This window comes from Elgaria multicarinata, chromosome 2 (assembly GCF_023053635.1).
Source record: "Elgaria multicarinata webbii isolate HBS135686 ecotype San Diego chromosome 2, rElgMul1.1.pri, whole genome shotgun sequence".
Classification (NCBI taxonomy): domain Eukaryota; kingdom Metazoa; phylum Chordata; class Lepidosauria; order Squamata; family Anguidae; genus Elgaria; species Elgaria multicarinata.
Genome location: NC_086172.1, coordinates 145,402 through 389,194, shown reverse-complemented (window position 1 = coordinate 389,194; position 243,793 = coordinate 145,402). Strand labels below are relative to the sequence as shown.

General features: G+C 43.0%; 4 protein-coding genes across 5 annotated transcripts in view; 2 read left to right on the top strand and 2 right to left on the bottom strand.

Moving 5' to 3' along the window:
* Window positions 1-4,368: 4,368 nt before the first annotated feature.
* On the bottom strand, window positions 4,369-5,388 carry LOC134393489 (uncharacterized; the record flags this gene model as incomplete). Its single annotated transcript, XM_063118514.1, has 1 exon — window positions 4,369-5,388. A coding segment is annotated over exon 1 (795 nt), but the record flags the coding sequence as incomplete, so codon positions are not given.
* Window positions 5,389-18,075: 12,687 nt separating this feature from the next.
* On the top strand, window positions 18,076-203,932 carry LOC134391978 (collagen alpha-1(IV) chain-like). The gene is made up of 44 exons (XM_063115900.1): window positions 18,076-18,159; window positions 22,990-23,052; window positions 27,110-27,145; window positions 28,146-28,187; window positions 28,663-28,752; window positions 30,167-30,202; window positions 36,647-36,706; window positions 39,669-39,713; window positions 41,507-41,560; window positions 44,892-44,933; window positions 46,422-46,515; window positions 47,255-47,290; window positions 48,443-48,607; window positions 54,870-54,965; window positions 59,691-59,774; window positions 61,041-61,111; window positions 68,497-68,688; window positions 71,096-71,264; window positions 81,088-81,180; window positions 81,295-81,399; window positions 89,662-89,759; window positions 93,033-93,183; window positions 93,637-93,750; window positions 94,450-94,617; window positions 113,585-113,674; window positions 115,847-115,999; window positions 130,685-130,783; window positions 130,996-131,085; window positions 131,204-131,343; window positions 137,639-137,765; window positions 137,848-137,928; window positions 140,601-140,699; window positions 160,520-160,570; window positions 161,542-161,727; window positions 162,436-162,569; window positions 182,671-182,743; window positions 184,791-184,862; window positions 185,094-185,222; window positions 186,495-186,593; window positions 191,316-191,528; window positions 192,986-193,163; window positions 196,920-197,034; window positions 201,709-201,881; window positions 203,470-203,932. Exons 1-44 carry the CDS (start codon window positions 18,103-18,105, stop codon window positions 203,549-203,551), a joined length of 4,545 nt encoding a protein of 1,514 aa, XP_062971970.1. The 5' UTR covers window positions 18,076-18,102; the 3' UTR covers window positions 203,552-203,932.
* A 17,150-nt stretch (window positions 203,933-221,082) lies between these two features.
* On the top strand, window positions 221,083-229,379 carry TNFSF13B (TNF superfamily member 13b). Its single transcript, XM_063115844.1, is given in 5 exon segments — window positions 221,083-221,281; window positions 222,124-222,180; window positions 222,622-222,734; window positions 222,832-222,982; window positions 229,222-229,379. Coding segments are annotated over 5 exon segments (633 nt in total). The 3' UTR covers window positions 229,335-229,379.
* A 12,881-nt stretch (window positions 229,380-242,260) lies between these two features.
* Window positions 242,261-243,793, bottom strand: part of ABHD13 (abhydrolase domain containing 13) — a 6,543-nt gene continuing 5,010 nt past the window's right edge. For both annotated transcript variants that reach the window (XM_063115895.1, XM_063115896.1), the window contains exon 2: window positions 242,261-243,793. This exon is cut by the window's right edge and continues 2,196 nt beyond it. The gene's annotated coding sequence lies outside the window, so the exon portion shown is untranslated.

The window sequence follows — 243,793 nt, the reverse complement described above, 5'->3', positions numbered from 1 at the left end:
GTGGAGATTTTTTTAAAAAAACAAGTGTCACCGGATGCAACCAAGCCATAAGCTGTTGCCCTACCCCCAGCCTGGCTGGACAGTTGGGAGATTTTGGCAGAGAGAGAGAGGGGGTGGGATATTATTTGAGGCTGGAAATGTTGGCAGGCTGGCATAAGGCAGAGAGAGGCTGAAGGCAACCCAGATGCACCTGTAACTTGGCCCTGAGGCTGGCTTGCCACGCAGAGTGTTTTAAGAGTGCATCAAAGTTGTGCAAAAGGAGAGGAGTTGGAGGCTGCTGGTGGCAGAGGTTTTTAAAGTATTGGGCAAAAGGCAGGAAATAATAATAATAATAATAATAATAATAATAATAATAATGTAAGAGTCACCAGACATGACCAAGCAATAACCTGCAATAAGCAATATCCTGAGCCACAAATGTGCAGCCTAGCTGGACCATTGGGAGACTTTGGGGCGGGGGGAGAGAGAAAGAGAGATTGTTTGAGGCTGGAGGCTTTGGTTTGTCTGCAATGACTTAGAGTGAGAGACAACAGAGGCTGCACAGACAACCCAGAGACATCTATTGTAACTTAGCCCCAAGGTGCTGGTATGAAACGCAAGGCATTAGGAAGAAGATCTCAGAGTTGCATGTTTGTGCAGTAAGTAGACAGGAGTTCAAAGTCTGGATGTGCGAAGTGGTGCCAACACACAAGCCTTGAGAAGCTAATGTATATAAGTGAGAAGTGTGAATGGGCAAAGTAGTGTTCATTGCCAGAACACCCACCCTAATGTTAGAATAGAGAAACTTGTGACAATTATACACAAGCTTTTTTAAAAAATTGAAATTAAAAAAAGCCATCCATCCGGCCGGCTAGTAGCAAACCCTGTTAACAACAACAGCAGCTTGCAATGAGTGAAGATACAGTCAGAAAAGATATTTGAGGGAAGGGGAGAATGTTACACACAGAGTATAGCAAAACCTACAAAAGTAGGAGTGAGTTAAGTTAATTTCAGATACATTGAATCTCTCACTTGTTCTTTATTTCAGTGATTTTAACATTAAGATGTTATGTAGAACAGATTTGTCTTAAATGTGTGCTGTAAAATCAGACATGTGACCAAGGCTATGTTCGGGTGGGCACGCTCCCTTGGTGCAGGACACGCCCCCTTGGGGCCCGACCATGTTGTCCTCCTTTTGGGTTTCCAAAATATGGTCACCCTACTACTGTTAGCTACACCGTCCTCCACCCTAGCAGCCACAGCAGGCACCAGCCACCACACAGTGACTCAAATAATATTGTGCTTTTTCAAAAACGCAAAAAAAATACAGCTGTAGTTGCCTAATACACAGCAATCCTTTTCAGATATGGAGGCTTGTAATACTGCACATATATTTACATGTGCAGTCAATTGCATATTATAACACACAATGTCTCATAGAATCATTGCGTGCTTTTTCATAAAAACACTGAATGTAATTTACGCCATTTGTGGGCAGATACATAGTGATTGTTTTCAGATATGGAGGCATGTGCTATTCCATATGTGTGTATATGAGTTGAATTAATGGTAAAATACACACTGTTATTTGAGACTACTTGGAAAAAATTTCAAATATTGGAGAGAAGGTTCAAAAAACCCTGGAATATTCTAACCATAGAAAAACTATTCTTAAGTGATACAGTAAAATCAAAATGCTACTATTGCCATTTAAAGAGAAACTATCTGCCTAATATATGGAATTATTTCAATTCTTTCAATATTTAGAATATAATACAAACTGAAGTTAGTAGAACCCTAAGATAAGATATATTAAAGAATTCGTTCATTCTGAATGAGCAAGAAATAATGCACTATACAGTTTCTGTTGTATGAAAACAAATCCTTTATATATAGGCATATTAAACTATTTTTCAATCAAGAGAAATTCAATGTATCTCAAAGTTAAGTGATCCAAAAATAACATCATACAATAATGTTATCTTAGTAGAATGTGAATAAGTCATTCAGTTATAGATTAGATTAAGCAGCAAACAAACCCTGTACATAGGAAGTTCAGTTAAAGGAAAGCAAAATCACTTTATTGAGAAATTTATTTATTTATTTGATTTATACCTTGCCTTTCTACCAAAAACAACACTCAAGACAGCTTACAAAAACAATTTAAAATAGATTAAAATAATAAAACACATTAAAATACAACAAAAGCATAACAATTACAGAATAAAAAGTGCATCCAAACCAAGAGACCCACTCAGAGGCCAAAAGGCCTTTCTTGAAGAAAACAGTCTTTGCTTGCCAGCAGAAGGATAGTAGAGAGAAAGCCAAACTACCCTCCCTTAGCAGGGAGGTTCCAGAGCCTGGGAGTGGCTAGTGAAAAGCTCCCCACTTGCATTGCCACCAAAGGCGTCTCTGAGGGCGGCAGTCTTGAAAGAAGGGCCTCTCCCAAATATATGATGGACTGGTAGGGATGGGTGAACGAGGCTGTTCAAGATCACCAGGATTCCCACTGCTTGGCTTGTGCCCAATTCTCATTCACGTTTATGATCGCAGCTTGCCCTGCCCGGTTCCCGGCATAGACTGTCCACCCAAGTGACCAAAGCATCCCATACAAGGCTTGAAACCAGACTGAAATGGATGGGGTGGATAGCCTCATCCAGGAATAGCTGCAGCTGAGATGTCATTGTTACGGAAAAACTGGAGCCCACACGGAGAAACTGGAGTCCACACCAAAGTTCTTGTCCAAACAGATAGCTTTATTCGCTAGCGAAACAGCAGCCCGGGATGAGTCCACGGGCAGCTGCCCTGGGGACTGGGAGGAGGGGCTTTTTATACACGCCCCTCATGCAGAGGAAACGCCCACACTTTTACACAAAGGAATTGCGTGCGCATCTTGGCAGCATAGCACAACCGGTTCAAACCTGTTCGGTAGGAATGTCTGCCTCGGACTTCAGGCATGCACAAAGAGCACGGCCTTCATTAAGGTCATAACCGGAAATGACAGCCAGTTCCCTCACATTCCCCCCTTTGATACACTCTTAGCGAAGGCACAGAGTGCTATCATTATCCCAGATTGTCATCATTGACAGGGACTTGCCTGTAATCCTGCAAGGCCATTAGATGCACTGCAGTACGTTTATCTGCAATTTGCTCTATCATGTCCTTCAAACTTTGTATAATCATTGGCATAAGACAGGGTTACAGCAAGCATAACATAATTCTTATAACAACAATACTGATAATCTCTTTTAGCCCACCAAACTAATTGAACCATGAGCCTAAGCCCTGGCCTGAAGTGAGCTTGGCCATGGGCGATTAGGAGGTATGACGGTTTGATTTGGTCAATAGGACAAGATAGTTTGGTTCAGCGTGGTAATGGTCTGACACGGGGTTTCTGATCTGATCTTGGGGCCCCCGGAAGATATTCTTTGGATGCACCACCTTCCAATTAGGGTGTTTGTCAGCATCCACTGACTATGGGGATTGGGGTCAGTGGTCTCATTATACGGCTGGCTGACATTGTATTCTTGGGCTTCCTAAGGCCATTGGTCTCCTAGGTTGGTTCCTCCACATACATAACAATTAGATAAATTCAGAGTCGCAGCAACAGTTTCTGCAAAAGTGACAAAAAGGTTGCGCGCTATCTCTGGCACTTCAAAAGGCTGTTCGACTTCTTTCCAAAAGTCTTGGAAGAAGTGCTCTTGTATGGTGTGGCCTGTTTCTACAAACTGGGTGAGCTTCAGATAAATCCGCCCCAGGGGATCTGCTCCCCGTCAATGAATGCGGAGCCCGAATTGGTTCCCAAAAGTGGTCACAAACTGTTGTGGGTTAAAAACGGTAAAATTCACTAAGTTGCACTGTTGTGCTTTGCAGTTACTGAGGACTGGCACTTTGGTTAAAGAGGCGTGGATTTTACTAAAGGGGGGGTGTTGTTGGATAAGTGGCCCACCATACACAGTTCCAATAAGGACAGCTGTTATCGCAATTGGCTTGTTTGGGGATGGTAGACCGCATCGGGTCTGTGGAGGGACATATATATTTGTCTTCGTGCATGTATGTCTTCTCCCAGCTGAGATCCCCACACTGATCTGGCCAGTGGGAGATCTTGCAAGGGTCTATGATCACAGAAGCTGGAGAATTTGGGGTTCTAAGGGGTATTTTCTACAATAGTGTACCTTGCTGGTTAGCATCTATGACCTCTAGGTGCCATTTAACAGGATTTTTCTCTGGGATCAAAACATGTGACTTTGTCATTAAGAGAACATGCTGAGAAAGAAACATTACGGAAAGTGCAAGACGTTTTGGTCTCAGTACACTGCAATTTACTCTGATATATAATAGTCTGTTATGGTTATGCAGTTTCACTGTTTGTATACAAGAGGAGCAGAGATCAAGTTTTGACTTCTGGGATGATATGCTCAGGGTCAGCAGGAAGAGCAAAATAGGCAAAACATGCTTCGGGCGGTGTCCACCTCTTCTTTCCAGGTTGAGAGGGGATGCAGCGCCCCCAGTTATTTCGCTCCCTCGGTTGCCGGTCCCGAGGAGTCTTCTCCCGTCGCGTCCAGCGGTGAGGGCTGTTTCCTCAGGGTGAGCTTTAGGCCCGCACCTTTCGTGGCCTGCCATCTCTCGGGTGCGGCTAATTTGGCTCGGCTCCAATGAATCCAACTGGAATTCCCTTGGACCTTTAAAGCAGTAGGCGTAGTCAGTATAATGGTGTATGGCCCGTCCCACGTCTTCCCTAACAGGCTTTCTTTGTAACTCTGCATAGACCGTGATCTTCTTTTCTCTTCCCCATTCTAGTGCAGCGATTAAAGCTAAGAGTTCAGCTTTCTGAGCGGATGTGCCAGGTGGAAGAGCTTCAGCAATTAGGACATCATCTTCTGTCACTACGGCGAAACCCGCCTTTTTGACACCATGCTGGACAAAACTGCTTCCATCAGTGAAAAGGACGATGCTGCCAGGCACAGGACTGTCTTTTAGGTCGGGTCTGCTAGAATGGACGGTGTCCATTATTTCTTGGCAATCATGTATAACTGGCTCAGGCAAGCGCATCAGAGTCGCAGGGTTCAGGGCTACGCAGTCATTCACTTGCACGTTAGGGTTCTCACACAGCAGTGCTCGGTATTTGACAAGTCGGGAGTTGGTCATCCACTTTGGTCCGTGGGTTTCTAGCAGAGCTTTCATGGAGTGTGAGGCAGTGATTTCTATGTGCTGCCCATAGGTAAGTTTAATGGCTTCAGTTAAGAGCAGGCATGCGGCGGCGATACATCGGAGACATCCTGGCCAACCTCTGCTCACAGGATCAGTATTCTTGCTTAGGTATGCTACAGGCCGATTCCACGAACCCACTCTCTGGGTCAGGACGCCCACGGCTGTGCCCTTCTTTTCGTCTACATAGAGGTGGAAGGGCTTGCTGATATCAGGTAGTCCTAGAGCGGGTGGACTGGTAAGGGCTGATTTAAGATTCCAGAGGCTCTCTTTTGCTTTAGATGTCCAGTCTAGGGTCCCGGATTCAGGGACTTTCTGTTTCAAGAGTTCATAGAGGGACTGTGTCAGGGCAGCGTAGTTCAGGATCCAGATCCGGCAGTACCCTGCCATGCCCAGGAAAACTCGTAATTCTTTTTGTTCCGGGGCTGGGGTATACAATTGATTGCCTGGGTCCTGCTGGCAGCTAAAAGTCGAGTGTTCTTCTTGATGATAAAGCCCAGATATGTCACTTCTTGTTTGCAGATTTGGGCTTTGGCTTGACTAGCACGGTAACCTGCAGTCTCCAGATGTCTGAGCAGGGCGATGGTGTTCTGGATTCTTAAAAAAAAAAGATAACAAGTCCATGTCTGCAGGGGCTTTTCTTTTGATGCATTTACAAATGAAGCCAGTAAAAACAATTCACTGAGCATTTATATTCCTTGGCTGATCATGGTTCTCAAAAAAGTCTTTCAGTCATTGAAGAGTCTGATCAATGTCCATCTTGTGAGGTCTTTAAACACCTGGTCTTTAAACAGGGAGGTCATGATGATTCTTGGCACATCAGGGGTAACAAATCCCATCTTTCTGGGTTCTTGAAAACTTTGAGTTATTGTGCTAATTCCAAGTCTTCTTTTGCATAAGGTGGATTCAAATACTGAGAAATGGGCTAGCTCCAATTATGGCAGCTGTCTGTAGACAAATTAGCCAATTCTTTTGGCAACATCAGGGCTTCTAACAGATCAACTGTTAATTCTCCATGGGTCACTGCTCTATAGGCAGTCACAAATCTTCTTTCTTTCCAAATCTGTCCATGTGATATTTTGAATCAGTAAATATAGTCTTTTGCCTGAAACAAGCATCAGGGCTTCTGTGCATACTACGAGTTCAGCTGCTTGTTGTACAATTGTAGCTGGATCCATCAGTAAACAACTCGAGGTCATCGTATAGGTCTGGGCGAGGTTTGGTGCCAAGTTGCAAGACTTCAAGTCATGCTCTGGAACTTCTTCTTTGTAGTTCAGGTATCAACGTGGCAGGATTCAATGAGGCAAGCCTTGGGTCCACAAGGAGGTTGATCTCATATCTGGACTGGCAGGCAGGGTTCAGGTGTCAGCTTCTTCCACTGTACTCCACTGGTCTGTGCCACGTTTTTGGCACAGCACGCTTGAGGCTGGTAGTGCAAACACAGTAATGCAAGCTGGAGTTTTTAATTGCTTTAATCATTTCACAAGTCCATTTTTAAAAAGCAATAGCTGTGTTCTTCTTCTGGCTTCTAATTTCAAAGGATACTGATGCAAGAACACAGGGGTGCTTTTAGGCTTCAATTGTAGTTGCATTTAGGGCTGGGCAATTTTCAGAACACAACGTTCAAAACACACAAAAATATAGCAATTCAGTATTTCCAATCTTCGTCAGCAGAGGACGCAAGATTGTCCATTCACTGACTTTTTCAAGGCAGGGGTCTTTTACCCCCCTTCTCCTTCTGGTCAAAAACCATGCCACGTACACTAACCTTCAAACACTTTCCTTTTTTTTTTTCTTCTCTTTTTCTTCCTCCCCTATGTTTCAACTTCTTATCTTCTTCACCACTTCTATTCATATACTTTACATACTTCTGACATTCAGCAACATACTTTCCCTTTCTCCCATCTTGGCACAACGGTTGGCAAAACTATTTGTGCTTACAAGGAGCTTTTTAACTCAGGCAGTGAATCTTCAAAGCTATGGAAGACATTTCTTCCATGAAAATGGGGTTCTACATTTTCTAATTATCTGAGGTTAGTGAAAGACAAAATACAGAAAGTCTTCAAAATCTTTGGACTACTTCCACTGAGAACAAAACTTTCACTGAAACAAAACTGCTTATCTCTAGCTGCTAAGCATAGGAGAAGCAAAAAAAAACACTAGGGAGGAGGAGGCTGCAAGGGGGATGTGTAGGAGGGAAACAAAAAAACATTCTCTTTTCACTTGGGCCGGGTGGAAAACATAAACTGACAATTTTTTTTCTTTCACTTTAACACAACACCAACTTTTCTGTAGTAGCGGAACTGAACAGTGGGCATTGTTGGTGGGGGCCTCATCTGGGGCGCCGTAGGCGAAACATAAGGCGGCGGCAGTTCTTCCTGAGGACAAGGTATGATTGGTTTGTCCTTTGAAGCAGTGTAAGTGAGCTGCTTCAGGCGGTGGAGTTGGATTCTTTTATCTTTCTTCGCCTGGTTCATCATTATTAGGGCTGCCTTTTCAACCATCTTTTTCGCCCATGGTGGGGGGAGCTTAGCCACTTTCAGCCACCCTTCAATGTATGGGATATCTTCTGGAGTCAGAGGCCCCCCTTCTACTATAGCTAAATTATATATTCTGGTAATATAGGATTCAGAAAAGGTGCCTTGTGGCGGCCAGGCCACAAGGGGGCCTTGGCTCGGCCAAGTCCAATGGCACTTATAAGTCATGGTTTGAACATTACACTGCGAAGTATCAAAAACTTGTGCAAAATGCTCTACCATGAGATCTAATGGAGTGGAAGAACCTCCCCCCATCCTAACTTTCTAAATTCACCAGACAGACAGACAAATCAGGTGGGTAGACGGGGAACCAACTGGCTATCGGTAGTGGGGGAGTCAGTTGGTGAAACAATAGGTTCACAATCACACGCTGCCAGCCCACGTTGCCGGAATTTCCAGGCACCAAATGGCGCCAGAGGACTGATGGATCCAACGGTCAACAATGGGAATCAGGCTGCCATTCACACACCAATTACACAGACAACACCCTTCCTCCCCAAATCCAGCCCAGCAGAGAAACAGAAAACAGAGAAACCTTCCGGCTTCTGAGGGGTTGATCCAGCACCTCCTTCAGCTCCTGGGAGCTGGCTGAACAGAACAGAAACAGATTACAGAGAGAAACATTCCGGCTTCTGAGGGGTTGATCCAGCCCCTCCTTCAGCTCCTGGGAGCTGGCTGAACAGAACAGAAACAGATTACAGAGAGCTCATTGTTACTTGCCTGTTTGAAGTTCCGGCGCCGGTTAGAAAGGTATCTGTAGCAAAACTTCCACAGAGGTTCAGCTGCGTCCACGCCGCCCCCTCAGGTCGGTCCGTCCCCACATCACCAGGCATCAGCGAAGCCGAAGGCAAGCTGACGGCGCGCTCCCAATGAGTGTCGACGTACGCCTGCGGGGGGGTTGCAAGGAGGCAAGCTGGTGGGGGAAATCTCCCTGGCAGGCTGTCCAGTACTCCGTGAGGTTTCCTTGTTGAAGGAAGCAGCCCCACGTTCGGGCGCCAGGAATGTTACGGAAAAACTGGAGCCCACACGGAGAAACTGGAGTCCACACCAAAGTTCTTGTCCAAACAGATAGCTTTATTCGCTAGCGAAACAGCAGCCCGGGATGAGTCCACGGGCAGCTGCCCTGGGGACTGGGAGGAGGGGCTTTTTATACACGCCCCTCATGCAGAGGAAACGCCCACACTTTTACACAAAGGAATTGCGTGCGCATCTTGGCAGCATAGCACAACCGGTTCAAACCTGTTCGGTAGGAATGTCTGCCTCGGACTTCAGGCATGCACAAAGAGCACGGCCTTCATTAAGGTCATAACCGGAAATGACAGCCAGTTCCCTCACATCATGACATGCTTGTGCAGAACAACTGGGTTGTGTACACTGGTGACAATGTATACAGCAGTAATAATGATAATAATGTCAATAATGAATATATATTTTTAAATATTTAATTTAACAGTCTAGTTAAAACGTGTGTGTGTGTGTGTGTGTGTGTGTGTGTGTGTGTGTATAAAACAATGAAAACAAATGCACAATATATATCGGACCAATAAAAGCACAATATTGTAATATTTAAAAAACTATCTTTACCTACAAGCACTTTACAAATACCCGTTTTGACCTGTAGTCTTCTTCAGTGGTAAAATGAATATTCACAATTATACAAACATATGTCAATGATACAAATAACAACAGGGACTAATGCAGTGTTAAAACCAATTTAAGTCTCCTGCCAATCTTTCCTCTAATATATGTAGCCATTTTTGTTGTTTATTCGTTCAGTTGTTTCTGACTCTTCATGACTTCATGGACCAGCCCACGCCAGAGCTTTCTGTTGGCTGTTGCCACCCCTAGCTCCCCCAAGGTCAAGTCTATCACCTGCAGAATATCATCCATCCATCTTGCCCTTGGTCGGCCCCTCTTCCTTTTGCCTTCCACTTTCCCTAGCATCAGCCTCTTCTCCAGGGTATCCTGTCTTCTCATTATGTGGCCAAAGTACTTCAGTTTTGCCTTTAACACCATTCCCTCAAGTGAGCAGTCTGGCTTTATTTCTTGGAGTATGGACTGGTTTGATCTTCTTGCAGTCCAAGGCACTCTCAGAATTTTCCTCCAACACCACAGTTCAAAAGCATCTATCTTCCTTTGCTCAGCTTTCCTTATGGTCCAGCTCTCGCAGCCATAGGTTACTGTGGGGAATATCGTTGCTTTAACTATGCGGACCTTTGTTGTCAGTGTGGTGTCTCTGCTCTTAACTATTTTATCGAGATTTGTCATTGCTCTACTCCCAAGAAGTAAACGTCTTCTGATTTCCTGGCTGCAGTCAGCGTCTGCAGTAATCTTGATGCCCAGAAATACAAAGTCTGTCACTGCCTCCATGTTTTCTCCCTCTGTTTGCCAGTTATCAATCAAGCTGGTTGCCATAATCTTGGTTTTTTTTAGGTTTAACTGCAACCCAGCTTTTGCACTTTCTTCTTTCACCTTTGTCATAAGGCTCCTCAGCTCCTCTTCGCTTTCAGCCATCAAAGTGGTGTCATCTGCATATCTGAGATTGTTAATGTTTCTTCCTGCGATTTTAACTCCAGCCTTGGATTCGTCAAGCCCAGCACGTCGCATGATGTGTTCTGCATACAAGTTGAATAGATAAGGTGAGAGTATGCAACCCTGTCGTACTCTTTTCCCAATCTTAAATCAGTCCGTTGTTCTGTGGTCTGTTCTTACCGTTGCTACTTGTTTGTTATACAGATTCCTCAAGAGGCAGACAAGATGACTTGGTATCCCCATACCACCAAGAACTTGCCACAGTTTATTATGATCCACACAGTCAAAGGCTTTAGAATAGTCAATAAAACAGAAATAGATGTTTTTCTGGAACTCCCTGGCTTTCTCCATTATCCAGCGGATATTGGCAATTTGGTCTCTAGTTCCTTTGCCTTTTCTAAACCCAGCTTGTACATCTGGCAATTCTCGCTCCATGAATTGCTGGAGTCTACCTTGCAGGATCTTGAGCATTACCTTACTGGCATGTGAAATAAGTGCCACTGTCCAATAGTTTGAACATTCTTTAGTGTTTCTCTTTTTTGGTATGGGGATATAAGTTGATTTTTTCCAGTCTGATGGCCATTCTTGTGGTTTCCAAATTTGCTGGCATATGGCATACATCACCTTGACAGCATCATCTTGCAATATTTTAAAAAGTTCAGCTGGGATACCGTCGTCTCCTGCTGCCTTGTTATTAGCAATGCTTCTTAAGGCCCATTCAACCTCACTCTTCAGGATGTCTGGCTCTAACTCACTGACTGCACCGTCTGAGCTATCCACGATATTATTATCCTTCCTATACAGATCTTCCGTATATTCTTGCCACCTTTTCTTGATCTCTTCTGTTTCTGTTAGGTCCTTGCCATCTTTGTTTTTGATCATACCCATTTTTGCCTGGAATTTACCTCCAATGTTTCTAATTTTCTGGAAGAGGTCTCTTGTCCTTCCTATTCTATTGTCTTCTTCCACTTCCGCACATTGCTTGTTTAAAAATAATTCCTTATCTCTTCTGGCTAACCTCTGGAATTTTGCATTTAATTGGGCATATCTCCCCCTATCACTGTTGCCTTTTGCTTTCCTTCTTTCTTGGGCTACTTCCAGTGTCTCAGCAGACAGCCATCTTGCCTTCTTGGTTTTCTTTTTCTTTGGGACGTTTTTTGTTGCCACTTCTTGGACAATGTTGCGAACTTCTGTCCATAGTTCTTCCAGGACCCTATCTACTAAATCTAGTCCCTTAAATCTATTCTTCACTTCCACTGCATATTCATTAGGAATATTAGTGAGCTCATATCTAAATGATCTGTGGGTCTTCCCTATTCTCTTTAGTTTGATTCTAAATTGTGCAATAAGAAGTTCGTGATCTGAACTACAGTCAGCTCCAGGTCTTGTTTTTACTGTCTGTATAGATGTCCGCCACCTTTGGCTGCAAAGGATGTAGTCAATCTGATTTCGGTGTCGGCCATCTGGTGAAGTCCATGTATAAAGCGGTCTTTTAGGTTGTTGGAAGTGTTTGAGAGTGTTTGTTATGCACAGTGAGTTGTCCTGGCAGAATTCTATCAGCCTATGTCCCGCTTCATTTTGTTCTCCTAGACCATGCTTACCTGTAATTCCAGATGTCATTTGACTGCCCACCTTAGCGTTCCAGTCTCCTGTAACAAAAATAACATCTCTTTTTGGTGTATTATCCAGTAGGTGCTGCAGATCCTCATAGAACTGATCTACTTCTGCTTCTTCAGCATCTGTGGTTGGGGCATATATTTGGATCACTGTGATGTTAAATGGCTTACCCTGAATTCGAATTGAGATCATTCTATCATTTTTTGGATTGTATCCAAGCACTGCTTTAGCGACTTTATTATTAATTATGAAGGCTACTCCATTTCTTCTGTGATCCTCTTGTCCACAGTAGTAGATCTGGTGGTGATCTGATGTGAAGTGGCCCATTCCAGTCCATTTCAGTTCACTGACACCCAATATATCTATATTTAATCTTGACATCTCACCAATAACCACATCCAATTTGCCCTGGCTCATAGATCTTACATTCCATTCTATGGTGTGTTGATCTTTAGAACATCGGATTCGTCGTTCACCACCAGCACTGTCGGCCGCTAGCCGTCCTTTCGGCTTTGAGCTAGCTGCGTCATCACATCTGGGGCTAGTTGAACTTATCCTCTGTTCCTCCCCAGTAGCATTTTGACCATCTTCAGATCTATATATCTTATAAAACAGGTAACTGTAAGGGGGCCCAAAGGCTTCACCAAGAAGGATTGTTTTTTGGGTTGGTAAGGGACTGCAGTAGTCATGGGAATGTCAAATAATAACAAAATAGCTCAGGATGCTGCCCAAACAGTAACTTTCCTGCTATTACATGCTTGAGCACCTTGTCCCAAAATGGAGTAGCAATGGGGCAAAAATCCGCCTGGGCCTGCCAGGGCAGCAGACACCCCTGTGTCCGACCCTCCTGGGCCCCAACAGACATGCCAGGTCAATCTTTTGCCCCATTGCGCCTACAGGAGAAAGGGGTCCCAGGTCCAGGCAGAACTCACTTCCACCCCGACCTGCATGTGCTCATTGTCCTTGCCCCCACTGCATTGATTGCGGGTGGTTGCGGGGGGGGGGGTATACAATTCCCTGAAAGGTGTATTTTCTCCCTCCACTTTAGCAGAGAAAATACACAATTTCCCCAGCCTCACCACCCACACCATTTGCGGCCTTAAAGGCCTTCCTTTAAAGGCCACAGTTTGCGCTGGGGGAGGGAGGCAAAGCACGCTTTGAGGGCCTCTGGAAAGTGCACAGTTCCCCCAGCACGCTAATGGATATTTGATAGTCCACCTTCGCCTATATGAGCCTCACCAGGTTTTAAGATTCTTATGAGAGGCCCTTCTCACCCACCAACATCTGAAGCATGGGAATTTGATAAAGGGCCTTCTTGGCTCTGCAAGTCACTCCAATAATGAAACAAACTATAGCATTAGTTAGGGTGCCCTCCATGCCACATCTTATTTGTACAGTAGTATTCTGATATAAATGCATAATTAAGTAAAGTAATCTTTTATGAATGGGAGAGGAATGGAGTTTAGCCTATAACATACCTTTGGATTGAATTGAAAGCAGATTTTAGATCTATAAAAGCAGCATATAGTGCCTCATTGGGAGATCTTGCATATTTTTCCAATAAATATCTTAAAACCAGACAATGGTCGCTTGTTGATCTATCGCTTCTAAAGCCAGCCTGCTCATTTCTTCAGATATTTTCATCCTTGATCCAGATAACCAGAATTGAGCACTTCAGCCTTTTCTTTGTCATCTGTTATCAATTTGCCATCCTCATTAAGCAGTTGAACCACCATTTCTTTCCTCTGTCTTTTACTACTAACGTATCTGAAGAAAGCCTTTTTATTGCTTTTAGCATCCCTCGCTAATCTCAGCTCATTCACAGCTTTAGCCTTCCTGACGCCATTTTGGCACTTCTGTGCCACCTGTCTGTACTCTTCTTTTGTAGCCTGGCCTTCCTTCCACTTCCTATATGTATCCTTTTTTGTTTTCAGGTCATCTCTAAGCTTTTTGTGGAGCCACATTGTTTCCTCTGTTGTCTTCTATCTTTTCTCCTTGTTGGAATTGTTTGTAACTGTTACATAGCATGTAGCTGATTCTTCTTTTGATTTCTTACTCAGGAGTAAGTGTGTGTGTGGCCCCAGTTTGGAACAGGACCAGCATGCACTGGGATGGGAAGATTAAACCTTCCCACCACCACCCATTTCTATACCGCCCAGACAGCTCCGGCTATTGGGCGGTATAGAAATGTAATAAATAAATAAATAAATGTGCTTCCCAATATCCCCCACCCACCCTGCCTGTAGAAGTTAAAAAAAGATAGAAAACGTCTCAATTGCCTTCAGTGGTAGCTTTACCCCTCTTTTTAAAGGAGATTTCAGGAAAGGAAACAGCTGGGGTGGCGGTGGGAGGATTGAATTGAGGGGATCCAAAGCATGTGTGAGCTGCATGAATCTAAGGCCCTTTCCACACTTTGTATTTTTCCTGGGGTCATCCCAGGATCTTCCCTGTGAATCCAAATAATGCACAGGAGATCCTGGGAGCAGGCAGGGACGATCCCTCCATTTCTCCCGGATGACCAAAACCAAGGTTTTACCCGTGGTCCTGGGACGATCCTGTGAACTGTGGGTGGTGTGGGCGCCCTTCCTGGCTTCTTCCCTCCTCCTCGTGAATAGCGGGGGTCAGCAGAGGGAAGGAGCCAGGCCGGGGGGGAGTCCAGGGACATTGAAGGGGGGAACAGGGTCAGGGGGGTTGTTTTTATTTTTACTTTTTGCTGGAGCACGATTGTGCTCTGGCTCCTTTTCTTTTTTTAAAAAAAAGACGGGCGCAACATCCCTCTTCTATTTCAGGATGTTGCGCTTCCGTTTGGACCCCCAGGGACGATCCTAGAAGCAGGTAAGTCTGGGATCGTTCCCCTCCCTTCCTCCCTGAAGACCCTTAGGTGTAGAAAGGGCCTAAATATGAGGGCTAAATATGAGCTGCATGAATCTTTTTACAAATGCAAGTATCAGGGAAAGGGAGGGGAAGGATCATCCTCGCAACTGCAAGCAGGTAGTTTAACCCTTTATTTATTTAAAACATTTGCATCCTGCCCTATATCACTAGGATCTCAGGGCGGCCATCATCCCACCAAAATTGCCCCCAACCGCCACTACCCCAAGTACTGTTTGCATCAAGAAGGAAATTCCTATTAGTACCAATAGGGTTTTGTTTGGTTGTATTTTGCTGAATATGTTGCATTGATTTTTGCAGGGTGAGAGAGGATTGTCTGGTTTACAAGGTTTGGTTGGGTTTCCTGGAGTACAAGGACCTGAAGGTCCCCCAGGGTCCTCAGGATTGAAGGTAAGATTAATTCTATACCTAAGGTACAGACCTATGGGTTGTGCCCTCAGTACTTGTAAGCCCCTGAACTTACTACTATCCAATGCTCTGTCCGTCCTGGTTTTTTTCTCTCTCCAGATTTTGACTGTCTAGCTGGGGGCTTTGCAAAGGGAGGCTGGGAGGCCATGCAGAGCTTAGGAAGCTGTCTAAATCAGCTTCCGTGGTCTCCTCCCCACCCTCAGGACCACCCTTTTTCACCCTCTCCACACTCAGTTTGCCAAGAATGGAGAGGCAGCCACCAAGGTTCACTCTGCACTGGCTGAGAGGGAGAGGGGGAGGAGACGTGGTTTCCTGGCCCCCAGCTCTGGACACTGTTTCTGAGCTTGAAGCAAGGAAACTGAAAAATCCTATGCCACCACCCTACCCCACCCCACCCCACCCCAAACGCTGTGTAGGAGAGATAGGATTCCTGCTCCCTTAAAAAAGTTAAACTGAAGAGTTACATTTCAAACCATGCTAAAATGAAAGACACATTTCCTCACATTTTTAATAGGGTGATACTGGAGAACCAGGACTACCAGGAACAAAAGGAACAAGAGTGAGTTTTCTTGAATTTGTTTTGACCTATTTTCAAGGGTTAATCATATAGTGCCATCAATGCTGCAAGTGGCATTGCTCCAAGTAGTTTACTAACAAAAGGTCTACCATCTTATTAAAGTGGTGCCCAGTCCACTTAAGGCAGTAATCTTGGGATGCCTGTAAAATAGCCAGCTCCACTTAAATCTCACTGAGCTCAAATATGTTAGCTGGCCTGTTACTTGTCAGTAAGAATAAGAAAACATTTAAACATTCACCAAAAGTACAGTCCAAACAATTAAACAAGGGTGGGGCTTGACAGTAGTATGAAATATACAAGATGCTTTGAGGGTTTTAATATAGCTTGACGACATAAGCATGGATCTCAGCACTTTGCTGCATCTCAGCGTTTTACATCCTATGAAAGCTCTCATTGAGAAGATGGGGTTAAGCCCTTGGACTGTTTAAAAAATAAAAGAAAAAAAGACAAGTACTACCATGGGGAACACGTGAACTTACTCAGAGTTGGGTTGCTGAGAATACTTTTTTCTTATTTATGTTCCTGATAAGTTAATTAGTTTGCCACATTTTGGGGAATTCAATATTCAAACTCTTAAAAGAAGTGTCTCCTGTAAATTTTTAAGAGAAATGTCTTCCTTTTTGTACTGTTAATTAGACGTAGCCCTCTGTCTATACTGAATACATTTGATTTTGAATTCTAATGTTTAACTGCTTTTATAATTTCCATAATTCCAGGGCCCACCAGGTCCAGCAGGCTACCCAGGAAATCCTGGACTTCCTGTATGTATGGCATAATTTTTAAATTTAAACTCCATATGATTTCAGCAGTAATGCCCACTAGGATTAATGCGGTAGTTTCTTTTGTTTGTTCTTGCCTACTTTTCTAATCTCAGGGCATCCCTGGAGGAGACGGGGCCCCAGGTTCTCCTGGTATCCCAGGATGCAATGGAACAAAGGTGAAATGCTTTAACAAACATTTTCTTGAAATATGTTTCAAATGCATTGATATATTTAAAAAGAAGTGAAGTCACTTTCTCTATTCCATTAGGGCGAAAGAGGTCCTGTTGGTCCCGCAGGATTACCTGGATTACCTGGAAACCTAGTAAGTATATAATCCGAAATCAGAACAATGAAGTATAAGAGGAAAAATAGTTATAAGAGGAAAAACAGGTTTAACAACCATCAAATATTTGGGTTGAGAATTCAACATTTTTATTTTCTCTGAAAATGTAATATTTCTTTCCTAGGGGCCTCCTGGACTTCCAGGAATAAAGGTACATTTTATAAGCAAAAATAGACATATTATTTATTGTTTTCAGTAACGTAGTATGCAGATGATGTAAGCACAGTAAAATGACAAAATCATGCATAGTTATATTGGTCATTAGTAAAATATGATAAAGCAACAGTTGGATAATAACTTTATTATGACCAAGTAAAATGTCACAAAGCAATGAGTGAGCTTTATTTATTTTGGTAAATCAAAGTTTACATATAATTTTAAAAGTAAAAACAATGCAAGCATCCCACTACCTGGGCCTTGATTTTGCCTGGGCAAGAGATCTTCATGTCCTTCGTTTACAAAAATATATAAATAAATCCTTTTATTGAATCCATCATTAAAAAAAAAGGAGGTAAGCACGTGTCCCTTTCTTAGAACAAAGGACCAAACTTCACAGCATGGTTAAGTGAGCAACTTCTGTTCTGAAGAAAAAGCACAGGGCCCTGATCTAAAACATATTTCTGATCTGGACTGGAGCCCAGTGCCGTTTTCCTGCCCAAAATCTGCAAGGTAAGAGATTTTGGGCAGGTAAGTGGCTGACCAGTATGGTAGCATTAGGGTGCATCTTTAGGTTGGCAACTATCCAATGCTGGGCAGGAGGACAGCAGAGCCGATAGTCACCTCTGTATTCCTGCCACCCTGCATTTCTGCTAAACCAGTGATTCCAGCCATCTACTAGTGATGTTGGCCATTAGAGGGGCAGGGAAGGAAGCTGCGGAGGCCATAGGAAAAGGCCTGACACTGTTGCCCCGGTCTCCTGCCCTCCCTGCCCCATTTCCACACATGAATCTGAGTGCAGAGAGGTAGCCAGCATGGTTCTCCCCATGCTGGTTATGAGGGGGAGGGGAGGGGAGTACCGTTTCCTAACTGGGATTGGAGCCAGGAAACTGAACTATCCTATGCCGACCCCGATACCTAGGATTGCTGCCTTAGTAATTGACACAGTCCTGTCTCATTTGATACACAATATTATTACTACAATTATATAATTATTATTACAACAAGCACTGACAGCACTCCTAGATGTCTACGTTATCTGTTTATCTAATCCATGTCCTGTAGGGAGACCCAGGAGAAGTTATTGGACTCATGCCAGATGGTGTACTAAAAGGCGACAAGGGGTTTCCTGGCCACCCTGGATTACCGGTAAGCCTTATATTAATCCAGTGGTTCCCAAAGTGGGTGGTACTGCCCCCTTGGGGGCGGTGGGATTGCATAGGGGGGATTAAGAGGCAAGGGGGGCAGAGGGGCGCTAAGAGGCAAAGGGGCGGCAGGGGGTGCTTGAGGTGGTATTTTTCGTAACAGGAGTTTTGGTTACAGAAGGAAATTTCTGATCGCTATCCTGTACTATGGAGAGTGGTTCAGAAGCTCCTGGTTGCATTTCCAACATTATATGTGGTGGAATGTGGTTTTAGTGTGGTTTGCCTACTTCTCTCTAAGCAAAGAAATCGACTCCAGATTACTAAACGTGGTGATTTAAGACTCATGTTAAGTGACTTTAAACCAGACATTGGGAAACTGGTATCACTTCATCAAGCCCATTAGGAACTTACAGAATAGTGAGGTACTCTACCCTAGGGTGTGATATCTAATATTCTTGCTAAATGACTATCAGACTTTGAGAAGATGATATCACTGGATCAAGTTCATCAATTATGTTTAATTGAATAAACTAAAAAAATGTAATTGGATTTTGAATAAATATTCAATTAATTGTTACTGTTTTGAATTTTATTGTTATTATCTTCCTTAGTGGGTCGTTGAAAACCACTATTCTGAATAATAATTTTTATAGTGTAGGGTAGGGGGCACTGGGAATGAGTTTGTGGAACCAAGGGAGCGGTGACCTGAAAAAGTTTGGGAACCACTGTATTAATCCCATCAAAGTCCACTATCATTATGATGGGCATAGAAGAGTCAGGGCTAAAAGAAAGACCTATACATCCCAAGAACCTTGGGAAGGGATCTGCAGTGCATTTCTGTGCACTCTGCATAAAAAGCCACATGGTCTCTACATAAAAAGCCATCTCGCCCCACGAAGTCCATTGCCCACAGAGTCCGTTGTGGCCTCTAAATGGGAACTAAATGGGAGCCACTGAGAAAGAAGTCTACGCCTATCTACAGTGCATAATACTGCCCTAGATGCTGTGTCTAAGGAACTAGCTAGACATGACGTGGGGAGTGTGACCCTGTTGATATCCTTCAATCTCTCAGCGGTGTTTGATCCCATTGACCATGGTATCCTTCTGGGGGTGACTGTCTGAGCTGGGAGTTGGAAGTGCTGCATTGCAGCTCTACTCGGATGCCCGTCTCTAGAAGGTGATTCTCCAGTAGGGTTTGGGTTTGGTTTTGTCCCACATGCTCTTCAACATCTGCATGAAATCGGTGACTGGAGTCATCCAGAGCTTTGGAGTACACAGTCATATATGGTCTGGCAAGCTCGGGGAGTGCTAGCCATGCCCACTGCCTCAGCCTGCTCCCCACGAACTCAGTCCTGTGGGCCTCTGCTGAGCGCTCGCGAAGTTTGCAAGGGCTCGGCAGCCTCGTCCACTGGCTTCAGCCCTTTTCCCTACTGTGTTAATAGCAGCTGCCTTTAATGAAGCGGGGGAAATGTGCAATTCCCCAGCCTTGGGGAAATCGTGTTTCTTCGCCGCCGCCACCCCTGCTGATGGGGGCCTTTTAGGTCAGCATCGGATAGGTGGAGGGTGGGAGGAGAAATGCAGGATTTCCGCAAGGCTGGAGAAATTACATATTTCTGAAATGGGCAAGGCTGGGGAAACTGTGTATCCCCCCCCCCCGTATTAATGGTGGCTGCCATTAACACAGCGGGGGGAAAGGGATAAAGGGCGTGATCCCAGAAATCTGGGCACTCTTGGGGGCTTGTGAGCACTCGGCCATGAGTTCATCCAAACACCGGGCATGGGTCTGCTTGGGTCCATGAGGAGGGCCAGACACGGAGGCATCCACTGTCCTCACAGACCCAGACTTACTCTCGCAACATCCCTACTGTCATGAGTGACCTGATGATACACAACTCTACTTCTACTTTTCATCCTCACCATGTGAGGCTGTGGATGTGCTAAATCAGTGCCTGGCTATGACAATGGACTGGATGAGGGCTAATAAACTGAAGCTCAATCCAGACAAGACTGAGATACTGTTAATGGGTGGTTCTTCTGAATGGATGGAGGGTGTTCAACCTATTCTAGATGGGATTGCACTCCCCTTGAAGGAGCAAGTTTATAGATTGGGGGTTCTTCTGGAGCCATCTCTGTCACTTGAAACTCAGGTAGCCTCAGTGGCACAAAGCTTCTATAAGCTTTGGCTGGTGGCCCAGCTACGTCCCTATCTGTAGATGGATTACTTGGTTTCAATAATCTTTGCTCAAGTAATCTCCTAATTAGATTACTGCAGTGCACTCTACATGGGGATGCACTTGAAGATTGTCCAGAAACTGCTGCTTGTGCAAAATGCAGCAGCCCAGATTAATAACTGGCACCAAAAGGTCTGAGCATATAAAACCAATTCTGGCCCACTTGCATTGGCTGCCTGTATGTTTCCTAGCCTGATTCAAGGTGCTGGTTTTAACTAGGCATGTGCTCCGCTCCGATTAGGAGCGGAGAAGCAGTAGCGGATTGGCCTGCTCCGCCTTACCCAGAGGTGGAGTAGAAGCGGACCGCGGACCCCTAGAAGCAAGGCGAAGAGAAGCGGCCATTTTTCAGAGCTCCTATTTCAGGCGGAGCGCTCCGATCGCCATCTTGAAAACATTTCGCCATAGGATTGCATTGCGGGAAATAATCGCGGATAACTGGGTTGTTTTTGAAGCTATCGTTCTGGAAATTCTTGTGCACAGAGAGTCGTGGATGGGGGTCATTTTGAGACTGCTCTCACTTCTCTACGTCGTGTGGGTCACGTGCTAGAATTTTTTAAAAATCGGGTCAACAAACGGTTTGGGTTTTGTTTTTGTTTTTTTAAGCGATGACAGGCACATTCAACTCCCAATCCTGATGAGAATTGATCTCCTCATGAAGCATCCTCCAATCCCAGCATTCGAGGGGGGGGACAAAGGCAGAGTCATCCTGAGATCTTTGAGCTCTCAGCGTCTTGTGGGTTTAGCGTTCGTTGGGAGAGGGTCTACTTAGCTAGCTGCTGCTGTGTACTTTGGAGATAGATTAGGATTTTAGCTTGGCGCGTGTGTTTGTTTGCTTCTTTCTGACTTTTTGCTTAGTTTGCTCTGTGTTTTTCCCTTACTTTGATTTAATATAAACTTTATTTTTAAATTTTGGAGTGTGTGTTTGTTTGGTTGGTTCGTTTCCCCCCTCCCCTCTCTTAAAGCCTGATTGCGTGCACTGCTTTTGTGAAGTACAACAGCCACAGATTGAGCATTTTGGGGAAAGCATACACACACTTCTTGTCCCATTTCCCTACATTTAGTAATATTCTTAAACATATTATTATATTCTTATACATGGACACATGGATAAGCTATCATGGTGCCGAGTTTGAGGTTTCTAACGTGCAAATTGACGGAGCTATCGAAAGGGGTGTGAATTAGGGTTATGGGTGGTGCGTTAGAGGTTAGAGCCACGCCAAAAATCAGGGGATGATGGGACTGCCTTGAGTCTGGGCGTCCATGTGGACACATGGATAAGCTGTCCTGGTGCCGAGTTTGAGGTTTCTAATGTGCAAATTGACGGAGCTATCCCAAGGGGTCTGAATGGGGTGCCCGATTTTCAAAAATTCGCCAAAAATCAGGGGATGATGGGATTTGCTTGAAACTTGGCATGCGTGTGGACACATGGATAAGCTTTCATGGTGCCGAGTTTGAGGTTTCTAACTTGAACAGAAAAAAATGTTGTTTAATTTTTTAGCTTTCAATGCAACCCTATGGGGGGGAAAACGGAGCTCTGATCCGGATCCGGAGCTCCGAGCGGAGCGGAGCAGAAGTGGGCGGAGCGGGGGCGGGGTGAAGCGGTCCACTCCAAAAATGGCGGATCTGCAAGTGAAGCAGAGCGGGGGGTCCGTGCACACCCCTAGTTTTAACCTCTAAAACCTTAAATGGCTTGGGACTGCAGTACCTGATGGAATGCCTCTCCCAACTTGAACCAACCCAGACACTATGCTCAACATCTGAGGTCTTCCTCTGTGTGCCGCCACCAAAGGAAGCTTGGAAGGTGTCAATAATGGAGAGGGCCTTCTCAGTGGTGGCCTCCTGAGCTCTCCACTTAGGTTCACCTGGGATTGACATTGTCATCTCTTTGGTGCCAAGTTAAGACTTCCCTCTACTCCCAGACACTAAAAGGGATATGATGAGGCACTGATGTCAGCTGTCTTGAATAGGTCTATTATTGAAATTGTTTTTTGAATTGTTTTAAAATTTGTACATTAATTTTTTTCAGTCTATGTTTTATCATAATGATTCATATGGAATGTTGTATACGTAATGTATATTTTTGTGAGCTGTTATGAACCACCCAGAAAGCTTCCACTATTGAGCACGTTAGAAACAAAAATTCATCATCATCATCATCATCATCATATTTGAAAACAGATCATGTGACGTTGTTTCTTAGCCTTAAAAGCTGCCATGGGAGAAGGGCAATTTGAATTAGTAATATGATGCACAGTCTAATGCTTTTCTTTAACCCTTCCCCCCGCTTCCCTGATGGAAATTTCCCCTGAAGCTTCTATTAGCTGTAGAACAAAAAAGAAAGAAAAGTAAGAAAAGCAGGTACAATTTAGGCACGTGTCTTTTTACCATCTGTGGTTGATGCTACATTTAAGGCTGTTAATTTAGGGAAACAATCTGAACTATCCCACCCCTGCAACTGTTTATCACACTAAGAAAATATGTTTCCATAGTTTGGCCTTGAATGTAACAGGAAGATGCAAAGGCATTTTATACATGTCAGTGGCTGAGAGACTGTCCAGTATAATAGATAATTACTTCAATTATTTTTATTTTTTTGTATACAGGGAACACCTGGATTGCCAGGTGCTGAAGGTCCTATTGGTCCACCTGGACCTTTTGGAAGACCAGTAAGTGTCAACTTTTGGTCTTTTTCTTCTTTCTTTCTTTCTTTCTTTCTTTGTGTGCATATGACTAGTATTTATTTGTCTAAATTTGCCCCAAATTCTAGGGCTAGGACTTCTCTGAAACTCTACAAATCCAGCTACTGTGGAGTGGTTTGTTTGAGCTATAAGATGAAGTGGGATTCCTTCTGAAGCGACCAGTATAAAATCTAGACCTTTCCAAGTCTTTGGGAGGGAATTGGTGCTTCAGAAGGCTGAAAAAAAACTGCAAAAAATGCTGCTTTCCTCTTGCTTTTCTAGATAAGAAAAGCATCAGGATTGGGAAAGGGAGAAGAATGGAGAGGCTGACAGATCTACCTTCTAATCACAAGGGATTTTTTTCATTGCTCTTCAGTAACGAGCTTTGTGGGGGAGAAATTGGGTCTTACATAATACTTTACTCAAGTCCGTCTTCTGCTGTATGTTAGTTCTGTCTCATTTGAGCAGAAATATTTTGAAGAACTTGGTGGAGTAAAAGAGTTATTTATGGTTTCTTATCATTCCAACCAATCCTTATTCCAACTTCCTAAGTCCTTTTCCAACTCCTTCCTTTTCCACTTCAATCAGTTCATTCACACCCTGATCCTTCCTCAAGAAGTTCAGATTCATTCCTCCTCCTCCTCCTCCTCCTCCTCCTCCTCCTCCTCCTCCTCCTCCTCCTTCATTAGTCTATCCTGTCTATTCTTAGAACTTGGTTGTACAGGGCCGTGTCATCCCCTCTTCTTCGCTACGCCCTTCCCCATTCCCCATTTTTCCCTAGTTCTATAGGTCAGGACAATTTTATTTTAACCAAGTCCTTTGTTCTCTCTTACTAATAGTTTGTGCTAGTATTAGATACTTTACTGTTCTGGCTCACTTTGTTCTTTGTGGTGTGTGGGTCTTTGTTGTATTTGTTGTGTGTGGCCCTTATTTGGCACACACTGCATTCACTTTTATTAATGAAGTGTACAACACATATTTACAGTACCTATATTATACGACCAATTTATGATGGCAAAGCACATGGTCCCCTTAGACAGAGAGGTAAGGGAGTGCTGCTGGCACTGACTATACCCAGCTGAGTACCCACCCCACCCCACCCCAAAATAAACTTTAAGCATCCAGTGTTTGCAGGCAGGAGGAGTTTGGAACAAGCACAGCAGCTTCACCACCCCAATTCCAAGGTTGGTGCTAGAAAGAGCCAGCCCATTCACACTACAAAAAGGGCTGGTTTTGTAGAGGTAGCAGGCAGCTGCAAGACCAGACCTCTGACAGTGGCAGTTCCAGTGGTAGAAGTTGGAGGGGAAGGGATCTTATTAGACACTGACATTCCTGAGAATCTCTCCGGTGTGGTTGTCATGCTAGCAGCAGAACGTCTGCATTGAGCACTGAAGAGGAAAAAGCAGAGACACCACAGTCAGCAGATGTCCCTGCTGATGCCTTCTGCTCCTGTGGTGGTGGTGGAGACCCAGAATCTAGGCAGAAGTGGCAGAGCATGGTGTGGGTAAGGTAAAGTGGCAAGAGAAAGAGTGTTGTACCAGGGCAGACCTAGCATGAGGAGTCCCCCTCTCAGCTTTCCCCAGCTCCAAGAAACTGAAAAAGTAGCTTAAGCAAGCCAGTATGGAGAACAATGGATTCAGGAAATATGGGGCTATGTGATGGTGGTTTTCAATGCCATTACAGATCAGCAAACACATTAGTGAGATGTTGGCATTGGGAAATGACCTAATTAGTCTGGTGCCTAATAGCACTTCTGGTCCCATATTACACACTGCCATCCCACACCACCTTAAGCTGGACAGTGGTGCACTCCTTGTACCAGGCAACCAGGGGGAAAGTGGCCCTGTTCAGACAACAAGCTAAACCATGATGGTTAAGCATTTTGTGCTAAACATAATGGCTCAGGATGTTATGTGAATCAAGTCTTAGGCCATAGCTAGACCTAATGTTTATCCCTGGATTGTCCAGGGGTCAAACCTGTTCATCTAGGTGACACACAGGGGATCCAGTGCTCAGACAGTGGTGAACCCTGGATGATCCCAGGATAAACCTTAGATCTAGCTGTGGCCTTAGTGTGTTGTATGAACCATTCCTAACCATGGTGGCTACATAACTGCAGATTAAACACACTCACTTACCACTTGCTGCAAAAGGGTTAGTGTCCTCTCCATGGCTTAGCATGTTGTCTGAACAAGCCCACTGTTGGATCAGCTGTAGATGACAGAACCAAAGATGATGCACTTCACCTTTGATATTTTGAGCAACCAAAGTTGAGTACACATCTACTTGTCCATCACAGATACCTGCCCTTCACAAGAGCTGTTCTTGTGCCCACCAAAAAAAATCCCAAACAAAAGGGTGTTTTTAATGATCTTGGTTCCTCTCCCCACTCGGTTCCTTTCTCCCTTTGCCTTCTCAGGAACCTTTTTGCCTGTCTGATAAGTAGGGTTTGGAGGAGTTGAAAGCAGTGGCTGAAGTAATTTGGGGGTGGGTATAATTACTGTAGGAGTCTGAACTGATTTCTTCTGGGGCAAATTACAAGACAACTGTTCTAAGCAAGCATATACATTTTAAAAAGACAATATGTACATTAGCAGTCATTCATACCTGCAGACTTGTGCAAATGCAGCGGGAGAAAATAATATTTTTTTAAAAGAGGTCGCTGTCAGGGGAAGTGCCAACGTGGAGGAGGCAATTCTCAAGTGTCATTTTAAAAATGTTGGGAAGAGGGAGGGGACTATCGGATTGGGCCTGCCTTACTGATGAAGTGGGGGATGGTGGCAAAGAGTTTCCCTTGAGATGCAGCAGTTGCAAACGGAGGACTTCTGCCACAAAACTCCTTGGAGCAGTCAGGAGGACTGAAGGGGAAGCAAACCATGGCAGGCCTCAGAGTGCCTGATCATTTTTTGGAAGTAACATGGGTTAGCAAGTAAACAGTGGCTTATCCTCAGTGTGGTTTATTGTGATGTGCAAACCAGCTCAGTACCTCCATCTGACTTTGTTTTATACACCCTGACTCGACCCATACTTTTAAGTGAATATATTATAGGTACCTCTGCTGGTCTATGACCGTAATAAATTTGATTGATTGACTATTTGTATCTGATTTGCATGCATCACTTTTACCTAAGCAAATGTGTCACTTGTAATGTGTAATTTTAGCCCAGTTTTATTCAGGTGTAGTCAGAAATGTCATTCTGCATTTTGTAGGATTTTCTTTTTCTTATAAATGTACTTCGAATGACAGCTGTAATGTGTTAGATTAATTCAGTAGTTTTCAAAGTGTTGACTCATCAATTAGGCTTTCCCCACTACATTGAAATAGAGCTGACAGCTCTCAAGAAAGATTCTAAGGGAAATATGAGGTTGGATCCAGATTTAGTTAGACTTAGAGTAGACCCACTGAAATCACTGGAACATGTTAGTCATGATTAAATTAAATTCGACTGATTCCATTGGATCTGCTTGAGGTATCTGGATCCAAACATTGCAATTAGAATGTGCTGGGACAAGATGGCTGTTAATTTGGCTAATCCTCTTCTAGAACTTCTGTTTAATAATAATAATTAAAAAAGCAGCCTGCTGGGCTTCATGAATACAGAACTCAGTTTTGTAGACTTGGAAAGTGCAAGCCAGATGTCAGCCTCTGACTTTGGTGACTCAGCAAACCTAATGAAAACACTTTTGGGAATACGAATGGGAAGCAAGATGTAAATTCTGCCTCTCTTAAGAGAGAAGCTTCTTTTGTGGGCTTTGACTTAAACGCAAAGCTAAGTAAGCATTGAGGTTGAGGTTGGACTCGATGGCCTTATAGGCCCCTTCCAACTCTACCGTTCTATGATTCTATGAAATGAATTTCCATGAATTTCAAAGCAAGCCCTACACAACTGTCTCAGTGCTCCTGTCCTATGAAAGCTGACAATTTAATTTAGAGCCAATCTAATGTAAGAAGCAAATACATAAATTCCACTTATAGAGTTACAATTTGTTTAAGAAATGAAGCAACTGTATCACATAGTATTAATATAACACTTTTTTAAAACAGGGTTTTCCAGGGGTACCTGGTCCCCCAGGTGAGAAGGTAAGACTGTCCTCAGTCAATAATGCAGATATTTACAATGTATTTTGCTAGGCAATAGCTTCCTTTGGGGAAGTAGACTTCTGTTCATGTATGTGTATTTCTATGTTGGTGCACATGTCCAGAGGGAGGGAGCAACAGCCCACTGGAATTCTCATGAACCTAAGCTGCAGAAAAACAAGTTGGTAATAATCAACTGTTGTAAGCCGCCCAGAGAGCTTTGGCTATGGGGCAGTATATAAATGTAATAAATAATAAAATAATAAAAATAAACAATCATAAAATAGCATTGGTTGAGGTGCAGCAGTTTCTGCCAGCACTGCAACTTTAGTAACAGCTTATTCTTGTTTTTAGAGGTAAAAATATTCCTATACTTTTGTTACTGTTCCTACTTAGGCACTGTATAATACTGAAGTTCAGTTAATGAGAACCAAAATTACAGTAACAAAGCCTTTCTGATATTTTTGACGAGTGTAAATCCCAGTGTTCCAAAATTAAACAAATATTTTGATTGCAAAAATGCATATGCCATATATTGATTAATTCTACTATTAACCCATTTCATTTTAAAAAATAAATATATTGGGGTTGAAATTGATGTAGACATTGCTGACTATGAGCACAAACTAACTGAGTTAAATATCGTCCCAATGATTTCAGCAGACAAGTTAATTATGTGTTTAAATCTTTTCTGTTCAAGTCACTGAGATTTCAATGTACACTCTATAGTACCTGGCAGATTTCCTACCTCCAGGATCAAAGGCAACATGCTGGTAGGGAATAGTGGCAGAGGGCTATTGCCCTTAGGTCCTGTTTGTGGGCTTCCTGTAGGTCTTTGGTTGGTCACTGTGGAGAATGGAATGCCAGACTACTGCTAGGCCCTTGGTCTAAGCGAACACTGTTCTTATGTTGTTTAAAAGGTATGGAAAATATAATTTGAAAGAAATATTTGCTTCAAACATGATTTTTCTGTTATAAAATGTCTCTTCTTTGTATCATCAAGGGTCATATGGGCTTGGGTTTCGAAGGACCGAAAGGTGAGAAGGTAAGTTTATTCTTTTGAAAGTCATGAACGTATGCTGTGTGCTGGAATCATATTTGAGTTATTACAAAACCTTTCATCATATCCTCCCTCAGCTGTACCTTGCTGTGAATTCAGTGAGTACTACAAGGCACCCACACGGCCCCAGAAGGATTATTATAAGTCATGGAATCCATTGCTACAGAGTGTTGAGGTTGCTGTTTGTATGAATGGTGTTTTTTAAAAAAAGAATTATATATATACAATAGTGTGTAATATCCATGACCTCAACCTCATAGATGGACCATCCATGAGGTCAGGTCATAGATAAATTTGAATTTAAAAAATTATTAAATTTGCTTGATGATAATTAACTTAAAAACAAAATAAAGCAAGTTTTGAAATGAATGGAAGCCTTGAATTAGTTTTGTATATTCTCAGTTTCCCCTTGCTGGCTGGTTTGCTTATGGTTTTGTTTGTATGCTTGTGGAATCTATAGGGTGAACGAGGTGTCATGGGTCCTCCTGGTCCCCAAGGAGCTGCTCCACATCACAAAGAGAAGGGGACCACAGTCATACGTGGAGAGAAAGTAAGTGTGTGTATTTTATCCCACTGGAAATTAATGGCATTGTTTCCAAACATGATCACTTATGAAGGGCATTAATGTAGAAATAAAAGTACAAAGCAACAGTTTGAACTCCATCACATTCTTTCCCCTCCCTTTTTGTTGTAAATAAATTATTCTCTACCAAACCTTTGTTCTTTGGCAACTTCTATGATCCACTGCCACCTCCTCACTAGCCACATGGCCTGTGTGAGATAAAGGTAACTGGTATGCAAAGAACCAAACTAGATGTTACATTGAGAAATAATGCAATGAGTTGCAGGTTAGACAGTCCATAGTGCAGTTTACACCTGCAAAATTGATTCCTGCCATTAAGTCCCTGCATACGCTGTTGCAAAATAGGAAGGGTTGACTTACTACTCAGCTCTGCCATAGAAAAGGATTTGTGCCTTTTTGCATTCAGGTTGCTCAGTAGACTTGGAATGCAGTCGAAGGGTACGAAGAAAGCTGGTAGGGATGTTACAGATGCCTGACTGGGTTCGGGAGCTCAATGGACTCCCAGTGTCCACACGCCACCCCCACACCCCTGACCAAGCTCACTGGACTGTGGTGCATTTGCAAGCCGGCTCTTCAAGCAACCCTGGACCAATGAGTGCCTGGCAGCTGTCTGTCCTGGTCTGGAGCTTTCATTGTAGGTAGGAAACAATTGCCCAGAGTCTCCATTGTTGCAGCACAGGAAATACGCAACCTCCAGAGCCTCCATTGTAAGCAACAACGGAGGCTCCAGAAATTACATATTTCCTATATTGCATAAATGGCAGCAGATTAAAGGTGCAAATGCTCCATTCATGCCTTTAATCTTGCGTAAATAGGACCTGTACAGCTGCCATTTACACAAGGTAGGAGATATGAAATTTCCATTGTATGCAACAATGGAGACACCAGATCATGAAGAAGTTCACGTGGCAGCATGAGCGGTTGGAGCTTGGCAAGAGCTGGACAGAGCTGGACACAGGTGAGTCCATCCATCCCTACATGCTTGTTGGTCACAGACTATACACTCAAGTGGGCCAGAGTTATACTAAGCAGATTACAGTAAGAGGTTTAGGGGGTTGTTAAAAGCAAGCCTTTAAACTAGATAATGGTCTCATGAACATTAAGAATTAGTTCTCCACTTTTGTAAGATATTAGAGAACCTTGAAAAAATTACTGTGTTTGAAATGGAAGACTCCGGGCTTTTAAAACATGCATTTCGACGACCTAGCTGTTGCTTCACTTTATTATTAATTAATTAATTAACTTCATTTATATCAACCTTTCTGCCAAAGAAGCGGTGTCAAAATGGCTAACAACAATAGAACTAAAGTTAGTCAAAACAGTCAGAAAACATTAAAACACACTTTTTTAAAAAAAGTGCTGTGTGTTCTCATTCTAATAGGGTGATGGTGGTGAAAAGGGTGAACCTGGCTTCCCAGTAAGTATAAAACTGATCTGTACTTTTACTGTTTTTAGAGGTGATGGTGAACATATCCCCAGGAATCCTATACTCAGAAGTAAGCTCTATTGAGTTCAGTAGGGCTTACTCCCAGGTAAGTGTGTATAGGGTTACAGGCTTTGTTTTGTACAAGCAAAATTGTGAATATATCCAGTGCTAGAAAGAGAGTGCAAACTGCAACATCTTATTCTACATAAGAACATGTTTTCTTAGTTAGTCATCTAAAAAGTAGGAAAAACTAAAATTTGAAAATTAAAAATCAAATTATTTTAGTAAATAAAAGAAAGGAAACCCCAAGCCCCCGTCTTGACAGCGGTGCTTTGGCGCCATGAGGACCCCAACTCCCACACTTGCGTTCCATCCCGGCATCTGCATGGGAAGGAACACAAGTGCGAACTTTCTGCTGGGTGCTGAGCACCGGAGGGATTGCGAAGGAACAAGAATGAGGAAAGGAATGCAGGGCGCCCTCACCACTTCTTCTCCCTCTGACCTCCCTCTGGCTGCCCGTTCCTTCCCCCTCCCCTGTGTTTTTTATATTTATTTTTTTATCTGTATCTGTGAAGCTGCGCAGATACAGATAATCAAAATTTAAAAAAATCAGGGGGGGAGGAATGGCCCCCATTCCTCTCCTCCCCCCCTTTTTAATTTACCACAGGGCACGGGGTTCCCCTGAGCTCCAGGAGGTCTGCCCCTTTCCCTGACACACCTGATGGCGACCAACAGGAGGCGCCATTGATTGTGACACGCCTTCACTGGAAAAAAGTCAGGGTAAGTGCCCGACTTTTTTTCAGCGGAGTTTCTGGGGTTTGTCCCTGGATGGCTTCACAATGGTGGCTGCGTCATGTAGATGACCTGCCGCTACCATGAAGCCACCCCGGGGCAAACCCTTCATCAAGATAAGCCCCAGCATGCTGAGGAAGTCCCTCTGTGACAAAATGATGATTTATGTTATTGTTTATATGTGTATATTTAAGTGTTTGGTTCAAGTTTGGATTTGCTGTGGCCAATTCTTTTATTTTCAGGAAATGGTTAGTAAGTGAGAGAGCGGAGTTAGAATGGAGAGCAGGGTGAATGGTGTCGTCTGATTGGTTGGTTGATTTGAATACAGAGAGAGGGGAGTGAGTTTTTGGCATGTAGAGAGAGTTAATCAGAGACAGTGGATTATTAGTCAGCGTTAGGGAGTTGGTGAGGGTAGGAGTGAGTGAGGTTTAGTAGAGGCTTGTTTCAGGATAGTATTAGGAAAGTGGGGTTATAGGATTTGGAGGTGGTCAGTATTCCCTGGGAGGTTGAGGGAGGTAGATGTATGTGGATAAAGTAGAATAATCTTAAAGTGTCTTTTAGAATCTTTTCCTATGTGAATAAATTTTATTCTTATTTTGTTTTAACAACCACGTCTGCTCAGTCACATGCGTTACTTCAGGCGGACAATACACACGCACACTCACACCCAAAGGTTTAGGATTCCCTCATTCTTTTAGAAGATAAAGAATAGGGTGGTGGCAGCGAAGGAGAGGTTTAAGAATAGACATCACAGAGGTTGGAGACGCTGCACCTTCCCTCTCCTCAAAGCCTCTCCTCAATGTGAAAGGTGAGGGACAAGGAAACTCTACTCCATCAGGATTCTTCTCTGTGCATTGAGAAAAGGGCTCCATTTTCACAGTGCATGGAGGGGAAATACAGCCAGCTGGCCAGCCAGGAAGAGAGCGATCTATTTATTTGTGTGTGAGAGAGAGCGGGGGGCAGGGGGTCTACAGGAGAATGGAATGAGAATTGCATTGGGCTATAATCCAGATTTTCATGAAATTGGCTTTGGTCCATCATAAAAAAAAGCAGAGTAAACACTACCTAAAAACCCACTTTTCAAATGTCAGGTAGGTGCCAAGGTTCTGTACAGAGGGAAAGGGCTGGAATGGCTCCCCTCTGCTAGCACTCTGAAGTCAGAGGAGGGGGCTGTTCCTACTGCTGCCTCCACTTCCCCTACTGGAACTAAGCCTCCTCCTCCTCCTCCTCCCCACAAATGCGCAGGAAAATCACACACACACACACACACACACACACACACACACGGGACTATTCAGAAGGAGAGAGATGAATGACTCAGTGGCTTCTATCTATAAATGGAAAAAAGCAAACTGCCACATTCCTCTGAAGGGGCAACTCTGTATGATCCTGTGATTGGTCCAATGCTCCCTTCCTGTCCTGGCAGCCCTTTCTCCTTCCCTTCCAGGTATTCTTTAGTTGTAGGTGGATTGTTACTGCTAAGTTGCAGGTGTCTCACAACTGCAAAATACTGTGGCTGGCTGCCCCCTCCCCTCCCGGGTATTCCTTCGTTGCAGGTGTCTCGTTCTTGCAAATTTGCAGGTGTCTCGCAGCTGCTGCCTTCCCTCTCTCCTTTTCCGCTGTGTATTCTTTATTGTGCACTATGTACAAACTGCAAACTAATGTGACTAAAACAGTTACTGCTATTCTACATGAGGAAAGGAGACTACTTGTGGGGAAAGCAGCCCTCCTGCTAAGCTTGCTCCCTGACCCTCTCCCTGCTCCCCCTGCCACTCCCCCTCCCAACCAACGAGTGGGAAAGGCAGTGAAAGGAACTGGCCTGCCTTTCCCATCCCTGAAAGCAGGCCAGCTACTCTCCCTTCCTAAAGCAAGTGCACAATTTTGAAGGGGAGTGAAATGGCTGCCTTTCCCATTCATAAATGCACAGTCGTGATTTCACTCCCCTCCAAAATTGCACACTTGCTTTAGGAAGGGAGAGTTGCTGGCCTGCTTTTAGGGACGGGAAAGGCAGGCTAGTTCCTCTCACTGGTGACAGGGAGAAAGAGTGAATGGGGGCAGGGGGGGCACCCCTTGACAACATCACTGCTAGGTGACAGCCAGCTCACAGATGCACACCCGGGACTTAATGTGGAGGGACAGTGCATACTTCAGGGGAGCTGCTAAGTAAGAAGTAAAAGGGCTTTCAGAAAATGTGGCTTTTCAAAAGGGAAGTGGTTGGTTGGCAGAGAATTGGCAGTGATGTCATGTGTCACAAAGGACCTCAAAGTGCTCCCCCTCCTCTCCAAATAATTTGCGTAGATTGCTCCTTTATCACCAGGGGCTTGTCTTGATGAGGGGTTTGCCCCAGGATGGATCCAGATATGACGCAGACACCAATGCAAAGCCATCCAGGGGCAAACCCCCAAAGCTCCGCTTTAAAAAAGTCTGGCACTTCTTGCGACTTTTTTCTCTTGGAACTGCTTTGGAGGCATGTCTGGGCAGATGGTGAACCCTGATTGGTCGCCATCTGCCCAGACCGGCGTGTGTGTGTGTGTGAGCCAGCAGGCTGAATGGCTGCTGGCCCGCCTCCACACTTCTTTGGCATGGGGAGAAGCACCCCAAAAGTAAAAAATCAAAACAAACTGGGATGCAAGGAGGTGTGGGCACCCGTGAATGGGCTTGGCACCTCCTCCAAAGTAAAGGGGGGGAATGTGGATGCCCCCCCACTCGATCCTTCATGTGTGGATAACACGAAGGAGAGCAAAAGTGGGGTTTGGGGGCTCGCGGCCAAAAGTGTCATCATTACAATGAAGCCCAGCTCACGGGGATTCTTTTTCATGATTGAGAAAGGAGCTACATTTTTCAGTGCATGGAAAGGAAACACAGCCAGCTGCCAGTCCAAGTAGAAATTACTCTCCTCCTGGATCATCAGCACCCCTCCCCCACAAAAGTTGCCCATCTTAGTGTGTTTATGTGCATGTGGTGTGAATGGGTATGTGTATGTGAGAGAGAGAGAAGGAGAAAGTGGGGTGAACCCCCCACCCACTGCCAGTGCTAGCTAGTGTGCTGTGAGCGTGTGTGTGTGTGTGTGTGTGTGTGTTTGTGTGTGTGTGTGACAGAGAGAGAAAGGGGGTGCCCCCCACCCATTGCCAGTGCTAGGTTTTGGCACCCCAGATCACTTTGGATTCTGACCTTGCCTACTCCTGGCAAGCGACCCCTGACAGGTTCCTATTGAGGCAAAGCAGCCCTTAGGCCAAAAAAGGTTTCCCACCCCTGATTTAGGCAGAAAACGTCGCATATAGCCACAACATTAAGGACTAGTAATGTATTTGGATATCCAGTTAAACTTTAAAACAACATTGGACTCCCCAGTATACACAGGAATTATTCTCTAATGCTGTAGATGGTCTTACATTAAAAAACAAACAAACCTTTATCTTACACATTTTGAGTAATTAAGGCTTTTTTAAAAAGCATTTTATTAATTCCAAGATAGAAAATAATGTTCCCTCAAAATTTCCAAATTTTATCTTGAGAAAATTGAAAAACTCACCCCTATTTAGCTGGTATATTTTTTACCATTACTAGAGGTGTGCCAGTGGAGTGTTCTGCTGGTGTGTCTGCCGTGATCTGGTGTCTCATCTGGTGTTTTGCTAGTGGAGAGGTAGTGGAGCTTCTACGGCATCCTTAAGCCAGCACATCTCTTTTGGAATCTTTTTTGTTGTTGTCTTTAATAGTTTCAGAAACCATAAAGATCAAAATTAACCCAAAATAATCCATCATTTAAACAAAGAACCAAACTAAATATTTCAATTTCAGATTGTTCCATTGCTGCTAATCACTTGGACTGCTTTGATTCCAAAATGGGATAAATAGTGGCCAATTTCTCAGAAAAGTATCTGCTGAGTTATTTCTTTTTCCCAAGAATGGCTTATTCATATCCCAAACTTGTCTTCTCCATTGGCCAGTAGTAACAGGCAGTTTCCAAGCTTCTGCCAATATTATGAGTGCCACAGCTAACATACATGCAATCAAAACTGTGTGATTCACATATCCATCTATAGTTCCTGCGACAAAAGCTGGGGTGGAACACCCTCCCACCACAAATAGAAATGAACCAAACAATTATAAAAAATCTTTTTGAAAATATGTATATATTATTGTTCTTATTCTTATTGACAAGTTAATAATTCTTATTGACTGCCTCCCTTCATTTAGGCATCTATAGTTCCTAACAGCATTACTTTGGAATGTATAAGTATTAGGGCTGTGCATGGACCTCCCGATCTACCTCGGGTTGATCTGGACCACCCCTGATCTGCCTTGGACCTAGATCCGAAGCAAGATGCGGACCTCCGAATCATTCAGATGTTTTTCCCTATAGCCTTGCATTGGAAGAATAAAACGTCTATAACTTTTTGTTTTTAAGATAGAAACATGAAACTTGGTGACCTTACAGATGTCATCGACCTACTCATATGTGTAAATTTTCATACATCTCTGTTCAGTGGATTTCTCACAAATAAATTTTTTAAATGTGATTTTTCAAGGAAACAAAGCAGCCACTCGCAAAGAGCAATTTCAGAAGGTGTCTTCTCTAATCAAGAATCAGCTCACACTGTCCCTGAGTCTTGTGTATTCTGAACCTATTAACACATCCGGTCCTTCCCATTCAGATAAGAAACAGGGAAATACTGCATGCAATACACACGTTACCTGGCTGGGAGCAATATGGGGAGAGGAATTATTGAGGGGAAAATCTTTTTAAAAATCCTAAAAATCAGGGAATGAACCAATGTGCTTCAAACTTGGCATGCCTAGAGCCCTATGTAGGTGCTATCATAAATTACATGTTTTTACCTTTAAAAATGACAACATTTTTTTTAAAATTAAAACCTCAAACTTTAAAAAATCATAAAAATCAGGGGTTGAACCAAAGTGCTTCAAACATGGCATGCCTAATGTCCTATTTGGATGCTATCATGGTGCTAAGTGTTTTTTTATCTTTAAAAATGACAGAGATGAATGCATTTTTGTAAATGGGGAGAGGAATGGTTGAGGGGAAATCTTTAACAATTCCTAAAAATTAGGGGATGAACTTAAGTGTGCTTCAAACTTGGCACACTTAAAGCCCTACTTAAGTGCTATTAGGGTGCCAAATTTCATGTCTTTACCGTTGAAATAACAGAAATGAACGCATTTTTGTAAATTCCCATGTGTAGTCCTTGAAAAAAAATGTCCGGATCTCCAAATTGTTGTGGACTGATCCAATTCAGTTAGAATTGATTCAGACCTCCCTGATCCACCTTGGATCTGTTTTAGAGAGGTCTGAATCACCCCAATCTGCTTTGGATTCGGGATTCGGATCTGGAGTGGTGCAAAGGCCTAAGTATCTCATGTCCCTGATACCCTGGACTTTTCCTAACCAATATTTCTTAACCTAAGCACATTCCCATCAAATGTGGGCAAATGTATCTCCTAGCATTCCACATCTCTTGCACAGCACTGATGTACTTGTATACATTTGAGTAGTATTAAGGATGTATACTATAATTTATATAATATCTAATTAAAAATATAGCCACTGTATCTCAAGTAAAGGATTGCACCTGTAGAATGAATATTAAACGTTAAAATTACATAAACTATCTGATGTTTTTAAAGGGATCACCAGGCCTAAGCAGCAAAGGGGAGAAAGGTGAACCTGGAAAATCTGGTCCACAGGTACGAATGCATTATATTTAAGCTTTTGCTTATCCAGACATTTGGAGTATATTACTGAACATGCTAGTAATCTCAATGAGATATGAAATTGAATGCTTATGGAGGTAATATTGTACTGTAGGGAACTTAATGGGATTTCATTGTTTTCTTTTTGCAATAGTGGCCTGGCTTGCATCCAGTGACAAACCAGGGATTTTTAAAACCCTGGGTTATCATGAATGTGCCAGTGTGCTGGTCTTTGCAGCTTGATCACTCCTGTTTGGCTCCTCCTGTCAACAAAACCAGCTAAACAACCCATGATGGGCTCCATCACACTAGCAGTTTAATGCACTCTCACCACGTCTGGTATCTAGTATTGCAGTGCAGGATTCATATGACGTCATCCTGTCCTGCACCCATCTCACCTCTTTTCCTCCATTTTGCGTATTATTTTGGTGCGGGGGAAGTCTGAATTATTTCCCCCAAGTGGATTTAATGCACCCTTAAGCCTCTGCATATTTCTGTACTCTCACTTTTTCGTTTGTTTAAGGCGTGTGCTTTGAATGGAGTCTTGCTGATGAAAGGGGAGGGTGGGGTGGTTCTCCTCCTCCAGCACACTGTTGAATGGACTTTTTACTGCTCCAACCCCACCCTCATTGCCTACAGAAACGGAGCCCAGCCGATGAAATGTTAAATCAGTAAATTGCTAGACAGAAAAGCCACAGCGATGGGGGGAAGGACCCTATGCCCCTGAGGACCCCAGCAGATCTCTGTTTTTATGAACTGGAGATGCCCAGCTGTGCGTTATCAAAGTAACGGAAAACAGATCCTCCACGAATGCAACAGGGGCTTGTCCACATGGGCACTTTGCGCCTGGATTGCTTTGGAGTGGCGGCAGGTGATCTACATGACGCAGCTGCCACTCTGATGCAATCCAGGGTCAAAGCCCCAAAGCTCCACTCTAAAAAAGTCAGGGACTTACCCCGACTTTTTTTAGCTTGGAGCAAGGCTCTGCACCTCTGTGGAGCCTTGTTAAGAATAAAAATAAATAAAGGGGGGTTGGAAATCCCAGTAAGGAGAGAGCACTCCATTCTTACCCCCTTGTTTCCCCTCCTTAGCAGCTTAAAAAAACCAAACCAGTCCGACTTTTTAAAAAACAAATCTACCCTTTGAAGAGGGGGCACCGATACTCCCAGGTGCCCCTGGACTAGTGGCATTAGTGCTCACATTGGTGGGCACAGCAGTGGTGGTGGGAAAGCCTGGGACTACGCTCCTTCAGAAGTAGATGGTTGGAAGGAGCATCAATGTGGCTGTGCCCTGGCTTGCGCTGCCGGGGGCAGCATTAGTGACATCGTGAAGATGAGGGCGAAGTGGAATTTTGCATTGGTGGATTATCAGGAGAATAAAGGGGGAATTTAAAAATTCCTCAAAATCAAGGCATGTACGGATCTGATTCAAACTTGGCATGGCTAAAGCCCTTCTTAAGAGCTATCAAGGTGCCAAGATTAATCTCTTTATTTTTAAAAATTACACAGATGTATGCATTTTGTTAATTTCCATTTTAAAATTTCTGTAAAATGAAGGCATGAACGGATCAGATTCAAACTCAGAGTGGCTACAGCCCTCCTTAAGAGCTATCACTGTGCCAAGTTTCATCTCTTTATCTTCAAAAATTACACAGATGTGAGCATTTTTATTAGTAACAGATGTCAATATCAAAGCTATCCTTCACCCCACTCAGCCTCTTTCAAATATGGAGAGAGACTTACTTCTGCATAAACACATATAGAACTGACTTTTAATAGTATGGTCACTCAAGCTTTTTTTAAAGTCTATAACAACAAACTGGAAAGAAGTGCTCTGCAACGCTATGACTACTTCTGAGGTTGTACTCCTATTTAATCAGAAGAAAGTCTCTCTCTATTCAATGGGGTTTACTCAAAGGTAAACATGCATCAGATTTTAGTATGACTTGGATGTAAATTCAGTTGAAATCAATGGGATTTACTCTTGAGTAAGGGAATCAAGCCTCGGCAATAAATGAGCTCCATTGAACACATACACACACACCTCCAATTTTGCCTTAATCCACACCTGCACATAATTGGAGAGGTGTATGTGTTAATGGGAAGGAATGCTGGGATTAAAAATTTCGTAAAAATCAAGGAATGAACTGATCTATTTAAACTTGGCATGCCTAAAGCCCTGCTTAAGAGATCTCACAGTCCCAAGTGTCATTGTATTATCTTTAAAAATGAGTGGAGCTGTAAACAATTTGGTTAATTCCCATAGGAGCTCCAATGAGCGAGGGAGGAAGGCTGCTACTTGATCACAATGTCCATCAACAACAAAAACCAATGAACTGGAGGGGGAAGGAGAAGGGGTGGGGCAGGTCGGTGCAATAACAGTGGGAGAGCAAACAATCATGAAAGGGAAGAATGTTTGCTGCGCTTATGAATCGGAGGTAAAAAATGGGAGGCAAACCAGGGGGTGGGGGAATAGGTGTAATGGAGCTCGATGTCTAACTCAGACCTCTGACTTGTACCTCCCCCTACAAGCCAGAGATGGAACCCAGTTCTAACTCTGGCTTGTCAAGTGATAGAAATGTCAGAGTATATGGTCACAACCTATTCCTCTTTCCTGCATGCTACCACTGCCAGAACAACAGCATGCAGTAAGTTGGGGAGAGGAAAGGGAGGAGGGCTTGGAGAATTACTGATGGAGGGGGAGAGATGGCGGGGGCTTGTGCAGGTAGGTGGGAAGGGAAATGAAGATTCACAAGTAGGCTATTGAGAGGGGTGGGCATTCTTTTTCCCAAGCTTTTCCTAGAATTCTCTGAGAAAGCTTGGAAATACTCAGTGCTTTCTAAAGCAAGGAAGGGGGCGGGCTTAAACGTTATTAATTTTGTAATCTCAGAATTTCCTGCAATAAAAGTAGGAATCTCTGTTTTGACTTAAGTAAAGTAAAATTATTAATATTATAGGGAAGACCTGGGAAGGATGGAGAGGATGGAGAGAAAGGAAGAGATGTATGTATTTCACTTTATCTTCAATATTGCATTGGTTGTTACTGATAATGCTTGATTTCAAAGAACACACCTATAAAATTTATTTATTCTTTGTGTGTGTCTTTACTCTTAAAAACAACTTATAACAATTCTTAGTTTTGGAAGAGTGGGTGATCTGTTATAATAGAGATAGGGAATCTTTTTCTGACTGAAAAATTGGCTCTAGAGAAACTTATCAAATTTGCAGATGACACAAAATTTGGTGGGATTGCTAATACCCTGAAAGACAGAAACAAACTTCAAAGTGATCTTGATAGGCTGCAGCGTGGGCTGAAAATTTAATGGAGATACATGCCACGTTCTACACCTAGGAAAAAGAAACCAAATGCACAGTTACAAGATGAGGGATACTTGTCTTGGTAATGCTATCAGCGAGAAGAATCTTGGAATTGTTGTAAATCCCAAGCTGAATATGAGCCGATAGTGTGATGTGGCTGCAAAAGAAGCAAATGCTATTTTGGGCTGCATTAATAGAAGTATAGCAAAAATCAGTATTTTATGTTTAATCAGTATTTTATGTATTTTATGGTTGCTGTTGTTCCCCGCCTCGATCCAATCGGAGAGGCGGGTAAGAAATAAATAAATAAATAAATAAATAAATAAATAATTCCAAATCATGTGAGGTACTGGTTCCCCTCTATTTGTCACTGGTTAGGCCTCATCTTGAGTACTGCATCCAGTTCTGGGAGCCATACTTCAAGAAGGACGCAGACAAACTGGAGGGGGTTCAGACGAGGGCAATGAGGATGATCAGGGGTCTGGAAACAAAGCCCTATGAGGAGAGACTGAAAGAACTGGGCATGTTTAGCCTGGAGAAGAGAAGATTGAGGGGAGACATGATAGCATTCTTCAAATACTTGAAAGGTTGTCATACAGAGGAGGGCCAGGATCTCTTCTCGATCCTCCCAGAGTGCAGGACACGGAATAATGGGCTCAAGTTACAAGAAGCCAGATTCCAGCTGGACATCAGAAAAAACTTCCTGACTGTTAGAGCTGTATGACAATGGAACCAATTGCCTAGGGAGGTTGTGGGCTCTCCCACACTAGAGGCCTTCAAGAGGCAGCTGGACAGTGATCTGTCAGGGATGCTTTAAGGTGGATTCCTGCATTAAGCAGGGGGTTGGACTCAATGGCCTTATAGGCCCCTTCAATTCTACTATGTGAAATGCATTGAAGGCTGCTAATATGCCCCATTCTCTCTCTCTCTCTCTCTCTCTCTCCCTCTCCCTCTCTCTCACACACACAGGTAAGAATCGAGTGGAGCCTTTCAGACATAAAACTTCAAGTCACCCAAAGCAGCAGTTCTCAACTGAGCCAGCTTCACTTGCTCCCCTTTTTTCTATGATACATTTTTCTGATACCTGCCTTTCCTGATGGGAAGGAGAGCAATGCTGGCATCCAACTGAATATCATCATCATCATTATTATTAATTATTATTATTTACTATTATTTATTATATTTATATACTGCCCCATAGCCAAAACTCTCTGGGCGGTTTACACTTTGAGGTGCCATAATTGCTTTGAATCTGTGGCTCAATTGGGAGCTGCTTTCCCACCCCCTCTCCTTTCTCTGAGGGAGCAGGACCTTTGAGGAGGGGGAGCGGAGGGGTCTCTCCTGGGATCTTATGTGGGCTGGATAGGGAGGGCTGATGGTCTTAATTTGCATCCCTGCCAGAGGTTCCCCATTCCTGATTTCTAACATAGCTTTGTACAGTGTCTATCTTTTCTTTTCTTTTCTGCGATACATGTAGGGAGAAACTGGCAAGCCAGGATTTCCAGGACTACCTGGTACAGATGGCTCTAAAGTAAGTAGGTCCATTTGAAAATGTACCTTTATTAGTAATGCCAGGAACACTTGACAGGATTGAACTCAGATGCCAGCCTCAGCAGCTCATAAAGCTTATTTCAAAGAAGAGGTGAGTGTCGTGTTTCTTAAAACTTCCTGCCTTCTTCGGAGACAATAAGGAGGCCTGCTAAGTAATCCACAAAGCTTTATTCAAGCAATAAACATCTCTTCCCACCTGAAGAGAGAGTAATCTCTAGGAACTTTCCCCTAGGCAAAACTATGCAAACTAAGCGTGACAATTGTCCTTTCAAGAAGAATGGAAAGCCCTTTCCCAAGACATGTTAACTTCAGAGAGACTAGTTACAATGCAGCTTCTGATGGGACGCCAGCTGGGCTGACTTCCTCTCACCTTCCTGTTTTAGTCTGCGGCGTACTCTAGGATCAGCCAACCTGTTGGTGCTCTCTCCTTCAGAAGAACGTTGGCTTCCCACATTCCCATATTATTCGCCTTTGATGAGATAAGCTCTGGAGAGGGTTCACTCTCAGCTGGTGAAGAGCCCATGAGAGCTTTCTCCCCCACTGGTACAGGCTGGCCTGTGCCTGGCGCCAACTCCTCTATTTCAGAGTCTGATTCTGATTGATTTTATTATTTATTTTATTTTATTTATTACATTTTTATACCGCCCAATAGACGAAGCTCTCTGGGCAGTTCACAAAAATTAAAACCATAATAAAACAACCAATAGGTTAAAAGCACAAATTCAAAAAAATACAGTATAAAAAGCACAACCAGGATAAAACCATGCAGCAAAATTAATATAAGATTAAAATACAAAGTTAGAACAGTAAAATTTCAATTTAAGTTAAAATTAAGTGTTAAAATACTGAGAGAATAAAAAGGTCTTCAGCTGGCAACGAAAGGAGTACAGTGTAGGCGCCAGGCAGACCTCTCTGGGGAGCCGGGGTGCCACAGTGGAGAAATCCCTCCTCCTAGTAGCCACCTGCCTCACTTCCTTTGGCAGGGGCTCACGGAAAAGGGCCCCTGTAGATGATCTTAAGGTCCGGGCAGGTACATATGGGAGGAGGCGTTCCTTCAAATAACCTGGCCCCAAACCGTTTAGGGCTTTAAATGTCAATACCAGCACTTTGAATTGGGCCCAGACCTGGACTAGCAGCAAATGGCATAATGTGATCTTTCCGGCCAGTCCCTGTTAGTAAACGGGCTGCCCTGTTTTGTACCAGCTGAAGCTTCCAGACCGTTTTCAGAGGCAGCCCCACGTATAACACATTGCAGTAATCCAAAACACGTTTACTAACGGACTGGCCGACAAGACCACATCACACCAGTCCTTTTCCAGCTTCATTGGCTGTAAGTCCAGGTCCGGGCCCGATTCAAAGTGCTGGTTTTAACATTTAAAGCCCTAAACAGCTTGGGGCCAGGCTATCTGAAGGAACGCCTCCTCCCGTATGTACCTGCCCGGACCCTAAGGTCATCCTCAGGGGTCCTTCTCCGTGAGCCCCTGCCAAAGGAAGTGAGGCAGGTGGCTACCAGGAGGAGGGCCTTCTCTGCAGTGGCACCCCAGCTGTGGAATGAGCTCCCTAAGGAGGTTCGCATGGCACCTACGTTATATGTTTTTAGATGCCAGGTGAAGACCTTTTTATTCTCCCAGCATTTTAACAGTCTATAAATAAATTTAAACTTGGTGTTTTAAATTTGTAATTTTGCATTGCTGCTGTTTTTATCTGGTTGAGTTTTTATATTGTATTTTTTATTATGGTTTTATACTGTTGTTTTATACTTGTTTTATATATGTTTTTAATTTTTGTGAACCGCCCAGAGAGCTCTGGCTATTGGGCGGTATAGAAATGTAATAAATAAATAAATAAATAAAACGAGAGGTTATCAGAGCATGGATAACTGTAGCTAGGCTATCTCTGTCCAGATAAGGGCGTAGTTGGTATATCAACCTAAGCTGATAAAAGGTGCTCTTTGCCACTGAGTTCACCTGTGCCTCAAGTGACAGTTCTGGATCCAAGAGCACCCCCAAACTACGGACCCGATCCTTTAGGGAGAGTACAACCCCGTCCAGGACAGGGCAAATATCACCTCGCTGGACAGATGAACCACCCGCTAACAGTACCTCCGTCTTGTCTGGATTGAGTCTCAGTTTGTTAGCCCTCATCCAGTCCATTACTGTGCCCAGGCACTGGTTCAGAACAGTCACTGCCTCACCTGGGTTTGATGAAAAGGAAAGGTAGAGCTGGGCATCATCCGCATATTGATGACACCTCAGTCCACATCTCCGGATAACCTCCCCCAGCGGCTTCATGTATATGTTAAACAGCATAGGGGATAAGATAGAGCCCTGTGGAACCCCATGGCTTAGGTGCCACGGCACAGAGCAATAATCCCCCAGCACCACCTTCTGGAATCGGCCATCCACTGCAACACAGTATCTCCAACTCCCAGCTCAGTCAACCTATCCAGAAGGATACCATGGTCGATGGTATCGAAAGCCGCTGAGAGGTCTAGGAGAACCAACAGGGTCACACTCTCCCTGTCTCTCTCCCGACAGAGGTCATCCCACAGGTCGACCAAGGCAGTTTCCATTCCAAAACCAGGCCTGAAACCTGATTGCCCAACAGTCTCCCTGCCTGAGCTGACGGAGGTTGTCTCGGACCTGGTGTTGAGGACCCCCAGGATGGTGGTTCTGGGGGATCTCAACTTCCATGCTGAGGCTGCTGTATCCAGAGCGGCTCAGGACTTCATGGCTGCCATGACAACCATGGGGCTGTCTCAACATGTCACTGGCATGTAAAAGGACACACACTCAATCTGGTTTTCTCAACTAATCTAAATAGAGATTATTTTTAATCTCTATTTTATAGTTGTATTTTATACTTTGCAATCCAAAGAACTATTTAACATAGTGCTAAGTGAGCTCCCCTAGATTTGAGTCATGTTTGGATGCAGCTATACTAACTACAGGTTGGTGAAACTGGCAAACTGGCAAACTCAAATGCCATATTTTGTGTGTATCCATTTTGAATATTTGACTAAATTCTGCCAGTAATACGGTTTTTATTGACTTAAAGGACAGTACATGATTATCTGTGTTTGTTTAAAACTTTTAGAGCCAGAACTTATATTCATATTCCATTTTCTGTACTGTATTATACTAGTAACCATTTAAAAATAATTAACAGAATGTTATTGGATGCAGAATGACTAGGGAGAGCTGATATACATTTTTGCTGTGGGCTATGACTTTCCCCCTGCAATATGGCATTCATAGTAAGAACATTTTTACTTTAGTGAGTTTTAAAATGGAAATTACTTTTTCCCCCAGGGAGATAAGGGTGCAGCAGGTCCTCCAGGACTTCCAGGACTAGTAAGTGTAACTTTGTGTCTTAAATATAATAGATTTTTTTATATGTATATACAGTAATAGATATTTTAATATGACTTGTACATTACAGCACCATGACATGTACATTGATGGTGCTATATAAATAAATAATAATAAATAGTAATAACTTTAGAGCAATTTCCAAGAAGCTCACATGAACCAAACAGGCACAGTAAACTTTATTTTACTGAAACAAGAGTCAATTAGGAAGCAGGAAGTAAACTGCTAAGTATTGTTGGATTTAAAGGAACACTGCATCACAGATCATTCTGGTGCTTCTCCAGATTTTGACTAGGGGATATTGATTACATGCTTCTACAATGAAGCAGCAGGATGCAGGTACAGGAGGCAGCACAGGATGGAAAGAGTGGCAAATTCTTCCGCCCTCCCCACCCGAAGGACCCAGATCTGCATAGCTGGCCACCCTCTTCCTCCTGTTGCCTCCGCTTCCCTCTTTAGCTGCCTGCCTGCTTGGCCAGGTTACCAATAGCTTGCACACACACACACACACACACACACACACACACACACACACACCAGCAGTAGCAGCAGCAGCAGCACCTCCTCCCTCCCTTGGTCGGCATCTCCCACCTTCTGCCCCAACTGCTGGACTCATGGCTGGGAGATTCAGCCAAAATATCGCGAGACTTCTCGTGTTAGTTTGACTGAGTCTCCTAGCTGGCCAGTGGAAGGAGGAGGAACCACTGCTGCCATGCAAGAGCAGGGTGTGGGGGGAGGAGCCACGAGCCAGGAGTCACTGATGCAGCTGCATAGGAGCAGGCAGGCAGCTAGGGAAGGAGGCGGTGGTGGTGGGAGGGAGTGGCCAGCTAAGCAGCAGCAGTCCCTTTGGGTGAAAGGGGTGGAACGATTCACTGCTCTTCCCATCCTGAGCCAGCTGCCGCGCCCACAGCATGCTGCTTCATTTTAGGGCTGGCCCTGACTAAGCATATACAGTTCTCAGTCCATTTAACCAAAGCTACTGCAGATTCAATTACTTAAAGATTGTAGTTGAAGATATTTCAAACAAACTAAAACCATAATGTGCTTTTCTGGACTATACTATCATAGAACCACAAAGAGAAATTAAAGGAATGTATATTCTTTACACCATGCCCCATCACCCTCGCCTCCTTGACTGCCCCCACAAAGCTGTGTTAAAGTAAAGTGCTTAAAGGAACTGGATGGTACATGGTCTGTACAGCATCACAGCTTACTTTGTAGTAAAAGAGGGGGAAACCTTATGAGAACACTTTTCATCCAGTGTTACTTAGATATATGTAAAGAACTGAAGTTGTTTCAGATTGTACTGAAAGCCCTTGAAAACCTGAACAATCATGGCTGCACATGGTTGAAGTCAATAGGATTTAAGCAGGAATTATGCCTATAGCCTGAATCAGTTTGAGGCCCACTTTGGGTTTTTGGGTGTATATCCATCCATCCATCCATCCATCCATCCGCCCTATTATTCAGGTTAAAGATTCAAGGGAAGAAGTTATATTTGGCGAAAAAGGAGATCCAGGTCCTTCAGGGACCCCAGGAGCAAAAGGCGAACCAGGTCAACAAGGTAAATATTGCTAATTGTTTATTGCTTTATTTTAATTAAGGAATTAAGAGGCTACTTCTATGGCCCCCAGACAACATCTGAAGGGCCATGGGATGCTGAAGGTTTCGCCCTCTGAGGCTGTAGACAGTGCTGTGACCTTGGAGGAGGAAGCCCGAGCAGGAATCCCCCACCTGCCCCTCCCAGCTGCCACAGTAAGTTCTATGGCAGCCTCCCCTCCCAAGGCCAGTGTTACAACCTCAGAGGGGGAGAAAATGGGTGTGATGAGAGTAGGCAAGTGGGTGGTGAGAGGCAAGACTGTGGATCCACAAGACTCTCAATTTCTGCCAACCCCACCGCCCCCATTGAAGTAGGGCTCAAAGGCCCATCAAGCAAAAACAGCACAAATGGAAGACAGAGGCTAAAAAAGCCTCTTTTGTTCGCCACACCCTTCAAGGCTCTTGCCAGCAGAGTTTAGATGAACGGTGGGCTCCTTGATCAGAGTCCTCCATCTAAAGAGTGTCAATCCTGAAGGATTGTGTCCTATTTAATGGACTCCCTGATGAAATTATGAATGATGGGTCATTTCTTTTTTGATAATCATACTATTCCCACAAGGTGAAGATGATTGTAAAGAAAACTTTCCCTTCTGAAAGAAATATTCAGGCTTGCCTTTTCAATGGCCTGAGAATAAGATTAGCTGTATTGACATCAAAGTCAATTCAAAACTTCATCTCTTCATTCACTACATTTATTTTCGTAGGTTTTCCAGGTCTACAAGGGCCACCAGGTCCTCCAGGTATGAATGCTTATTTGTTTAGTTGGTTGCCTGGTGAGTTGGTTGATTGGTAATTGGTATAATTTCTATAAGCTAAGTAAGAATTTCTGCAACTATAAATCTTACTTCTCTCACTAAATGCTATTGTATTTATTTAAAAAGTGATATAATCATATATTTTATAAACTTTTCATTTACTACTCAGAGGATATCTTAAATATTGATAGTATGCAATTATTCTTGCTTTCCTGTTTCCTATTTTTCCCCCTGTGTCTGGCATCCCTGACATTGCTTAATTGCTTTCCTTTTGTGGGATATTCCAAGCCAAATAACACTAATATAATAGATTTTTAGTTTTGAAAAAGTAAAATAAGAATAAACAGGTTAAGATTTTTGTGAATACAGCATGGTAATATTAATTCAGGGCTGTCAATTATCTGTTTCTCTTCTTTGCTGAACCAAAGATTGATTCATGCAAACCAACTGTTGTGTGGTGATCATCTGAGATCAAACCACTTGGTGGCTGCTGAATATGGTAACCTATTTGGGTATAGTGGCTCAACATACAGGTTCACAATTTACTTTGTCTCTGAAAAATGTTTTCTTATAGCCGTGGTGGGATAACTGCTGGATCCATATGCTGAGTCACTCTACACCAGGGGTAGGCAATGTTCAAGGTTCTGGGGGCCAATTTCCACACCTCTGGAACTCACCAGAGGCCACAAACACACACATGGCAACCAAATTGCCACTGCTGCACTACCAAATTTGCTGCTGAAGGAGCGTCCACCTTGTTTTAAAGAAAAAAAATGTTTTCTGCTGCCACCACCACTACTACCACACCACCAAATTTTGGTGACAAATTTTGCATGGGATGCAAAAAAGGTGGCCCCACCCCCCACAAAATGATTCACAGTTTTGAGCATGCACCACATGTTGGGACTTGAAGTACACACCATGCAACTGAGGTTTCTATGAATTAGGCCTAACAGCTCTGATAAATAAGCCATTTTGCTATTGCTTGAACTCATGTAGTAAGTTTAGTGTAGAAGTTTCAAAATGGCACCTCACATTTGGCTATTGTTATTTTATTAAATAATTTATTTATCAATAATTATTCTATTGTTTTCCTATTGGTTACAATGTCTACTTCATTGCATTATGTTAAACAAGGGCAACCCAATGCAGAGATAACAGGGGCACCTGGCTTTCCTGGTGAGAGAGGAGAAAAGGGTGACCGGGGGGTCCCTGGATTGTCTTTGTCTGGACCAAAAGGAAGAGATGGACGTCCAGGACCTCATGGTTTCCCAGGGCCTCCAGGCCCACCTGGGATAACAGGCAAGTCATTTTTTGATGTTAAAAAAGCGATAAGAAAGGGAGAAAATTCAATTCTGTGGTCATAATATCAAGAGAAAACTGAAAAAAGTTAAATAGATTTGTTTTTAAATGAAATGCATCATAGAAGCAATATCTATTTGCCTGACTGAAATCTTAAAGCCGATTTGTGGGTATCGGGGCAGGGGTGGTGGAAAGATTGCTCCCATAGCTTCATGTTAAATGTACAAATGTAACTTTAGTTGGATTCGTGTCTTGTGCATAGTTTAGAACCTAGTTTCCTCTAGCGTAACATCATTTGCACCAGCAAATAACCAGAAAAGGCAGGTCACACCTTCCAGATATTTGCATTTCTGATTGTTTGGCATATTATGAGGGAAAACATATTTGGCATATTATGAGGGAAAACTAGCTCTCCTATCCAAAGGGATTGGACTGCAGTCAAAAGAGTAGCAAAATATCTGAAGGGGACTGCACACTTTAAAAACTAAGACTGCCAGACACCAATAGCCGTTAAATAGGGGGATACATGGGTGCAGATTGGGCTAAGGACTTTTCAGACTAAAAATCCACATATATCTTTCTATGGAGATGAAGCTGGGCAAGCCACACACAGTCCATGTTCACCCACTCATCTACTGGTGCTGAATATGCATCAGCTGCAGAAGTTTCCAGAGAGGTCTTATGGCTTAAGCTACTACTTGAGGACTTGGAATTTGATGAGTCCATGCCGTTACAGATTTATAAGGACAATCAAACTTGTATAATACTCTATCAGAGAAAAACAGTCCACTCACCAAACACGTCTATGTTAAACATATAATGAAGGATCTACAACAACATGGACTTGTTGAGTTATTCTATTGTCTCATGGGAGTCACAGCTGTAGATAGACTCAGCAAGACGTTAACTAAAGATAGTTACCAGAGTTTGCAAGAGAAATTATGTCTTGTAAACTCTGGAACATGCAGAATTGAGAAGGGGAATTGTGACGCCACCCCCTCACACACAAGGCTTTGACACGCACAGCTCCCTCAGGCTAAGCACCACCACTTAAATACCTGAAGAAGGTGTAAAAAGAATAGTATAAGCTTTCCCTTATAGCAGAGGGGAAAAGGTAAGGAGATTTGGAAAAGGCTTTTCTGTGAATATAGCAGGCTGAAAGTTTAATGTAATGTGCTTATTTATGAACCAATAGAGCAGGGGACACAGCCAAACTGACACGTGGTTTTATGGTAGCAAAATAAATAAAATGTTTATTGTTGTTTACAGTTCTTAGTTGCTTCAAATTATATTCCAATCCTGCCTATTCTTAATAATACTGGTAGCAACCAATCTAATAATAACAATCCTTAGTCCCTATGATCTTATTTTCACTCACTCCTCACACAACTCCTGACAAGAAATCACACTAAACACATCTACCCTACAAACCCAATCACCGACTGAACCCCTCAGACAGCTCCCCCATATATATACTCCTCCCCCCTTTCCACAGCATCACCAGCCACACCCACTCAGTCCAACATTCCGTACTCTCTAGATATACTCACTCAGATATACCTAAGGGAATAGAAATGTGGGTAACGTCACAGGAATGTTAGATAATAGGAACAACTCCACATGCTTCCAGACACTAGGGGACAATAATGAATGTCTTGTAATTTGACCAGTTCCATTTTCCTGCTCCCTCCCCTTCACCTTCCTTTTTCTCCTTCTCCCTCTTGCCTCTGCAACATGCAAGCGTTATGCAGTCTCACCAGAGAGGAAGCAAGTAACTATGGGCCTTTCCGCACGTCGTACTGAGGCCACTTCTACGCGACCCCAGTGCGACCCCAAACCGATCGTCTAGCTTACCTTTGGAAGAGACGAAGAAGAGGCGTCCTTGCCGCTGCCGCCGCCACCACTGCCACCGCCGCCACCCACCGATCTCCTCGCCGGCCGACGAGGAGAGCTCGGCAGAAGAAGGCGAGCTCTCCTCGCCGGCGGGCGAGGAGATCGGTGGGTGGTGGCGGCGGCAAGGATGCCTCTTCTTCGTCTCTTCCAAAGGTAAGCTAGACGATCGGTTTGGGTTCGCACTGGGGTGGCATAGAAGCGGCCTCAGTACGACGTGCGGAAAGGCCCTATATCTCAGACCTTCATTCGCACACTCAGCTTTAGGGGGTGCTAGTAGTCAAACAATGTTAGATAGCCTTTTCTGTCAATGTGTATAAAAGCACTAATAAAGTAAGTTGATTTGAACGTCGTTTTAATAGGCTCCGGCCTGTATTTTTTGCCTTCAGTAATACATGCTGTGTCGCCACACTTTCTCTGTATAAAGCAACTCTTCTGTAAGTCACACCAGGCTTTCCAACACTTTCAACATCAGTAAACAAAAACACTCTTTCCACTTAAAAACAAAAAGTAGATAAGTGGTGTTGCAAAATGTTATTGTGAATGAATATGGTTTGGGGGGGGGGGGTTCTGTGTTTGGTTTTTGTTGTTGTTATAGTTGTTGGTGTCCTGGCCGCCACCCACCCCGCTCTCTTTTTTCTATTACAATTGAAATGTTAAAGAACTATTCTGAAAAAATTAAAAGGAGAATGATAGGGAGAAAGTTCCAGTCTAGTCCCCTCTTGCTGTGCTAGTTTTATATATACAGAGAGTCCTAGGTGTGTGTGTGTGTGTGTGTGTGTGTGTGTGTGTGTGTGTGTGTGTGTTTTCTATGAGAGAGAGAGAGAGAGCGCATTCAAATATGTAGATCACCATCTTCAATCTAATGTGTAGATAAGACTTGGGAGTCTAGTCAAAGCTCATAGACTTTGTTAGGATTTCAGGTGGGGAGTGGGGGAGGAAGGGAAATTAGATGTCATTACTGGCATGGTCCACACATTTTAGTTGGGCTTGCTAGCCAGCCCAAACATATGCTTACCACTGACCCTAACCTTCTTGCAGTGTGTGTGTGTGTGTGTGTGTGTGTGTGTGTGTTGAGGGGTAGGGTCTTGACTGTAATGTGACTTGTATATGGCCTCTGCCACTCCAGCAGACCTGTGATGCAGCCCTCAGGGCTGAAAAGGTTGTACACTCCTGCTCTAGTATATGGAGATGCAAGGAGTCATGGCATCAGGGCAGCAGATGACACCAGCAGTCTCCCCATAGAAAAACCCACAAGGTGAATAAGAGGCACAGGCGAAAAGGGGATTTAAATAACCCCCTGATTTGCTCAGTTGATCAGGCTGGGACAGCTTGGACCTTATGAGGAAGAATCGGGAAACTGCCCAGAGAGCTTCAGCTATTGGGCAGTATAGAAATGCAATAAATAAATAAATAACCCAGTTTGTGAAGCAAGCAAAAGGATTTATTGAAGGGAAATGGGGAAGGGATTAAGAAATGAATAAAGCAATATGAGGAAAGCAATCACAAGTATTCACAGAGAGTCTCAGACCCTCTCTGGGCAGAAAACTTAGTTGCAAGCGTTCACAGAGTTATACACAAAACTTCTGAAGGCGGAAACGCTTAGGAATGTGCAAGCCCAGCCAACCAAGATTTGGGAAATAGAGCCCAATGGATCATGCCTGCTGTCAATGGGCAAAAGCGAGAGTCACACCAGAGGGCCCCTTTACCCACCTCCTTGATCAGTAGTACAACCCTGAGTTGTACCAATCCAACCAATCTAAGTCTTGGAAGCAGACCCCACTGGATCACAATTGTTGTCAATGGGCAAGTGAGAGGCACAGCAGGGGGACTCCGACCTCCTCGTCTCTTAGTTCATAGTATCATAGAATAATAGAGTTGGGAATGGCCTATAAGGCCATCAAGTCCAACCCCCTGCTCAATGCAGGAATCCACCTTAAAGCATCCCTGACAAATGGCTGTCCAGCTGCCTCTTGAAGGCCTCTAGTGTGGGAGAGCCCACAACCTCCCTAGTTAACAGGTTCCACTGTCGTACTGCTCTAACAGTCAAGAAGGTTTTCCTGATGTCCAGCCAGAATCTGGCTTCCTGTAACTTGAGCCCATTATTCCGTGTCCTGCATGCTGGGATAATTGAGAAGAGATCCTGGCCCTCCTCTGTGTGACAACCTTTCAAGTATTTGAAGAGTGCTATCATGTCTCCCCTCAATCTTCTCTTCTCCAGGCTAAACAGGCCCAGTTCTTTCAGTCTCTCCTCGTAGGAGACACTCCTCCAGATCCCTGATCATCGTCATTGCCCTCCTCTGAATAGACTCCAGCTTGTCTGCAGTTGGTAGTACAACCCCTTAGGAGTATGCTAACCTCCCATTTTCTAATTGTGGCACTGTTTTATACAGTTGTCTCTGTTGGATATGCACTTTCTGCCAGCTGAGTCATAGGATAGTGCTCTTTGGATCGCACCTGCCAAGCAACAGGCGAGAGTCATGGCAGTGAAGCACTTTCCTCACCCCACAGCTGGATGTACAATCTGGTCCAAAAGAGTGCACTATGACAGAGCAGGACAGCCCATCCCTATCTTTGTTCTGGGTGATGAATTTCTTCCCTGAAATTCACCCCAAACTTACTCACATACAGATAGCTTATTCTGGCCAAGCATCAAGCTAGAGCTGTGGTGGATTGAGGGTTCTGTTCCTGGGTGCACCCAAGACCATCTGAAATGCCACAACCCCACCTGAATACTGGCAATGCAAATGTTTATACCCTTGATTTCTCATTGGGGCTTATGGCCACAAAGGAGATGTTTGAGGTGCTCTTTGTTGATAATACATCATGTCCAGTTCTGGAACAGATTGCTTTATTATTGAAAGATTGACAGCACCTCTGGCAGAGTCACTCACATGGCAGGTCAGAATGTGAGTACAAACTGGGAAATCCCCTTCCAACTCTTCCCAAAGTATTTCTTCAAATAGGCTGCTGTCACCGGCTGCATGACGGGGAAATCTGGAAGTAGCAGTTGGCCCCATTCCTCCTGCCCCCAGGGCCCAGATCCTCAGTCACGAGGTGATATCAATTGCTGCATTTGGCCGATGAGGTCAAGCAGCAGGAACACTGCCAAGCTCCTGCTCCTCCCTTGCCTAGAAGCTGTGCCGGAGAGCTGCTTCTGTTTGTTGTTGTAAACATGCCACCCGCTGCATCAGTGGCCTCACGAGCAACTCCTCATTGGCTCCCGCTACAATGGACGAGCGTGGCCTGGGGGCTGCCTATACTTGGGGCTCACTGGCCCGCCCCCTCCCCCCTGTCCAGGCCGATGGCGACCAACCAGGATGGCTCCACCATGGCTCCTGCGGATCCACCCCGGGGCTTTCTGCATGTATAGATGGTATTGTGTTCTTTCTGCCTTCATTTTTTTCTCATACAAAGAAGAAAGAATAGCACGTATATAGATATTATAAAAATCCTTAGTTTTGTATTTTTTCAGGATGCAGGATTCTAGAAATTTTGAATATTGTTCATACCTGTTGGACAACTTTTTTAGTTTCACAGTTTTTTCTACCGTGGTGGGCTGTTGGATAAGAGATTGCATTTGTCTGGTTTATCAACCCTGGGGTCATTTCCCAACAAAAAATATTCCAGCTCATCCTTTGAGAAGTTCTACTGCTTCTGTAGCTTGTAGGACTGTATATTGACTGTATATTTCAAAATATTGAGCTGTATTTTCAGAAATGGATGTATTCACGCACACAAGAAATCATCCTACTATGAGAGAAGATTTGCATATTGTTTGCCAAACATGGGGATCAAATGAACATTCATTGTGGGGAAGAATCTTAGATTGAGACTGTTAACATTCTTCCAGTGTGCCATTATCAATGCAACCCAGTTTCCCAAACAAATGTATCAGGCAGGAAAAATCTCTAGAATTGTGTGTATAATTCCTGATGACTATAGAATGACTTTTGTTAGGGACCTACATTTACATTTTTATGCGAATTCCCTTTTCTGGGTAACTTGAAGCTACTTCCCATAGTGCTTCTCTACCACATCTTCTGTCATGTGAATTCCCCTGATTTCATGGGAAAATGTCATACGAATTCTTCTAGCCGCTTTTTCTCCAGCCATCGCAGCCATGGGAATTTATACAAGTCTATCTGTGAATCTAGCATTTCATACGTGGTGTTTCTCCACTTGTGTGCTGTTCTGCTTGCTTATAGGAGAAGAGCAGTATGTAACTCAGCCTTAGAGAAATGGACAGTTTTGATAGTATATTTACATAGCTCAGGTCTACGACTTATTTGTGATGATCGCTGACAGAGATTTCAAGACTGGAATTTGATCTTTAGAAATAACGTTCTTTATTCTTTTATTCAAATTACAGATGGAAGTCTAGAGTGTCATCCTGGTCAACCTGGTGATCCAGGCCCTCCAGGCCCTCCTGGCCAGCATGGCTTCTCAGGAGAAAGGGGAGAAAAGGGTAATGTTAATCTTGAATTGTTTATTTTGAGTTTCTCAGAAAATACAGAATGAGACAACCTTTCATTAGAACAATAATGAAAAAGTGAATGTCATGTGAAAGAAGCATAGATTGTTCTTTCTTGATGAAGGGACATTCCAGAATCTTCAGGATGAGGCTTCTTCTCTTGATTGCAAACACGGCCCCAAAATGTTAGTTGCTCCTTCAGGGGGAGGAGTTGTCCTTCCACCTTCCGAGACGCCCCCTGCCTAGTGGCAGTTAAACAAGATTTTCTCAGAACACCAGGAGCTCTGCACAGTGACTACAAAAAGGAGAAGTTCACCTCTCTCATCAATGTTTAGCCAGGGACAGGTGTGCCTCACCTCTCTCAAGGAAGACCTGGAATTTAGGCATGTTACGTAGCCAAGTCCCAATACCTTGGTTCTACCAAAAGTTTGCTCCTATTGCTGCTGCCCGAAGCTGCCACTCTAGCTCCAACTGCTACAAGGTAGGCAGGGAGCAGTTGCAGAGCACTGAAGTCTGGGATGGCAGCAATCCAGACTGTTTTGGAGGGAGAGGCAGAAACAGTGACCATTTGGGGAACGTTGAGATGCTGCAAGCCCATAACTTGGCCAACAGCCTTCCTCCAGTGGTACTTCTAAATGGGATAATCACATAGGGGTGGCCTGGAAACCCACCTCTAGTGTTTCTCAATCTAAGCCACCTTGGGGATCCTTGGAATAATGATGGGATATAAATGTAATAAAAAAATAGGGACCAGACTCACCCTGGGTCTTTATTTGGTGGGGTGGTTCATTTTTACTAAGAGAAAGAGAGCTCTCCACCTCTGCCTCATGCTCCAGATTGCCTTGCAGGTGATCTTACAAAAGCAAGAGAGAGAAGCGATCCTGGGGCAGATCCCAGTGCAAACAAAGCAGTTCTTGCAGCTTTTATAGCAGTTCTTCTATAAGTCACTCTAGCATAGCCATTCCCAACATGGTGCCCTCCAGATGTTTTGGACTACAACTCCTAGCATTCCTGAACATTGACCATGCTGGTTGGGGCTGATGGGAGTTGAAGACAAATACATCTGGAAAGCTCAAGTTTGGAGAAGGCTGCTGTACTAGATGGTCCTCCTCCCATTAAGATCTCTCCCCAAAATGAAAGTACAATAAAAGCTTGATACAGTGCCAGTCACTTCTAGAATCCAATCAAGAGATGAGGGGGACGATGCTGTCACAGCAGGGCCATCACACTCAACTTCACTCTTCAGAGGTGTACATAGGACATCTGTCCCACCCAAAAGCTCCTTTGAATCTTCTTCCTTCCCAAGTACTTCTGAGTCGTTGCTTGCTTCCCCCATCAGGGAGGAGGGTAAGCTTTCTAAGGAGGAATTGAAAGTGCCACCTTCAAACCAAGAGTATTTATTCTAGGCTGATGTTTTCCCAATAGTAAGGGAACAGCTTTCAGTGGAAGCACTATCTGATATACTCCTTCTGCAGACTTGGGATCGATAATTGCTTGGAACAGTTGCCCATTCCACATTACCAACCTCTCTTGTTGTTTTAGTAGGCTAATCATATCTTTACTCAAAAGTCAATTTTCATGTGTCCTTCTGGATTTTTTTGTAGTTAATAAATTCTTTACCCATAAGAACATAGGAAGTGCCAAGCTGGATCAGACCAAGGGTCCATCTAGTCCAGCACTCTGTTCACACAGTGGCCAACCAGTTGTCGACCAGGGACCAACATAGCAGGACATGGTGCAACAGCACCCTCTCACACATGTTCCCCAGCAACTGGTGCACACAGGCTTACTGCCTCGGATACTGGAGGCAGCACACAACCATCAGGGCTAGTAGCCATTGATAGCCCTCTCCTCCAGTAATTTATCCAAACCCCCTTTTAAAGCCATCCAAAATGGTGGCCAGCACTACATCTTGTGGTAGTGAATTCCATATTTTAACTATGTGCTGTGTGAAGAAGTACTTCCTTTTTTTTGTCCTGAATCTCCCACCGATCAACTTCATGGGATAACACCAGTGGGTTCTAGTATTTTGAGAGAGGGACAAAAATGTCTCCCTATCCATGTTCACCACACCATGCATAATTTTGTAAGCCTCCATCATGTCTCCCCTTAGCCTCCTTTTTTCCAGGCTAAACCATCCCAGCTGTTGTAATCTTTCCTCATAGGGGGGATGCTCCAGCCCCTTCATCATTTTAGGTCCCACCATAGATTTTTATAAAGGCAGTATGACACTGGCAGGTTTTTTTTTCTCAATTCCTTTTCTTATAGTTCCTAACATGGAGTTTGCCTTCTTTACAGCAGCTGCACACTGGGCTGACATTTTCATCAAGTTGTCCAACACAACCCCAAGATCTCTTTCTGTAAATGTTAATTATTTTAAATATATATATTTTATTAACAATATACATGAAATACAATGAAAATGACCAAGAAAATATATACACACGCAAAGAGAGAGATAAAAGCAAAAAGCAAACGAAAAGTAAGAAGAAAGAAAAAGAGGGAGAGAAAAAATATATTAAAAATATCCCACAGTAATTAAAACAAGATATGGAGATTTATTACAGAACATGGTCATGAAAGATAAAATAAAAATCTTAAAGGGTATTACACATACCAGTATTTAACGGAATTATTATATCTTAAGCAAATATTTATGAAGGCTTTTGGGACTAGATGTATATTGCTATCTTTATTCATATATGTAATAAAAGTCCCCCACTCAGTAGCAAACGTATCTGATTTTTTGGGGATCCTTTTGCTATACTTAACTTTTGAGTCAGTTTTTCTATTAGCACTACTTCCTATACCTTATTGTACCATTTAGTTATTGAACTTCCTTGTAAATCTTTCCAGTATCTGGCAATAAGCACTCACGCTGCTATTAATAGTTATCCCACCAGTTCCTTATGTAATAGGTCTTTATGAATCCTGTCCCTTCACAGATTTTTGCAATTTTATTCTTTAAAATCCCGTTATGCCTCTCCAGGAGCCCTGCGGATTGCAGGTGATAAGGAAAGTGGAGAAGCTGGTCTCTGCCCAAAGCTTTTTCTAGGACTGAGATCACCTTGCTGGTAAAATGAGTCCCGCGGTCACTCTGTAAAGTAGCCAGCAGTCCGAATCTCAGGATGAACTCCTGGAGCAGTTTCTTGACTATTGTCATGGCATCTGCCTTCAATGTTGGATAGGCTTCAACTCATTTTGAAAACATGTCTATTATTACCAATACACATTGAAAACTTTGACATTTAGACATTTGGATAAAATCAAGCTGCAATTTTATAAATGGTCCTTCAGGTGGCGGATGAGATCTCTATGTAAAAGGGCTGCCGGGACTTGTGCAACAGAAGTATACAAATGCAGTTTTAGGATGGGGAGAGAAGCCTATGAAAGAGACTCAATCCAGACAAGACAGAGGTACTGTTATCGGGTGGTTCGTCTGTCTAGCTAGGTGATGTTCAACCTGTTCTGGAGATGTTCGTCTGTCTGGCTCTCCCCCTAAAGGATCGGGTTCATAGTGTGGGGATGCTCTTGGATCCAGAACTGTCACTTGAAGCACAGGTGGACTTGGTGGCATGGCACACCTTTTATTCAAAGGAAGTGAGGCAGGTGGCTACCAAGAGAAGGTCCCTCTCTGCTGTGGCACCCAGACCATGGAATGAGCTCCCTAGAGAGGTTTGCCTGGCACTTACGTTATGCTCTTTTCGATGCCTTTTTATTTTAACAGTTCATCATCTTAGTCTTTTAACTTTGCTGTTTTAAATCTGCATTTTAAATCTGTATACATTTCTGCATTGCTGCTCAGTTTTACCCTAGTTGTACTTTTATATTGTGCTTTTTATATTGTGGTTTGTTTTATACTGTGAATTGTATTTGATGATTTTAATTTTTGTGAACCGCCCAGAGAGCTTTGGCTTTAGCTATTGGGTGGTGTAGAAATGAAATGAAATTAAATGAAATTAAATAAATAAATAAATAAATAAATAAATAAAGCATGCCATTCTAATGTTTCCCCAATACTGTGAAGGTCGAGCTCAGCCTAAACCCAACTAGATAAGGATCTGTCTATGACAACAGAACTATATTACGTTCCCACACACCCAGATTGCCCTCAGCCCTTCCAGCAGGAAAAAAAAGGCAGGTCAAAGATGTGTCCAACGGAATGTGTGGGATCAGAAATTCCCTGCTCATATCGAGGACTTCTGGTTTTACAGTGCCCTCTGCTACTGTTGCTATTCTTTTGCATGCTGGCTCCTACTCACTCCTTTAAGCAGTGCTTTTATCTAGTGGCAAGACTGCTCAAAGCTTCTCCTGGGTCAATGGAGGGCCACTTTTTGCTTTTGTATCTCTTGCCATCTATGCACACTGCCTTAGTAAATACCCATGGCTCTTGAAGCCAAAGGAAAGGGGGCATTAAAACCTTATTATCACCACTCTCAAGCCCACATCCCCCTGCTGCCACCCATGTTGAAGTCCACTCTGGGATGCAGATTGTCACAACCATATATGAAGGAAATCCCTTCGCATTCGCCACTCCCTCACCTTTCCCATGCACCAACACAGGGCTGCTGCCCCCCTCCACACACATGATTCATTTTCAGATATAGCTACTATGAAATTTGTTGTAAAACCTTCATGTTTTCCTGTGGAAATTGAAAGTTTTGCTCATAAAGAGTCTTGATCAGAATCTTCTAAAGTGTCTCTGTCTTTTTAATGCAGGTGAAAAAGGTGAAGGCTGTTTTAACTGTGATGTACCTGGCCTTCCTGGGCCCCCAGGCCCCCAAGGGCTTCCAGGGGAACCAGGTAAAGTTAAAAAAAAGCATTTAACTAGACATTGTCTTCCTATTATTCCATTAATCAAATTGTTTCATACACAGAATACTTTGGGCAGCAAGTTTCAATTTTGTGCTTTGCAGATTTCATTCTTAATGTTATAAACTCTCATGTGGGGTTTAATGGATTCTGCATTAATCCAGCCGATGGTTACCCAATCCAGCCTGCAGAGGGTTGAGCAAACTCTGTAGGCCCTGCTGCCCCCTTCCTTACCTTCAACCTGGCTGAGGAGGGGAATCCTCTTGTTATTGCCAGTGTGGTGTAGTGGCTAAAGTGTTGGACTGGGAGTTAGGAGATCCGGGTTCTAGTCCCCACTGGGTGACTCTGGGCCAGTCACAGACTCTCAGCCAAACCTACCTCACAGGGTTGTTGTTGTTGTTGTTGTTGTGAGGATAAAATGCAGAGGAGGAGGAGGATTATGTACCCCACCTTGGGTTCCTTGGAGGAAAAAAGGCGGGATATAAATGCAATAGTAATCATCATCATCATCATCTAATTTGGTTGGAGATCAGAGATAACAAGGGAATGCCCCACAAATGGCTGGTGTTTTCAGGAGCCAGGCCCTGCAAGTGCTGGCCAAGTCACTTACCGCTCTCCCTCATCAGGATACGACTGGGCTGAAAGGACACATCAACTTGCCCGATGGTTGTAGGTGTCTGGTGCCAGTCCAGCGCCAGCTGAGTAGCTCTCCATACAGAGAGAGGCACAAAAAAAGTGGCAATGCAGATGACCTTCAGACATCATCCACGTCACCAGGCTTGGTCTGGGGCGCAATCTGGCCCCTTTGGCCAAATGAGATTCCCCCCCCCCCCCAAATCATGGCTTTTTGGGTGATGTTATGCAAATGTCATATCTCTTCCACAATATTTACACTGTTTGGGGACCTTTATTTTGGTTTTTACATTTCCCCCTAGTTTAGAAGTAGTCATGTAAACTGAACTCTAGTTCAGAAGTGGTCATGCAAACTCCATCTGGGAAGACAATGCTACTCAACTAGCACTCCATCGTGGTTAGCTCAAGTATAGCACTAAAAGAAAAATCTGTTTTTAAAAACCGTTATTAGGGGGCCTTCTCCCCAGTGGTATAGATTTACTGCTTCTGCAAATATTTTACATTCTCAAAGAATGTAATGACTCTTTAAAATGACTCTTTAGTATATTACATTATATAAGAGCAAATGTCATGAAAAGTATTTATACTTTAAAGTTAAATGTAATGTTTTCTATTCTTTAAAAGGTATTGCAGGACTACCTGGTGCTAAAGGTGACAGGGGAATGCCTGGATTTCATGGCATTCCAGGAGTGACAGTAAGTAACTGACCCAGGCAGGATACTACTGCTTTATAAAGGTTTATAACAGTAGTGACAACTGTTTAGGCCCAAGACACACTACGGCCGTAGCTAGACCTAAGGTTTATCCCAGGATCATCCAGGGTTCGTCCCTGCCTGAGCGCTGGATACCCTGTGTGGCACTTAGATGAACAGGTTTGACCCCAGGACAATCCTGGGATAAGCCTTAGGTCTAGCTACGGCCATCATATACAGTTTTCAAAACGTTTTCAAAGTGTTCTATCCTGCTTAGTGTAGATCTGGCCCCAAACACTCCACAGCCATTTTTAACAGCAAATCATATAAAATGTCTTTGAGAGCCATCCTATGTTGCCTGGGAGGGTGTCCCAGGATCCATAGGACATAGCAGATTTCTCCTTCCAAGGGGCTGGGACAGAGATCTGCTCTCTTGGAATGGGAGATTCCACCTCAGATCCCATCCTGCCTCTCCAGTGCTGGAGCTGGTTCAACTTATTTCCTTTTTCTGCTGCAACACCCTCACTCCCCTAGAAAAGAAAACCCTTTCCCCCCCCCCTCTTTTCTATCCTGCCAGCAAAAGCCCAGTACGGCTTAGAGGGTCCAATATTGGAGTGCTCCATCAGTGAGGATGGGATTGCTGTCTTTATAACTGTAGTCAGTCAGCTTCAAGGAGAACTATCTCTGTAAATTAATTTAGGGAGCTATCCTATGGCCACTAGACTCTGTCTAGACAGCCATAGGATTTTTCAGTTTCTGGAAACCGAGGTCCATGCCAGTCTCTGACCTCGGTACGAGAAACCACACACCCTGCCACCTCATAACTGGCATGGTTCTCTTTGTGCCGGCTTCTTCTCCACACTTGGTAACAGAGCATGGAGAGGGAGAAAAAGGGGGGTATTCCCAGGGTGTAAGAGGAAAGTTAGAGGAATACAAAAAGATAAAATTATCATGGTTTGGGAGAATAGCGTTGATAAAAATGAGGATTTTACCAAAAATTAATTTTTTGTTTAGAATGTTACCAATTAAGATATTGGAAAAGGAAATAAAGAGCTGGCAAATTATGGTTAACAATTTTTGTAATGGAGATAGAAAAGCAAGAATTAATAAGAAAATATGGTACAAAATGCAGAGAACAGGAGGATTAGGGCTCCCAAACATTAAATTATATTATGTAGCAAATCAGTTGAGATATGTAATAGAGGGTATAATAGGAATAGGAGATTTAAACTGGTTAGAGGAAAAAAAGGGGAAAGGGTTAGATTGGAAGTTAGAAAATATATTCTTTAAGGGGCATAATTCAAAGTGCAGGAGGGGAATTGAGAACCCTCTTTTAAAGAATGTGTTAGAAATATGGCGAATATATAAAAGGAAATTGGTTCCAGTCATTTCCCCAATAATGGGAAAATGACTCCCAGTAATGAGGGAGTTTTCTGAAAATTTAAAAGACAGATTGGTAAAGAAATTAAAAGATGAGAAAGTACTTAAAATAAGAGATTAGATGGAGAAGATGGGAACTAAGGAAGAAATAAAAGAAAAATTAAAAGGGGGAAATATATCATGGTTCAATTGTATCCAAATGGAACAATGGACCAAAAAATGGCTAAAGTGTTAGATCAATGTTCTTTTCACCCAAGGACGAGATCCAAACAGCCCTTAAGCACGACTCCACCATTCCAGCAACAGAGGGTTCAAAAGCGCTTTATTGATTAGTAATCAAGGCCTGGTCTCTTCAAAGGGAGCAATCAGACAAAAGACATAGGGAACATGGTACAGTATTAAAGCTAACAAAAGGATAATAGAGATTGCAGAAAGAATATTAAATTTGAGGATTTGATCTTACAAAAAGAGAAAGAAAAAGAAAAAGAAGAAAATAAATCGATAAAAGGATTAATGAGTGAAATATATAAGATATTATTGGAAATGGAAACTCAATAAGATTCTGTTAGGATTGTATGGGAAACAGATTTGAATGAGAAAATAGAGCAACAGGACTGGGGGAGGATATGGAAACAAAGAGTGTTGAAAAATATGTCTGTAAGGATAAAAGAAAATTATTATAAGATAATTTGGAGGTGGTATTTAACTCCAATAAAATTAAACTTAAATAAAGAGAACTCGATACTTTGTTGGAGAGGATGTCAGGAGAAAGGAACGTATATACATTCCTTTCTAACTCTAGTTAGTGTGGAATTGTGAACATGTACAAGAATTATGGAAAATGGTGTATAGAGAAATAAATGAAATAACTGGAATGGATTTAGAAGAAACACCAAGTGTAGCATTACTATCAATGTATGGAAATCTTAAATGTAATCAGATGGAAAAAGAATTAATAACAAACCTGTTAACAGCTGCAAGGTTAATGATATCCAGAAATTGGAAGGTTCAAGGAGATTATGATATAGAAGATTGGTATAAAGAAATATGGGATATTGCTATAAATGATAAATTAACATGTAATATTAGATTTAGAAGGGGGATAATAAAAAAACATGATTTTGAAGAGATATGGAAATTGTTCCTAGAACATGTATTGTTAAAAGGGAGAGGAACACCGCCAGAAGATTCAATGCAATTTTGGAAACTAGAATAAGATCCTGAGGGTGGAGGGCACTTATTAATGTGAGTTAGTTAAGAAGTAGAATGTATAGCTAAGAAATAAGAGGAATGTTATGTTTGTATATGATTTATTATTTAACAACAACACATAATAAATCATATACAAACATAACATTCCTCTTATTTCTTAGCTATACATTCTACTTCTTAACTAACTCACATTATATTAAAAATTATATTAAAATTATATTAAATTATATTTAAAAAAAGTGGGGGGAAAGGGGAGTGTTCCCAGAGTGGGGAAGGGAGGAGACCATGGGAGCTTCTTTACACAGCTCTCTATGTGTGGTGCAGCCCTCCCCTCTCCCACTTCAAAGCTCCCCAGCTAGATGCTCCATCCATCCATCCATCCTGCCTTGGACAGTCGGTAGTTCGGGGGCTTATGGGTTTCTCCTGATCGAGTCGCCTCCTTAAAGTACAAGACTGAATGCCTTTCTTTTAGTATTTAAGCATGCAATCAACAGAACATGATGAATGTGGGGAAAGTTGTATTGTATTATTTAGAATGAAATTTTTGTTTTTAGACCTCATCACTTAAAGAAAAATACCATTCCTTGATAGTGTGTTTTCAGTTATGATGTCAATGCTCAAATACTTGTGGTGGAAATTACAGAGAGGATATTTAGCAAAATGTCCTTTCTTTTACTTATCAAGAGCTGCTTCAGACATGGCTTAAGCAGTTCCCTTGCCGCCTGGAAGCAAATTTTATGGGTGTCTTTCCATACAATTACCCACTTTCATTAAATGGGTCCTCTAAGTGTCAACATAATTTTGACCAGGGTTTGGACAATTATGGAACCATGAGAGAGTATCTCTGTCTAAGAAAGATTTTCTACATTGAAAGGTTTTGCCAGAAAACGATATTTATTCCTCAGCTTTAGAGCCTATTTGGATATTTGGGAAGGATAAATAGTGCACTCTTCATACTACTATGCTACCACAGAATGCACATGCAAAACCACTTGTTTGAAAATGCCTCCACATTTCAAGCTCCCTTCATTTAGAAAGTTTACATACCTTGGTAAGTGAGCTTTCTGGGTACAGGGAGATCATAGAATCATAAAATAGCAGAGTTGGAAGGGACCTACAAGGCCATCGAGTCCAACCCCCTGCTCAATGCAGGAATCCACCCTAAAGCATCCCTGACAGATGGTTGTCCAGCTGCCTCTTGAAGGCCTCTAGTGTGGGAGAGGCCACAACCTCACCAGGCAACTGATTCCATTGTTGTACTGCTCTAACATTCAGGAAGTTTTTCCTGATGTCCAGCTGGAATCTGGCTTCCTTTAACTTGAGCCCGTTATTCCGTGTCCTGCACTCTGGGAGGATCGAGAAGAGATCCTGGCCCTCCTCTGTGTGACAACCTTTTAAGTATTTGAAGAGTGCTATCATGTCTCCCCTCAATCTTCTCTTCTCCAGGCTAAACATGCCCAGTTCTTTCAGTCTCTCTTCATAGGGCTTTGTTTCCAGACCCCTGATCATCCTGGTTTCCCTCCTCTGAACACGCTTCAGCTTGTCTGCGTCCTTCTTGAATTGTGGTGCCCAGAACTGGACGCAATACTCTAGATGAGGCCTAACCAGGGCTGAATAGAGAGGAACCAGTACCTCATGTGATTTGGAAGCTATACTTCTATTAATGCAGCCCAGAATAGCATTGGCCTTTCTTGCAGCCATATCGTACTGTTGGCTCATATTCAGCTTGCGATCTACAACAATTCCAAGATCCTTCTTGTTTGTAGTATTGCTGAGCCAAGTATCCCCCATCTTGTAACTGTGCCTTTGGTTTCTATTTCCTAAATGTAGAACTTGGCATTTATCCCTATTAAATTTCATCCTGTTGTTTTCAGCCCAGCACTCCAGCCTATCAAGATCACTTTGAAGTTTGTTTCTGTCTTCCAGGATATTAGCTATCCCACCCAATTTGGTGTCATCTGCAAATTTGATCAGCGTTCCCTGCACCTCCTCGTCCAAATCATTAATAAAAATGTTGAAGAGCACTGGGCCCAGGACTGAGCCCTGCGGTACCCCACTCGTTGCCTCTCCCCAGTTTGGGAAGGTTCCATTAATAAGTACTCTTTGAGTCGAATTCTGTAGCCAACTGTGAATCCACCTAATAGTTGTTCCATCTAGCCCGCTTTTAGTTAGTTTGTTAATCAGAATATCATGGGGCACTTTGTCAAAAGCTTTGCTGAAGTCAAGTTATATGACATCCACAGCATTCCCACAGTCCACAAGGGAGGTTATCCTATCAAAAAATAAGATCAAATTAGTCTGACAGGATTTGTTCATAACAAATCCATGTTGGCATCTAGTGATCACCGAATTGATTTCAAGGTGTTTACAGATTGACTTCTTTATAAACTGCTCCAGAATTTTCCCAGGGATGGATGTCAGACTGGCTGGTCTGTAGTTCCCAGGTTCCTCCTTTTTGCCCTTTTTGAAGATAGAGACAATGTTAGCCCTCCTCCAGTCGTACGTCACCTCACCCATCTTCCATGATTTTGCAAAGAAAATAGACAAAGGTTCTGAGAGTTCTTCCGCTAGCTCCTTCATTACTCTAGGATGCAGTTCATCGGGCCCTGGAGATTTGAACTCATTCAAGGAAATTAGGTGTTCTTTGACCATTTGTTTATCAATCCCAAACTGCAATCCTGCCCCCTCAACTTCTACTTCACTTTCTCCAGGGGGGTCATAGACCCTCTTTTGGGAGAAGACTGAGGCAAAGTAGGAATTGAGCACTTCAGCCTTTTCCCAGAGTTCCCGTAACTGCCACTTTATCCACTAAGTCATCCCTATTGGTCAATATCAAATCAAGGATTGCCGATCCTCTAGTTCCTTCCCCCACTTTCTGTAGGAGAAAGTTATCACCCACACATGTCAGGAATTTCTTGGAAGTGCCGCTTTTGGCAGAATTTGTCTCCCAACAGATATCAGGGTAATTGAAGTCCCCCATCACTACTACATCACACTTCCTTGAAACACTGGCAATTTGTTTCTCAAAAGTTTCATCCTCGTCTTCTCCTTGATTGAGTGGTTGGTAGTAGACTCCGATTATCATGTTCTTTTTATTCCTTGCCCCATTTATTTTAATCCAGATGCTCTCGATGGGGCTCCCGGTCTGATTCGCCTGTATTTCTGTGCAGGGATAGATATTTTTAACATACAACTCCACTTCCCTTTCTATTTCTTTTGTTCTTTTTGAACAAGTTATATCCTTCAATTGCTATATTCCAGTCATGGGAGTCATCCCACCAAGTTTCAGTTATACCTATTAAGTAAGTCGTATTTGCCTTTATGTAATAAGAGTTCAAGTTCATTCTGTTTGTTTCCCATGCTCTGGGCATTAGTATATAGACATCGAAGACCATGTGTTTTATAGTCTGGCTTTGTTCCTACATTGTTGCGGACACTATTTTGGTGCACTATTGGAGCTGTTCTCTGTACTGTGGTGCATTGGCCTTCATCCATTGTTGCATCAAAGTTTATGTCTCCCGCCCCATAAGATTCAGTTTAAAGCCCTCCTGAACAAGTTCTTCATGCTGTGGCTGAACACATTCTTTCCAGTCCTTGTGAGGTGCAACCCATCCCTTGCCAGCAGTTCATCTTCCAAGTAGGGTAGCCTGTGGTCCCAGAATCCAAAACTCTCACGTCGGCACCTCCTTCGTAGCCAGTCGTTCATCCAGAGTATTTTTCTTTCCCTTTCTAATCCTCTTCCTAGAACCAGGAGGATGGATAAAAAAACTACCCTGGGCCCCAAAGTTCTTCAGTTTCCTTCCCAGAGCTTCAAAGTCTGAAATGATTTCTTCGTAGCTCTGCTTGGCGACATAATTTGTTCCCACATGGATGAGAAGAAAGGGGTATTTGTCCATGGGCTTTATGAGCTTCGGTAACCCTTCAGTCACATCTCTAATCTGTGCTTCAGGGAGACAGCACGCCTGGCGAGTCCATGGGTCTTCACGACATACTTGGGTTTCAATCCCACGCAACAGGGAGTCTCCCACAACGACTATTCTTCTCTTCTTCTTGGTTGATCTACCTTCTGCCTCTTGTTCATTGTTGCACAGTGTCTCCTGTACTTCTTCCTCTGCAAACTGTCCTTCAGTCTCATCCTCCAGTAGCTGAAAGCGGTTGCTTAACTCTAATGGTTCCACCGGTGCAGAATGCCTTCTAGTTCTTCTGCTCCTAACTGTCACTCTTTTCCAGGGAGTTTCCTCTTCATTGATTTTCCTCCCCTCAGCATACTCCACTTCTGCTTCAGCTGTCTGTTGCTCTTCAATCTCATGTGCTTCTTGTTGCTGTTGTAGTTCCACCATTTGCTCTAAGAACTTCTCGTCTTCTCTTATTCCTTGGAGGGTGGACACTCGCTGCTCAAATCCTCTCACTTTTTCTTCCAAAAGTGGTGGATGGTATGAGGAGGGACACTGTTAAACAAACAATCCCTCATATGCATTCTGAGATGATATAATTGCAGGGAGGATTATATAATCATCCCTTAAACATTTCAATAGGCACTTGGTTTCATTAGTACTGTCTTGATGTGCACTGTCTGTTCATAAAGGGTGGTAATCCAGTGCTTCATGAATCACTGGAAATATACAGTTCTTCGTTATTTCATAACCATGGGGACAAAAATTGCCAAAGAATTTTTTATTTCTCACTTGAATATATGGCACTAAAACTGAAGGCTTTAGGGCGAGGGGTACTCTTAATAATATTTTAGTTTTATTTTATAAAGCTTTTAATGATTCTGAAACTGAATGTAATTTCAGGGACCTCCAGGTGAACCTGGATTAACTGGAAGCCTGGGCGCAAAAGGAGAACCTGGAGATGTTTTCTTTGATTCTGATTTAAAAGGTGATAAAGGAAATCCTGGTTCCCCTGGTCTTCCAGGTGTCCCTGGTAGAGAAGGAAGACCAGGGCGAGATGGTCTTCCAGGTGCTCCAGGTCCCAAAGGTACATCGGTAGGTATATGTCTACATTTGTCCATAGTCGTTTCTACTTTATTAATTTAAGGGGATTATGTCACATGATCTTAGTGCATTTCTCCTCTATTCTTTCTGTATGTCTGATATCAACATTCCATTCACTCAGGTGCTCTTGCAAGTAAATCGAATGAGAAATATTTGTACATACGACTAATTTATAATATTTACTTGGTAGCTAATTAGCTCCATAGCTTATTAGCTCCATAGAGTTTTGGTGAGCTTGCATCATATTCAGATGTTGATCTGAGTTCAAATTCTTCTCATGTTATAATCTCAAGAATGGAACTGATACATTGTATTTATTTTATTGTCTGGTGCCAATATTCTTTTCAAGGAAGAGTAAAGTCTTCAGTCTGAGTGGGCCACCAAGACACCTTGCAGACTGACTTTTAGTGGCTCAATTCATCTTTCAGTGGTATATTAGGGTTTCAGTTAAGACTGAGGTTAGGGTTAGATTTGAGGAGGCATGGCACTCCAATGGGGAACCAGGGATGTGGAAGAGCCTAGAAGCTCTTAGGACTCGCCCCTTGAATCAGCACTCAAGCACTGTTGGGAGAAACAAGTATTGTTGTACAAATTCCTCCGCAGCTCGCAAATAAACGCAAGCGTGAGTTGTTATTATTATTACTATTATTTATTTATTTTGAATCTTCAATGCAGTTTATTTAGAGAAGTTCTTCAAAAACAAAACAACCAGGCTTGTAGCAGCAAATTATAACAAAGCAATTGTCTCACCATAAATCAAAGTAACCATAACAGCTTTACTGTTCTCCTTGACAAAAGTTGGCTTTGCATCAAAACAGCATACTCCTTTCTCTGGCAGCGGCAGCAGCATACCCTCAAACCTCCACTGGCTGACTGCATATTGCTGTGAAAGAGTGAGCCTTTAACTCCCTTCACTCAAACACCAACAGGTGTGCTGAGCTTGCAAGTCTCAGTCAATAATCTAACCTTAATTACTGTTAAGGTTAACTTGAAAACCTGACAAGCACATGGTGCCTCTGAATAGGCAACCTCTTGGATTTACTTGAGGTCTCTTCCTCCTTGCCTTGGTCTCCCCTTCCACTACACTCCCCCTTCCAAACTCCTATTTGTATCTGACCCATACTCAGTGAAGAATAGCTATGAGTCTTATAAATATATCTGCATGTGGAAACTACTGATGGCTGAACACCCCACTCCCACCTGGCTCATATTGGATTGCCTCTGAAATAAGGGCTATTTTAAATGATCCCCATTTCAAAACAGAGAAGCAACCTCTATCTGGGCATCCTATACAATTTGCAGTATAAGGGGAACATTGCCAACAGATTCTCCAGTTCCACAAGGACAAAGTTGTTTACTGAGCAGAATATTGCTGAATCGGTCAGTTAGCAAAATAGAGGGTGGTGCGTTAAAGGAAGTGAACAGAAATGGTCTCCTGTATTTGAAAACAGTTAATGTATTCAAGTATGAACACTCTATCAATTCCATAATTTGAAAGCAAAAACAACAAAGAATCTTGCTGACTTTATAAACTAACAAATGCATAAGCTTTTGTGGATCCAGCCCACTTATCAAAAGCACAAGATTACTTGAGGCTAGTGGAAAACAAGACTTATCAGCTGCAATTCTCAAATACTGAAAGCCTCAGTCTATGAACCACTGTGAAAATTACCAAATAATTTTGGTAATTATGGCCTTCTTTAGGTCATAATTACCAAAAACCTTAAGGGAGAAACTCATAACCACTGACTGACAAAGGAATCAGAGAGCAATAAGTGAATGTAACTAGAGAAGGCAATAGAAAAATGAAAATATAGCCACCAGTTATGCATTTCTCTAAGTTTTGCATTCAACTGATTATATACCCACTTCCAATTATATAGCCACATTTCCCACCCCAGGTGGTAAACCAAAAATACTTTTAAGGAAGCTATATTCATAGAATCATAGAATAGCAGAGTTGGAAGGGGCCTACAAGGCCATCGAGTCCAACTCCCTGCTCAATGCAGGAATCCACCCTAAAGCATCCCTGACAGATGGTTGTCCAGCTGCCTCTTGAATGCCTCTAGTGTGGGAGAGCCCACAACCTCCCTATTCAACCCTTTCCATTTAGTCAGAAATCCACATGGGAATGCCAAAGGTAAGATGAGCCAAAGACTTGGCATTATAAACCTCAATAGTGTAAAATATAAAATGGCTACCTAGAAAACTGCCAGATAAATTATATCTTATTAGGAGTCCAGTGTGGACAGAATCCTCCTGTGTTGTTTAGCATAAAGTTTAGTCTACTGTCAATGGAAGATATTACTAGACTTCTGGAAACCCCAATATAGTAAGAAGGTTTATTTTTGATGTGTTTGTTGAAGAGGTTATATTTTCCTTGTTTCTGTAAAATTAGGGAACAATTGGGTTAAAAGGAGAACGTGGCCTCCCTGGAATTAGCGGTTTTCCTGGAACCCGTGGAGATAGAGGTTTTCCAGGTCCCACAGGAATTGGACCTGCTGGGCCACCTGGTGATAAAGGGGACAAAGGTATTTCCGGAATCCCTGGCACACCAGGACTTCCAGGTAAAGTCACTATTTGCAGTTACTTTTTTTTTTTTAAGGTTAATGATTCCTATACATCCAGAGAAAAACTGCAAAAAAAACAGAAGTGGCAGTACAATGGGTTTTAATTTGTTCCTGTAATATGATGATTATGTGATTTTCATGTGAGTCAAAAGGACAACATACTGTGAGACCTGGCCTTTTGTTACAGAATGATAGACAAAACATTGTGGTGTTAGAAACAAGTAAGGCAACAGGGGATTTTTTGCATGGGGTTGCTCTAAGAAGCAAAGAAAAGGGTGTGTTTATGGCTTTTGAGTTGTGTTTGTGACTTTTTTGAAGTCCCTCTCTTGGTTTGCTTAGGCTGTTGAGTCACCTGACTCAGCCTGCTATTGTGTGTGTATGTATTATGCTGAGGCTTAAAAGGTACATATATGGAGGAGTACTTAGTTGGAGGAGTGCACAGACTATCCCAAACAACAAAAACAGCTTCTTTGTTTAAGTTTGGAGCAAGGAGATGATCAAGGAAGGGGTAGGTCCCCTTCTTAGGGAAGACAGTGAGACGTTAACAGGTGAGAGAGAAGTCACAACATCAGTCTTCTACCAAAAGGCAAGTTGTGTTCAACCTAGGAGAAATTAGACCACATGATATAAGGAATGATGTATAAGTCATGGAAGGTAAGGAGATGAATAGAGAACACCTAGCTACTTTAAATCAGATCAAGTCTCAAAGGTCTGATGAACTACACTTGCAGGTTATTACAGAGCTGCTGCAAACTTCAATTTTTTAAAAAAATAAATAAGATGCTGGATGATTGAAAGTGGGTAAATGCTGTCCCCACCTTCAAAAAAAAGGGGTGAATCCTGGAAACTGCAGACATCAATACCAGCCAAAATTCTAGAACACATTCTTGAGTTGTTGGTCTGTGAGCATCTAGAAAATAACACATTGATTATTAGGAGCCAATATGGGTTCATCAGGAATAAGTTGTGCCAGACCAACTTTTTCCCTTTTTTTGATTGAGTCAGTAGTCTGGTAGATTATGGGAATGCTGTGGACATAGTTTTTCTTGACTTCAGATACACATTTTACTAGGTTTCCCATGATATCTTTGTTGACAAAATGCTAAAATGTTGGTTGGACAGTATTATTGTTAATTGGCTGTTAAATGCTGGTTGAGCAACCATATTCGACAAGTATTCTTTAATGGCTCTGCATCAACCTTAGAATCATAGAGTATTAGAGTTGGAAAGGGCCTATAATGCCATCAGTCCAACCCCCTGCTCAGTGCATGAATCCACCTTAAAACATGCCTGAAAGACGGCTGTCCAGCTGCATCTTGAATGTCTCCAGTGTGGGAAAGCCCACTAGCTTCCCTAGGTAATTATTCCATTGTTGTATTTATTTATTTATTTATTTATTACATTTCTATACCGCCCAATAGCTGGAGCTCTCTGGATGGTTCACAAAAAAACATACTTTACATTCAAAGTATAAAACAACTGTATAAAACCATAATATAAAATACAATATAAAAGCTCAACCAGATAAAAACAGCAGCAATGCAAAATTACAAATTTAAAACACCAAGTTAAAATTTATTTATAGACTGTTAAAATGCTGGGAGAATAAAAAGGTCTTCACCTGGCGTCTAACAGCTCTAACAGTACTGCTCTAACAGTCAGGAAGTTTTTCCTGATGTCCAACTGGAATCTGGCTTCCTGTAACTTGAGCCCATTATTCCGTGTCCTGCACTCTGTGATGATTGAGAAGAGATCCTGGCCCTACTCTGTGTGACAACCTTTTAAGTACTTGAAGAGTGTTATCATGTCTCCCCTCAGTCTTCGCATCTCAGGGCTAAACATGTCTAGTTCTTTCAGTCTCCTCATAGGAGTTTGTTTTCAGACCCCTGGTCATCCTCATTGCCCTCCTCTGAACCCTCTCCAATTTGTCTGCATCATTCTTGAACTGTGGTGACCAGAACTGGATGCAGCATTCAAAATGAGGTATAGAACTTTGCACTTATCCCTATTAAATTTAATTTTGTTGCTTTTAGCCCAGTGCTCCAGCCTGTCAAGATCACATTGAATTTTGTTACTGTCTAAAATGGTGTTAGCTATCCCACTCAATTTTGTGTCATCTGCAAATCTGATAAGCAGCCTCTTTTCCCCTGCAAAGGAGCCGGTGCACAACAAGAAGACCTGAGGAAAACACCTGGGAAGGTTCTTTAGATGGTGCTGTGATCCTCTAATTTCACTTCTGGATGCTGTCAAAGATTTTAAGTCTCTGGCAGTCGCTGGCAGCCCCCCTCTACGCTTCAAGGTCAAAATAACAATTTTACCTTCTCTGCTGCAACGTTCTGGTGTGGAAGGAGTAAAGGGCATTTGCCCGAAGACACAAGTAAGCGTTACTACAGGTCTTAGCGTGAAGCTTTCGCCTGGGTGTGTGTGAAGAAATGTGGAAAGGTGGAATGTCAAAAAGTTGAAGACCCCATATTATGCACTGCGAGAGAGAGGCCTGACGCGTGGGAAAAATCAGCCCGAGCCACATTTGAGCTAATTTGTTTTGACTTAATAATGGTGTGCTACTATTAAAGAAGTTTAAACAACCCTGGTAGTAGGGGGTTGCAATCAGTCTTAACTATAATCCATACTCCATAACCTATAATCTAAAACTTACTGATCTGGATTTAAAGGAAAATTATTTTCAGCTGGGAAAATCAGGGCATTTACCAACACGCCCATTACCATCCTACTACAAACTTACTTCCAATTAACACGTAAGGCAGGAAACATTTACGCTCCAAGGAATGCGGAAGAATTGAAGTCTTTGAGCCCTGATCAAAGCTTGAGAGTGTTAAAGAGAGTTTGTTGAGAGTTTGTTGAACAGTCCTCAAAATAGTTGCTGATTGTTACGGCAACCAAGAGCAGAAGGAGCATCGAGCCAAGGGAAACTCACACCCACGGGATTTATGGTACAAGGGTTATGACTGTGTTTAAATTGTTTTAATTCGCCCTTAAACTACCTCTGTTTAAACTGAGGGATTAACCATGTTAAAGTTGTAAAGAGTAACTGTTCTGGAAACTAGTACTATATTCAGATGACAGTTTTTAAGGGTTGTGCAGTTAGAGTTAATTTTAACAAATTTTAACATAATAAATTTTAAGGTGTTTTTAATTGTTTTATTTTTGAGTGATAATTGGTTTTAAAGTGTCAAAATCACTGGATATGGTTCTGACAAGGCAGGGTTGTAAATCCTTGGGTATCCTCTCCCCAACAGTGCTTGACTTACCACCAAGAAAGAGACAAACGAAAATATCCTTTTTTCACTCAAAGGTTGAGCAGAAAAAGGTAACAAAAAGGGAGAACGAAACAGGTAGCAATGCCCCTAAGGGCTTGGATTGGTCACTAGATAACACATGGAATAAACTGGAATTATCAATGGAGATTGGGGGGCAAAATCTAGCATGGGAGTTAGCTGAAGAGGACAGCCTAACGGCCAAGTCTTCCATAAACTTAGGATTTAGGGGGAACCCGGTGCGGACCCATTTGACATGGGAAAGCCCCTCGGCCAACAAGTTAGGCAGTAAACATGGTCATAGACAGGATTTCACACCCCCGCAATTAAAGTCTATGTGCCCCTGGGACTCAAGTCATCATGAGGGGATCGTACAAATCGAACCTGTCAAGGGCGATAAGGCACCTCCAAAAGTCATCGATAGCCCCAATAAAGAGGTAATAGACTTGCTAGAAATAGATACACGCCCACAGGAAGAGCTGCCCAAGGAGAGTCTGTCACCTAAGTGGAATAGTTATCCTAGTGATAGTACAGCAGAACTTCTAGCTAAATATTGCTTCCTGAACGGGGAATCATGCACTAAAACCTTCTTAGAATTGAGTAAAATAAAGCAAGAAATAATTGGCCTGAAAGGCCAAGTGGATTTTTTGATAGATCTAATTAAATCTAAGGTTCTAGCTGCTGGTTCAAAGACAATACCTGTAGAGAAGGAGGGATCGTACTCAGATCTGGAGCTCTCAGCAGATGAGGCGCCGTCATGCCTAAATGAAATCGCTCCTCTGCTACCCTATTTGGACTTCATAGCAGAAGAGTTAGGGGTACAGGCTGAGAAGACAGACATAAAGGTTACCTCTGACTGGAAAAAATTAGGGAAGAAGTGTCGAAAGAATAGGCAAGGTTTAGGCAAAGGGAAGAAAATCCCAAAAGGGAGGAAAAGGATTGGGGGTAAAAAAGGGCTACGTAAAGGATCAGGTTGAGAGTAGGCAAGCACAAGTGAATAAGGATATCACAAAGAAGAAAGGAAAGGGCTTAAATTACAACCCACTATTCAAATTATTGGATGAGAAACAGGAAAGTAACAAGAAAGGTGACAGAAATAGCCTAAAAAAGGATACCAGTGGAAAGGATAAACAAGGAAAGTGCCAGAGGGAAGAGTCGTACAGGATACAAAATAGTTCATCTCAAACAGAACCTATAGTAGTAGACAATGTTGATAAACAGGCACTAAATAACATGACCAGTGTGCCGCGAGGAAAAATCCAGTCTACCCTACTTTTAATGAGGAATCAGTTAGTCTTCACAAACCTCCCTATGATTCCTGCTTGTTCCCCTTATTTAAATGAAGCAGATCATTTATCCACATTATGTGGCAGTTGGGCCTCAACTTACTAAGAGTGACAGACGTAATAAAGATCGATTGTCTTTCCTCATCACGCTCAAGCAGCAGAGTGCTGGCCACATTTATGGATGTATCTACAACCGATTACATATTAAAAAGACATGTAATGACATGTCTGGCGGAGGAACAGGCCGGTTTCCGCCAAGGGAGGAGCACTATTGACCAATGCTTTGTGCTCAACCACTTGATCCACAAATATCGGAGTCAACCCAGAGGAAGTCTGTACGTGGCCTTTGTGGACTTCACTTCCGCCTTTGACCTTGTTGATAGAGATCGCCTCTGGGACAAACTTTCAAGGTCAAGCATAGACAGACGACTCCTGTTTTTGCTGCAAAAACTGCACTCACAAACGGACTCAAGAGTGAGGATTGGCCCATCTGGGACCCTCTCTGACAAAATTATCATCAGAAGAGGAGTCAGGCAGGGCTGTCTACTCGCCCCTTTTTTGTTCAACTATTATGTGAACAATCTGGTGTCCGAGCTAACAGCTCTGGACTATTTTCCTCCCTCTATTGGCCCCAAGAAGGTCCAGGCGCTCCTTTACGCAGATGATATGGCCCTTTTATCTATTACTCAGGTCGGCCTGAGGAGACTGTTGAATAGATTAGGCACGATCTGTAAAAAGGAAAAATTAGTAATCAACTATTCTAAAACCAAGGTTGTAGTCTTCTCTAGGAGAAATCGCGTGCACAGATGGCTCTTGGATGGCCAGCAGATAGAACAATGCATGAGTTTTAAATATCTGGGAATATACTTATCCTTTAATGGGGGTTGGAAAACCCAAGTGGAGGCAGCTAAATACTCAGCTATAAGATCAGCTAAAGCAATATTATCATATGGAAGACACAAAGGTGGCTCCTTGGTTGCCCCTACCCTGAAGCTTTTTGTAGCCAAAGTTCTCCCACAACTATTGTATGGGGCAGAATTATGGGGTCAAGACTCTATTTCATCAGTAGAGACTGTACAGAACATGGTGTTGAAGGAATTGTTAGCTCTTCCAGTAGGGGTTCCCGCTGCCTTATTAAGAATGGAGGTGGATTTGCCCTCCTTCAAGTCAAGAATCCACAAGAGTATTATACTTTATGGGAAAAAGTTAATGACTCTAAATGAAAATAACTTAGCTAAACAATGTTTCAATGAACAGTTGAAAAAGGGTGGATGGGCACATAACTGGTTAACTTTGTCCCAGCTCTATGCCAATGAGGTGCAGGAGCTGCTAGCAAATAACAAAAAGAGTATTGGAGATAGAATCTATGAGGCTGATGCCCAAGGAAACGCAATAGCTAGTCAATTACAGGCCTTCTCTCCATGGTTTAGTCTTATTAAGAAAGAACAGTACTTTTCACAATATTTGCTTGACCTATCGTTTCCTGCCCTAAGAAAGGCCTTTACTGCCCTTCGTTTTCAGACAATGCCCTCTGCTTTCTTGGAGGGGAAGTATAAAAAAGTCCCCCATGCCCAGCGGATCTGTTTTTGTGGTTCGGGGGAGATCGAAGACCTAGCGCATTATCTTCTGCGTTGCCCTCTGTACAAAGAAATCAGGGAGCATTTTATAAAGGAACTATTGTTAGCAAGAGCGGGTTGGCACACTAGAGACATTATCTGCGATCTGATAGTAAAGCAATCACAATTAAGGTTTGCTGCTGCAGCCCAAAAAATCAGAAATAACTTTCTTAACAAAGTCTGCGTAGATTGTAAGGGGGACCATTTGATTTAATAGTTTTGTATAAACTATCATCAGAGATCCCACCTATCTGATAGTGCCAGATATTGACTGCCAGCATTTTAGGTTATAATGTAATCACTGAAATTATCCTCGTGACTTTGGCATGTATGTCACCATTGTGATAGCAAAGGGTGGGTGCTGCAGACAAATGGAGCACCCCTAGAGTGACCCACTGACTGACTCCTTGGTTGAGAAAGGATTGTAGCTCAAATATTTTGAATATTTTAAATAATGTGTGTTGCTATATGTGAGCAATTCTGCATTTTGTAATGGTCTTTGTGCTATAAACAAATAAACTATTCATATAGAAATCTGATAAGCATTCCCTGCACTTCCTCTTCCATCTAGACCAACTTTAACTACTTTATCATGAGGCACTTTGTCAAAACCTTTGCTGAAGTCAATATATATTGTGTCCACAGCATTCTCACATTCCACAGTTACCTGATCAAAAATGAGATCAGATTATTTTCAAGGTGCTTACAGATTGACTTCATTATAATCTGCTCCAAAAATTTCCCAGGGATGAATGTCAGACTAAGGCCTTAGGTAGACCTAAGGTTTATCCCAGGCAAATGGAGGGGTTGGCCCTGCCTGCTCCTGGGATCCCCTGTGTGTCAATTATTATTATTATTATTATTATTATTATTATTATTATTATTATTATTATAGCACCATCAATGTACATGGTGCTGTACAGAGTAAAACAATAAAATAGCAAAACCCTGCCGCATAAGCTTACATTCTAATAAAGTCATAATAAAACAATAAGAAGGGGAAGAGAATGCACCAAACAGGCACAGGGTAGAGTAAAACTAACAGTATAAAAGTCAGAACAAAATCAAGTTTTAAAAGCTTTAGAAAAAAGAAAAGTTTTTAGCTGAGCTTTAAAAGCTGTGATTGAACTTGTAGTTCTCAAATGTTCTGGAAGAGCGTTCCAGGCGTAAGGGGCAGCGGAAGAAAATGGACGAAGCCGAGCAAGGGCAGGTGAGAAACATGGCAGAGGAGCAAAGAGCACGAGTGGGGCAATAGTGTGAGATGACAGAGGAAAGATAGGAAGGAGCTAGACAGTGAAAAGCTTTGTAGGTCAACAGGAGAAGTTTATATTGGATTCTGAGGTGAATTGGAAGCCAATGAAGAGATTTCAGAAGTGGAGTAACATGGTCAGAGCGGCGAGCCAAGAAAATGATCTTAGCAGCAGAGTGGTGAACAGAAACCAACGAATTGATGTGCATTTAGATGCACATGGATAATCCCAGGACAATCCTGGGATATAGGCCTGGTCTAGCCATGGCCTAAGTGGTCTGTAGTTCCCAGGTGCCTCCTTTTGCCCCCTTTTGAAGATAGGGATAACGTTAGCCCTCCTCTAGTCATCTGGCACTTTACCCGAATTCCATGATTTCACAAAGATAATAGACAGTGGTTCTTCTGCCAGCTCCTTCATTACACTTGGATGCAGTTCATCGGGCCCTGGAGATCTGAACTCATTCAAAGAAATTAGGTGTTCCTTAACCATTTGTTTATCAATCTAAAGCTGCAATCCTGCCCCTTCAGCTTAAACTTTATGTTTGCCAGGTGGGTCATAAACCAAAGACCATAGATTGAGACCCAATGTCAGAGACTGCCTGCCCTAGTCACAAAGCACCTGATCCAACAACCAAACCCCATGTGCCTAGTCACCAAGAAGTGAAAATCACAAGTGCTCCACAAAGGGCAGGAGGCTACAGAACCTTGGAGCTTTTCAGGATCAGGACAAAATTTCATGCCCAGCTCAGGAGGCAGTAGTCAGGAGGCACTTGATATTCCCAGAAAACCCAGCGTTCTGCCTCTTTTGCACACAATGGAGAAAGTTTGGGGTTTTTTAAATACTATATTGACCTCGTGATCTAACGCAATGTCACGGAGTTGCTATTTTCACCCATTCGCTTATGCACAGATGCGCACTTTAGTGAATGGGCTGGGGGCAGTAAAAGCACTTTTTCCCCCTTCTTTTTTGGCAGTGCATAGGCAGAGCTTTTCTTGGCAATGCTTTAGAGATATGTCAGGGTGCCACTTTTAACATTTAGAATGACAGAGAGGTTAATTAACCCATCGTGGTTTATCGTGTGGTCCAACCCCAATCTAAATTACTTTTCTCATAGCATACAAAGGTCCATTCCTGTTTCAATTAATTGTTGTTGTTGTTGTTGTTGTTGTGTTTTTTAATTTTTATTTGTTACATTACATTAAGATAAAACAACAGTGCACCCATCACTGGGGCCAACTACACCTTCATCCCTTTTCCCAAAATTGTAATATCTCTTGTACAGGTGTACATCCTTTCCCTCTTAACAATACAAATTCTAAAAACAGTTTCCATATATTCTCAAATTCATTATAATTACACCTTCCTTTTTCTACTTTGATATTACATGTTAGTTTATCATTGATAGCTATATCCCATACTTCTTTATACCATTCCTCAAGATGATATTCACTTTGTATCTTCCATTTCCTAGCTATTATTAATCTTGCTGCTGTTAATAAGTTCATAAACAAATCCTTAATAGCTTGTATGCAGTTTACCTCATCATATATTGACAACAGTGCTATGCTTGGGGATAACTGTAGACTTATTCCAGTTATCTCTTTTATCTTTTTATACACCAATTGCCAGAATTTTTGTACACATTTACATGCCCACCACATCTGAACGTAAGTGCCAACCTCCTGACATCCTCTCCAACATAATATTGAATATTTTTTCTCCATTTGATTTAATTTAACTGGTGTTAAGTACCAATGCCATACCAATTTATAAAAGTTTACTTTTATCCTTACTGATAAGATTTTCAAATTCCGTGCTTTCCATGTCTTATTCCAGCGCTGATTACTTATTTGAATTTTAATATCATTTTCCCATACCAATTTATAACCATCTTCTTGATCCTCTCTTGCCATCAATATTCTATAAATTTCACTCGTTATTCCCTTTGTAATCAAAATCTCTTCTTTCTCTTGTCTTTGTGCTATCATTTTTTCAAAACTCATATACTCTCTAAGTTGTTTATTTTATTTTCTCCACGTCTTTGCTCATTGTTCTAACTGCATATAGTTAAACCATGACATCTTTCCCCCATCAATATTTCTTTTATTTGATCTAACTCCTCTATTTTAACCACCCTTTCCAACCTGTTTATATTCCGTTCCTTTAATGCCTTCCCTATCACCTTTTTAAAATTTACTGGAAAATCCTCCATCATTACCACTAGAGTTAATGGGGAAATGGCAGGTATTAATTTTGTTTTATTTTTAGCCCAAACTTGTTTCAATTAAATATATATCAGAAGTATGATATCAGAAGATATGTTGTTCATTCCAAAATATAAATGCGTGAGAGTATGCATCTCAATTTGCTATATCTTTTTCTTCCATTCCAAGGATCCAAAGGTGAACCTGGTCGTGCCATTTCTTTAATTGGTTCCCCAGGACCAGATGGTATTCCCGGACTGCCTGGATTTCCAGGCATCCAAGGTACCTTGTCTCATTTTAATGTGGGGAGTGCTCTTAATTGCTCCAAATCATTACACCAAAATTATTTGTTTGCATAAGGACTAAACATGGCTCATTATCTATTGAACTGCACAGGTGACAAGGGAGATCCAGGGATACCAGGAAGACCTGGCCTACCAGGTGAAAAAGGTCTGACAGGGCCACCAGGAATAGGATTTCCTGGCCCTCCAGGTCCCCCAGGTATAATATTATATTATTTGCAGTAAAAAGTGACTGATGATTTGATAAGTGTCATTTATTTATTTATTACATTTCTCTACTGCCCAATAGCCGAAACTCTTTAAATACTCTAGATAGAGGATGGTTTTAATCTAGGAAATCTTGCCATATATAGGGAAGGGGGTTAGGACAGAAGACTCCGAATATTCCTTAAAATTATGATGATGGAGCTTAAGCAATGAGATTTGATGACCTGGTTTTCTTTTTTGCCATTTGAATGCAAATTGGCTATCCCATGAAGCCTCTGTCTTTCCCCCCATATTATCACTCTTTTAAACATATTGAAGATAGACTTGTCTGCTGTTCCCATAATCAGCTGTGTTTTGGCTCTATATTTCCTAAGCTCAGAGCATATCCAAACATGGTCTAGCTCAGTGTATAAAGGCCACTTGGCTTTTAGTTAGGTTCTCCCCCCCACTCAACCCATGGTGTCCTAAATGCATGATAAATGGTTTATTTCAATAGTTCTCCATAAGTAGGAAGTGCAGATTTGCTCAATATTACTCAAGCCACATTTGGAATGTTTTGCACAGTGAGCAAAATGGCACAACTGTTCAGATTATATATTCCCTATAAACAAGATCTTTGCAGGAGGTGAGAAAACATTAATTGTTGAACTAAGTAGCCAATAATATAAAATTTGAGGTAGCTAACTGAAGCAGTAGAAAATACAATTGATCCCAGCAGGAAAATAGAGGGCCTTGACATCTCCCCGTCTCCTTTGTCATCTAACAAGTGGAGTGGCTACTGATTATTATTATTTATTTGTTTATTTATATAGCACCATCAGTGTACGTGGTGCTGTACATAGTAAAAGAATAAAACAGCAACACCCTGCCAGATATGCTTACATTCTAATAAAATAATAATAAAGCAATAAGAAAGGGAGGAGAATGCACCAAACAGACACAGGGGACAATAAAACTAACAGTGTGAAAGTAAGCACAAAGTCAAGTTCTAAAAGCTGTAGAAAAAAGAAAAGTTTTCAACTGAGCTTTAAAAACAGTCCTTGAACTCGTGTTCCACAAATGCTCTGGAAGAGAATTCCAAGCATAAGGGGCAGCGAGCAAGAGAAGTAGAGACCCTTGGGCGGGTAAGAAGCATGACATTCGATGAGCAAAGAGCACGAGCGGGGCAATAATGTGAGATGAAAGAAGAAAGATAGGAAGGAGCTAGACTGTGACAAGCTTTGAAAGTCAACAGGAGAAGCTTATATTGGATTCTGAGCTGAATTGGAAGCCAATGAAGAGATTTCAGAAGTGGAGTAACATGATCAGAGCGATGAGCCAAGAAGATGATCTTATCAGCAGAGTGGTGAATAGAAACCAACGAACTGATGTGAGAAGCAGCTTCCAGTCGGAAGAAGGTTACAATAGTCCAGCCAAGAAATAACCAAAGCATGAACAAGAGTCTTGGGAGAAGAGTAAGACAAAAATGAATGGATCCTAGTAATATTGTATAAGAAATATAATTATTACACCAGACTACTACACCAGAGGTGTTCACCTGCCTGGGCACAAGAATGAAGGTAGTGGATGAAAGAGGTGAGCCATCGTTGGGGTTGAGAAGGATGAACCATCTGTGTCATAGGCCTTAGCTAGGCAAACCCCAGGATCGTCCCTGTGCGTCCACATGATGCACAGTGGACCCCGGGATCAGGGAGGGATGATCCCTCCCTTGCCCTGGGATCTCGCCCTACACTTTGAGCCCGCTTTTTATGTGGTCCCGGCTGAGCCCGAGACCGCGGAACGTGTGGCCCATTGCTGCGGCTTGATGTGGCTCTGCGCCCATCGGGGTGGGGGTGGGGAGCGGGGAAATTAATTTAAATTTTAAAGAAAACCTTCCCTTTGCGCACGACCATTCATGCACTCCGTCTTTAAAAAATAAAAAATGGTAGGCATGACGCCTCTCTTCCTGAGGTCGTCGCGCCTTACGTGTAAATGGAGGAGGGATCTTGTGTTAATCACAACGTGAGATCTTCACTCCTCTATCGTGGGATAAAAGGTAGGTCTAGCTAAGGCCTTAGATGGAGCAAAATTGTCAAGAGTGGAGGATAAAGAAGAATTAAAGAGGGAGACAGCTGAGTCCAAGGAGAGGGCAGAAATGACAGAAGGAAGAGAGGAGGCTAAAGACTGAGAAAAGGCCTCATAATTAATAGATTGCAAATCATGACAAGAGCGAGAAACAGGATGTAGGGAAGGAGGGTTATGAGTAACCATGAAGGAAACTAGATGATGATCTGACAAAGGGAAGTCAGCAGCAGAAAGGTCCAAGATAGAGCAATTCCTAGTGAAGACAAGATCCAGACAGTGTCCGAGGGAATGTGTGGGTGAATCAGACCAAAGCTTAAGATCAAAAGAGGAGGATAATGAGAGAAAACGTAAAGCTGCAGAGTCTTGAGAGTCATCCACATGAATATTAAAATCACCCAAGATAAGGGTTGGAGGATTATCAGAGAAGAAAAAGGTCAGCCATGAATTAAAATCAGAGATACATTTTCAGAATGGGCCTGGGGGGCGATACACAACTGCAATCCGCAGCCATAGTGGAATGAAAAGCCTCAAAAGAAGAACAACAATGGGCCGGTTCAGACGACACTTTGGTTTTTGTGGTTAACGTAACCATGGTCACCTGTGGTTATGCTAACCACTTGCAAAACGGGTGCAGATGGCACCATTAACCCTTTTGTGGTTAAATTTTCCTTAACCACAAAAAGGTTAATGAAGCACCCGAGTCCTCCATTGGGCAGAAAACATAGAGCCTGAAGTATAGAGCAGCCGAAATTGCCGTGGCTGCTCTATACTGCAGGCTCCGTGCCCATCGGGGGTGTGCTGGGGGTTAGGGTGCGAGGTTTTAAATGGAATTGCTCATCGGGGGGGTGGCTTTGCTGGGGGGAGGGCGAGGGTTTTTTTTCCCAAAAAAGTATTCACTGTTGCGTTCCTGTGCCCACCCCCTCTTCCTACACGCAGTGCGTGACGTGCCTGGAGGGCGGAGCATGTCGCAGCCGCCATTTTTGAATGGGTTTCTGGGCGAAACGGAGCACAGGAGTGCTCCAGCGCTACAGTGAGTACTTTTTAAAAAACAACAACCTTGCCCTCCCCCCCAGCCAAGCCCCCCCGATGGGCACTTAAAAAAACACACCACCCTCTCCCCAGCCCAGCCACCCCCCCGATGGGCAACTTCATTTAAAACCCCACCCTCCCCCACCACACCCCCAATGGGCACGGAGCCTGAAATATAGAGCAGCCGCAGCAATTTCAGCCACTCTATACTTCGAGCTCTATTATTTTGGCCCATTAACCACAGACACATGTCTGACGACACTTTTAGCCATGGTTAGTCTGCTAACCACGTTGCAGAACGTGGTTAGTGAGCCTAACCACAATGTGGTTAACGGACCAAAATTTTAGCCAAAACGTGTGTCAGACAACATGCTAAACCATGGCTAAGGATTCCCTTAACCACTTTGTGGTTAAGCAGCATGATTTAGTGTGTCGTCTGAACCGGGCCATTGTGAAGGTGGAATAGAAAGAGGCTGGAAGTGGCACAACCTAGATAATACAAGACCCACGCCACTGCCACGACCCTCCGAGTGACTAGTGTGAGAAAAAGAGAGTCCTCCAAGAGAGAGGGCAGCAGAAATGGTGGCATCATGGGCAGGAAGACAGGTTTCAGTAAGAGCGAGAAGGTGAAGAGACCAAGAGATAAATAAGTCATGGATGACAACAGCCTTAGAAGCAATAGATCGGCAGTCCCATAAGGAACAAGAGAAAGGCAGCTGAGAAGAGGGAGATGCAGAATAGGGACTAAATTAGGAGAAACAAAATGAGAATGAGCCATGAGATATTGATAGGAGGAGATAAGAATAGAGAGAAGAAAATGAGGAGAAATGAGCCAGAAAAATAAAACAGACACAGTACAATAGCAGCAACCAGAGCTGTCCCAGCCACCACCCGTCGCAACTGATCTCAAAACAAAAACAAGAAATCAGACACAAAAAGAATCAAACACTAGGATATATAAAAGCAGTCACAGAGCTGAATAATTTCCAAACACTGCAGAAGATCATGTCCAGTATCAGAAAGTAGCGGAGACCAGGTCCAGGGCTGGGGTTCTTCATCAAAGGCAGCGGTTCTTGTTGAACAGCTTTCTGACCATGGCTGAGAGCCTCAGGCTCACACCTCTAGCACCCTGGAGGCTTTAAGTACCTGAGGGAAGAGCACAAGTTGCTTGCAGCTCCTTGGTCGAGGGCGACAGCAAACACACACACACAGCTCTTCTCCAGATCAAACCACACCCTCACTCAGCCCTCACTCTTAGACTGATATCGGGAAAAGAGGCAATTGGTTACGTTAGGTGAAACAATTGGCTTTGCTGTTCAGACTCAGGCCGTAGCTAGACCTAAGGTTTATCCCAGGATTGTCCTGGGGTCAAACCTGTTCATCAAAGAGCCTTGCTAGAACTGCCGGATAAGCCAGCAGGGAGGTGGGGCAACGGTGCGCTAGAGCGAGCAAGCGCCGTCGCCGGCTTCTAGACGTCAACACGCGACGGGGCAAGGGGAAGCCCCATCGCGTGCTCCGGGGTTTTGGCCCTTAAAGGGCCATGTGCGCCGGAGAAGGCTTTTTTAAAAAAAATAAAGGGTCCCCGCTCCCCCTGCCCCTGATTCCCCCCCACAATTCCTGATGCCCCCCCCCGCCCGCTCGTTCGCCCGTCCTCCCCCCATGCCCGATGCCCTGCTCCCCTCTTCTTCTCCCGCCCCCTTGCCATCCCCGATGGCAATATACTTGAGTCAATCAAATCCCCAACCAGCGGATCCTTGTGGGGAGAGCTGTGAAGACACCCCTTCCCTCGTCTCAGGGTTCCTAAAGAAATAACAAGGGTGACGGTCAAGTGCCAAGCAGGTATATTACAATGGGCCTCCTTAGGGCCAATATGTAATAGTCCCCAGATGACTCTAAAAAACTCCACTGGGTGGCACATGGAGGATTGAATAGAGACATTGAAATGTTGTTTCCTTGCTGCCTTAACTGCTCCTGAACATACCTGACCATAAGGCACATACCAGTGTTCAGTTGCATTCACTAGGAGTTTTTCTCAATCTGCGCTCCAGCCATCTCCTATTTTGTTTCATTGCGCTCAGCTCCGGGATAAACCATGGAGCCCTACGAGCTCTGCAATAGATTATGTCAACTGCCCAGGTCATTTCTGCATTTCACAGATCAGCCAGGGTTTTGACAGGAGCACTAGCCATATCAGCCGGAAACCCCTCTAGATCCTTCTGGAAACTATCTGGATCCATTAGCCTCTTGTGGTGAAGCATCTTAATAAGTAGATAATCTTGATAAACTCTCCCATTGATCTTGCATTGGTAGGGCATCAAAGCTTTCTATTAACTTTAGTATTTCTGGGAAGAGATATCCAGAGAAGGCATTAAAACACTCTATCCTGGGTTCCTCCATGGGATCATTAGAAATTCCTGAGGTTAGAGTAGCTTTGGGTGGTTGGGAAGTGATGGTAGGGGATCATTCAATATAATTGAGTCAATCAAATCCCTAACCAGTGGATCCTTGTGGGGAGAGCTGTGAAGACACCCCTTCCCTCATCTCAGGGTTCCTAAAGAAATAACAAGGGAGACGGTCTTTGAAATGTCTGCTCACTCTCATGCCTAACCTATAAAATAGATTCTGGCTGCTATGTTGAACGAGGCAAAAGTAATTATAGCTCGTGCCAATTCATAGTTCATAGAATCATAGAATAGCAGAGTTGGAAGGGGCCTACAAGGCCATCGAGTCCAACCCCCTGCTCAATGCAGGAATCCACCCTAAAGCATTCCTGACAGATGGTTGTCCAGCTGCCTCTTGAAAGCCTCTAGTGTGGGAGAGCCCACAACCTCCCTAGGTAACTGATTCCATTGTCATACTGCTCTAACAGTCAGGAAGTTTTTCCTGATGTCCAGCTGGAATCTGGCTTCCTTTATCTTGAGCCCGTTATTCCGTGTCCTGCACTCTGGGAGGATCAAGAAGAGATCCTGGCCCTCCTCTGTGTGACAACCTTTTAAGTATTTGAAGAGTGCTATCATGTCTCCCCTCAATCTTCTCTTCTCCAGGCTAAACATGCCCAGTTCTTTCAGTTGTAGAAAAGATATTGTATTTTTTAAAACTGATTCCGAATCTAAATCTAACGTTTCAGGAAGAGCTAATGAAAGTTGGAAGAAATGTGCTTTATGCTCCTGTGGTGGCAGCCTGCTCTTTGGCTTTGGATGGTTAATGAAAATCAAATTTTGTTTCATGCCAAGAGTTTAGTCCGGGTAAAATTCATAGCAGATTCTTGCTTTGGGGGCTTTAGAGGAGGGGGTGTTACTTGACTTTGGAGGCAAAGAATTGAGTACACTTAGGCTTTCAATATTGGCCTGTTGACAGGGGTATACTAGACTTCTGTGCCACTTCCACCAGTGTCCTTAACCACTCTATTTTCAGGAAACATAGGGAGTGCCTATGTTTCTTCCAGAATCTTTTTCTTCCAGAATCTTAAATAACATATCAAATTTCATTTTGGATGAGATTTTAGCCATAGATGAGCATTTTATATTTTTGGTTTTCTTTTCAATATGGATTGGAGCCTTAGTGATTTTATGCTTAGATTACCTGCTGACTAAACATGTTGTTTGTTTGTCTCTCTTTTTTTTGACATCTATTTTATCATCTTTCCAAATTTGGTATACTTGTTCAGTGGGTTCCGCAGCTGTTATAGCATCGACTTTTAGCTTAGACTTTTGTTCGATATTCTTTATTTCATGTTCTCTTAAGATATCTATATGTCCCCCTCTTAGTTTGATTAGTACAAAGTCAGTTAGGGTGATCAGAAGGATCTGAGATATTATTTATCTGAGATATATCATCTGCCCACCCATTAAAAAGGTATTTAATAAACTCATGTTGATTGCTGAGCAAGTTGATTACCAAGTGTGGCTCAACATTCTTGACAGCTGAATTTAAATAAATAGTGGGTTGAAAAGGAGATGAATCACAGTTCTTTGCCCTAGAGCCATGTGAAAGGGACAGAGTAATAGAATCTTTTGGACTTCCTTGAGGGGGTGCAAAATGTTGGCTGAATGCTGGAAGGCCCCCCTCCCCACAGAGGCCGGTCCAGCCACTAGGCTGTGCTTTCCTTCTTCCTGAGTTTCCATTGCAAGAACTGCATTATACAATGTTCCAGTTGCAGTCGCAGGAACTGCATTATATAGTGAGGGCCCCAAGGACCAGTCCAAAACCTCATCAGCTGGCCTAGTCTCAATGCTTGGTAATTCAGTAACTGGTGGTTTTCTTTTCTCAGAATTTGGATGGAAAAAATGAGTGATTTTAGAGGGCTTGTGTACTTTAGTAAGGGATGCTACATTTTCTGTTGCTGGTACCAGTCCCAATTGTTTATACCCTCCTCTGGTAAGAACCATTATAACACAGAAAGAAAGAAAGAATTATAACCGACCACCAGTTAAAGCTGTAGGTGCCCTGCCCTCTTTTACATCTGGTCACTCTAGTGTAGCTCCTGCACTTTAACTGGTGTGATGAAGAGGGAATTTTACCAGGTTCTCCATATATACAAATGACACCTGCTGAAATTCCCTTTTCTATGCAACAGTTAAAGATACAAGAGCCCTGTCCTACTTTTCATATGGTCACCCTACCTTTGTCATTGAACAGAATGGGGATGTATGAATTTGTCAATTTTGATTATCTCAGTTTCTCATTATTCCAATCTAAAGTCTGTTTTGTCCCAGTTAAACCACTTTTATATAGCCCTCCATCATACCAGAGTTCATTGCAGTGTGCAGCATAAAACAAATTTAAAAAGCCGTAGAAACAAGAAAACAGCAAAAACTTTAAAACAAACTAAAAACTTAGACAAATCAAATCAATGGTGAATAAGAATATGTGCTTGGCACTTAAATGATCATGACGTTCACACGAGGCGAACCTCTTTGTGAAGGGCATTTCATAATGGTGAGGGTATTCCGGCATTACTGAGGAAGCCTTCTTTATAATTGATCTTCATACTCAAATCAGGGACCTTGGCAGAATATCTTAAGGAAAAGGCACATTGATATTCCTTCAGATAAGAAACAGCTTTCACTCATTTGCTATCAGCAGCTTCTCTGCTTTTCCTTATCTTAAATCCAAGTATTCCCTCTAAAAACCTGGCATTATAATGTGTTTGGTTTTGAAGGTTTCCCAGGTCAGCCAGGTCCACCAGGTATAACTGGGAAGAAAGGAGATCTTGGTTCCCGAGGAGCACCAGGAGCACCAGGATTACAAGGCCAAAAGGTAAGTGCCAGCAGTTTGGACTAGTTTCTAATAATTAATTTTACTGGGGCTAGCAATAATGATGGTTCAGACCAGGGATATATGCATTTGCATATGCACTTCTCCTGACATACACATTTTTGTACAGACTTTTGCATAACATATTTATTTAAACGGATGGGGTCAGACTACCTCAAGGAAAGGAAAAGAAGGACCATGGAATGAAAAACGAGGAAGGAGAAGTAAGAGATGCTCAATTTTTCTGGAGCTGATGGTGGGGTAAAGATAAGACACTAACATATCAATCAGCTCAATCCCAACCTCATTCCACTGAACTCAGGTTAGTTCCAGGATTATTTGAAAATGGTTATGCCACCTCCCCCACTCATTCACTCACAAGACTTTCCTTCCAGCCTTTCTTGTATGACAATAGAAACTTGCTTACATTTCCCATACCCTCAGGAGCTGCTCTTTGTCCTCTTCTTTAGTGTTGCAAATCCCATTTTTATTATTATTTGGTGGTGCATCTCCGGGCACCCTATTTTCTACCCGCTTCCTATGTTATCCTTCTTCCTTCAGTCACTCTGTGGCCGACTGCATGACACAAGAGCTCACCATGAGGCTTATGTTTGGGGGGGGGGGGTTATAGAGTCATGTGAACCCGGCGAGCGTGAGTTAGGCGAGGGTTGAACAACCCTCACATAACCCATGGTTTGTAATTTGGTTGCTTAACCAATGGTTTGTTGAAAGTTGCTTAACCCTCCCACAACCCATGTTTGCTGGGCTCACACTACAGGAAAGCCCACAAGTGGGAGTTGCATATGCAGTTTGGTGCCTGTGAGCATTGCAGCTCATAACAGGAGAAGCTGCTGGAGATAGAGATAGGAAGAAAGTCTATCTCCAGCAGCTTCTCCTGACCATACGCCCTATGTGAAATTTTTATCCTACCCAATGTGAATCTACAATTCCTTCACAAAATCATATGTCAACATTTGGTCATTGACACCTTTGTTCTGATATATTAAAGTTCATTATTATTAAATTACATCATAATAGCTCAATCAGTTATTTGAAAATGTCAGGAAGGTGGCAGAATGTTTTTATGTTTTAGGCCACTGGATATAGTCAAATTTTATTAGCATTCCAATTGAATATAGAATCATAGAATCATAGAATAGCAGAGTTGGAAGGGGCCTACAAGGCCATCGAGTCCAACCCCCTGCTCAATGCAGGAATCCACCCTAAAGCATCCCTGACAGATGGTTGTCCAGCTGCCTCTTGAAGGCCTCTAGTGTGGGAGAGCCCACAACCTCCCTAGGTAACTGATTCCATTGTCGTACTGCTCTAACAGTCAGGAAGTTTTTCCTGAAGTCCAGCTGGAATCTGGCTTCCTTTAACTTGAGCCTGTTATTCCGTGTCCTGCACTCTGGGAGAATCGAGAAGAGATCCTGGCCCTCCTCTGTGTGACAAATACTTTTAAGTATTTGAAGAGTGCTATCATGTCTCCCCTCCATCTTCTCTTCTCCAGGCTAAACATGCCCAGTTGTTTCAGTCTCTCTGCGTAGGGCTTTGTTGGTTGACCTCCTCTGAACACGCTCCAGCTTGTCTGCATCCTTCTTGAATTGTGGAGCCCAGAACTGGACGCAATACTCTAGATGAGGCCTAACCAGGGCCGAATAGAGAGGAACCAGTACCTCACGTGATTTGGAAGCTATACTTCTATTAATGCAGCCCAAAATAGCATTGGCCTTTCTTGCAGCCATATCGCACTGTTGCACTATTCAGCTTGCGATCTACAACAATTCCAAGATCCTTCTCGTTTGTAGTATTGCTGAGCCAAGTATCCCCCATCTTGTAACTGTGCATTTGGTTTCTATTTCCTAGATGTAGAACTTGGCATTTATCCCTATTAAGTTTCATCCTGTTGTTTTCAGCCCAGCACTCCAGCCTATCAAGATCACTTTGAAGTTTGTTTCTATCTTCCACGGTATTAGCTATCCCACCCAATTTTGTGTCATCTGCAAATTTGATCAGCGTTCCCTGCACCTCCTCGTCCAAATCATTAATAAAAATGTTGAAGAGTCCTGAGCCCTGCGGTACCCCACTCGTTGCCTCTCCCCAGTTTGAGAAGGTTCCATTGATAAGTACTCTTTGAGTCCGATTCTGTAGCCAACTGTGAATCTACCTAATAATTGTTCCATATAGCTCACTTTTAGCTAGTTTGTTAATCAGAATATCATGGGGCACTTTGTCAAAAGCTTTGCTGAAGTCCAGATATATGACATCCACAGCAGTCCCACAGTCCACAAGGGAGGTTACCTGATCAAAAAATGAGATCAAATTAGTCTGACAGGATTTGTTCCTGACAAATCCATGTTGGCTTCTAGTAATCACTGCATTGATTTCATGGTGTGTACAGATTGACTTCTTTATAATCTGCTCCAGAATTTTCCCAGGGATGGATGTCAGAATGACTGGTCTGTAGTTCCCAGGTTCCTCCTTTTTGCCCTTTTTGAAGATAGGGACAACATTAGCCCTCCTCCAGTCGTCCAGCACCCCACCCGTCTTCCATGATTTTGCAAAGATAATAGACAAAGGTTCTGAGAGTTCTTCTGCTAGCTCCTTCATTACTTCATCGTGCCCTGGAGATTTGAATTCATTCAAGGAAATTAGGTGTTCTTTGACCATTTGTTTATCAATCTCAAACTGCAATCCTGCCCCCCTCAACTTCTGCTTCACTTTTTCCAGGGCGGTCATAGACCCGCTTTTGGGAGAAGACTGAGGCAAAGTAGGAATTGAGCACTTCAGCCTTTTCTTTGTCATGTGTTATCAATTTGCCATCCTCATTAAGCAGTTGAACCACCATTTCTTTCCTGTCTTTTACTACTCACTTCTCTGAAGAAAGCCTTTTTATTGCTTTTAGCATCCCTCGCTAGTCTCACCTCATTCTCAGCTTTAGCCTTCCTGATGCCATTTCGGCACTTCTGTGCCACCTGTCTGTACTCTTCTTTTGTAGCCTGGCTTTCTTTCCACTTCCTATATGTATCCTTTTTTGTTTTCAGGTCATCTCTAAGCTTTTTGTGGAGCCACATTGGTTTCCTCTGTTGTCTTCTATCTTTTCTCCTTGTTGGAATTTTTTGTAAGGCTTCAAACAATTCTTATAGTTTTAAGGCTGCTTGATGGTATTGTCACTATTGTTATTGTTTGGTGTATGAGTGTGTGTGTTTTTTCTTTTCTTTTTTTTTGCTTTTTTTTTTTTGTAGTAATGTTTTATTTTTGTCCATATATGTTAAGGGTGAACCTGGGGTAGGTCTTCCAGGCTCTAGCGGTTTTCCTGGTCCACAAGGACCAGATGGCCTTCCTGGACCAAAAGGTGATCTAGGCTTGCCTGGTGTATCAGGAGAAAAAGGATTTCCAGGTGTGCCTGGCCAGTCCGGATCCCGAGGTAAGCATTTTACCTTACTGGCTAAAATTATTATGGTAGTGTGTGTGTGTGTCTGTGTAAGAATTCATAAGAGAGAAAAAATTGTGCCGGATAAGATCATACCTCACTTAGTTCCCACATGATACTTAATAAATAATGCTTATTTTTCTTTCCTTGTTATTTCTCCTTTCCACTTTTCATGGGAAGCTGCCACAGTGCAGGTCCAGCCCATCTTTTCTTCTCTTTGATTTTCTAAATGTAGCAAGGGAAGCACCACAATCCCACATGCACATTTGCATAGAGGAAAGTCTCACTGAGTTAATTAGTGCTCATTCCCAAGTAAGTGCTTATAAGGTTGCAGCCTTCGTGATCTTGAGGTCATATAGTATTTCAATATTTCAGTGAATTGTAAATATTTTTTAAAATTAGCAATATGTAAGTTAACTAACTACCATTGCATGTTTTCTCAATTAGGTGACCCTGGTCCTCCTGGATTACCAGGTCTTCAGGGCGCCCCTGGAGTACCGGGAATAGGCCCTCCTGGCCCCACTGGCCCCCCAGGGCCATCTGGGCCTCTGGGGCCAATAGGTAACCTGGTCATTTGGGATTTGTTTCCATCTCCATTTATATTTGTAAATAAGATGTTCCATCTAACACACATTGAAATCAATTGTATTAATTTTGATTTGCATTGCACAATTATATTTTTGAGGAACTGTAAGGAAATTTAAGTTTCTAACTTTTGTTAGGAATTTGGACATAAGGTAAAGCTGTAACATGGTTATTTTTGGAACATTTACTGTTCAATCCTATACATGCCTACCAAGAAATAAGTCCCATTACCCTCTTGGGTAAGTGTGTATAGCCTTAATATTCTTTCTTCTAAAATTGGACATTTAAACCTGCCAGAAACTTTTTTTAAAAGGAAAAATAAGGGTACAACCCTATGCATGCTGACTGGGAAAAGCTAGATACTCTAGGAGTTATTTCTGTTTAACATGCACAAGATTGTGTCCTATAGCTTTGTTTAATATTTTGTTTAATAATTATTGCTTAATAATTTGTACTCATTTTGTTGTTGCTGTTGCAAAAACTGTTGCTGCACAAGGTTCATTAATCAACAATATAGCATTAGGGTAAAAGGAGAACAAAAAATGATAGGGTAGAACAATTACTCCAAAAGTGAGGATTTCCCCTCACATTTTTCAAGGTAAATATGTCTTGTGACACACTAAACATTTTGTTTTGAAGAGCCACTTTGTATCATCGCTTTCTTCATTACTCTAGGAGCTCCAGGAATAAAAGGAGAAAGGGGCTACCCTGGGGTTCCTGGGCTAGATATGCCAGGGCCAAAAGGCGATAAAGGCAGCCTAGGCCCACAAGGACTGCCAGGTTTGCAAGGATTGCCAGGCCTACCTGGCCCACAAGGACAAGAAGGGCAGCCAGGTGTTCCAGGTACAGTTTTTTTTTTCTTTTAGAGAATCATTTGTTACATTAACATCTTTTTAACATGTTGAACTAGGGAATATGAACAGTATCATTACTGAAGGAAGAAGGATATGACAGTGCTATGGGACCCTGCACTGTTTAATTTTCCTCCCCTGTTCGGAGCACCTTCATGTTAGAAATAATTCAAGGATACAGAGTGCTGATCCCCCTTGGCTATAATCAAAGGAGGTATGAAAGTACATTCCTGTAATTTCATAGAATCATAAAATCATAGAATTGTTGAGCTGGAAGGGACGCCAAGGATCTTCTAGTCCAACCGTCTGCAATGTGCTGTAAAACCAATTAAACTGTCCATGAGAGGTGGCTGTCCGGCCTATTAAAAACCTCCAGAGATGGAGAAGCCACAACCTCCATAGATAGACTGTTCCACTGTTGTACAGATATTACCGACAGGAAGATTTCCCTTATATTAAGTCAGAATCTAGGTAGCTGTAACATACCCATTATTTTGGGTCCTAATTCCTGTGGCCATGAAAAATAGTTCTTGACCATCTTCCCAGTGGAACCCTTCCTTCAGCCTGTCCTCATAGGGCATGTCCTCAAGTCCCTTTATCATCTTTGTTGTCCTCCTCTGAATCTGTTCTAACCTATCAATGCCCTTCTGGAAATGTGGTGCCCAGAAACATCCACAATACTCCAGGTGTGGTCTCACTAGTGCCGAGTAGAGAGGAATAAGGACTTCATGTATCTTTGATACAATGCTTCTTCTAATGCAGCCCAGAACTGCATTAGTCCTTCTAGCAGCTATCACACTCTGCTGACTTATGTTCAGATTGCTGTCAATGACCACACCCAAATCCTTTTCCGCTATAGTGCTTCCAAGCCATGAATCCCCATCAAGATTGGCTGCTCATGGGGACTTCTAGTGAGGCAACATGTTGGACTTGACGCCTCTGCTTGCTGCAGAGAGGTGAAGGGGCTGTAAAAGTAGGTGGGGGGGGGCTCCCCCAGCTGAAGGAATATATGTGTTGAATGGTATGTGGTCCATGGGATGTTAACAGCCTCCCCCAGCAAATGGGGTCCTCGCCTCATTGAAGATCCACTGTGACCTATTTGCATCACACTTTGGGAACAAAATCACATGTTTCTGCAGCTGACCTGACACTCTTGTTAGCATAATGCCAGTTGAAGTGTGTGATTTTTTTGGATCTACCCAATTTTGTGGGATCAGTTCCAGTTGCTGCAGACTGATGATGTGGACAAGGTGCTTGAAGCAGTGCATCCAGCCACATGCCCTCTCAAACCTTGGCCCTCCTGGCAAATAAAAGCTAACCAAGGGCTGTGTGCCTGGGTGGGTCAAGGAATGATAAATGCTTCCCTTTGGGAAGGGGTGGTCCCTGCTCTCCTTAAGGAGGCAGTAGTGTAGACAAGTACCGACCAGTCACAAATACCCCTTTTCTGGGGAAGGTACTTTAGAGAGTTGTGGAGAAGCAAATGCAAACACTCTTGAAGGATACTGATTATCAAGACCCATTCCATTCTGTGTTTGATCTGGTTATGGGACTGAATCAGCCTTGGTCGCCCTGATGGATGACCTTTATCAAGAGAGGGACAAGGGGAATTCTGCTTGATCTCTCATTAGCTTTTGATACCATCAACCATGGTATCCTCCTGGACTGACTCCATGGGATGGACATTGGAGACACAGTGTTTCCGGTCCTACCTACAGGACCGATTTCAGGACCGGCTCCTCCTCAAGGCACCATCTTGTCCCCAATGTTGTTTAACATCTATATGAAGCCACTAGCGGATTTGGGGCCAAATGCCATCAGTATGTTGATGATACACAAGTCTATCTTGCTGTGACATCTGAATCAGGTGAAGTTGTGCAGTTCCTGGACCAGACTCTGCCTAGCCTCTGTAATCGGCTTGATAAATTGAAACTGAATCCTGGCAAGTTGGAAGCCCTGTGGGTGAGTGGTTCCTGAGTCCAGGAGATAGGCTAATTGCCTGTTCTGGATGGGGTTTGACTCCCTCTGAAAGATCTTCATAGTCTGGGGGTACTCCTAGAGCCATCACTGTAGCTGGAGGCCCAAGTAGTCGTGGTGGCTCAGAGTGTCTTTTACCTAGGGTGACCATATGGAAAGGAGGACAAGTGCTCCTGTATCTTTAACAGTTGTATAGAAAAGGGAATTTCAGCAGGTGTCATTTGTATGCATGCAGCACCTGGCGAAATTCCCTCTTCATCACAACAGTTAAAGCTGCAGTAGCCCTGCCCTCTTTTGTATTGGGTCATGCTAGGCAGGGCTTCTGCAGCTTTAACTAGGCTTGGATCCTGCCCACTCCCCTCACTAAGACCCATGACCTTGTTGGGAGTTTAGTTGGGATTTATGGAGGAGGTAGATAACAAGGGGATTTCCCTGCACATGACTTCCCATTTTAATTGAGAGGATAAGTGGCTTTGCCATGGAATCCCCCTTCCTATCTCTGGTCACAGGTTCAGCCCTCACACCTAAAGCCTGTTCCCCACTCCTGAGGTAACTACTTGTACAGTTTTGATTGCAAAAATTCAATTTGTAATTAGAGATGTGAAGGCCCAGGGAAAAACCAGAAAAATTCAGGAAAAAACTGGGTTTTTTTCTGTTTTTTTCTGAAGCCCTTTTTGGTTTTTTTCCAAAAAAATGGAAAAAATGGATTAAGGGATGTTTTATTTTAGCATGATGAATAAAATGTTTAAGACAAGGTGTTCAGATATTTCCTTCTCCAAATGATTTCTAAAAACTGTACAGTATCAGATTATTACAATGTCTGTGCACCAAGGACAAGCAAGTCCTAGCTTGCCAACTGTGGCCGTTGCTAGACCAGGCGTTAGTGCGGTGTGAGGCCCGGTCTCCCTCCTGTGCATCCAGATGACGCACAGGGGATTCCGGGGTCAGGCCGTCCTAACGCCTTCCTTAAACCGGGATAAGCGGATTCGCTTATGGTCCAGCTTTTCTGCAGCCCTGGCCTGAGGCCGGGGCTGCGGAAAGTCTAGCAGGATCTGTGGCTTTTCCTGGCTGCTTGCTTACTCGCGAGTAGCCAGGAGAAGCCACGGACTGGGCACAGCGCTCATAGGAGCGCTGTGCCCATAGGGTGGGGGGGAATCACGGGGGGGAGATAGGGGCCGGGGGAAAGGCTGGACCCAGCAGGAGAGGGGGGGAAGAAGAACAGGCATGGGCACAGGCATCGGGGATGGGGGATGAGGGGGAAAGAAGGACAGGGCATTGGGCGGGGGGCATCAGACATTGTGTAGGGGGCAAATCAGGGCCAGGAGGAGCGGGGGAGCCTATATTTATTTTTAAAAAAACTTACCTTGTCTGGCGATGCACTCCTGCGCACATGGCCCTTTAAGGTTTGAAGAAAATGGTGGACGCGACGGGGCTTACGTGTGGAAAAGGGCATCTTACGTGTGGAAAAGGGCGATGGCGCGCGCTAGTTGCAGCATGCCGTCACCCCGACTCCCGGCCAGATTATCCGGCAGGTCCAGCAAGGCCCTGAGACTACAACTCTCAAATGCAAGAGCAAGATGCATTTCTGCCTCTAGGGGTCAGCACTGCCATTGAAGCAGAGACTGAAACTGATAGTGATAGCTTTAGTTCAGAAAATGAGTCTGATTAAATTTCATGCATGTTCACTGAATCTTGGTTCCCTCTTTTTTCCTCAGTTCTTTTTATGGGAATGGGTGCTTTATGTCTTGACACTGGAGGACTAGCGGAGACATAAATAATTTTCTTTGTTACTAATGTTGGTGGTTTCTTCAGATTTTTTTTTTAATTTCCCCCCCCTGCTCCTCATAAACTGGCAGAACCAAAGAGGTTCCTTACAGTTCAGGTGTTCCTAACAGTTCAGGAGCTTGTAGCTCCATTTGTTACAAAAAAAAAAGTAAAAAAAGTAAATTCAATTTGTAATAATTGTTTGAATACACTAGTTTTAATATACCAAATGTAATAATTTTATGCCAAACCAACTTGGATATAATTACATTTTATGTTCCTAAAGTAACAAAGTGACTTTCAATCAGTAAAAAGTGCTAATATTGCATTATTTCAATTTTTCCAAAAATTTCTGTTTCCCCCCGAAAAAACAGAAAAAATGGGTTTTTTGCAGGTCTTCAAAATTTCCAGAAATTTTACATCTCTATTTGTAATACCTGAGAATTAAGTAATACCTGAGAATTAGGTATTACAAATTGCTTGGAGGGATATGGCCCACCACATACTCCTTGGGCCCTTGTTCATCTTAGTTTATAAAAGCTACTAGAGGAGGGCTGGCCAAGTGGGTTGTGGAAGCAGAATGCATCCTTGAGAAATGGACATATTCTGGTCCCTTTAAAGCAGGCGATAGTAAGACCTTGATTAGATAAGGGTGCAATCCTATAGAGATAATAATAATAATAATAATAATTAGGGATGTGCTCCGCTCCGATTAGGAGCGTAGAAGCAGTAGCGGATTGGCCTGCTCCGCCTTACCCAGAGGCGGAGTAGGAGCGGACCGCGGACCCCCTAGAAGCAAGGCGAAGAGAAGCGACCATTTTTCGGAGCTCCGAGTTCAGGCGGAGCGCTCCGGTCGCCATCTTGAAAACATTTCGCCATAGGATTGCATTGCGGCAAATAATCGCGCATAACTACGTTGTTTTTGAAGCTATCATTCTGGAAATTCTTGTGCACAGAGAGTCGTGGATGGGGGTCATTTTGAGACCACTCTCACCTCTCTGCGTTGTCCGTGTCGCGTGCTATATTTTTTTGAAAATCGGGTCAACCGCGCGGCTCAAACTGCGTTTCGGCTTTTCGCCCATAGGATTGCATTGAGGGAAAGAATCGGGGATAACTGGGGGGGGGTTTAAGCTATCGTTCTGAAAATTCTTGTGCACAGAGAGTCGTGGATGGGGGTCATTTTGAGACCACTCTCAACTTTCTGCGTGCTGTGGTTCACGTGCAATATTTTTTAAAAAATCGGGGTTTGGGTTTTTTTTATTTATTTTTTTATTTTTTTGGAAGCGATGACAGGCACATTCAACTCCCAATCCTGATGAGAATTGATCTCCTCAGAAAGCATCCTCCTCCAATCCCAGCGTTGGAGGGGGGACTAAGGCAGACCCACCCTGAGAACTTTCTGTTTTGTGTCTCTTTGTGGGTTGGCGTTCGTGGAGGGAACACTTAGTTAGTTAGTGCTCCTGCTTTGGACTTTGGAGATAGATTAGGATAGGTTTAGTTTGGCGCGCGTGTGTGTTTGTTTGCTTCTTTCTGACTTGTAGCTTAGTTTGCCCTGTGTTTTCCCCTTACTTTGATTTAATATAAACTTTATTTTTGAATTTTGGAGTGTGTGGTTGGGTTGGTTGCCCCCCCCTTCCCTGTATTAAAGCCTGACTGTTCTGCTTTTGTGAAAGCTTTCTTTTGAAAGCATACACACACTTTTTGTCCCATTTCCCTACATTTATATTCTTAAACATATTTTATTATATTCTTTCACATAGTCCATTCTCATACATATTATATTAGTAGTATTCATATTTTGTTCTTCTTATAGTAGTGGTTGGTTCTTTTTCCCCCTCCCCTCTCTTAAATCCTGATTGTGTTTCCTTCTATCTTCTATATACCAAATATACCAAAAAAATTGGATTCTCTTTTTCTTCTCTGTGTAACTTGGACAGAGTGGGCTGCTTTTGTCAAGTTCAACAGGCAGCCACAGATTGAGCATTTTGGGGAAAGCATACGCACACCATTTCCCTATTCTTAAACATATTATATTATATTCTTTTACATAGTCTTAGTAGTCTATTAGTATACATTCTCATACATATTAGTAGTAGTATTCATATTTTGTTCTTCTTATAGTAGTGGTTGGTTCTTTTCCCCCCTCCCCTCTCTTAAATCCTGATTGTGTTTCCTTCTATCTTCTATATACCAAATATACCAAAAAAATTGGATTCTCTTTTTCTTCTCTGTGTAACTTGGACAGAGTGGGCTGCTTTTGTCAAGTTCAACAGGCAGCCACAGATTGAGCATTTTGGGGAAAGCATACGCACACCATTTCCCTATTCTTAAACATATTATATTATATTCTTTGACATAGTCTTAGTAGTCTATTAGTATACATTCTCATACATATTAGTAGTAGTATTCATATTTTGTTCTTGTTATAGTAGTGGTTGTCCCATTTCTTGTCCCATTTCCCTACATTTATTAGTAATATTCTTAAACATATTATTATATTCTTGTAGATATTCTTAGTAGTATATATATATATATATTAGTATATTCTCATACATATTAGTAGTAGTATATTTTATTGTTCTTGTCCCATTTCCCTACATTTAAACATATTATATTCTTCTTATACATATTCTTAGTAGTACCTTATACATAGTATTAGTAGTATTAATATTTTGTTAGTCATCATGAAAAGAGGAAGCAGGCGTGCTGAAAGCAGCAAGGCTCAGTCTGCCAGCAGTAAGCAGGCTTCCTCTCCTCCTGTGAAACTCAAACGGGCAACTCCTTGGCTGACTGCTCCAAAACAGAAGCAGGACAAGCAGCAGGCAGAGCCACTGTCTTCTGCAACTTGTGCCCGGCGTTCTCTTTTTGAGGGTGGGAATGGGAAAAGTGCCCGTTTGCAAGAGGCACGTGGCAGCAGTGCCATTAGAGGAGGAGGAGTATCCCCAACTCCTTCATTCTCCTTTCAGCCCACGAGCCCGATGATGGACCTAGACGAGGTCCTCAGCACAGTGGAGGGGGGGGAGGAGGAGGAGGAGGCGGTGGGCCTCCAGGATGTGGGGGCTGAGGAGGAGCAGCAGCAGGCCGAGGCTCTCTCCCCAGTCTCATCCCACACCCCTGTTTCTGTGGCAACACCAGAGAGCTCAGGCGGGCAATTGGTGGTGTCACCACGGAAACGAAAGACAAGCATCGTGTGGGACCACTTTGAGTTGGGAGCGGATCCCCGCTTTGCTGTCTGTCGCCACTGCAAACTCAGCCTAAGCAGGGGTTCATCGACAGGGCATTATGGAACCAGCAGCATGAAGATGCATCTTAAGAGGCAGCACCAGTCGGTCTTGCTGGGGAAAGAGGCGGGCAAGGCGACTGGTTCCAGGGGAAAGCCGAAGGCGGCTGCTGCTGCTGCTGCTGCTGGCACTTCCAGTCTCAGCTCTCCATCTCCCATCCCCACAAGGGTTAGGCAGGCAACCCTGCCGGAAATGGGGTGGGGGAAGTATGGAACCACAAGATGGCGTTTTCCAACGCCCTCCCAGATCACCACGTCAATCGGTGAGATGGTGGCGTTGGACGACCAGCCATTCAGCCTCGTCGACAACGCAGGCTTCAAGAGGCTGATGGCGCTTGTGGTGCCATACTATAAGCTGCCGTGTCGCACCACCCTGAGCAGGCGGGTGGTGCCTTCCCTGTACCGTTCCTGCAGGGAGTTAGTGCTGGGTCGTCTGTGCCAGGCAGAGGCACGGATGGTGCACTTCACCTCGGACATTTGGTCCAGCGAGGGCGGAGTGCACGCTTACCTGTCCCTGACGGCACACTGGTGGGCAGCCGTGGGGCAGGAAGGATCCAGCACTACAGGGACTGGCAAGGAGGGCTACTGCTGGGCCCTCCTCCACACGCAAGTGAAGGACCAGTCCCACACGGCAGGGGAGATTACGGAGGCCATGAACCGCATGGTGGATGGGTGGCTAGCTGGGCAGAAGGTCACCCGCGGTTACATGGTCACGGACGGGGGAGCCAACATGGTGAAGGCGGTGCGCGACGGCGGATTCGAGGGCGTCCGCTGCATCGCGCACGTCTTGAACCTGGTGGTGAGGGATGGCCTTGGGATGGGCAGCAGCAAGCCCAACCTCGGTCCCCTGTCCGGGATCCGTAACCTCCTGGAGAGCTGCAGAAAGGTGGCAGGCCATTTCCACCACAGCGTCAAGGGCAGTCGCTTGCTGCGGGAGAAGCAGGAGGAGTTGAATCTCCCGCAGCACAGGCTAGTGCAGGATGTGGTGACACGCTGGAACTCCACCTACCTGATGCTGGAGCGGATGGTGGAGCAACAGCGTGCCATCCACGACTTGTTCAGGGTCAGGGACATGGGCGTCCACCACCTGGGCAAGCAGCAGTGGGACGCCATGTCCCAGCTGGTGGCGGTCCTCAAGCCGTTCCTGAACGCCACCGAGACCCTGAGCAAAAGCTCTGCCCTCCTCAGCCAGGTGATCCCTGTATGCAGGCATCTCCAGAAACAGATGGGCGACTTTCTGGAGTACAGGGATCCCGTCACCGGCAGGCGCTTCGAGCCCGAGGTCCGCGAAGCGGTGACTAGGCTGAGGGACGGCGTGACGCGGAGGCTGGAGCCCATCCAAACCGACAGGGTCCACATGTTGGCAGCCATGTGCGACCCTTGTGTGAAGGATGGGCTTTGTGGGCCAAATAGCAGGCAGCACTGGGTGGAAACGCTGGTGGGCGAAGTGCGGGCGGCATGGGCCAAGAGGGTGGGGCAGAGTGAGGCAGAGGAGCAGGCCACCCCTCCCCGCAGCAGCACCAGCAGCACCAGCAGCAGCCTCACCTGCATCCCTCCCAGCAGCAGCACAGGCGAGGGGTATTGGGAAGAGGCTCTGCACACCATGTTTGGGCAGAGACCCTCCCCAGCCACCAGCCAGGATGACGCTGCAACCACCGTGCAGCGTTACCTGTCAGAGCCCATCGAGGACTCCTCCATGGACCCCCTGGCCTACTGGTCATCCCGTTTTCAGATTTGGCCGGACCTGGCGCGGGTGGCCATGGATCAACTCAGCTGCCCACCCACCAGTGTTCCAAGCGAGAGGGTGTTCTCTATGGCGGGCGACATAGTGACCCCTCACCGCTCTCGCTTGGAGCCGGACTTGGTGGAGCAGCTGGTCTTTCTGAAGGGCAATCTCCCCCTGCTGGGATACCCCACCCTCAAGCCCTCGTGGGAGTGACAGGCAGGCTCCCTTTAATTCCACCCCTCCTTGGGTTGGCAGGCACACTACAGTTCAGGCAGGCTGGTTTTTTCTCTGTAGGCACTAGGCAGAGTTTGTCACCGTGCGTGTGTGTGACTGACTGTGAGGGCAAAGCACCGCACTTGAGTTCATTTCATTTCTGTGGCGTCCGGTACAGCTTAGTCAACTCATCCGGATAGTTTTCCACCCAGTTCCAAAAGACTCCATTTATTTATTTATTTATTTATTTAATTACATTTATATACCGCCCCACAGCCGAAGCTCTCTGGGCGGTTTACAACCGTTTGTCCATGATTGACTGCACGTTTAGGTGAGGTGCAAGCAGGGGGCAAGGCAATGCCTGGCACCACCACCACTAGCCAGGCTGCCTCTCTCCAGCAGTCCACAGGTCGCCCTTTGGAGTGCCCTGGGAGTGGAAGACGTACTCCCTGATCCAGAAGTATGGTTTTTTGAGAAGCAAACAGGCGAGTCCTCGCCTTTGAGAAGCAACCTTTCACTTGAACTCATGGAAGTCATTGACTTCAGCACAGCCACTACATAGAGGCTGTGGACCTCTGGGTGACTCCATCAGTGTGCTGATTTTGAGAAGCAACCTTTCACTGAAACTCATTCACTTCCCCAATTGAGGGTGAGGGAGGTTACACTCCAGCAGTCCACGGGTCGCCCTTTAGATAGCTCGGGGATCAAATGGAGTCCTTGATCTGTGTGCTGATTTTGAGAAGCAACCTTTCACTGAAACTCATTCACTTCCCCAATTGAGGGTGAGGGAGGTTACACTCCAGCAGTCCACGGGTCGCCCTTTAGATAGCTCGGGGATCAAATGGAGTCCTTGATCTGTGTGCTGATTTTGAGAAGCAACCTTTCACTGAAACTCATTCACTTCCCCTATGTGCGGGAGGTACTCCAGCAGTCCACCGATCGCCCGTAGCACAGCCACTAGCAAAGCCACTACAGTGGATGCTCTCTTCTCTCTCTCTCCTCAGTCTCATCCTCTTCCTCTTCCCCTTCTGCTGTAACCCGTCTTTGAGAAGCAAGCTGTCACTTCAACTGACTGCATAGGGACAGTTTAAGTTTCCTCCTGAGAAGTGAGCACTCACTTCAACTCATGGACTTCCCCAATTGCGGCTGGTATTCCAACAGTCCACCGAACGCCCATAGCACAGCCACTTAGTGCATAGGGACAGTTTAAGTTTAATGAGAAGTGAGCACTCACTTCAACTCATGGACTTCCCCAATTGCGGCTGGTACTCCAGTAGTCCACCGAACTCCCATAGCACAGCCACTTAGTGCATAGGGACAGTTTAAGTTTCCTCCTGAGAAGTGAGCTTTCACTTCGACTCATGACAGCCGTTGACTTTACCACAGCCACTTCCTGGTGGATGCTTTGTTCCACCAGGATGTGGGTGAGGAGGATTAGTTGCAGCAGCTGGCCGTGCCTCTCTCCCCAACCACTGACTGCACAGGGACAGTTTAAGTTTCCTCCTGAGAAGTGAGCACTCACTTCGACTCATGACAGCCATTGACTTCACCACAGCCACTTCTCGGTGGATGCTTTGTTCCACCAGGATGTGGGTGAGGAGGATTAGTTGCAGCAGCTGGTCGAGCGTCTCTCCCCAGTCTCGCAATTCAAGTTATCTGAGAAGTGAGCTTTCACTTCGACTCATGGACTTCCCCTATGTGCGGGTGGTACTCCATGTTAAGTATATGAAAAGAAATACTTGCTTAGTCATTAAAACTGTGTGTGTATGGCTATCTCAGGGTTAAACAGAGAAAGTCTATCTGTGGGCAATTACCTTGAGATAGAGGCTGTTCTGGGAACCTTGCCAAGATTCTAAGTTAGCCTCATCACAGCTGTATGTAATGTAGATAAGAATTGTGTAGATCTGTATATAGTTTCTCACTTTGTAAAATGGAACTGATCACTGCTCTATGATCACTGCTCTCTGTACATGCCTCAGTGTGCTGATCTGAACTGATCTGAATTGAACTGCACAGAAGCCTGAAGGAAATAAACCAGCTCTGCTGTGTAAGACCTGCGTGATGTGTGTTTGTTTCTGAGCACAAACAGAGTTCCAGAAGGAGAAAAGTTCTGGCACAATAACCCAACAAAGGTTATGGGCCCAGTCCAGTCCAGGAAGCCTACGCCAGCCTAACCCAGGCAGAAGAACCAGAACTTGGTGGGAACGGTGCAGTATCAGAACCAGGAGTCTGCTAAAACAGAAAACTGTTGATGAAGGAAGACATCAAGCTAAAGCCAGTGCTGCAAAGTGAGGAAAAATCTCAGTCGGCTGACTCTGAGGGGGACTCTGAGCAGGAGGACGGTGAGATACAAATTCCTAAAGCAGAGGAAATGGCAGGAGCTAATATGTCTGGTTTGCATCAATTGTTGGAAAAGCTGAATGACTCTAACTATGCATTATGGTCTTACAAAATGCAAATGTATCTGATTCAGGCTGAACTATGGTATGTAGTCACAGAGGATCCACCAGATAGAGCAGATCCACAGAATGCTAAATGGTTTAAGGACGATGCAAAAGCAATGGCAGTTATTGCATTAGCTGTGGAAGACTCTCAAATTTCCTTCATTCAGTTTTTGAATACATCAAAAGAGTGCTGGAATGCGCTACAAGCTGTATATCAAAGAGAAACAGCGGGCAGTAAAGTAATTCTAACCCGGAAACTGTATGGAATGAAGCTGAAACTAGGGGAGTCTATGTCAAACCATTTGAAAAGCATGAGAGAAATCTTCAATCAACTCAGGGCACGAGGGATGGAGTTTACAACTATACACCAAGTCTATGTGATTTTGTCAAGTCTTGATTCATCATACGATGTGGTTGTCACCATGATGGAAAGTCAAGAGGAGGAGAATTTAACCCTCGAGTATGTAGCTGGAAAACTACTGGAAACCTATGAAAGAAGACAAGCTTCAAAACAACAGAGCCTTAAACTTCCTGTGGCTGAATTTCAACAAAGCCATAAATCTTCTGATGTGGTGGCTGCATTAAAGGCAAGGAAATGCTTTAACTGTGGTTCCACAGAACACTTAAGGCGGGATTGCAACAAGAAGAAGAAGAAGCTGTTGACAGCAAAGTGGAGAGAAGAAAACAAAATGAATGAAGCTGAATCAGCAAAGAAGTGTCTTCTAGCAAGAGTCAAAGAGACAATGAATCCTTGGTTTTTGGACTCTGGGGCTTCAATAAGTATGGCAAAAGACAAACTTTCATTTGTTACCTTGGAAACTTCTACTTCAGAGCGCAAGTGTGTTACCCTTGCAAATGGAACAAAAATCCAGATTTGTGGTGTGGGTAATGTATATTTTGATTGTCTGGGAGTTGAACTACAAAGTGTTTTATATGTACCAGAATTGGAAACAAACCTTCTAAGTGTGTTTCAGTTAACAGAAATGGGGTATGAGGTTTGTTTTACTGAAGAAAATTGTACTATAAAACATGGAAACAAGGTGTGTGTGCAGGGAATAATGAAAGAATCTTTGTATGTGATTAATACTTGTACAGAAAATGAAGTTGTAGCCAGCAAAGTCACAACAAAAACAATAGCCAATTGCAAACCACACCAAGAGTGTATCCATTTAACTCATAAAAGGTTTGGTCATGCTAACTATAGAACAATTTCTAAGATTCCAGAATTGTGTGAAGGGGTGAAAATCAAACCATGTTCTAACTATGTAGAATGTAATGTATGCAGTGAAACCAAGTGTCATAAGTCAAACATTCCAAAACATAGTGAGAGAACAACAAAAAGAATTTTTGAATTAATTCATGCAGATCTTGCAGGTCCTTTTGAGACAAGTCAAGGAGGAAACAGATTTTTCTTGTCTATTGTTGATGATTACAGTAGATTTGGATTTGTGTATGTGTTAAAACAGAAGAGTGAAACTTTTGGAAAGTTTAAAGCCTTTGTTAAGTGGAGTAAAAATAGATTTAAAGAACCTATAGCTAATCTAAGAACGGACCGGGGAGGTGAATTTCTCAGCAACCAATTTAAAAAATTCCTCAGTGATGAGGGTATACAACATGACCTTACTGCTCCATATTCACCATTTCAAAATGGAGTTGCAGAAAGGAAAAACAGAACCTTGCAGAACATGTTAAGAGCTCTATTGAAAGAGTCAGGATTGTCTAATCTGTTCTGGGCAGAAGCTTTGTCCACCTCAAATTATTTGTTAAACAGGCTTTACCACTCTGTACATGAAAAAACCCCATATGAAATGTTTTACAAAAGAAAACCTAGAGTGTCACATATAAGGGTTTTTGGAAGTAAATGTTTTGCTCATGTTCAGAAAGAAAACAGACCAGGAAAACTAGCTCAGAGAGGTTTGGAATGTAAACTGTTGGGATATGATACACAAACAAAAGGCTATCGTTTGTGGTCTCCATATCACAAAAGTGTAATTGTGAGCAGAGATGTAGTTTTTCATGAACAAATGCAGGAAACAAAACAGTATGTAAGTTTGCCTGTAGAACAGAAAGCTGTAGAAACAGAAGAAATTCCTGAACAATCTCAGCAAGAGAGGGAGGGGGAAGAAACTGTAAAGGAGGAAACTGTGCCTGTAACTATGCCAAAGCGACCAGAAAGGGAACGCAAAGCTCCAATTCGTTACTCAGATGAATACCAAAGCAAACAGGTTTCTCATAGAGCTTTACTAATAGCCTATGAACCTACTTCATTTGAGGAAATTCAGGAAATGGAACCTACAGAAGCTCAGGGCTGGCATGAAGCAATGTCAGAGGAAATCAGAGCAATGGAAAAAAATGAAACGTGGGAGCTAGTACCTTTACCTGAAGGTCGTAAAGCCATTACCTGTAAATGGGTATTCAAAGTAAAACAAAATGAGAAAGGACAGGTGGAACGTTACAAGAAAACAAAATTGTGTAGCAACCTCTAGTGCAGAAGCAGAATATATCACCTTATCTCTGGCTTGTAATGAGATTGAGTGGTATAAACAATTATTTGCTGATCTAAGGTTGGAAATTGAGACACCAGTAACCATATTTGAGGATAATCAGGCATGTATTAGTATGGCTACATCTGAAAAGTGTAAACCAAGAACTAAACATGTGGATGTTCGTTATTCTCATGTGAAAGATATAATTCAGAAGGGCTGGATTAAGCTTGAATATTGTCCATCTGAAATGATGTTGGCTGATTTATTCACAAAACCAGTATCAATGGTAAAACACAAAGAGATGTTTTTAAAGCTGGGTCTCAGATTGTAACACAATTTAAACAACATGCGCAAGAGGAGGACTGTTAAGTATATGAAAAGAAATACTTGCTTAGTCATTAAAATTGTGTGTGTATGGCTATCTCAGGGTTAAACAGAGAAAGTCTATCTGTGGGCAATTACCTTGAGATAGAGGCTGTTCTGGGAACCTTGCCAAGATTCTAAGTTAGCCTCATCACAGCTGTATGTAATGTAGATAAGAATTGTGTAGATCTGTATATAGTTTCTCACTTTGTAAAATGGAACTGATCACTGCTCTATGATCACTGCTCTCTGTACATGCCTCAGTGTGCTGATCTGAACTGATCTGAATTGAACTGCACAGAAGCCTGAAGGAAATAAACCAGCTCTGCTGTGTAAGACCTGCGTGATGTGTGTTTGTTTCTGAGCACAAACAGAGTTCCAGAAGGAGAAAAGTTCTGGCACAATAACCCAACACTCCAGCAGTCGACCGATCGCCCATACCACAGCCACTTAGTGTGTACGGACAGTTTAATTTTCCTGAGAAGTGAGCACTCACTTCAACTCATGACAGCCATTGACTTCACCACAGCCACTACTGCGGATGCTGTGGTCCTCCAGGATGTGGGTGAGGATTAGTCGCAGCAGCTGGTCCAGCTCCTCTCCCTGGTCTCGTCCCACCCCTCTTCCGCTGTAACGCCCTCTTTGAGAAGCAAGCTGTCACTGAAACTCATGAAAGCCATAGACTTCCGAAGCAACCTTTCACTGAAACTCATTCACTTCCCCAATTGCGGCTGGTACTCCAACAGTCCACCGAACTCCCATAGCACAGCCACTTAGTGCATAGGGACAGTTTAAGTTTCCTCCTGAGAAGTGAGCACTCACTTCGACTCATGACAGCCATTGACTTCACCACAGCCACTTTGTGTGGGATGCTGTGGTCCTCCAGGATGTGGGGATTAGTAGTAGTCACTGGTCGAGCTTCTCTCCCCGGTCTCGTCCCACCCCTCTTCCGCTGTAACCCTGTCTTTGAGAAGCAAGCTGTCACTTCAACTCATGGACTTCCCCTCAGAGAAAAAGCTAAGCTCCAGCAGTCCACCGATCTCCCGTAGCACAGCCACTACGTTTCCTGAGAAGTGAGCTCTCACTTCAACTCGTCTTGTAGTGCGCCCGCCGAGTTGAGCACAGCCACTACAGTGGAGGCGCCTGCCCGCCTGCCTGGGAGCCGTCCTTGTGAGGTAGCTGGATCTGCTGGGACTGACTCCCCCACAGATCTATGGCTTACTTGTGCAAGGTACCAGCTTTTCTGGGCCCGCCAACCCATGCCTGCCTGCCTGTCTGTCCGCCTCCCCCGGGGTGCTGCTGTGGTGGGGCATCTGCCAGGACTGACTCCTCGCCTGCTCTGCCCGCCTGGTGCCTGGGAGATGGGCTTTGCGGTTCGTGGCCAGCACCCTCCGGCACGCTTGCTCCCAGTCGTCCTCCTCTGTGCCCCTCAAGGCGTAACTGCTGGCTTAGAAAGAAACAACCAGCCATCTTTGCCTCACTTGCTCCTTGCGCCCGCTTACGGGTTGGTTTGCTATGCGTTAGTGCTCAAGCCATCCTTGCGGCACTACAATGCATGCTGCCTGCCTGCTTTCCCTCCCTTCTCCCCTTCCCACCTTGCAACGATGGTGTATGTGTCTTGCTTTGACTAAGGGGAGAAGTCCTTCCTGCGCTCACTTAGACTTTATCAAATTCAATAATCCCTTTTTCAAATGTGCAAGAAGATTTAGGGTTATCTCGTGGCATGTTGGGATTGCCTTGGAACTGGCCCCATTGAGCTGTCTGCAATTGCAACTTTAAATCCCTGACATACTGGAGTGTTCAAATTTCAAAAGTTCCCCTAACATCAGGGGATGATGGGATTGCCTTGAAACTTGGTGTCCATGGGGACACATGGGTAAGCTGTCATGGGACCAAAGGATAGGTTTCTAACATGCAAATTGACGTAGTTGTAGAATGGGACTTGATTTGGGGTGAGTTAAAAAGTTTAAGCCGCGCCAAAAATCAGGGGATGATGGGATTTGCTTGCAACTTGGCGTGCATGTGGACACATGGATAAGCTCTCATGGTGCCGAGTTTGAGGTTTCTAACATGCAAATTGACGGAGCTATCCCAAGGGGTGTGAATGGGGTGCCCGATTTTCATAAATTCCCCAAAAATCAGGGGATGATGGGATTGCCTTGAAACTTGGCGTCCATGTGGACACGTGGATAAGCTATCATGGTGCCGACTTTGGGGTTTCAAACATGCAAATTGACGTAGTTGTAGAATGGGACAATTTGGGGTGAGTTAAGCCATGCCAAAAATCAGGGGATGATGGGATTTGCTTGCAACTTGGCGTGCATGTGGACACATGGATAAGCTCTCATAGTGCCGAGTTTGAGGTTTCTAACATGCAAATTGACGGAGCTATCCCAAGGGGTGTGAATGGGGTGCCCGATTTTCATAAATTCCCCAAAAATCAGGGGATGATGGGATTGCCTTGCAACTTGGCGTGCATGTGGACACGTGGATAAGCTATCATGGTGCTGAGTTTGAGGTTTCTAACGTGCAAATTGACGGAGCTATCTAAAGGGGTGTGAATTAGGGTTATGGGTGGTGCGTTAGAGGGTAGAGCCGCGCCAAAAATCAGGGGATGATGGGATTTGCTTGCAACTTGGCGTGCATGTGGACACATGGATAAGCTGCCCTGTTGCCGAGTTTGAGGTTTCTAACATGCAAATTGACGGAGCTATCCCAAGGGGTGTGAATGGGGTGCCCGATTTTCAAAAATTCGCCAAAAATCAGGGGATGATGGGATTGCCTTGAAACTTGGCGTGTGTGTGTATACGCCCATGAGGTGTCATGGTGCCAAACGTGAGGTTTCTAACTTCAACGGAAAAAAAGTTGTTTACTTTTTTAGCTTTCAATGCAACCCTATGGGGGGGCAAAAACGGAGCTCCGGATCCGGATCCGGAGCTCCGAGCGGAGCGGAGCGGAAGTGGGCGGAGCGGAGCGACCCGCTCCGGAAAATGGCGGATCTGCAAGTGAAGCGGAGCGGGGGGTCCGTGCACACCCCTAATAATAATAATAATAATAATAATAATTAATAATAATAATAATAATTTTTTTATTTCTTACCTGCCTCTCCATTCTGATCGAGGCAGGGAACAATGGTAAATATAAAATACATAAAACTGAATTAAAACATAATATATATTGTTAAAACATCCTAAAATCATTTTAAAAACATCCTAAAATTACACTGGATAGGCCTGCTGGAAGAGATCAGTCTTTATAGCTTTCTTAAATGCTAAAAGACGGTTAAGTTGACAAGTCTCCTCCAGCAGGCCATTCCACAGTCTGGGAGCAGCAGAAGAGAAGGTCCTCTGGGTAACAGTTGTCAATCTAGTTTTTGCGGACTGAAGTAGATTCTTCCCAGAGGACCTGGAGGCTGAAATTGGAGGCTGACAACTATCCTGTGCAGGTGGGAGAGGAGGGAGGGTGAGTGGTTTTGGGGAACCGAGGTAAGAGTGCTGGAAACCAAAAAAAATCCTATGGCCTTCTCGACAGTGTTTAGTGGCCATAGCCTTAAGTCTAAATAATTACTGGCCAAGCTCAAATCTGCCTTTTTTGAACAAGGTCTTGAAAGAGGTGGTGGTATCTCAACACGTTTTCTTGGATGGAGCTGATTATCTAGGTCCTTTCACTCTGGATTTAAGCTCAGTTTTGAGACCGAAACAGCCTTGGTCAATTTGGTGATGGCCTCTGCTAGGAAATGAACAAGGGGGATGTGTCCCTGTTGGCTCTGTTGGATCCCTTAGCAGCATCCTGTAGCATTGACCATGGTCTACTCCTGAGAGGTCTGGCTAATATGGGACTTGGAGGCTGTTTAACTTTTGTAAACCACCCAGAGAGTTTCGGCTATGGAGCAGTATATAAATGTAACAAATAAATAAATAAATAAATAAATAAAAATATTCTATACCAGTTCTGTTTCTATTTGGCTGAGCATTTTATTTGGCTGAGCATTCCCAGAAGGTCATGCTGGGGAACTACTGCCCGAACCTTTGGCCTGTGGGGTCCCTCAGGATTCTTTTTTATCCTATATTATTAATTACTATTATTATTTATTGCATTTCTATACTGCCCAATAGCTGAAGCTTTCTGGGCGGTTTACAAAATTAAGACAATTCAAGTATAAAACTACAGTATAAAACCATAATATAAAATACAATAGAATCATAGAATAGCAGAGTTGGAAGAGGCCTACAAGGAGCGGGCCGGGGAGAGCTGGGCGGGACAACATTAGCCCTCCTCCAGTTGTCCGGCACCTCACCTGTCTTCCATGATTTTGCAAAGATAATAGACAGTGGTTCTGAGAGTTCTTCCGCCAGCTCCTTTATTACTCTAGGATGCAGTTCATCGGGCCCTGGAGATTTGAACTCATTCAAAGAAATTAGGTGTTCCTTGACCATTTGTTTATCAATCTCAAACTGCAATCCTGCCCCTTCAGCTTGTACTTCACTTTTTCCAGAGGGGTCATAGACCCGCTTTTGGGAGTAGACTGACCCAAAGAAGGAATTGAGCACTTTGGAATTTTCTTTGTGCTCTGTTATATGTGGAATTGGGATGCTTTTATTATACATTGCCACAAGTGCTTACTAGGCAGAGGGTACAATTTTATATATCTAATAAATAAATTAAAGTAATGAAATAATATAAATATTTTTTTTCTAATTTGGTTTCAGGAATCAAAGGAGAAATGGGAGTTATGGGAACCCCGGGAATTCAGGGTCCTCCTGGCCCAATAGGATTGCCTGGTATTCCAGGTGAAAAAGGTAAGAATTATATATAGATGTGAAATGAGGCCTTTGGATTAATTCAACCATTAAGCAATCTATCTTGTAACAACTTTAGCTTTCTACAAGTCAGATCGGCTACACAATGCTGTAGTGTATCCTGCTCAGGGTGCCAGCCAGCTGTGCCCTCCTCCAGGATTTATTTATTTATTTATTTATTTATTACATTTTTATACCGCCCAATAGCCGAAGCTCTCTGGGCGGTTCACAAAAATTAAAATACTTCAGCGCCCCTCTTTTTTATTTTTTCTCAACAGGCACTTGATATTCCATGACTACTACTCATGCACAATCCTCACTGGTCAATTCGGGGTGGGTGGGTTATTCCTCCTGAGTTTTTTTCTTCCATGCTACTCACAAGAGGCTGGTGCTTGGAGAGGATGGGAAGTGGGGAGGCGATGATTGATAGCTATGTCAATCATTGACTTCACCATAAATGAAAAGATGGAGATTAGGATTTCCCAGTCCCTTAAGAACAAGAATCCCAAAGGGAGGTGGGCTATATTTTCTTATTTTAAAATGTCATATGTCATGAACTACATGTATGTATGCATTCGTATAAATCTGCCAGCAGCTTTCCCATCCCAATCCAATCCATTTTGTAACTTGTGAAGTAGTTCTAAATAGTTTATCTGGGACATTGGAAAGCCACATTTGGATCTCTTTCAAAGGATGGGAAGGGGAACGGAATTGGATTGGGATGGGAATGCTGCAGAAAGAAGAGTTAAGCATTGCCCTGCACTGTTTTCCCACTGCGAATTGCCCCTTCTGCTGCTATTTGCTTTGTTAAGGGGGAAATTTACACCAGGACAATAATGTGGAGGAAAATCCATTGATCTCCAGCTTCTTCTCTACTCTGGCTGTTTGTTAAATCTGTATCATTAACACTGTTACAGATTGGATGTAATCCTGCTTCCAGCAATGTGTAGTCAGGAGATACTTGGAATAGCTCAATTAGAGGACCGTATGACCCTGCCTTCCCCCACTCTGCCTCTTCAGTACTTGCCCACAGCTGCTCTGAGCACATGCTGGGTTGCATTCAGAGCCTCTTCATTTCACATTGAAGTATCCGGCAGCCGCTTCCTCTCTAAGGAAACTGAGAAATGGAAGCATTGTACAGGAGGTGGCTGTTCCATAGTGTGTGCTATGGAAACACCTTGCCTTGTACAACTCCATCACACCAATTGTTTTTCCCTGGTCTGCACCCCTGATTTGGACCTCTGCTTCTTTAGCACGGAAAGTCCTGGTCCCTTTCACGATCGTAGCTATACTGGGGGACTCTCTTTTAACTTGTTTGCTCTCCCGTTATTGTGCCTGCCCCACTGCACCCTTTCTCCTTCCCCCTCCACTTCATTGGTTCTTGTTGGGTGATGGACATGGGAGCCTCTCCCCGCCCCCCTGTCTTTGTTGTCTAGCATTTTATTGATTCAATGTTTAATAAGCTGGGCGCTGTTTGTGCAGGCAAGGAGGCAGGGGTTGGAGGAGCAAAAGCCCATTCGACCAGCTCAATTCCTTTGACCTGGTGTGCTGGAGGGGGAGAACCACCCTGCCCTCCTCTTTCATCAGCAAGCACACATTCAAAGCACAAAAGAAAAACCGCAAGGATTGCAATACACGGGGGTGGAAGGGCGCTTTAATCCTGCATGGAGGAAATAAACCAGACTTTGACTGCTCCAAAATAAGATGGAAAAGGGAGGGGAAGTGGCAAAATGAGTGTAGGACAGGGACAATGTCATGTGAGTATCACTCTGCAAAAACGCATACCAACACATGGTGAGAGTGCAATAAATTGCTGGTGTGATGGAGCTCAGAGTGGGTGTTCTGAGTCTGATCCAGCATGTGACTACCATTGGGAGACAAGGTGACATAGTTACAATGGGGAAGACTATACCAGTTTCTTCACTGCAAGGCCCAAGGGCCACTAGCAGCTTTTCATTTCAAGTGTGAGCCTGTGCCTCTGTCTCTCATTCACTCAGATTGTCTCTTTTGCAGTAGCTAACAATTTGTTTAAATCAAGCCAAAATCAATGAAGAAAGATGTTTTTGAATGTGCTTTGTTATTATACTTCTTAGAAGTTTTGAGAATATCATTCTTACCCCTGACTCATACAGTTCTGGGCTTCTGGTGTTCAATACAGTGTGTTTATTGCAGGTGACACAGGCTTTCCTGGAGTGGTAGGACTCAGAGGTGATTCTGGTTTAAAAGGTGAAAAGGGTGAAGCCGGCTTACCTGGAGAGCCAGGATCAATGGATCATGTAGACATGGAAAACATGAAAGGCCAAAAGGGAGATCAAGGAAATAAAGGTCAGTAAAATTATACAATGTGTACAAGCACATTGTTTCTGTTGTATTTTATTATGTTCACATCTAAGCCGAAACAGTAGTTATTCTGACATGAACAACATGAACCTATTATTGCTGTGTTTAATTCCTGCCCCCTCCACTTGCCTTGCCTTGGAAACCATCTGGGTTTTGCAAGTATTCCTGTAGAATTTGGGGGGGGGGGGACCCAATATGTTACCATTCTTCCCCCACCCCCCTTGTCAGCAACCCTGCCCCCATACTTTGGCGAAGATGGAGGGGATAACTGGAAGTGGAAGGGCTTACTTGATAGGCCAGCTGGCCCAGCTCCTTGAAATGATACTTCTAAGAATGCTTGGAAACAGTCCTACAAGCTCTGGAGGTAGGGAGGGAGGCAAACCTGCCGGGTGAGTCCTTCCAGCCACTAGTTCTCCCCTCCACCTTCACAAAGATAAGGGATTCCCACTTGCTGGGAGAGGAAGTGGCAGGGAGAATTGAGGACGAGAGGCCTGCAGAAAAACTCCACAGTCCCCCAATATTTTTTCTTTTTATTTCTTTTTATTTTTTATTACAGAAATAATAAACAGAAATAGAAATGAAAGTACATAGAGTCATAATTATCCCTTCCACCTCCCCTCTGTTACAATATTATAACAATATTGTAACAATATTGTAACCGGTTGGTGGCCCAGCTACGCCCCTATCTGGACAGGGATAACCTAGCTTCAGTTGTCCATACTTTGGTAACTTCCAGATTAGATTACTGCAATGCCCTCTACATGGGGCAGCCTTTGAAGACGGTCTGGAAGCTGCAGCTTGTGCAAAATGCGGCGGCCAGATTGATAGCTGGAACAGGGAGGTTTGAGCATATAACACCGATTCTGGCCCGCTTGCATTGGCTGCCTATATATTTCCGAGCCCAATTCAAGGTGCTGGTTTTAACCTATAAAGCCCTACATGGCTTGGGACCACAATACCTGATGGAACGCCTACCCCAACATGAAACTACCCGTACACTAGGACCGGAGAAGCAGGAGCGGATTGGGGGGCTTCGCCTCCCATTAAGGTGGAGGCGAAGACGATTGGGGGAGCCGCGGAGAGTTGCGGAGCGGATCGAGGTGAAGGCGGATCTTTCGCCTCAATCCGGAGCTCCGCAAAAATGGTAAGGGGGATTTACTTGGCCCTGCCACTGTCGCTGCCGCCCATGCGGCGATGGTTGCAGAGCCAGGTAAGGGGGCAAGGGGGAGGGTGGGTCTTACCTGTGTCTGTCCCAGCCCATCCCAGTTTCACTAGAGCCCGCGGCTCAACCAGGAAGTGTAGGCCGCAATCGGGGCCTACAGTTCCTGGTTGAGCCGCAGGCTCTAGTGAAGCTGGGATGGGCCGGGACAGACACAGGTAAGGAGAAGGAGGGTGGGGGGCCTTACCTGGCACCACTCCCCACCACTGCAGAGCTCCGATTCGGAGCCGGAGCTCTGCAGCGGAGTGGAGTGGCCCCTAGGCGGATCGAGGCGGGGCGGAGTGGGCCCGATCTGCAATTTGCGGATTGGGCACGAAGAGGATCGGGGGGGTCCATGCACACCCCTACCGTACACTGCGCTCAACATATAAGGTCCTCCTCCGAGTGCCTACTCCGAGGGAAGCTCGGAGGATGGCAACAAGGGAGAGGGCATTTTCAGTGGTTGCCCCCCGACTGTGGAATGATCTCCCCGATGAGGCTCGCCTGGCGCCAACATTGTTATCTTTTCAGTGCCAGGTCAAGACTTTTCTCTTCTCCCAGGCATTTTAACAGCATTTAACAACATTAAGTTTGTTTTTAATGGACCCCAGAATTGTTGTTTTTAAATGGATATTGTTGTTTTTATACTGTTTTTTAAATTTTGTATACTTTTAATGTTTACTATTTTTAATTGTTGTAAACCGCCCAGAGAGCTTCGGTTGTGGGGCGGTATATAAATGTAATAAAATAAATAAATAGATATACACACACATTGTAACAATATATAAGCACATATGTATCATTCTTCATCTCTTAAACATTTTCTTCTTTATAAGTCAAAAAAATATAAAAAGAGGTTAAGTTAACCCATCACAAAAGAGGTATCTTCCATTATGTCAGCCAAAAGGATTTGAATTCTTTTGGAATTTTATTCTCCCGTTCTGATGAGATTGTGTATCCCATGAAACAATACCAGTCCTTACGAAATGTATCTTTCCATCTTATTCCTTTTACTAATCTCAATTTATTTGTCAGTTTCTCCATTAAGGCTACATGCCAAACCTTACTGTACCAATTTGTTAGCATGGCGCCAACCAAATCTTTCCAATAGGTGACTATAACCAGTCTGGCAGCAACCGAAAGATATCCTATTAATTGTTTAAATTCAACTTTTTCATTCTTCCCCTGAAATAATCCTAACAATGCTAATTCTGGTAATTTAATAACTTTTTGCCCCAATATCTTTACGATTTCTTCAAAAATTAAGTCCCCCAAAACTTTTATTTTAGCACAACTCCACCACATATGCTGAAAAGAACCTACCTCTCCACAGTAGTAATTCTCCAACAGTATTGAGAATTAGATTTATTAAATCGTGCCACCCTTACTGGAGTTAAAGACCATTTTTGCAAAATCTTTAACATTGTTTCCTTTGTTAACATTGAAACTGATTTGATGGGAATTTGCTCAGCAAAGTTGACCAATCTGTGCCCTCTACCTTGATAGACCAGTCCAACTCCCATATTTTCTTTAGACCGTCAGAACCTCCCATCTCTAAATTAAGAAGGATGGTGTATAGTTGAGACATGAAACCTGTGTTAGTGCCTGTAGCAGACTTGATTAAAAGTTCAAACTGTATAAGAGGATGGGTGGCACATTCCTTAACATGTAATTGTCGTATAAATGTGCCCACCTGGCACCACTCCAACCATATAATATTGAAGGCCTTCAGATGGGTTCTCCACAAATCCCTAGAGAGAAGAGCATTATCATAATAAAAATCCTGCATTCTATACAGCCCTGCTCTCTTGAATGCTTCCACCCTAATTTGCCTTGCATTGCTAATAAATTATGGATGACAATATAATGGGAGTAGTGGAGAAAGATTTGGCATTAACTTATTCAACCATCATCTACAGACATTAAATGGTCCCATAAAAGTAGATATTGGGCTCTTAGCCACTTGTTGTAGTAGTCGTTTTATGAATAGGATGCTTTCAGAAGGTTCTATATCTAAAAGAAGTGTATCTATCTGTGCCCAATGCAAATGGACATCTTGTAAAAGAACAGAAGTCAGATGTCGGAATTGGTATGCTTCATAATATGTTTTAAATAGTGGAATACCCCATCCCCCCTCTGACATAGGTCTATACCGATGCACCTTAATAGTTCTGGAATGCTTACCCTTAAATATAAAAATTTCCACCTTCCTCTGCCATGAGTTAAGTATTTGATTAGAGACCTTGATAGGAAGCACATAGAATAGATATGACAGCTTAGATAATATTGACATTTTAACCAATGCTGTTTTAACCAATGGTGTTAGTTTAGACCATGCTTTAAGATCTATTAGAATTTTCTTCTAAACATCTCCATAATTAGCTCCCAGTGCTTTACTCGGATTCTTAGTCAGATACACACCCAGATATCCAAACTGCTTGTTTGGCCACAGCTAGACCTAAGGTTTATCCTGGGATCATCCAGGGTTCGTCCCTGCCTGAGCACTGGATGCCCTGTGTGTCACCTAGATGAACAGGTTTGACCCCTGGACGATCCAGGGATAAACCTTAGGTCTAGCTATGGCCTTTGTTAAGGGAATGCCAAGCTCTTTAGATATCTTAAGTTGAAAATTTTGAGGTATATTTAAGCACATTAAATCTGATTTGGCCCAATTAACCCTTAGCCCTGAGACTTGTTCAAATTGATTCAATTCTAACTGAAGTACTGGGGCAGCTCGAAATGGGTCACCTACATTAAGAGCATGTCATCTGCATAGAGACTGATAAGATGTTCGGATCCACCAACCTTATTCCATCAATCATGTCATTTCTTCTTAATGAGTTGGCTAGGAATTCAACTACCATTACAAATAATGAACGACAAATTGGGAAAATATATATTATTTCCCAACAAAATCCCAACAAAAGGTTACCAGAGTATGGATAACTATAGTTGGGCTCTCTCTGTCCAGTAGGAACATAGTTGGAATATCACCCTAATATGATAAAAGGTGTTCTGTGCCACCAAGTCCACCTGTGCCTCTAATGACAAGACTGGATCCAAGAGCACCCCAAACTATGAACCTGATCCTTTAAGGTGAAAGTAACCCCCTCCAGAACACCTTGAATATTACTCATCAGGCAGAAGAAGGAACTAGAAGATTGGCTATTCTTGACTTGATATTGACCAATAGAGATGACTTAGTGATTCTAAGTCATCTCTAATTCTAATTACCCACATGTTTAGTTTTTAATCGGTTTTTAATGCTTTATGTGTGTATGTACTGTGTTTTAGAGTTTTAAATTTTGTATACTTGGTTTTACCTCAATTTTAGAATTTCTGTAAACCGCCCAGAGAGCCCTGGCTATGGGAGCGGTATATAAGTGTAATAAATAAATAAAATAAATAAATATTAGTGGATAAAGTGACAATAATGGAAACTCTGGGGGAAAGTGACCACGTCATACTTCAATTCTTGATTTTAAAGGAAGCAAAAGCAGAGTGTAGCCATACACTTACTCTGGATTTTAGGAAAGCCGATTTTAATAAACTCAGAACTATGATAAGTAAGGTCCCATGGCAAGTGACCCTAACGGGAAAAGGAGTCCAAGATGGGTGGAAGTATTTAAAAAAGGAAATTTTAAAGGTACAATTACAAACAATTCCAACAAGGAAAAAAGTAAGAAGACAACAGAAGAAACCAATGTGGCTTCACAAAAAGCTAAGAGATGACCTGAAAAGAAAAAAAGGATACGTATAGGAAGTGGAAGGAATGCCAGGCTACAAAAGAAGAGTACAGACAGGTAGCGCAGAAGTGCTGAAATGGTGTCAGGAAGGCTAAAGCTGAGAATATGCTGAGACTACTGAGGGATGCTAAAAGCAATAAAAAGGCTTTCTTCAGTTACATGAATAGTAAAAGAAAGAGGAAAGAAATGGTGGTTCAACTGCTTAATGAGAATGGCAAATTGATAACAGATGACAAAGGCAGGATCTACACTACTGCTTATAACAGTTTATAATGGTTTTGACAACTGTTCAGGCCTAGGACACATTACATATACAGTTTTCAAACCATTTTTAAAGTGTTGTATCCTGCTTGGTGTAGATCTGGCCAAATAAAAGGGCGAAGTGCTCAATTCCTACTTTGGCTCAGTCTTCTCCAAAAAGTGGGTCTATGACCACCACCACCCTGGAAAAAGTGAAGCACAAGCTGAAGGGGCAGGAGTGCAGTTTGGGATTGACAAACAAATGGTCAAGGAACACTTAACTTCTTTGAATGACTTCAAATCACCAGGGCCTGTTGAACTGCATCCTAGAATAATAAAGGGGCTATCAGAAGAACTCTCACAATCTTTGCAAAATCATGTAAGACAAGTGATGTGCTGGGCAACTGGAGAAGGGCTAACATTGTCCATATCTTCAAAAAGGGCAAAAGGGAGGAACCAGGGAACTGCATCCATCCCTGGGAAATTTTTTGGAGCAGATTATAAAGAAGTCAATCTGAAAACATCTTGAAAACAATGCAGTGATTACGAGAAGCCAGCATGGATTTGTCAAGAACAAATCCTGTCAGACTAATCTCATAGAATCATATAATCATAGAATAGCAGAGTTGGAAGGGGCCTACAAGGCCATCGAGTCCAACCCCCTGCTCAATGCAGGAATCCACCCTAAAGCATCCCTGACAGATGGTTGTCCAGCTGCCTCTTGAAGGCCTCTAGTGTGGGAGAGCCCACAACCTCCCTAGGTAACTGATTCCACTGTCGCACTGCTCTAAGTCAGGAAATTTTTCCTGATGTCCAGCCGGAATCTGGCTTCCTTTAACTTGAGCCCATTATTCCGTGTCCTGCACTCTGGGAGGATCGAGAAGAGATCCTGGCCCTCCTCTGTGGGACATCCTTTTAAGTATTTGAAGAGTGCTATCATGTCTCCCCTCAATCTTCTCTTCTCCAGGCTAAACATGCCCAGTTCTTTCAGTCTCTCTTCATAGGGCTTTGTTTCTAGACCCCTGATCATCCTGGTTGCCCTCTTCTGAACCCGCTCCAGCTTGTCTGCATCCTTCTTGAATTGTGGAGCCCAGAACTGGACACAATACTCTAGATGAGGCCTAACCAGGGCTGAATAGAGAGGAACCAGTACCTCATGTGATTTGGAAGCTATACTTCTATTAATGCAGCCCAAAATAGCATTGGCCTTTCTTGCAGCCATATCGCACTGTTGGCTCATATTCAGCTTGCGATATACAACAATTCCAAGATCCTTCTCGTTTGTAGTATTGCTGAGCCAAGTGTCCCCCATCTTGTAACTGTGCCTTTGGTTTCTATTTCCTAAATGTAGAACTTGGCATTTATCCCTATTAAATTTCATTCTGTTGTTTTCAGCCCAGCACTCCAGCCTATCAAGATCACTTTGAAGTTTGTTTCTATCTTCCAGGGTATTAGCTATCCCACCCAATTTTGTGTCATCTGCAAATTTGATCAGCGTTCCCTGCACCTCCTCGTCCAAATCATTAATAAAAATGTTGAAGAGCACTGGGCCCAGGACTGAGCCCTGCGGTACCGCACTCGTTGCCTCTCCCCAGTTTGAGAAGGTTCCATTGATAAGTACTCTTTGAGTCTGATTCTGTAGCCAAATGTGAATCCACCTAATAGTTGTTCCATCTAGCCCACTTTAGCTAGTTTGTTAATCAGAATGTCATGTGGTACTTTGTCAAAAGCTTTGCTGAAGTCAAGATATATGACGTCCACAGCTTTCCCACAGTCCACAAGGGAGGTTATCCTATCAAAAAATGAGATCAAATTAGTCTGACAGGATTTGTTCCTGACAAATCCATGTTGGCTTCTAGTAATCACTGCATTGGTTTCAAGGTGTTTACAGATTGACTTCTTTATAATCTGCTCCAGAATTTTCCCAGGGATGGATGTCAGACTGACTGGTCTGTAGTTCCCAGGTTCCTCCTTTTCGCCCTTTTTGAAGATAGGGACAACGTTAGCCCTCCTCCAGTCGTCCAGCACCTCACCCATCATCCATGATTTTGCAAAGATAATAGACAAAGGTTCTGAGAGTTCTTCCGCTAGCTCCTTCATTACTCTAGGATGCAGTTCATCGGGCCCTGGAGATTTAAACTCATTCAAGGAAATTAGGTGTTCTTTGACCATTTGTTTAGCAATCTCAAACTGCAATCCTGCTCCCTCAACTTCTGCTTAACTTTTCCCGGGGGGTCATAGACCCGCTTTTGGGAGAGGGCCGAGGCAAAGTAGGAATTGAGCACGTCAGCCTTTTCTTTGTCATCTGTTATCAATTTGCCATCCTCATTAAGCAGTTGAACCACCATTTCTTTCCTCTGTCTTTTACTACTCACGTATCTGAAGAAAGCCTTTTTATTTCTTTTAGCATCCCTCGCTAATCTCAGCTCATTCACAGCTTTAGCCTTTTGGCACTTCTGCGCCACTTGTCTGTACTCTTCTTTTGTAGCCTGGCCTTCCTTCCACTTCCTATATGTATCCCTTTTTGTTTTCAGGTCATCTCTAAGCTTTTTGTGGAGCCACATTGGTTTCCTCTGTTGTCTTCTATCTTTTCTCCTTGTTGGAATTGTTTGTAACTGTGCCTTTAAAATTTCATTTTTTAAATACTCCTACCCATCCTGCACTCCTTTTCTCATTAGGCTCCCTTGCCACGGGACCTTACTTATTATAGTTCTGAGTTTATTAAAATTAACTTTCCCAAAATCCAGAGTATGTGTATGGCTACGCTCGACTTTTGTCTCCTTCATAATCAAGAATTCAAGTATGACGTGGTCACTTTCCCCCAGAGTTCCCGTAACTGCCACTTTATCCACTAAGTCATCCCTATTGGTCAATAACAAGTCAAGGATTGCCGATCCTCTAGTTCCTTCCACCACTTTCTGTAGGAGAAATTTATCACCCATACATGTCAGGAATTTCTTGGAAGGGCCGCTTTTGGCAGTAATGGTCTCCCAACAGATATCAGGGTAATTGAAGTCCCCCATCACTACTACATCACACTTCCTTGAAACACTGGCAATTTGTTTCTCAAAAGTTTCTTCCTCGTCTTTCCTTGATTGGGTGGTCGGTAGTAGACTCCGATTATCATATTCTTTTTATTCCTAGCCCCATTTATTTTAATCCAGACACTCTCGACGGGGCTCCCAGTCTCATCCGCCTGTATTTCTGTGCAGGGATAGGTATTTTTAACATATAGTGCAACTCCACCTCCCTTTCTATTTCTTCTGTTCTTTTTGAACAAGTTATATCCTTCAATTGCTATATTCCAGTCATGGGAGTCATCCCACCAAGTTTCAGTTATACCTATCAAGTTGTATTTGCCTTCATGTAATAAGAGTTCAAGTTCATTCTGTTTGTTTCCCATGCTCTGGGCATTAGTATATAGACATTGAGGACTATGTTTTTTATAGTCTGGCTTTGTTCCTACATTGTTGCAGACACTATTTTGGGACACTATTGGAGCTGTTCTCTGTACTGTGGTGCATTGGCCTTCATCCATTGTTGCCTCGAAATTTACGTCTCCCGCCCCCGTAAGATTCAGTTTAAAGCCCTCCTGATCAAGTTCTTCATGCTGTGGCCAAACATCTGATCTCACTTTTTGATTGGGTAACCTCCCTTGTGGACATAATATATCTTGACTCCAGCAAAGATTTTGACAAAGATATTCTGGCTAGCAAACTAGCTAAAAGCGGGCTAGATGGAACAACTATTAGGTAGATCCACAGTTGGCTACAGAATTGGACTCAAAAAGTGCTTATCAACAGTACCTTCTCAAACTGGGGGGAGGTAACGAGTGGGGTACCACAGGGCTCAGTCCTGGGCCTAGTGCTCCTCAGCATTTTTATTAATGATTTGGATGAGGAGGTGCAGGGAACACTTATCAAATTTGCAGTTGACACAAAATTGGTTGAGATGGAAGACAGAAACAAACTTCAAAGTTATTATTATTATTATTATTATTATTATTATTATTATTATTATTATTTATTTATATAGCACCATAGCTGGAGCGCTGGGCTGAAAACAACAGGATGAAATTTAATAAGGATAAATGCCAAGTTCTACACCTAGGAAAAAGAAATCAAATACACAGTTACAAGATAAGAATACTTGGCTCAGCAATACTACAAACGAGAAGGATCTTGGAATTGTTGTAGATCACAGGTTGAATATGAGCCAACAGTGTGATGTGGCTGCAAAGAAAAGCAAATGCTATTTTGGGCTGCATTAATAGAAGTATAGCTTCCAAATCACGTTCCTCTCTTTTCAGCACTGGTTAGGCTTCATCTTGCATATTGCATCAATTTCTGGGCACCACACTTCAAGAAGGATACAGACAAACTAAAGTGTGTTCAGAGGTGGGCAACGAGGATGATCAGGGGTCTGGAAACAAAGCCCTATGAGCAGAGATGGAAAGAACTGTTCATTTTTAGTGTGGAGAAAAGAAGAATGTGGGGAGACATGATAGCACTCTCCAAATACTTGAAAGGTTGTCACACAGAGGAGGGCCAGGATCTCTTTTTGATCCTGCCAGAGTGCAGGACACGGAATAATGAGCTCAAGTACCACCAAGATCAACCTGGTACATGACCCAGGGTGGCACTGACACATAGACCTCCTTCAGGATGACATTTTCCTCCTCCACCTTGTCAGCCATATAGAGACTATTCACCAATGGACAACTATATATCAGACTCATCATCAGAATCCTCGATAGGCAATATCTCTCCCATCACCAGATGACGTGGACAACACAACAGATAGAGCTTTACCATCAGAAGACATGACACATTTTATTGAAAAGATATTAAGAATGGCACAGTCCCTCGCAATCAATACTGGCCAACCATCAGGATACCTTAATGACCCTCTCTTTGATACTGTATACCCAGAAACATCAGCACTGGTAGCAATCCCATGCCTACCAACCCTCTTACAAATGTCACGGCAATCGTGGAAGCGCCCATCATCAATGACACCGACTTCTACGTGTCTAGAAACCTTATACTGTGTGCAGGATAAAGATGCAGGTTTCTTATTCATCCCCCTGAAACCAAACTCCATCATAGTGGAATCAGCACAAAGACAATCCACTTAGACTCGCAGTTCACTAACTTACAAGGAGGGCCGCAGATTGGAAACGTTGAGGCACCAAATCTATTCATCCGCTGCATTGAGTCTTAAAGTCTCCAATTACCAACCCATGATGGCATGATACCAATTATTCTTATGGGATAAAATGTCATAGAATCATAGAATCATAGAATAGCAGAGTTGGAAGGGGCCTACAAGGCCATCGAGTCCAACCCCCTGCTCAATGCAGGAATCCACCCTAAAGCATCCCTGACAGATGGTTGTCCAGCTGCCTCTTGAAAGCCTCTAGTGTGGGAGAGCCCACAACCTCCCTAGGTAACTGATTCCACCGTCGCACTGCTCTAACAGTCAGGAAGTTTTTCCTGATGTCCAGCTGGAATCTGGCTTCCTTTAACTTGAGCCCATTATTCCTTGTCCTGCACTCTGGGAGGATCGAGAAGAGATCCTGGCCCTCCTCTGTGTGACAACCTTTTAAGTATTTGAAGAGTGCTATCATGTCTCCCCTCAATCTTCTCTTCTCCAGGCTAAACATGCCCAGTTCTTTCAGTCTTTCTTCATAGGGCTTTGTTTCTAGACCCCTGATCATCCTGGTTGATCTTTCCAAGATCTTTCTCGTTTGTAGTATTGCTGAGCCAAGTGTCCCCCATCTTGTAACTGTGCATTTAGTTTCTATTCCCTAAATGTAGAACTTGGCATTTATCCTCCCAATGTGATTACTAAACAGAGGACCAAAGGGAGCTCACCTGCATTTTTCAAAGTGAAGCAATGAAATTATCCAGACAGCAAATAAAAACGTCCCGCCATCAAACGGATTGTGCGTCTAAGGTGGCTCTATTGCATTATGAAGGCATGCATGGTTGTGTTCAGCAGGTCTGACACTAGAAAACAGGTCTAGAATAGAAGATCTCCCGTTTGATGGTGAGGGCTTATTCAAAGCATCTACGAATGAGGCAATGGACACAATTCAGAAGGCAAAGAAGATGGGCATAGCTCATCGGACCCAGTACTTCTCATCCAAACGAAGATGATGGTACTGGCAACAAACTCCATATTATAGACAATCTCAGGATCGCCTCCCTCGATACCAACAACCTCAACAACAGCAGCAAAGAAAGCCAGCTTCAATATCCCACTTTCTCTACCGGAATTCTGACACCATGTCTAAGTAGCGTCTTTGAGTCTTACCACCCGGTGAGACGGAGCCCATATTTTGGGAAGATTCTTGCGACATTCCTACCAATTTGGACATCCATCACCATGGACACCTGGGTCCTCAACATCATAGAAGCGGGGTACCAAATAGTGTTAGAAGCCCCCCTCCCCTCAATATCGTAATTTGTGATAGGCGGCTTTTATATTGCATTCCTAGTTGAGTTTTTACTATGGAATGGCTGATTTCATGTTTTGTTGGAATCTTCCATGTTATCTAATATTTTTTAATTTAGTGTTTTTTTCTGTTTCTTCTTGTTTCCATTTTCCTCTTTCTATGTGTAACACCTCACATTTTCCTATCCCGAATTCCATTTTCATGTCTGTTTTCAGTTTTTCCTGACGATTCCCATTTTTGTATTGTGTCATTCTTCTTTTATCATTTTGTAGCTTTTCAATTTTGTTTTCAATTCTGAATTGTGGTTTTGGTTTGGTGTCTAATCTCTCTGTGTTGTTGTTTGTGAGGAGTTATTGCTGTTTGTTTCAGATGAGGACTACTGTGGCTGCTGAATAGATGACTATGTGGATTTCTTATGGGTTTCAATCATTATTAATGTATGCTGTGAGTTTACTATTCATTATATTTCTGAGTTTCTGCATGTCCTTGTTAAACCTTATTCTTGGTAGTGGGTTTCTTTTCATCGGGTCAATTTCTCTCCTTTTTGTTAAATTTGTCTCAGTTTCTTCCATCGATTGCTGTTCTGTGTTTATGTTTCTTGTGTCGTTGTGTGTTTTGGGTTGTGTCGTCACCTAGTGGGGTTGTTGTGTCTAGAGTTACTGTTTCTTCTATAGGTGTTTATTTACTTGTTGTTGCTGCATCTGTGCCTTGTGTTGGTATTCTGTTGTGCTATTTCTTCTTTAATTTTTTGAATTTTATGTTCCATTAGCCTTTTGTTGTTGACTATGACTATTGTTTCAAGCTGTGTGCTTAGCCTTGGTGGTTGCCTGTGGAACAGGCAAAACACATCTGGGGGAGTTTGGGTGGTTATTCTTTTCCTTATTAATTTCCTGTCCATTTCCATTTTGGCCAACGGTTAGGTTCATGCAATGTTCTTTGGCCTTGGTGCTGCTCATTCAAGGCTTTTTTCCTACTTTTTCTAACCATTTTTTTAAACAGGGTGATTAGCCCTGACTAGGAGTGGTTGGCTAGGGTCCTCGGGTATGTTATGCCCATGTAACTGCGTAATATTACAATAGCTCAGCCATTTAGGATTTCTATCCTAACAGTGAAAGATATTCTGATGCTGTGTGTGCCTTATCTATAAGACCCTACATTCAGAACCGATTTTCTAATGGGCAGAGTCACCCCACACATGCTCAGAGGCACATCTCTACTGTCGCTTCACATATTTTGGATCTCAACATTAGTATTGAAAATTATGTTTTAGGGCGGGGGGGCAGGTGGTTGGACATTGCGGGCGGGGGATCGGAACATTGCGGGCGGGGGATCGGAACATTGCGGGCGGGGGGTGGGGGATCGGACATGGCGGGCGGGGGAAGGAGAATGGGGCCGGGGGGGGAGATCGCAGATGGGGGGGAAGGAGATTTTTTTTAAAAAGACACCACTTACTGTTTCTGTCTCCTGCGCTGCTGCCGCCACTTTAAAAATTAAAAAATGGCGGCCGCAACTGCTCTCCTCCAGAGCTTGTCATGGCTCACATGTGAATAAGGGCGAGATCTTGCGTTATTCATAATGCAAGTTCTCTCCTCCTCTCCCCCGGATTTTCAACCAGGTCTAGCAAGGCCCTGATTATCTGGATCCATTCCAGTCTAGGTTCAGGCCTGGTTTTGGGACGGAATCAGCCTTGGTCACCCTGATTGATGATCTTCGGGATAGGGACAAGGGGAGTATGACCCTGTTACTATTTCTTGATCTCTCAGCGGCTTTTGATACCATTGACCATGGTATCCTCCTGGATCGCCTCTGTGAGTTGGGGGTTGGCGGCACTGTTTCACAGTGTTTCAGCTCATACTTGCGGGATGGAGTCCAGAAAATAGCATTGGGGGAATGTACTTCTGCCCCATGGCAGTTGAACTCAGGACACCATCCTTTCCCCAATGTTATTTAATATCTATATGAAGCTGTTGGGAGCAGTCATCAGGAGATTTGGGGATATAAATGCTGATGACACCCAGCTCTATTTCTCTGTAACATCTGAATCGGGAGAGGCTGTGCACATTCTGAACCAGTGCCTGGATACAGTTATGGCTTGAATGAGGACCAATAAACTGAAGCTAAATCCCAATAAGACAGAGGTCTTGTGGGTTGGTGGTTCCCAGGTCCAGGAATTGGGGTGTTTGCCTGTTCTGGATGGGGTTGTACTCCCTCTGAAGTAGCAGGTCCATAGTTTGGGGGTGCTCCTGGACCCATCCTTGTCACTGGAGGCCCAGGTGAACTCCGTGGCTCGGAGCGGCCATTACCAACTTTGGTTGGTATGCCAACTACACCTGTTCCTGGATAGGGATAGCCTTGCCACGGTCATTCATGCACTGGTAACCTCACGATTAGACTACTGTAATGCAATACGCTCTATGTGGGGCTACCCATGTGTGTGGTTCGGAAGCTGTAGCTAGTGCAGAACACAGCAGCTAGGTTGCTCACGGGGACAACCAGCTCTGTTCATATAAAACCAATGTTTAAAAAAATGCACAGGCTACCTGTTAGCTCCTGAGCCACTTACAAGGTTATGTTGTTAGCCTACAAAGCCCTAAACAACTTGGGACCAGGATACCTAGCAGACCGCCTTCCCTTATACACACCCAGATGACAATTATGATCCTCAGAGGAGGCTCTACTGGCTATTCCAAAATGAACAGAATGCCACCATGAAGAACCTTGGTAGTGGGCCTTCTCTGTGGCGGCCCCCACCCTCTGGAGGACCCTTCCTCATGCAGTTCAGGAGGTGGAAAACATAATATCTTTTAAACGTCTCCTGAAGACATACCTTTTAATGCAAGCTTTCCCTGGTTTTTAATGCAGCTAGTTTACATTGCCTTTTAAACATTAAATGTTTTAAATTTATTGTATGGTATTGTATGGTTTTTAATTGTGCACTGCCCAGGGAGCTTCGGCTGATGGGCAGTATAAAAATGTAATAAAAATAAATAAATAAATGATATGAACCAAATATTTATGCTTTCTAGGGCAACAGGGGCCAATAGGAGACAAGGGATCTCCAGGGGATCCTGGGACAGCAGGAATGCCAGGAAAGGATGGGGAACCTGGTCTGCCTGGCCAAGCAGGTAGGAAACCCTCGGGGGGGGTGTTCCCCCCCCAGCACTAATTGTTGTGAAACCTGTTAACTATTATGCCAATTGTATAGAATTGCTAAGTGATGAAATAATCTAGGAAGGCAACATGATATATGTATCTGTAAAGGAATAAGCTTTATTATAATGTGTATTCATGAGCCGTAGGAAGGAATGTAATTTTTATATTTCCCTTCTCAATTTAGGACCAAAAGGGGACTCAGGTCCACCAGGATATCAGGGTGAATCAGGACCTCCTGGACAAAAGGGATCAATGGGAGAAATGGGCCTGCCAGGTAACATTCACTTTATAACTTTGGTAAATTTGGAATTTTGCATTATTTTGATACATTATTTTATTTTTTAGGGAAGACAATTATTACAATATAACGTAATTTGAACTTTTAATTTTAGGACAGGCAGGAGAAAAAGGAGTGCAAGGGTTTCCAGGTGAGGCAGGTAAACCAGGATTTCCTGGAGGGAAAGGTGTGAAAGGTTACAAAGGAGAGCCTGGGCTTCCAGGAATTGGCTTTCCAGGTGACCCTGGTGACAAGGTATGCTTAATACTCCTTGAAAACTGTTAAATATTCTAGATCATGTTCAAGTTATTTTGCTAAAGCATCTCTACGCTAACTGACAGTGGCATTCCAGGGTTTCAGGCAGGGATCTTTCCCTGCCTACCCAGTGATACCAAAGAATAAACCTGGGAGTTTCTGCATGCAAAACCTGCACTTTACCATGCATGCCCCTCGCCAAAATGTAATTGCATTTACAAACGCTAAACAATTCAAATAATCCTCTAATAAGGCATATAAACTAGACTATTGCTGAAGGAGGTTTTATTTAATTGTACTGTTTATGTTATTGTTTTATTTTAATCCATTTGCTTTTATGCTCTGTTTTAGTTAAGATTTTGTTAATCTGGATTTTATTGGCAGCTGCCTTGAGAACCTGTTTATTTGGTTAAAAAAGCAGGATAGAAATTGATAGTGATAAACTATCGCAAAACTATCCCACTGTTCTGTTAGCGCCCTTATCTTCAGATCTCCTAGCTCCCAAACCCCTGTTTCTAGATAGAATCCCACTGAATCCCACAGAATCCCACTGAAATCAGCGGTGCTTAAGGGCAATTTAGATATTACAGGAGAGCCTTCTCTGCTTTAGAATTACCTAAGGTGACCATATGACAGGAAAAACCTGGATTTGTCAGGATTTTTGGTAACAAATCCAGGAAGGGGAATTATGAAATTTGAAGAAAAATCCAGATTTTTCCCATCCTCCACAGCCAAAGGGCAGCTCTACTTCAATGGGGATTTTAAAAATGCTTGTATCTCCATCATTTTTAAAGCTAAAGAGATTAATGATAGCTCTTAGGTAGTGTTTAGCCATGCCAAATTTGAAGCACATTCATCTGTTGATTTTTAAGAATTTTTTTAAAATTTGAGGTTTCAAAATTATTTTTTAAAATTGTTATTTTTAAAGATAAAGTGATGAAATTTGGCACCATGATTGCTCTTAAGGAGGACTTTAGCCATGCCAAGTTTGAATCAGATCTGTTCATCCATTGAGTTTTAGGATTTTTTTAAAAGTTCAAGGTTTTAAAATTATTGTTTAAAAAAACCGCTGGAGCCATATCCTTCAAACTCAGGTTGTCAAACCTCCTCTTTGGGGTCTTGCACCTTGAGCAGTTTCAGCCCTTGGCATCAAGGGGATCTCCAGTTTTTAGCTAAAAAGTGCTGGGCTGAAGGATGATCCTTCGAGAAAAAGATGAAGGATGATCCTTCGAGAAAAACTCTCATGACCAACAGTGAGGTGCCAGTCGAGAGAGAGGCTCTCATCTTTGTGGATGTCCTGTTGATGTGGCATGCAACGCAGAACATTTGAAGTGTGTGAGAGAAAAATAGATAGATTTGTGGCTTTGGCTGGCTGGCATATCTCTTAGAGACAGAGTTAGATTGAAGACACAACTCAGAGATGGCTGTACCTGAACTCTGGGAGGCTGGCGGTCTACACCCAGCCTTTTTAAGAGTGTCTCAAAGTCTAGTGTTGATGTAGGTAGAGGCAGCTGGCGGTGGAGTTTAAAAAAAAAAGAGTCACAGGATGTGACCAAGCTATGCTGTCACTCTACCCCCAGCCACAGGGCACAAGTGCACAGCCTGGCTGGACTGTTGGGAGACTTTGGCAGATGATTGTTTTGAGGCTGGAGATGTTGGCTGGCTGGCATAAGGCAGAGAGAGGCTGAAGGCAACCCAGATGCACCTGTAGCTTGGCCCTGAGAGGCTGGCTTGCCACCCAGAGTGTTTTAAGAGTGCATCAGAGTGGAGCTGTTGTGCAGGAGTAGAGAAGGTAGAGGTGGTTGGTGGTGGAGGTTTTTAAAGTAAGAGTCACCAGACATGACCAAGCAATAAGCTGCAATAAGCAATATCCCCAGCCAAGTGCATAGCCCAGATGGATTCTCAGGAGACTTTGGCAGAGGTGGGGGGAGATTGTTTGAGGCTGGAAGCTTTGGTTTGGCTGCAATGACTTAGAGTGAGAGACAACAGAGGCTGCACAGACAACCCAGAGACACCTATTGTAAATTAGCCCCATGGTGCTGGCATGCAATGCAGGGCATTAGAAAGAGGGTCTCAGAGTCACGTGTTTGTAGACAGGAGTTCAAAGTCTGGATGTGCAAAGTGGTGCCAACGCACAAGCCTTGAGAAGCTAATGAATATAAGTGAGAAGTGTGAATGGGCAAAGTAGTGTCTGCTGCCCACAACACCCACCCTAATGTTAGAGTAGAGAAACATGTGACAATCGTACACAAGTTCCAAAAAAATTGAAATTTAAAAATAAAAAAGCCAGCCGCCTGGCTGGCAGCAAACCCCATTAACAGCAGCTTGCAGCGAAGTGAGGATGCAGTCAGAAAAGTTATTTGAGGGAAAGGGAGACTGTATCATACAGAGTATAGCAAAAGCTTCAAAGTACAGCAAAAGCTGCAAAAGTAAGAATAAGTGAAGTTAATTTCAGGTACACTTGTTCTTTATTTCAGTGATTTTAACATAAAGATGTTATGTAGAACAGGTTTGTCTTAATTGTGTGCTGTAAAATCAGAGATGTGGCCAAGGCCATGTTTGGGTGGGCTCCCCTCCCCTTAGTGCTGGTCATGCCCACGGGTGCCGGACATGGGCCCAATCTACACGTCGTATTGAAGTCGCTTCCGTGCGCCTCAAGTGCGCCCAAAAGCTCGTCGCGACACACAGCCTTACTTTAAAATCACAGTTTCCCAGCTTTTGAGCGCTGTTACTTACTCCGTTTTAAGTGAATTTAATGCATTCCTTCTTCCAACGTGTGCAACATTTCTTCGCTGTTTCCTCACCACCCCGCTCCGCCCAGACTTTTTGTTGCCTTTCCGGGATTTGAGGAAACAACATTGAGGATTTTTTTAAAAAGCGGGGGGGGGGGGGGGGTCACAATATACCATCCAGAATGCACAAATATCTAGAAAATCTCTTTTGTCTTTTCTCCAGTCAGCTTTCACAATATAAAATGAGAACTCCAACCATTTTTAATAGCAAAGCCATGCTATTTCACTGTAAAAATATAGAAGTAGAATGAAAGGAAAATTGTAATTGAAGCCTCTGCCTTTCCACTGGGGCTTTTCGGTTGCCAAGGTAGAAACGACTCATTGTTATTCCCCACCCACTCTCATTAGCAAGTAATTAAATGCTCAGGAATGTGTTGAGCTGGCTTTCAGCTCAACAATGCCGGTCCCCCCACCCCCACCACAAGCATCCGGAAGGGACAGCAATTTAGAGGAGTGTGAACCACTCCAACGAAATGAAACAGAAAGAAAAAGCACCAGAGACAGCAAAGAAAGACGCGCTTCATTTATTTATTTATTTATTTATTATTTATTACATTTCTATACCGCCCAATAGCCGGAGCTCTCTGGGCGGTTCACAAAAATTAAAACCATTCAAAGTATAAAACAACAGTATAAAACCATAATATAAAATACAATATAAAAGCTCAACCAGATAAAAACAGCAGCAATGCAAAATTACAAATTTAAAACCATGTTATTTAAAATTTATAGATTGTTAAAATGTTGGGAGAATAAAAAGGTCTTCACCTGGCGTCTAAAAGCATATAATGTAGGTGCCAAGCAAACCTCCTTAGGGAGCTCATTCCACAGCCAGGGTGCCACAGCAGAGAAGGCCCTCCTCCTGGTAGCCACCTGCCTCACTTCCTTTGGCAGGGGCTCACGGAGGACCCCTGAGGATGACCTTAGGGTCTGGGCAGGTACATATGGGAGGAGGCGTTCCTTCAGATAACCTGGCCCCAAGCCGTTTAGGGCTTTAAATGTTAATACCAGCACTTTGAATCGGGCCCAGACCTGGACTGGCAGCCAATGAAGCTGGAAAAGGACTGGCGTAATGTGGTCTCGTCGGCCAGTCCCTGTTAGTAAGCGTGCTGCCCTGTTTTGCACCAGTTGAAGTTTCCGGACCGTTTTCAAAGGCAGCCCCACGTATAAAGCATTGCAGTAATCCAAACGAGAGGTTATCAGAGCATGGATAACTGTAGCTAAGCTATCTCTGTCCAGATAAGGGCGCAGCTGGTATATCAGCCTGAGCTGATAAAAGGTGCTCTTTGCCACTGAATTCACCTGTGCCTCAAGTGACAGTTCTGGATCCAAGAGCACCCCCAAACTACGGACCCAATCCTTTAGGGGGAGTGCAACCCCGTCCAGGACAGGGCAAACATCACCTCGCCGGACAGAAGAACCACCCGCTAACAGTACCTCCGTCTTGTCTGGATTGAGTTTCAGTTTATTAGCCCTCATCCAGTCCATTACCGTGCCCAGGCACTGGTTCAGAACAGCCACTGCCTCACCTGGGTTTGATGAAAAGGAAATGTAATGCTGGGTATCATCTGCATATTGATGACACCTCAGTCCACATCTCCGGATAACCTCCCCCAGCGGCTTCATGTATATGTTAAACAGCATAGGGGATAAGATAGAGCCCTGTGGAACCCCATGGCTTAGGAGCCATGGCACAGAGCAATAATCCCCCAGCACCACCTTCTGGAATCGGCCATCCAAGTAGGAGCGGAACCACTGCAACTCAGTACCTCCAACTCCCAGCTCAGACAACCTATCCAGAAGGATACCATGGTCAATGGTATCGAAGGCCGCTGAGAGGTCTAGGAGAACCAACAGGGTCGCACTCCCCCTGTCTCTCGCCCGACAGAGGTCATCCCACAGGGCGACCAAGGCAGTTTCCGTTCCAAAACCAGGCCTGAAACCCGATTGAAATGGATCTAGATAATCCGTTTCATTCAAGAGTGCCTGGAGTTGTCCTGCAACCACCCGCTCAAGCACCTTGCCCAGGAAAGGGATATTAGCCACCGGCCTGTAGTTGTTAACATCCTCCGGGTCCAGGTTAGGCTTCTTCAGGAGTGGTCTAATTGCCGCCTCTTTTAAAGAGGCCGGCACCACTCCCTCTCTCAAGGAGGCATTTACAACCTCCTGGACCCAGCCGGCGATCCCCTCCTTATTTGATGTAATGAGCCAAGAGGGGCAAGGGTCAAGCACACAGGTGGCCGACCGGACTTGGCCAAGCACCTTGTCCACATCCTCGGGCCTCACTAACTGAAACTCATCCAATAAAACTGAACCGGACGGCGCTCCGAACACCTCTACTAGTGGAGCTGCATTAAGTGTGGTGTCCAATTCATGACGAATCTGAGCGACTTTATCTTCAAAGTGCTGTGCAAACTCGTCACAGCATGCTACTGAGGGTTCCACCATCTCTCGCCCTGGCCCAGAGTGTAACAGGCCACGAACCACCCGGAAAAGCTCCGCCGGACGACACTGAGAAGATGCAATGCTGGTGGAAAAGAACTGTCTCTTTGCCACTCTCACCGCCACAGAATAGGCTCGATAGTGAGCTCTAGCCCGTGTTCGATCAGACTCAGCACGAGTTTTCCTCCGCCTGCATTCTAGCCGTCTCCCCTCTTGCTTCATTGCCCTCAGCTCAGGAGTATACCAAGGAGCTGACCGGGCTCTGCTCAGAGGGAGAGGGCGCTTGGGCGCGATCGTGTCAACCGCCCGAGTCATCTCTGCATTCCAGGAGCACCAGCCATACCAGCAGGAAAATCCCCCAGAGCCCTCTGGAATCCATCGGAGTCCATTAGCCTCCGGGGGCGGACCATTTTAATAGGCCCCCCACCCTTGCAGAGGGGAAAGGCTGCCGAAAGTCTAAACCTCAATAGGAGCGTTTTAGGTGCGTTTTAAAAAATTGTGCACGGAAGCGACTTCACAACGACATGTAGATCGGGCCCTGGTGGTGGGCACGCCCCCTTGGGGGCCAGACATGTTGTCCTCCTTTTTAGTTTCCAAAATATGGTCACTCTAACCTTGAGAGTGGGTGATTTGCTGTGGAGAAATAGTAGGTATGGGGAGAAGATGCTTTACTCCTTCCCCTTTAAAATATCCCCCCCCACGACAGCTTTCTTCCCTGAGTAGTGCAAGGTTAAACATAGGTCAGGAAAACCCAGCAGGGGCAAAACCAGCTTGGAAGGAAGTTTCTGGAGAAAAGCAGTGGGTGAGGAAAAGGATTAAGCATCCCTGACCCCTACTCCCATTTTCTCCGGTGTATAAATCAATCCCTCCCTAAAATTGTTTTCAGTGGAAGAGGAGCAGCTGACAGGCCAACTCCACATGCAATTGCACTGTAAAGTGTAGTTGGGTCTTAAATGCAACCATGTAGGGGGATTGGGAGAAAATCTATAATAATTTTTGGATGTATTTGTAAATGCTATTGCGAGAATGGAGAACGTACTCTTAGCTCTTCTATCCCTCAGGGAGAACAAGGAAGGGAAGGCAGCCCAGGCAGCCCTGGAGAAAAAGGTGAAAAGGGTGCTCTAGGGATTGCAGGTATCCCAGGTTCCCCAGGTGTCAAAGGGCAATCAGGCCTCCCAGGTTCTCCAGGTAAGTGGTCCAAACCCTCCTTTAGTATTGTGTATCAGGTACTCAGGCAATAAAACTAATTCCTTTGGGGGTTTTTTTAAAGGTTTTCCAGGAATCCCAGGTGAAAAGGGTGAAAAAGGATTTCCAGGTCTGAATGGTTTTCCAGGCTTAAAAGGAGAAACAGGTAGAGAACCCATTTTTTAAAAAACAACAACAACCAGCATGCTTTTTCAGTCTTAAAGAAGTAATACAATGGTTCATTATTTTGCACTTTTAAAACTAAACTCAACCATATGTGTGTGTTTTTTAAATCTAAATAAAATCAGTAATTTTACAAGTAAAGGAAGTTTTTGTAAAACATCTTATAGAGCTCCCACTTCTTTGGACCCAAATTTGGACCCAGATTAGCCCATACTGGGAGTTAATTTTATTATTTCAAAATGCTATAAACACAGAGCAAGATAGCAAAATCAGATTCGAACTAAGCAGATGATATGCAAGTTCTTATAAGACCACTGTAGCCTTGCTTTTGTGATATGACATATAATAATGACATCATATTGTGACTATTACCATTTGGAGCTTCTTTTCGTTTTTTAAAAGTATTCCATAACTACAAAACGTTACATCAGCTTCAGCACTCTAAGCCTTTTATAAAGGAACTGGGGATCTCTATGGCCAGTTCACAGCAACTTGGGTACAGAAGAGGCATGGGTGTAGAACCTCGGACACACAGGCATAGCCGAATTTCAGGGCCCCTGGCGCCACCATGACACTGCAAGCCCCTCCCCTGGGTGGGAGGAGTTTCCCTTGTACAAGGAGGATTCCCTTCCATGACTGCTTTGCTGCACATGGGCTTTTCTAGTCAGGGATGCCCTATGCCAGGCCAAGCTGACCAAGGCCCCTTCACTGCTCTGCTAGAGCAATGGAGACAGCTTGGCTTTGCCTCCAGTGGAGAAGCAACTCAGGGGACTCAGCTGACTTGGCTTCACTGCATGCAAGTCTTCCCTAGCTGATGTGCGGTGAAGATCTACCAGCCCTTCAGCAAGGGCTGATTAACAAACTAGCTAAAAGTGGGCTAGATGGAACAACTATTAGGTGGATTCACAGTTGGCTACAGAATCAGACTCAAAGAGTACTTATCAATGGAACCTTCCCAAACTGGGAAGAGGCAACGAGTGGGGTACCGCAGGGCTCAGTCCTGGGCCCAGTGCTCTTCAACATTTATATTAATGATTTGGACGAGGAGGTGCAGGGAACGCTGATCAAATTTGCAGATGACGCCGAATTGGGTGGGATAGCTAATACCCTGGAAGACAGAAACAAACTTCAAAGTGATCTTGATAGGCTGGAGTGCTGGGCTGAAAACAACAGAATGAAATTTAATAGAGATAAATGCCAAGTTCTACATTTAGGAAATAGAAACCAAAGGCACAGTTACAAGATGGGGGATACTTGGCTCAGCAATACTACAAACGAGAAGGATCTTGGAATTGTTGTAGATTGCAAGCTGAATATGAGCCAACAGTGTGATATATCTGCAAAAAAGGCAAATGCTATTTTGGGCTGCATTAATGGAAGTATAGCTTCCAAATCACGTGAAGTACTGGTTCCTCTCTATTCGGCCCTGGTTAGGCCTCATCTAGAGTATTGTGTCCAGTTCTGGGCTCCTCAATTCAAGAAGGACGCAGACAAGCTGGAGTGTGTTCAGAGGAAGGCAACCAGGATGATCAGGGGTCTGGAAACAAAGTCCTATGAAGAGAGACTGAAAGAATTGGGCATATTTAGCCTGGAGAAGAGAAGATTGAGGGGAGACATGATAGCACTCTTCAAAGACTTAAAAGGTTGTCACACAGAGGAGGGCCAGGATCTCTTCTCGATCCTCCCAGAGTGCAGGACACGGAATAACGGGCTCAAGTTAAAGGAAGCCAGATTCCAGCTGGACATCAGGAAAAACTTCCTGCCTGTTAGAGCAGTGCGACAATGGAATCAGTTACCTAGGGAGGTTGTGGGCTCTCCCACACTAGAGGCTTTCAAGAGGCAGCTGGACAACCATCTGTCAGGGATGCTTTAGGGTGGATTCCTGCATTGAGCAGGGGGTTGGACCCTGTAGCATCGGCCATTTTTGTTTGTTTGTTTAAAGGAGCCATGTGCGCTCCGAAGACACCGGAGAAGGTAAGTGGTTTTTCCCCCTAAATTAAGCCCCCCCCCCCGCCCCATCTCCTCCCCCCAGGATCCCCCCCCGGCCCGATGGGCACAGCGCTCGTATGAGCGCTGTGCCCAGTCCGTGGCTTTTCCCGGCTACTCGCGAGTAAGTGAGTAGCTGCAAAAAGCGACTGACTTTGCTAGACGTTCCGCAGCCCCGGCCTCAGGGGCTGTGGTATCCCACTCTTTACTTTCCCCCAGTTTGAGAAGATACCATTGATAAGCACTCTTTCAGTCTGATTCTGTAGCCAACTGTGGATCTACCTAATAGTTGTTCCATCTTGCCCAGTTTGGGCTAGTTTGCTAATCAGAATCAGCTATACCGATCAAGTCATACATTTAAAAGATTGTAGTATATAACCAGTTCTTATTCATTACAATAATTGTGAGTGGAATTCTGGGTTGATTTCCATTCCCTATAAAATCCTTAGTCTGTTTTACAGAAATTAAAATAACTTATTTGTTCACTTGGGCTTACTTCAGGAGTATTTTTAATAGAGTCTATGGATTTCTGCCACTGGAAGGAAATATTAGTGAACATAGAGGAAGACTCCGGGTGTCTAAATTCCATTTTATGCATTTCTTAATGTTACAAGAGAAAAAGGATACAATTACTAAAATAAAAAATATGTAAATATTCATCATTTGCAGGTGACCCTGGGTCCCAAGGTCCACCAGGTGCTCCTGGAGAAAAGGGTGAACCAGGTTATGATGGAATCCCAGGCTCACCTGGTACAAAGGGTGACCCAGGTAAGGCCTTTATTTTCTTTTTCTTCTGGTTTATTTCCAAATTTTGTATACTGCTCCATATCTGAAACAGATTCCAGAGCGGTGAACATAAGAATTAAAACAGTAAAAGATACAAAAAATAACACTATTATTATACTAAAATACACTGAATGTAAATACAAAACATTTCTTAGTCAAGGAATGCTTATTGGAATAAGACTGTTTTCAGGAGGTGTCGGAAACAACATGGTGTTGGTGCCTGCCTGACCTCCATGGAAGTCTACAGAAAGAGGGCCACCACGTTGAAGGCTCTTTTCTTTTTTGCCCCCTTTGGGGAGGTGGTTATAATAAGTATAAACGTTGTACTGAAACAATCCCTAATATGGAACAATGTGCATGTCCTCCTAAACTACCTACTGGTTTCTTGGAAGTTAACACATGGTCAGGGCAAATGAATTTTTAGAGCCCTTATGACAGCTAAAAGAGTTATACTATTACATTGGAAGGATAAATGCTCACCTCCCATAATGCAATGGATTAACAAAGCTATCACCATTTCAACGGGTATTATATAGACTGCATTTGTGAGTTGGTAAGTACATGGATATTTGGTCTGCTTTTCTGGAAACCTATGCATAACTCTCTCCCCCACGCTTTTTTTATGAATGGTATATCTGATGGAAAAAATGGTGACATTCCTATGTATGCAATGTTGGTTTCCTTTTTACGATTTATTTTCTGTTCTGTTTTGTTAAAATCACAATAAAATAAATAAATAACAACAACAACATCTTTATGACACTGCTTGGAGCAGTCATTAGTGGAATTGGAGCCAAGTGCCATCAGTATGCTGATAAAAAATACACAGGAGGAACACTGACAAGGTGAATACAAGAAACAAACAAACAACCTTGTACATTAATTGCCAAACTATATTGATGCTAGAAATTCATACAATTATAGCTGGATTCAATGAACAAAAAACCTACGGTTTATAAAACAACGTTAAGGACATACACTTTTCCACCAAGCACCAAAAAGCAGGGAAATTGGGAGTTAAGGCTCACCAGGCTTAACGCCACATCCTCCCTAAGGAGGCAGAAAGTACCAGTGAAATTCTCATTCTGCCAAAGCAGATAAACCATGAGGACACGATGGAGAATAGGATATGCAGAGGTGACTGTGGGGTTGTGGAAGACTGATGATGAACAACTTAGAGCCACCTACTTCTTTTTTTGTTTAGAGCAGCCCTTCCCCAACCTGGTGCCCTCCAAAGGTGTTGGACTGCGACGATCCATCATTGCAAGTCAGTATGTCCCATGGTCAGGAATGCTGGGACAGCAGGATGGGGAACGTAGGGCGGCGCCTCCAGGCAAGCCCCCCCCTACCCCCCCCACTTACCTGCTCTGTCGTCGCTGGGCCTGGGCTTGAACTGAGCGCCCTGGTGCACCTGGAAGCAAGGCCACACTTGCAGCCTTGCTTCTGGGTGGACCCAGGGGCTCTATTTAAGCCTGGGCCAGGCGACGACGGAGCAGGTAAGAACACCCCCCCACCTGGCCCCTTACCTGGACCTGCTGCCACTGCTGCACAAAGTGCGGCAGCTCCAGGCAACCCCCCTCCTGCCTGGCCCCTTACCTGGAGCCGCCACTGCGCAAACTGTTGCGGTGGCAGCTCCAGGCAAGCCCCCCCCCACCTCTTACCTTCTTCGTCATGGCCTGACCCGTGCTTGAATCGAGCCCCCGAGTCCACCCAGAAGCAAGGCTGCAGCTGCGGACTTGCTTCCGGGTGGACCAGGGTGCTTGATTCAAGCCGGGGCCCAGCCACGACGGAGCAGGTAAGTGGGGTGGGCTGGGGTGGGGGCTTGCCTGGAGCTGGTGCCGCAGTTTGCACAGCGGCAGCAGCGATCCAGGTAAGGGCCCAGGCGGGAGGGGGGGGTGCTTACCTGCTCCGTCGTCCCCGGGCCCAGGCTTGAATTGAGCTTCCGGATGGACCAGGGCACTCAGTTCAAGCCCAGGCCCAGTGACGATGGAACACGTAAGTGGGTTGGGGCTTACCTGGCAGCAGGGCCAGGCAGGAGGGGGTGGGGTTTCTTACCTGCTCCGTCATCGCAGTCCAACACCTTTGGAGGGCACCAGGTTGGGGAAGGGCTGCTCTAAACAAAAAAAGAAGTAGGTGGCTCTAAGTTGTTCGTCATTAGTTTTCCACAACCCCACAGTCACCTCTGCATATCCTATTCTCCATCCTGTCCTCATGGTTTATCTGCTTTGGCAGAATGAGAATTTCACTGGTACTTTCTGCCTCCTTAGGGAGGATGTGGCATTAAGGCTGGTGAGCCTTAACTCCCAATTTCCCCGCTTTTTAGTGCTTGGTGGAAAAGTGTACGTCCTTAATGTTGTTTTATAAACCGTAGGTTTTTTGTTCATTTAATTTCATGGCTTTTTGTAAAGGATAATGAGAGCCCTGCCCTCTTTTAAATGCGGTCACTGTACTATAGCTCCTGCAGCTTTAACTGTTGTGATGAAGAGGGAACTTCACCAGGTTCTCCATATATACAAATGACACCTGCTGAAATTCCCTTTTCTACGCAACTGTTAAAGATAGAGCAGCGCTGTCCTCCTTTCAATATGGCTAGGGTGACCATATGCAAAGGAGTACAGGGCTCCTGTATCTTTAATAGTTGTATAGAAAAGTACATTTCAGCAGGTGTCATCTGTATGCATGCACCACTTGGTGAAATTCTCTCTTCATCACAACATTTAAAGCTGCAGGAGCCCAGCCCTCTTGACCAGATACAAAAGAGGCAAGGCTCCTGTGACTTTAAATGTTGTGATGAATTCCAGGTGGATTCCTGCATTAAGAAGGGGGTTGGACTGGATGGCCTCGTAGGCCCCCTTTCCAACTCTGCTATTCTATGATTCTCTGAACATGGGCAGAGTGCATTGCCTGTGGCTGATGTGAGTCAAACAACCAACGATATCTGGAGGGCGGAAGTTTTCCCAACCCTGCCAGCTCGATTCCTGCATTAAGAAGGGGGTTGGACTGGATGGCCTCGCAGGCCCCCTTTCCAACTCTGCTATTCTATGATTCTATGAACATGGGCAGATTGCCTTTTCTATGCAACTGTTAAAGATACAGGAGCCCTGTACTCCTTTGCATATGGTCACATGGGGGGGCTGGTGACTCCGATGTCAGTGGGGCTATGAATCCGTGTCAAGTTTCAGTTATAACCAACCAGAAATCTAAAGGAGCTCTCCAAGGAGTGGAATCCCATCCCCAAAATAGGTGCAGCACTTTGAAAAGCTCCTTTAGAGTTCTGGCTGAAACCCAGAGCAGATTCACCACCCCACTGACTTTGGAGTCCCAAGCCGCTGCTGGATTTAGCATGTCTCGCTCCTGTAGAGTGACCCTATGAAAAGGAGGACAGGGCTCCTGTATCTTTAACAGTTGCATAAAAAAGGGAATTTCAGAAAGTGTCATTTGTATGCATGTAGCACCTGGTGAAATTCTCTCTTCATCACAACAATTAAAGTCACAGGAGCCTTCCCTCTTTTGTATCTGGTCAAGAGTGCAGGGTTCCTGCAGCTTTAACTGTTGTGACAAAGAGGGAATTTCCCCAGGTGCTGCATGCATACAAGTGACAACTGCTGAAATTCCCTTTTCTATGCAACTTTTAAAGATGCAGGAGCCTTGTCTTCCTTTCCATGTGGCTAGGGAGACCATATGCAAAAGAGTACAGGGCTCCTATATCTTTAACAGTTGCACAGAAAAGGGAATTTCAGCAGGTGTCATTTGTATGCTTGCAGCACCTGGTGAAATTCCCTCTTCATCACAACAGTGAAAGCTGCAGCAGCTATACTAGAGTGATCAGATACAAAAGAGGTCAGGGCTCCTGCAGTTTTCACTGTTGTGATGAAAAGGACATTTCATTTCATCACAACCATGCTGGTGGGGGACTCCTGGGAGTTGTAGGACTTTTTTCTGTCTAAACATGCCTAGGATTGTGCCCTAACACCATTTTATATTGGAAGCCATTTCCTGGCCAGGTGCAAGCAATTAACTGGTAATTTTAACTTGACTATGCATTTTTACTGCATAGGATTATCTATCTATCTATCTATCTATCTATCAGACAACATGCTAAACCATGATGGTTAAGCATTTTGGGCTGAACATTAAGGCGTACCATGTCATGTAAACAATGACTTAGTGTGTTGTGTGAACCATTCCTAACCATGGTAGCTTCATAACCATGGTTTAATCACGCTCACTAACCACTTGCTGCAAAAGGGTTAGTGGCTGAACCATGGCTTAGTGAGTTGTCTGAACAGGCCCTCTATTTAATATTTTTAATACAATGTCCTGAGCAATCTAGGAGAGGGTATTTTTTTTCTTTTTCTTTTTGCCATACTACTCAGCCTCTTATAGCTCTAGGAAACAGAAATCTATCAAGTTGAGGCCTTAAGTGGTGTTCAGGGAAGTCAATAAGACTCATTAGTTCTGTAAAGTTAAGCGGGCGAATTAAGTCCTCAGCCAACAAAATGCTTGCATGCCTGATTGATTGTACCCATCTTTCTAGTTTGCAAGGCGTGGGTCTGAATTATGTAACGGTTCCTCAGCTTGAAGCTGATTGTTTCAGGTACTTTTTAACTATCCAAAATTAGCTGCAGAACAGCCTGACAAATGTTTGATTTAATGATCACCCATGGCCACTAGCTGCGTGCACTCCACTGTAGTAGAGTGGTCACACCTGCACCAACTAGATGTTTAATTATTTTGTACTCTGGTTAGAAATGATACATATTTACTTTGAGTTCTTGGCCTTTTGAAATCACCAAATAAAAACTGGAGGAGAAGGATGTCCCATCTGTATCGCTGAATAATATACTAACAGTTTACTAGACAGTTTTGTGCAACTAATGAAGCCAGCTCCAGCCCATGTCAGCTTTTGCTACAATGCTATGCTGTCTTGGGGATGATGGGAGTTGTACTCCAATACATCTGGAGGCTACAAGGTTGGGAAAGAGGCTGCTTTGGAGCATTCCATGTACTTTATACACATGGCATTATAATGCTTGCAACAAACTTGTAAGGTTGGTCAATATTATTATCATCATCTGTAGATTGCAAACGGGGCTGGGTGGCTGAGGGGTTGGCAGGGCTAAGGCTGTGATCGAGTGGCTTATGCCTAGTCAGTTTGTGGCAGAGATTCAAACCAGAGAAATCTCAATTTGGGGAGTTAATTAATTAATTAATTATAGAAAGCATTTTTTGTTCTGCTCCTCAGCCAAAAAGGCTTCTAGAACAGCTTGGGAAGAATTCATAAAAACAATGACACAGCAAAACAGGTCCTGTTCCTTTGGCTCCCTGCAGAGCCCCCAGCGGTTTCACACTCTGAATCTCTCAACAGCCGAGCCCAAAACTGGAGATGCTCCAGCGTTTTTGTAGCTGTTGGAACAGAACTGCTTCTCTGCTGCTACTGAGGGCAGAGTTGACTTGCTTGCCAGAGTTCAAATCTCAATTGGGGATTTATAGCATTCACAAGTCTTGTGACAAAGACATTTTTCACAGCTGTTGAACAGCAGGGAGAGGAAAGTATGAGAAACAGCTTGTAAGCATGATCCTGCATGTCATACGTCTGACATCTGGGAAGCCTTCTCCTCAGATGTACAGTATCACAAGTATACAGGGATGTTTGAGGAATTCAGACATTGTGAATTCTGCCGTGAACTGACCTGACTTGCACCTCCTGGTATAATGTGCAGATCAGAATGTAATGATCCTTTGCACCACTCAAAATTTGGCAATGCAGTTAGAATGTAAGAAGAGCCATGCTGCAGCAGACCAAGGGTCCATCTAGTCCAGCACTCTGTTCACACAGTGGCCAAACAGCCGCTGACCAGGGACCCACAAGCAAGACACCAGTGCAACAGTGTATATTGTATATAACAGGCTGGTTATATACAATAAACTCCGTCATGGCTGCGCAGTTTAAAATTTAAACCCAGAGGCTTTGGGTGAGGAGGGGCCGTGGCTCGCTTGCTACTGCCCCCGCACCCCCACTGCCTCTCACTCGCTCCCGTCCCTTCACTCCTGCGCCGGCAGCGGCGGGCCCGGCAAACCCCCGCACCCGCACTTACTTACTTCCTCGTTGCAGGCCCGGCGGTAAATCGAGCCGTGGATTAACAGGAAGTTAGGCCAAGGTGTAACTTCCTGTTTAGCCAATGATGCCATTTCTCGCCGGACCTGCAAAGAAGAAAGAGGTAAGTCCCCCCTCTCCCCCCCCACCCCCCGGGCAGGGTCCCCCACCCCTCACTCCCCAACGTCGCCCCCCCCACCGCGCGCTCACTTACCTTCCTCCCCGCTCCAGGCTTCGAAACCAGGATGGGGGGTTGGAGGCAGACGCTTTAAAGCGCAGCACCAGGAAGCCTGGTGCAGCGCTCTAAAGCGTCCGCCTCCAACCCCAGCATCCTGCCTTTGAAGCCTGGAGCGGGGAGGAAGGTAAGTGAGCGTGCGGATGCTCAAACTACGGTGGCAGCGGCGAAGGCCAGGGAATCATCCACCCACCAGCGCGGCCCAGTCCCGCACACCCTGGCCTGCCGCCGCCGCTTGAACGGCGGCAGCGGCGAAGGCCAGGGAATTCCCCCCCATCGCGGCCTGGTCCGGTCCCGCAGGGCCCTGCCTGCTGCTGCCGTAGTTCCTACAGCGGCACCAGCGGCGTGGCCCAGGGAATTCCCCCCAACACCTGGTCCTGGCCTCCCGCCGCTGCCGCTGACTTCAAGGTGAAACCGGGGGGTGACTTCCACTTACCTGACCCGTCGTGGATGAGTGCCGGCCGCGCTCTCACTGTTTCTCCCCCTTCCCTCCGAGGATTCTGATGCTCACGCGCATAGGGAAACATGGGGTTTTAAAAAAAATAATTAAAAATTAATGGAATGGTCTTTCGAAAAAAGAAAGGCCATTCCATCAATGGGGAGTATAGGGCAATGCAATCCAACTAATGGATTGCATGGGGAGGCTTCCCCTTTTGCGCTATAAGTGCGCAAAAAAAATGTCACCAACCAGGAAGTAAATGATCAGATTGTGACAGACATACTTCCCCCCCTTTTTCAGCTTTAAACTCCCATCCAGCCCTCAATATTCCAGCCATCTCCCTGAAACGCGCAGGGAATGTAAAGCCAGCATTTCTTTCTGGCAGTACTGCATTTCAGAAAGATTGCTGGAATATTTTTCATTTTAGGGTGCTAGGTTGACCCTCCCCCCAGTAACTCCATTTTACATGGCGGAATGTTCGTTTTACTGACGGTCCTTAACTACAGGAAACACGACCGTGTTTCCTGTAATACTGGATATACAGTCATGTGAAAAAGAAAGTACACCCTCTTGGAATTGTATCATTTTACATATCAGGACATAATAACAATCATCTTTTCCTTAGCAGGTCTAAAAAATAGGTAAATACAACCTCAGATGAACAACAACACATGACATATTACACCGTGTCATGATTTATTTAACAGAAATAAAGCCAAAATGGAGAAACCATGTGTGAAAAAGTAAGTACACCTTATGATTCACTAGCTTGTAGAACCACCTTTAGCAGCAATAACTTGAAGTAATTGTTTTCTGTATGACTTTATCAGTCTCTCAAATCATTGTGGAGGAATTTTGGCCCACTCTTCTTTACAACTTTGCTTCAGTTCATTGAGGTTTGAGGGCATTTGTTTATGCATAGCTCTCTTAAGGTCCCACCACAGCATTTCAATTGGGTTGAGGCCTGGACTTTGACTGGGCCATTGCAACACCTTGATTCTTTTCTTTTTCAGCCATTCTATTGTAGATTTGCTGGTGTGCTTGGGATCATTGTCCTGTTGCATGACCCAATTTTGCACAAGCTTTAGCTGTCGGACAGATGGCCTCACATTTGACTCTAGAATGCTTTGGTATACAGAGGAGTTCATTGTCGACTCAATGACTGCAAGGTTCCCAGGTCCTGTGGCTGCAAAACAAGCCCAAATCATCATCCCTCCACCACCGTGCTTGACAGTTGCTATGAGGTGTTTGTGTTGATATGCTGTGTTTGGTTTTCACCAAACGTGGCGCTGTGCATTATGGCCAGACTTCTCCACTTTGGTCTCGTCTGTCCAAAGGACATTGTTCCAGAAGTCGGTTTGTTCAGATGCAACTTTGCAAACCTAAGCCGTGCTGCCACGTTCTTTTTAAAGAGAAGAGGCTTTCTCCTGGCAACCCTTCCAAACAAACCATACTTGTTCAGTCTTTTTCTAATTGTACTGTCATGAACTTTAACATTTAACATGCTCACTGAGGCCTGTAGAGTCTGAGATGTAACTCTTGGGGTTTTTGCAATTTCTCTGAGCATTGCACGGTCTGACCTTGGAGTGATTTTGCTGGGACGTCCTCTCCTGGGAAGATTGGCAACAGTCTCGAATGTTTTCCACTTTTGAATCATCTTTCTCATGATGGACTTTAAATTGTTTGGAAATGGCCTTATAACCCTTCCCAGATTGATGGGCAGCAGCAATTGTAATTGTAAGCAATTGTAAGATCATTGCTGATGTCTTTCCTCCTTGGCATTGTGTTAACACACACCTGGATGCTCCAGACCAGCAAACTGAAAAAACTTTGGCTTTTATAGAGGTGGTCATACTTGCTGATGATCAATTAATCACAGGCATTTGATTAGCAGCACCTGTCTGCTACTTAGCATCTTAATTCCTATGGAAGCTGTAAGGGTGTACTTACTTTTTCACACATGGCTTCTCCATTTTGGCTTTATTTCTGTTAAATAAATCATGACACGGTGTAATATGTCATGTGTTGTTGTTCATCTGAGGCTGTGTTTACCTAATTTTTTGACCTGCTAAGGAACAGATGGTTGTTATTATGTCCTGATATGTAAAATCATACAATTCCAAGAGGGTGTACTTTCTTTTTCACACGACTGTACCTTCACAAATAATGCAACCTATGGGTTACACAATTTGAGAGATAATTCTGTAATCTATCACATAAACAATTCAAAAGAACAATTTACAAATCAGCATGGTTCTAGTTACTTCTTCCCCCCCTTTTTTTTTTTTTAAAAAATCATTTTCTTTTTTTAAATGCATTGAACTCAAAAAATAGAAAATAAAAATAAAACTATACATCAATGCTTATTCTATATCCCTCCACGTTCCCTCCCCATGCTTGGTTGATTGCAGCGTTTTCCTTCTAACATCTTTCATTTCATTTTCTTATCCAGGGTGGTATTTTAAGTTTCCATTTCATTTATTGATTATCTGTTTTTTATGAGTCCCACGGATTTCTATACGCTTCTGTCAAAGTCATTCTGTTTGATTCCTTTTTCATGCCAGTCCGTCCTGAAAGTATCTTTTTTCTTTATCCCTCTATGTGTTCTTAACTTCTGTGTCAACTTTTAGTTTATTGCTATGTCCCATATTTTCTTTTTCCACAGTGATATTGTCATCATCCAAGCTGTCTTCCAGTTGCTTGTTATTAATTGCCTCGTGGCTGTCAACATAAATCCAATTAACATTTTTTTCTTATCTCTCTGTTTTCTTTAACATACATATTCAGTAAAGCTAGCTCTGATGTTTTACAAACCTCTTGTTCGGTCATTTTTCTTATTTCTTGAAATTATTATTAATATTATATAGCACCATCAATATTCATGGTGCTGTACAGAACAAAAAAACCTTGTCCCAAAACTTCCTGACCTTCCTACATTACCACCACATATGAATTTGTGTCCTATTGATTTGATATCCCCTCCAGCACAAAGGTGATATATTCTTATTGGTTTTTGCCAATTTTACTGGTGTCAAATACCATTTTTGTACTAATTTTAGTGCACCTTCTCTTATTCTTGTAGATATTGTTTGAAAGGGGAATCTATCAATTTCCCCCCCTTTCCCCTTCCTCTATTTACTCTTCAAGATCTCTTTCCCATATATGTTTAACTGTTACATTCCCTCTTATCTCTTGCTTCATTAACATTGTATATATTTGTGTTATTGTACCCTTATCTCCTAGTTAATATTTATCTATGAATTTTTCCCATTCTGTTAACTCTCTTGTACTTTGTCTTATTATCTTTCTGGTCTTTGTAAATTTACTGATTAGCATTCATGCTAGCCATGACATTCCCATAGTTTGTGTACGATTATTCCATATTTCTTGTGTTACTGGGTGCTACTGTTCAAGAAAAAAAAAACCTCATTTGTATCAATCTTATTTCTTCTTCCTTCAATTCCTTTCATTCTTTTTCTATTCTATCCACTGTTGTTTCCCCTTGTAACAAGTCTTCAAACTCCAGCTGTGAGTTTCAGGTTATAATCTTATAATCTATGTTTAGTAATGATATTGTTCTATATGAGTCTGGGTTACATTTGTCTTTATTGGGTTTTGGAAAAAGCATTATTATTGTTTCTGTCCATGTTTTTGGAAGGGGGTTCTTCTTGTATTTCATGATACAGTTTGTACAGTTGTGGTACCAACACACCTGCAAATCCTTTATGATATTCACTCGTAAATCTATCCTGACCTGCCAATTTATTGTTTTTTAACTCATTTATGGCTTCTTTTTTCTCTTCTTCTATCTGAACTTCTAAATATTGTTTCTGTTCTTCTTTTAGTGGTGGTATTTTTGCTTTGCTCTGATATTCCTGTATCCGCTTATTTTCTGTCTTTTTTCCTTCGTACAAGTCCTTGTAATATCTCTCCAATTTCCTTTTGATCATATTTTCTTATCCCTTCCTTTGTATTCAGTGCTAGAATTCTGTTCCTAATCTTTTTTTGAACTCTATTTGCTAACAGCTTTGAACTTTTACCTGAGAACTTTTCTTTCCCTTTCTAATCCTCTTCCATCCTCCCGGTTCATGGAAGAGGATTAGAAAGGGAAAGAAAAATACTCTGGATGAACGACTGGCTACGAAGGTGGTGCCATCGTGAGAGTTTTGGATTCTGGGAACACAGGCTACGCTACTTGGAACATGGACTGCTGGCAAGGGATGGGTTGCACCTCACAAGGGCTGGAAAGAATGAGTTCAGCCACAGCATGAAGAACTTGATCAGGAGGGCTTTAAACTGAATCTTATGGGGGTGGGAGACGTAAATTTCGAGGCAACAATGGATGAAAGCCAATGCACCACAGTACAGAGAACAGCTCCAATAGTGCCCCAAAATAGTGTCTGGAACAATGTAGAAACAAAGCCAGACTATAAAACACATGGTCTTCGATGTCTATATACTAATGCCCAGAGCATGGGAAACAAACAGAACAAACTTGAAGTCTTATTACATGAAGGCAAATACGACATGATAGGTATAACTGAAACTTGGTGGGATGACTCCCATGACTGGAATATAGCAATTGAGGGATATAACTTGTACAAAAAGAACAGAAGAAATAGAAAGGGAGGTGGAGTTAAAAATACCTATCTCTGCACAGAAATACAGGCGGATGAGACTGGGAGCCCCGTCGAGAGTGTCTGGATTAAAATAAATGGGGCAAGGAATAAAAAGAATATGATAATCGGAGTCTACTACCGACCACCCAATCAAGGAGAAGATGAGGACGAAACTTTTGAGAAACAAATTGCCAGTGTTTCAAGGTAGTGCGATGTAGTAGTGATGGGGGACTTCAATTACCCTGATATCTGTTGGGAGACCATTACTGCCAAAAGCAGCCCTTCCAAGAAATTCCTGACATGTATGGGTGACTTTCTCCTACAGAAAGTGGTGGAAGGAACTAGAGGATCGGCAATCCTTGACTTGATATTGACCAATAGGGATGACTTAGTGGATAAAGTGGCAGTTACGGGAACTCTGGGGAAAAGTGACCACGTCATACTTGAATTCTTGCTTATGAAGGAGACAAAAGTCGAATGTAGCCATACACGTACTCTGGATTTTGGGAAAGCTGATTTTAATAAACTCAGAACTATAATAAGTAAGGTCCCGTGGCAAGGGAGCCTAATGAGAAAAGGAGTGCAGGATGGGTGGGAGTATTTAAAAAATGAAATTTTAAAGGCACAGTTACAAACAATTCCAACAAGGAGAAAAGATAGAAGACAATGTGGCTCCACAAAAAGCTTAGAGATGACCTGAAAACAAAAAAGGATACATATAGGAAGTGGAAGGAAGGCCAGGCTACAAAAGAAGAGTACAGACAAGTGGCACAGAAGTGCCGAAATGGCGTCAGGAAGGCTAAAGCTGTGAATGAGCTGAGATTAGCGAGGGATGCTAAAAGCAATAAAAAGGCTTTCTTCAGATACGTGAGTAGTAAAAGGCAGAGGAAAGAAATGGTGGTTCAACTGCTTAATAAGGATGGCAAACTGATAACAGATGACAAAGAAAAGGCTGAAGTGCTCAATTCCTACTTTGCCTCGGTCTTCTCCCAAAAGCGGGTCTATGACCCCCCGGGAAAAAGTGAAGCAGAAGTTGAGGGGGCAGGATTGCAGTTTGAGATTGATAAACAAATGGTCAAAGAACACCTAATTTCCTTGAATGAGTTTAAATCTCCAGGGCCCGATGAACTGCATCCTAGAGTAATGAAGGAGCTAGCAGAAGAACTCTCAGAACCTTTGTCTATTATCTTTGCAAAATCATGGAAGACGGGTGAGGTGCCGGACGACTGAAGATAGGCATTAATAGAAGTATAGCTTCCAAATCATGTGAGGTACTGGTTTCTCTCTATTCGGCCCTGGTTAGGCCTCATCTAGAGTATTGTGTTCAGTTCTGGGCTCCACAATTCAAGAAGGATGCAGACAAGCTGGAGCGTGTTCAGAAGAGGGCAACCAGGATGATCAGGGGTCTAGAAACAAAGCCCTATGAAGAGAGACTGAAAGAACTGGGCATGTTTAGCCTGGAGAAGAGAAGATTGAGGGGAGACATGATAGCACTCTTCAAATACTTAAAAGGATGTCCCACAGAAGAGGGCCAGGATCTCTTCTCGATCCTCCCAGAGTGCAGGACAAGGAATAACGGGCTCAAGTTAAAGGAAGCCAGATTCCGGCTGGACATCAGGAAAAACTTCCTGACTGTGGGCGTTACTAGACGAGGCTCTAGCGCGCGTTACCTTCCGCAGTCACGTCGAGGCTTCCAGATGACGTTCACGAGGATCCGCCGTTATCCCGCGGTGAAGCCTCTTTCTCCCGACTTTAAAAAAGTGAGTTTTAGGACGCCTTTTCCTGCTGTCCCGCGGTAATTCGGAGTACGTGTGGGAGGATGTGAGGTCACTGCGGTCCGCACTGGGCAGGAAAAGGCGTGCTAAGGGGGAGTGGTCAGCGGCTTCGGTCAAGCCGCCTCCGCCATTTGCGCGCAGTCCGGCAGCTGGGGCAGCGCGGCGGAGCGGCTTTTTTTTTTTATTTCCCCAGTGACAGTTTGCGCAGGAACGGAGGACCGGAAAAGTGGCTGGTGACTCCTTGCGGTGGGCAGCTACCGTGGCCGCATAATGGCGGTGCTGTACGCTGCCTGTTAGTGTGGGTACCAGGCTGGCAGAGGGCAGAGCTGTTTGTGGGCTGCTGCCATGGCTACGGCCAGATGTGGGTTGGCTCCTTGGGATGGGGCACAGGGCACAGAGGCGGTCATCGCCGCCGACACCTCAGAGGCATGATGGGAGATGTAGGCACAGAGTGGCCATGCAGACGATTGACCTCGGGTCATATGACACCCGCCACGACCCCCATCAGGAAGTGAGCGCATCAATGTTGACCCTCAACAGCACCAGCAGCACTTCGGCTGGCACTGGCACTGCCGCCGCTGCCGCCGCCAGGGCCGGCGGCGGCATCGCTGACGGCTGCGCAAGTTTGCGGTCTTTCGGACGTGCGCAAACCGTGCAGCGAGCGAAAAAAAAAGCCGCGGCAATCAGGCCGGTGTGGCTGCGCAACCGTTCTCGCGGCGGCAGCAGCACAACCGGCACAAACTTCCGCCACAAATCGAAGGCAGGTGTGGATGATGAGGCGTCACGGCTGAACGGGAAAAGCCGCTTTCACCGCTCCTCAACGACGGAACACCCGGTACGTCTAGCAACGCCCTGTTAGAGCAGTGCGACGGTGGAATCAGTTACCTAGGGAGGTTGTGGGCTCTCCCACGCTAGAGGCATTCAAGAGGCAGCTGGACAACCATCTGTCAGGGATGCTTTAGGGTGGATTCCTGCATTGAGCAGGGCGTTGGACTAGATGGCCTTGTAGGACCCTTCCAACTCTGCTGTTCTATGATTCTATGAAAATCTTTGCTTAATATATAGCATATCTATAATTGTTTTATTTATTTCTAGTGCATATCTTTCTTTCTTCAATTTTTCCATTCCTTTCCTTATCCTAACTTGTCTAGTTTGTTTATACTTCTCCATTAATCTTTTGATTTCTTGTTCTAGTTTCTCCTTCTCTTTCTCCTTTTTCTTTATTATACGTAATTGTTTTATACATACTCCCCTTATTTTTGCTTTATTTGCTTCCCATCTTATAGTTTCAGATGTATCCCATTTTGTTTTCTTCAAAATATCTTTCTATGGTCTTTCCTATTCTTTCCTTAACATCTTCCTTAGTTAATAATATGGGGTTCAATCTCCATATATAGTCTTTCTTAGTATTTGATCTATTTCTACCAGTGCCTTGATTGGGTCATGGCCTGTTACTTTTATTTGTCCAATTTCCTTTTTTTTTTTTTTTTTTTTTGTCCCTCTTAGCTTAGTTTCTGTCATTAAAATTGTATCTAGCCTATTAAAACTTTTGTGCACTTCTGAACAGTAGGTGTGGCTGTAATCATTAGGATTTATTTCAATCAATGCATCATAAGTATCATGTTTACTTAGAATGTTTATATATTGATATACCTTTCTATCTTGCTTTGAACTTATTTTTTGTGTCAAATCTCTCATTGGTCTTGCGCTCTGTAAATTCCAATTTAGGTCTCCTGCAATAATTTTCCCAGATTGAGAGAAATTGTTTATTTTAGTCAAGACATTCTGTAGGAAATTTAGTTCGTTTGTATTAGGGCTATATATTGATGCCAATGTTATTAACTCTTTGTTAATATATCCCTTCTACAAATATATATCTTCCTTTTTTGTCTTTCAATGTTCTTTTTGGTCGGAAGTTTATTTCCTTGTTATTTCCTTTTGCCCTTCTGGATCCTGCATCCAAAAATTTATAGGCCCATTGCCTACTGCCTAGTATTCCACTGTTTATCTTTGGTTTATGCAATTATTGTAGAAATAATATCTCTGGTTTCATCTCTGTTATTATTTTAAACATTCGAGCTCTTTTTATGCACCCTCTAATGTTTAAAGAGATGGATTGAGTCATATTTGAAAATTGGACTATTACGTCCCGTGGAAAGTTTGTATCTTGCCTTCTGGGTCCTACCTATTGCCCAATGCACTCGGTCTCCATAATTCTGTGAGCCATTTTACTAAAAATTCTTTAACACAATCTCCTTCTGCTTTCTCCATCACCCCACAAATGTGAATATTTTTTCTGTAATTTCTGTTAGATAAGTGTTCACATTTTAAACTATTCTCCTCAATTAATTTTATTAAAGATATAATTTGAACCTCATATGTAGCAAGTTGGTCAGTGTGTTCAGCAACTTCAGCTTCTGTTCTCCCAATTCTCTCCTTCTTCTGTCTGAGCTCATCAAGAACTTCCTTCCAGGCAGTCATTACTTAACTCTTGTTTAAGTGTTCCTAATTGTTCAGCCAGTTCTTCTTTTGTTATCACCATCTGTTCTCCTTTTTGCTGCTTTGTGCTGGTGATCTTACATTTGCTCTGTGTTTCCAGTGCTTCCAGCTTCTGCCTCCCCAAGACTGCTGCTCTTCTATCTTCTTTGTTAATTGGTTTGAAAAAGAATTTTATCCTGTTCTCTGTTCTCCCAGACAAATTCATTTAGAGAGAGAAAGTAAACAGACAAAGTAAATCAGAAGATTTACTTTCAGGAGTTGTTTTCCTTTAGTTTACCTTTTTTATACTTAAATCATTTTAAGCAGTGCGACGGTGGAATCAGTTACCTAGGGAGGTTTTGGGCTCTCCCACACTAGAGGCCTTCAAGAGGCAGCTGGACAACCATCTGTCAGGGATGCTTTAGGGTGGATTCCTGCATTGAGCAGGGGGTTGGACTAGATGGCCTTTTAGGCCCCTTCCAACTCTGCTATTCTATGATTCTATGATTTCTTTTAGGTGAGGAGCTCTGAAATCACGCTGCCATCTTCTTTGGCATCCAAGCTCCCAGTAATCTATCATATAAACAATTCAAAAGAAAATTAAAAACCAATAACATGGTTCCAGTTACTTCTTTCTTAATAGGCATATAATTTACCCAATTGTTACAGAAAGAAAAAAGGTTACATCACTAAAAACAATATCCATTGACAAATTATTCTGTAAATGACAGACGACTCCTCCAGAATGGGTTGCTTGTTTCAGTGCTTCATCAGTCAAACCATATGAAGAAAGTGGCAGGGCAACATCATTGCTTTTCTTATTGTTTTTCTGGCTACACTTTATGTCGCTCTTATTCCATGTTGATCTAGGAAACTAAACAATAAAATAAGGAATAAAGATAGATAAATACTCCTTGGAAAAATACAAATAAATTGCTAAGTTAACGGAATATGAACTAAGGGTATTATCTGCATAGAGTCTAGATTCTTCTGGGAGCTCTGAAGGTTAGCTCACAGTATCTCAATTATTGCTCTGCAGGCAGTGCTTCTCACACCCTGAAATATTTGGACAATGAGAGCAAATATAGGCTAGATTTAGCTGAAGTAATAAATGTATAAATATAGATTATTTGCTGGTGAGACTTCATAACCCACCTTGTACTTATGTGTGGGAGGAATTTTGTGGTTTTATTACAAAAGATGCCAGAGAATGAGCTTTATATGGTAAGAATTGCTGTGTTAGTTTAATTGGCTAATTGGAAAAGCTATTCTGAAAGAGGTACAATTAAACTGTAAACATGTTAACGAGGTCCAGTGTGTGAGGGCATGAAGTTGTCTTAAGAACCTAATTTGGCATTTAGCACAGTTAAACAATACAATGAAGACTTACATCAGGTAAAATTACCTCTAGATTAATTTTATTAAATAACCTGCTAATTTACAAAATACAACATGTATGTGTACATAATTCAAAATGGTAATTTGCACAATTGATTTAAAGGAAACAATTTACAGAAAAGTTTGATGGAAACAACTTACAAATCATTTACAAAAATGGTGACAGATCTAGTTTATCATTGAGGCCCTTTGGGACCAAAGTATTTAATCTGTGTATCTAGAAAGCCTCTCTCTTAGATAAGATTTCAGACAGCTTGATGCATTTAAATGGCATCAGTTGTATAAGTTCCAGTGCGAAAAAAAATTAAGGAATCGGGTGGATGCTGAAATTGCTGGAAGTGAGCAGTCAATGGAGCTTCCATATTGAGTAAGTATTTTACTTTTATGATCAGAAATCCCAATCCTGAGTGGTCTAGAAATTTGACCTACATATAATTTTGGACAAGAACATCCAATGATGTAAATTACATTTAGAAAGAAGTAAGTGGAACCATGCTGTTTTTTGAATTGTTCTTTTGAATTGTTTATATAATATATTACAGAATTATCTCTCAAATTGTGTAACCAATAGGGTGCATTATTTGTGAATGCGTATACAGTATGCAGCTATAATTGTAAGAATTTCTAGCATCAATATAGTTTGGCAATTAATGTACAATGTCCTCATTCGTTTGTGAGCATTTATTATTCCAACGTAAGAGTATAAGTCTTTTAGCTGTCATAAGGGCTCTAAAAAGCCCTTTTTTTAATGGAACCCAGAACTGTTGTTGTTTAAATGGATACTGTTGTTTTTATACTGTTGTTTTTATGTTTTTGATGGGTTTAAATTTTGTATATTTTTAATGTTTACTGTTTTTAACTTTTGTAAACCACCCAGAGAGCTTCGGCTACGGGGCGGTATATAAATGAATTTATAAATAAATAAAATAAATATAAAAATCCATTTGCACTGACTGTGTTAACATCCAAGAAACCAGTAGTTTAGGAGAGCATGCACATTATTCCATATTAGAGATTGTTTCAGTACAAAGTTTATCCTTGTTATAACCTCCTCCCAAAAGGGGGCAGCTACTGGGCATTGCCAAAATATATGAATTAAAGAAGCACTAGGTGCATTACATCAACAATTATGTAAGTTAGACATTAGCGGTGTGCAAAGTGGGTCTTCTCTGCCTTGAAATTCCATCTGGAGCTCCATAGAAGTGATTCTCTGCCTCATTTTTGAAGCAGCCCCCCCTCCCCCCCTTTCTCCACCTCATTGAATTACCCGTCAAAGAACCGTTCAGTGTTCGGATAACTGGTATTAACAGAAATGCTTACAGCTCCCTCATTTTTAAAGATAAAGAGATAAAACTTGGCACGGTGATAGCTCTTAAGGAGGACTTTAGCCCCACCAAGGTTGAATCAGATCAGTTCCATGTTTTGATTTTATAGGAATTTTTAAATGGAAATTAACAAAAATGCTCACAACTGTGTCATTTTTATAGATACAGATGAACTATGGCGAGGTGATAGCTCCTAATGAGGGCTTTAGCCATGCCAAGTTTGAATCAGATCCATTCATGATTTTTTAGGATTTTTTTTAAAAATCTCCACTCCAGCCTTCTCCAACTTTGTGCCCTCCAAATCTATTGGATGGAGCCCCCCTCCTTGGAATAAAGAGTCTGTCTGTGCCTGAGTCATGTGTAGGAGCTTTCTCACTCACAATGCTTGACTTCTATGAGTCTGAGCAGAAACGTGCTCCCTCCCTCAGCAGCCAGTTAGTGTTTCCCACTCCCCCAAACACTACAATTGGAGGAGAACATGGTCATGTACAGCGCTGTGGCAATTCCTAATTGGTTAGCCACAGATGTCAATATCAAAGCTACCCCTCACCCCACTTAGCATCTTCCAAATATGGAGATATTCAATTCACTCACTCACACACACACACACACAGAGTAGGATAATTCTGGAGACTTTAGAAGCTCTGATTGGGCACATCTCTGATCTGATATTAATCAATGGGTTTGAAAGCGGCCAATCTCTGCTCTGGAAGATTGAATGCTCTGTGGATGTTGGTGGTTACCAGATAATTCCGTGGCGGAGTGCACATTAGACTGGCTCTTATTTAAGAAGTGTTGTACAGTCTAATAAACCCAAAACTTTTTTTTTCTGAATAAGGCATAGCCTAAGATCAGTAGAAGCTTCACATACAGATGCTAGGGCAACAATAAAATAATTTGACTTTCTATGCAACTTCCTTTGTAATGTTTTAAAGTTTTTTCTGGTATGCTATAATCTTAAAACTTCACATGTTGCCAATTTAAATTTATGCTTTTGTAGGTAATTCTGATGACTTTCTAAATCTACCAGACTCAGGCAAGCTTCCTGTATGCATACCTCCTGTACATTTGACCAGACCCAGTGCCCTTCCTGACCAGACAGAGTGAAGACTGCTGGTCTCTTGGCACCCTAGTTCCCACAGTAACTGTTCGCTAAAAGATAATCCAGCATTTGGACTCCCCCTTCCTTGTCTTCCCTTGAAATCCTGCTACAGGCCTATAAGAGCCCAGCCAGGTGGCTGTATATAATATACATATACACATACATTTACAGGAAGAATGTTCCAGGAGAAAGGTTTATTTCTAATATGTGAAACCATCATCAGTTTCAACCTTACAAAAACCTTTGTAAGGTTTTTACTAACTGAACAATTCAACTTACAAAATACATTTAAACATTTCTGCATTTTCCCAATGTCACTATCTTCATCTTGCAGGTATTCCAGGTAGAGGACTTCCTGGACTTCCAGGTGCAAAGGGAGAAAGAGGTAAAATAAAGAAATGTAAATTTAGAGTGTATAAAGCTGAATGTGGAACCAATAATGTAAAAACCTGAAATATGTGTATCCCTATTAGGTTGATGTGTTGTCTTAAAATTGAGAATGGAGCAGGCACACCTTAGTAGAACTTTATTGCTTGGCAATCATTTAAATAAGTGAAGTGTTCTTCAGGAAAGCTGGTGCACAAATAGCTTCTGCAAGATCAGGGTTGCAAAGTGTTAGTTGTATCAGCTGCGTAAATAAAACAAGTTACCCAAGCAGTAGCCAGTGACAATGTTCACATGGCATGGCATGGCCAACCATTATTTTAAAAAATGATGAGATGTTGTGGCCTGTTCCATTTTATTTTAGAATGTTTTTTGGATTTTTTAAAGATGTTTTAATCATGTATGGTATGTTTTTAATCAGTTTTTAATGTGTATTTTATATCATGTTTTTATACTGTTTGTTTTGTACTTTGAATGGTTTTAGTTTTTGTGAACTGCCCAAGGAGCTTAGGCTATTGGGCGGTATAAAAATGAAATAAATCATCATAATCATCATCACACAACCCATGATTGGCTCCTTCATAGGTTGTTTAATCTTTGTAGTGTTTTGGTTCTCTTCTCGATCCTCCCAGAGTGCAGGACACGGAATAACGGGCTCAAGTTAAAGGAAGTCAGATTCCAGCTGGACATCAGGAAAAACTTCCTGACTGTTAGAGCAGTATGACAATGGAATCAGTTACCTAGAGAGGTTGTGGGCTCTCCCACACTAGAGGCATTCAAGAGGCAGCTTGACAACCATCTGTCAGGGATACTTTAGGGTGGATTCCTGCATTGAGCAGGGGGTTGGACTCGATGGCCTTGTAGGCCCCTTCCAACTCTGCTATTCTATGATTCTATGAACATAGCTATCAAGTTTTGCTTAACTCTGGTCATATTTTATCTAAACACAAAGTCGGTCATTTTCAATCTTAGGTTCAAAAGGAGATGTGGGCTTCCCAGGATCCCCAGGAAGTCCAGGGATTCCAGGTGCAAAAGGAGAATCAGGATTCGTTGGTCCACAAGGTCCACCAGGCCAACCAGGTGTTCCTGGATTACCGGGCAGACTTGGGGAGGGACCTAAGGGTGATCGGGGACCCCAAGGTCGACCTGGGCTGCAAGGTAAGGGTATTTGTAGATTATTTAGATAATTTTACACGAACTTACCAAACAGTATAGTTACTGTCAATTGTAATACTTATTTTTAAATTAGCCTGACTGCATCATCCAGGCTCTTTGTAAGTATTACATTATATGTATTATAAGTATTATTAAATCAAACTGATCATTGTTCCTTACTGTCATATGAAATAAAAGAAAGCATGTTTTGTTTACTACAAATAAATGAATAACAGAGACTGAAGAAATATTTATTTATTATATTTATTAAAATACTTCTATATTGCCCATCCAGCAGTTTATATTAAATAAATACAACAGCAACATTTTTTGAGTGAAATATTTTTCAGGTTTTGATACTGGCCAGCTCCTGAAATAGAAACATTGTTGGTGTTGGGCATTATGATTGCAAAAACTACAGTGTAATGGTTTCATTAAACAAAATTTGGTATATTTTGTTTCCCAAATAATGTCAATTACCATAACTGTTGGAAGATGGTAGTATATCTCAATGCTGCTGCTTCCAGGTTCCACAAGACTCATGAAGTAGAATTGCGAAAGCCCATTTCCATATTTGAAGCATTATCATTGCTCCTGAGCTTTCCTTTGATTTTATTGAGGATGAGAATGAGCCATAGCCAGGCATTCTTTGTCAAGACTCTTCCAAAAAAAATTTACTGCCAGTGAATCATTTTTCCATTTCCATTTTAGGGCTTCCTGGGCCACAGGGATCTCCAGGTATTCCAGGATTATCGGGAGAAAAAGGAGAAAAAGGAAGCCCAGGTTGGCCAGGACCATCTGGAAGACCTGGACTCAAAGGTGCCCAGGGATCTCAAGGAATCCCTGTGAGTTAATTTTAGAAACATTTGGGATTTACAGTCACAAGATCAACAGAATAGAGTAACACTGTAAATACAATGATATAAAAGCTACAATAGTTAATCTCTACCTATTAGTAATCTCTACCTAATAGTTAACCACTTCCAGATGAGTTAGAAACTTTAAATTTGGTATGCTGATAGATCTGGCAGTACAATGTTCCAGAAAAATCTAAAAATAAGAACATTTGGGTGTTAAGTATTTTTAAAGAATTTAATTAAAAAAAACCTTAGGCTTATACCTACACCTTCCATCATGCCTTGGGAGGGAGGCCAGACTTACTGGCCTTTGGTGGCCAGTGTGAGTGCATGGCTGGCTGGCTGCTGCATTCCCTTCACAACCCAGACTCCTAAGGTCGCTCTCTAGCAGGCAACCCAATTCCACATAAATGGGCTGTGCCCATTTGCGGTGCTTCTTCCCACCCACCGTGCATGGTTTTAAAATCATAACTAGATACAACAGTGTGACTTTGAAAGCCCACACTCTGATCATGCTCAAAGGCACCCCATCCTGATATCACTGTTTTCTCAGAATCTGGGGGAAGCATGTGTACGGTTTTCACTGTTAAGAGGGAGAGAGGGAGGAAGGGGAGGCACTCTGTGCATGCCCATGAACAGGCCTGACAAGGGGAGCAAGTGCCCTGCCCTACCCCAGTCCTTCAGTACAGGCTCCTGATGGAGCCTTTGGCGGGCAAGAAGTGCAGGCCGAGGCAGTCCCAGCAGGACTTGGCTGGAGGTGAGCACATCCACTGATTGAGGAGCAGCATCAGCAATGTGAGGAGGGACCTGCCTCCCAGAGGACACAGGCACCTGCGGACCACCAAAGGCATGCTGGGATGTGTAGTACTGACATATAGATGCTGATTTTAAATAAACCATGGGTTAGCAAGCCAGGTCACTATGTGCAAACCAGGTCACTATCTCTCAATCCTGACTCAGCTCCCACTTTCCTGATCTCTCATTAGCTGTCTTTGTTCTCTTTCTACCTGACTTTCTCCAACTGCCACTAACTTGACTCACAATCCCCTTCTAGCCTCAGCCATCAGCCATTCCTCCATTCACTCTTCTGTTTCAATGATATATTCAGGCTTTTACATAAAAGTCATAAACTTTATTCAGTAATTCCTGCATCTGTCTTTGTAATGTTATAACAGAAAGTAAATTCAGCAAAAAAAAATCTTATCACGTTAAAAGGCCTTGGAAACTAAAAAAGAAAAAAGGTTCACGTGGCACTAGAAAGCCATTAAAGCAGTCACTAGGCAAGCCTGCTTGGGAAAAAGAAATCCACAAGCGGGTGCCACAACTAAGAAGGCCCGCTCTCCAGTTGTTTCCCACCACATCTCAGATGGTGTTCAAAGATTAACACATTATTCAGGGACCTAGGCTTATGCCTACATGGTTCGGGTCCAGGTTATTTGAAAGAACGTATTCTCCCTTATGAGCCTGCCCGTGCTTCGAGATCTTCTGGAGAAGCCCTTCTTTCAGTCCCACCTTCTTCACAGGCACGCTTGGTGGGAACGTGGGAGAGGGCCTTCTCGGTGGCTGCTCCGGTGCTCTGGAACTCTCTTCCTGGGGAAGCTAGGCTGGCTCCCTCCTTGATGGGCTTTCGGAAGCAGGCTAAAACTTTTTTGTTCAAGCAGGCCTTTGGAGAATAATCCAGCCCTCCATCTATGTTAATGTCATAATTTTGTTGTGTATTTTTTAATTGTTTATGGTTTTGTTTCCCTCCCCCCTCCATGTATATTTTAAACTTTGTAAGGCCCCCTTGAGGCCCAGCATTGGGCAAAAGGCGGGATACAAATAAATATAATAATAATAATAATAATAATAATAATAATAATAATAATAATAATACTCCCAGCATACCTTGGCTGGTAGTCAAGATTTACGGGGCTTTGGCAGCCATCATCTGGAAGTGGCTCATCATCCTGGGCCTGAAGGGAGAGCGCCTAGGGCCAGCAGCTCAATGGCCAAGCTAACTGTCAGTCAGTGAGTCAGCTGGCCAGCTCCCTCACAGCCTACCTATGGGCACCACTTGCCCAATTCAGCGTGGATTGGCTCGGCCAGAGTTCACTTCCCATGAGCCTATGTGGCAGGACTCCCATTGGGCAAGTCGGACACTGTGGCAAAAGGCATGACAAGAGTTGTAGTTTTCATTTTCTGTGGGGACAAGGAAAGTCTTGGTGGCAGCTTCTTCCTCAGGCCCGAGTAGGGCCAACAAAGGGGGGCAAGAGCCCAGGCCAGCCCCGGCACTTCAGTATATCCTCCTGCTAGAGCACTTGATGGGTGAGAAGCGCAGGCTGAGGCAGGCGCAGGCCTTTGACCCAGCCACCCTTGGAGGCTTCCTGGTGCCTGCCAAGAGCCCTGAGCAGAAGATGGTTGAGCAGGCCATGAAGAGCTGCAGCTTCAAAGTGGCCCTGGCCTGCATCAGGAGGGAGAGAGAAAAGAAACAAATTTAATTCGTTTGAAAGTTACCTCACAAACCTAGAACTGGCCTACCTTATTGGGTTGTCATGAGGATGAGAGAGGAGAAAAAAACTGAATTTAATTTGTTTAACAGTAAACAGTAAACCGCCCAGAGAGCTCTGGCTATGGGGGCGGTATATAAGTGTAATAAATAAATAAATAAATCAACTCAAAGGCTTAGCACTGGCTACTTTAAGGTGATTACCTCACAGGCATATATCTTAGGGGGCCTGAGCAGCCCCAGGTATATCAGCTAGTTAAAATATAAAACTGAATAATAAAAAGAAAATTGCACATGTTCCATTTATAGTAATAATAAGTTTAACATGTTAAAACATTCTCAACATCATCCCACACCAACAAGCAGGATCTTAGTAGTTACCTCTGGATTCTCATCGGCCAGGAGATAGTCTGTATAAAACACATCAGATTTCCCAGGTATTCTTTGTAAAAAAATGGGGTAATAAAAATATGCCGAAAACCAGGATAGAAGGAACAACACAGCAGTATGTGGCCTATAGCCTCCGAGAGAAGCCAAACGGCAAGGGGTGGAACCAAAAAAGGAGTTGTTAAAGAACGTTATTTCGATAAGCCTTTCTTGAAATTATGTTTATTCAGACAAGCCAACGCGTTTCGGACTCCAAAAAACGGGGTCCTTCCTCAGGGCAGTTTCAAAAAGCAGCTTTATTTCCTTGTACAAATGCAATAAATTCCTAAGTCTCCACCACACCAACTTCGCAGGGGCATAAACGCTCACAATATGAGGGTACTATTGTATCTTCCTTCCAACAGTGCTGAAAGTAGCACATTAAACTTGGCTAGTGTAAAGATTTCCCTATATTTTGGGATAGGTAAAATAGTCAAGTAGGTCACAAGTAAAGAAAAGCCTGCCCCTGTCTCCAAACTCAGAGTGTAGGGTAGCAGCTGTTACAACGATCTTGTAGCTCCTTGTTCCTGATACGCTGGCATCTCTCTCCCCTTTGGCTTTTGTATGGCCCAGGGCCAGGATGGCATTTCGCGAGAAACCCAAATTATGCACTTTCTCGTCTACAGCCCTTTTCCACTTTGACTGGAATATATCAGTTAAAGTCAAGAGGGCTAAACCTTGAGGGGTGAATATTATTTTTAGCCAAAGATTTACATCCAAACCTGGGATTCCACCAACATTTGGCCTGTCTCAAGACATAGGAGCACGTTAGGCACACAGCTCGGAAGACTGAGAATATTTCTCAGGAGTTTTGTTTGGGTGGATTCCATAGCGGCAAAATTACTGTAACCACACAGTTGTGCACCATATAGCAATTGTGTCAATGCCTTGGCAGTGAAGACTTGTAAGGCTGAGGGTATGCACTGACCTCCTTTGGCCTAGAAATAGGAGATGAGCACCCGTCTGTGCGTTTGCAATGGCTTTAGAGATTTGTGTCCTCCATGAGCCAGATGTACTGCAAAATTACTCCCAGATATTTGTAAGATTTAACCTGCTCGATTGGGTGCCCTTTTATCTTCCAGCGATGTTTGCTCCGTTTTCAAGTGAAAACTAAGACTTTAGTTTGGGCATTGTTAATCACCAGCTTCTCAGTTTTACAATAAATGTCCAGAAATCTTAACAACCCCCTCAAATGAATGCATGTCAGAGACAGCGGCAGCGCATTGTCTGCATAAAGTAGAACATTCAAAGGTCTACTTGCCAGTTTAGGAGGGTGGGAGCTTATTTCAGGAAGCCTTTTAGCCGGGGAGCTGATGTAAATGTTGAACAAATTGGGGGCTAAGACACAGCCTTGTTTAACACCGATATAAGAATTGATCTGGTCAAACGGTCTGTGTGGTTGCATCTCACCTGCAGCCACATTTTATCGTACAGACTATGAATGAGAATCAGCAATCGCCTATCAATGTTAGTGGCCTCGAGTTCCTGCCATAGCCTGTCTCCCGGGATTAGGCTGAAAGCAGATTGAGGCCTTTGCTAGACCTAATTGAAAATCCGGGAGAGAGAAGGGGAGACCTCACGTTATGAATAACGCAAAATCTATCCCTCGTTTACACATGAGGCGCGACAAGCTCAAGAAGAGAGCCGTTGCACCTGCCATTTTAAAAAAAAACTTTTAAAGAGCCGGCTGCGCATGAGAGGACATGCAGCAAGGCAAGTGGTGTTTTTTTAAAAAAACAACTTGATTTCTCTGCTCCCCCCCACCCTAGCCCCAATGAGCAGAGCTGGGAAAATCTGCAGAAACAGGCCACACGCTCGTGGTCTTGGGCTCAGCTCAAGACTGCGGGAAAAAGCGGGGCCAAAGGGTAGGCCTATATCCCAGGGCCAGGGAGGGTTGATCCCTGCCTGAGCCCGGGATCCCCTGTGCATCATCTGGATGCACAGGGACGATCCTGGGTATCACCCCTGGATATAGGCTGGTCTAGCAAAGGCCTTAGAGTCAATGAAGGCCATGCAGAGTGCTCCCCCCACAACCCCCAGCGACAGAAAAAAATCTTTCGACCAGGCGTTGTAACACAAGTCCCTGGTCAGCAGTGGAATGCTCTGGTCTAAAGCCTACCTGCTCATCTTCCGAGAGGTTTCCCTCCTCCATCCAGCTTGAAAGTTTCTCAAGGAGGTGTCTGGCTTACAACTTGCTGGCGATGCACAGTAGACTAATTGGCCTGTAATTAGAGGAGTCCGATCTTTTCCCTTTTTTGTATTCCAGGATGATAATGGCAAGCCCCCAATCCTCTGTCCGATCAATACAAGTAAATAAGTCTGCTCGGACCAGAGCCCACCTCTCCATGGTGGCCTTGAGCAGCTCGGGTGGAATGTATCACTCCCAGGTGCTTTGGCCAACTTGAGTTTGGAAATAACCCTATACTGATTTCAGAAGTGGAAACCGGAGTCCAGTCAGGGAGCTTGTTCATTCCATGTCTTGGTAGCAGGGCTCCTGGTTGTCTTTTTGCATAGACCTTGTCTCTGGTGTAATTAGCAAGAATGGATTTAATTTTAGATTAAGGTAGGCCTATTTTAATTCTGCTTGAAATGTGAGCATTGTCAGAAATTGTAATGGTATGAATTTCAGCATTAATATATTTGAGGGACCATTCCTCAGAAAATAAGTCATAATCTATTCTAGAATATTAGTATTCAAGCCTCACTCTCCCACGTAGTGCATCCTCCAGGTCTCAATTTGAATTCTTTTAGTATTTGAATCATTTCCACATTTTTTTCTATTTGGTTTACGTTACTCCTATCAAAGTTTTAACTAATGATAGACCAGAAAAAAAACACCCATTCTTTGAAGCTGTCCAGGTCTTAGAACATGCCCTGTAGAAATTGTATGGGGTTATATTCTGCTCCAAATGTCAATTTCTCTCTGCCACTGGACCCTTTAACAAAAACATACAGACCTTTAGGCTCATACAATCTGAAACTGATTTTCTTTGGAAATGCGATGAGCCAGGGCCTGTGTATTTCTCAGCCATAGTTTTGTAAACCGCCCAGAGAGCTTCAGCTATTGGGTGGTATAGAAATACAATAAATAAATAAATAAATAAATAGTTCAATATCTTAGAGCTTCATCCCACCAGCCAAATAATGTGCTGCTGCAGCGAAATCCATGCAAAAGACTCAAATGACGCCTGGGTTATAGTCTGCTTTCGCTGCGAAGGACTCAGATTTCGGTGATTATATCCTGCCTTGATTGTGGGTCTTTTCCCCTTTATAGTGGATTATAAAGGTGTGGGGAATGTCTGGTTCTTCCTAGCATGCAAAAGCACATCGCTGAAATTTCAAGTGTATTTTTTATCCATTTTCAATGTGCTGTACTGTGGGCGTGTTCTCAAGGGGCGGTATTGCTGACATAAGAGAGGGATGTGACGTTCTTCAGGGCTGAGCCTTTCTCAGTAGTATGGGAAATGCACTTTGCAGTCGCTCAGAAACATTACAATGGCGACGTGTGTGTGGGAGAGAGACAGAGAGAGAGAGAGATAACTTAGGATCACATTTCCATGCCTTTGAACATCTGAAACTGTGCATCTTCAATGGGATTTACTTTACTCAAAAGTAAATCCTGTCGATTTCAACTGCTAACGTGACCTGCTGCCCCTTGGTCTGTGCTTGGAGGGGAAAGAAACGGAGGGAAGGGGGGCTGGAGCAACCCTCACCCACATATATACAAATCAAGTAGACTGGACCGCAAGGGAAGAAAGGAAGGTGAGGGGAGAGAGACTCTTTAGATCTGTGTGTTTTTAACTGCAAAGGAACATGTTCCTCCGTAGGTCCAGAACAGTGCTCTTCAAAGGCTGGTCAGTTTCACCCAAATTACTAGTCAGTTTCAAGCGAAGTCCTTTGGCTGCTTCTGAATCTCTCTTTCTCTCTCTGTGTGTGTGTGTCCCCATGTCCGTGTTGTTCCTTTTCCATCCTACTTTGTGTTGCTCTTATTCTTATTTGAATGGGAGTTGGTGGGGGAAGGACACAGATCTTCCATTCCTTTGAGCATGTGAAGCTGAGCGGGGGATGGCAGGAAACACAAACAGGGAAGCAGAGATGGAAACGTTCTCCATGGGGGGATCCTGCATCTCCCCACCTTTTTCTTTTCTTTTCTTTTTTTTAACAATGGAGGTTCATTTTTTATTGGGAGCTCCCACATAGGAAAGGATGGCTTAATCCTCTCCGTAACTGTGATTTGCCTCTCAATTTCTCTGCCATTGGAGGTCCTGGCACTGCATTTGAAGTCTCCTCCTCCGTACACTGGAGGTTGAGATGGCCACTTCCTACCTCGCTTTGCTCCCCCACCCCAGCCATCCATCCCTTTTTTTTTTCTTTTTAAAGTTGCAAAAATTAAGACTGCAATCCAAGGGGCTCTAATGCATTCCATTGAACTCAGTGGGATTTATTTACTGAGGAAGAATGCAAAAGAGTTGACTGCAGTCTTATGTAATGTTCTACATTGGTGTTCAGTAACAAGAGAAGTAAATCCCAATCCCTTGTCTCCACTTCAAACAACCAATAAACGGTAGGAGGGGGTACAAGGAAGATCTGGGGGGTGGGGATAAGAACACGTGTGAGTGAACCTCAACGGATCTCCCCAAACGCGCTACAGCAGAGGTGTAAGTTTACAAGTTTTCATATGCTATGTAAGCACTATATAAGCAAAATGAGATAATTCGAGGGTAGAATCATAGAATCATAGAATAGCAGAGTTGGAAGGGGCCTACAAGGCCATCGAGTCCAACCCCCTGCTCAATGCAGGAATCCACCCTAAAGCATCCCTGACAGATGATTGTCCAGCTGCCTCTTGAAGGCCTCTAGTGTGGGAGAGCCCACAACTTCACCAGGCAACTGATTCCATTGTCATACTGCTCTAACAGTCAGGAGGTTTTTCCTGATGTCCAGCTGGAATCTGGCTTCCTTTAACTTGAGCCCGTTATTCCGTGTCCTGCACTCTGGGAGGATCGAGAAGAGATCCTGGCCCTGCTCTGTGTGACAACATTTTAAGTATTTAAAGAGTACTATCATGTCTACCCTCAATCTTCTCTTCTCCAGGCTAAACATGCCCAGTTCTTTCAGCCTCTCTTCATAGGGCTTTGTTTCCAGACTGCTGATCATCCTGGTTGCCCTCCTCTGAACACGCTCCAGCTTGTTTGCATCCTTTTTGAATTGTGATGCCCAGAACTGGACGCAATACTCTAGATGAGGCCTAACCAGGGCCGAATAGAGAGGAACCAGTACCTCACGTGATTTGGAAGCTATACTTCCATTAATGCAGCCCAAAATAGCATTGGCCTTTCTTGCAGCCATATTGCACTGTTGGCTCATATTCAGCTTGCAATCTACAACAATTCCAAGATCCTTCTTGTTTGTAGTATTGCTGAGCCAAGTATCCCCCATCTTGTAACTGTGCATTTGGTTTCTATTTCCTAAATGTAGAACTTGGCATTTATCCCTATTAAGTTTCATCCTGTTGTTTTCAGCCCAGCACTCCAGCCTATCAAGATCACTTTCAAGTTTATTTCTGTCTTCCAGGGACAATTTTGTGTCATCTGCAAATTTCACAAGCGTTCCCTGCACCTCCTCGTCCAAATCATTAATAAAAATGTTGAAGAGCACTGGGCCCAAGACTGAGCCCTGCGGTACCCCACTCGTTGCCTCTCCCCAGTTTGAGAAGGTTCCATTGATAAGTACTCTTTGAGTCCAATTCTGTAGCCAATTGTGAATCCACCTAATAGTTGTTCCATCTAGCCCACTTTTAGCTAGTTTGTTAATCATGGGGCACTTTGTCAAAAGCTTTGCTGAAGTCAAGATATATGACATCCACAGCATTCCCACAGTCCACAAGGGAGGTTACCCGATCAAAAAATGAGATCAAATTAGTCTGACAGGATTTGTTCCTGACAAATCCATGTTGGCTTCTACTGATCACCGCAATGATTTCAAGGTGTTTACAGATTGACTTCTTTATAATCTGCTCTAGAATTTTCCCAGGGATGGATGTCAGACTGACCGGTCTGTAGTTCCCAGGTTCCTCCTTTTTGCCCTTTTTGAAGATAGGGACAACATTAGCCCTCCTCCAGTCGTCCGGCACTTCACCCGTCTTCCGTGATTTTGCAAAGATAATAGACAAAGGTTCTGAGAGTTCTTCCGCTAGCTCCTTCATTACTCTAGGATGCAGTTCATCAGGCCCTGGAGATTTATTATTATTATTATTATTATTATTATTATTATTATTATTATTTATTTATATAGCACCATAAATGTACATGGTGCTGTACAGAGTAAAACAGTAAATAGCAATACCCTGCCGCATAGGCATACAATCTAATAGAATCATAGTAAAACAGTGAGGGGAAGAGAATGCAAACAGGCACAGGGTAGGGTAAGCAGGCACAGGGTAGGGTAAAACTAACAGTATAAAGTCCGCACAACATCAAGTTTTAAAAGCTTTAGGAAAAAGAAAAGTTTTTAGTTGAGCTTTAAAAGCTGCGATTGAACTTGTAGTTCTCAAATGTTCTGGAAGAGCATTCCAGGCGTAAGGGGCAGCAGAAGAGAATGGACGAAGCCGAGCAAGGGAAGTAGAGGCCCTTGGGCAGGCAAGAAACATGGCATCAGAGGAGCGAAGAGCACGAGGGGGGCAATAGTGTGAGATGAGAGAGGAGAGATAGGAAGGAGCTAGACTGTGAAAAGCTTTGAAGGTTAACAGGAGAAGTTTATATTGGATTCTGAAGTGAATTGGAAGCCAATGAAGAGATTTCAGAAGTGGAGTAACATGGTCAGAGCGGCGAGCCAAGAAGATGATCTTTGCGGCAGAGTGGTGAACAGAAACCAACGGACTGATGTGAGAAGAAGGAAGGCCAGAGAGAAGAAGGTTGCAGTAGTCCAACCGAGAAATAACCAGTGCATGAACAAGCGTCTTGGCAGAAGAGACAGACAAAAATGATCGAATCCTGGGAATATTATACAGGAAAAACGACAAGATTTAGCTACTGCCTCAATATGAGGAATAAAGGAGAGCGAGGAATCAAATATAAAGCCAAGGCTACGAGCTTCCTTGACCGGAGTAAGCGTAACATCATTGACAGTAAGAGAGAATGAGAGATGAGGAGAAGGTTTAGGAGGAAAAACAAGCAATTTGCCATATTAAGTTTCAAACGACGATGAAGCAGCCAAGCTGAGATATCTGAAAGACATGCCGAGATACGATCGTGAACATCAGGAGAAAGTTCCGGAGATGACAGATATAATTGTGTATCATCGGCGTACAGATGATATTGGAGGCCATGAGATTGAATAAGCTTGCCCAAGGGCAATATGTAGAAGGAAAACAACAACGGGCCAAGCACCGAGCCTTGCGGAACCCCTACTGAAAGGGGAAAGGAGGAAGACGAGTTGCCATTAGCCAACACGCTGAAACACGCTAGATAGGAGGCAAACCAGTTATAGACAGAGCCACAAAATCCAAGGTCATGAAGGGAATCTAAGAGAAGATCATGATCAACCGTGTCAAAGGCTGCCGTTAGATCAAGGAGAATAAGAACGGAATAATGGCCTTTAGACTTGGCAGTAAGGAGATCATTGGTGATCTTAGTAAGGGCTGTTTCAGTGGAATGCAGAGGACGGAATCCAGATTGAAAAGAATCCAAAGCAGAGTTACTAGAAAGAAAGTCAAGACAGCGAGAGAAGACCGCACGCTCCAGGATCTTTGAAACAAACGGCAACAAAGAGACAGGTCGGTAGTTAGACAGAGATAGCCTATCAAGAGTAGGTTTCTTGAGAATGGGAGAGACTGTAGCATGTTTAAAAGCAGAAGGAAATGAACCAGAGGACAGAGTAAGATTAATAATATGAAGCAAGGAAGGGAGGATAGCAGGAATAAGATTAATAAAGACGCGAGAAGGAATCGGATCACGAGAACAAGTGGAAGGCTTCGAAGAGCGCAGTATTGTAGACAGCTCATCCGCTGAGACCGAAGGAAACGCAGAGAAATTTGCAGGAGGAACTGACAGATGAGGAACAGGAACTGGAAGAGGAGCAGAGCTGGCCAGATCAGAGCGGATAGTTTGGATTTTAGCATTGAAAAAAGAGGCAAAGTTATTAGCAGACAGAGAGGCGGGGAGAGATGGCGGATTAGGCTTCAGAAGAGAATCGAAGGACGCAAAGAGCCGCTGAGGATGCCTAGCATTTGACTGGATCAGCGTTGAGTAGTACTGCTGTTTGGCCAATGAAATGGCAGAAGAGAAAGAGGAGAGTACAAATTTGTAATGGACAAAGTCCGCCCAGTCCCTGGTCTTACGCCAAAGGCGTTCAGCTGCCCGGGAACAAGAGCGAAGGTAGCGGAGGGAAGAGGTGAGCCACGGTTGGGGTTGAGAAGGGCGAACTATCCGAGTTGTAGATGGAGCAAGATTATCAAGAGTTGAAGATAAGGAGGAATTAAAGAAGGAGACAGCTGAGTCCAAGGAGACAGCCGAAAAGACAGAAGGAAGGGAGGAGGCTAGAGACTGAGAAAAAGCCTCATAATTGATAGATTGCAAGTCACGACAAGAGCGAGAAGCGGGACGTGAAGGAGGAGGATTATGAGTAATATTGAAAGAAACTAGGTGATGATCTGACAATGGAAAGTGAGCAGTAGAAAAGTCCAACACAGAGCAGTTCCGAGTGAGAACAAGATCCAGACAGTGTCCAAGGGAATGTGTGGGTGCATCAGACCAAAGATTAAGATCATAAGAGGAAGATAATGAGCGAAATCGTAGAGCTGCAGCGTCTTGAGGGTCATCCACATGAATATTAAAATCACCCAAAATAAGAGTAGGACAGTTATCAGAGAGGAAAAAGGACAGCCATGAATCAAAATCAGAGATAAATTTTGAGGACGAGCCTGGGGGGCGGTACAGAACTGCAATCCGCAGTCGCTATGGAGCGAAGAGCCTCACCACATGTACCTCAAAGGAGGAGAAGCAATGTGAAGGTGGAATGGAAAGAGGCTGGAACTGGCACAAACTAGATAATAAAAGACCCACACCACCACCCCGACCCTCTGGGCGACTAGTGTGAGAGAAAGAGAGTCCTCCAAGAGAGAGGGCAGCAGAGATGGCAGTATCATGGGCAGGAAGCCAGGTTTCAGTAAGAGCAAGGAGGTGGAGAGACCTAAATTAAGTGTTCTTTGACCATTTGTTTATCAATCTCAAACTGCAATCCTGCCCCCTCAACTTCTGCTTCACTTTCTACAGGGGGGTCATAGACCCGCTTTTGGGAGAAGACTGAGGCAAAGTAGAAATTGAGCACTTCAGCCTTTTCTTTGTCATCTGTTATCAGTTTGCCATCCTCATTAAGCAGTTGAACCACCATTTCTTTCCTCTGTCTTTTACTACTCACGTATCTGAAGAAAGCCTTTTTATTTCTCTTAGCATCCCTCGCTAACCTCAGTTCATTCTCAGCTTTAGCCTTCCTGATGCCATTTTGGCACTTCTGCGCCACCTGTCTGTACTCTTGTTTTGTAGCCTGGCCTTCCATCCACTTCCTATATGTATCCTTTTTTGTTTTCAGGTCATCTCTAAGCTTTTTCTGGAGCCACATTGGTTTCCTCTGTTTTTATCTTTTTTATTTATTTTTTTATTTATTGCATTTCTATACCACCCAATAGCCTGACCTCTCTGGGCGGTTCACTGTTGTCTTCTATCTTTTCTCCTGGTTGGAATTGTTTGTAACTGTGCCTTTAAAATTTCCTTTTAAAGTTTCCTTTTAAAACTCCCACCCATCCTGCACTCCTTTTCTCATTAGGCTCCCTTGCCACGGGACCTTACTTATTATAGTTCTGAGTTTATTAAAATCAGCTTTCCTAAAATCCAGAGTACGTGGATGGTCACACTCAACTTTTGTCTCCTTCATAATCAAGAATTCAAGTATGACGTGGTCACTTTCCCCCAGAGTTCCCGTAACTGCCACTTTATCCACTAAGTCATCCCTATTGGTCAATATCAAGTCAAGGATTACCGATCCTCTAGTTCCTTCCTCCACTTTCTGTAGGAGAAAGTTATCACCCACACATGTCAGGAATTTCTTGGAAGGGACGCTTTTGGCAGTATTGGTCTCCCAACAGATATCAGGGTAATTGAAGTCCCCCATCACTACTACATCACACTACCTTGAAACACTGTCAATTTGTTTCTCAAAAGTTTTGTCCTCGTCTTCTCCTTGATTGGGTGGTCGGTAGTAGACTCTGATTAGCATGTTCTTTTTATTCCTTGCCCCATTTATTTTAATCCAGAAGCTCTTGATTGGGCTCCCAGTCTGATCTGCCTGTATTTCTGTGCAGGGATAGTTATTTTTAACATATAGTGCAACTCCACCTCCCTTTCTATTTCTTCTGTTCTTTTTGAACAAGTTATATCCTTCAATTGCTGTATTCCAGTCATGGGAGTCATCCCACCAAGTTTCAGTTATACCTATCAAGTCGTATTTGCCTTCATGTAATAAGAGTTCAAGTTCGTTCTGTTTGTTTCCCATGCTCTGGGCATTAGTATATAGACATCGAAGACCATGTGTTTTATAGTCTGGCTTTGTTCCTACATTGTTGCGGACACTATTTGAGGGCACTATTGGAGCTGTTCTCTGTACTGTGGTTCATTGGCTGTCACCCATTGTTGCCTCGAAGTTTACGTCTCCCACCCCCGTAAAATTCAGTTTAATAAAGTTCTTCATCCTGATCAAGTTCTTCATGCTGTGGCCAAACACATTCTTTCCAGCCCTTGTGAGGTGCAACCCATCCCTTGCCAGCAGTCCATGTTCCAAGTAGCGTAGCCTGTGGTCCCAGAATCCAAAATTCTCATGTCGGCACCACCTTCGTAGCCAGTCGTTCATCCGGAGTATTTTTCTTTCCCTTTCTAATCCTCTTCCAAGAACCAGGAGGATGGATGAGAAAACTACCTGGGCCCTAAAATTCTTCAGTTTCCTTCCCAGAGCTTCAAAGTCTGAAATGATTGGTGACATCATTTGTTCCCACATGGATGAGAAGAAAGGGGTATGTGTCCATGGGCTTTATGAGCTTCGATAACCCTTCAGTAAACCAGAACAAAAGTGTAGTGGGGCGGAGTCTAACAGTCGAATGATGCAGTAAAGTTCTTCCTAGCTCTGGATGTCTGAAGCCTAGAAACACATTTATCTCCATATGATTGGCACAATAAAGTGAGTAAACTTCATTAAAAGTATTATGAATCCTCTGTAAAGCTGAAAAATGAAAAAAAAATACATTTCAGAGCAGCCAGAAGCCTGCAGCTTACTTTCGGTTTTGCCGGAGAAGGGAAAGCACACGGAAGGCATTAAAAATAACTTTGATGAGACGCAGGAAGTTTAAGTGAAAGAGAACTATATCCTTATCTGAAAGCGAAGCACAAAGAGGATACTAATTAACTCGCTCTGGAAATAAATCATTGGAGTTGTAGGAAGAGGAGGAAGGGGCAGCGATTAAACTGAAGCGTTGAATCCTAAATGCCAAAAAATATACCAAAAAAAAGGGAAAACCACTATTGGACCAGAACCAAAGCACACACCTCTGATAAATCAGCGGCCAGATTAGTAAAAGAAGAAGAAACTACACAGGACGATCCGGTAACAAAGTTACAGAATAACGAAGAAGGGAAAATGGCGGAGAAGTATGGAAGTAATAGTTCAGGCAAGATGAATGGCACAGGGCCAAAAACAGTGCAGGATGACATGCTGACTAAGCTGGTAGATATGATAGAAAAAAATAACGAGGTTCTACTCCGGAAAATGGAGGAAAATAATAAAAAGGCCAATGATAAGGCCATCAAAACTGTGCTGGAAGGAGTTAATAAATCAATGTTGGATCTTAAGAAGGATTTGGAACAAACAAAGTCAGAAGTTCAACAATTAACGAAGCAGGTGGATACAAATCAACAACAGTTGAACCAACTCAATATAAGTTTTGATCAACATGAATTGAGACTGATTCACTTGGAAGACCAATCCAGATGGCCAAATCTGTGTTTAAGAAATTTCCCTGAAATGCAGGGTGAGAATTTGAGAACCAGCATTTTGGGATGGTTTAAGGAGCTGGCTGCAGATTTAGATCTGGCACCGCAAGACATTGAGAGAATACTGGAGGAAGAGCTAGCGTGATGCCTCGAGATATCCTGGTTAGATTTGCCAACTATTGTAAAAAGGAGCAGCTTATGAAGAAAATCAGGCAAATAACAACATTGAAGTACCAAGAAACACCAGTTCAAATCTACAATGCTCTGTGCCCACAAACCATTGAATGGAAGAGAAGTGTCAGACCAATAATAGCAAAGCTTAAGAGGGAGGGGATTGCTTATTCATGGGGATATCCGGTGTTCCTGAGATTTATGCATGAACGAAGACAACATAGAATAACATCGTTGGAACAGGGAATGATCAAGTTGAGACAATTAGGTATAGAAGATGAGACACCAACCCAGCCGGAAGGAGAAGAGGAAGAACGTCCTGGTCCAAGTAGGGAGTAAAAGGATTTAATAAAAATTGGAGGGAGGGAAAGGGAAGGAGATAAGAAGAATGGATACTGAGCTGGAGGGCTTACTGCATCGGGACTGTGGGTTCTATCTCCCCCCCTTGAAGGTTGAATAGCCATGACCAGGGTGGTCCACCTATGGAGAAGCAAAAGGGGGAGTAGAAGAGGGGGACGGGGAGGGGAGGGAGGGGAATTGGGGGAGGGGAGGGAATAAAAATTTTGATTGTTAGTTGGTTTAAGTTTAAGTTAGTAGTGTTGTTAATGTGGGTGTGCACAAGGGATCTACAAAGAGTAAAACAATTATATTATGGATAAGAAAGTATGTATCTCAACACTCAGTGTGAAAGGGCTGGGGGCAGTTGTAAAGAGGAAGAGAATAGAGCAGTTGTTAAACAAAGATTCTTTCTACAAGAAACTCATCAGGATAAAGAAGAATTAAATGAGTTACGGCTAAAGTGGTCAGTGTTGTATGAGAAATCATTGGGGACTTCAAAAAAAATGGTGTAGCTATAATTATTTCAAAGAAATGTGGATTTAGTGTACTAAAGAGTAAAAGGGATGGGAAAGGGAGATATGTTATGATACAGGGGCAAATGGCAGGGGAGTACTACACTTTAGTTAATATTTATGCCCCTAACGAGAGGCAAAGAGATTTTTATAGGGAAGTATTCATAGAAATGGAGGAAATAAAAAAGGGCATGTAATATTGGCTGGAGATTTTAATATGGTGATGGATAATATTTTAGATAAGTCAAACCCCACCACCCGAGAAAGAAGGAATAATATTACAAGTTTAAATAAAATTATAAAGGAAAATGATTTTACAGATGTTTGGTGAATGACAAGGGGGGGAGGTTGGGTACACTTTTTATTCACCAGTTTACAGAACATTTTCAAGGATAGATTATATCTTTGTTTCAAAAGAGTTAGCAATAAAGGTTTGTAACACACAACTAGGGGTAATTAAAGTAACTGACCATGCATTGGTAAACATGGATTTTAAAGTGAAGAGGGACTACAGGGAAGCTAATAGATGGAAGTTAAATACTAGAATATTAAAATATGAAAAGGTAGTGGAGAAGATAGAGAAAGAGTTACAAGAGATATGGGAAATTAATGATAATGGGGACTGTCCGCCATGCAGTACTGTGGGATACAATGAAGGCGGTAGCTAGGGGGATTTGTATTAGAGAAACCTGTAAAATAAGGAGACAACAAGAGGCGATACAGAAAAAATTGGAGGATGAAGTTAAAAAGCTGGAAAGAGAGTATTTGCAAAGTAGAAATAAACAAATGTTAACAAAATTACAAGCAAAAAAGAAGGAATTAGAAAATAGAAATCTAGAAGAAGTACAGAAGAATTTGGTTTATTTAAAAAGAGAGTATTTTGAGAATAGTAATAGGAATTCTAAGGTGTTGGCTAGGGCCACACAAATGAAAAAGACAAAGAACTCAATAGGGATAGTTAAAGATAAAATGGGGAAGCCATGTAATACGATGAAAGAAAAATTAAAGATTTTCCAAGAATTTTATCAGGAATTATATAAGAAAAGAGTCACACTGAAGACAAGAATGGGTAGCTATATAGAAAAACATATAAAGACAGGTCTGAAGAGGGAGAATAAAGATTTAATGGAAGGATATATTACTCAAAGAGAAATAGAAGTCATAGATAAATTAAAAGGGGGGAAATCCCCCAGTACAGATGGATTGGGATCGGAGTATTTCACCGGTTTTATTTGTATTGGTTATAGAACTATTGGCGAACGTGGTAAGAGAGGACGATGTTATTGAGGGAGTAGGATGAAAAGAGAAGATGGAAAGAGGAAATAAAAATAAATATGTTTGCAGATGCTACGGTATTAACAATTAAGAACCCATTAAAGAAAATGGATAGAATAAAACATCATCTAAGGGAGTTTGAGGAAGTGACGGGATTAAAAATAAATTGGACAAAGTCAGAGATGATGTTGTTTAATTATAGCAAAAAAGAGGAGACAGAATGGGAGAGCAAAGATAAGAATATGAAAGTTAAAGAAATAATAAAATATCTAGGAATTAAGCTTACTAGGAATTTAGAAGATCTAGAAAAGGAAAACCTAAATAGTTTGAAAAAAGAAGTTATGAGCAAATTAGAAAAATATAAAAGGATAAACTTATCTTGGTTTGGAAGAATAGCCCTTATAAAAATGAGGATTTTACCAAAAGTATTTTTTTTATTTAGAATGATGCCAATAAGAATATCAGAAAAAGAATTAAAAAGTTGGCAAAGTATAGTAAATAACTTTTGCAATGGTGATAGAAAGGCGAGATTAAACAAAAAAAGTTGGTATGTAATGCAAAAAAAAAGGAGGGCTAGGGCTCCCAAACTTAAAGTTATATCACGTAGCTAATAGGTTGAGACATGTAGTAGAAAGTATGATAGGATTAGGAGATTTAAGTTGGTTGGAGGATAGAAAGGGAGAGGATATAGAATGGAAATTAGAAAATATATTTTTCAGAGATTATGCAAAGAAATGGGGGGAAGAAATAGAGAACCCCCTTTTAAAAAATCACTGGGAAATATGGCGATTATATAAAAAGGACTTACTTTCGAGTATTTCCCCAATATCACCAGTGATAATGATGAGGAACTTTCCGGGAAATTTAAAAAATGAGTTGGGAAAAAGCTTAAAAGAAGGAAAGGTAATGAAGTTAAAAGATTGGCTAGAAAGGATGAGAACTAGGGAAGAAATAAAGGAGAGATTAAAAGAGGGAAACATAACATTATTAAATTATATTCAATTAGAACAGTGGACGAAGAAATGGTTAAATGATAATCACGAAGTTTGAGGAGCTGATTTTAAAAAAAGAAAATGAGAAAAGAGAAAACAAACTAATAAAAGGTCTAACGAGTGAAATATATAGAATATTAGTGGAAAAGGGGGAGACGGAAAGTGTAGGCAAGACGGTATGGGAAACTGACTTGAAGGAACAAATAGGGCAACAGAGTTGGGAAGGGATATGGAAACAAAGAGTGTTGAGAAATATGTTTGAGGATAAAAGAAAACTATTACAAGATTGTCTGGAGGTGGTACCTAACCCCTGTAAAATTAAATTAAATAAATAAGATGAATTCTTATTCATCTTGGAGAGGTTGGAGAGGTTGTCAAGACAAAGGAACATATTTACATATGTGGTGGGAATGTGAATTTGTACAAAAATTATGGAAAATGGTGTTTAAAGAGATAAAAAATTGTAGGAATGGAAATTGAAGAGACACCTATAGTGGCATTGTTATCAGTATATGGAGAATTGAATTGTAATCAAGAGACAAAAGAATTAATAACGAATTTGTTAACAGCAGCAAGATTAATGATATCTAGGAACTGGAAGGTTCAAGGGGATTATCATATAGAAGATTGGTATAAAGAAATATGGGATATTGCTATTAATGATAAATTAACATGTAATATAAAAGTTAGAAGAGGAATGAAAAAAATGAATGACTTTGAAGGAATATGGAAACAGTTTTTAGAATATGTATTATTAAAGGGGAGAGGGAAAACACCCCCAGAAGAAGTAATGAGATTTTGGAAATATGAATAAGATTCCGTGGTTGGAGGGAGCACTTTTATGTTAATTATGATTATGTTAAAGAGAATTAAGTTAGAACATATGTTTATCAAATTGTTTACTTTATATTATTTGTGTATTATGTGGTTTGTTTTATATTGTATTGTAGTATTGTTTGAATGTATTAAAAATAAAAAAAATTATAACACACACACACACACACACACACAAACAGAACAAAAGTGTACGTGGGATGAGGCTTTTAGTTTTCCATTAAAGAATGAGTTTCCTGTAGCATTATGATATCTTGTTGCTCTTTTTGGAACAGTTTCTGAAGCATTGCCAGACCACAGTTGATTTAGCTGGTGAGCTATGTCTGCCATTAGGTCTGTTGCCTGTCTTGGCCTTTTTGGTGTACTTTCTCCCATTGACAGGCTGCTGTTATCTTTCTCCTATAGGCTATATTTAGTTGTCTTGTTGTTTTTTAACAGAGCTTTGATTTGTTTTTAGTCTATTTACACATTTAGATTGATGATCAGGCAAGATTGATTTTTTTCAATCTTTGCTTGCCAAGAACCTGAAAATGGGTCTGCTTTGTTTGTCAGAGATAGAATTTGAATAGCCTTGCTTACTGGAGCCAAGTGTGAAGGGTACCCCTCCAAGGTCCCTTTCCAGCCTGAAGAACATATCATTTGTTTTCTCTGTCCCAAAACTGGACTGGAAGCCATATTGAAAGGAGTTCAGATAATCAGTATCATCCAAGAAATCCTGGAATTGGGTTGATATTATCTTGCTCAGATGTGGCAAATTGTGCTAAGCACTTATTTTGTGCGCAGAATTCCTTTGAAAAATAATTTGAAGTCTCCCATTTTCTCATTCTCCCTCTGATTGTCCCTACTTAAACTACCGTGCTGATATTAGATCTTTGTTTTATGCATAACTCCCATTTTCTCTTTTGACTGCATAGACTACATGGCTTAGCACTGATTCTAATTATCCAAATATCTAAGCAACACTTTGATCCAAAGCCACTTGAGTGCCACAATAGAGGACTGTTTTGTCTTGTGCAGGGCAATGCTGGCTTCCCTGGAACTGCTGGTCAAAAAGGTGACATGGGACCACCTGGAATTCCAGGCCCTCAAGGTATGGGAGCAAATATAAATGACAAGCAGTTACATTGTCCTCTGATCTTTGCCATGGAAAGAGGAAATAGCCTTTCATTTTAATTTTCTTATAAAATATATGATGAAAATTAATTCTATTACTTGTTTATTTAGAGCATTTTTATGCCGTTCCTCAGAAACAATAAATAATTAATAAAAGAAATCAGTTCCTGCCCATATACTTAAGATCTAAAAGACACACATGGAAAAGAGGGATAGAAAACGGGGAGGTTTTGACTACCAAACTAGAGGGAGGTAATAAGTGGGGTACCGCAGGGCTCGGTCCTGGGCCCAGTGCTCTTCAACATTTTTATTAATGATTAGGACGAGGAGGTGCAGGGAATACTTATCAAATTTGCAGATGACACAAAATTGGGTGGGATAGCTAATACCCTGGAAGACAGAAACAAACTTCAAAGTGATCTTGATAGGCTGGAGCGCTGGGCTGAAAACAACAGAATGAAATTTAATAGGGATAAATGCCAAGTTCTACATCTAAGAAAAAGAAACGCTCCGTGAGCCCCTGCCAAAGGAAGTGAGGCAGGTGGCTACCAGGAGGAGGGCCTTCTCTGCAGTGGCACCCCAGCTATGGAATGAGCTCCCTAAGGAGGTTCGTTTGGCACCTACATTATATTCTTTTAGACGCCAGGTGAAGACCTTTTTATTCTCCCAGTATTTTAAGTCTATAAATTAATTTCAACTTGCTGTTTTAAATTTGTATTTTAAAATTGTATTTTTGCATTGCTGCCGTTTTTATCTTGGTTGTGCTTTTATATTGCATTTTATATTATGGTTTTATACTGTTGTTTTATACTTGAATTGTCTTAATTTTTGTAAACTGCCCAGAGAGCTTCGGCTATTGGGCGGTATAGAAATGCAATAAATAAAATCATCATCATCATCATCATCATCATCATCATCAAATGCACAGTTATAAAATGGGGCATACTTGGCTCAGCAAAACTACAAACGAGAAGGATCTTGGAAGTATTGTAGATCACAAGCTGAATATGAACCAACAGTGTGATGTTGGCTCATATTCTGCTATCGGGCAGTATACAAATGCAATAAATAAATAAATGTGGCTGGGGGAAAAAAAGCAAATGCTATTTTGGCTGCATTGATAGAAGTATAGCTTCCAAATCGCATGAGGTACTGGTTCCTCTATATTCAGCACTCGTTAGGCCTCATCTTGAGTATTGTGTTCAGTTCTGGACACCACACTTCAAGAAGGATGCAGACAAGCTGGAGTGACAGTGGAGTGTGTTCACAGGAGGGCAACAAGGGTGGTCGGGTCTGGAAACAAAGCCCTATGAGGAGAGACTGAAAGAACAGGGCATCTTTAGCTTGGAGAAGAGAAGATTGAGAGGAGACATGGTAGCACTCTTCAAATACTTGAAAGGTTGTCACGCAGAGGAGGGCCAGGATCTCTTCTCAATCATCCCAAAGTGCAGGACACAGAATAATGGGCTCCAGTTACAGGAAACCAGATTCTGGCTGGACATCAGGAAAAACTTCCTGATGTTAGAGCAGTACAACAATGGAACCAGTTACCTAGGGAGGTTGTGGGCTCTCCCACGCTAGAGGCATTCAAGAGGCAGCTGGACAACCATCTGTCAGGGATGCTTTAAGGTAGATTCCTGCATTGAGCAGGGAGATGGAGTTGATGGCCTTGTAGGCCCCTTCCAACTCCATTATTCTATGATTCTGTGACTAGCATAATTCTGGTTGCAAATTATGGAATACATGGGTTTGTATTTCTTATAATAAAAAAATAAAGAGTAAGTAATTGAGAATAGTCAGCCAAAGCAGCCAACTTGATCCAAAATAATGTGATAGTGAATATTGACAGGGATGTGATTATAACGCAGTGCAATGTATTTACATATAAAAGTGAATGAAACAACATTCACGAAGTGTCTTCATTAGAAAGTAGAAAATCTGTGGGACTAGGCTCATAGGAAAGATTAAGAATAAATCAATGAAGAGCTTCAAGCAGTGGTAATGAAGGTTTCTTTTCCCTCCAGGTTTAAACGGTTCTCCAGGGTTCCCAGGACTCAAGGGAGAACAAGGTGATAAGGGGTTTCCTGGAGCTAAAGGTATGTATGTCATGATATTGTACATTTTAGCTTCAGATTGATGTTAGGGAGCAAAGAAGCACTTCCAGGTGAAATCAGCAGAATCTCAATTTACAGCATGATCTTATGAGCATCTTGGTGCTTTTCTTCTTCATCCGCTTTTGTTGTTGATTCAGTGTAAATTGTAGTGGGCTTTGATTACCACCATCAGTAAACATAGTCTTATTTTATTTACCTCTTTATCTTTGACAGGATTCCCTGGCCCACCAGGTCCTCCAGGCCCTTCCCAGCTTCTAAAAGGTGAACCAGGCTTACCTGGTCTCATAGGCCCAATTGGTCCCAAAGGGCTTCCTGGTCCTCAGGGACCAAAAGGACAACAAGGTGAGAGGATGGAGCCTGAGAGCATTTCTTTGTGTAACTTCTGTGTAGTCTCCCTAATTCTGCTCAGCTGACTTCTGAAACTCCAGTCCAACCTTTTAATGCATCTTTTATTTTGTTTTATTTTTGTTTGTTTTTCTACAAGCAATATGGCTGATTTTAGATCATGTTGGCTTTCATGTATGTTAATTTACTTGGTAGATTATCATCTTGAGGAAGCTGGAGGAGGCTGCATTTCTGCGGCATCATGTAATCTATAAAAGCATCTTATTGTAAATGGCAAGAAGAATCTAGTTCACATGCTTGCTTGGATACAAGGCACCACTTATATTTAAAAACAACAACACCTGTGGATGTTTGACAGATGGAGGGATATTAAATATGTAAGATAAGATGCAACCATGCAGGAGCCTACAACAACACAATTGCTGTGGGACTGAGTAGAACCATTTTCTCGAACTGACCCTGCGGGTAGGAGTGGAACCACCATATCACCATGTATAAGCACAACTCCCGCAACCAGACACACAGGGCTGATCCAGCAGAACACCTTTGTCATTGGGATCAAAAGCCACAGAGAGGTCAAGGAGACCTCATTGCACTCCCTCTTCTCTTTCTCCTAATAGAGAGCTATCAGGGCAACTAAGGCCATTTCAGTGCCTAACCTGGATTGAAGCTGGATTCAAATGAGTGTAATGGCAACAGGGAAATGTCTCCATGATCTTATCCCACCTCACATATACAAAGCAGACAACCTGCAAGACTACCATCCAGTGAATGAGCCCAGCATGGATAACTTCCAGCAATTCCTTCAAATCCCCTTGTATCACATACATATGTAGTTTATCATACACACTGTTGATAGCCATTCTTTGAACTGCATAACCCAAGGGGCAATATAGCAAAACTACTCAGCTGGCTCTCTTGAAAGGAGATCTACAGCAGTGTTAACAGTGCACTGCTTTAATTCTGGAGAGACCTTTTTGTGTGGGAATCGACACTGGTGTATCTTCAGGTGTGATGGGTACTTACACCAAAGCCTTAATCTCTCTAGCCAGTGTAAATGGAGCATAGGATTACATCTCAAATGTTCAGTCCTTGTCTAAACATGCATAGGATTGTGCCCTAAGTAAATTAAGGAAGATTGTTTGCATCCTGTGCCTTGTATGTTGAGAACATTGATTTCTTCAAAGACCATATCACCATTGGTGAATCTAGTTCCAAATTACAGTAACTCTATAAATAAATTGTAATGATACACCGTTATTTCAACAGGTACAACAGGACCTGTGGGCTTAACTGGTCCCCCAGGCATCCCAGGATTTGATGGAACACCTGGTCAAAAAGGAGAAACTGGCCCTGTTGGCCCCCCAGGCAAGTTTAAACTTCTTCCATTGCTAGGATAAGCTTTGTTCTGTTGGAAGGGTCGTGCTGAGCCTCGCATGAGAACTTGTGGCTTCACAAATTCACTGGAGGGGGGAATACCAGGAAAGTGAACCCAGGGAACCATTTCAGTGGGAAATGAAAGTTCCTAAGAGGTTGGTGGGGTGGATTTCCCTTAGTAGGGGCAGCAATTGTAGGGTTTTCTTCTTCAGTTTGGGACTGTGAGGGGCAACTATTCCCCCCCCCCCAGAAGGGAAATATCTGGAGTACACTGCCATAAGAGTACCAAAACAAAAACAAAACCTAGTTAACAAAAAAGAAATACTCATGATGATGATGCCTCCTCTTTTAAGATCTCAAGAGATTATCCTTTTTTTAAAAAAAGGATGGTGGTAAATCCAAAATAAAGGTAGTATTGCAACATTTCCTACTGCCTTTTAAATATCCCAAATATTTAATAAGCAAGAGGTGCTTATTAAATATTCTGAATATTTAAAAGCAGGGACATTGTTATGAATAATGGATAATCTATGATGCAGATGCCACTGTAGAGCCTCCACTAACAATTGTGCTGGATCTCAGTCTAGATTCCGTAGCAGGGTTGGCTTTAGCAAGCAACTTGTGTACAAGTCGGCTATAAAGTGAAATGTATGTAGTAGGTTTGAACTGTCACCTACACAATGTTGAATGGATCTGTGCAACAGTGCTGCACGTGTGGATGTTAAGATTTTCATAGGTCAATGTAGAGATTGCATTATCTCTATTAGAAATGGCATGGCTACAAAGCACTGATATTTCTGTCATTAGGAGTTCATCTACATGGAAATGCATTCAGAAGTGATTCCTGGTTTTATCCAGTTTCTCATGAAATTAGCTTTGGTCCAAAAATGGCACACAAAGCAAGAAAAGCAGATTTTCTAAAATCTAAAAACCTGATTTTCATAAGTCAAATTGCACTTGCAACCACCTTCCTTTGAGGTTAGGTGGGCAAAATCCTGTTAGTAGAAGTGAACATTATCAACACCATAGATGCTGCTCAGAGCCTTGCTCCCTGCCTTTCTCTATACTCCCCTGCTCAGGGAAGTTTCATGGAAGAGATTAATAATGCCTGGTAGTTTACCCTACATCTCTCCCCTCTCTTGTATATTTGAAATTAAGTTTGAATTACAAAAGTGCCAGCCTCTTTTCCTTTCTCCATGTAAGGAGACTGACCCTATAAAAGAGGCCCACTTCATGCATCCTGCACTCAGAGAGCAGTGTGGCATGTGGAACAATAAATGTTTGCAAGCAAGAAGAATGCAAATTTAGGGATACAGAAATGGAGCATTGGTGGAGGCAAACATGCACACACACCCTTGAACCCACTGCCTATGAAGCAGCAATATTGAAGCCTGAGGACAGACAGTGGGCAGGCTCCCTTGCTAATGTTCTGGAGCCAGCGGTGGTGGCTGCTGCTGCTGTTGCCTCCACTTGCTGCTGCCTCCAACTGATCCTCCTCCTTCTCTCCTCCCCCCCCCCCCCCCGGCAGGAAAATCACTCACTCAAGGGACTGATCTGAAGGGGTGACTCATCAAGACTGGGGAATGAATGAATGAATGAATGAATGAATGAATGAGAGGCTTGTGTCTATGAATGGAGAAAGCAAAGTAATGTGCTGTTCTGCTAGAAAGCCTGTGTCCTTAGGTCCCAGTCATTGCCAGGTCACAGAAACACCATGCCTAGGATTTAATGTGAGGCACTGGGCACACTGCAGAAGAATCACTGGGGAGCCACTTTAAGAGGGGGGGGGGAGATGCACTAAAAGGACTTTCCAAAAATGTGCCTTCTCTTGAGGGAAGCTGCAGGGTTGCTATGGATTTGTGACAAAGTTATGTGTCACAAATGACCCCAAAGTGCTCTCCCTCCACGCTGAATCACTGGTGTAGATTGGGCCTAGGAAAATGAAATGGCTCTGAATTTGGAGTTTAAGAGATGCTCTAACAAACCAAGAACAATCCTTCATATTTATTTGTGTAGAAGGAATGTGACTTCTGTCTGTTAGTAATTCATACAGTATGTACTTAGCTTAACAATCCTAAGAATTCTTTATTGAAAGAAACAGCAATTAAATGGCCAGCTATGAGGTTTCCTTGAGTGGGGAAAAAGGGAAAGAAGGAGGGATTGTGGGGCATGATGGTGAGACAGCTGTCCTGTATAGTTTCAGCTTGGACAAGGGGGTGGGAAGAGAGTGGGGAGCTGTAGGGGAGCTGAGAAAAAGGCTAGAAAAAATAATGTTAGATAAGGCAAGAAATATGGTTAGATATCTTTCCATTTAGGCTCTGTCTAAATGCAGGAGAAAGATGCAAGGTGGACACCAGTACATGTCGGAGGGAAGAGGACGACTCAGGGGGATAAAGGACTGGAGATGAATCATAGAATCATAGAATCATAGAATAGCAGAGTTGGAAGGGGCCTACAAGGCCATCGAGTCCAACCCCCTGCTCAATGCAGGAATCCACCCTAAAGCATCCCTGACAGATGGTTGTCCAGCTGCCTCTTAAATGCCTCTAGTGTGGGAGAGCCCACAACCTCCCTAGGTAGGATTCCACCGTCGCACTGCTCTAACAGTCAGGAAGTTTTTCCTGATGTCCAGCCGGAATCTGGCTTCCTTTAACTTGAGCCCGTTATTCCGTGTCCTGCACTCTGGGAGGATCGAGAAGAGATCCTGGCCCTCCTCTGTGTGACAACCTTTGAAGTATTTGAAGAGTGCTATCATGTCTCCCCTCAATCTTCTCTTCTCCAGGCTAAACATGCCCAGTTCTTTCAGTCTCTCTTCATAGGCCTTTGTTTCTAGACCTCTGATCATCCTGGTTGCCCTCTTCTGAACACGCTCCAGCTTGTCTGCGTCCTTCTTGAATTGTAGAGCCCAGAACTGGACGCAATACTCTAGATGAGGCCTAACCAGGGCCGAATAGAGAGGAACCAGTACTTCACGTGATTTGGAAGCTATACTTCTATTAATGCAGCCCAAAATAGCATTGGCCTTTCTTGCAGCCATATCGCACTGTTGGCTCATATTCAGCTTGTGATCTACAACCATTCCAAGATCCTTCTCGTTTGTAGTATTGCTGAGCCAAGTGTCCCCCATCTTGTAACTGTGCATTTGGTTTCTATTCCCTAAATGTAGAACTTGGCATTTATCCCTATTAAATTTCATTCTGTTGTTTTCAGCCCAGCACTCCAGCCTATCAAGATCACTTTGAAGTTTGTTTCTGTCTTCCAGAGTATTAGCTATCCCACCCAATTTGGTGTCATCTGCAAATTTGATCAGCGTTCCCTGCACCTCCTCGTCCAAATCATTAATAAAAATGTTGAAGAGCACTGGGCCCAGGACAGAGTCCAGCTCAGGAATGCCAAGAGATTGAGAGAGAACGCTCTGGAGAGTTAGGGCTTCCCCACATCAGCCCTTTTATCCTGCAATTTATCGGGGCTTCTGCTTCTGAATTCTTTGCAGGATTAAGACTGGCTCCTCACACAGGCTGCCTTTCTCGATAAATTCTTGGGGAATTCTATATGTTTCATTTTACAGCCACTAGATGGTGCTAGACTTCCCCTGTTCTTTACAATGGTGGTGTAAAGGTCACAAACCACGGCAGGGGTCCTGGAAGTTGACAACATTGTGTAAAGGACCTGTAAACTTCTGTGAGTAACAGATCTTGATTGTACGATATAATCCCCATATCTCTTGCTGTGGCATACCTTACAAATGGGGACTTCCCAGCCACAAAGAAAAACAAAAACAAAAGAGCAGGTGGTTGTAGGTATATGGCTTTTATTTTATTTTCTGCAATGATATTATCTCCTCTTTAGGGAGTTGGGTAAAAGATCGATGGGTTGCATTTGTTTTAATGTTAACCCTTAACCCAAACAGGATGCATTTGCATTATTTTTTTAAAATTGCATTTCTATCCCAACATTTTTCCTCGAAGGAATCCAAGGTGGCTAGCATGTTCCTCTTCCTCTCTATTTTATCCTCACAACAATTACCTGTGAGGTACATTGGGCTGAGAGTTCATGACTATCCCAAAGTCTCCCAATGAGCTTCATGGCCAAGTGGGGACTAGAACTCAACTCCCAGTCCAACACTCTAACTACTACAACCCACTGCTCTCAATTCATGATATTGTTCTAGCAATGGGTTTCACAGTGCTGCATGGTATGTTCTACCTCAGAAGGCTCTCTTAGCCAGTAGAACATAGGCGCCAATGTGACTTGATTAGACTGGTCAGCTGCACATTCTTGAGGTTCCAGGCCTGCTGAATAGAGGGGTAGAAATACTACTACTATTCATGTTAACAGAGGAAAGCCAAAGTATACTTACAGCCTCTTCTGCCAAGGTAAAATGGAGATCTTGTAAAACAAGGTATTAGAGAAGGGTGCCTCCCTGGTAATAGTTGAAAAGCATGATCTGCTGAACTTTGTAAGTTAGAATCTAGTGCCTGAATTGGCTTTTATCCTTCTCCGTTCTCAGTCCCCTTTGGATTTGTGTCACATCTTTTAGATTGTAAGCACGGACTGCCTTATTCTTTTTCTTTGCAAGCTTTTTTGCCTGAAGGATAGAATAAAAATGATATAAATAAAAGATGGCTTAATCAATCAGTCAATAAACTGTGTCATAGAGTCTGATTCACAATGACAATTCACTGTCTAAGAAATACAGTTTCTGTCTTGCAGGTCCTAGAGGCTTTCCTGGCCCACCCGGACCTGAAGGGATGCCAGGGTCAATGGGTCCACCAGGCAGTCCTTCCATAGCTCATGGCTTCCTTGTAACCAGGCATAGCCAAAGCACAGAAGAGCCATCATGTCCATCTGGAACAAAACTAATGTTCTCTGGATATTCTTTGCTATATATACAAGGAAATGAACGGGCCCATGGCCAGGACCTAGGTAAGAAAACAGATCAAATCCAGTCAATGAGCATGTTTTGCAGTGGAACGTCTTTGTTGTAATCTGCTTCCCCAAGTAAAAATCGTAGCAGGCAATCTGCTTCTACAGAGTTCTGTCAACTGTTGCAGCTACACTGTGTATAGGTGTGTCTGTGTAAATGCTGGAAGCTTTTAAAGGAGAACTTCAATGTAGTGGGCATTACAGAAAGTTGAAAGAGTGGAGAGAACCAGTGGGATAAAGTCATCTTTGGCTATAAACTCTACAGGAAGGATACAGAAGGGCTTAGTGAAGGAAACGGGCAGCCAAATGAGGAGATGTGTTATGCTGCCTCCTTCCTTTCCCTCTGTAGCCTCCCCCACCCCCCCCACTCCCAGCTTGTTTCTTTGAATTTCCTTATGGGGAACAATGATGTGACAAGAATAGCTATGGGAACAAAGCAGGAAACAGGCAGCCAGCCTCATTCTTTTCCCTCTGTAGCCTCCTTCCTTTCTGCCCCTTGCTCAGTTTGTGTTATATTAGTCTGTGGAGCTCCGCAGATAAGATTTATAGCTTCGTTGGCTTCTACTCTTTATCATCGTACATGGGATAAGGTGATAAGGCGCATGTGCGCATTAATAACTCACTATAAAAAAAATCAGGAAATAAATCGTTATTGCTGCTGTAGTGTGATGCTCTTTACCTACATTTGAATTAATGAAAAATTGGGTTTTTATTTAATGAGGAGCCATCCCACTGTCGTATAGACGAGGGCCTGAATTGTACTGTCCACTTAGAACAGTGGGTAGCACTATGTTCTAAGGCCCCCATGAAGTCTGTGTCACATAGAGTGAAAGGAAATGCATTGAAGATGAAGCACTGATGATATGCTACACCAGTAGAACAGAGCTATTTTAACTTTAATGTGAATCCTAGTTATTAAAGGTGTGGCGCCACCATATTGGGGAAAGGGAGAAGATAGCAGATATAGGTTTCACTTTGGCTGCACATGGCACTGCATCTCATCGCCTGCCAGGGATGTGGCCCATATCATTTTACCCAGATATTGTTTGTGTCATTTGCATCCCATTGACCACTTTAAGACCTAATGGAGTCCTCTGCTGCTCTCATTCCCTCCCCCCTTCATTAAGGTAGGTCTTTTTTGGACATTTTTATGAGTCCAACTGAGGACAACCCTTCCACTGCACTCCCTGTTTGTGAACAGAGGGCTCACAAACATATTGTGCTTATTGAAGCCCTTGAGGTTTTTGTCAGTGCTTGAGGTGCCTGCCCAGCCCCAGTGCATTTGTAATCTGAGTAGGGTAGTGATCCATCATTTTTCTGGAGTCAAATTATAGCTACAAAGCAAAGTGATATAAGGCATTTTACTTCTAAGCCTTTTTGTACATCATTATTCTAGCCCTGTATAAGTTGCATTATATAGATAGAAGTGTATCAATGGTTTATTTTTGCCCTTTCAGGCACAGCGGGAAGCTGTCTACGTAAATTCAGCACGATGCCTTTCCTGTTCTGCAACATTAATAACGTCTGCAATTTTGCCTCACGAAATGATTATTCTTACTGGTTGTCTACCCCTGAACCAATGCCGATAACCATGGCTCCTATTAGAGGAGACAGCATCAGGCCTTTCATCAGCAGGTAAGTATTAGGTTTGCTAGTATTAGGAATTGAATCTTCAAGAATTTCTATATAAAATTACCTGAACTGCACCTCTCGGACTAATACGCGAAGCAGAACTTAACTATACACCAGATTTTTCATTTCTTCAATGCTACAATACAGATAGTGGCAGTTTAAACATATGAGTAAAGCATTTGCAGGGCCAGCTTGTTGTTTGGCTCCTCCTGCTGTGGGTCTCCCGACCTTCCAGACCATCCATACCTAGCCACAGGAATGCTTAAGTGCGAACATCCTTCCAAGGACACCAAGTGACACTGTAGCCTCTCTGTCACGGATTCCTCCAGCAGAAGTCCCGATTCCTCTGGATCAGCTTCAAGCCTCCTCACGCATGCAAAAGCTCCTAAGCAACCCACCAGTCTAGGCATCAAGATTTTGATTCCCCCACTTGGAAATGTGAGAGTTTGCGCAGACAGCTTGGTTAGGCTGCTGAATCAATGGTTTCAGCTGGCACTTAAGGAAAGGGAGTTGCCAGAGGATTAAGTAGACCCAGCCAGAGGCCCTTCCCTGCAGAGCTCTTTCTCAGGCTCTGGGCCCTGTGCAGATCCCTGTGATTTCCACAAGACTCTGGAAGTTATTGTGTCCTTTGGGATAGCCTTCATCCCCATGTCAGCAGGCAGGGCCAACATCTGTGTCCTCCAAGTGGATGGATATCGACATCCCTCAGACCTAGGCCGACGCTATGGAAAGGAGAACAAGGGCTCCTGTACCTTTAACAGCTGTATAGAAAAGGAAATTTCAGCAGGTGTCATTTGTTTTCTGCTGAAAACAACAGAATGAAATTTAATAGGGATAAATGCCAAGTTCTACATTTAGGAAATAGAAACCAAATGCACAGTTACAAGATGGGGGATACTTGGCTCAGCAATACTACAAACAAGAAGGATCTTGGAATTGTTGTAGACTGCAAGCTGAATATGAGCCAACAGTGCGATATGGCTGCAAGAAAGGCCAATGCTATTTTGGGCTGTATTAATAGAAGTATAGCTTCCAAATCACGTGAGGTACTGGTTCCTCTCTATTCAGCCTGGTTAGGCCTCATCTAGAGTATTGCGTCCAGTTCTGGGCTCCACAATTCAAGAAGGATGCAAACAAGCTGGAGCGTGTTCAGAGGAGGGCAACCAGGATGATCAGGGGTCTGGAAACAAAGCCCTATGAAGAGAGACTGAAAGAACTGGGGAATCCCTGGAGAAGAGAAGATTGAGGGGAGACATGATAGCACTCTTCAAATACTTAAAAGGTTGTCACACAGAGGAGGACCAGGATCTCTTCTCGATCCTCCCAGGGTGCAGGACACGGAATAACGGGCTCAAGTTAAAGGAAGCCAGATTCCAGCTGGACATCAGGAAAAACTTCCTGACTTTTAGAGCAGTATGACAATGGAATCAGTTACCTAGGGAGGTTGTGGGCTCTCCCACCCTATTCCAGGAGGCAGCTGGACAACCATCTGTCAGGGATGCTTTAGGGTGGATTCCTGCATTGAACAGGGGGATGGACTCGATGGCCTTGTAGGCCCCTTCCAACTCTGCTATTCTATGATTCTATGAAATTCCCTCTTCATCACAACAGTTAAAGATGCAGGAGCCTTGTCTAGCGTGACCAGATATAAAAGGGCCTCAAATCCTTTTCTGTGCATAAGGTGGTCCATAGGACAGATCTGTCCTTTATCCTAAGATAAATTCCATTTCCCACAAATCACAGGATGTTGCTCCCTCACTGTCCATCCATTGAGTCCATTCACAGGAAAAGAGCTTGCAAAAACTTGATGCACCCATCTCCTTCTACTTAGGTAGAATACACTTTGTATTGAAGGTAGAAAACTTTGTGTTTTTTATCTTCTTTGGTGGGGGTGGGTGGGAATCCTTCATCCATGATCTAATTCTGGCTCTGTCTTAGCCTACAATGGTGTGGAGGTACAGCCTGCTTGCAGTTCATTTCCACAGAGAAGTAATTACTTCTGCAGATTCTGTAGCACTGCTTCTCTGGTAGAAATCTGTAACCTTTTGCACAGCTTTTCTAAACACTCTAGGATCATCATCATCATCATTATCATCATCATCATCATCATCATCATTTATTACATTTATATACCGCCCCATAGCCGAAGCTCTCTGGGTAGTTTGCAAAGATTAAAAAGATTAGATTAAAAAGACTGAAATCAATATACAAAATTTAAAAACAAAAACATAAAAACAGCTAACATTCAAAACAATTTTTAAACATGCAGCCAGGCCAAAGCTTGTTTTGGAGTCAGTTATTTTATTTATTTATATTGCATTTGTATACCGTCCCATAGCCGAAGCTCTCTGGGCAGTTCACATAAAATAAAGACACTTAAAAACAATATACAAAAAAACCCAAAAAAACATGCAAAATACACAAACATTTAAAACCACTATAACAACTTTTCAAATGATTAGCCAAAAAACAGACCCAGGCTCATTACATATTGCTAAATGCCTGGGAGAACAGAAAAGTCTTGACCTGGCACCGAAAAGATGACAATGTCGACACCAGGCAGGCTTCGTCACGGAGATTGTTCTGCAGTTGGGGGGCCACCACAGAGAAGTCCCTCTCTCTTATTGCCACCCTCCAAGCTTCCCTTGGAGTAGGCACCCGGAGGAGGACCTTAGAACACACAGGGGGAAATCGCATTTCCTTACTGTCTCTTCTCCTCCCGTGCGTTTGTGCCTCATTACTTCCTCATTTGAAAGAGGAAATAAACAACATGCACGTGCCCCATTCAGTGGGCTGTTTTGATCCTGCTACTTCTCCTGCACACAGCAGGCGATAGCAGTAACTTCCATTTTTAAAAATAAGTTGGACTTACTGTGGTGTTTTTTATTTATTTATTTTTATTTATTTATTTATTACATTTCTATACCGCCCAATAGCCGCAGCTCTCTGGGCGGTTCACAAAAATTAAAACATTCAAAGTATAAAACAACAGTCTAAAACCATAGTACAAAATACAATATAAAAGCTCAACCAGATAAAAACAGCAGCAATGCAAAATTACAAATTTAAAACACCAAGTTAAAATTTATTTATAGACTGTTAAAATGCAGGGAGAATAAAAAGGTCTTCACCTGGCATCTAAAAGCATATAATGTAGGTGCCAAGCGAACCTCTTAGGGAGCTCATTCCACAGCCAGGGTGCCACAGCAAAGAAGTCTAGAAGGGGCAGGAGGCGCATGGGAGGCAGACGACGTCATGAGAGGGACACGCAAAAATCCTTGAGTGCCCAATAACGAGTGTGCAATAAAACACTCATCTGATGGAGCTCTAGAACTTTCAACCTGTTATCAGTTACTGGTACAACTGCAGAAAATTAATGATTCCTATGTTATTTCCCACTATCATTTCTTAGTAATACAATATTTATTTCTCAATATGGTTTATATTCAAATTTATAATCAGGGTAACAAAAAGATATTTAGCACTTTATTTCTGAATATGCTTTATATTCAAGCCTATAATCACAGTAATCAATTTGTTTTAGCAAAGTCCTCATGCCAATTTGGATCTCAGTTGTTGATATTTAGATGGAAAAGCAACAGGCTGGACTGGCTGTATAACAGTAGCTTTCCACTTGCTAGAATGGGTTTAATTCTAGTAATTCAATTAATTAATTATCAATAATTAATTCATAGTAAAGATGGGAGGAATATGTCTTTAGAGGTATAAAAATCTAACTTTTATGTCATCTCTTCCCAGGTGTGCTGTGTGTGAAGCTCCTGCCATGGTGATGGCAGTTCATAGTCAAACAGTTCAAATTCCACCATGTCCAGAAGGCTGGAGATCCCTGTGGATAGGCTATTCCTTTGTGATGGTAAGTGTACCATACTTTTTGATGTGGTTGGATTAACATTAGGTTGTAGCCCACTAGCCAGGGAAAATTGAAAGCATTGTTTGTTTCCTTTCATGGTCTTTGGGGATGGGGGAATCCCACCATCTGCAATCTCATTCTGGCTCTGTTTCAGTCTACAATAGTGTGGAGATGCAGCCTCCTTGTGGTCTTCAGAGGAGCAGCCACTAACTAGCCAAGAATCTCGACAAATCTCTAGCCCTTGTACATCCCGAGATATGAGGCAAAATGTTCTCGCCTTTAATCTAATCTAATAGTTTTGTGAGAAATTAGATTCCTACCACCTTTCAGTGTCTTCAGCATGAAGTCACAATCCACCCTTAGAGATAAGGATAGAATTATCTGTTTTCTATATAAGGTACTTCCTGGTTTGTTTTAAATAAACATGAACCACCCTTTTTATCATTTTGAATAAAAACATATCCTTCTACCCTTGTAGTATAATGATTACTGCCCATAGAAAACAATTGACAAGTCCAGAATTTTAGTGTAGCAGTGGCATATCCAGCCCAAAACAATAGGTAACAGGAATGATAGGAGTTCATGTTCTTTCTAGCTCTGGTCATCCAAGGGGAAAGAGAAAAAGAAAAAAGGGGAAAGGAAGAAAAACACACACACACACACACACACACACACACACACACACACACAAAGATTAAGTTATATTTTTTGGCTCTCTACATATCACAAATGTGAATTATTTTTTCTCCTTGTTTGATACATTTAATACAATAATCAAATTCTTTTCTTTCTTTTAAGTGAACTATATCTCATACACTGAATCCACAGACAAATACATCATTTTTCTCTGTTTCCTGCAAAAATCCTATCAGTGGTTTCCATTCAGATATGAATGTGGCTGTTGATTTATCTCTCATTATCGCTTAAGTTTTGCCATCTCTGCCAACTCCAATGTCTTCAATAGGTATTCATCCATTGTTGGCGTTGCTTCATTTTTCCACTTCTGTGCATACAGTAGTCTCGCTGCCATTGCCATGTATAAAAACAAAGTCCCCCCTTCTCTTTCAGTTGGTTGTCCATTAGTCCCAATAGAATTAGACTTTAATATTTTTTGAATTAAAGAATGTATTTGTGTCCAGAAAGCTTTAGCTTTTTTACAAGTCCACCAGAAATGATAAAAAGTTCCTCCTCCTCCTCCTCCTCCTCCTTCTTCTTCTTCTCATTTCCAACATTCGCCCAAAGCTCCCTTGTACATTTTAGCCAGCTGTGTAGGCGACATGTGCCATTTATACATCATCTTATAAAAATTATCTTTAAGTCTTGAACATAATGTAAGTTTCAAACCCTTTCCCCACATATTCTCCCACTGTTCCATTGAGACATTGTATCCAATGTTGATCATTGTTGTTGGAGCATTTAAATTTGTTGGAGGACACTTGTCTTTCCAGGCATTTTCCTCAGGTCTTCTTCTCTCTTTCTGATCTCCTTCAAAATGTTTTGTGTTTTCTCTTCCCTTTTTCTCTTAAGTTGACTGTTTTGTTGATCAAAGTATCCTCTCATGTAGGCCTTACTTGCGTCCCAGACCACTCGAAGATCTGTTCCTTTGTTCAGATTCAATTCAAAATATTCTTTCATTTTTCTTTTACTGCTGTCCACCATATTTTTTATCTTGCAGCAAGTTTTTGTTTAATCTCCATCCAGCTAACCAACATTGTGATCATGAATCTCTGTCTACCACCCCTACATCTAAAGTGGAGGCAGAACTCCTCCCTGGTTTCAAAATGAGCCCTGACTATTGGCAACATAACTGGGCCTCTGATCAGCTCCATACTCACTGTGTGATCACACATACAGCTTCACTCCTGGCTGATTCATCCAGGGATGCAGTTCAGGCCCAATCCAGGGCCCTGGTGGCCAACTGGATGGCTTACAAGAACATCTACTTATGCAGCTAGGATGTTGACCCAGGTTCACAGACATATTAGCTGGTTCTCCCTTTTCTGGCTTTTTGGGGAATCCCTTGGAAATATTTTGGTGGGAGGGAAGGACAGAAAAAAACTTCCCTCTTCTAAGAGAAAAGAGAAAAAGGCTGGATTTCCAGGGTCCAAGTCTTAAGTGCCTTGCCAGAAGACATATGAAAAGCAGTCACAGTTATGAAAAGGGGAGTTGAATAACCCCCTAAGTTGTTCAGTTGATCAGGCTGAAACAACCTGGATCTTAGGAGCAGTAGTCAGGAAACACAACTAGTCTGTGAAGCAAGCAAAAGGATTTATTAAGGGGAATTGGGGAAGGGGAAATAGCAATGAGTAAAATGGTACAAGAAATGCAGGTGCAAGTATTTCACAGAGAGCCTCACACCCCCTCTGGGGAGAAACCTTAGTTACGAAGCACTCATAGAGTCCCACACGAACTCCCTGAGGGCAAGAACACTTTGAAGTTTGTGCAAGGCCAGCCAATCAGGAGGCGGAGAGCAGGATCATTTGGATTGCCCCCTTGCTTTCAATGGGCAAAGGGGAGAGGCACACTAAGAGACCCCTTTTATCCTCCTCCCGATCAATAGCACAACCCCGGGTTGTGTCAATCCAGACAACCAAGCTTTGGTAGCAGAATCCACTGGATCACGCCTTGCTTTCTATGGGCAACAAAGTGATGCATGCCAGGGGGGAATTCCCTCCTCGCCTCTTAGTTGGTACTAAGGAGCATGCTAACCTCTTGTTTTACCATGTAACTGTTTTTCCCAGTTGTCTCTGTTGGATTGTACCATTTCTGCCGGTCTGAGTCTTGGGACATGGTGCTATTGGATCCCCCTCTGCCAAGCGGCAGAGGAGGATTCACACCAAAGGAAGCACTTCCCTCACTCCACACCTGGATGTGCAATCCAGTATAGTGATTGTGCAGTACGGCAGAGGCAAGATGGCCCACCTTTATCTTTGCCCTGGAGGATGTTGTTTATTGTTGTTCCCCACCTCAATCAGAATGGAGAGGCGGATAAGAAATAAATTTATTATTATATTACTATTATTATGAATGACATCCATGAAATTCACCCACAACTTACTCACGGGTTTTCAGATCGTTTGAATGGAGTCTTTGTTCTCAAGTGCACCTGGAAGTATCCAAAAAAATATATATGCCATGGCCTCTCTGAGAAAAGAGAGTTTAGGTCTTTGCCATGTTATTGATAGATTGACAGCATTTCTTGACAGCACCCCCTTCCTCCCCTGTAGTTCCCAAGGTTGTCTGGGAACAACTGGCACCCTCGGCCCCAGTGTGGGGCCATCTCTGCCCTGTTACTTCAGAGACCCCAGGGTGCTTGGCGCATAGCCCATCTCCCCCCAGAACCTGAAGGCCAAACACATTCCTTTTGCCTTTCCCTTCGCCCACCAGAGCCAGGGCAATTCAGTTAGGGTCACGATCTTACCTCTCTCATCCCCCACGTTCTTGATATTACCCACTGATATTAACATGTTTTGGTAACACAGAGGCAATCAGCTTATTTACAATTTGGTCATATCCAAGGTCATGCTTGCACATCTCTCTTTTATGTTGCACCATAATTGTTACATTTCAAACAAGGTCTGGAATACACAATGCTTACATTCGGGAGGCGAAGCTCACAAGGTCATAAAGTGGGCAACTTTATTGATAGGAAAGGGGGAAGAGAAATAAGAGGGGAGGTGACAGACTAGAGGCAAAGAGAAGGAAAGCAATCTTTATTGATAGATAAAGGGGCATAACAGGCTGACTGCAGGAAAGGCAGCAGAAAAGACTGGGAGATAGAAGGCCAGGCAGCAAAAGTCATTTTTAAGTAAGTATTTCCTTGCTGCATTTATGCTCACCCTGCTCACAATACAAGGCCTGCGTCTCACAGTGACCTGGCAAATTGTGGGTTAATTAACCTACAGTTTGCTGCCATTATGTGCAAGCAGGACCAGTGTGTACACTTAGAGCTCCATCAGATGGGGGGAAATCATGGTTCCCTACCATCATTTCTCTGCCCCCACTTCTGTTGCACAATACTACTTCATTCTCAGGGAGAAGAAAGAGGAAGTAATCAACATTCAGTGGGCCGTTTTTATCACGCCACTTCTCCTGAACACAGCAGGAGATCATGGCAAGTTCCATTTCTAAAAATAAATTGGGCTTACCAGGGTCTTTTTTTGTCATGGGAAGAAGGCCAGAAAGGGCCAGAAAGACACATGGCATTTTGAATAGAACCCATGAAAGTCTGTGACTGTCCAGTAACAAGTCTGCAATAAAATGCTTGTCTGATGTTACTCTTAGAAGTACAATTATCTGAAGATGCACTCCCAGTGAGGATTTGAAAACCGGGAAGTTCCAGGCCATTGGGCATCAATGCTTTAAGGCTGCACTCCTAAACGGCACCAACTAGGGAGTGTACCTGACTTGAATGCTTTCCTTTTGAATAAATATATAGAGAGTTGTTCTGTAAGTCACAATTCAAAGTCAGTTAGTTTTTTTTTCTACACAGACACACACAATATTTAAATAAGTTCTGTCTGTAATTTAAACATAGTACAGGTCACTGTTTTTCAGCTTCTGTTCTATCTATAGACTACAAAAACCGCTCATCTACCACAGTGAATTGCTATTAAGCCCTACATGTGATATGTAATCTGTCCCTCTAAACTAATGTACAACCTGCATTTATTGCAGCACACCAGTGCTGGTGCCGAGGGTTCAGGGCAAGCTCTGGCCTCTCCAGGTTCCTGTCTTGAAGAATTCCGAAGCGCTCCATTCATAGAATGTCATGGCAAAGGCACCTGTAATTATTATGCTAATGCGTATAGCTTCTGGCTTGCCACTATTGAGAGAAATGAAATGTTCAAGTAAGTTGAGAGAATCTTGCTCAAGGATTAAAAAGTAAATTTTGAGGGAAACTGTTTTATATTAAATGGTTAAAACAGAAGTTACTACTTTATTTTTAAAAAATGTATGGTTTGTTCCCTTTGTGCTACCCCAGTCAGATGCACACCTCAGTTGTGACACCAATTTATACAGCCTGCTCTTCAGATAGAGCTTGTATGTATACAAGCAGTATCTGAACAACTGGGTGGGAAAATTTCAGACATTCAGGACCTACATTTACTAGAACCCTGAGATCCACCAACGAGGAGCAAAATAGTGGATCAAATGGTGGATTAAGTCATTAAGAATTAAGTAACAGGCTGTTTCTGAGCTCAGGTTCACTGATTTGTGATCAGTACCTAACAGTACCTAATGTACATTGATGGTGCTATGTAAATAAATAATAATAACTCACAAGGCCTTTCACACAAAATCCGCTCTGTGGTCTCATCTACATCTATGAGCCTTCCGGAGGGAGGAGGGAGGGAGGATCCCATGCTTTACAGCTTCCAGGATCGTTTCCCCTGCATGCACACACTCACCTGTCATCCTGGAAATCAAGAGGGACATTGTAGGCACCATTTTCACCCCAGAAACGGAACACAATAGTGCTCCACTGCAAGTAAGTTTTTTAAAAACACACCTTGAAACTGCTCCCTCCCCACCCATGATTGGCACGGACTGCCGCCATATAGTTCTGTGCCCGTTTCCAGAGCCCCGCTACTCACAGGGAAGAAGGGACGACCCGTGTTCATGTGCCACACCAGCTGCGGTCCTCGGGGATGTCCTGGGACCATGGAAAAACTAGGAAATCTGCAGTCCCAGTTATCCCAGGGTAAGTCTCTGGTTGTCCCTGCTTGACCCCGGAATCCCCTGTGCATCTTTTGGACACACAGGGATGACCTAGAGACAACCCCGGGATATATGCATGATGTAGACATGCAGATTTAGTTGTTGCTATATTATTAGATAGATCCCAAAATGCCCACACTGCTTTACATATTCAGGCCAGGCATTATAGTCAGTTATGGGTTGCCAACAGAAGTATGTTTTATTTATTTTTATTTATTTTATTTATTGCATTTCTATACAGCCCAATAGCTGAAGCTCTCTGGATAGTTCACAAAAATTAATTAACATTTCTCTAGTTTTTTACATATTGTGCAACCATTTACAAAATTCTGCAGCCACAAATTACATGCAGAGTATGAAGGGGGGAAACCACATCCAGCCAAAATCATTCCATTAGTTTTTACCTTATTCACTTTGGGAAGCAGACGTTCCTCCGCAGTGGAGGAGCTTCTGAGGTATATTTCAAGGGCAACTTTACTTGATTGCTTTCATGGGCAACCTCAGCCTCAAATGTTATTAGAGCAAGCACCCTCACGAAACTGACGCTCTTGCCGTTTAAGAACTGGCTTTCATCTTGCCAGGAGGCAGAGTTCAAGCCCATTCACTTATGCATTTTTAAATCTGCCAAACTCATAATGTGCAAAAGCTCCAGAATTAGCTTGGTTGGACACAAAACATTTCTCCTTCATTGACAGCTATTTTCATTTTTATTTTCAGAAAGCCCACTCCTTCCACACTGAAAGCAGGCGAACTACGTTCAAATGTCAGCCGTTGCCAAGTCTGTATGCGAAGAACATAATGACTTTCTAGTTGTACTTAATGTCACAATATGGTGCTATAGCAGTGGAGCTTAGATATATAGGCCCTATACGTACCTCATTGTTTCCAGGTATGAAAACAGCCAAGTGCCTTACATGAACTTGCCTAATTAAACTCTCTGTTTTCTTGGCCCTTTACTTGCTGAAGAGGAAAAAAGTACAATGAAGACAATGTTCAAATGGCACTTCTGAAGAGACATGATAGATGTGATGCACTGATGCTTATCCTGAATCTAGAAAAAAAAACGCCAAAAATCCTTAGAGGGATACAGTTCTGCCTCATGTGTGTAACTCCACCTTTCCATTTGTATGAATTAAATATATATGATTACATTATCATTTTCCCCTAACCCCTATCTTCAACTCCCAGGCTCTTTATTGTCAAACAAATTAATACTAGTATAAAGCAAAGTTCTGGAAACAGTATGAAACCGAAGCTTCCTTATTGAAATGGAGGGTAGTGACACGCAAACATTTTGTCTTGTCTGGATTGTATATTGCATTAAAAAAATCTACAGGCAAGAGGAAACAGAATTATTCCTGATCTATTAAATATGTTGCCCTCTGGTACTATATTAGGGCCAGTTTTCCTATGGAATACAGAATAGTCAAGTATGTGTGCAAATACTATGTCTTTAGTATTTATGTCAAAATTTGGCAAATCGAACTTTGATTTTTATTATAATGTTAAAGGTTTTCTTCCCTCAGTAACCACTCTCATATGAGAAGAGAAGTGTGATCTTTCAGTTCTCCTCATTAATTTCCAAGTTGGTAACATGAATCTAGCCTTCTTGACTATCTTGTGATTCCTACAGTAAGATGTTACACTTTGAGCTTCCTTTTTATATATTTAATATGTTCAGGGTTTTAAGCACTAATACACTGAATTACTTGATCTTAAATAGCAGATGTAAAATAAGTTGATATTTCAGAAAATGTATAAAACAGATTATACCATATAATCAAGGCAGTATTTAAAGAGGCCTTCTGGATAAATTCTTGTGTTATTATTGTGTACTTATTGAAAATTAAAATCTGCAATAAAACTATTTGTGTAAAAATCTTGCTTTAACAATAGTCTCTGAGTCCATCAAATGTTAATTTCAGATACACTGAATGTCTCACTTGTTCTTTATTTCAGTGATTTTAATATTGAGATATTATGTAGAACAGGTTTGTCTTAATTATGAGCTGTGGAACCAGACATGTGACTGAGGCCACATCCCCTTGGGGGCTGGACATGTTGCAGTGGGCACGCCTCCTTGAGCATCAGCCATGTTGTCCTCCTTTTTGGTTTCCAAAACATGGTCACCCTATGTTTAAGTGTTTGGTTCAGTGTTGGATTTGCTGTGGCCAATTCTTTTCTTTTTCAGTTTATAGTTCCCTCATTCTTTTTTTTAGTATAAATAATAGCGTGGTGGCAGTGAAGGAGAAGTTTGAGTAGATGTCACAGAGGCTGGTGATGCCACAGTATCCTTCTGGATTGTTTATCTGGATTGGGTTTGGGGTGGCATGGTCTTAAAGTGGTTCTGGTCCTTTCTGGAGAAGCTGTCTCATGAGGTGGTGCTGGGGGACTTCTATTCCACCCCATGGCTGTTCCCTGTGGGGTGCCTCAATGTTCTATCTTGTCCCCCATGCTTTTTAACATCTACATGAAATTGCTGGGGGAAGTCATCAGGAGGTTTGGGCTGAAGTGTCATCAGTATGTGGATGATACTCAGCTCTACCTCTCCTTTCCATCTGCGCATCCCAGGGAGGCTGTAGAACTCTTTCATCACCCCTTTCATCAGCAAGACTTCATTTAAAACACACACCCCTTACAAAGGAAAAAGTGAGGACTACTTACACTACACAGAGGCTTAAGGGTGCATTAAAGTCTCTTTGGGAAAATAATCCAGACTTTTCCTGCTCCAAAATAATATGCAAAACAGAGGAAAAGAGGAGAAATGGGTGCAGAACATGGATGACCCGCGCTGCAAAACGAGATACCAGGTATGACGAGAGTGTGTTAAACTGCTGCTATATTTATTTATATTTATTTATTACACTTATATACCGCCCCATAGCCAGGGCTCTCTGGGCGGTTTACAGAAATTCTAAAATTAAGATAAAAACGAGTATACAAAATTTAAAATTCTAAAACACAGAACATACACACATAAAGCATTAAAAACTGTTAAAAAAAATTAAACGTGGGTAATTAAGATGTGCTGCCATATGCCTGGGCAAAGAGGAAAGTCTTAACCTGGCACTGGAAAGATAGCAGCGTTGGTGCCAGGCAAGCCTCGTCAGGGAGATTGTTCCATAGTCTGGGGGCCACCACCGACAAGGCCCTATCCCTCATTGCCACACTCCGGGCCTCTCTCAGAGTAGGCACCCGGAGGAGGACCTTAGATGTTTGAATGAAGTGACCAGGTATATTCACGTCGGGAGAGGCGTTCCATCAGGTATTGTGGTCCCAAGCGGTGTAAGGTTTTATAGGTCAAAATCAACACCTTGAATTCGGCTGGGAAACATACAGGCAGCCAGTGCAAGCGGACCAGAGCAGGTGTTATATGGTCAAACCTTCTGGTTCCCGAAATCAATCTGGCCGCTGCATTTTGCATGAGCTGCAGCTTCCAAACCGGTAAGATGGAGCTCATACTTAGGAAAGAGCAGGTTGCTTGGGGGCGGGGAAGCAGCACAATCAGCAGAAAATATTATTATTATTATTATTATTATTATTATTATTATTATTATTTATATAGCACCATAAATGTACATGGTGCTGTACAGAGTAAAACAGTAAATAGCAAGACCCTGCCGCATAGGCTTACAATCTAATAGAATCATAGTAAAACAATGAGGGGAAGAGAATGTAAGCAGGCACAGGGTAGGGTAAAACTAACAGTATAAAGTCCGCACAACATCAAGTTTTAAAAGCTTTAGGAAAAAGAAAAGTTTTTAGTTGAGCTTTAAAAGCTGCGATTGAACTTGTAGTTCTCAAATGTTCTGGAAGAGCGTTCCATGCGTAAGGGGCAGCAGAAGAGAATGGACGAAGCCGAGCAAGGGAAGTAGAGGCCCTTGGGCAGGCGAGAAACATGGCATCAGAGGAGCGAAGAGCACGAGGGGGCAATAGTGTGAGATGAGAGAGGAGAGATAGGAAGGAGCTAGACCGTGAAAAGCTTTGAAGGTTAACAGGAGAAGTTTATATTGGATTCTGAAGTGAATTGGAAGCCAATGAAGAGATTTCAGAAGCGGAGTAACATGGTCAAAGCGGCGAGCCAAGAAGATGATCTTTGCGGCAGAGTGGTGAACAGAAACCAACGGACTGATGTGAGAAGAAGGAAGGCCAGAGAGAAGAATTATTATTATTATTATTTATTATATAGCACCATCAATGTACATGGTGCTGTACAGAGTAAAACAGTAAATAGCAAGACCCTGCCGCATAGGCTTACAATCTAATAAAATCATAGTAAAACAATAAGGAGGGGAAGAGAATGCAAACAGGTACAGGGTAGGGTAAGCAGGCACAGGGTAGGGAAAAACTAACAGTAGAAAGTAACAGTAGAAGTCTGCACAACATCAAGTTTTAAAAGCTTTAGGAAAAAGAAAAGTTTTTAGTTGAGCTTTAAAAGCTGTGGTTGAACTTGTAGTTCTCAAATGTTCTGGAAGAGCGTTCCAGGCGTAAGGGGCAGCAGACGAAAATGGACGAAGCTGAGCAAGGGAAGTAGAGGCCCTTGGGCAGGTGAGAAACATGGCATCAGAGAAGGTTGCAGTAGTCCAACCGAGAAATAACCAGTGCATGAACAAGCGTCTTGGCAGAAGAGACAGACAAAAATGATCGAATCCTGGCAATATTATACAGGGAAAAATGACAAGATTTAGCTACTGCCTCAATATGAGGAATAAAGGAGAGCGAGGAGTCAAATATAAAGCCAAGGCTACGAGCTTCCTTGACCAGAGTAAGCGTAATGTCATTGACAGTAAGAGAGAATGAGAGATGAGGAGAAGGTTTAGGAGGAAAAACAAGCAATTCAGTCTTTGCCATATTAAGTTTCAAACGATGATGAAGCAGCCAAGCTGAGATATCTGAAAGATATCTGAAAGACATGCCGAGATACGATCGTGAACATCAGGAGAAAGTTCCGGAGATGACAGATAGCTGTGTATCATCGGCGTACAGATGATATTGGAGGCCATGAGATTGAATAAGCTTGCCCAAGGGCAACATGTAGAAGGAAAACAACAACAGGCCAAGCACCGAGCCTTGCGGAACCCCTACTGAAAGGGGAAAGGAGGAAGACGAGTTGCCATTAGCCAACACGCTGAAAGAGCGACCCGCTAGATAGGAGGCAAACCAGTTATAGACAGAGCCACAAAATCCAAGGTCATGAAGGGAATCTAAGAGAAGATCATGATCAACCATGTCAAAGGCTGCAGTCAGATCAAGGAGAATAAGAACGGAATAATGGCCTTTAGACTTGGCAGTAAGGAGATCATTGGTGATCTTAGTAAGGGCTGTTTCAGTGGAATGCAGAGGACGGAATCCAGATTGAAAAGAATCCAAAGCAGAGTTACTAGAAAGAAAGTCAAGACAGCGAGAGAAGACCGCACACTCCAGGATCTTTGAAACAAACGGCAACAAAGAGACAGGTCGGTAGTTAGACAGAGATAGCCTATCAAGAGTAGGTTTCTTGAGAATGGGAGAGACTGTAGCATGTTTAAAAGCAGAAGGAAATGAACCAGAGGACAGAGTAAGATTAATAATATGAAGCAAGGAAGGGAGGATAGCAGGAATAAGATTAATAAAGACGCGAGAAGGAATCGGATCACGAGAACAAGTGGAAGGCTTCGAAGAGCGCAGTATTGTAGACAGCTCATCCGCTGAGACCGAAGGAAACGCAGAGAAATTTGCAGGAGGAACTGACAGATGAGGAACAGGAACTGGAAGAGGAGCAGAGCTGGCCAGATCAGAGCGGATAGTTTGGATTTTAGCATTGAAAAAAGAGGCAAAGTTATTAGCAGACAGAGAGGCGGGAAGAGATGGCGGATTAGGCTTCAGAAGAGAATTGAAGGACGCAAAGAGCCGCTGAGGATGCCTAGCATTTGACTGGATCAGCGTTGAGTAGTACTGCTGTTTGGCCAATGAAATGGCAGAAGAGAAAGAGGAGAGCACAAATTTGTAATGGACAAAGTCCGCCCAGTCTTACGCCAAAGGCGTTCAGCTGCCCGGGAACAAGAGCGAAGGTAGCGGAGGGAAGAGGTGAGCCACGGTTGGGGTTGAGAAGGGCGAACTATCCGAGTTGTAGATGGAGCAAGATTATCAAGAGTTGAAGATAAGGAGGAATTAAAGAAGGAGACAGCTGAGTCCAAGGAGACAGCTGAAAAGACAGAAGGAAGGGAGGAGGCTAGAGACTGAGAAAAAGCCTCATAATTGATAGATTGCAAGTCACGACAAGAGCGAGAAGCGGGACGTGAAGGAGGAGGATTATGAGTAATATTGAAAGAAACTAGGTGATGATCAGACAATAGAAAGTGAGCAGTAGAAAAGTCCAACACAGAGCAATTCCGAGTGAGAACAAGATCCAGACAGTGTCCAAGGGAATGTGTGGGTGCATCAGACCAAAGCTTAAGATCATAAGAGGAAGATAATGAGCGAAATCGTAGAGCTGCAGCGTCTTGAGGGTCATCCACATGAATATTGAAATCACCCAAAATAAGAGTAGGACAGTTATCAGAGAGGAAAAAGGACAGCCATGAATCAAAATCAGAGATAAATTTTGAGGACGAGCCTGGGGGGCGGTACAGAACTGCAATCCGCAGTCGCAATGGAGCGAAGAGCCTCACCACATGTACCTCAAAGGAGGAGAAGCAATGTGAACGTGGAATGGAAAGAGGCTGGAACTGGCACAAACTAGGCAAAATAGGCAGATAGGAATTATTTTACCTAGAAGCCCCGAAGCTGGATGTTTCCTCTTTAACCAGGACGGGGCTCAGGCATGGAAATCTTACACAAACACAGACACATGGGACGTACTAAAACAAAGGACAATACTTGCCCATAGGGAAACCATATTGCACATAGGGATCCATTGAAAACCACTTGCCCATACAAAAATATAGGACAGAATTCTCCATAGAGAAACCATACTTGCTCATAGGGATCCATTACAAAGCACTTGTCCATAGTGAAACATAGGACAGAATTGTCCGTAGAAAAACCATACTTGCCCATAGGGATCCAATGCAAAACGCTTGCCCATACAAAAACTATAGGACAGAATTGTCCATAGAGAAACCATACTTGCCATAGGGATCCAATGCAAAACGCTTGCCCATAGAAAACAATGGGACAGAATTGTCCATAGAGAAACCATACTTGCCCATAGAGATCCAATGCAAACCGTTTTCCCATAGAAAACAATGGGACTGAATTCTCCATAGAGAAACCATACTTGCCCATAGGGATCCATTGCAAAGCGCTTGTCCACAGGGAAACATAGGACAGAATTGTCCATAGAGAAACCATACTTGCCCATAGGGATCCAATGCAAACCGTTTGCCTGTAGGGAAACATAGGGCAGAATTCTCCATAGAGAATCCATACTTGCCCTTAGGTATCCATAGGACAGAATTATCCATAGGGAAACCATGCTTGCCCATAGAGATCCATTGCAAAGTACTTGCCCATGTGGAAACAGAGAACAGAATTGGGTTAGATGAAATTATTGATAAAGCTATTTGCAATTTCATTTGTCAGTTCCAATTAAAGGATAAACTCCTACTCTGCCCAACACACATATATAAAAGTATTGCCTTAGGCAATGTATATGTATTCTACAATTTCCTGGATACAAATCTTACTCTTAATGGAGACTTTCTGCTGATACCCTTGAACACTGATATTTTTGGTACTGGTCAACATTGGCTACTAGGTATTATAATTTTCAAAACAAAAGAAGTATTTATAGTTGATTAAACTAAAAATAGAGAACGATCAATGCAGCATGGACACATTCTTCTTTGTATTGCCGCTGCATGTTATCAGGTAGGCTCAGTGCCATTGAAGATAGACTGCAAAGACTGGAAGGTGTTTTTGTGTGAGGATATACCATAACAAAGGAATTCCTATGACTGTGGAATACACACAGTTTTAAATGCATACACAAGCATATCTGGGGAGAAATGCAGCACCATTGTAAGTAAGACAGCAAGGTCTTGGATAGGGATACATGCATCAGAATTGTGCCTGCAAGAAAGGAAAGTCAAGGAAAAGAGTTCTCATCTACACCAAAATGCATACAAAATTACTAAGAATATCTTCAGCTGTGGAGGTTGTGGTGGCACCATTGTCAACATATCTATTACAGTGGACAGACAAAGAGGAAAGTAGATGGACAAGGTGACACAATGGTTTTCTGTTGCATTTGCAGGACATATCATGTAGCACAGTGGTTCTTAAACTTTTTCAGGTAACCGCCCCCTTGGTTCCACAAACTCATGCCCAGTGCCCCCTGCCCTACACTATAAAAATCATTATTCAGAATAGCGGTTTTCAATGATCCACTAAGGAAGATAATAACAATAAAATTCAAAACAGTAACAATTAATTGAATATTTATTCAAAATCTAATTACATTTTTTTAGTTTATTCAATTAAACATAATTGATGAACTTGATCCAGTGATATCATCCTTCCAAAGTCTGATAGTCATTTAGCAAGAATATTAGATATCACATTTAGTAACTAGGGTAGAGTACCTCACTATTCTGTAAATTCTTAATGTGATGGATGGGCTTGATGAAGGGAATTCTGTCCTATAGTTTTGTATGGGCAAGCAGTTTGCATTGGATCCCTATGGGCAAGTATGGTTTCTCTATGGACAATTCTGTCCTACTGTTTTCTATGGGCAAGCGGTTTGCATTGGATCCCTATAGGCAAGTATGGTTTCTCTATGGAGAATTCTGTCCTATATTTTTGTATGGGCAAGCGGTTTGCATTGGATCCCTATGGGCAAGTATGGTTTCTCTATGGAGAATTCTGTCCCACTGTTTTCTATGGGCAAGCGGTTTGCATTGGATCCCTATGGGCAAGTATGGTTTCTCTATGGACAATTCTGTCCTATGTTTCCCTATGGACTAGCAGTTTGCATTGGATCCCTATGGGCAAGTATGGTTTCTCTATGGAGAATTCCGTCCCATTGTTTTCTATGGGCAAGCAGTTCCCTATGGGCAAGTATCATTTTTCTATGGAGAATTCTGTCCTATGTTTCCCTATGGACAAGCGGTTTGCATTGGATCCCTATAAGCAAGTATGGTTTCTCTATGGAGAATTCTGTCCTATATTTTTGTATGGGCAAGCAGTTTACAATGGATCCCTATGGGCAAGTACAGTTTCTCTATGGAGAATTCTGTCCCACTGTTTTCTATGGGCAAGCGGTTTGCATTGGATCCCTATGGGCAAGTGTGGTTTCTCTATGGAGAATTCTGTCCTGTTTCCCTATTGGGAAGTGGTTTTCAATGGATCCCTATGGGCAAGTATGGTTTCTCTATGGGCAAGTAGGGTTTCCCTATGGGCAAGTACTGTCCTTTGTTTTTTTAAGTCCGGACACGCACACTTCATTTCTCTAGTGACCCTGCTGGAGTGCTGCAGATTCAGGAGAGAGGGGATAAGAAACAGGTATCTCTCACTCCTAAAGGTCTCCGTAGTAGATGTCAGGGAGATGGGCCCAACCCACAGGCCCTGCTGCTTCCACTGATCCCCAGGCAGGCAAAGGAGTCCCACTCCCCACTCACTCAGCCAAGCAGCCTACCGCCGTGGTCACTGGCCCACACTGGTCCAGATGTTCCTTCCTCCCTGTGGGGTGGCCGCTGCTGCTGCCGCCTTTGGCGCCAACCCAGGGCAGGGCAGCGCCCACGAGGGATCAGCTGGCCAAAGGAACAGATTTTGCCACACCCCGGCTCATGGTGCCTGCCCCCTCGCCCCAAGCTTTAAGATCAATAAGGAATTTCCTTACTGGAATGTCCTCCATCGTGTTTAGGCAGGCTGCCCCCATGCAAGAAGACTGCTGCCCCTTACAGACATGTTGGAGCTGCAACGCATTTGGTGCATCAGGAAGAATGACAGGCTGCACATTGTCACCTGTGTTGCTGACTTGCCGACCTGCTGACCCAACGAGAGGAGGAAGGACCAGGGAGCGAGGGAACACACACACACCATTGTTCTCACAGTCTGAACCCCCCCCCCCCATTCTGCCTACTTAAAGCGATAAAGAAAGAATACATGAGCAGTCAATGATGGCCTGATCCTGTGAGTTGGGAAAATATTGCTTTTTTTTCTGGATTAAAATAAGGTGCGTTGGGAGAGGACAAACCTTGGGAAGGAAATGGGATAATGACAGCATTGTTTAAAGCTCTCCTTACATTCCGTGGCTGAGGAATGTTGATTGCACTGATCATGTAGAGAAGCTCAAAGATTTTAAGAGAAGATCCTCCGTGAGAGTGGGACTAAGAAAGCCTTTGAAGTTGGGTGCTGAAGTGTAAGGTTAGATTTGCATCACCTTTCTATCCTACCATAATGCATTTCTCAAAGGGCCTGTACAGATGATATGCTTAGAATCATAGAATAGCAGGGTTGGAAGGGGCCTACAAGGCTATCGAGTCCAACCCCCTGCTCAATGCAGGAATCCACCCTAAAGCATCCCTGACAGATGGTTGTCCAGCTGCCTCTTGAAGGCCTCTAGTGTGGGAGAGCCCACAACCTCCCTAGGTAACTGATTCCACCGTCGCACAGCTCTAACAGTCAGGAAGTTTTTCCTGATGTCCAGCCGGAATCTGGCTTCCTTTAACTTGAGCCCGTTATTCCGTGTCCTGCACTCTGGGAGGATCGAGAAGAGATCCTGGCCCTCCTCTGTGTGACAACCTTTTAAGTATTTGAAGAATGCTATCATGTCTCCCCTCAATCTTCTCTTCTCCAGGCTAAACATGCCCAGTTCTTTCAGTCTCTCTTCATAGGGCTTTGTTTCTAGACCTCTGATCATCCTGGTTGCCCTCTTCTCAACACGCTCCAGCTTGTCTGCGTCCTTCTTGAATTGTGGAGCCCAGAACTGGACGCAATACTCTAGATGAGGCCTAACCAGGGCCGAATAGAGAGGAACCAGTACCTCACGTGATTTGGAAGCTATACTTCTATTAATGCAGCCCAAAATAGCATTTGCCTTTCTTGCAGCCATATTGCACTGTTGGCTCATATTCAGCTTGTGATCTACAACAATTCCAAGATCCTTCTCGTTTGTAGTATTGCTGAGCCAAGTGTCCCCCATCTTGTAACTGTGCCTTTGGTTTCTATTCCCTAAATGTAGAACTTGGCATTTATCCCTATTAAATTTCATTCTGTTGTTTTCAGCCCAGCACTCCAGCCTATCAAGATCACTTTGAAGTTTGTTTCTGTCTTCCAGGGTATTAGCTATCCCACCCAATTTGGTGTCATCTGCAAATTTGATCAGCGTTCCCTGCACCTCCTCGTCCAAATCATTAATAAAAATGTTGAAGAGCACTGGGCCCAGGACTGAGCCCTGCGGTACCCCATTCGTTGCCTCTCCCCAGTTTGAGAAGGTTCTATTGATAAGTACTCTTTGAGTCTGATTCTGTAGCCAACTGTGGATCCACCTAATAGTTGTTCCATATAGCCCACTTTTAGCTAGTTTGTTAATCAGAATGTCATGTGGTACTTTGTCAAAAGCTTTGCTGAAGTCAAGATATATGACGTCCACAGCATTCCCACAGTCCACAAGGGAGGTTATCCTATCAAAAAATGAGATCAAATTAGTCTGACAGGATTTGTTCCTGACAAATCCATGTTGGCTTCTAGTAATCACTGCATTGATTTCAAGGTGTTTACAGATTGACTTCTTTATAATCTGCTCTAGAATTTTCCCAGGGATGGATGTCAGACTGACTGGTCTGTAGTTCCCAGGTTCCTCCTTTTTGCCCTTTTTGAAGATAGGGACAACGTTAGCCCTCCTCCAGTCGTCCGGCACCTCACCCGTCTTCCATGATTTTGCAAAGATAATAGACAAAGGTTCTGAGAGTTCTTCCGCTAGCTCCTTCATTACTCTAGGATGCAGTTCATCGGGCCCTGGAGATTTAAACTCATTCAAGGAAATTAGGTATCCTTTGACCATTTGTTTATCAATCTCAAACTGCAATCCTGCCCCCTCAACTTCTGCTTCACTTTTTCCAGGGGGGTCATAGACCCGCTTTTGGGAGAAGACCGAGGCAAACTAGGAATTGAGCATTTCAGCCTTTTCTTTGTCGTCTGTTATCAATTTGCCATCCTCATTAAGCAGTTGAACCACCATTTCTTTCCTCTGTCTTTTACTACTCACGTATCTGATGAAAGCCTTTTTATTGCTTTTAGCATCCCTCACTAATCTCAGCTCATTCACAGCTTTAGCCTTCCTGATGCCATTTCGGCACTTCTGCGCCACTTGTCTGTACTCTTCTTTTGTAGCCTGGCCTTCCTTCCACTTCCTATATGTATCCCTTTTTGTTTTCAGGTCATCTCTAAGCTTTTTGTGGAGCCACATTGGTTTCCTCTGTTGTCTTCTATCTTTTCTCCTTGTTGGAATTGTTTGTAACTGTGCCTTTAAAATTTCATTTTTTAAATACCCATCCTGCACTCCTTTTCTCATTAGGCTCCCTTGCCACGGGACCTTACTTATTATAGTTCTGAGTTTATTAAAATGCTTACCTACTGTGGACCAGTCAAAAAGCTACCCACTGTGGGTCAGTGTGACACGTGGCAGGTGTTTGTTTGTCTGCCCCCGCACCACGCAAAGGGTGAGCTTCCCATGCCCACTAACCAGCTGCTACAGCAATATTAGCAGGCATCTGCAGTAGTTCCTGTGTCATTTGACAGGAACTCTGTGAGTTGTTGGCATCTTCCTGGTGAAAAAAAAAAAAGATATCAAGCCAAATGAAAAGTCCATAGAACAACAACAACAAAAAGATAGTGGGGGGAACTCAAAGAGCCCTGCAGGGACAAGGCTGTGTGTCTGCATTGCAAATGTTACTTTTGAGAAGCAAACGGGTGATTGCTGTCGGCTTTGATTGGGTGCTGCCTCCTGTGCCCACAGATTAGCCTTCCCCCTGCAGACACCATTTCTACATTCCCCGTCAAGAAAAAGTTATCTGTGCAGTTTACCAATAAAAGTAAAAACCATGAAGTGTATAAATAAAATGTTGTCATAAAATGAGAATAAAACTTAGCAACAGAAAACAATAGAGCGAAAGTGAGCAGCAATAGTGCAATTAAAAGACACAAAAATAACAAACTAAAAAGACTAGGAAAAGAAAAATCTTCATATGGTGCCAAAAAAGCCCATAACATCTGCCTCCTCTTTCAAGAGGACACTCCATAATCCTTGAGAAGATCCTCTTCTGTAATCCGGTCCATAAATTGTTACCATTTTAATTATCTGGTATTGGTGTGTGTGTGTGTGTGTGTGTGTGTGTGCGCGCGCGCGCGCATGAAAGAGAGAGAGAAACGGGGACTGGAAATGTGAAATTAAGTATTCAAAGGCTTGTAAAAAGGAGCTTGTTTGTCACTTTTGAAATTGAAATTAAAATATTAAAGTCATATTTGTGTCATGATTCCAATCCCTCCTGCTGAGATGTGAGACAATAAAGATGTCTGTCGTGCAATCTACAAAGCTTTATTCAGTAAATAGATGTCACTCCTGAATGGAGTGTATATGCTAGGAGCTATCTTCTAAGCTTAATTAGTCTAACAAAGCAAGGCAGTTGTCTATCAAGTAAATGGACATTTTCTGCAGTGCCTAATAGGCTTTTACTGAATCCCTCCTTCAGGGAGGGTCTTCAGCTTGAAATCTCTGCCAAGTGGCTAAGCTAGTGGACTGCCTTCCACCTCTTCTCAACTCCACTTGCTTGACCCTGCAGTGGACTCTGGGGTCTGTCAGCTCCAATGGTCCTTCCCCCTTTTATAAAAACTGAATTCCCTGGGGCTGGGAGGATGATCTCTGAGCCTCGCGTCCTGTCTGATACACTCCTGGGAAGATTCCTCCTTGACTCCTCAAGAATCTTGGAGAATATCCTCCCCCGCTTCCTGTCTTCAGTCTCTAAGTCGGATATAGGCAGGATATAGGCAGATCCCATGACACATCCCATATACCATTTTCAAACTGCTTCCAAAGTGTTATATACTGCTTGGTGTAGACCTATCCTCAGGCTCCAAAGCCCAGTCCCCCATGCTAGAGAGAGTGGGCCTGATCCTGACAGGATACAATTTTTTAGTATAAGGATCAAATAAATTGTATTCTCCCTACATTGCCATTCCCATTCAATCTAAAGGATTATTCAGAATGCAAAAAAGTTCAAAACAGCCAGTCAAAGTTATGGTTTCTAAATGATCATATACAACAGGACAGCTAAACTGCTATAAAATGAAGCTGAAACTGAAATGAGGAAGGCAGGTCGAGGAACCACAGAAACAGATCTGCAAATTTTAAAGCTGCAGAGCAGAAGCAATATCCATGACATTTAATGTTTGCATCTGCAGGGTACACATGACAGGAAGTAGGGGTGTGCATGGACCCCCCGATCCGCTTTTCTTCCAGATCTACAATTTGCGGATTGGGCTGCTTCACTCCACCACCGCTCCGCCTATGTCCGCTCCGCTGCGGAGCTCCGGATCGGATTGGAGCTCCGTTTCCCCCCATAGGCTTGCATTGAAAGCTAAAAAAGTATACAACTTTTTTTCTGTTAAAGTTAGATACCTCAAGTTTGGCACCATGACACCTAATGGATGTATACACATGCACGCCAAGTTTCAAGGCAATCCCATCATCCCCTGATTTTTTGGGAATTTTTGAAAATCGGGCACCCCATTCACACCCCTTTCGATAGCTCTGTCAATTTGCACGTTAGAAACCTCAAACTTGCCACCATGATAGCTTATCCAGGGATACACATGCACGCTGAGACTCAAGGCAATCCCATCATCCCCTTATTTTTGGCGGGCTCTAACTTCTAACGCACCACCCATAACCCCAATTCACAACCCTTTCGATAGCTCCATCAATTTGCACGTTAGAAACCTCAAACTTGGCATCATGATAGCTTATCCATGTGTCCACATGGATGCCAAGTTTCAAGGCTATCCCATCATCCCCTGATTTTTGGCGGGGCTTAACTCACCCCAAATTGTCCCATTCTACAACTACGTCAATTTGCAAGTTAGAAACCTCAAAATCGGCAACATGATAGCCTATCCATGTGTCCACATGGACGCCAAGTTTCAAGGCAATCCCATCATTCCCTGATTTTTGGGGACTTTATGAAAATCGGACCCCCATTTGCAGACGTGGACTGTTCTCTGACATTTGGACAGATAAAAAAAGGGAAGTGGGCACACTCACAGATGCCATCTAGACCCACAATCATGCCAAGGTACAAGCCAATCCCATCATCCCCTGATTTTTGGCGGGGCTTAAACCTTTTAACTCACCCCAAATCAAGTCCCATTTTAGAACTACATCAATTTGCACATCAGAAACCTCACCTTCGGTGCCATGACAGCTTATCCATGTGTCCACATGGACGCCAAGTTTCAAGCCAATCCCATCATCCCCTGATGTTAGGGGAAGTTTTGAAAATTGGACACTCCAGTATCTCAGGGATTTAAAGTTGCAATGCAGACAGCTCAATGGGTCCAGTTCCAAGGAAATCCCAACATGCCATGAGATAACCCTAAATCTTCTTCCACACTTGAAAAATGGATTTTTGAACTTGATAAAGTCTAAGTGAGCGCAGGAAGGACTTCTCCCCTGAGTCAAAGCAAGACACCATCCCTGCGAGGCGGGAAGGGGAGAAGGGAGGGGAGAAGGGAGGGGAAGGCAGGCAGCCAGGCAGGCAGCATGCATTGTAGTGCCGCAAGGATGGCTTGAGCACTAACGCATAGCAAACCAACCCGTAAGTGGGCGCAAGGAGGAAGTGAGGCAAAGATGGCTGGTTGTTTCTTTCTAAGCCAGCAGTTACGCATTGAGGGGCACAGAGGAGGACAACTGGGAGCAAGCGTGCCGGAGGGTGCTGGGCACGAACCGCAAAGCCCATCTCCCAGGCACCAGGTGGGCAGAGAGGCAGGCAGAGCAGGCGAGGAGTCAGTCCTGGCAGATGCCCCACCACAGCAGCACCCCGGGGGAGGCGGGCAGACAGGCAGGCAGGCAGGCTGCGGGCATTTCTGGGGGCACAAGGAAGTGAGGCCAGGATGGCTGGTTTCTAAGCCAGCACTGCAGTTAGTCACTCATTGCAAACGCAAACCATCCCAGCGAGTCGGTCACCGAGGAGGACAGGCTAGCAGAGGGGCAGGCAGAGAGACATGTCATAGATCTAGTATTGGGGAGGAGTCAGTCCCGGCAGATGCCCCACCATAGTAGCACCCTGGGTGGGCGTTGGAAAATGCCATCTTGTGGGTCCATACTTCCCCCACCCCATGTCCTGCAGGGTTGCCTGCCTAACCCTCGTGGGGATGGGAGATGGAGAGCTTAGAGTGGCAGTGCCACCACCACCACCACCACCACCACCACCACCAGCAGCCTTCGGTTTTCCCCTGGAACCAGTCGCCTTGCCTGCCTCTTTCCCCAGCAAGATCGACTGGTGCTGCCTCTGAAGATGCATCTTCAGGCTGCTGGTTCCATAATGCCCTGTAGATGAACCCCTGCTTAGGGTGAGTTTGCAGTGGCGACAGACAGCAAAGCGGGGATCCACTCCCACCTCAAAGTGGTCCCACACTATACTTGTCTTTCGCTTCCGTGGTGACACCAATTGCCCGCCTGAGCTCTCTGGTGTTGCCACAGAAACAGGGGTTGCAGCGGAAGAGGTGTGGGATGAGACTGGGGAGAGAGCCTCGGCCTGCTGCTGCTCCTCCTCAGCACCCACTGCCTCCTCCTCCTCCTGCCCCTCCACTGTGCTGAGGACCTCGTGTAGGACGTCTGGAGACAGGTCCATCAGCGGGCTCATGGGCTCAAATGATAATGAAGGAGTTGGGGATACTCCTCCTCCTCCTCTAATGGCACTGCTGCCTCTTGCAAAGGGGCACTTTTCCCATTCCCACCCTCAAAAAGAGAACGCCGGGCACAAGTTGCAGAAGAGACTGCCTCTGCCTGCTCCTTCTCCTGCTTCTGTTGTGGAGCAGCCAGCCAAGGAGTTGCCCGTTTGATTTTAACAGCAGGAGAGGCAGCCTGCTGCTCAGGCTGGTGCCAGCCTGACCCTTGCTGCTTTCAGCATGCCCCGCCACAGACATGCGCCTGCTCCCTCTTCTCATGATGATATTATACTAATACTAATAATAATATCTATAAGAATATACTAATACTACTAATAATATGTATAAGAATATAATATTAATATTAATAATAATATGTATAAGAATATACTATATGTAGGGAAATGGGACAAGAAGTGTGTGTATGCTTTGCCCAAACAGGATTTGAAATGCTCAATCTGTGGCTGTTGCACTTCACAAACAGTGCACACAGCACACTCACACAATAACACAGTCACACACACAGTCCAAGTAACAGAGAGAAGAAATAGAGGATAATTTTTTGGGGGTATTTTTTTGTATATAGAAGGAAGAAGGAAGATGAAACACAGTCAGGCTTTAAGAGAGGGGGGGGACAAACAAACAAACAAACACACACTCCAAAATTTAAAAATAAAGTTTATATTAAATCAAAGTAAGGGAAAAACACAGAGCAAACAAACACACACACACACACACGCCAAGCTAAATCCTAATCTATCTCCAAACACAGCAGCAGCACCTAACTAAAGTAGCTCCTCTCTCCACGAACGCCAAAACCCACAAGACGCTAAGAGCTCAAAGCTCTGAGGGTGCCTCTGCCTTAGTCCCCCCCTCGAATGCTGGGATTGGAGGATGCTTCATGAGGTGATCAATTCTCATCAGGATTGGGAGTTGAATGTGCCTGTCATCGCTTAAAAAAAAACCAAAAAAACGCCGTTTTGCTCGCTGTCCCTATTTGTTTACCTGATTTTAAAAAATATATAGCACGCGAACCGCACTACGCAGAGAGCTGAGAGTAGGCTCAAAATGACCCCCATCCACGACTCTCTAAGCGCAAGCATTTTCAGAAAGATAGCATCAAAAACAACACAGTTATCCCCCTTTCTTTTCCGCAATGCAATCCTATGGGCGAAATGTTTCAAGATAGCGATCGGAGTGGACCGCGGAAACCGGAGCGCTCTGAAAATGGCCGCTTCTCTTCACCTTGCTTCTAGGGGTCCGCGGTCCGCTTCTACTCCGCCTCTGGGCAAGGTGGAGCAGGCCAATTCACTCCTGCTTCTACGCTTCTAATCGGAGCGGAGCACATGCCTAACAGGAAGTGCGTGCTGGGGGTATTTTGACACATATCTTGGATACAACTGGCAAAATGTATTTATTCCCCAGAAGTGGCTGAAGTTTCCATCTGGCTTTAGTAAGGGCACCATGACATTTATGAGCTACACACGAGGAAAGGGATATACCCCTGCCTCTTCCTCCTCCCATCCTATTCATGATTTTGATCACAAAGGGCTCTTACTGATCTTTCTGGGATTTGCAGTGTTTGTGTCATCTTGCCTTGCAGCAGTCTCTCTTTACTATATTATTGCATTAAAAGCAATAACAGACATCTCTCAGGGGTCATGTAGTGGCATCCTGCATTGCAGAGGGTTGGACTAGATCAGCAGTTGACAATGCAGCCCTTGCAGGCGCTCTCAGTCTTCAAGTCCCCCAAGTGTACCCACCAGACTCCCCACCTTTCCTCTCTCCCTGCTGCCACAGCCTCCCCTCCCCTCCCACCCCAGCCTTCCCCCTGCACTTTTCTCCCCCTGCCCAATTCCACCTTGTGGCTTTTCCTTCTCACCATGGCCCTTTCATTGCTGCATTTCTTCCCCTGCAACCACCTTTCTTAGCCTCCACTCCTCACACCCCCACCTTCCCTTCGCTCCTGCTACAGAAAGTTGACACAGCGCTTCATCAGACGGAGGAAAATCGCAGTTCCCTACCATTGCTTCTCCGCCCCTGCTTCTGTCTCACTACGTTGAGTAGAAGCAGACAAAGGAAGAAAATAGCGACCAAGAAGGGGAAGATGAGGAAAGAACTGCGAACCAAGGGGGAAATTTTAAGTAGGGAGGGAAAAGAAGGCGCCTGTAAAATGTGCCCTCAGACCCCAAAAAAGGTGCCGACCCCTGGACTCAAAGGTCCCTTCCATCACTCCAAAATCCTAAATGATAATTCTAAATTACAAACCAGATCTCATTATTTTTCCAAGAAGGCCTCCAAAAAAATTTTTTCAGTAATAATTTACTAGATACTTTTATAACAGAATATGTTTGGGACTTTTAGTGGAACAATTCATGGGGGTGGGAGTACTGCCACCAAGAATGTCCTGCTGCAGCCACTGAACGGGAGTTCTCTGCCTTTGATTCAGGTGCCACACCAAATATTTTTGTTGCTTCCTTGTCTAATTTAAATCTCTCTCTCTAGTACTACATTCATGTCTGCAATTGATGGCTGACAGCAAAAGCAACATTCATCAAGATGGTAATGCAGCACTCACTTACCTCGATTTAACTCCGGATACCAATCTTTTGGAAATAAATGGGCAGCACATTTCTATAGTTCCACTTCCTTTGCCACTATGCAAGGATATGTTTAATTGTTCTCCTGTAAGAAACATGTTGGAAGAATAAGTCCAGTTATTCTCAGGTTCCATTAACATTGGTAACGTCCCTTTTCTGCATCCAGTGGGGGAATTGTCAATGCAATTGTGCCAATATTAGGGAGCAGTGGTGCCGCTAGGTAATTTCAGTCTCTAGACAATGGTGGTTTGGGTGTGTAGGGAGCAGCTTTCGATGGCCATGTGTATTACTTCAGTTGTAAAACACAAAACTAAAATTTTGTAGCATTCTAAAATGCTACAAAAAGGAAGTCTGCACTGATTCACTCATTTCTATAAAATAAAAGAAATTATTTCTTTTTTAGATGATTCAAGTATAGTTCCATGGCTTCTTAGCTTTAAAAGAGGAACAGCACTGGAAGAGCAAGGGAATTAAATAGTGGTCAGAGAAACTGGTTACTTTTTCATATATGGTCAGGTAAAAAAATAAAAGATTTCAATAAACTTTTGGGATTCCTTTTATTTGCTTAAAGAATTCTTAATAGTAATGAAATTTGTCTGTCTTTGTTCTTTAGGTTTTATATGCCGATGAAATGTTCGTAATGGGGCATTTAATCCAGAGGAAAAAAGCTCATGTAGTTGGTGATGATCTCAATTTGGTTACATTATTTCGTTGCATCCAAAACATGCCACACACTAATCCTAACAACTCTTGTTATACTGCTGGTAAATATGGAGTTATCCTAAATACAGCACTTTAAAATGTGTAGCACTCAGGCCTTAGCTAGATCTAAGGTTTATCCCAGGATCGTCCCGGGGTCATCCCTGTGCATCTAAATGACACACAGGGGATCCCGGGAGCAGGCAGGGACAACCCCGGAAAAAAACTTAGGTCTCGCTAAGGCCTCAGTGTTTCGATTGTTAAATTGCAGGGGGGAGGTGTAACCACTTTTTTCCCATAGCTATTCCCAGAACTCATTAAATTTCATACAGAAGATCCTAAAATTCATTATTTTAACTCACTATGTAGTAATTGCCTGTGACGGCCTATTCACTAGTGTAGCCTCCACCTATTCACTCTGAGGGTTGAGGTGACCGAAGTGTCTTTATTGAGCATACACAGAGTTTAAGTAGTAAAATCCCTGCTCCTTCTTCCCCCCTCCCTCTCAGCCGAAACCCCTTTGATCGCCTTGCTTGTATCCTGAATCAACACCTTTAATCCCCTCTGTTTGCTGAGTTAGTCTGCCCTGGTGTGGATTCCGTGTTAGTCACTGGAAGTTTAGCAGGACATGTTTAGAGTTGAACAATGGTCAATTAACTGGGAGGAAGATAACAGCAAAGACCTGCTTCCCTCCGACAGTTTTCTGTCAAGGTAGCTCTCCAGGCCTGTGCTGTAATACTTCATCTCCCCTTTCTTTATTAATTTATTATGCCGAATTGGTGTTGGCCTGATGAACTTCCGGGACATGATTGGACAACTGCTTGTACAACATCTGTATGTGCTCTGGACGATAAGGTCTCAGAGGGGTGTTTTTCCACCAGCAGCGGCTACACATTTTCACCAGATTTTGGAATACACGGAATAAGGCATTTGGGATACATTGAATAAACCAACAGGCGACTATTAATACAGTGATCAATGCAATACAATACATATAACACTTCAAGAAAGATTAAGAAATTCAATACATACAATACTCTACTTCAAGAAGAATTTAGTCAGCTGAGAGGGAAGCATGATCACAAAACTTCTCACTAGTGTTGAGGCACATCTTGTTTGGAGGCTACAACTGTTTGTAAGTCCATGTTAAGTTTGTACTTTGTGGGAATTGTCCAGCAGGTTAAAGCAACACATGCTTTTTATATTTGGCAGCCCAGGTGTTGCTGAAGAAGTAGTCAATGGCTGCACGATTTTGCAAGGCAAGACATGAGTAAAACAATTTCACACAAAGTTCTATTTTATTTGGCGGAGAATCAGGACAGAAATTTTTAGAGCAAAGCAAGTCTTTTTGGTGGGTTCAACGGTAACCAAGTTATCTGGAACGTGCTTACAGTCTATTGTAGGTCTTCTCACTGGCTGAAGCAAATAGTCCATATGAAATTGTTGGGGCAGCTGCTTGTTTTGGCTCTTGTGGTCTTTGATGCTGGAAGACTGCTACAGCTGATGTCATCTGGACTCTGGTCTTCTGGACTGCAGTTCATTTGGACTTTGGTACTGCAGCTCATCTGGGTTTCATCTTTTATTGTTATTTTTCTGAGAGGACTTCTTGCATCTCCAGGCCAGGCTGGGAAAACTCTGAAAACCTGTATATTGGAAATAAACTACAAAAGAGGTGTAGACTCTCTCCATCCATCGCTAGATGAAGAGCAATAACAAAACAAGAACTATGTACATGAATATGTGCATTTTCCCTTTTTTTCTTAAGTTTTTGAGGCTAAGTTTTCATTCTGCACATGCTCTTGGCTAGGCTGCCAAGGGCTAGTTAAAGCTGAATGAAACTTTCAATCAGGGGGCTTTAATGGCTCTGAATGTGAGCAACAAATTGTAAGACTTATTGTCATGTTAAAGAAGCTATTATATTTGCAGCAACTTTTGAGGTAACATAAGCTCTAGGTAAATTAGCAATACTAAAGCACATATTTTGGAAGTCTAACATAATTTTGGAAGTCTAATATAAGATTCAATTCTAAAAACAGATACATTGGCAGCGCTAAAATAGCGTATCCCTGCTGGGTGATAGGATTAAAGTGAGTCATTGCTAGCACTTCTCCCATCTGCATACAAGGTAGGGGCATGAAGGAGTGGGCTCTCGTAAGGGGAAATGATGAGTCATTACATAGAAAAACAAAGGTCGGGAGAGGTGAAAAGAAAAAATCTCACAAACTCATCTATTGATATTTGCAATGCTACAGACATTTGCAGAAGGCATTCAATCTGCATTTTAGTGAGAGAAAAACAAATTAGGGAGGTGTTGAGCTCTCTTACACTAGAGGCACTCAAGGGGTAGCTGGGCAAGCATCTGTCAGGGATGCTTTAGGTTGGATTTCTGCATTGAGCAGGGGGTTGGACTAGATGGCCTTGTGGGCCCCTTCTAACTCTGCTAAGGCTTTGAAATCTTTGGTTAGATCTTATGCTAAGGGTTTGAAGCCCACGCTTCTTTCTCTGTGCTCTGAAATCTGCATAAGCTTGTGTTTGGAAAACAAAAGACTAAATATACATTAACTGTTTAACATACCCTGGGGCAGAGCAAGTTTTTCATGATTTAGGACAGAACTGCGAAAGCAACTTTAATCAGCTTACGCTAGAGGAATGGTGAAAAAACAGTCCTTTAAATCAATCACTATAACTTGGAAATCTTTGGGAAATTAAATTCAGGTTGGGTGTGTAACTATTGTGCTAATTTTTGGAAGGAATTCTTTTGAAACTTTTCGCATCAGACATAGCAGAGGGAATTAGAAACTTCTAGCATCAGCTCACAAGCTAGTATACTGTAACAGTGTTCTAGGCAACTTTACATTTAGTATACAGAGATCTAAAAGCTTAGTTATTTGCACAAACATTTGTTGGGGATATCGTGGCAGGAGCATGTCATGGATCTCGTTTAGATATGCAATTTGCAAGTATGTATTTAGCCAGGATATAACTGTAAGGGGACTCAAATTCTAATTGCAATTGAGGGCTTTCATAATTATGAGCTCTATACTAAGAATTTTGTCTTCTTTACATGCTCTTTTTGGCTTGGCTCTTTTTATAAGAGCTACAGCTAAGATGCTAAAATGGTGAGAAACTGCGCCAATATCTTGCAGGTTTTAATCATATTGGCTGGCTCAGAGTTCATGCTTGGCTCTGTAATGGCATGGATACATCTGAAAAAAGATGATAGGCTGGGGCAACTCTGCGTTAACGTGTAGGGCTTGGATCAAGTAACTCTAACAATTGAGGGGGGCTGGTGTGAAGCGGAAGGATCCATGGCAAACATGCTCGAGGCTGCACCAAAATGGTGCTGGTATAATCAGAATCAATTACTCTTGGAACAATAAATATTTTCTTCTTCTCACTGCTTAATCAGGGAAGTACGGGGGTGGAAGCTATGATGGAGAGCACACACGAGGAGAGAGTAGGGGAGGCAGCCAGTGAGTTTAAACTCAAACAGGCTTGCCTTTGCAGCTTCAGGGCGCATGTGGGACTTAAGGTGTGCTCCTCTGAACGTGGCCAGCTCGTTGCTGGGGGAGGAAGCGCTCTCTCTTGGCCTGTTTTCTCAAGCGGCTGCCTTCTCTGTGCAACCGCGTGGGGCTTTGGTTTGCATTTCTGGCTGCCGCGCGCACTCTTGACCCAGCCTCGCCTGGAGAAGCGGCATGGCAGAAGCACTCTTAAAGCACTTCTGAACTTAGGCCAGTGGTCTGGGCAACTCACTGCCTTTCCACTCCACCTCACTCGCTCTCTAGCACTGACTTGGTGCTTTTGTCACTTATGGCTGGTGGCAGCTCCGCGGCGGCGCTGCGCTGCTCGGCCGCCTCGCTAAGAGATCTGGGCTCTGTGGGCAGCGGGCGGCAGCGCGGAGGAGGAGGTGGAGGCAGAGCTGGCAGGATGGCGAGGGGGCTTGTGTGCTTGCTGCCCAGGGAGGAAGGAAAGGAGAAAGGAGGCGCAGCTGCTGCGTGGAGCAGCGGCTGGAGGCAGCAAAGGGAGCTTGCTTTGCCTGCTTGCCTGCCTGGAGGAGGCGTCTGCCTTCAAGGGCAGGACTGCTACTGCTGGCAAAATGCTCTGCGCCTGAGGCGTGCTAAGGACAGGGCATGGCAAGGGTTTATAATCTACAATACAGGCATTTTGTATTCTTACTTATTATTATTATTATTATTATTATTTATTTATTTATATAGCACCATCAATGTACATGGTGCTGTACAGAGTAAAACAGTAAATAGCAAGACTCTGCCGCATAGGCTTACAATCTAATAAAATCATAGTAAAACAATAAGGAGGGGAAGAGAATGCAAACAGGCACAGGGTAGGGTAAGCAGGCACAGGGTAGGGCAAAACTAACAGTATAAAGTCTGCACAACATCAAGTTTTAAAAGCTTTACTTGGCCAGTATTGTATAAGGGACACAAAGAAAGCATTTCTGACCTCTCTGCCATTGCTCCTTGGCTGCAAGTTAGACTTTGGCTGCAAGTTAGTTGGGTTTCTAAACCTTGCTGAGGCGAAACAATTTGAGGTGGCTGTGGGTCAGGAGTTGGTACTGACGTAAAAGTGGGGTCTAGGGAAGATTTTGCCTTACATATTTCTACTGCAGTGGCAGATTAACGCTCAAACTGCTCGTAGTTAAACTGTACTGAGGTGGGTTTTCCTCAGGAGCGGGTGCCAATGCAAAAGCAGAAACCACAGGGGGGTCTGGCTTACAAATTTCAACTGCTTTGTCTTGGGGTGGTAGATTAACGCTTAGCCCACCAGTAGGCAAAGTGGCTGAGTTTATTTGATGAAATTTGTTGAGCGCTACCCAACACTGGAACCAAGAAAGCAAGATTTTAACAGAGGCGCGAGGTTCTTGATGCAAAAGTTCCTATTTTTTCCCAATCAGATAAGTGAAACGACCCGCGTTTCAAATACCAGGGACAGACTTTCCCTATCTTACCAACCAGCTTCTGAAACGAAGACAATTTGCCTTGCCCTCCTGTCTTATTGACTATGCGGGTTAATTCTACCGCGTGTTTCTGCTGGAGGCTAGACAGTTTGCAGCCCATACTCACCGCTTGAAGGGGTCTTCTGAGAAGACGGGGGTCTCTTGGAGACAAGGGTGCACCGCTGGGGCCTATGCCAGGCAACGGTGGGTATGTTTAGCCAGCTGCTAGTCGTGGTGGTCCCTGTTCACGGGCGCCACTCTGTAGTAATACTCACGCACTCTGAGGGTTGAGGTGACCGAAGTGTCTTTATTGAGCATACACAGAGTTTAAGTAGCAAAATCCCTGCTCCTTCTTCCCCCTTCCCTCTCAGCCGAAACCCCTTTGATCACCTTGCTTGTATCCTGAATCAACACCTTTAATCCCCTCTGTCTGCTGAGTTAGTCTGCCCTGGTGTGGATTCCGTGTTAGTCACTGGAAGTCTAGCAGGACATGTTTAGAGTTGAACAATGGTCAATTAACTGGGAGGAAGATAACAGCAAAGACCTGCTTCCCTCGGACAGTTTTCTGTCAACGTAGCTCTCCAGGCCTGTGCTTGGAGAGTGCTTCACACTAGGTGGGGACTGAAAGGCTTTGATGATAGCCTGTCCTCAGCCAGGCAGTTAAGAGCAGTGACAGCTGTTCCTTTAAGCTACTTTCATTGCATTGAGATCAGTGTGGGTAGTTCTGATCTGGGTTCAAACAGCTGGGTGGAAACTGTCTTTGTGTGGTGGAGAAACAGGTGCACATTTCACATCACTTTCCCCCTCAAATTCCCTCTGTGTATATATTTGTTTAGGAAATTACATGAATATGACACTCGCGTAATGGTGCCTGTATGCAGTGACCACATGATACTGTATGTGCGGAGGAAACTGTGCTTGTTGAGCCTAATTATTTATAGGTCTGTTACAAATTTTGTTTGTGGCATTTATATCTTGTCCTTAGGATACATGATCCATACCCCCTTTTTAGTCTTACAACAATTCTGTGTTAGGCTGAGAGAGGGGGCCCCTAATCACCCAGTGAGCAGCTTGGCTGAGTGGGGAATTCAACATGGGTCTCCCTAGGTCTGATTTTAAACTATATAATCTATAATTCATTAGTGATCTTTGGGTCCCACACAACCCTGGGAAGAGAGTTATATTCCCAGTTGGATAAATTATAATTAAATTATAATTACTTTAAATCAAAGTGGTAGCTTTGTAAATTAAAGGAGTGGACAAAATTATAACCAGGATGATTTGTAACGTTGGTATATTTTGATTTCAGTGAAAATTGTACTTAAGGATATTCAAATCTCTTGGCAGGCATTGCAAAATTAGAAGAAGGGGATGAACTTCAGCTCACCATACCCAGGAGAGGAGCCAACATAGTCTTGAATGGCGATTCCACTTTTTTTGGTGCAGTCAGACTTGTGTGATGCTTTTGCAGTCTTTATCATTAACTTTCCAGCTTCTTTCAGTGATAGAAAGAAGCTGGAAAGCACACACACACATACATACACACACACTTATTTCAAGAGTAGTTGTTGGGCTTTTTATTGTGGGTTCTCTTTTTAGTTAGATAGATTGTCAAGTAGTTTTCTGTGTTATTAACATACTCAAAACAGGAAACCCAACAGATGCACTTGCGGTATACCACCCTTTCATGCAAATTACCAGAAATGAAACCATTCTAAGACTATAAATAGCAGGTCTTATGTAAGAACTTAAGCTGTGCTGGATTGGACCAGTCTAGTTACTAACAATGGCCATCTGGATGTTCCCAGAAAGCCCACAAGCAGGGCTTAAGTACAACAGCCCTCCCTATTGTTTGCCCCCAGGCACCTTGTATGGGAGAGAGAGAGCAGGGTCACAACATGCAGCCTAATTGGAGGGGAAAAGAAATAGCAGTGCTTCTGTGGAGCTCCAGGGAAACTTTCCCAACAGGATGCAGAAAAACTGCGAATTGTTGCAATTAGTATATTGTTCTCATATTGACTATATATGCTAGAAAAAAATAACTGTAAAAAAAACAAAAAAAACCTTCACATATGGTCCCATAATTGTCTTCATAAATGTCAAGATAACTTCAGTGGGACCTGAACACTTGCAAATGTAATTGCAAATGTACTTCAATCACTTCGAGTATGTAACAGACATATTTTTCTCAATTCCTGATGGGTTCTGAATGTATTTTGCTTCTCTTATAATTTTCAGTTCATTTGAGTTTACACATTTGTACTTTGAAATATAAAAGAGCATAAGGAATAGCAACAGACTTCTCAAAAGGAGGAACTCTGAAATTTCCTGTGGTGAAAAAAAGTAATCAGAACAAGCTTATATTGAATCCATTTAATGGATAAAATCCCCTTCTCTAATCCCCTTTATGGGGCATGTTCGCACGACATGCCAACCCATCATGGGTGACAACCTGTGCAATGTGGGTTGTTTTGTTATCATTAAGAAGTGAAAATTCATGCACCAAGTGCCAAAAGATTTAGCAAAATTAAGGAATTTGATTCCTAAATGGGCATGGTCTGAGAAAGCAATTGTCGTGCATTGAAATAGTGAAGAAAAAATAAAAAAATAATCTAATCTAAAATAATTTTGATGGCAACTGTTGTAACCACCAAAATAAGAAAACTTCCCTCTGGATCAGGTATTGCTTGTAAAACCAATATGTGTGCATTTTATGTATAAGTCATTTTAGCTTTCTTAGAATTGCCACTAACATAGACTTCTCCTACACGCTCTTTGTCTGAGTTCAGTTACCTGTAACAAAGCAGTATTCATTTTAAGCTTCTTAAGTTTGCAAAGCACTTTCTTTCTTTCTCTCTCTCTCTTTACATTTTTATACTGCCCATCAGCTAAGGCTCTCTGGGCAGTGCACAATTAAAACCATAATGTACAACAAATATCACATAAACTTAAGATGTTAAAAGTTTTCTTAAAAATGCAATATAAAAACCAGATGAGTTAAAATCCAGGGAAAGCCTGTGTGAAACAGTACGTTTTCAGGAGATGCTTAAAAAATAATTCAGTTTTCCACCTCCCAAACCACACGAGGAAGGGTTTTCCAGAGAACTCTGCTACAGAGAAGGCCTGCCAGCAGGGTTCTTCATGACAATATTTGTGAACCGCCCAGATTTTTGAACTTGAGAGCTTTGAGAGCTTCGGCTATTGGGCGGTATAGAAATGAAATGAAATGAAATGAAATGAAATAAATAAATAAATAAATAAATATATTTTGTTTGTTTTGAAGTGGCCAGCAGGACCTCCTCTGAGGATCGTAGCTGCCGTCCGGGTGCATATAAAGGAAAGCAGTCTGCTATGTATGGTGGTCCCAAGTTGTTTACGGCTTTGTAGGATAACAACATAACTTTGTAGGTGGGTCGGTAGCTAACAGGCAACCTGTGCAGTTCTTTTAACAAAGGTGTTACATGGGCAAAGCTGGGTGTCACTGTGAGCACCCTAACTGCTGCGTTCCGCACTACTATAACACACCACTATAACACAAAGTTCCACAAGATGACACTTTTCTGCTATCACCAATTATGTTAGAATACTTTAAAACCTCTTAGTAGCTGGTATGCATAACCTCTTATGCATGATATGGTGTGAAAAGGTGTTTTTTTTTAATTAATCCTCGACTCTCCCAGTTGATCAGGCTGCGAAGGCTTGGATCTTATGAGGTGGATCCAGGAAATATAATCAAAAGGAGTTTATTAATAATATATTAAAAACCTCCCAGAGAGCTTCAGCTATTGGGTGGTATAAAAATGTAATAATAAATAAAATAAATAAATAAAAAGAAAGAAAGAACAATGAATGATATACAGTAAATTAAAACAGTCACAAGTATTCTCAGGGAGTTTCACATACTCCCTTGCTCACAAACTTTGTTTCCCAATGTGGTGCACAAAAATACACTCAGTTTCTGTTGCATTTTCTGTTCCTGCCAACCAAAGCTTTGAGATTGAATCCTCATTGGTTGCACAATCTATTGTTATGCAATTCCCACCAATGAGATTCCCCACCCCCAGGTGCTTGGCTGGTTGTACAGCCCCAAGCAAATTTGTGAGTATGACAAAGCAAAGATATAACTCTGTATCTAAGTCCTGGACGATGGAATCCTACACCAAGATTTACATTCTAAACATACTCACATTCACACAACCAACACTTGGCCAGAGTGATTGGTATAAAGTGCCCTGTTGGATGAGGGTACCATTGGTATGTGCCCATAAAACTATCCGTGTTATCACACCCCTCCTTAATGCTCATAGACCAAGGGTTTTATACTCTTTCCCTCGTTGGGTCCTATGGTGTCAAAGCGGTGTTTGAGATGTTCTTTTGTTAGTAATTATTGTTGTTATTATTATTATTGTTATTGACAGCATCAAGATTGTTTCAGTGGACATAAAGTACTTGCTCTTTGTTAGTAAAACATCTCATGATGCCCCCCCTTTGTTGGCCCATCCCCATCTTTCTGAAATTGATATTTTGACAGACTTCAGCACTTACCGTATGGCCTTCCTGTGAATAAAAACTATTATTCATTCACATCTCTCTCTCTCTCACTCTCTGAACTTAGCAAGGGCATTCATATCTTCAGCACATTGAATTGTTGATACAGCAATCTTTCCCATTGGAATATTTCAGTTTGACACAATTGTTTTCAAAGTAATGGCATGTCTTGGATATTAAGGGTATCCAAGATATTAACAATTTAAGTTACATTGGAAGGTCGGGCTTTATAATCTGCTAGAATAACAACATTTTAATTCTGATGAGTAGGGATCCTAGAAGATCACTGTGGTGTCAGAAATTTACAAAATTTCAGCGGACACTACTTCACCCATTCACACTTCTCGCTTTTAAACATCAGTTTCTCAAGACTAGTGTGTTGGCACCACTTCACTTTAAACTCTTGTCTACTTCCTGCACAGTGACTCTGAGCCCCTCTTTCTAAGGGGCCCCTCTTGCATGCCAGCACTGTGGGGCTAAGTTACAACAGGTGTCTCTGGGTTGTCTGTGAAGCCTCTGTTGTCTCTCTAAGTCATTGCAGCCAAACTAAAGCCTCCAGCCTCAAACAATCTTTCTCTCTTTCTCTGTCCCAAAGTCTCTCAATGGTCCAGCTGTACTGTGCACTTGTGGTCAGGGGTATTGCTTATTGCTTGGTCATATCCAGTGACTCTTACTTTAAAAACGTCTGCCACTAGCAATCTCCACCTCATCTCCTCCCAACTCTGAAGCATTCTTAAAACAGTGGGTTGCAAGCCAGCCTCTCAAGGCCAAGCTACAGGTGCATCTGGGTTGCCTTCAGCCTCTCTCTGCCTTATGCAATATGCCAACCAGCCAATGACTCCAGCTTCCAGCCTCAAACAATTTCCCCTCTCTCTCTGCCAAAGTCTCCGAACAGTCCAGCCAGGCTGAAAGCTTGTACCCTGTGGCCAAGGGTAGGGTGCCAGCTTATAGCTTGGTAGCATCTGGTGGCTCTTGTTTTTTTAAAAAATTCTGCCACCAGCCACCTTTTCTTGCACCAACACTGCTCTTAAAAGGCTCTGTGTGGCACACCAGCCTCTCAGGGCTAAGATACAGCCATCTGAGTTGGGACTCGGTCTGAAACTGATGCCAGCCAAAGCCTCCATCCAGCCAGTGCCTACACCAACACTAAGGATGACCCTTCATCACCCATGATGAGGAACTCTGTGAAAAAGGCCTGTGGCCTATTCTGTTGTGCCCTGTAGGATGCTTTGCTTGACCTCTCCTTTCCCACATTTTGATCTGTGGATGCCTTGCCTCTGTTGAGCTCCAAGTGCCCACCTGCCCACGAAATCTGTAATGGGAAAGGTGCCCTGCCTGCCCAGCATTTCTTAGCTAAAAATTGGAGATGCCCTTGATGCCAAGAGCTAACACTTCTCAAGATGCAAGACCCCAAAGAGAAGGTTTGACAACCTGAGTTTGAAGGATATGGCTCCAGCGGGTTTAAAAAGTAATAATTTTAAAACCTCAAACTTTAAAAACAATCCTAAAAATCAAATGATGCTTCAAACTTGGCAAGGCTAAAGCCCTAACTATGAGCAATAACAGTACCAAGTTTCATCTCTTTACCTTTAAAAATGCAAGTTGTTTTTTTTAAAAAAAGAAAAGAAATAATTTTGAAACTTCTAATTAAACAAATTCCTAAAAATCAACAGATGAACAGATTTGCTTCAAACATGGCATGGCTAAAGCCCTACTTAAGAGCTACCATAGTGCCAAGTTTATCTTTAAAAATGACATCTTTTTTTAAAAAAATTAAATCTCAAATTTCTTTTTAAAAATCCTAAAAGTCAACAGATGAATTTAGCATGGCTAAAGCACTACCTAAGAGCTATCACAGTGCCAAGTTTCGTATCTTTATCTTTAAAAATGGTGGAGCTGTAAGCATTTTTGTTAATTCCACTTAAAGTAGAGATGCCCTTTGGGTGGTGCTTAGGGTGACCATATTTTGGAAACCAAAAAGGAGGACAACATGTCCAGCCCCCAAAGAGACATGCCCACCAGCATGTCCAGCCCCCAAGGGGGCGTGCCTACCCAAACATGGCCTGATTTCACAGCACACAATTAAAACAACCCTGTTCTACATAACATCTTAATGTTAAAATCACTGGAATAAGAACAAGTGAGACATTCAATGTATCTCAAATTAACTTCACTCATTCTTACTTTTGTAGCTTTTGCTGTACTTTGAAGCTTTTGCTATACTCTGTGTGATACAATCTCCCTTTCCCTCAAATATTTTTTCTGACTGCAAATCCTTCACTGGATGACCATGGTCTCACCTTGTCTAACATTTAACACTCTTTCCCCATCACCTTTCTCATATCCATACTCACACATTCAGCGCACTGCTACCATTGAACAAATGAAGCTGTTGACAAGTACAGAAAAATCTAGTACAACAAACAAGCATTCAGAAAGAATGCTAATACCCTGCAAACATTAGCCATGGAACAAAATGAACTAAAGGCTAGCACCTCTTAGCTTGTTTCAACTTCAACCAGATATAACAGTCAAAAACAACCAAGAAAAACACACCTACCTCATTGACATAGCAATACCTACTGAGAAAAACATTGCAGAAAATGAAGAGGACAAGAGAGAAAAATATACACCACTGGCTATGGAAGTTAAAGAACTATGGCAACAGGAAAAAATTACAATTATTCTGTTAGTCACATCAATCACCAGCATCACATAATTACGGATGATGATGATGATGATGATGATGATGATGATAAATAATGATTGATAATGGATGATGATAATGATGATGGTATTGTGATAACGGGTGACGATGGTGATAAGGGATGATGATTGATAATGGATGATAATGGTGTTAATGATAATGGATGATGATAATTATGATATTGGTAATGATGATGTTGATAATGATGGTGATATTGCTGATAATGGATGAAAATAATAATAATGGATGGTGATAATGATAATGGATGATGATGATGATAATGATAATGGATGATGATAATGGTGAAAATGATAATGGATGATGATAATGATGATATTGATAATGATGGTGATAATGATGGTTCAGTGAAGGTGAGAGGAGCAAAGTTCATTAATTCACTAAGACTCCTCTTCAGGCAATACCTTTACATTTTAAAGATGCTTTATTTAATCTTGCTTGTGTGTGTGTGTGTGTATGTGAATGTGTGGGCACGTGCACATTTAAGCCTTATTTTATAGATTTGATAGGAGTTGACGTCCAATAGATCTGGAGAGCACCAGGTTGGGGACAGCTGTTGTTGATAGGATGAGCATATGAAAAGGAGGACAGGGCTCCTGTATCATTAACAGTAGTATTGAAGAGGGATTTCAGCAGTTAAAGCTGCAGGACAGGAATCCTGCCCTCTTTTGAATCTGGTCACAGCTCCTGCAGCTTGAACTGAAGTGATGAACAGGGACTATCACATTTATTTATTTATTGCATTTTATACTGCCCGATAGCCATAGAAAACAACACCTGCTGAAATTCCCTTTTCTACGCAACTGCTAAAGATGCAGGAGCCCAGTCCTCCTTTCCATAAGGTCATCCTAATAAACTGCCACACACACTACCCCAAGCACTACATTCTGCACAAAAGAGGCCTCAGCATTTTAAAGCAGGCAGGCTTGCCAAATGGAACTGGAAAGTGAGGGAACATGGCCAAAGTCATGAATGGCCACCTTTGTAACTTTGATCTTGCATTTACAATGCACCGCATAGCTACTGGGTTTAAAGGCCCAGAGCAGTTTCCATTAAAGAAAATGGTTTTAGATCTGCCTCTGGCACATGCATGCACTCATGACTGTGTTCCGAACACACATCGAAGAGCTGGAGCATGAGAACAACTGTGTGATGCTCTTACAGGATTCAATGAGGTTAGGCTGGATTCCTGGACAGTAGCAGTTTCATGGTAATATCTGAAGTCACAGAGCTTGTGGGTTGCAGAAAGAGGCTTCAGGGGGGGCTTCAAGGCCCCAGCGCAGACCAGGCTCTCCTGCCTCCGCCCCCTTCCACTCACTACAAGACAGCAGGAAGCCGCGGGGAACAGTCAGGGCGAGAGGCAGCGCGGAGGAGGAGGAGGAGGAGTTGCTCTCCTTATCAGCTCTGCTTATCAGCTCTGAAGCAGGCTTGGAAGGAGACTCCAGCCTCCCAGATCCTAGTCGTGTGGCTGGTTTCTCTCACTTTTACTTCTCACTTTCCGAGGGGGGGAAACTCCGCGCGGCTTCTCTGGGGCAGAGAGTGAGTGAGTGACAGCGCTGGACGAGGACTTTTCTCGCGCTCCCACCCAGCCAAAACAGGCCCGGACTCGGTTACCTGAGCCGGTGGCTCATCTGTGTGGTGGAAGTGTGGAAATGTTTGGACTCTGTCATGTACATCCTCCGATTCTGTGAATGGGAGACCCACGATTTCTTGTCTCTTAAAATTAAGGAACTCCTGGGGGAAAGTCGCAAGGAGGGACTTGATGCACAGTGTGACTCATTCTGTGCCCAAGTAAAACATCGGTACACCAGGTGCATTGAATATCTGCAGAAGTGGACGAGACCCCTGGAAGAGTTCTCAATATTCACATGGATTGCCCTGACTGGGCACCAAAATGGCCTGATATGGAGCCTATGGTGCAGTACTTGACAGAGAGGGGAGTGGTCATCGACGATTTAAAGTGCTTCGATCAGGTTGCAAATCTGAATCCCCCTCCCGAAAGTATGTGTTGACTTCAAAGACTTGCTTGCACACCAAAAGTGGACAAAATATTTTGAAAGCTCAAAAACTGCGGATTACCACTCAGAACTGCTGAAGATTACACTGTTCTTTTTTGCGATTCCCTCCCACAATGAAAATGTGGAACGAATTTTCTCCATGATGCAAATGCAGTGGACAAAAGAAAGGAGCCAGTTGTCTGTGGAGACACTAAAAGGGATTTACAGCTTCAATATAATTACAAGAATATAATTACATTTCCTGTTGAACACCTCACCCCTTTTAAAAAAAAAAAGGTCTGGTGAAAAATATTCCAGGGCACATTGGGAGGAAGAAAAGGCTTAAAATTGTACTGTAAATAAAAATATATGTTAAGTTCTGAAACGTTGAATGTCTCACTTGTTCTTTATTTCAGTGATTTTAATATTTTAAGTGAAGAATTAGACATGTGACCAAGGCCACGCCCCCTTGGGGCCCGGACATGTTGATTTGGCCCCACCTTGAGGGTGGGCATGTTGGGGTGGCCATGCCTCCTGAGGGTGGCCATATTATCCTCCTTTTTGGTTTCCAAAATATGGTCACCCTTCAAATACAGATGCAGAACATGAAATGCTTCCTTTTCATGAGGCAGTGATAAAAAGCTTTTATCTCTGGTTATTGAAAAGTTCAAATGAGTATCATCAGAGCATAACTTCTGGGTCTCATTAATTTGAAAAGAGGATTCAACACATTACACTAGCTTTGATTTTATATTGGTTGTCAACATAGTGTAACATCTTGACTGACACTGACTTGGTTGTGACCTGTATAATATCTGGTCATCGGTTACACAAAGCCATGAAATGAAGTAAACAAAAAACCCTATGGTTTACAAAACAATGTTAATGCTCTAGAACTTTCAACCAAGCACCAAAAAGCAGGGAAATTGGGTGTTACTCTTTACAGCACCATGTACACTGATGGTGCTATATAAAATAATAATAATAATAATAATAATAATAATAATAATAATAATAATAATAATAATAATAATAATAAGGCTCACAAGCCTTAACGCCACATCCTCCCTAAGGAAGCAGTAAGTGCCAGTGAAATTCTCATTCACCCAAAGCAGATAAATGATGAGGAAAGGATGGAGAATATGATTTGCAGAGGTGACTGTGGGGTTGTGGAAAACTGATGACAAACAACTTAGGGCTGCCTACTTCTCTTTTTTTGTTTAGAGCAGCCCTTCCCCAACCTGGTACCCTCCAAGGTGTTGGACTACAACTCCCATCACTGCAAGTCAGTATATCCCATGGTCAGGAATGCTTGGACTTTTAATCTCAAACATCTGGAGGTCAGCAGGATGGGGAACGCTGATTTATATCCTTACCAAATACAGAGGCTGCTTAATATTTCTCTCACACACACATCTCGCATATAGCAGTAAGATTGATAACAAAAGGGGCACTATTTGTTGCAGATGTAGAATCAGAGCATATGCCGGGCACTTTCAACTTTTGGTCAATATCCTGCCCTTCAAAGAACCAATTTTTTTTTCTTAAAATGTGTTTATACAAAATATACTGTTCACTCCCCACAATCCTTCCACAATACATAATCTCATCAAAGTGACAGAGGAGCAGAAATGGTTTAGTTTGGCTGTCTTGAACTCTTTCCAGATGGGATTAGTTTGCAATCCTATACCAGTTGGGAGTAAGCCCTAGTGCACTCAGTGGCACTGACTTCTGAGAACACATGTATAGGATTCAAGTGTAAACCAACCTTCTCCAGTCTGGTGCTCTCCAGATGTGTTGCACTGCAACTCCCATGTTACGTGTTATAGGGAAAACAAACATTAATTTAAAGATAATCCTTATGCATCAAAGTATTAGGTGCTAGCTCTGCCTTTGATCCCACACTGCTGAACACATAAGAAAAAACCTCTATGTTAGTCCCCAAACACCATATATCTGATATTCAATAAACAGAGAACCTATGCCATGTGTTGAAAACTAATGTTGATGCCTGAAGAACTATCTGGATTAGGTATTCAAGACTCATTCATTGTCGCTTCATTTAGTTTAAGACAGTCTATTTAAAGTGATCCAGCTGGTTTGGAGTTCCTTGATAGATTGCATATCTTATTTATTCATTGCATTTCTATACCGCCCAGTAGCCGAAGCTCTCTGGTTGGTTTACAAAATCAATCTTAATGCTGGAAAATATTAGGGCTGTGCATGGACCCCCCAATTCACTTCAGATCCTATTTCGGATGTTCCAAATTGAGCCCGATTCAATTCAGACCCAGTCCGTCTTGCCTCGGATCTGAATCAAGATTCAGATGTCCAAATTATTCATTTTTTAATTTCCTCATAGAATTGCATTGGGAAAAATAAACACCTAATTTTTTTTATTTTTCAATATAGAAACATGAAAGTTGGTGACATTACAGATGCCCTGGAGGTGCTCATGTGCCAAATTTCAGACACATCTGTGCAGTGGTTTTCCTGTAATCCACTGCTAAAATGTGATTTTTCAAGGAAACAAAGCAGCCACTCAAAGCAAAGAGTGATTTGAGAAGGTGTGCATTCATTCACACTCACATTAACCGTTCAAGTGCAAATCTCCTGTACTTTTCTTTTGTTCTGAAGAAGACAGATCCTCAAGCTCTTCCCATTCAGAGTAACAGGGAAAGTAGGCTGCCTGCAATACATACATTAACTGGCTGGGAGCAATGTGTCTTAGAAACTGAGTCAAAGCAAAGCCAGAAACACAAACCAGCCCTGCGTGGCAGAACCAGACTGATAATACTGGAGAAGTGGGAAGGCAGGCTGGCTGGCGGGCAGAGAGGCAGCAGGCAGCTATGCAGACACGTGTAAATGAACCAAGGATTGTCTCAATTCTAAGCCAGAAACACAAGCCAGCCCTGCAAGGCAGGACCAGACAGATCATATTAGAGAAGTGTGCAGGTGTTCAGCAGGCAGGTGGGCAGAAAGGAAGGCAGGCAGCAGGCAGCTATGCAGGCAAGAGCAAGTGAGCCAAGGATTGTTTTGATTCTAAGCCAGAAACACAAACCAGCCCTGCAAGGCACCAGACAGAGAGTAGTGAACCACCCAGGGTTGTGAACCGCCCAGAGAGTTTCAGCTGTGGGGCGGTATATAAATGTAATAAATAAATAAAATAAATCATATTGGAGAAGTGTGCAGGTGCTCAGGCAGGTGGGCAGAGAGGCAAGGAGGCAGCTATATGGGCAGGCACAGAGAGATCGGCAGACAGCAAACAAACCAGCCCGGTGAGGCAGGCACAGGGGAGAAGAGGCAGCAGGCAGCTATGGCCATGGGAGCAAGTATGCCATAGGCTTGGGGTGGGTGGGGTTGACCCACCTAGTCCATCTACATTTCCCAGATGGAGAGGCAGGCTAACCCAGAGAAGCTAGCAGAAAGCAAACAAACTGGCCTTGTGAGGCAGGCAGTGGTTTGAAACATAGACAGTGAGAGATGCTTTGGCTAGGAGGATTGTTTCAGGTCCATCTTATTGCACTTTAAGCAGCACAGCTAATAATAATAATAATAATAATAATAATAATAATAATAATAATAATAAATCTTCTGAGTTCTGTGTTGTTTAGTCTCGTCTTCTACTTTGTGTGTCTACTGTGTGTTGTGCACAAGCAGTACACTATAATAAAGCACAAATTTATAAAATTCCATAAAAAAACAAAGATTGAACCGATCTGCTTCAAACTTGGCATGGCTTAAGCCCTACTGAAGACCTACCATGGTGCTAAGTTTCATTTCTGTATCTTTAAAAATGACAGCATATTTTAAAAAAATAATTTTAAAACCTGGACATCAACTCCCAGCATTCCTGATCACTGCCCATGCTGATAGGGGCTTTTACAAGTTAAACTCCAAAACATCTAGAGATCTACATTCAGCTTGTCCTTGCTCTAGAACAGCACTCCCCAACGTGGTGCCCACCGGATGTGTTCGGTTGCAAGTCTAAACATGAGATGCTCTAAGAGTAGGTGGCCCCAAGTTGTTCATCGTCAGTTTTCCACAACCCTAGTCACCTCTGCATATCATAACCTGCTGCCTTCCAGATGTTTAAGATTACAAGACCCAGCATGGTACATACTGACTTGCAATGATGCGAGTTGTAGTTCAACACCTTTGGAGAGCACCAGGTTGGGAAAGGACTGCTCTAAGCAAGAGAAGCAGGTGGCCCTAAGTTGTTCGTCATCCGTTTTCCACAACCCCACAGTCACCTCTGCATATTATATTCTCCATCCTGTCCTCATGGTTTATCTGCTTTGGGAGATTAAGAATTTCACTTGCACTTTCTGCCTCCTTAGGGTAGATGTGGCGTTAAGGCTTGTGAGCCTTCACTCCCAATTTCCCTGCTTTTTGGTGCTTGGTTGAAAGCTCTAGAGCCTTAACATTGTTTTGTAAACTGTAGGTCTTCTGTTTAATAAATATAAACTATGTGCTTGATAGGACATTATATGATTTAAGTGTTTGATAGGACATTATATGATTTAAGTGTTTAGATCAGATAGGATTTAGAGGGGTCTGTCATAAATGTGAGGTGACTGAGATTAAAGAGTTAAGAATTTATTATTCAACAACTTATCACTGCAGTTAATAAAGTTTTGTTTATATGCCTTCTGCTCTTGGCTATGCAAGAGGGAATGTTTCAAGGTTATAGTATAAAGTCTGTGTGCCTCACAGCTCAAGGGCAGAGTAAAAGGTCGAACCTTTAAGGTCCTGGTGGCAGCAAAACCGTGTGTGTGTGTGTGTGTGTGTGTGTGTGTGAACCCTGCTTGGAGTGAGAATGGCCTTCGAGAAGGGGAATTCTCACCTGTAAAGAGGCAGGAACACCACAGGCAGTATAATGTTTCAGTGCACAAACAGTAATCTCAAACTAGGGGATCATTTGAAGTTTTTTTCTGGCAAACCTTCAAATAATCCATAGATTGAGATTAGCGGTTTGCTGATTGAAATATCATGTATAAACACAAAATCAACACAATTGTCATTACAATTGAACCCAACAAGCATGTGCTATATTATTTCTAAGTTTTCCCAAGTATGACTTTCAGGTTGATTATTTTTTAATTTTTATTTGAAATTATAAGAAAACAAAACAGGGGTAATTACGAACAACACTAATAGCAGGAACATAACAAACAACTATTTACTACTCCAGTGGTTAAAAAAAATGACTTGACATTTCTGTTTCAAATATATACGTTAATATAAGCAGAATATTTGTCTAAATAAAATTGACAAAGTTAAGATATAGATTCAAATGCAACAAGAGCAGCAAGATCTTCAGTCCACTGAATATAGATAGCGAATGTTTATCCTTTCAGACTTGGAGTAAAGTCTCTTTCCAAATGCTAATGCTTTCAGAGTCCAGATGTGCTGTTAACCCCACATTGCAAAGATATAATGCATGAGAATCTGCTATTATCACAGGGTTTTTTCAGGAACAAAATTTATGCAGGAACTAACTTCCAACCAGAAATAAGGCACCACAGGGCATCATATACCTCAGTGACACATTATCCACATTACATCATCAGTAGAGCTAGTCAGTTTTTTCTTAACCAACCTCTGTAGTGTCCAATATACATGAAACATTTTTGTTAAATCAGCCTTAATTTTTAAACTACAGAAATTGTACATCTGGAAGCTTAGGCAACTTTCCATTGATTGTACAATTCCCTAATCTATTCCTATGGCCTTCTGAGTTAAATGTTTTGGGAAACAAAAAATGAGATGGAAGAACTTCATAACTTCAATACTATGAGGATCCCAATCCTTCCAGCACAGTTCTTATACAATTCTCACTGCAAAAATAAACAGGAATTGCATGTATGAGACTTTAGTCCTGCATACTTACTTGGAAGCATGAGCTTCAGGCTGATAATGATACTTGGGAACAGAAGAATTCAAAAACCAGACCATTCCCAACATAACACCTTGCTAGGAAGTACCATGACTTTTATAAGCAAAGTTTGATGTTATAGGTTCAACTACTTTACTGTCCCACAGAAGTTATGGTATGAAAAAAATATGACAAACTGTATTTTTCTAAACTCTGATGTTCCCCAAGCATATATAACTCAAAATACACATAGCGTAAAAATTTGAAAGAGGCTGTATTTACAATGAACTGCACTAATACGTCTTCTAAAATAATTATGCCAATAACAGTCCAATCTAGAACATTTGTATCTGGTGAGCAATTGTAACATTCCTGCATTGTCCTCAAACTTGGCATGACTGAATTAGCAGAGCTGATGCCTTGCCAACAGTGTTATTTTATTTTCCGTAAACATTTGAGGCATGTTCCCAAAATAGATGAAGGTTAAACAGAATTACAAAAGAAGATAGCATTTGTACTTTTCCACAGCTACTGAAATATATCAAGTGTTTATATGATATTTTTTGCAATTTCTATGCAATGTATTAAATATTTACAGGGTGGTGAACAAAGTTGGGGGTAAGACAGTGAGGGAATCCTCCTAAAGAAGAGACAAAAAGAAAATCAGAAAAACCAGAAAGGTATCTGCATTCAATATTCATTATAATTATCACCCCCCACCCGTTTCCTAAATAATACATGCATTTTGGCTCCCTCCAAACAAGATGTTAG

Excerpts from the sequence above, each read along its gene's own strand:
- LOC134391978 (XM_063115900.1), top strand. The coding sequence starts at position 18,103 with ATGCCAGATGGTGTACTAAAAGGCGACAAGGGGTTTCCTGGCCACCCT. Across the intron at positions 28,753-30,166 it reads CAGTCATACGTGGAGAGAAA|GGTGATGGTGGTGAAAAGGG; the intron begins GTAAGTGTGTGT and ends TCATTCTAATAG. Across the intron at positions 116,000-130,684 it reads GGGAGATCAAGGAAATAAAG|GGCAACAGGGGCCAATAGGA; the intron begins GTCAGTAAAATT and ends TATGCTTTCTAG.